The sequence below is a fragment of the Rhinolophus hipposideros genome, assembly GCF_964194185.1.
Source record: "Rhinolophus hipposideros genome assembly, chromosome: 4".
Classification (NCBI taxonomy): domain Eukaryota; kingdom Metazoa; phylum Chordata; class Mammalia; order Chiroptera; family Rhinolophidae; genus Rhinolophus; species Rhinolophus hipposideros.
In genome coordinates, this window is record NC_138050.1 from 16,891,792 (window position 1) to 17,180,149 (window position 288,358).

Consider the following 288,358-nt stretch of genomic DNA (forward strand, 5'->3'; position numbering starts at 1 on the left):
TCCTCCAAAAATTAATAATGGAATTACCCTATGACCCAGCAATCCCTCTTCTGGGTATCTATCCAAAAAATCTGAAAAGACTTATCTCTAAAGATAAATGTACCCCTATGTTCACTGCAGCATTATTCACAATGGCCAAGACATGGAAACAACTAAAGTGTCCTTCCATAGATGATTGGTTAAAGATATGACACATATATAAAATGGACTGTTACCCACAAGAAAAGATTAATTAGTGCCATTTTTCACAATGTGGATGGCTCTTGACATTATCACGCTAAGCAAAATAAGTCAGAAAAAGTCAAGAACCATGTGATTTCACTCATATGTGGGATATAAAACTGAAAGCAACAAATGAACATGAAAAACAAATCAAAAACTCATAGACACAGACAACAGTTTAGTGGTTACCAAAGGATAAGGGGGGAAGGAAGGAGATTGAAGAGGGTATAGGGGGCCAAATATATACGACTTTGGGTGTCAACACACAACACTATATATATATATATATACATATATATATATATATATATATAGTATATTATATATATACATATGATGTATTATAGAATTGTACACTTGAAACCTGTATAATTTTATTAATCAGTGTTACCTCAATAAATTTAATAAAACAAAACAAAGCAAAATGTCTGCTGTTTATCCCATCCAGTCTATGGTATTTTTGTTATAGCAGCCCAAGCTAAGACAAACTTTGTCAGGATCATCTTCTTTTAACCTCTGCCACTGAGATCCTTGTATCCCATTTAAGTCTCTTATCTGTTGTCCTTCCTGTTCTACATGCTCCTGTACCCAAAACAATTATTTTGATGGCAATTCATCAGAAAAATTTCGGTACAGATATATTAAGCATCTACCAAGTGTATCATGGTAGAAATTTTCACATACTTTTTAATTCTCAAAAAAAGAATTCCCACTTTATTGTTGTAAAACTTGTACCAGATCACGGAGTTGAGAAATGGAAGAACCAATATCTAAATATAGGGGTTAATTTAGTAATTGGTACCAGGATTATGAATTGGGAATCCGGGACTGGTGATCTTACATGCTTGAAAGCAGTGAGGGTCCTTTAGTGCTAAAGCGGGAGACATGGGTATTCATGGGTATTCAGTGTTGAAATGGTTATTTAAATGATCACCTAAGGTCATCTGGAGCAAAGTGCCTACGAAGATAGCTTGGGTGGATCTGGTGGTGCAGTACTTCCATACTTCCCAGCGTGCAGCATGGATGCGTAAGGAACACTGGCCAATGGGCTGGGCTCCAAAGTTTAAGGAAAAATAATTATAAACTCAAAGTTTTAATTCCTATCACTCTTCCCCTTACTTTAATATTGGACATGTGCATAATTTAGTTCATAGTCTCCCAAATATCGAGACAAGATTTGGTTTGAACTACAGGAGGCATGCATGTCACTCAGAGATAGATACAGAGATTAAAAGACCGTGGATCCTTCCTTTTGGGAAGGAGTAAGAGGTAAGAGTGTTTTCATTCACATAAGGAGAAGTTACATAAAGTTAGGCAGAAGCACATTGTTTTGCTTTATTTTGTTGGGAAGTTTAATGAAGAGAAAGAAGGTGTAAAAGGACATTGAGTAGTTAAAGGAACATACTGACTGATTCTGCAGATTGGCTCTCACTCAACACCCATTCTCGTTCCATCATAGTTTGCTTTCCTCTACTACAGAGGTTGGTTGTAAAACTAAAAACTAGGTTTCTCAGATTCCCTTACAGCTTGCAGTGCAGGCAAGTCGCTTGGTTTTTACCAAACCAGTGAAGCAGTGTAAGACTTGGAGGCAAATAGGAGCTGTTGTGGCTATGACTGAGGAGAAAGTGCAGTGGCAGAGAAGTCTGAGTGTGTAGGGTTGTAGTGGCCGAGTTTCTGGGGTTCGTTCTCCAGTGGTGACACCTATGGGGACTTGCTAGCTGTTGTCTTGGCTGATTGTGCAGCAAGCAAACTTGGTTCTCCAGTACCCACAGAGTTTCTGTCAGTTATAATTTTTTTTACAAAATTCCCATCAGCTTAAACTTCCCGGAATGGGCTTTGTCATTTGCAACTAAGCACTGATCGATACATTAGGTCTTCTGGTTCCAATTTCCTAGTCTTTCTACTTTATCAAAGCTTCTTTTCAAGAAGAAAATACATAGCCAAATGAGTTTGATGAATTACATGTCTTATTGGTAAGATTAAGGAAAGCAGACTTCCAGAGTATATGGGGACCCTTTGTGAAACCTAATTTTTTTAAAAGTTTTTCTCCCTGGGGGTTTTTAATTGATTTTCTGTTTCAAGACAATTCTAGAGGATTGTTTTAATGATTATTTGTATGAGTCCATTGTAAAACTAATAAACTATGTTTCTGTAATAACAAAGTTGAGTTGTTTCTTCTTTCATTAGCTAAAGTCTGTTATTTATTACATTTTGAAGACAATGAATTTATGGTTTCCCCAAGGATTTTAGAATTGCTAACTGCTCCTCGGGCTTGTTACTATTGTGTTGTAGTTTTCTTATATTGATTACCTGACTATCATAACAATATCTTTGTGGCTATTTTTAGAATAAGTTATAGTTGTGGCTATGTGCAGCCTGAACTTTCCTCCTTTTCTGGTGAAGTCAACTGTGTTTGCATTCCAACATGAATTAGTATCATAATTCACAGGGGCTCAGCTCTGAGACCTGAGGAGACCTCAGACACAGTGACTCCTGGGGAAGAGAAAGGAAGTTGGGTCTATGTAGGACATGAGCTACTTCTCCAGGGCAAAATCAGAGGAGTAAAGAATGTCTAATTTGGGAAGCCTGGTAGCTTGAATCAAGCTGTAGTAGGCAATGAAATACTTGAGGTTCAGATAGGTGCTTGTGGTCTAGTTACTTCACTGCAAGATCTTAATTAGTGTCTAGGATTAGTAAGTAAGAATCTAGTTTTTAGAAGAAGGGAATTGTCAGAAGCAGTTCAAGTTATAAGGGCCCTAACCAGGAGTCTGAGATTAGTGCAGGTATAATATCAGATGAAAACAAAAGTTCTGCGTAGGGAAGCTGAGGCAGATGCTCACAGCCAGTAATTGGGCCAATGTAGCACGTGTGAGTGTGCACATGCATGTATGCACATACATGCTGTGGACCCTGATGAAGAAGATACCAAGAAGGTCTCCTGGTAGCTAACTGGGCTCAAATTTAAAAGCAGAGCCTAGCATTCCTTTCTCAAACACTTTAGGGAGAAGCCTGTATTGAACTGCCTTACTGTACTGTGTTCCTCCCACCTGAGTCAGCCCTCACAAAGTAATTCCTGGAATGGTATTTCAATCAATGACTGAGGTTTTCTTTGTCCAATCAGGTGTGCAACTATATCCCCATCAACATCTTTGCTGACCAATTAGAGTGGCTCCATTCTGACCAATCAGGTCAGTGACTTTGGACCAATCAAAGTGTGAGGAGTTGGAGTCCTCATTTGCATAAAGACAGATCAATCAAATACTAGGGCTGGGACTTCTCTCTATATAAGTCAGCTCCCCTCTGGCTCAGGGAGCACAGTTTCCCTTTCTGTCAAAGAGTGAAGACTGTGTTTCCAAGGCTGGAGCTGAAACACTGAAGACAAAACACCGAAGATATTTTGCCAGACAATCAGCATGGAGCAGAATAAGCAGAGAAGTGCAGAGAAGAGCCTTCTAGCCTGACAGGAGCCTGGCCTCAGAGCTGCCTTGCCCTATGGCCACCTCACAGCCGTGCTGTTCCACAGCTGTGCTGTTTCATAATTGATCCGTAACACTATTGAGCTGTTCCACGGCTGTGATGTTCTCACAGCCATGCTGTATCATCATGTGCTGTTTGCATTGAATAAAGTTTCCTTCTTCACTACAGCCTAAATTGAGGATTCCTATTGGTATTAAATTGGCTCCAACAACCACCAGTTGACATTTCCATGGCCCAAAAACATGGGGTTCTGAAGCAATGACCCGACCTCCTGACACCATCCTGAAACCAATGCTTCTGGCATCTGCACAAGCGCCTTGTGCTTGAGTTGTCTTCCCAGCATCACCTCAGGGTCGCACCTGAAAGGAAGCTTTCATAAGGAGGGGTGCAAAGTGGGTACCCCATGCCCTAAATTTTCACATGCTAATCAGCCACCATCTGGGACCTTGGCTCATTAAAATTACGGTCCAGAGAATTGCAATCAGCAAGGCCTCTGGACAAAAATCACACGAGATGATCTCAAGTTTTATTGGCTAAGATGGACTTCTTTTGAAACCCCAAAGCTTTTTTATTTGTGTGCTCAATTAGAACAAAGAAAATACTGTACCTGCTAATAGTGGGAATCTTTTTTAAACTGGTACCTTGAGAACTCTAAAAGAAATCAAGAGGCTACTATCACTTCCCTTAGAGAATGTAATTCTAAATTGGGTAAATGCCTTGTTAAATTGGAAAAGGAAAGCTACACTCATGAAACTGAAACAAAAAGGATACCATTGGAAAGTTTTTCCTCTGGCCCCTGAAAATCCAAAGCTAAGCTTAGGGAGGGAACCTTAGAAGATCCTTGCTTACTAACCCTTCTTGTTCATCACCTTGCTTACCTTCTATACCTCCTCCATCTCCCTGGTTTCTTGCCTCCCCCAACTTATTTTCCTTCTGAATTTTTTTTTTCTCTTTCCCTGATCTCCCTACTTTTCTTAATGTGCCTGACTCTCCTGCTCTTCTCATGATAGCCCTTTTCAAAATTTTAATGGCAGGGGATGGGAAATGCCAAATTACTTAAGTACCATGGGCAAAATCTGAACTTTTAGGTCTAGTGAAAGACTTCCCTAATCCTGAAACTAATTCCCTTGAATTTGAACAGCATTTTGGTCTGATTATTAGCACCCACCAGACTGTTTTTTGTGTTTTTTTTTAAATTTTTATCAACTATCCATATGTTTGTGGGAAATGTTTTGGCCTGAGAATGGATGTAGACTGAAGGATGGAAAAATCCCCATGAGAACTTTAGAATAACTGGTCACCTGGGACTTGAAAAGGCATGAAGACAGGCTGCTAAGCTGCTAAAGGCCATTTTGCAAATATTTCCCTGCCAAATAAATTGGAAAGTCATACACCATTGTGTGCAAGGAAAAGGCAAACCTGTTCTCGACTATTTTGATCAATTTAAACAGACTTTCTAACAAAATTTGGAAATTAAAGATTTAACTGATGAAACTGTAAATTTGTTTAACTCCATTTTTGTAGCTGGCCTTTCTGAAGCCCTTGGCATTCTCATTAAACAGCATGACCTTAATTGGGCAACAAAATGTCCTCATGAGATAGCTTCATTGGCAAGTCAATTATCTAAAGCTTTAGGAAAAGGACAAAGAGTCCAGGGTTCTTTGGGCCGTAGACTATCAGGAAAGGAACTGCCAAACTATTGGCCCTTCAGTTGCAACAATTGAAAAGGGATGTCCTCAAGGCACCTACTTCCCAGAACCAAACCCAAAAGACCTGTTTATATTATAAAAATCCTGAACATTTTTAAAAGGCTTGCCACAGGTTTAAGAAATGGCAACAGCTAAACCCTGGTAAGGTTTCCCAGCCTCCCTCTTTAATACAATACAAGGGAGGCTCCATGGATATCAAGGGGACATTTTCCTTACTTCACACCAACAATTAGGGGAATTGGATATTACAATTGGAGACAAATTAGAGCCCTACTTGATGCTGGAGCTAGCTTGTCTGTCCTCAGCCCTTACACACTTTCAGTGTCTACTCTCTGGAGTTCAGAATTTGTCCAGATGGTCAGGGTAGCCAACAAACCCATGAGTCTGTAAATTGCCATCTATTCCTCTCTAACTGGGACCCCTCACTGGCAGCCACTTCTTCCTACTTGTGCCATCATCTGCTGTGCACCTCCTAGAAAGAGATTTCCTGGAGGTGCATCGGGCACATATTTATTTCCCCCAAAGGGGGAAATGATGCTTGAATTATCCTCACCAGCAGATCCTGTCACTGAAATGGCCCTCATTTAAATTCCTGTTTATTCAGTTGGCCTTGTCAATAGCACTCACCTCGTTCTTTAAAATCTGCCCGAAAGCCTTTGGACAACATCTAACACAGAGGCAGGCTACATCCATTCCTCACCTCCAATCAAAATACAGGTAAATTATAATAAGCATCTCCCCAACATTAAAAAATATCCCTTAAACCTTGAGGTCCTGGCTGGGATACGGTCCATAGTAGATGACTTTATATGCAAGGGACAACAAATCCCTTGCATCAGTCCTTATAACACCCCAATCCTACCTGTCGACAAACCAAACGGAAGAGAATGGCAGTTTGTCTGAGACCAAAGAGCTATCAATAATACTGTTATTCTGCGGTACCCAGTGATCCCTGACCCCCATACTTTACTTTCCAATATTCCCTCTAATCACCAATTATTTTCAGTTGTTGACCTTTACAGCATAGTTTTCAGTATACCCAGAGATCTAGATAGCCAGTATCGTTTTGCTTTCACCTGTGAAGGTCAGCAATTTACCTGGACTGTTCTTCCTCGGGGACATGCAGAAAGCCCAACATATTTCTCCCGAATTCTTAAGGCTGATTTAGCCACTGTTTCCTTTCAATATAGGTCCACTTTACATGAATATGTAGATGATTTGCTTATATTCTGAAGAAGTTTGCCTGGCTAACAGCCTCCCTTTACTCTATAATCTAGCCTCCAAAGGGCACAAGTTTTCTAAAGAAAAATCCCAACCTTCTGTTAAATTTCCTTGACACCTCCTAACCCCAGAGGGACTAAACCTCAATCCTTCGCATATCCATGGAATGTGAAGGACTATCTTTTCTCTATCTTCAGACAAAATAGAAGCTTTGAGGTTTCTTAGGACTTGCTGGCTATTTTGGAAACTGGCTTCCTAATTTTTCCTTGATATCACAGCCACATAACCTGGTCAAGAACTCCTTTCCCAATCTTTTGCAATGGACCCCTGATGCCCAACAATCCTTTGAAAAGGTAAAAACCCAGCTTACTTTGGCCCCAACCGAGGGCCATACTAATTGTAATCTCCCTTTTCATTTCTTCACATACAAGTGAGAGGAACATGCTTTGGGAATCTTAACCCCATGGAGGACAAGATAGATTCATAGTACACTATAGCCAAGAACTGGACCCGGTTGCTCTTGTCTCAAAGTGGTTGCACTGTCCCTACCCTTATAAAATCTACAAAAAAATATAGTCATGGAGTCTCTTCTTACTATCTATGTGCCTCACTGTTAAAGCTCTCCTCAGTTAGCATACCCAACACGTTTCTGCTAGCCATCTGGGCTAACTACGAAATTTTTCTTGTCTCCACCGCCTTATTATCACCTGTGCAATTTGGTCAATCCTGCTACCCTTCTAGCTCTTCCAGACAGTAAGTGGATCACTCTGACTGACCAACCTCTCACACGACAACTGGACCTTTTAGAAACACCCCCCACCCCCAAAACAGATTATAGGTGATTTACTGATGGTTCATACTTAAGGGGGCTTAATGGTGGTTACCAAGCTGGTATGCTGTTGAACTTCTTAATGAGGTCATAGAATCTGGTCCTCTTCCCAGGGCAAGCTTGCTAGCCAAGGATAAACCTGCCAATATCTATACTGACAGTAGGTATGCATTTGGAGTGGCACACGATTTTGGCCTGCTGTGGAAACAGAGAGGTTTCTTTATCTCAGCTGGGCAAGAAAACAAAAACTATGTGCTGGTGTTCCTTAATGCCATCCAGACCCCAAGAGTTTTAGCCATCATTGAGATTCAGGGACATTCTTCTGCCTAAAGTGCAGAAGTATAAGGGAAGAAAATGGCTAATATTGCAGCCAAGTCCCCTGCTTCTCAGAGGGTAACAGCAATTCTACCTACAAAAAAACCTCATCCATTTTGGCCTTACGTCTGATTTCCCATCTGCATCAGAGACTAGCAAAAAACCATACTGCCTCTCTGGAGGATGAAAGGGGGAAAAGAATCAGTCAGCATTGCTCTTTGAATCCTTTGTGGCTTCTATGGATAGGTCGCAATTGCCGCCTTGTTCTTCCTAATAGCCTCAAACAGGAAATTTTAACTTTCATTCATAACTTGACCCATTGGAACACTGATAAAATGTTCCATTGGGGAAAACAATATTATTGGAACCCCTCCCCTACTCGTGCCCGCCAGATATACCAAATGTGTAAAATTTGCCCACAGCATAATCCTGGAAAATCATCGCATGCCTCCATGGGCACTTCCCACTACCAGCAGGCCCTTTTGAGGTATTGCAATTGGACTTTACCTAGCATCCTGTTTCACGAGGTTACAAATATGCACTGGTTATGGTTTGTATGTTTACATTGAGGTGAGGCGTTCCCATGCTGCCAAGCCACAACCATGACAGTGGCTAAGGCGCTTCTAGAGAAGATTATCCCCATTGGGGGAGTCCCATGAGAACTCTATAGTGATCAGGGAACTCATGTTATGGAAAATTATCCAAAATGTCTGCAAAGTTTGGCCTATTTATCAATATTTCCATGGAGCTTATCATCCTCAGTCCATTGGCTTTGTGGAATGGACAAACAAAATTATAAAAAACCACCAAATAAAACTTTGCAAGGCATTTAGTGTGCCATGGCCTAAGGCCCTTCTGTTGGTCCTCCTAAACCTTGTTCTAGTCCCATCAGAGAATACAAACTTTCCCCTTTTGAGATTGTTACAGATCGTCCCTTGTGGCTACATGAAGGATTCCACCAACTGGTGCTTATTAATATACTGGAAAAGGCATCAACTTAAAGATCCTCTCTAACAGTGTTGGAAAGAGCCTTATCAGATACTGTTAACCAATCCACGTGAAGCTAAATTACAAGGCATTGACTCATGAATTCACATTTCTCATTTAAAGAAGTCTCCAGATCCAATCATTGAGTAGACTGCTCAGCCCATCACTGAGACCAAATTCTGACTGACCAAAAGGCCCAATAACCAGGATGACAAGCAGACGACATCTGAAACAAACAGACCCCTCCAGAAAAACTTGGAACTGGACTAGTAATGTTGACCATTTTGATGTACTTGCTGTTACATTTATATATCCGAATATATTAATGTTCTTGATTCTCCAGAGACATGTTGTTTTCCCAATGTTTTAGGTACCGTGCATTATCACTCCTTGACCATGCAATACTTTTTGATTCTTGCTACTTTAGCTCTTGTAAATGGCAAATCTTGGCAGAAAAATATCGTGGTGCAATACTCTCAAGCATTGGCTTCCTCGGGAACTTGTCTGAATGCTAGATCTGCCATACAGTGCCTTTTTCTGCCTTTGATAAAGCTGATGATCCCATCATTATTCCTATTAGCAATTTCTCAAGAACCCCCAAATTACTATTAACGTCATCAAACCTCCCTCTTCTGAAACTTATTGGGTTAAATTGCAAAAGTGAGTTCCGTCTTGGCATAGAATTAACCCCTGGTCATTCACAGAATATAAAAGCATTTATGAGACTCTATAAGAATAAGAAAAGATTTATTGAAAGTCAAAAAGGAAGAGAGAGTTTTGTTTGGAGCTGGCAGAAATTTTGCCAGGGCAGTCTGAAAGAAAGAGCTGCTGAGACAGAGGGGTAAGAGAGACACTGGCAGAAGTTTGCCAGGGCAGAGTCTGATGGATACAGTTGTGGTAGGTTTCTGGCAAAGGGAGTTTAGCCAGGGCTGAGTCTGATAGGGACAGCTGCATCGATGAAAAGTGCATCGATCAGAGTTTTATATTTTTCCATGCAGGATGTAGGGAGCTTGTCAGCTTGCAGGGGGGCTGCCATTACAATTGTGTTCTTCTGGGAACTGTCCTGTTTCCATCTATGGTGAATGTTAGCTTGCAGGGCGCTGCTGTTAAGCTTAGGAACTGTTCTGTTCCCATCTATGATGGGTGTTTGTTAGTTTGCAGGGGGTTGCTGATGTGATCGGAAATTGTTCTGTTCCTACCTGATGATGATGATGATGGATGTAAGATACTTGTCAGCTTGCAGGTACAGTGCTAGCCAGGGTATTTAGAGCCAAGCAGTTAATGTTTAGCTCATTGCTGTTAGCCCACAAGCTTGCCACTGTTAACTGTTTGCCTGTCCCATCCTGCCAGCTCACAAGCCTGCTCTTGTTAACTCTTTTCTTGTCTCATTAAGTTCCCTTGCATCTACCTAAATCCACCCTATACATCGGTCACACTCTCCCCAGATGGGACCCAATCATTTCCTACAGTTGAATTAGTCACTAGCCACCCCTTATCACATTGCTACTTATACCATAAATGCCTTAAATCTTGTTGCACCTATTTCAACCCTGACTGTTGTGGAAATCCCCTTTGTAAGGCCATCGTGACTGGATGTAGCCCACACTACCACAAACCCAGACGTTCACTTCCATGATGTTCAAACATATCAGGAAAGACTTCTAGAGGTATGTTCAAACCAGACAACCCTAGTCGGAAAATGTTCTCACCTCCTTTCTTGTTAATAAATTCATAGATGAGCAATCTCTTGCAGGTATCCTTTGTGGCCCCACAGGTTACAGTTTTGTCTGTACATTTGAAAATCAACCATGGGCATGTGATTGTCTAGATAGCTGGGGGCTGACTGGACAATGCCTTCTGGGTTACTTGACATACTCTTTTACTATCCTCAAAATGAGAACAGCTACCCCTCCAAGTTCTCATCAGAGGAAAAAAGAGGTCCTTATCAATAGTGAATTACTACCCTCATGAGGGTACCTCTGTTTATGGAAGTAACTCTTGTAGCCTTTCTGTAGGATGTGACTTGCCAGCAGGTTTTTCAGGAGATGAGCATAATTGCTTTCTGTGAATTGTATTTTTATGGCCTTGGTACTGCTCAATTAGACTTAATGATGCAAAACCTGACTAGAAATGTCAACTGAGTCACTCGCTCAACCACCAGAGCTATTCAAACCCAGCAAACATATTTAGACTCCTTAGCATGAGTAGTCCTTGACAACAGAGTTGCCCTTGATTATTTGCTTGCAGCTCAAGGAGGAGTTCGTGCCATAGCAATACCTCCTTGCTGTACCTGGTTATAAATACTTCTTACCAGGTAGACTTAGAAACAACCAAACTTTTTAATCTTGCGAGATCCCTTAAGAAGCATTCCAGTTTTGCTTCTAGTGTCAATGACTGGTTAGGGTTTAAATTTTCTGACATTTTCAATTGGCTCCCAACTGGGTTCAGAGCTATTTTAAGGTCTGTGTTGCAAATTGTTTTGCTTATTATTATTCTCATTTGTTCGATATGTTTCATTGTCAAGGTATTGATGTTCTATATAACCAAATGTTTAAAACCTCCTACGAAAACTCAAGTAATGATTACATGAACGATAGAAATAATCCATCAAGCCACCGCATCTTCTCCATGTTAGTAATTCATGATGGTTAAAACCTTTTCTCTTGATGCCAAATACCTTTTGTCAATTACCCCTGATTTCTCTTATAAACTAAGTGCCTCTGTTCTTTAACTTTTCCCAACTTGCTTTGGCTGTTTTTATGAGATTGGGAATTTGTTTTTTTTCAGTTTGGCAGGTGCCTGAGAGACCACTCATAAGCAAATGGCTCTAGTTGCTCTGTTGCCTACTGGCCTGCCACAGGAGTCCCACTGAGGGACTAGATGGGACCAGAATAGGTATCCAAGCCACTCTGGCACTGACATGGGACAAACAGACATGATCAATCATCAATACTGTCTGTTGACAGATTGTGGTCGAAAAGGGAAAAGTGGACCCTGAGAATGACGATACCTACCAAGAAGGGCTGCTGGTGCCTAACTGGGCTCAAATTTAAAAGCAGAGCCCATCATTCATTTCTAAACAGAGCCCATCATTTCATTTCTCAAACCACACTTCAGGGAGAAGCCTGTATAGAGCTGCCGTCCTGTAACGTGTTCTTGCCATCTGAGTCAGCTCTTAAAAAGAAGTACCTGGAATTGTATTTCAACCAATAGGACTAAGGCTTTCTCTATCCAATCAGAGTTGTGCAACTATATTTCCCCAACAGTATCTCTTAACAAATAATCAGAGTTGCTTCATTCTGACCAATCAGGTCAGTGCCTTTTAGACCAATCAAAGTGTGAGGAGTTGGAGTCCTTGTTTGCATAAGGACAGGTCAATGGAGAACTAAGGGGCTGGGACCTCTCTCCATGTAAGTTAGCTCCCTTCTGGCTCAGGGAGCACACTTCCCTTTCCACTGAAGATTGAAGACTGTGTTTCTCTGACTGGAGCTGAAACTGAAATACTAAAGATGAAATAGCAAAGATGTCTCACTACCAGAACAGAGCAGAATTGCTAGCTGGAGAGGCATCTGGCCCCAGGGCCACCTTGCAGCCATGCTGTTTTATAGTTGACCAGTAACACTAGTGAGCTTCTACAGGCATGCTGTTCTCACAGCCGTGCCTTATCATAATACTTATACTGCTTATACTGAATAAAATTTCCTTCTTCACTGCACCCCAAATTGGGGATTCCTGTTGGTGTTGAATTGATGCCAACAACTATCAGTTGACAATGCCCATATGCAGATCTGGTAGAGGGAAATGGTGGGAGCAGGCTATAGGTGGAGATGAATAATGATGCAACCCACGATTTGTGAGTTTTACCTTAGGCACATGGTAACCGAATACTATGGCAGTGAGGCTGTCTCTAAACTCCTGCTAGCTAAGGTGAGGCTGTTGATTTACTTCCTTCCATAACCACTGTTATTTCAGGAATCAGGAAGAGAGTTGCTGTAATGGCATAAGTAAGCCTAGTGAGGGAGGCTATGCAGGCAGGGGTTGACAGATGGGTAATGGAGGCACTGTGTTTTGAAATTGTAAACAATAAAATTAATTTGCATGTCCTCTATGAATTCGACATTAGCACTCACTTTTGGGCCAATTATATTGGCCATCACATTTTAATAGTGGCAGTTACAGCCAATTTAATTAGTAAGTTTTTGTGAGGAATTTAACATTTCACTGGATGAAAGACCATTCTCAGGAGAAAATAGGTGTCCTCTCTAAATAATATTCACATCTACAAAAGCAAATCAGTTAAGAAACAGACATCCAACAACAGAGAAATTGTTACATATTTTTAAAGTGACAATTTAATTAGGTATTTAAAATGGAAAAATAGAAACACTTTATTATCAAGGGTGGTGATGAATAACGTGGGCTTAAATTTGGCATTATCTTTTATTCATTCTTCTCACTGGTTTTTGAGTTCCAACTCGTTATTAAATATGATCTTTCTCTTTTTCTAATTTCTCTCCACTATCCCCATCCCTCATTTCCACAGTTGTTATTTGATCTAATCTCTCATCGTCTGGTTTCCCTATTCTGTGAAACTCAGTTCTTTCTTGCACCAGCTAGCCCTATATAATGCTATGAATTTAATCTTCAAAAAGAACTATTTTGTTCTTGGTACTTCTTCATTTAAAAATGACTTCCTACCTTCACTCTGTTCAAGATTTGCTCACTGACTCCTAAATGTGTGTCTGTGTGTGTGTGTATAAATATATATATATGTATATATATATAAATTATATATAAATATTTATATATAAATTATAAATATAAATATAAATATACTTATATACTTATATTTATGTATAAATTATTTATATATATAAATTATACACACACACACACACATTTAGGAGTCAGTGAGCAAATCCTGAACAGAGTGAAGGTACGAAGGCATTTTTAAATGAAGAAGTACCAAGAACAAAATAGTTCTTTTATATTTATATATGTAAATATATATACATAATTTATATATAAATATAAATATAAGTATATTTATATATAAATATATAAAAATTATGTATATATATTCATATTTTATATTTGTATATTTGATCAGATTTCAGAGGAAAAAAAAGATGTATATGTATCCTATATAAAGATGTAAAAATGAGAAGATGTGTTTCCTACATAAATCTTTTCATTTTTTTTGTAATTTTGTATATGCCAGTCAACCTACCTAGAAGCCTATTCTCTATCTTTCTTGCTAATTTATATACAATTAAAGAAAAGTCCTACTTTAATCTCAGGATGAACACCCTTAAAATTCAAGAAGTTGGCCATCTGTTATGGGCTAACTTGTGTGCCCTCTATATGCATATGTCGAAGTCCTAACCCCTGAGACTGTGACTATACTGGGAGATGGGGTCTTTATAAAGGCAATTAAGTTAAAATGAGTTGAGTAGGATGGGGCCCTCATCCATATGACCGTGTCTTTATAAGAAGAGGCAATTAAGATGCAGACATTTACAGAGGGAAGCCGACGTGAAGACACAGGGAGAAGACAGCCCGCCACCTGAAAGCCAAGGTGAGAGGCCTCAGAAGAAACCAACCCTCCTAACACCTTGATCTCAGACTTTAGCCTCCAGAATTTACTCAGTGACAAATACTCATGTCTGAAAAGCAAAAATAAAACCTTCTTTGTCATTCCCAAGCTTTCGAAGCCCACTTCAAAGTTCCTCTTGAGCAGTTTTTTTTCCCCATGCATTCTTAACACTTATTGTTGATAGGAATTATGTACCTCTTCTCCACACTCTATTTCCTGGCATACCCCTCTCATTGTGTTCAAAGCATTAACCCCCAGAATCTAGTGAAGCAAGTAAGCCATGAAGTATCGGTTCCTACCCAGCTTTTGTCACCGAAGCAGATTAAGTGCTTCAGTGCTTCCCTACATTGACCGAACTTCGCATTACATTAATGATAAATGGATAATTTACTGCAGATTTAATGGGGAACTGGAGTGTGATTGTATTGGGGCCAATCTGTGAATGCCCTATTCTACCTCTCTTCCTCTTTTCTTCTTTAGCCATCTAATACCTCTTTTAAAATCTCCTCTACTGAATATAGCAGTAAAACCCTCATTCCTAAATTGCATGTTCCACCCTAAAACCAAAAGAATGAGGAGACAAAACTTTGAAGTGCCAGTTACTCTTACGTCCATCAACAGGTGCGGAGGGTGGGTAACATTAGCTTCAAATAATATGAGCCTCCATAAATATCAGTAAAGTTGTTTGGGGGACTTAGAAGAGAAAACGTAGTTTTTCTAAGTGCTAGTTTTAAGAATGTAGTTAGAGTGACTTCTGCCAAATAAAATTGATTGTATGTTTCTTTGTGATGCTAACATATATATCCCATGTTAAAAGCTATGTTTGATTCCAATGGTGTTTCTTTTAAGTGAAGACATGGACATCATTTTTTTTTTTTTATCTTTGGAAATTAACACTGGCGGTGACACTTTCTCTGAGGCAGGGAACTGCTTAGTAAAGTATTCATGAATAATTGATTCTTTTTTTTTCTTTTTTGGCTACAGCTTAAAAATGAAAAAGCGAAAGGATACCAGTCTTTTGAAAATAGCTGTGAGAACTGTTTGAAAAGTGTTTTGCGAATTCTTTGTTTTATATAGGGTGACGAGCTACTGTGAAATCTAAAATGGGAGAAGAGAGGGAACCATGAAGTCACCCAACCTAGCTCATTGCTACCCACAGAGCACTTTCTGCTACTTTTTGCACTTTGGTGATAAATGGTTTAGGAGCTACTTTCTCAGGAGATTAAGGTATAGTCTAGAGGCTATTATAACCTCTCCAAAGGTTCTAGCTCTTTAACTAGATTTACTATGCAGAAATCATCTTTATTAGACCCGTATATGATTCCTAGAAAATTATCTTCAGTCTCAGAGCTCCCTTATGTCTTAGGCACTGTTTAAACCAGTTGTATAATTATTTAGCCAATTTTTCTGGGAGTTTGCCCCAAACCAATTATCTTCTTTTCTTTGCTCATTCCTTGTAATTTTCTTTGAATTTATATGTACAAGTAATATAGTTCTTCAATTTAAAAAATCACAGATGACATACACTATGTATTTTTTTTCAGTGATCCAGACTAAAATCAGTCAAAACAGATTTTGGGGGCATATTGAAGCTCTCATTTGTAGCTACCAGCTGACTGATGGTCCAGATGGAAGCCCACATGATGTATAACGGTGAACAAGTCATTCTGCTTCAAAGACAAATCCTTAGTATATGAGCAGGAGTTGAAACACAGAGAAAAACACTGCTAAAGTATAGCTGTAAAGGTGACTTTAGCAGGGTTACTTGTCTGAGCCACGTCTTCATAGGTCTTTGAATTCCATTGTGACAACGGTATTTCTGTCATGTTCCCAGATATAGGATATGACTTGGTTTTTTGACTATCTCTTTGCATTATTCTGTTTCTGTTTCTGATTAAGTGTTCAATTCTTGAATCCAAGACTGGTCTAGTTAGATCCTGGTGATACTGGAAGTGATCAATGGCTGTGTTAACAAGGGCAAGTAACCTATGCTCTAGCCTTAATTTTGTTGTCTGTAAAATGGGCATCATGATGCTATATCATTGTCATTTTTGCATCAGTCAGATGTCAATCTCTCTCTTCCTCTATTTCTGCCTTTTTCTCCCTCTCTTTTTGTAATAATTCCACGTAACTCTCTTGTCACTTTAGTATCAAGTGTCTTACATATACATTATTAGAAGTCGGGAGAAAAGAAAAACTTCTGAACCTTCTGAAGCCATGATTCCTCCTAGGGTGATTCCTCCTAAGGTACAGTCTATAAACAATTTAAGTCATCCCAAATTAGCATGTGAGAACCATGCTGGATGCCTAACCTCAACCCTACACAAGAAATACCTGCATAGTCAGCAGAAGCCATCTGTCTGCCAAGCTCCCCACCCCTCTGCAAATAGGGCTGGCCATGGAGCCCCACAGGTACAAGTGCAGGAGCCCGGGGGACTTTCGTCAACCTACCATGAAGTATAGATGTTAGAAGAATGCCCTGAGGGGAAGAAATGGGTTTAGGCTGGGGGTGCCCTGCTGGGATGACTCTGCCCACTGACACCAGAGAAGGACTTAAAAAGTTTTTTGAAAAAGCACTCCAAATTGAGAAAACCCCTGATCTGTGGGCCCTGGGGTAGGGAGCCCTTTTACCAGAGCCTAAGGGGGATACTATCTGAATCTATGGTAATTTTCAAACTTTTTAATTCCAGTCATATGTTCCCAAAACTCTCTGCCTTGGGGCTATGGATTTTGAGACTAAATTCTCCCTTCTCCATCTCTTTAGTGTCCACTGGATATAATTTACACTAAAGAGGGCTAGGAAATTATCTATCTAATCCTGTATGAATTCCCAAAATCCTGGAGAGAAAAAGTAAATTGGGTTACTTCCTAACCAGTGTGAGACTCAAAGCCTCCCTGTCCTCCAATTTTCCTTCTCAGGAAAGATATAAGTTTAAACACAGAAGGTCTTGGATTTGTCATCTCAAATCTTCCCTGATTTTTTTTTTTTTTTAACTGACAAGAGGTTCTATGAGGACATTTCTACAGGTACACAAATCATCAGACTACTTACAACATAAACATCTGTGCTGGTACCGTCTGTTGATTGATCATTACTCATAGAATGGATCTGCTCTTTTTTTCTCAATTATTTACAATTCACAATTATCAAATAAAAAGTAAAATAAAAAATAACAATCTGGCTGTATTAGTTATTTGTCTTCATTAGTTTCTTTTTGTCCTTCTCTTTAAGAACTCATATATTTCTTCTTACTTTGCCAACTCCAGAGTGCTTTTTATATTTTTCCCCTTTTTTATTCTTAGTGAAATTGACCAGTCATTTTTAAAATTTGTTTTATTTATAGTATTTCTAGGGTGTTTACTCTTTCCTCAACTGTTAGTGTATTGGAGAATTGGCATATCTCTGTCTTAACCTCCAGGTAGTTAAAAAGCCCACAAACCCACTATTTTTATGGGGTTGCTTTTTGGCTTTGACCTCAAAAATTCTCTCTGATTCAGTGTTTTTGGATTTGTTTGTTTGCCACTCTTATGCCATGTTTATGTACTAACTTATAAATTAGTACATTTGTTGACCACCTGGAAATAGTCACTTGAACCTATTTTTAAGAAAATTCTAACTAGCCTAAGTTTTAATTGAAGATTGTTTTCATGTTGAAAATCACTGGCAATGCCCAACCACCCTGAAATATAACCCTTGGGAATAGTCTCTGATAAAGGTGGTCAAGAAGGTAGTGAGTGGCTCCTAGAATCAGTACTTCCGTTAGGACCTGGCAGCTATGGACATACCCTGAGCTTCACTCTTCAGGGGAGCAAAGTGTCAAAGAAGACCTGTGCTGGGCAGAATTAAACAGGCAAGAAAGACTTTATTCCAGACTATTGCAATAGGGGATAGAGATTAAACTGAGCTCTGCTGAAACAAAAGGTGGCCGAGTTTTCAAATTCTGGAGTAAGCTAATAGAAAAATGTTGGAGGACTTTAGCGGGGAGGTAGGTCAGGTCCATGTGACTAGACATCTGTGTTTGCTAATTGGTGCTTGTGGAAGTTCGGCTCTTCCCCTACTAGGAGATAAGGGTGTCATTATTTTTTCATTTATTTTTTGATGATTATACTTCAAAGTGATGACTCCTGGATTGTAAAACTGGCAAGAGGTTGGGTAAAGTTTTATATCTTAAAGAGGCAGGGGAAAATTTTACAAGTGCAAGTTTTATAAGGTAAATGCTCTAAGAAAATGGAGGTCAGGGGCTTCCTGAATGTGAATGTCGTATGTACTGCCTCATAAAATTCCAGATACCTATGTTTTAGTTCTTCAAACCATTTTTTCTTTGATAAGGAGAATGTGTACCAAAGCAATGCGTCTTTTGATTTTAGGGCAATTTTTTCTGAGCTCTTTTGTCACCAATAATATCATAGTAAACAAACAAACTAAAAAACTATTTACAACAATGACAATATTGTAAGTGATGGTGAGAAAGTAGAGCTACCAAAACTCTTATACATTGTTAGTTGCTATACAAAATGGTAAAACCATTTTGAAAAAAGATCTGACAGTTTCTTATAAAATTAAATAACACATTTTTTCTCTGATCCAGCAATTTTACTCCTAAAAAAAAAAAAAAAAGAACAGTAAGAAATGAATTTCATCATAATAATATGGTGGCTCACCATTGGTGTCTAGCTGTAGATAGTGCCCTGCAACTCATCTCACACTTAGAGGCATGAAATGAAGCTTCAGCAACAGACACTCACATAGCATGTGAACAAAAGGGCATGTAACTAAACTTTCTTAAGGTGGGGTTAGACGTTACAGAATCCTGTAGCACAGGTTGGCCTTTCACTATAAATGGCCACAATTTCTACTGAAGTGCATATCCGATAAGTTCAAAAGTGACTTAGATTCATCTTTTCACCCTTGGAACTCACTGGAAATTTTAGAACCGAGTTCATTGTTGATGTGGGGCAGTGAGTAGAGAAGGGAGTGTCACTCATGTCTGTTACAGTATTAGTTGAAGTAGCAGCTTAATGGAATATAGAGTTTTGGAGAGCCTCTTCATTTATGCATTCAGTGATTGATTCAACAGACACTTTCACACTTTCTACAATAGGTAATGCATTCTGGATTCTTCCCTTATTTAAGGAGCTTAGGGTTTACTTGAAGACGTAAAGCACATATGTAAAATAATCATGCTTTCAGGAAGAAAGTGATGAATTTCTGCTATTTGTTTACATGCATTTATCCCATAAATAGAGTCTCTGAAGGCAAGAACATGAATTTTCTTAGAACTAATCCCTAGATATTTTCTAAGCAGGAAGTAATCTCTGTTTCTTAATGTCCACCTCATTTTATTCCAAGCATTCTCAATGTGCCAGGTACTATATGCTAGGCATAGGGAATATAGGTGTAAACAAAAAGACAATGTCTCTGAGGTCACATTCCTTATTTTGGAGAAGGAGGTATTTGCCTTGGTCTTGAAGTATAGAAAAAAGTTTCTGAATAAGCAGCAACTGAAAAAAATATTCTGGAATATTCTTACCCTTGGCAAGAGTTAGCCTCTACTCAAATTATGATATGGAGTGATTCTATGTAGGCTCTTTTCTAACAATAAAAAGGGGTTGTGATGGATCAAGCTTCCCCAACTGTTTTTCCCATATTTATCAATCAGACAAGTCACTCTTCTTACCCAACGTTAGAAAAGTATTACGGTGAAGAGGGTAAGACTTATACTAATTAAACTCTCTTCACCAGAAGAAAACAGTAAATAGGAGGGAACTGTTGCTTCTCATTAATATTCCCTAGTCCCCTACCCCTTTATTTCTTTGAACCCACTGGGCTTAACCATTAAGCAAATGGTCAAAAATGGAAAGACTTGACTCAGGAAATGAAAACAGCAGTTTCTCAGGACAGCCTTGCTTCCACCGTCCTGAAACTCTTATCCTCATATTCACAGCTGCTCCTTTGAGTATTCTCCTGCACTGCTGGTGAACAGGTTATATTAATTAAATACCTAACATTAATCCTTTACCAAGACTAAAAATTTGTTCTTTATTCCATTCCCTATCCAAATCAGTCTGGCCACATTGTCTAACAGAGCTTATGAAAAATCCTGCAATGAGATTGAATGACAATATTAAGATACACATAAAATAAAGTTTATGAAGACTCTCCAGTATAAAATTCCAGCAACATAGAATTTTTCCAGATCTGAATGTTAAAGCCCCAATCAAATTCTTGCATCCTTGTGAGTTAGAAGTCCAAAGTGTTTTTAGAAAAATTATTCTTACAAAAAACCTTTTGTCTTCCTAGGCTCAGCCACAGGAGTTCCTGACATCTGGGGGAGATGTGATTTCTTTAGCATCTCCGTCCTGAGCTGTCTTGCTTTGAAGTTGCTGTGGTTTCTTCAGCACCTCAGAAGTTGTATTGGTTCAGCAAATGCCCAATCTCCCAGAACCTCACCTTTACAGAGACCAAATTACTCACGGGACATACAGGTTAGTCCAACACTGGCTGTACCCATTAAATTTAGAAGCTAGTTCCTGGTTCCAAAGCAATTGTTCCAGGTGCAATTGTTATCTTAGAACACAGTACTTAATTTTGTCCAGGAGTATAGGAGCAGCTCAATAGTGCATAGAAAAAGGAGTACATTCCTCATCAGAGTGTGTCAATCTATGCCAGTTTTCTGGACTCCGTGAACTGTGAATGTAAATTCAATTTAGAGTACGTGCCAACCTTCCAACGTGATCATTTGCCTAAAGGTGATAGGAGATGATAATAGCAACTTGGATAAATCATCATTATAATCCTTTAATTGAATAATTAATGTATGCCAGTGACTTTTCTGAGAGTATGATATATATATATAAATTATGTAATACCATGATTTTAACATACAGTGTTCTTCTTTCCCGACCACTTTTAAAGAATTTGGCAAATAAAACCAAAAGTAAAGATGAAGGCCAAGATATCACCTTGTTACAAAAAGAGAAAGAGAGATAGACTAGTTTAGGAGAAGGCATAAGAGCCAAGTTGGCTTCCAGAATTAGACTAACTTATCAACCCAGTTTTAGGCAGTGCAGAGTGGAGCAGACGTCTCTCCTTTGAGCAAGTCCCTGCAACTGAAATCTCGTGTTCTCCACGGGAGGAGAACAAACGATGGAGCTGACGTAAGCATGTACTGTTATTTTTCTGAAATTAACCAATAAGATTGAGATCTCCACTCCCCAGTTTGAAATATGCATGTAGAGTTATGCTATTTGAGCTTTGTTTACAACACAGACACATCAGGAATAGGCAAGAAGCTTTCTCTATAACATAATAAATCCTTTTCTAATATTATATCTAGCAATATGATAAATTATTGTGGAAACTTATTGAAAATTTTTAAGCAAGGGAGAAATATGATGACTTGTTTGTTTTAGAAGGATTATTTTGTCAGCTGTGGGCAAAAAGATTGAGGAGAAAAGACACTGGAGGCGGTCATTTAAGAATCTGTCAAAGAGATGATGTGGGTAGAACAGTGGCCTCTAAGAGAATGAAGAGAAAAAGGATGTGAGAGTTTTTATATCATTAAGAGAGATAAGACCTGACAACAGATTGGGTATAGTAAAAGAATGGGAGAAGACAAAGTGGATCTGGGATTTGAGACTTTTGAAACATTTTAAATATTTTAGTTCCAGAACCATAGTATTCTCCTATATGAGGATTCTTATACTCACGTTTTATAAAAATGGAATTCCTCCCTGTGAGAAGGGGCAGATTGTTTCATTTTTATATTGCAGGTAGGAAAATTGAATGGAACCGATTCTAGTATTATCATGTAGATTTTATCAAATACTGTCCCATTTTTCTTGAGTATTTCCTACCCAGAGTGGTACATGTTGTCTGCACTAATTTGACTCTACTTGTTGGGTTGCTTTTACCCAAGGAGTTATGTAGGTTTAAGAGTTTTAATGTAGAAACGCCTGATTTATGGCCATCTATATGCACAGGACTTGGTCAAACTTCTTACTTAGAATCCTCCCTTTTGATCAAATCTCAGAGGGACCCAGGGAACTCATAGAGGTTATAGGTGAAAAGACCTTAGATTTAGGAAAAAGAAAATGGAATGATCCTTCCAACTTGTCTCTTCCCTTCTGCCCAGTCACTCTAAGTTGTCCACCAGCACACAAAGTGAGAAGAACAATCCTAGAGTCATTGATACTATTACAGAAGGAAGCGAATTCATTCACTTATTCAACAAATGTTTAAGTGCCTTCTATGAAACACTGTTCTAAACACTGGAGATATATCAGTGATCAAGACAAAACTTTCTATCCTACAATCTATTAGGAAGAGGCAGACAAACAAGTAAACCTATTGTAAATAATGCTATTTTGAACCTGGGAGTACAGATATCTCTTTGACATAATATTTTTCTTTCCTGTGGCTATATTCCCAGAAGTAGATTGCTGGATCATATGAATTCTATTTTTAATATTTTGAGGAACCTCCATACCACTTTCCATAGAAAATGTACCAATTTAAAATACCACCAATAGTGCACACATTTTTCTTTTTTTCTGCATCCTCTCCAGCATTTATCTCTTGTCTTGTTGGTAATAGCCATCTAATTAGGTGATATCTCATTGTGGTTTGGATTTGCATTTCCCTGATTATTAGTGATGTTGAGTATCTTTTAATGTACCTGTTGGTCATTCATATAGTTTCTTTGGAAAAATTCTTTGCAGAAACCTTTAGGTCTTTTGTCCAATTTAAATTGGATTGTTATTATTATTGTTATTATTGTTACAATTATTTTGCTATTGAGTTGTATAAGTATTTTATGTAGTTTAGATATTAACCCTTTGTAGGAAATAGGGTTTGCAAATATGTTTTTCCTATTCCTTTCATTGTAATAGTTTGTTTTCAATTACTGAATCTGTTGTCCTTTGTGATGGGGAATATTTTTAGTTTTATCTAATATACTTAAAGAGATTCAATAATTCAAATAGTCTCTATTCACATCTTATCAGCATCTTTTGGATAAAAGGCTAATAATGTCAGAGTGTTATTTATTCCTCTGTTTCTCACAAGACATCTGGGGACACAGGTGAGGGATATAATTTAAACATGCTACTCAGCTCTAAATGAAATAGTGTCATTTGTGACAACATGGATGAATCTTGAGAGTATCATGCTGAGCAAAATAAGTCACATGGAAAGGGACAAGAACAATGTGATTTCACTCATATGTGGGATATAAAACAGAAAGCCACAAACAATAAAACACACACAAAGAAAACTTCATAAACACAGACAACAGCATAGTGGTTACCAGATGGGAAAGGGGGTGGGGGGAGGTTGAAGAGGGTAAAGGGGGTCAAATATATGGTGATGGAAGGAAATTACACTTTGGGTGGTGAGCGCACTGTACAATTAGAGAACTGTATGCTCGAAACATATAATCTTATTAATGAATGCCACCCCAATACATTTAACAAAAAATAAAATAAATAAAAATAAATAAAATGAACCATAAAAAAATAAAAAGAAAGAAACACCATTGATTGACTTACTTTTTTCTCAGATGAAGAAAGTTGCAAGAGACTTTTGCCTTTACCCTAAAACGCCAAAACCATCTGGATAAGCTGCATAATTATAATTAAAAAGAAAAAAAATAGAAAGCCAAGGACATAAGGAAACCAAAGTAAACTGAACTCTAGAAAGAGACAAGCCTTTCATTTGAGACCGAGACAGAGGGAGAAGGAGTAGGGTGTATCTACCATACAGGATAAGAGAAACCAGATTAACTTTAACAGAATTGTAACAGCTGTGTGGGGGCTGGTATGACAGATTAGAACACAGAAAAAGCCCCAGATTCAGAATGAGTCAAAATCTACTTCATTTTTATATATGAATAATGAGCAATTTGAAAATGACATGAAAATACTATTTACTATATCATCAAATACCTAGAAATATCTTTATTGGCAGATGTGTAAAGCCTTTACACTGTAAACTACAAAATAGTGCTGAGAAAAATTAAATAAATGGAAAGCTAGGAGAATGAATAAACAAATTTTGGCTTCTTCACACAATGGAATACTACTCAGTAATGAAAAGGAATGGACTTCTGAAACATATAACAACATGGGAAGATCTCAAAAGCATTATGTTTAGCAATGAAAGATCTAAATAATAAATAATGTATGATTCTTGTTTACATGAGATTCAAGAATAGACAAAACTATTAAAATATAGTGACAGAAATTATAAAGTGTTTCCTGGGGATGGGAATGAGGATAGGATTGACTGAAAAGGGGTACCAGAGAGCTTTTCAGGATGTTGTATTAATAAAAGCTTTATATCTGCTTTGGGTGGTTAATACAGAGATATATACATACAATGGTCAAAAGTTGCCAACACGGATTATCTAAGATGTGTTCAATTTACTTTATGTTAATGATACTTCATTTAGAAACAGATATATGAAAAAGAAAATAATCATCTCAATTATCACATAGGGTATAAGTAGGAAAAAAAGAAAAATATATCAAAAAACATAGGTGATATGGAGGAAACAGTATATTTCAAAGGAAGAAAGCACAAAGATGAACTTCCAAAATTTAAGTTCCATTTTATAAATTTTAATAACCTTGCAATACTAATATACTTTCAGGAAATTCTATTCCACAAGTCCACAATTTAATCATTGTCTCCTCTCCCTTCCCTCATTCTCTGTGGCTGGTGTAATTCACAGTACCAGGATAGGGATGTCAACTACTGGAGCCAAATTTATTTCCAAATTCAAGCACAAATAATGTTTGTGAATTGAGACTATTTTGTGGTTCATCTAATTTCAATTTTACCTGTTCCAGTAAGGGAAACATTAGTCCATTTTGGATGTAGTTTTGAACTCCTATTGGGGGCCAATTTACTTACAGCGCGCACGCGCGCGCGCGCGCGCGTGTGTGTGTGTGTGTGTGTATGTGTATGTGTGTGTGTCTGTGTGTGTATATTATCTTGCATATGCACAATCTGTGACACTGTGAATTTGTTAGGAATTAAAGCTATAGGTGAAAACATGTTTGTTCATTATACAGCTAAATTAAACTTTAAAAGGCAAATAAAGATACTGTATGAGCTAAAGAAGAAGAAGAAAGAGGAGGAGGGGGAATAGGGGAGAGAAAAAGGAAAAAAAAGGGGAAAAAATAGAAGCCTCATGATGTTAAGTAGACAGATGATGGAGACCTTGGAGTCTTTGGACTGACACGTGACCTCTAAATTTTCACTGGACTCTTCAGAGGAGTGCCAGGCTTCTCTCAAATTCATGACCTTTGGTCTGTGTGTAATCTTGTCTGCCTTTAGGGCAATGTGCCAGAACCTACAGAGTTTGTGGTTGTAGCCATGGGTCTCTATTTCTATGACCTCATACACTGTGGCCTCTTTGATCTTTCCCCAGGTTTCTGCCTACCCAGTGGTTCTTTCAGCACATTCACACATGCTAACTGGGGTACTGTGTACTTCTCCATTCCTTGCATACCATACATAGCTCATGAAAAACTAGGAATATTCATCACCTCATACCAAGCTTCTGTTTACTTATCTCCCACCATGTTGCTGCTGCATTAATCCATGCCACTTGATGATGGCCATGAATAAAATTTACAGCATTCCCTCGCATGCCCAGGGAGTGTACCTCCAATTAGTACTTATTTAAGCCATCTTCCTGCCTACCTGGATGTTTCCTATTGTCCTGTCCCCTTGAGGTTTCATATCAAGAGAGGTAAAGGGAATAAAAGCCCTTACTTTTAACCTATTCACTTGCAAAATATTTCTCCTTCCTCCCACAGTCCTCTGAGGTGAAGAAGGCAAACTTTAGGGCTATCAATTTATCTATGTAATTTTATCCTTATACCCTGGGCAAAGGAGTAAACTTAATTATCTGGGCTTTTAGGCTAATCTCTTAGATGAGATAAAATAATTTTTTAAAACATCTTTATCTCTTAACAGTGCCTGTCTGTTGTCTCATTGCAAACTCAAAAAATCATGCAAATATTCCATAAATATTAATCCATCTTTCCATTGGAATTTCTTCTGTAAAATCTTTATCTTCCACTAGGAGCCCTATCGCTCCTCTGTCTAGCTCAGACACTAGTCGTTCAGGATGACTGAGGTTAACTAGAGAGATCATTGTGCTTGGTTATCCAACTATTATCTCTCAGCTCCAAAGGCATCCAGTTCTACTTGGCTTTGTAATAGTGTGAAGCTGCAAAGCACTTGTATCTTTTGCAGGTAGAGGTACTAGACCAAAAGGCAGAAACAGGAAAGAACTCTTTCCTGTTTGCTTCCTGTCCTTGCCACATTGCCCCAGCAACAGCCTCTAACCTGGACATGGACAGTTACTTCCAGTCATGACTTCCTTTCCATACTTCCAGAACCAACCTTATTCATACCACCTCCTCAGAGGTCTAAATCCTGGCTCCCCAGCCTCCTCTCTGAGCTTCCACCTTCTTCCCTTTGTTCCCCCAGCCCTGCCAGTGGTAGCTGCTTCCTGCAACTACTATCTTCATGATACCTCTGTGTTTGTTCCATCTTTGCTTTCTGAATCTTTTAACACTCACTTAGCCAATTTATCTCTGTTAAAAACCTTTCTGTTTCAATAACCAGCATAGTTTATCTTTCTGACTGGATATGACTGAAAACTCATGTATACATAAATACATTAGAGAAAATCACATTAATATATTTCAAAATATTAATACTCCAATATAGTAAAACTATGGAAACAATTTTCCAGAGTTCCTTTTGGTGGTAGCATTGCATTTGGGGGGAAGAATATATGGAAAAATCTATTTGGCAGGAGAGGCAAGTCCCCAAGCAGCAAATTCTAGTGTCAAGAGTTTTTCTGATACACGTAGATATCATTTTTAATGAAGATCAATGCTGTTGAGAGGTCCTTTTGTTTTATTGGTCCTCAAATGCTTTTGTGTGTGCTGACCAGAATTGCTCTGTCTATCCGAAGAGAATGAAGAGAAGAGCAGTTAGCCTCATTAAGGAGACTAGGAAGCAAAAGGGAGAGAAAGAGAAACATCAAATTGGCAGCTGGATGACATGTGATGCGTGAGCAGAGAAACATCTAATAAGAAATTATGAACTACTAGTTGAGAGGTGTCAGTATGACCTTCTCCCAAATATTCTCTACTAATGTTCAGTGGAAATTATGTTGCCATCCATTGTTTGTGTTTCAGTGTACGTTTTGTGAGGAAATTTCCAGTGCTAAATTCGACATTTACATTTGTTGAGGAGCTAAACTGAGGATAATTGATGTCTAGGTTGTTATAGTCTAGAGCTCTAATTGAAGCAATAGCCAGTGCCTGGACTTTGGATTTAGCCAGACCTGGGTATTGATCCCAGCTCTACCATGTATTAACTGTGTGGATTGAGCTATGTTGCCCGACCTCTCTGAGACTCATTTTTTTTCTCTCATCTGTAAAATGGAATAATAACAATAATACCAACTTCATACGGTTGTTGTGAGGATCACATGAAAGAGATAAATGTAAAGTGCCTGATATAGTGCCTGGTGTATAATAAATGATCAAAATGCTATATACAGTATTTTGAACCCCACTTAAATGTCATTTCTTCAGTAAAGCCTGCACTTACATCCCTTTTCCTCTACCTCACCTCAGAAAAATTCAGTCTACTTATTTGATTAACTTATTATCTATTATAAATATTCCATTGTATTATAGTTTCTTATTTATCTTACCGGTTTTCCTATTAGATCTTGAGCCCCTTATAGTTCAAAGTCATATCTTTGTTTCTTCAACATGTACAATTAGTTCTTGGGTTCCTGGAGCATAATTAAAAGGTTAACGAATGTTTGGTGAATGGGTCAATTTTGAAAAATTGTTTCCTAGGAAATTTTCTGAAAAATAACCTTTATTTAGTCAGATTTCTTGGTGTCATATAGAAAGCACACAACCTCTTTTTAAATATCTTTTTATGAATAGCATGGCAGTGCTCTACTGCTTTGTATCCATTCCAAAAATCAGGATGTAGATAAGAAAATCTGGAAAGTTTTATGAGTCTAGTGGCTATTGTGATAATAGCTAAAAGATGAGAAGACTCTGATATGGAATTATAGAGATGTAGGAAATTCCAGGCCGAGATAAGAATATAAGGCACAGGAAGGGGAAATAACATGAAGTAGGTTAAAGATTAGTGAGTAAATGATTGTGACTGGGAGACAATGTGGGACGTAATTATCACAGCAGATAATGCTGGGAATATAAGTTGGCACCTTTTTCTGGAAATTTCTGAATGCCTGCCCAAGGAGTTTGGATTTTATTTTCTATGTTTTGGGGAGCGACTATGTTTCAACAGGATCATGCCATGATATGAAGTGTTTTAAAGAGATCACATTGGGAGCAGTATGTAGAATTGAAAAGGAACAGGAAGAACAGCATTGCAAGGAATAAGGAAGATGGGTAGGAGCTGAGGTAGCATCACAGAGGTAGAAAAATGAGAGTACTTGTGAACGATACCACAGAGGTTGAGATGGCAGGAAAAATCCTCAGAAGAGAGGGAGGAAATGAAGATCACAGAATTTCAGTCTGAGAAACTGGGAGGAGCATGGTGCTTTTAATTGTTGGGATAGTTTTTTCCTGCAAGCACAGCCGCTAGGAGCTTTCCTGTCGCCCTCCCTCCTCCGATATCTTATTGGAGCAGTTTCCCTGCGAGCACAGCCTTGGGAGCTTTCTGTCCCCTCCCTCTTCCGATATCTTATCAGAGCAGTTTTCCTGCAACCACAGCAGTTAGAGGCTTTCCCGTCAAAACAGTATTGAGTGATCACAACTGTTAGGGATGGACCTCCCGGCATCCTGACCAGATTTAACCAATCCCTAGCACCGCCTTAGCAATGGCGTGAATCCTACCCCCCCCAGACCCGGAGGCCTAACCCTATAAAACAAAGTGCCCGACCCCAGTAAGTGCTCAGTCTTTGGGAACAATCCTGCTGAGCCCACCGGCATAATAAAGCTGTGTTCTCCCTGATCTCTGCATGCCGTTTGAGTCTCTCGGTCCTGGCCGTTTTCCCGCAACATAATAATAATTTGGAAGACAGGAGAAAGAGCAAATTAAAGGAAGAGGGGAGAAGCCTTCTTGGGATATGTTGCTTTTGCAGTATCAGTAACACACATGTATGATGAGGTCTTGCAAATGATAGATTTGTGAATGCTGAGTCTGGATCATTTCACTTGGAAGATATCTCATATGGTTAAAACTTGGAATGGATGGCCGAAACGGATGACATTGGAAACCTTATTAATGAAATTTAAAGGTGAAGGAACAAGACAAAGGAACATGGGGCATTTTTTTGGAAAGAACTGTTACTGGATGATATCATCAGAGTTTTTCCTTTTCAGATGGAGAGAGAAGGCTAAATTACCCTTGCATATTGAGTCATGATTTCCATTCTTCTCTTGCCTCCATGCAATAAGAATTTTCATTACGTGACATCACTACTGTCAAAAGTCTGAATCTAGCATTAGATTCTGGTAGTGTTTGAAGGAGGAAAGAAGAGGAAGTGACTGGCATTTGTTTCGGGATTTGTGAGAGAGAGAAAAAGAGAGAAACATGATAGGATACCTGAGATCGGAGGGAATGTTTTAGAGGATGAACAGAAATATCTCAAGAGTTTAAGGAGGTATGTACTGGGAAAATAGAATTCTTAATCCTATACAAAGTCATTTTGCTTTCCTACAAAATGGACACCCAGCCATAATTATGTTCCCTAGGAAAACGCTGAATGAAAAACTCGCCTTTTTTCTTTTTTTAACCTGATGGTGATTCAGAGGAATCACTTTGTGAGCTATCAGTAAGCCCGTAAGTATTTGTATGGTTTCTTGATTATTTCCCACCTGTTGCTGTTTTATAAAGCCTGCAGCTCTGGAAGATAGCTGAACAGCTCTGCCTTTAAAATAACTTTACTGTCTGTTGCACTCTACACTGTCGATTCCTTTTAAGGGATATTGAAAATAAAGGGCTTTTCTTTCAGAATTAAACATTGGTAGGAGTGGTCGACACATCCTAGAGTGTGACCTCGAATGAGCCCTTGAGTTCAGGTAGAATCTGTGACTTGCTTCTAACCAATTGTTGGGGAGGGTGTCAGGCAAGGTCTCTGCTCCTGCTCCCCACATAAGAACGCAGGATATGGTGAATCCAAAAAGGAACACCCATGGAGCCATAGATGGGGGAGTCATACTATAATATTCTCGCTGGCGGCTGGGTTGGAGAAACAGGAAGCAAGAGCCACACTATTCGCAACCCTCACGGCACCACTTGCAGGCTTAGCCACCATCTTCTTGCTAGCTCCCATTTTCTGCTAGCGAAGCCATGGCACTTATATTAGTGGCCAATGGCTCACTGGTTACAGCTGACGGCCAACTAGCCACAGATGATGGCCATCCAATCACAGTTGATGGCCATTTACTACCTGAGCCAGCACCTTTCTATGTGAGGCCGAGAGCCTGGAAACTGCTCTTTGGGGCTCTGTCCCCACACCAATAGAATATGGCAAAGTTGATAGGATATTACTCCCATGACCATGTTACATTATATACCTAAGTATCCATCTTAGCAGGCTGGAGAGCGTTTTGTCTTAAAGAAGCAAATGGCATGATGTTAACTGCCTATGGGGAAGGCCATGTGGCAAGTCAACTACAGCTAGCCTCTAGGAGCTAAGGGCCTCAATCTTAAAAATGCCAAGAAAGTGAATTCTTGCCAAGTATGAGGTTCAGTTTGCATGCCTCCAAACCTTCTCACATGCTGTTTTGAATAGTGAGATCTTTCTCTTGGGTGCCTGCAGCTTGAATAGCATTAAATGAGAAAGGGTACAAGTCCCTCTGGAACCCCTTTTTCACTGCTCACTCTATTTCCCTTTATTTCTCAGAACTTTAACATGCATGTTTAGTGTATTCTAAGGAAAGTCAGTGTTAATTGATGAAATAAATATTACTTTAACAGCAGAACAGACACTCCTCTGCTATGTATTATCATTTATCCAGTTTTAGTGAGGGGCATAGGGCTATGGGTCAGAACAAGTTAGCTCTGCCACCACTAACAGATGACATTGTTTTCTTGGGTGGTGTCATTATGGATTTGGGAACAAATGGCCTTAAAATCCCTTTGAATACATGTTTGGATTTTAAACTCTTTGGAGATAGAGGGCATCAGTTATTACCTTAATTTTGCAGATGAAGTCCTTAGTGCAGAAAAGGTAATTTCTCCATTTTTAATGAGTCCATCCTCTTCTTCGTCTAATAACTGTGCTTGACTTGTGCAAACGACATAGTTTTGCTGGGTCCAGTTGCTTAATCTGCTAAGTGAATATAGGCAACCTCACTTGTGAGTGAGGAGATTTAGCCAGGTGATCTATTAGCCCTTTCAAAGCCACAAGAACTATTCTAAAGTGGAATCAACTGTAGCTTCTCCAGTGACTTAATACCTCCAAAGCATACCGAAAATAAAATAATGCATATAAAGAATTCTCAAAAATCAGCAGCAAAAATAAAATCCAACTAGAAAATGGACAAAACACATGAACAGACATTTCAGCGAAGAGGATATACAGATGGCAAATAAGCACATGAAAAAGACATTCAAGATCATACACTATTAGAAAAGTACAAATTACAACCACAATCAGATACCACTACATGCCTAAAATAAAGAAATATATAGAGACAGCATCAAATTCTAGCAAGGATGTAAAAAAAGAAAAAACTAGATCACTCATGCACTGCTGGAAGGGAATTTAAAGTTGTACAAGCACTCCAGCAAACAGTTTGGTAATTTCTTATAAAACTAAACATTCAGTTACCATCCAACTCAGCAATTGCACTTTGGGCATTTACCGCAGAGAAATACTACTCAGAAAAAAAAAAAAAAAAAAAAAATATATATATATATATATATATATATATATATATATATATATTCAACTACTGAAATGTGCACCAAATTGGATTAATTTCAAGGGAATCATGCTGAGTCGAAAAGCCAATCCCAAAAGTTTACATACAGCATGATTCCATTTATATAATGTTCTTGAAATGATAAAAACATAGAAATGGAGTAAAGATCAGTGGTGGCCTGGTTGGGGGTTAGGTGTATGTTATAAAAGAGCAACAGAAGGAATCCTTGTGATAGGATGGAACTGTTCTGTATTTCGTGTGTAGTGGTGTGTACACAAAACTACACATTATAAAATTGTGTAGAACTTAATACATGTATATATATATATACCAATTGACTACTCGGAAAATATGAGTAAGACTAGTGGATTGTATCCATTCCAATATTCTGGTTTTCATATTGTGCAATAGTTTTACAAGATGTTACCATTTGTAGAAACTGGGTAAAGTGTACACAGAATTTTTTATATTATTTCTTACAATTACATATGAATTGATACTTATATGTTTAATTAATAAGAATTACAGTTTTCTGAAATCCTTGGTAAATAAAAAGCAAAAGCATCAACAGGCATTTAGTAAATACTTATTTTATGTCCCTGTGCTATCAGTTGCCCCTGCCTCAGTGGTCATTTCAATTTGGTGATATAATCATGGAACTGTCACAGGATTATATAAGACATATAGTGCTTGTAAAAAGTGTCTTTCCTTCAACCCATCTTCCATAGTGGCTGCACCAAAAAGATGAAGGAATTAAGAAGTACAAATTGGTAGTTGCAAAATAGTCACAGGGATGTAAAGTACAGCATAGAGAATATAGTCAATAAAGTTGCAACAACCATGTATAGTGCTATGTGGGTACTAGACTAATTGGGGGGATCACTGCATAAATTATATAAATGTCTAACCACTATGCTACACACCTGAAAGTAATATAAAATAATATTGAATGTCAACTTAACTGAAAAAAATGAATAAATAATTTTTAAAAGTTGCCAATTTGGAAAATAAAGAAAGTATTTCTTTTACAGTTCTAACATCAGAATGACAAATATTAATTTGAATTCTTTGACATGTAATTGATGGCTTAAGCAGCTGGGTACCAGAAGAAATAAGGTGGGAAAGACTTCAATTTTATTCAAAAATTGGCATTCTTAACAAAATTGTAAACACCTCATTTATAACACAATATCCTACAATTTCCTCATAGTTTTAGCCTATACCTGTAACTACCCACATGCTGTGACGGGGGTGGGGTAATATCTGGTGATACAGGTGAGGCCGGCCACCATTACCTGTGTTGTTAACTGGGAACTGCTAGTTCTGGAAGGTCACCTGAACTTTAATGCAACTTGATATCTGTATACTACAATTTGTGGAGATTCTGTAAAACAACATGTACTTCTGTCGTCAGAAGTAATATTTCATGATAACTTCATTTCGGCGTACAGTACCATTCCCTTAGAGTTTACATTTCTTTCTCTATTAGGTACTAATGAAATGTTCTAAGCAGTCATCTGAAACGATCATTCCAATCTGATGATTAATAGACACATTCCTATGTGCCAATATGTTATTCTCTGTTCAAAGAACGGTGCTATTATTAACGTACATCTAACACAATTTTGAGTCAACATTGGCTGAAAACAAAAATAACTGTCATAAATAAAATTTCAAAAATAAGTTATTTTATAAAAAGGTGAAAAAAATAATAGTCACGTACTTTGTGTCAGTTTGTATTTTGCATAATAGCTGTCAAAATGGCAGTATCGTTCTCCTGAGAACAAACTTGCTGTGAGTTTAATTTTCTTGGTGCCTAATCTATAAAGATTTCTAAAGGTGGTTAATAACGTGAAGCTGTGGTAGCAACAGATGCTGATGATCAGGCCTTAGGCTTAGCCGTCAGGCTCCACCAAAATGTCATGCGTGGGATGACTTAAGGAGTATTTTATTTTGTTTCTTTAAAAATTGAGCTGTGTAAATTAGTTTGAAAATGGATATGCATAGATACATTGCTCTTGAGATCATATTTACCTCTTGATATGGCCTCATTTTTCATCTCCAGCAAAGGCAAGCGTACTGCTATCGTCGGCATCCATAGAACACCATGTGTTCACAAACCCCAAAGTACTTTCCCTGACCTTGATCTTTTTGTGGACTCTTTCGTGCCTCTGCTCTCACGCTTTTGATCAGTTTTCCTTATTTTTTACTTTGCTGTTGTTGATCCTCTTTTTATTTGTACTCCTGCAGGTTGTTCCCTGGGACCATCATCTCCCACTATTTATTACCTAGGGAATGGGGTTTCCAGAGTTGGAGATATCTCGACAATTTTATTTGGAGAATCAGGATGTGAAAGGTTAAGGGGTGGGTGAGAAAACTTTTGTTAAAGTTTCTTATTACTTGGACTTTTTGCCTCTTGTTAAGCCAATCTAAGGCTGAATCTGGGATGGACTGGCTTGCAGCCAGTTTCTAGCAAATCGCCTACCTCCTTTATCCCTTCCCCTTTAACTTCCCTTGGGTTAAAGTATTAAATATGATGGCACTAATTTTCCCTGACTTGATGCCTGGAGTCTTTTCAAGAAGAGAAATTATCTATTTGTCCAGTTGTTCTCCTGCTCTTAGCTCAGGGACTTTGAAAGCTGTCATCCAAGAGCCTTTTTCTGAATGCCAACAAATCAAAAAAGACAGAGCTGCAGGAGGGAGGGTCTGTTCACTGGTCCTGTATCTCCTCTGTGCACCACTTCTAATTGAATGTCTGTCAGGTATTGAAAGGTACTATGAAAATGCACTACCTGACAAAGGAATTAGACAGCCAGGAAGTACATTTGGGAATGTTCAGTTATTTGTTGAATCAAATGAGCAACACAACATCAAAAGCCCCGAGCATGTGAAAGCGCCTATGATTCAGAGCTAAAGAAGTTAAATTGCTTCTATTTCTCTGAATAAGGAGAATGAAAGGGCCCTAAAACACCATCTCTTATAGTGCAGAGCCAAGAACTGAACCAATACCAACACAGAGCAAATTGGACAGAAAAAGCACGGCATAATAAGACACAGATTGTAGGTTTACAGTTTGCAGAAAGAAGATAAGAGGAAGAAAAGACCAGAATAAATTGTGACTCATTAAAGAGGGAGAGAGGACCCAGAATGGAATTTGTATTTATAAAGTTTCCAGGAAAAAGAGCTGCTGCCGAAGTGACATTTACAAATGAAGAAATGGATAATGACCAAAGGGGCTTAGATATTAAATTAGTTTTAAAAGTGTGACTATAAGGGAGAAAGCATAAGAACTTATAAAATACCTATTGATAAAGAGTACAAAAGGAACCACTTAGAAGCTTCTGACATAGATCCAAGAATGCTGAATGAAGGAATCAAAATGTCATGGTCAAATTGAGAAAATAATTTCTAAATTAGCCTGTATGTATTGGGCAGTTTTAGAACAAAGAACATCAAGAACACATCACCTGTATATCTAAGTATGGTTAATAGGCCAAACCTTAAAATAACAAGAAAAAACTTCAACATCTATGAGGTGATCAAGCAAGCTAAGTTATAAATATGACACCTTTATAGTAGAATTATAAAATCTCTTATAATAGTGGCTCTTTGAGTAGGCCTCGCTGACTTACATATGAAGCTGCATTATTCATCAAATAAATGTACTTTTTCTTGGCCATGTCCAGATATTGAAAAGTAGGTGATGAGCTGAGTGCAAGCACTTGATAAGGGTGAGTGTCTATCTTGTGGCTGTCAAATTGATGAATTTCAAGTCTGTTCTTAGTAATTTCATTAATAATCTGGACATAACAGAGTGTGGGTTTTGGACAGACCTAAATTTTTAGTATAAGCATGGGCCCTGGATAACCTTGGAGAAGTTATGTAACGTCACTGAGCCAGTTTCTTCATTGTAAAATAGAGATAACAATAGCTATCTCATAACAGCTGTCTCCATGGGATGTTATAAACATAATCAGAGGACATAAGTAACATACCTAATACAGTAGGAGCTCAATGAATGCAACTTCTTTTTCTTCCACCTGTTCTGAGTATGGCCTACCCTTGCTGAGAATGCCACATTACTTTTGTATTATCTTCTCTCTTATAGAGGTTATTCTGTCTTGGTTCATCATCATCTTTAACTTCTCTGCTCCACTTACACTGCTTACAATATTAGTGTAGTTTGCTTCTCCTAGACATGCATTCCTGCATATACTTCACAGTTAGTTTTACTCTGTAATGAAGCAGCTCTTCAATGCATTAAAAGGCATGTTAGGGTGGTTAGTATGATTAAGTCATCTGGTTTGCTAATTAGGGTTTATAGAAATTAAGCTCCTATTACCTTTCCACAGAGACTGGGAAACAGAGGTCCCAAAGGGATGGCTCCCTGATCCTTAAGAAAGATATTCTTGGGTTGTAGAACTGGCAGGAAGCTGGGCAATGATTTACATCTCAAAGAGGCAGACAAAAAATTTACAGTTGGAAGTTTTCTAAAGTACATGTGAAGAAAAGGGAGGTCAGGGTCCCATAGTCAGAAAGAAACCTGTCTGAAGTTTAGTCAAGCTGAGGGGAATGTTAAGGCTGTTGGATCACCCTGTGTGCCATGTTCTCCAATTACCTCCAGATGTGTGCCAAGTCCCAGGGGACAAAAAGAGCCCTGGTGCAGATGGCTGTGCTGGGATTCAGAGCCCGGCCAGAGCCTTGGCTAAAGCATCATAAACGTTCCAACACAAAACGCACCATTAGGCCTGGAGATTCTGAGTCCTTTGGTACACATTAGAATCCTCTGGGGAGGTTTTAAACATTACCACTGCCTGGGCCTCACAACCTGAGTCTGAATTAAAACAAACAAACAAAAAGTTATGTAAGATTGGTACATAACATTACATAAGTTTCGGGGGGGGGGTGTGCATTGTAATTTGATATTTCTATATACTACACAGTTATCGTCATCGTAAGTCTAATGATCCATCCATCACAATACAATTGAACCCCTTTGCTCATGAGAATCTGATTTTAATTGGTCTGGTTTGACTCAGACCCTATATTGTTTTAAAGCTCCCCAAAAGATTCCAATGTATAGCCAGGGTTAAACATCACTGAAGGAGTTTAAACCTCTCACTTAACTTATGAGACAGGAATGAGGCCAGACAGGAGGGAATGATTGCCGTGGCCTTGTCATTAGTTTCAGCATGCCCAGCACCAGTGCTCAGAGCTCTGCTGATAGCTCAGTGCTTTGTGTTCCATTTTCTCCACATTTACCACATTTGGATTTGAATAGCCAAAGTTTCTTATAGTGAATTTTTCTTTGATTTGTGCCTGATTGGTGGTTTCAGAATAACACCTTTGAAAATTCATATACTGCTTGGGGATGTGAAAGTCAGTTATGTGATAAGGTGACTGTGGGTAAGGCACTTGGTTTCTGTACTTCAGTTTCTCATCTTTAAATTGCGATTGTTTATACACGATAACTATTTGACTTACAATTTTAAGAGAAGAAATCTTAGCTATTCCTTAGTCCTGGACATGCTTCTGTCCACAGGGTTGCACACGAATTCTGAAAATAATTTCTGCAGGTCTCTGCCTGAATAGGTTTGGGGACAATATAGGCACTGGGAAGGAACAAAGGCTGTCTTCCCTTCCTAGGGATTTGTAGTTGTTCCCTGAAGAGAAAGAGACCAGTATGGCTGGCTTAGTATGCAATGTATTCCGGATAGCAATCTTTTTCCTTTTAAAGGTGGTGCTAACATTTGCATATGTTATGTATATGTAAGTTGGAACTAGGAGTAGATCCCATACAGAAGCAAAACCTCTCTCTCCCAAGTCACAGGGCCAGTGAGTCCAAAGTAAACAGAACCATTGAAACTGCATAGGAAATGTATAGGAAACAGAATCATTAAAGTTTGGTAGGAGGGAAGAGAGGCAAAGAAAAGACAGAGAACTTTCAAAAAGTCTCAAGCTAAAGTACACTTGTTAAATCGAATTATACTAACGGTCCAAATCTCAAAATAGAAGATGTAGAGCCACCATTACAATCTCCCTTGTCTTATCATTTTCTTCTGATATTTTTAAATTTAAAAAACATATTTAGCTCATTTAATGGCAAAAATACCTGGGTTTTATTTGTACTCAGGGTGTCAGGCAGTTTTCTAAACTCATATTTTCCAAATGGATAACCCATGACCAATTTTCACTGTATTATCTATAAACCGTTTCTCCCCTTATTTAAATATACTTTTGTCATGAACTAAATTTGCATTTGTACATGGTTTATTTCTCTCTTTTCTGTGCTGCTCCCATTGTGTTAGCCTATTCTGGCACTAGTATGACATTATTTCATTTGGGACAGATTAACAGGATGTTTTGATATTGGGTAATAGAATTTCCCTCTCCTCACCTCACATGCAGGTTTCTTTAAAAACCTTGTTAGCCTTTCTTGTCTATTTTCTCTTCCATGTGAAATTCAGAACCAGCTTTTCGAATGCCATAAATAATCCAACTGTGATTCTTAATGCTATTGCTTTGCGTTTATAGCTTTAATGAAGACAATTTATAATTTGAAATATTGAAGCTTTTAACCCAGAATATGGCAATTTTTCCATTTTATTAGATTTTTAAAGTCTTTATATATTCTATAATTTTTTCATAAAGATATTACAGATTTATTAATAGGTCTTTGGTTGTTTGAAGATTTGCTCTATTGTCTTCTAGCAACCCATATTGCTAATGTGAAGTCTAATGCCATTTTGATTATAAACCCTTTGTAGGTATTTTTCTTCTACTGTTTGTAGGTAATTTTCTTCCATTATTTTTGCACATTTATTCTGCATAAATTGTGGTAGATGAGGGGTGACTGAAGGCCTTGCATTCTCTTAACGCATTTCCCCAATTAATTACTATTGTGATGGATCCAGGTACCTTTCTCCTCCCCTATTTCTTCTGGTCAGACTTATTATGTATTTTACTAAAGTTGAATGCACATATGATATTCATTGGGCCACTCCAACGTCTAGAACTCACACATAGGCACCTGTGCACTAATTATTTGCTACATAAAAAACAGGTTCTTCTCATTCACAGTTGCTGGCATATCATGGATGAGCAACAAATATTCTTTTCATGGAAGATTGAATGAGGTGATATTATCCTTATAATTCAATAGAAAAGGGAATAATTTTGTTTTTAGGCCATCTCTAAAACCCATCTACATGATTTTACATAATAAGGAACATAGGCATTTTATTGGAAAAGAACCTTAGTAAGTATCTACACCTTCAGCAATCTCAGCCTTGTTTCCCTTTCACTCTTAAAGAAACACATCCCAAAGTGTTTAAGTGATTATATGATTATACTACCTGATGGCACTATTGGTCCTGTTAACCAGACTTTCTAATGTTCAGTTCTGAGATTTGTTCTCCCCATTTCCCCAGAGTAATGCACACCCAGCTTTTATATATACGTGGGATGGGACATTCAAATAGGAAAGGGGGGAGTTTCCCATTTTTTTCCCCTCATACCTGTACTTTGCCTCATAGTACTTGACTTAGGCTTGCCTGGAGATTGGACCATACCCAAGAAGCATAAGTCAAGAAGACAGATCACTTTAGTAGTATATGCCTTCAATACAGCCTTGAAATATATTGTAGTTAATATGTATTTATTATAAAATATTTTGAAAATCATTTCCATTAAAGTATATTATTTTGTATTACTTCATACAGTTATGAGAAATGTAGACTATGAGCTCAAAGTGACCCAATATTTCACAGAGAGGCATCTCATTAGTGGATCAGTGATATTTATTCATAGGACTTTCAAAATACATCACCAGAAATTTTTCTCCGTTTCTTAGGTAATAGGTTATTTTAAAGGACATATTTAGTACACGAAATCCTTGATCTTTCTAGTTTCTGGAATGGTAGAAAGAAAGGGGAAGAAAACTAACATTTACTGAGCACTTACTATGTGCCAGGCATTATATTGGAGATTTTGCTCATGTACTTGTGTTATATTTTACAGAAAATAATGTTTATTTTTGTTTTAATGCAGACATATAGTTTGAGCATCTGAGCCCCAAAATGAAGCCTATTACTTTTAAAGCTATTTCCAATTAGATTGTTTCTAGTTCTCTCTTACCCATACATCTCTCACTATTTTTGAGAGGTTTACCTAAACAATGTTTATTAATATCTGTAAAGAAAGAGAATAAATCACTGTTCACCTGAGTTAGCATAATTGATTCTGAATAAACTGAAAATTGAGCTTAAATAGGATAAATCTTTTAAAATTTGGAGTGTTAGCTAAAGTAAGTATTTTAAAAATTACGGTATTTCAGAACTATAGGGTTATAAAAAGAACTGAACTTAGGAATCAGACAGACCTAGGTTTGACTGAGAGTTTTTCTCTTTGGCAGCTGTGTGACTTGTTTGAGATAATCTTTTTGAGCATCAGTTTTCTCACTTTTAAAAGAGAAGTAATAATTGTATAGGTTTCAAGTGTACAATTAGAAGCTGTCTGTATAGGTAACACTACTCATCCCAAATTCTTCCCCCTCTCCCCATTTTTCTCAAATAGCAATTGTTAAGCATGTGAAAATCAGAAAGAAAAAAAAAAAAAAGATTCAGTTTGTCCTTGTGCTTCTGGTTTCCTAAGCACCACCTTCATGTACTTTCAATTTATGTTACTCTTAAACAGTTTTTCATCCCTGTCTGAACATGCCAATTAGTATTCTAACTATTTATGTTATTTTTACCTCAAAAAAAGTTTGTCAGTCAAGACCAAATTAAGTTACTAAAAATATGGAGTTAAAAAAATAAACCTTAAAGAGAAAATTCCTGCTGAGAGGAGGAAAATAATATGCTCTATTTGAAATCATATTTTGCTATTTCCTTGCAAAAATGTCAATTCCTACTTCAGCTCTGGTCAAGTGTATGAGTGAGATAAATCATTTCAATGTTGATTGCTCCAGAACTTACTGAGGAAAAGGAAAAAAATAGTTGTTATAATAAAATGTCTATTGAAAGTATTTCATAGAAAGGAGATGAAGGTAGACATGATTAAAGGCTATGTTGATTTTTAAAAGCTTGGCATTGTTTGTTTACAGAAGCGTAGGTAATGAAATAGGTCATTAAGCAAGGAAGTGATTATGTCTTAGTAGATTTCTAAAGTTAACTGCTCTAACTCCTTGCTCAGTGCAAACCTGTCTTGTTTCCTCCAGAATGTGACTCTATATAAATCTCCGTAACCATTTGGCTTTCCCTTGTTCTTGCTTTGGCCTTCTCTTTATTCCTCTTTTCTTCCTAGGTTCTCCCGCTTTTGTCATTTCATCCACTGCTTCTAGCTTTGACTCACACATGAGGTAGACTATTCCCAAATTGGTATTTATAGCCCTGTCTTATCTTCCAAGCTCAGTCTCGCATTTTTAAGTATCTGCTTGACATTTGCACCTAAATGTACCACCCACGTCTCAAATTCAAGATGTCTAAAACTTAACTCATTTTTTTCCAAGTTTTCTTTTTGAAAAAATAGTAGCCATATTTTTCTAACCACGTACTCTCAAAATACACAAAATATGCTTAGATCTTCTTTTATCTTACTTTACATTCTTGTTGTCACCAAATCCTATCATTTCTTCCTTTAATGTAACTCAGTTCAATTCCATAAACCCATCTGTTGGACACGAGTAAACAGCAAATGTATCACAAGCAGCAAGATGTAAATTCTGTGCTCAAGGACCACGTAACCTAGTTGAGATTAACTATGGATAGTTGAAATAAGATCCGGGTACCAATTTAATTCCCAGGACCATTGGATTACTTTTCTTGCACCCATACTTTCCCGTTAAAAAACCATCATGCTTGTTTTCTTCTAGATGAATCTCATATTCTTACTTCTGCCTTTCAAAGTCGCCCACAATTGGCTTCTCTCATCCTCTCATGGCTTACATTATTTGATGAGTTTATTGTGTGTCAAGTACTATTCTAAACACATTTCACTCATTATTTCACTTAATCCTCACAACAATTCTAGAAGGTGCATATTACTATGATCCCCTTACAGGTGAGGAAGCTGAGACACAGAGTGATTAAATAAATTGCTCAAGGTTGCACAGCTTGTAAATGAAAGGTCCAAGAGTTGAACCCTGGAGTCAGGCTGCAGAGGCTAATCTCTGAACCACTGCTCCTGAATACCTGCCCCACACCTCTTGACTCTGCTCTTCGCAGCACAGGACAGGGATGGACTCTGATCCTCAAAGCCTGGACAGTCACTTAAAATTTATGTAAGTTGGATTGAATGAACTAGACCTCTTATAAGATTTTCTCTTGACAATTTGAAATAGGAAGCAGTAACTACTGCCATTTACATTGATGCTTAAAATATGGGGCTTTCATTCTGTTACTGCTTTGCTAATTCTGATATAGTTTGGATGCCTTTGAACTGAAAATTTAAAATTGAGATTAAAATAGCTTTTAATTCACATCACTTAATGTAAAATGTTTTTGGATGCTTTTTAAAAGAAACTGAATGAAACTTAATGTTTGTCATATGCGGTCTGACACTTAAGTTCGAGAACTCCTCCTAGATAAAGTGCTACATACCTCATTGCTGAATATTACTGCGGTCACCTTCAAGTACTCCCCTTGGGAAGCTATGCACCAATGCCAGTGCCTAGTCCACCTTCCAAAGCAACTTTGGAACTCTTTTTCTGGAATGGCCATCACAGCTGTCATTATATTACCCTCGATGTTCTGAATGTCATCAAAATGTCTTCCTTTTAATAGTTCCTTTAATTTTGGATAAAGAAAGAAGTCATTGGGGGCCAGATCAGGTGAGTAGGGAGGGTGTTCCAATACAGTTATTTGTTTACTGGCTAAAAACTCCCTCACAGACAGTGCCGTGTGAGCTGGTGCATTGTCGTGATGCAAGAGCCAGGAATTGTTGGCGAAAAGTTCAGGTCATCTAACTTTTTCACGCAGACTTTTCGGCACTTCCAAATAATAAAGGTAGTTAACTGTTTGTCCAGTTGGTACAAACTCATAATGAATAATCCCTCTGATATCAAAAAGATTAGCAACATCGTTACAAGTTCGTGAACTTCATTGTCAGACCATACGTGTTTTATTTCCAAACTTTTTACCTTTTTAATATTCTTTTTCTCTGGTAATGTGTCCAACTTTAGTTTTAGCAATTAGTATCTAAAATATATTATTTGAAGTGTTTGTTTTGACACATCTGTGTTATTTTCTCACTAGTCCAGGTTTACTGATCCAGAATAGTAACCCTTCCTGGAGTACTCAGTCCCCCTCACTGCTTTATTTAACTTTATGTTTGCTTTTTTATATTTTTGCAAGCTTGTACCGATTACTCAAGTCACAATTACTCTTGCTATAAGCACTTCACAATTGTCTGGATTGTTTTGGCTAATTTCAATTTACTTTAGATACTTTTAAATGTCGTGTTTCTCTTTGTTCAAACTCTATTTTAGTGTTCTTTTTCAAGTTCTTGAAAGGGGATATTAGCTATTTGCAACAATTATGAATTTAAAATTAATTTTAAATTAACTTTAATTTAACTTTAGATTTACATTTAAGGAAAATATAACTTGGAATTCAAATTTTAATTAGGAATATGTTGTATATTTGAATCAATGTCATAGAAATATCTCAATATGTGAATTAATGTTTTATGTTAAATTTTAATTCATATTCAATAGTATTTAAAAGGATTCAGAATAAGTCCAGTTAATCCTGTATTAAAAACTATTATAGGCTAAAAATAAATCACATGAAATAATGAAATTTTGACTGCTGATGAAATGTTTCTAAATACTTCATTATAAGTAATAAAAATTGAACATTTTTGATAAAGCTGTTGGAAACATTCTTGTTAAATTTTTAAACATTCCTGTTAAAAATTATAACATAATTTGATAAATGCAGAAAATTGGCTTTTTTGCAAGATGACCACTAGATAAATTTGTTTTAAATTTAAATTATCTACTTAATCAAATCTAATGGTCAATTCTATCCCATTTTATTCATCATTTCAGTTGCATTTATCTTATCTACTATACTTTTAAAAATTCTTTTTTCAGGTGACTTCTAGAATGCCATGCAGCTATCTGGTTCCTTTCCATTCCCTTGGTTTCCTTCTCTGGTTCTGCCTCTTCTTGACATCTAGATATTGGAGTCTTTTCTTTCCTCGCACTGCTTTTTTCTTTAGATCTCAAACATTTTGATGATCTTAACCCCTCATGCTGTTGTCTTCTGAGTTGCATCTTTAGTCCTGCCCTTGCCTCTCACCCTCAGACTCGTAGATACAGTTGTTGTCCAGTTAGTTTCTTAATAGACACTTCAAATTAAACATGCCAAAAAGAGAACAATTAATTCTACTATACCCCTCTTGTCCAAATGTCTACCAGTTTTCACCTTCTTGCCCATGTCACTACCAATTTATACCCCCACTGTGGCAACCCAACTAGTCCCTGCATCTCGTCTTGCTCTTCAACACAGCTGGAAGTGTAAGCTTTTAAATGTACACTGCACTGCACAGTACACCTGAAGCTGAAGCTGAATAATATTGAATGTCAACTATATATATATATGTGACTGTGACTATATATATATAGTCACAGGATGTGGAGTACAGCATAGGGAATAAAGTCAATGGAACTGTAACAGCTATATATGTGTCAGAGGGGTAGTAGTTTGGAGGAGGGGGGTTAAAAGAAAAAAAAAACAGAACACCCCACTCTTAGTACTCCACAATATCTTTGTGTCTACGCTATTCCATGTTTCAAGGGGCCTACATTACCTGTTCCTTGCCTTCTCTTATTCCCATCCTCTTTTTCTTACCATGTATCCCATTTGGCTCTAACTACACACTAGTGTTCTTGTTGTTTCTGGACCATGCCAAGCTCATTTGTGTTTCTGAGTCTTTCTATTTGCTCTTTCTTCCCCTGGGAGCACTGGTCTCATGGATTCTCTTTCACGTTATTTAGATCTTTGCTCAAATGTCACATCTTTGGGGGAAGTGTCTCTGATCCTTGTATATATAATAGGACTCATTTATTTTCTATGTTTTGAACTTCTTTTATGTCTTCACAGTCATTATCACTAACTCATATTATAGTACATGTTTATTTGTTTTCACCCGTCTCTCACAGAACTTCATGAAGGCAGGGACTTTGTTTCCCTAGTAAAGCACCTGGCATGTAGCAGATGTTCAATAAACATTTGTTGAATGAACACATGCGGGAAATGAATTGCCTTTTCCTTGACTTTGTAAAACTTCAGTGAAAATGGCAATCCTAAGCTACTAAAGCTGTTGTTCTTATATGCGTACAATTCGTGTCCTTATATGATTGTTATCAGTATCATTGTAGTTTTCACTACCTATAGCTGCTTTCAACATCATGTGTACATCATCCTGCTGCCAGTAAAAGCCACAGTCAGGCAAACTCTGTATAGAATATGGCAAGATGGTTCAGGCAGATTGATCTCTTCACTCCAAAGACAAATGTTTGGTTTCTTGCAAAGGCATGTCTCACAAATAGTCACTGGCTTGGTTCATCTTAGTTATTACAGAAACAGAATAAAAATACTAGGAGGAAAGCTAGAAGTGTTATTCTAGATCCTGAAAATCTCCCTAAGGGAGAGAGTTTTAGCTGAAGTTGAAAACAACCAATTCTACCGAAATCAATAGAATATTAATATTCAGTGGAATTAGCATAGTTTTGACATATGTAAAAGAGGGCTTTATTTTGTGTTCTGATTCACAGAGTTGAACATTAAATAAAATGCATGGCAGTTTTCATTGAGTGGCCTCCAGATAATGCATGACCACGTGTCAGTGTTCAGCTATGATTTTTCTTTGCCTTCAGAACACACCAGATCTTATATTCTGTTACAGAGCTCACCTATCATGCAACAGAACCTTCATCTCCAGCACATGGGAGAGATTAAGATGTCTCACAGGTCAGAAAAGAGCTGAATGGGCCTGTTGATGTAAAGTTTGAAGGATGGCCTGCGTACTAGAATGATGTCTCAACACATCAGATTCAAACCTGACCATTTATTTTGGAACATGATTTTCTTCGGAAGAAGGAAAAAGAAACAACAGCAACAGAAGAAACAATTTGCCTCTGCACATGCTCACATGCCTTCAGATTGGCATAAGTATATGTAAGGGCATATGGTTAACCAGGGAAAGCAAAGATAAATTGAAATTTTAAAAACTGCTTTTAAAGATAATAGATCTTATTTTAGTGCTATTTATTTAAACACAGCTCTTATTTATTTGTGTTGTTTATATCATTTCTAGAAGCATATTTTGTTTCTTACCATCCTCATACTTGCCCTCTATTCTTTGTTCATAACAGCATTGCATTTGTTCAACACATTAACATTTACACTATCTTATCTTTACCAAATAACTTGATGTTTCATTTGTCCTGATTTCAAATCAGACGGCCACTCCACAAGTGACTCAGAATTTAAATATTTTAGATTTGTCTTCTGTGAGATTTATAAATAGAAAAAAAAGACTATACATTGGCTCTTCTATGAATTTGTAGCAGGCAAAGGAAGAAATTATACATCTCTCCCCTGTTCATCCTATGCAAATTAACCAAATGTCCATACAATCTAAGTTACAGTCTAAGTGATAACAGTACTGTTGCTAAGAATTTAGTAGAATGAGAACAATAAGGAAATAAAGGGCAGGAAAGCATTTTAACACAATGGACGAGCAGCTACTCAGCAAGTTTTACCAGGAAACTCCATGGTGGAGTCTCAGGTAAGAGGAGGTTGCCTTTTGGCACCTCTTTTTTCCTTGCCTGTGGCCTATCTGCCAATCTTCGTCCTTCTATGCTCTCTATTTTGAGTCAGGAGGTACAGATGATTTTTAAATGATTTTTAAGGGCAGCTCTAGGAAGATAAAGAATGAGTGAAGATGGAGAATAGCAGTGCAACCCATTTGGTAATTCTGGCAATGGGGAAGAATGTAGGATTTTAGTCTGATTATGTTTTTGAGACTCAGTTAACTTTTATCCCATTAGCTGGCATAGCTCTGTCTTGGAGATAGAGAGTATTGCACTATCATGTGGTGGCCATATATTTTAGAATCACAGTTCTCAATTTGAGTATGTATTTATATTACTTACTCACTGTATTATTTGGAGGAAGTCATTTAACTGAATCTTTTTCTTCATCTGTAAATGGAGAGCATAAGAGCTGTGTTTAAAAGTTGTTGTAAGAATTGGAAGTAACACAAGCACAGTGCCTGTCACATAAGCTGCCCTTAATAAATACTATTTTACTGCTTCCCTGAAATTTTCTCCATGATGCTTCCATCAACTTATTTCCCTACCCTATTCCCCACCCCCACAGAGGTCATATCACATAGGTCAGTGCTAACATGCCACAGATTGACTATACTGCCTCTTGGTGAATGAGTCAGTGATTGTGTTTTGTTAGGATGAAGGATGTGCAGGAAACTACTTTTCTGACTTTTTAAACTCAAATCTACCAAGATCTTAAACTCAAATCTTCCAAGATCTTAGCTTTGAAATGAGAGACTTTTGGGTGGGTGGAGAAGAGGGGTGATAGCTAGACCAGGCAAATCTGATTCTCTCTTTATGAATTTTGCCTTCTTGGTGGTTAGGGGACACTTTCATTTAAATAGTGTTTTAATGCTGTCTTTCAGGGATATACCAGGCCTCCATTATCATCTCTAACTTGATTGTGGGCACAGGCCTTCCCTTGATTTTCCTTAGCGGGTGTGAGGTGGTGGTAAGTCTTAAGAAAGAGAGAGAGAGAGACAGAGAGAGAGAGAGAGAGGGAGGGAGGGAGGGAGGGAGGGAGGGAGGAAGGAAAGAAAGAAAGAAAGAAAGAAAGAAAGAAAGAAAGAAAGAAAGAAAGAAAGAAAGAAAGAAAGAAAGAAAGAGGAGAGAGAGAGAGAGAATCATTATTTCTAGCCTACCTCTAACTATTGAATATCTTCTTTTTGGAACACCAAGGGACTGAAATACACACTGGGGCAATTATAAACCATAGTGTTGGTTTATGTACTCCCTAGCCCAGTGTCTTTTACATTAAGTCAACAGCTAGCCTTGGAGTTCCAAAAAACAACAAATCTCTTTTGACCAACTGGGCTCCTTGTTATGTAGTTGGCAGAAACTAATAAATCTGTAGACCTCTGTCCTCCCATCAGATAGCATTGAAGAGAGGGTAACTACATTTGTTACTGTGAAGCTCACATATTGAGATTTCAAAAATTTTCATTAGAGATTAACATTTTGGCTAAGCTGGAAAAACAGGGACAAGATTTCCATCATGCCTAAAACAACTAAAAACTCATGCAAAAATACATGCAGCAACACTTTTGAAGACATTGGACATCAGTCAACGAATGTGATCTCTGATCACATCAGGCAGTATGTGATCACTAAAAGATGGGAAACAAGCAAAGTGCACTCTATGATTCTCCCAAATACTGCCTTAAGAGAGCTTTCATGGTGCAAAGAAGAGGAACCCGGAAAAGCTCCATGAGTTGAGTTAGATTGGTCTGAGAGTCGGGAGACCAGGAAGCTAGAGTTTGTAGGGCAGAGTACAGGAAAGAAGAGAGCTGCACAATGAAAGAATTCCAAAGATCTGCAGAGGATCTTCCTTGAGTATTTAGCAGAGCACTGATCAGTGCAAATATATGAGGAAACTACTCAAGGCTGGAGAAAGAACTACAAAAAATAATGAGAAGTGACAGTCCTAGGGCTCACACAGGGCCAGAAATTGTGCCTGTTTTCACAAGATGGACTGGAAAAAACCATAATTCATGGGACATAGGTCAGAGTAACCAGAAGAGTCTTGCCTCAGCAAAGAAGAATAATTAGCCATAGACTAAACACTATTCTTATCTCACCTAGCAAATAATAAAACAATATTCAAAGGGATCAAACTGCTTCCAAGTAAGTTAACTGCATCCCAGAACAATGTTCAAGAATATTTATAAGGATATAAAAATATATAGCACCTAAAAGGTAAAATTTACAATGACTAGAATCTAATCAGAAATCATAAAACAAAGCAAAACAATAAAACAAAACTTTCATTAGCAATTAAGATATGAAACAACAACAATATAAAATGCATGCTCAAGGACATAATACCACTGAAATTAATTGGTTTTGCTTTCTCCTTCTCAGTTTAGTCTACCTGATGTTGAAACAACTTTAAGAATGCAGGCCTTTCATGGTAATGGTTGGCATTGTCTTTACTTTTTCTGTACTTTTTCCACACGTAACAAATAACAGCAATGATTAATAGGCAGTTGAAATAATTTACTTTTCATATTTACAAAGAGAACTATTTGGTCTCTATAGAATCACATTTTTAAAAATTTCGGGTAGTGATAAATGAAAGTGTTTGAGGTTCGTATCTAATTTCATTCTTTGAGTCTTTCTTAGGAGTTAGGACAAAATCAACCTAACAAATCAAAAGTCAAATGTTGTGAATTGGTAGTAAAGGAATTCTTTGTAACTTGCCCCTGAAACACTACACACACCCTCATTGTTCCATAAGACTTTTCCAAAGAATAATCAATTGTCATGTCTTAGTTTAAAACAGTTGAAATAAATGCTGGAGTTTGGGCCCCCTAACACACTTACCAATTTTCTGTAAAGCTAATCTGGAACTTCTCAGTGTTTAGATGAAAGGTTTCAAACTTCAAATGACCTTAGGGTGTTTTTGTTGTTATTCCTTTTTTTCCCCTCACCACTCTTTCCATTTTCCTGTGGATTCTCTTTTTTAGCCTATTTTCTAGTTCTGCCTCTGAGAGATAGTGACACTACTAGCAAAGAAATTTTCCACCCTATATGTTCTCTTTAATTATTTTCAAAAGAACAAACTGGTCTAATTCTGTTCTCTTTGATTCTGGAGAATACTCTAGTCACGTGTCTTTCAGATTGATTTCTGACAACCAAGTGAATGATCAAGTTTTGGCAAATAGCTAAATTTATACAGTGATTCAGATCTTATTCTGGTCATGTGAAAAACAAGCTGCCTGAGGACAAGGAGAATTTTTTATTTGTCTTTGAATACCTAGCACTAGATTGATGTATAATGTATGCTCAAAAGTGTTGGTGAGTTTCAGGAAAAATTATCAGTATAAGAGCAAGTACACAACTCCTGTTATAGACAGTACCTGTGATAACTAGAAACAAACACAAATAGGAAAAATTTGAATCAAGCCTCAAACTAAGGAATGGTGTCAACCACATGCCAGGATCCCTGAGAAATCTCTGATATACATAGTCTGCCTTGAACTATATTAAAGAAGTCATAAAGGGTCAACTCAGAACTCCTTTTCCCAGTACAATGGTGCAGAATTCTAGGAAGTATATAAAGAGGGTTTCAGAAGAAGACCATAACATTTCTATTTTTGAAGACTAAGGGATAGAGGTGAGGGGAGCCAAGGGAAACCAACGGACATTTCATTTTAGCCAATTTTAGCCTCACAGATTTACTTTCAGCAGTATCAGTACAGAAACTGAAAAAGCAATGTCTGCTATTGTAAGAGCAGTGTGAGAGTAGTAGGAAGCTTCCCTTGGAGATTCAATAATTGGTGGGGACAATGAAAACACCACTCTCTAATTCACCAGGCAGAAGCACCAGAAAAAAAGGCTAGATGCAGTTAGTCCGTATATCTGAAGTAGGGGCCAGACAAAACATACAACCAGATATAGATATACAGATGCAAAAGTTAAAATAAACTGAAAAAGTATGTAGAAAATCGTCTTCCTCATTGGGACATTTCATGGCCTAACTCACTTTCAACTGTCTTTAGCCTCCTGAATATTTTAAGTTATTCAAAAGTAGATTATCTAACATTTTAGATTAATACTTAAGAGGAGAAATCTACAAACATCTAGATAAATTATAAGAGAGCTACAGAAAGATATAGCCACACTACTTATAAACAAAGATCAGATACAAGAATGACTACTTTTTTTAAGGATGAAAATGGAAATTTTAAAAATGAGATCCCCACCCCCGAAAGATTCTGTGTCTAAGAGGAGAAGTCCAAACACACTTAGATAAATTGTGAAGGTTCTACCCACACTGTTTTCAAACAAATATTAGGTATAGGAAATAAAGCACCTATGAAAAAAGAAACAAAACTAGAAAAATAATATTAACAAAAAGATTTTGTATCACAAAATAATGATATAATCATGGCAAGTTAAAGAGAGAAACAAACTATTTTGAAAAGTTTACTACAAGGAAGGAAGTAAACTTTAGATAGAATCTAGCGATACTAAGGAAAGGATTCAAGGAAACGGAAAGCCAGAACATGCAATTAGCAGAATTAAAAATAACTTCAGATGCTGTAAAGACTGAAATAGATTTTGTTGAAAATTGAATCATGAGGTGGATACCAAGATCGTGAGGATCTATCTTCAAGCAAAGAAGAAGGATAAAGAGATGAAAGTGATTGAAGACAAGACAATAGATATGGAGGATATTTGATGATGACCTAACACAGATAACTTGTTTTATTTTTTTCTGAAAAAGTGAACAGAATGAATTGAATTGATGATGGCATTCAGAGGTTTAACAAAGCACAATTCTGAACTGAAGAAAATCTTCAACCATCAGGTCAAAGGGCCCACTCTGTACCAAGCAAAGTTAATGAAAATAGATAAAAATCTAGACATAGCAAAGGTGTGGAATTCTGAGAGACTATAGAGAAAAAAAATGCCATTAAAGGGGGAAAATATCAAACTGGCCTCAGGCATGAAATATTAGACACTGCAAAAAAAATAAAGCAAAGTTTTCAATGGGTATTTTTTGTGACCCACCTTGTCCAACTGCATGTCAAATCAAGTAGCTGTTCATTTATGAAGACAATGAAAATATAGTCCCAAGTATATAAAGACTAAGGTGGTATTCTTTCCATATACTCTATCTGGAAAAAAAATTAATGGTTTTTTTTTTAATAAACTGAGAAACAATTTAAAATAAAATAAAAAAAAAACAGATCAAGGAGTCACAATATCAGAGAAATAATAGTGAATATGGAAACTCTTTGAAAATAGAATTAATGCTAAACAAATAGTGTGAATATGATTAGAAGAGAAGATGTAAATATTAAAATTTTTAAAAGAGAAGGTATAAAATATAACAGAAAAACAATTATGACCATAATGAAGTAAGATGAAAATTCCAAGTTATACTAAAAAAAAAGAAAAAGGAAATCAAGGAGAGAAAAGGGAGGAAGTCAATGTGTGTATGTCTTAACTTTACAAAGGAAAACGGGGGATAAAAATATTGCACTGGTGTTTAGAAAAATATGTTTAAATTGAGATTTCTAAAACCTGAAAAATAACTACTAATAAAATTAAAAACAAACTTTCAAATTAGCAGAGTAGCAAAGTGATGTCAGATGGTGGCATGTGAGATCCCCCTGGTCTCTCCCCTGAAAGGTAGAACAAGTTAAACAGCTATAATTCAACCGATGATTCCCTGCTTAATGCACAAACACATCTGAGACATCCACACATTGAAACATCTGAAGTTGGGAGAATCAAAGCAAACGGGAGGAGGGAAGGAGTAAACAGGAGCAGAGATGGGTGCAACAGATACAGTCCAGAACTCACTGTGGGCCTCAGGAGAGAGGAGAAATCAGGCTGCAGGTGCACTCTCTGTAGCCCTGAGCATTCCTACCTGAGTGATCAGCACATACTGTGGCTGAACCCAGTGACAAGGCAGAGATGGAACACAGAGGGTTGACAGTTATGGTCTAGAAGCTGCCATTGCCAGGCAGACAATACAGTCACAAATCCTGGCTGCCTCACCTCACACTCCCAGAGCTATCAGCAGACCCTAGAATGAGCTATAACAGTGAATGTTGGGTTACAGAGTATACTATCTGCATCCCTGAGAACTATCATCCCTCTCTGAGCAGCAGACACATGATATGGCTAATTCCAATGACAGGGGTGGAGATACAGATGTGAGGCAGCTGAGGAATGGGAGGTGAACAAACTCACACATGTGATCTGGCCTCTCCTAGGCCATCTCACTCCCACTCATCACAGCTAATTCCAGCCGTGGCCCCTAGAACACCTCAGGCAATGAAGCACTGCTGACAGCATCTAGTTGCAGATGGTAGAGCTGGGATTTCACAGGCTTGGAACCCCATCACCTACTACATTCTTCTGTGGGTGTGGTGCCCAAAGACTGAAGCAACCTAGTCACAGAGAAATGCCCATCACCCCAGGGAATAAAGGCATTTTCCACTGCCCCACAGATACCTGGGAAGACTGAGCATCGAAAGAGTGCCACCTATGGGAAAACAAAAGAAAGACCTCTTCTTATTGACTTGCTAAATAAAGGTATTTCTCTTTTAAAAAAAGAGCAAATTTCATTCCTGCAAACGCCTAGGCAGAAAAATAATCCATTAAATAGCATGAACAACCAGGGTAACAAGGCAGCTGAAAAAGAAAATAAAACATCTCCAGAAAATCAACTTAAAGACATGGAAATATATGGTTTAAATGACAGAACATTCAAGATTGCAGTTCTAAAAAAACTTAATGAGATACAAGAAAACTCAGATAAGCAGTTTAATGAACTCAGAAATAAAATGAGTGAGCAAAAGGAGTACTTTACCAAAGAGATTGAAACTTTAAAAAAGAACGAAATAGAAATTCTGGAGTTGAAGAACTCAATAATAAGAGATGACGAATGAACTAGTAAGTTTAAGAAATGGAGCTGATTAGATGAAGGAAACAATTAGTGATATCAAAGACAGAAATGTAGAAAAGACATGGAAGAAGAGAGAGACAAGAGAGTAAAAAAGAAGGAAAGAAAAGGAAGAACTTTACAAAAGCTATCTGACTCCATCAGAAAGAAAAACATAAAAATAATGGATACACCAGAAAGTGAAGAGAGGGAGAAGGGAACAGAAAGCCTATTCAAACAAATAATTGATGAGAACTCCCCAAATCTATGGAAAGTGCTGGATCCTGGTATCCAAGAAGCAAAGAGAACATCTGCTGATCTCAGTTTAAAAGGGCTTCTCCAAGGCTTCTCCATTATATTAAAACTGTTAAAAATTAATAATGCAGAAATAATTCTCAAGGTAGCCAGGGAAAAGAAGATGGTAACCTATAAAGGAAATTCTGTTAGATTATCATCGGATTTTTCAGCATAAACCCTATAAGCTAGGAGAGAGTGGCATCAAATATTCAAACATGAAAGAGAGAATAATATATCCAGCTGATTCCAGCCGTGTTATCCTTTAGCTTTGAAGGAGAAATAAAGACTTTCCCAGATGTACAAAAGCTTAGGGAATTTATTACCACCAGACCTGCGTTATAGGAAATACTGAAGGCAGTTAGTCTACCTGAAAAAAAGACAAAAGGATACAACAGTATGAGTAAGATGACTAACACAGAGCAGGAAATCGCAACCCTTATGTAGAATAGGGTACCATACATTCAAATATAACATAAAGGTTACAGGGAGTAAAAACATTTTATAAAGGAGGCGATAGTTGCTGCAATTTTTAAATGATTTCACAACATATATAGGGATAATGTGTGACAACAGAAACATAAAAGGAGAGGGGGTAAAGGTCTGAATTTGCAAAAAGGAATAGAGATAAGATACATTCAGAAGAAGAGGACTGCTGTATATATGAAACTTTCCTTTGTATAAACCTAATGGTAACCACAAACAAAAAAATCTAGAACTGAGACACATAACCTAAAAGAGAAGAAACAGGGGAAAAAATCATAGAATACCACCAAACTAAGATAACAGACAGAAACACAAGGGAAAAGAAAAAATGGAGACACAGAACTACAATAAAACAAGATGAAATGGCTATAGGAAATTCTCATTCATTAATAATTTCCCTAAATGTAAATGGATTGAACTTATTAGTAAAAAGACACTGAGTAATGGATTGGATCAAAAAAACAAAACCCAACCATACGCTGCCTTATAAGACACATCTTAGCTGAAAGGACAAATATAGACTCAAAGTAAAAAGGCAAAAAAAAAAAATGATACTACAAGCAAATGGCACACAGAGAAAAACAGGTATAAGTGACATACCTGACAAAATAGATTTGAATATAAAAAAGGTAACAAGAGACAAAGATGGACATTATATAATGATAAAAGGGACAAAACATCAAGAAACCATAACACATCAATATATATGCCCCCAATCAGGGAGCACCTAAATATATACAGCAACTACTAACAGAATTAAAAGAAGAAACTGACAAAAGCACAATTATAGTAGGAAACCTAAATGCCCCGATAAGAAAATCAATAAGGAAATATCAGCCTTAAATGACACATTATACCAAATGGACATAATTAATAATTACAGAGCCTTTCATTGCAAAACACCAAAATATACTTGTTCATTCTTCTCTGGTGTGCATGGAACATTCTCAAGGCTAGACCATATGTTGGGACACAAAACCAGCTTCAACAAATTTAAGTAGACTGAAACCATACCAATCAGATTCTCTGATCACAATGAAATAAAAAGAGAAATTAACAGATACTTGGAGGATGGCAATACAACATAAGGATGGCAATACAGGATGGCAAATAAGGATGGCAATACAACATATAAAAATTCGGGGCATGTACCAAAAGCAATAATAAGAGGGAAGTTTATATAATTACAGGCCTAGCTCAATAAACAAGAAAAATCCCAAATATACAACTTAACATTAAATCTTAAAGAGCTAGAAAAATGAGAACAAATGAAGCCCAGAGTCAGCAGAAGGAAGGGAATAATAAAAATTAGAGCAGAATACAATGAAATAGAGAAGAAAAAGACAATAGAACAATTAATACAACAAAGAACTGGTTCTTTAAAATTATTAATAAAATTGGCAAACCTCTTGTTAGACTCACTAGCAAAAAGAAGAAAAAACTCAAATAAACAAAATAAGAAATGAAAGAGTAAAAGTTATCACGGATGCCATAGAACTACACAGACCATATAAGAATACTATGAAGGGCTATATGCCACCAAATTCAATAACTTAGAAGAAATAGACAAGTTCTTAGAAATATATAACCTTCCTATAGTGAATCATGAAGAATTGGAAAACCTAAGTAGACTGATCAACAGTAAGAAAACAAACCAATCATCAAGAACCTCCCAAAAGTAAAATCCAGGATCAGATGGCTTCACTAATGAAGACGACCAAACATTCAAAGAAGAATTAATACCTATCCTTCTCAACTTCTTCCAAAAAATTGAAGAAGAGGCCATACTCCCTAAATCATTTTATGAGCCAACATTGCCCTGATACCAAAACCAGCAAGAATAGCACACCAAAAGAGAATTACAGAGCAACATCTCTGATGAATACAAATGCAAAAATTCTAAACAAAATACCAGCAAATCAAATATGACAATACATTAAAAAGACAATACATCATGATCAAGTGGGGTGCATTCCAGGGGTGCAAGGATGGTTCAACATACACAGGTTGATCAATGTGATGCACCACGTTAACAAAATACAGGATAAAAATCATATGATTATATCAGTAGATACAGAAAAAGCATTTGACAAGATACATATCCATTTATGATTAAAAAACTTAATAAAAAGAGCATATAAGGAAAGTACCTCAACATAATAAGGGCCATATATAACAAACCCTCAGCTAATACCATACTCAATGGTGCAAAACTGAACTCTTTTTCTTCTATGATCAGGTACAAAACAAGCATGCCCACTCTCAGCACTGTTATACAACATAGTACTAAAAGTCCTAGCCAGAACAATCAGGCAAGGAGAAAGAAATAAAAGGCATCCAAATTAGGAATGAAGAAATCAAATTGTCACCTTTGCAAATGACATGATTCTTTATATAGAAATCCCTAAAGACTCAACCAAAAAGCTATTAGAAACAATAAACAAATACAATAAAGTTGTAAGATACAAAATCAGTGTACAGAAATCCATTGTGTTCCTATATACTAACAATGAAATTTCAAGAAAAAAATACAGTTCCTTTTGCAATTGTAACAAAAAGAAGAAAAATACCCAGGAATAAACTTAACAAAGAATGGGAAGGACCTATACACTGAAAACTATAAGACATTATTAAGAGAAATCAAAGAAGACACCAAGAAATGGAAAGATATTCCATGTTCATGGACTAGAAAAATCAGCATAGTTAAAATGGCCATATTACCTAAAGCGATATACAGATTTAATGCAATCCCCATCAAAATCCCAATGGCATTTTTCAAAGAAATAGAACAAAAATCATCAGATTTGTATAGAACCACAAAAGACACTGGATACACGTAGCCAAAGCAATCCTGAGAAAAAAGGAAAAAGCTGGAGTTATAACACTTCCTATCTTCAAATTGTACTACAGAGTGACAATAATCGAATTAGTAGAGAAGCAAAAGAAAACAAACGAAAAATAAAAGGAACATCTGGAAAATTAGAAAGTTAAAAGTATAAAACAAAGTATCAGAAATAAGACACATCATGCTTGACATAATAATTATAAATGACATAAAGTTAATTTAGCAAAATATATGTCAGATTAGGTACCAAACCAAATGGAACTCTATATTATCAACAAGTGACACACATACAACACACACAAAAAACTACAAGTAGAACAGAAAATATCCATACAAGTGAAAATGTAAAGAAAGTTTGGCTGCAATATTTGCAGAAAATGTGGATTTTAAAATATGAAACATTAAATTGATCAAAGGTAGAATCATTTGTTATAATGAAGGGAATTACCAAAACTGAGAGTAAAATTTTCATCAATCTTCATATACAAAATATCACGGCACTAAAATAAATACACTAAAAAATGTTCATGAATGAGTAGAGAAACATGAAAAGAGAAAATGAAAACCAAAACATAACATAACCAAATAGATGCATTCATACATAGAACAATTAAAACAACAAACAAACCAAAAAACTGTTTTTCTTCTACAAAATGAAAGATGATAAAAAAAAATTGCTAATTTTACATGTATTCAAAGATGTGAGAAATGCATCTTTCCCAACACTTCAAATTGTTAAAATCTTCCTGCTGGGCAATTTTGGAAATGTGCATCAAAAAGTCTTTATAACTTCAATGCTTTGAATCTATTCTTTCTGCCTCTAGGAAATTATCCTAGGGAAATAATGGTACGTATGCACTGATACATTTACGCACTCATAAGAGTGTTGTTTAAGATCCCTCTCTCACAACAAATGTATTGGTTTGAATCAAATGCTAAAATGGAAGAATTAGACCCTCTTCTTCAAATACTGGTGGAAGATCCAGGAGAATCTATATATAATCTTCAAAAGAGTTTGAAATGAATTAAATATTGAATAAGAGAAGATTGTTCCAGATTTAAGGCCTTTTCTCTTTTTTATTTTCTTTGCCTGGAACTCTGCCTTTCTATCTCCAGAGAGCTCATTGTCACTTCACTCAAACCTCTGATCCAAGGTCACTTCCCTTTGGAGCCTTGTATGAAAACCTGGCCCCTCCCCTACGCAGCCCTGCCAAGCAATTTCACCTCACCCTGCTTTCTTTTTCTTCATCGTGCTTGTCCATGCATGCATTTATAATATATATTTATTTGTTTATTTATCTGTTGCCTTCCCACCAGAATATAAACTCTTGAGAGCAGAAATCTTTTTATTTATGATTATACACCCAGAACCCAGAACAGGCTCCTAAATATTTGTTGAAGGAATAAATGAATGTACTACATAATGCAATATAATATTAAGTAGTGGTTAAAATGATAACATGGCTGCATATTTATTCACATAGAAAAATGATTGTAATAAGAAAGAGAAGTGTACATATATAGATATAAACCCATTTTGCAGAATGTTTTATTTGTATATATATCAAAATGTAAAAAAACAATTGGACTATTTTGTTTTCCTTTTCTTTGCTAATTTCATTTTCTATTTATTTTCTACAATGATGTATAACGTTTGAGATAAAAAATAAAAGAAGATTTAAAAAGTGACTGTTGAATGACTTGTTAGGATGCCTCTGTATTCTTGTTTGATATACAAAGAATCAAATGATGTGTGATTTTACATATATGAAGGTTGTGTTATTAAACTACGTGGTCCACACTCTCAGGGGTTATTTTATTTGGTGTTCTGAATACAATAGCTACTCTTCCAATTCATCAGGCTGGAATGGGTTTGGTGGGTGAACCCTGGAGTGGCAGCATGCTGAATAGGCAATATCCGAGGTCACCTGTGACTGCATTGCTGAGATGAGAGACAGAAGTGTAATGTATGATACAGCTGTAGTTGGGACCACGGGAAAATGGAATATGTGTCATTATCAAGGGAGACTGAGATCATATGCCAGAGAGAGCAGTGAACTTGGAAGCAGGAAAATCAGAGAAATAAGACATAGGTCCAACTATGGGGAAAATGAAATAGTTCGGGACCTAGTCTTGAACAAGTGACACTTCTTTGGGGTGTCCCGCTACTTACAGGAGTTATTTAAGCTGGGCCTAAAAGTAGTATTTTAAATTACAAAAGTGACACATATTCATTGTAAAAGCAACTTAGGTAATGCAAAGGGAATAAAGCAAAAAGAATTCTTCCACTACTGCTGTCACTTCTACTCCATCCTCATCCTTATTCCCATTCCCCAGACCCAACTGCTGTCCATTCATCCATCCACCTATCTATCATTTTATTTTATACTAACTATATTTTTCCATACTGTGGGGATAGAGCCAGGAGTGCGGTTTTCAGGCTCTCGCCCTCAAGTGGAAAGGTGCTGGCTCAGGTAGTAAATGGCCATCAACTGTGATTGGAAGGCCATCAGCTGTGGCTAGTTGGCTGGTAGCTGTAACCAGTGAGCCATTGGCCACTAATATAACTGCCGTGGCTACACTAGCAGGAAAATGAGGGCTAGCAAGAATATGGGTGCTGAGCTAGCAAGAGCAGATTGCAATTAGCACGGTGGATTGCAGCTATAAAGTCGGTTGGTTGGCAGAGAAGCGGACAGTAGGTTGCAGGTCATGTGGCTCCAGCCTCCAGTGAGACTATAGTGATATGATTCCCCTACCTATGGCTCTGTGGGTGTTCCTTTTTGGCCTAGCCATGTCCTGCATTCTTATGTGGGGAGCGGGAGATGAGACCCCCACAGGCCACCTCACAGGACACATACATAAGTTTCAGCAAATTGCTTTGTTAACAGAAACATTTCACATATAAATAAATACACTCAGATGGATCTTATTTTCCGAAGGACAACTATTCTATTGAATGGATAGCTTAACTACTTATTTGCAAGTATAATATGTCTGTTGGATAAATTCCTAGCATAATGTCGAACAGCTATGGTGTATACCTGAAACTGATATAATGTTGTATGTTAGCTACATTTTTATTTTTTATTTTTATTTTTTAAAATTTTTATTTATTTATTTTTTTTAAGGAGGGCGCAGCTCACAGTGGCCCATGCAGGGATTGAACCAGCAACCTTGGTGTTATTAGCACCACGCTCTACCCAACTGAGCTAACCAGCCAACCCTTAGCTACATTTTTAAATAAAAATCTTAAGAAACAATACACGATGCCCGGTCAAATTTGAATTTCACACAAATACTGAATATTTTTTTTTATGTGTACGTATGTCCCATGCAATATTTGGAACATGCTTATAGTAAAAGAGTTATTTGTTGCTTATTTGAAATTAAAATTTAACTAGGCCTCCCGTATTTTGTCTGGCAACACTATTAGGTGTGCTACTACTGTGTTTCCCAGAAAATAAGACCTAGCTGGACGATCAGCTCTAGTGCATCTTTTGGAGCAAAAATTAATATAAGATCCAGTATTATATTATATATATTATATTATATTATATTGTATTATATTATATTATATTATATTACATTATATTAGTATAAGACCAGTCTTATATTATATAAGACCCAGTATTATATTATATTATACCCGGTATTATATTATATTATATTATATTATATTATATTATATTATATTATATTATATTATATTATACCCAGTCTTATTTATATAATTTTTTTTTGCTCCAAAAGACGCATTAGAGCTGATGGTCTGGCTAGGTCTTATTTTTGGGGAAACACGTAATCACCCTGGGCAGTCTCTTCAGGGTGATGAGGCTGTCATGTGTGTGGGAGGCTGACCTAATACAGTCCTGTCCTTTCTATTCTGAAACATATTTTGCTCCTGTCCCTGCCCACATCCAAAATTAAAAAGAAAAACAAAACAAAAACAAAAAACTATAGATTTTTAAAATGTAGTTTATTTCATTTTATGGCTAAAATGGGATAGACTTTGAGTTCTATTTTTATTTTTGACAAATTGTGGTATACCCTGGGAAACAGTTGGTTTATACCCTGCAATTACTAAATGTTTTAGTATAAATAAGAGGAAAATAATTTTTACACAATTTGTGCTATTACTTTGCATTGTCAGTGTGTTGAATCTGATAATTTTGTATAATCATGTTGTTCAGAATCTTGAAATTATCTGGAAATAGTCATGAAATTTTACTTTATTTGCCTAAAAAGGGACTATTGTCTTTACCAAAGAAAGAAATCTAACACCCCAGAGAGACTACCTGGGCATGGTCATGGTATTTTGTATTCTGTTGGCAATTCTTTGAAGCAATATTTTAATTTGGGAGTGTCAGAGAAGAGGTAGGAAATATAAAGATTGTGTTATTTATATGCCCATGGAGTTTCTTAATATTATATTGAGTTATCATAGAAAATAATATTAAAGAAAAAGTTTCTTTTTATTTCAGTGCTTCCACCTCAGAGTTCAAGATACTTTCCAAAATTTCACTCTTCTCCCATTAGACAAGTGGGTCACTAATGTTCTTAACAACCTGTCTTTAGACCTTGGGTCAGCCAGGGTTCCTGCAAATGAACCTCTCTTCATCAAGGCTTGTGTTTGTGTCAGAAGATGGTACCTTTGTGTAAGTTCAAGGGAACAATTTAGTCCTTATTTTCTCCTTGGGCTTACTTCTGAAATCTAGCACATTGCCCACAAGATGGAGAGAAAACAGTGGTTGAGGGACAGAGAGAAAGAAAGGAAAAACAGCTCTGTTAAATGGTTGATGTGTTTGCTTGTGTGTGGTGTAGAAAGAGAGAACCTCTGAAATCCTCTGCCACAACCCTGGACAAGGCAGAGGAGTTGTTTAAAGGAAACAGTTAAGACAAAAAGGGAATAAGAGGTTTAACCATTAAATATTGTGGATTTTTCTATAAAAATGAGCCAAAACAAAACCACAAAAGTCATAATTAAGACAATATTCTTCCCCCACCACATTTCTTTTTCTTAACAAGTTCTAAGGTCAATGTCAATGTGCTTAAGGGTATGTCAAAAAATACTGTGTTGCATGGCCCATGATCAGTGCCATGGGTCATCTCATATTTTGATAAGACTGGACTGAAAAAAAAAAGGGTGGATATAGATGATGTTAACCCCTTCCCTCATCATTTGGTGCACGTCTGCAGCACCAAAACACACCTTGTAGCACTGGTTGTAGTTTTCAGTTTTGTAGGGCTTTGTGGAACATCAGGGAATATAACAGACATGTCAAATTGAAGAAAATTGAGTTATTTAAACCTGAAATGTGGGTTTGTTGGGCAATTCTTTTTCTTTTCTTTTCTTTTTTTCTTTCTTTTCTTTTCTTTGTTCTTCTTTCAGAAATTCAGAGAAGAAAACAGAAAGGTGAGGCTCTGATGATAGGACTGTGAATTTGCATTTTGGCCTCTCCTTAACATGACTATTGGCTAGTCTAATGCTGTAATAGCTTCCAACCTATTTGGGGAGGAATACTTCTTCCTGCTCCTGATTTTCTTTTTTTTCTTGTAGATGCAGTGTCACTAGCATTTCAGTCTTAGCCCCTCATGCAAGTTCTCTACAGGAGACGTGACAAATCAATGGGGATTTAGAAATGAGAATGTAGGCATGTATATTTCAATTCCTTCGTTTCCCCTTTCTCTTGGGAGCAGGTCTGCCCACAGACTCATCTGTCCTTATTTACCTAGTTAGTTTAGCAGTTAAGTTTGGGAAGATCTATAGGTAACAACCTGGGAGGGAAGTCTGTATGTTTTGGGGATTTAGTTTAAGGAAACCTACTTTCCTGCAAAGACAAGCTATCTTCTCAAATATCATCTTTATTAGAATAAAGGTATTATAGTATACATACATTTATATTTTTTCTATTTGTCTTACTACATGGGTTTATTTCTCAACTAGTTCTGAACCTCTATAAGGAAGAAAGGTAACATTTATCAAGTCCCTTTGTGCCTCAACACAGTTATTTAATTCAATGCAGTGTCATACAGCCAGAAATCATGCCAACTGTTGGATTCATAAGGGATTTAACAAACTAAGCAGTGTGTTCGTGTGTGAGGAAAGACTGTTAGCATTGAGAGACTTTAACATAGAGCTGGTGAGAAGATGGAAAGAATAGAGGCTACTTTCTGAGCCCCATGACCAAACGGACAGGTAGACAATTTCTGAAAGTAAACACTTCCTTCATAATACCTTTTTTCATTGGACTGAAAAATAAAAATAGCTAACATTTAGGACATGGTAGGCAATTATCAACATGTTTTTCATTTTCATTTAATCCTTACCACCAGCTTATTAGATAGGTGCTATTGAACATTTTACAAACAAGGAAAAAGAAACACAGAGGTTAAGATACTTGTGCAAGGTCACATATAGCAACTATTTAATAACAGCTGGTAAATGGTGGAGCAGGGACCTACAACAAGGTGGGCTACGTAGCTCTAGACTAGGCCATTCTGCTATTCATCCTTCATAGACCCTCCACATCTGTAATTCCCGTTCAACTATACTCTTTTCTCCAAGTCTTATGTTTTTCTCAAAGGTTACGAAAAGTGGTGCACTTATAGATCCAAATTAAAAGGCTTGATAAACCCTTATTATTATTATTATTTTCCCTAAATGTTCTTTGACACCTTTTGTTAGTGCAGGAGCTGGAGAGCTCCCTGCAGAGAAATTGCGAGAACTGAAATTCAAATGGAAAAAGTGAACCAAGCCAAGGACATTATGGGCCACGACAAGAAAACTGAAACAGAAAAGACAAGAAAACTGAAACAGAAAGCCATCACACCAGGAGCTTGGAATTGTGTATAGAACCCGAAAATATAGTTGAGAGAACTCCTAAGCAAAGAGGTGTAGAGTCTGGCATGCAGTGAGAATCAACGCTCCAATGCTCTCTGGAAAGAAAAAGACAACTACATTTGTTGTATAATGTTTTATCAGAACAGCTTCAGAAACAGATTGAAAAAATTCTGGAGCAACAGCAGCATGAAAATAGGATACCAGTTTCTGTGGCATGTGTGTACTTCACAGTTAAGAATTCATTGAAAACACAGCTGTCTTTTAGATCCATGTGGCTAGAAAGCAAGCCTTCAAGATTTTACTGCTGGGAAATTGCATGCCATTTTTTTATACACTGAGAAAAAGTAGGCTATGTGTGTTATGAGTGCTGGGACCTCCTGAGACTCGAAGATTGTATGACAAAGATGTAGCACTGTTGCATTAGTGCTGAAAGTCTAAACCATGGCTGATTTTGTATTGCTAACTACTTGGAACTTGGAAAAAGTTTGGGAAGGAATTTCCTTGGAATGTAGTCAGATATTTAGGGAGGTGACCAGAAAGATTACAAAGCAGTCTGCTATAAACTGCTTTCTTAAAAAAAAAAAAAAAAAAAAAAAAAAAAAGGCAAAAACACAGGGGAAGCTAAATTAAAAGGCAAGTGCCCAGTTGGAGGGTGCACACCGATTTGTATCTCTCCAAAGAAAGACAGGGCCTGGTTTTGATTTCTGTCATAGAAGGTTCATTAAAGTTAGGGTAGATTTCTGGACACCTTTAAACCAAAGTAAAATAAGGATATCACAAAGAAGATAAGAGATACTTCCTAGAAGACACACATGCAAATAAACCCAGCATTAGTTTTTCTGTCTATGAAAATGATCTTTTTTGAAGGTGCTGACAATGAGGATCACCTCATTGCTCAGACACAGAATGAAGTTAGATGAAGTTAGCTCCGGCCTCAGGAAATGTACATGCAACTGTAGCCTGTGAAACCAGCACCTCTGGGAACCAGATAAAGAGGAGTCTGTAATCGGGTGTTTAGCAAGATTTTTTTCCTGAAAAAACAGATGGGAAAGAAGAGTTTAGATTTGAATGTGGGCAGATTAGTCTTTTGAGAAATAAAGGTTTAAAAATGAGTGCTGTTTTTAAAGGAAGCAAGTAAAAAGGTGGATAAATAAATCACAAATAAATCATCTGAGTTGATGAGCTACAAATAATGTTCTGTAAGAAATCAGAAGCAGCTGGGGCCAGGCAGTTTAGATCCCAGCTGCCCTGAGTGAGGGCATTTTAAAGCCTTCATCTAAAACTTCTCACCTTTCCCCTTAGTGAAACCAAGGCCTTGCAGAAAGAGTGACAAGGCAGATCCTGACACAAGGGAACTCACCGGGCCATCCCTTGTACACAGAATGTCCCCTGAGGTCCTCTTCTGGTGGCGATAACCTCGGCAAATTGTAGTAACCACTAATGAAACATGATTCGGGATGTGGAAGAGAGCACTGAGCTGGGGAACAGCAGAGAACGCTTGGGGTTGAGGTAGGGACTTGGGATGGCCCAAAGACTGAATAGGACAGAAAGAAGATCAGAGGAAAGCAGACCGATCAGAGAAAGACTGGGTGATGATATAGGCAAGAGACTAGTGCAGCCCCCTCAATCACAACTTCCCCTTCTCTATTGGTATTGAGAAAATTCATTTGGTTAAACAAATTTACCTTCTGATATGCAAATATCTTAATGGATGGTATCTTAGTTTGTGTCCTTTCAAAGCAGATCCTGCCAAAAATTTGAGTGCAAATAGTTCATTGGGAAGATACAGGGAACACTGGTAGGGGAGCGGAGAAATGAGACAGAGGAGATAGGTCAGCCAATAAGGGTTGCATCATGACGCTACTGGTAGCAACCATAATGGAAAGCTAGAAGTTCATTCAGCAGGAGAACTCCAGGAAATATATAGAACATACTTCTCAGAATTCTCTAACATTAGGGTAAGGTAGCTGAGGTATTTATACTGCCAGTTACTTAGAATCATTGACTGAAGGCTATTCCACGCTGGTGTTAAATATCCACCACTTATCACCTAATTCATGCACAGTTCAGCCTTCCACAGTTCTGAAAACAACCCCAGGAACAGAGATGCTTGTAAGGTCCTAATGACAGCATCTACTATCAGTGGAATAAACCTATTAGTCATTTCCAATGTAGTACAAATTACTTGAACCCAATTGTTCTTCTTATCTAGATAAGAGACTAAGAATTTTAATGGATTTGTATGAAGATGGATACATTTTTAGTTGATAGCCAAGACAGGAAGGCCAGAATTGAGTTACATCTTTGCCTGTAACTAAGTGCCTCATCCCTAGTAGCTTTCCATTAACTGGTAGTTGAATTGTATTGAAAGGAGTGTTGAAAGGGAGGTGGGAAGATCATTCAAAGACAAACTTTGATAGTTCTACTATTTTTTTTTTCTTTCTGAGTCTACACACCATGCCAGATCTTCATTAAGGTACATATACTTGGAATTTCTTTTGGAAAACAAGGTGTTAACAATAACAATGAGATAATCTGTGTATTTCCCACCACCTGGGAATTTTCACACTAGTATTTAGCCTTCATGTTCTTATTCATCCTATTCTATTTCATTATACTCATTGTACCAACACAAATAATTCCTTTCACTGAAGGAAGTTATTCAATATTCTCATTTTTTATCTTTAATCTTCAAAATATGAATTGTATAATCTCATATTCTTGGAATAATTTACTTTCCTTTTAGTTTTGAATCATTTTATTAGTTCCATATTAATTACTTTGGGGGATGAATGTTACTGATAGATTCCATGTTAGCAAGTAGTACACATAATCATAGTAAATGATGATTAATTGTTTAAATACTAGATAGCTTTCATTCTTTAGTCCTTACACAATATACGACGTAGTAGTTGTTTTGGGAACTTGTGATGTTACTTGGCTTTTTAAGTACTTCTTCAGGTTCTGGATCTATTCTGGTCCATAGAGTAAATATTTTGAAGTCCTTTGTTGATTAACTTTTGTTTAGCATTAAATAAATTTTTAAAAATATTCCTGTGTCAATGAAATTCACCCAGAGTCTTTAAGACATGTGTTATTAAAATGTGCACAAGATTAGGAAAAACCTTCAAATAACAGTCCTTCCATTTTTATGCCTGGACTTTTCATTCTTGATTACCTGTCATACTTGTTATGTCTCTTGGCAGTCAATTCAAATATCTGTGTTAGATTTGGTCATGGTGATGATGGTGCTGATGGTGATGTTATGAAGTCCTGGGGAATGGCACAGAGAGGAAATGAAGGCTAACATATGGCACAAATTATAAGTCATAAGCTAAAATCAGCAGATGATATCTTACTGTATCAGCAGTAGTTTGATGAGGGTCCTGGGCAAATTTTATAAAGTAGAGACAAAGAAGATTTACAGGCATGTGGGATCTATTACAAGCCCCATGACATTTCAAGCTTGCTCCTATCTCAGGACTGGCATACTTGTTCTCCCTTCTGTCTAAAATGTTCTCAGTTCCTTTCTTTAAGTTATTTACCTGTCTGTAGGCATTTGTGTTTACCACCTCTGCTTTGCTTCATTTCATTGGTCTGGCTAAGGACTTTATGATGTCCCTGCCAGATCCCCATATCTTCGTGTGTTTGTCTCCTCCTCATCATTTTAGTCTTAGTTCAAATGTCATCTCTTTCAGTCCTTTCCTACCATCATAGTTAAAGTACCACTTCTCCCCAACACAAATATCCAGTTGCTTTAGATCCTGTTCCTATTTTGTTTTTTTCATTATGCTTATTATCTGAAATTACATTATTTACATATTTGTGCTTTTTTTGTGGGGGGGAGAGTGTTTATTATCTCTCTTCACTGGAATGTAAGTTACATTAGGGTAGGGACTTAAGTTTATTCACAACTGAAACCATGATGTATAGGATGTGCTTGCTTCATAGCAAGTACTGGATAAATATTTGCTGAGTAAACAAATCTTCATAAAATTTAGAGACTCTCTGGGGAAGAGATGATTTCTCAAGATCCTCTCCTAGGAGTTCATTTTGATACACAAAATTTCTTCTTCAGTATACTCCAAGAGTATAGAGTTTTTATTATCCATCTTTTAAGGAGTTGTCTATGTGGTTTGGCATTTGCAAAAACCTCTCCTTTTCTGATCATCTCAGAACTTCTTGAAACAAGACTTAGATGATGCTTTTGAAAATTACAACCCATCCACATTTTATTTACCACAGGAGACCCTAGTTTCCTATTTGGAGCACAAAAAGTTATAGACAAGATGGGGAGATTGGCAGAGGTGTACTAACATTCCCAACCAGACCAATGAAATGAAGAAAAACAAAGGTGGTAAACTCAAATATCTACATAAGTCAGATACACGAACTCAAAGGAAGGAACTGGGTACCACTGTGGGTTGCTACATTTCCTTGGCCACAACAACACTGTGGGCTACAGGCCTGTGTTCCCACATGTTCTTTTAGATTTTTTTAAAGCAATTATCTACACTTTATGAAATTTCCTAAGTTTTAAATGTAGAATATGAAATTAAATTTTAAAATGCTTTGCAGGACAAATAAAACTTGTCTTAGGGTTCTAGATAGCCAGCATGCTCCCAGGCTATGCACTAAAATAGTCTTTAGGCAGATTTCCAGACTTTGCAATGAGCCTGTTTTAAGAAGACTAATGCCTGGGGGTTGGGTCGAGTGGGCGGGAAAGGATTCTGAAGTGTTTCTATTTCCCTGCATAGTTTAACTTCGCTTATTTTCTACATGAAGTCTCTAAAACTTTAAGCAGTATTTCTCAAAAGATCTGCAGTGAAGGACTATTTTTTAAATTTTCTATCTGTCATAATCTGACAGTTTGTAATACACAATGTAAATGAATCAGTAGAAAAGTGATTATATGCTTGGGTGTCATGGTAGTGTCAAACTTCTGTAAAAGTTTCTAAAAGTGTATTCTCAATTTCTGCATTTGTCTCCTTACAGACTAGTTACTAGCGATTGGCAGACCAGATGACACTTTGAGTAGTAACTAGCATGACTTAAAGGCAAGAATAACTAACACAGATACTCTTCCCTGTGTTTTATAGTTTCATCGCATGTCTGTCTTTTCTGTGGACTATAAGGTCCTTGAAGGCAAGGTCTCTGTATTTTTAAATTTTGTATGTTAGGGCCTAAGTCAGTGCCTGGCATATAGTAGCTGCTTAATAAATGTGTATTGAGTGAAGACGAGAACTTATATATAAGGAAATTGTACAGTTTGTAGGTATTAAAATATATCTTAAAATTCTTTTGCTTTTCTGTGATAGAATTCAATACCACCAATATTTTCATATGTGATTCTCATATGCATGTGACCTTGGATTGAAAGAATCCCTCCCAGGGTCTCATTTTCCATTGACTTGTGTGAAGAAATAAAAAGCCTCCTTGACCACCTAGCTTCCTTGAGACTGCAAAATTCAAATTTCATGTACTAAGCTTTACTATGTACTAAGCTTTGCCCCTGCTGTCTGAGAACTGGTCATTTGGCTGTAATCAGATCCCTTCTATAATGTGAGTTTTTCTAGTGTATGCCATGTCAGTCCGTACACATATAATACTCTGTTCAGATGGCATGGGACCTAATTTTCAAATACTTCTTCAAAACTTATATTGTTTATAATTGGAGAAATAGAGTTTTTGTAAACAGAAAAACAGAGGAAAAGAGTATATGCCTCTCATTTCCTCTGTGTTTCCAAGGTGGATCTCATTCTCTACCTTCTTTATCCATGTGCTTTCTCCACATTACCTGCATTTCCTCCAGATAACCACACACCCTAACTTCCTCTTTAGAGAAGAACTTTCCTCAACTCCCTTGGATAATTCTCTGGAATGAATTAACCTTGGGAAGGTTCTAAAAGCCAAAGGTAAGCAAAGGAAGAGAAGGAAAGCAGGAATGATCTGCTTAGATTTAGTTGCTTTTCACTTTCTTGGGTAATGAAATTTCATTTGGGCTGTAAGCCCTCACTCTAGGGGCTGAGGCTCCTCATGGACTGTTTGTAGCTGTGATGACAGATCATTAGAGCCAGCTTCTCCAGAGATCAACCCACAGCCAGGAAGTACCTTCCCGATTTTGTGAAATGATTGATAATTGCAATCAACATGTTTCTTATTAGCCTTATCGATATGTTCTTCTTTTGACTGACAATAAAAAAGATAAATTTTTGCTTCATGCCTATGGGGGGCAGTGGGGATGATGAATATCTTTTTGTTTTAATCAAAGTTTATTGGGGTGACAATTGTTAGTAAAGTTACATAGATCTCAGGTGTACAATTCTGTATTACATCATCTATAAATCCCATTGTGTGTTCACAAACCAGAGTCAGTTCTCCTTCCATCACCATATATTTGATCCTCTTTACCCTCATCTACCACCCCCACCCCCCTTACCCTCTGATAACCACTAAACTATTCTCTGTGTCTATGAGTTTTTGATTCTTATTTGTTTGTTTTGTTCTTTTGTTGTTTTTGGTTTATATACCACATATCAGTGAAATCACATGGTTCTCTGCTTTTTCTGTCTGACTTATTTCGCTTAGAATTACACTCTCAAGATCCATCCATGTTGTCACAAGTGGTCCTATTTCATGTTTTCTAACCGCCGAATAGTATTCCATTTTGTATATATACCACAACTTCTTTATCCATTCATCTATCGAAGGACATTTTGGTTGTTTCCATGTCTTGGCCACCATAAATAAAGCTGCAATGGACATCGGAGCATACGTGTCCTTATAGATAAATGTTTTCAAATTTTTGGGGTAGATACCCAGGAGAGCGATTGCTGGGTCATATGGTAATTCTATTCATAATTTTTTGAGGAACCTCCACACTGCCTTCCATAATGACTGCACCACTCTGCATTCCCACCAACAGTGTGTGAGGGTTCCTTTTTCTCCACAACCTCTCCAATACTGGTTACTATTTGTCTTGTTGATGATAGCCATTCTGACTGGGGTGAGGTGATATCTCATTGTGGTTTTTATTTGCATTTCTCTGATGATTAGTGATGCTGAGCATTTTTTCATGTGTCTATTTGCCATTTGTGTGTCCTCTTTGGAGAAATGTCTCTTCAGGTCCTCTGCCCATTTTTCAATTGAGTTGTTTATTTTGTTGTTGTTGAGTTTCATGAGTTCCTTGTATATTTTGGATATTAGCTCCTTATCGGAGGCACTGTTTGCAAAAATCTCTCATTCAGTCGGTTGCCTCTTTATTTTGTCGATGGTTTCTTTTGCTGTGCAGAAGCTCTTAAGTTTCATACAGTCCCATTCGTTTATTTTAGCTTTTACTTCCATTGCCTTTGGAGTCAAATTCATAAAATGCTCTTTGAACCCAAGGTCCATAAGTTTAGTACCTATGTTTTCTTCTATGCAGTTTATTGTGGTAAGTCTTATTCTTAAGTCTTTGATCCATTTTGAATTGATTTTGGTACATGGTGACAGATAGCAGTCCAGTTTCATTCTTTTGCATGTGGCTTTCCAATTCTCCCAGAACCATTTATTGAAGAGGCTGTCTTTCCTCCATTGTATGTTTTTAGCTTCTTTGTCAAAAATTATCTGTCCATATTTATGTGATTTTATTTCTGGGTTCTCAATTCTATTCCGTTGGTCTATGTGTCTGTTTTTCTGCCAATACCATGCTGTTTTGATTATTGTCGCCCTGTAGTACAAGCTAACGTCAGGGAATGTGATACCTCCAGTATTGTTCTTTTTTCTTAAGATTGCTTTTGCTATTCAGGGTCTTTTGTGGTTCCAAACAAATCTGATGATTTTTTGTTCTATTTCTTTAAAAAACGCCATTGGGATTTTGATGGGGATTGCATTAAATCTGTATATTTCTTTGGGTAATATGGCCATTTTAACTATGTTGATTCTTCCAATCCATGAGCACGGAATATTTTTCCATTTCTTTGTGTCTTTTTCAATTTCTTTTAAAAATGTCTTGTAGTTTTCAGCATATAGGTCTTTCACATCCTTGGTTAAATTTATTCATAAGTATGTTATTCTTTTTGCTGCAATTGCAAAAGGAATTTTTTTTTATTTATGTTTCTGAGATTTCATTGTTAGTATATAGTTATGCAATGGACTTTTGTACCTTGATTTTCTAGTCGGCCACATTACTGTATTCGTTGATTGTTTCTAATAGCTTTTTGGTGGAGTCTTTAGGGTTTTCTATATACAGCATCATGTCATCTGCAAAGAGTGACAATTTAACTTCTTCATTCCCAATTTGGATGCCTTTTATTTCTTTCTCTTGCCTGATGGCTCTGGCAAGGACTTCCAACACTATGTTGAAAAGCAGAGGTTATAGGGGAAAGCCCTGCCATGTTCTTGAACGAAGAGCAAAAGGCTTCAGTTTTGCACTGTTAATTATGAGATTAGCTGAGGGTTTGTCATATATGGCCTTTATTAAGCTAAGGTGTTTTCCTTCTATACCTATTTTATTAAGTGTTTTAATCATAAATGGATGTTGTATCTTGTCAAATGCTTTTTCTGCATCAATTGATACAATCATATGATTTTTGTCCTTTATTTTGTTTATGTGATGTATCACATTGATGGATTTGCGGATGTTGAACCATCCTTGTACCCCAGGGATGAACCCGACATGGTCGTGGTGAATAATCTTTTTAATGCATTGTTGTATTCGATTTGCTAGAATTTTGTTTAAGATTTTTGCATCTGTATTCATCAGAGATATAGGTCTGTAGTTCTCTTTTCTTGTGTTGTCCCTGCCAGGATTTGGTATCAGGGTAATGTTGGCCTCATAAAATGAGTTAGGGAGTACTGTCAATTCTTGTATTTTTTGGAAGAGTTTGAGCAGGATTGATATTAGACCCACTTTGAAGGTTTGGTAGAATTCACTAGTGAAGCCATCTGATCCTGGACTTTTGCTTTTGGGAAGGTTTTGAATGACTGATTCAGTTTCCTTACTGGTGATTGGTCTGTTTAGATTTTCTAGTTCTTCATGGTTCAGTCTAAAAAGGGTATATGTTTCTAAGAAGTTATTCATGTTTTCTAGGCTTTTGAATTTGGTGGCATATAGTCCTTTACAGTATTGTTGGATGATTCTTTGTATTTCTGTGGCATCCACGGTAACTTCCCCTTTTTCATTTTTGATTTTGTTTATTAGTGTCTTCTGTCTTTTTATCTTAGTGAGCTTAGCCAAGGGTTTGTCAATTCTGTTAATCTTTTCAAAGAACCAGCTCTTTGTCACATTATTTTTTTCTATTGTCTTTTTGTTCTCTATTTCATTTAGTTCTGCTCTGATTTTTGTTATTTCCTTTCTTCTGCTGACCTTGCGTTTCACTTGTTCTTCTTTTTCTAGTTCTTTAAGGTGTAACATGAGGTTATTTATTTGGGATTTTTCTTGTTGTTTGAGATAGGCCTGTAATGATATAAATTTCCCTCTTAAAACTGCTTTTGTTGCATCCCAAAAATTTGGGTAGAATGTATTTTCATTGTCATTTGTTTCTATGTATCTTTTGATCTCTCCTCTAATTTCTTTTTTGACCCAGTCGTTCTTTAACAGTATGTTGTTTAATCTCCATGTATTTGTGTTTTTTCTTGCTTTCTTTTTGCAGTTGATATCCAATTTCAAAGCCTTGTGATCAGAGAATATACTTGCTATGATTTCAATCTTCTTAAATTTGCAGAGGTTAGTTTTATGTCCCAATATATGGTCTATCCTTGAGAATGTTCCATGTACACTCGAAAAGAATGTATAGTCTGATGTTTTAGGATGAAGTGCTCTATATATGTCAATTATGTCCATTTCATCTATTGTGTCATTTAGGGCTGCTATTTCATTGTTTATTTTCTGTTTGGATGATCTATCCATGGTTGTCAACGATGTATTTAGGTCCCCTAGTATAATTGTGTTTTGGTCAATTTCTCCCTTTAGTTCTGTTAGTAGTTGCTTGGTATATTTCGGTGCTCCCTGATGGGGGACATAAATATTGATGACTGTTATGTCTTTTGTTGTATAGTCCCCTTTACCATTATGAAACGTCCATCTTTGTCTCTTGTTACCTTTTTCACCCTGAAGTCTGTTTCATCTGATATCAGTATGGCTATACCTGATTTTCTCTGGATTCCATTTGCTTGGAGTATCAATTTCCACCCTTTCGCTTTGAGTCTATGCTTGTCCTTTTGCTGAGATGTGTCTCTTGGAGACAGCATATGGTTGGGTTTAGTTTTTTGATCCAATCTGCTACTCTGAGTCTTTTTATTGGTGAGTTCAGTCCATTTACACTTAGGATGATTATTGATATGTGAGGATTTCCTATTGTTCTATCTTCAGTGTTTTGGTAAGATTATGTCTCCATGTTTTTTTTTTGCCTTTTTGTTGTTGTCTATTATTTCTGTGTGGTGGTATTCTTGATGTTTCCCTCTGTTTCTTCTTTTATTAGAGTACATATATTCAGTTCTGGATCAGCTGTGACTAGTTGGCCGTCAGCTGTAAGCAGTGAGCCATTGGCCACTAATATAACTGCCGTGGCTATGCTAGCAGAAAATGGGGGCTAGCAAGAAGGTGGTGGCTGCCAACCGTGGATTGCAGTTAGGACGGCGGGTTGTGGACAGTTGGACAGTGTGGCTCCTGCTTCCTTTGTCTCCAACCCAGCCGCCAGCAAGAATATAGTGGTATGACTACCCTATCCGTGGCTCCATGAGTGTTCCTTTTTGGCCTTACCCTATCCTGCGTTTTTATGTGGGGAGCGGGACAGGAGACCCCGCATGACTCCCTGCATGACAGTCTGATTTTGAAAACAGTACTTTTTGGAGACAGAACATGAACATATCTTAGGGTGGCAGTTCAGGCCAGCTCTCCAGGCTTTCCATGAACTGTGTGCCTAGAATGCCAGCTGTAGTTTTGCTTTTTCTAATGTCCTGAAGTAAGATCGCTGATGACCCCCACTGGCCATCTCAGACCTGACGCATTTCCTCTCCCAATCCTAACACAGTCCAGGGGTGTTCAGGGAAAGCCCGTGTCTTAGTTCCTATTATTGCTCTGACAACTTGTCACAGACTTAGTGGATTAAAATGACACAATTATCTCAAAGTTCTGGAGGTTAGAAATGTGTCACCGGGCTAACAGCACGGTGTTACCAGGGCTGTGTTCCTTCTGGGGGCTCTAGGGGAGAATTCATTCATTGCCTTTTCCAGATTCTAATAGCCACCCATATTTCTTGGCTTATGACTCCTGTCCAACAATGGCATCACTCCAACCTCTGATTCCATTGTCAAATCTCCTTCTTTGACTCTAACCCTCCTGCCTCTTTCTTATAGGGACAAGTGTGATTACACTGGAACCACTAACGGATTCTCTACAAGTATTCTCCCCATCTCAAAATCCTTAATCACACTTGTCATGTACCTTCTGCCATGCAACATAAGATATTCACAGGTTTCAGGGATCAAAATGTGGACATCTCTGGGGGTGCCATTCTTCTGCCTATTAAAATCTGTCTTCATGGAAACCAGGGGAGCTGGGAAGGAGTGTTGTGCCTGACGTGTCCTGGGCCTTAGTGTCCTGGTGTTGTGCAGGGTGTCATGCGGGTTCTCTGGTCCCTTTCCTCACATAAGTACACAGGACATGGTGAGGTCAAAAAGGAACATCCATGGAGCCATAGGTAGGGGAGCCACATCACTATACTCTCGCTGGCGGCTGGGTTGGACATACAGGAAGCAGGAGTCACAGAATCCGCAATCCACAGTCCGCCACACTCCACGCTTACTAGCTCAGCTACCATCTTGCTAGCCCCCCATCTTCTGCTAATGTAGCCACAGCAGTTATATTAGTGGCCAATGGCTCACTGGTTGGAAAGCTATCAGCTGTGGCTAGTTGGCTGGTAGCTGTAACCAGTGAGACCTGATTTCTAGTGACCACCTCTCCTGCTTGACACCGAGATATTGATTGCCATCACATAATTCACTATCTCTGAGAAGGCCAATTTCAGTGTCACAACTAAGAATTATCTGTCTTGGGGTCACCGTGCCTCATATTCCCACAACAACAATAAACAGCCCAGTGCTTTATATGAATTATATTAAAGTTTCAGACAATCCTCAAAATAGTTGTTAACATTTTTATTTTACAAACAGGAACTAAAGCTCAAAAAGGATAAATTATTTGCTCAAAAACTACAGTGGGAAAGGGGAAGCCCTGGAGTTTAAACTTAGGCCTTTGATTTCAAACCCATGTGTTTTCTGTGTTCCTTTACTGCTTCTCCACCTTTCACCATAGTGGATCCCAGGTCTCATCTCACCATTATGAATGGGTCTTTTCCTGTTCCTTGTTCATTATCACTCTGTTGGTTCTGTGTTTCTGAGGACCCATCATGTCTCATTCCCAATGACATAGAGCACTAATGAATCCCAAAATGTCCTTGTGTTTGGCTCTGTATACTTTATTCTCTTATTTGCATTTCAATACAGGTTAGGAAAGAGCTTCCCCCAAAGCAGCGGAGCCTGGAAATGTATGAGATAAAGGTATGCCTTTTATGAAAGCTCAGAAAACCCAACCCCACTGCTGTCCCTGGAAAATTTGATGACCATTTCTTCCCAGGCAATGTTCTGTTCCAGGGTAACTTGGATGACTGACACAGGCAAGGCATAATGGAATTTAGTGGGAAGAACAAAAACAGTTTCTTATAAAGTTATGACTAATAGACAGAAATAGTCCAATCTAAGCTTTATAGTGTAAACATCCCATTTTCTGTACAGCCTAACACAGAACCTGGAACAAAGAAGTGCTTTATAAATATGTGCTAGATTCAGCTTAAACATATACTTAACTGTGACAAAATTGGCACTAGTCACCATTTGGTACCGTAAAAACTAAAATAGTAGAACATAGAATCAGCTTGACTGAGATGTGATTTTAACAGAATTTATTTCAAGTGTATCATCATCATTATTAATATTAGCATTTATTTCCTATGTGCCAGGTACTGAAGAGAAATCCAAAATATCTGCAGGTGATTCTATCCCATAATCTCTATCAGATGCTATGAAACTCTCTGGTTTTATCCTTAATGAGACTGCATGTGAGACCAACTTTTAGCTTTAATATATATTTCATCTTTGAAACAATGCTCAAAAAACATGAGTCTGTATAGAGTGTAATGAGAATATTCTTTCAACAATGATTAATTAGGTTAGAAAATAATTATCAAAATTTTTGATTGCCAAGATTATATCACCAGACAAATCTAAATTTCCCCTTCCACATGGCCCAATGGCATTATCTTTGTTTATCTTGGAGTTCTAAAATATAAAAGAGACATACTGTTTAAGAACATTAGCTTTTGTTTATGGTAAATGTGTTCAATCTCCTCAAAAACTCAAATGTTAGAGAAGACCTAACCAAAATGGAAAAGTTGTGTTAATTTCCTTAAGAATAAAATGCTTGATTTTTGATGGACTTTATTTTGTTGCTTTTTCAATGTTGCTTTTTGAAACTAGTGCAACATTTGAAAAATGTTGTATTATATTACACCTTTAAAGAGTCAACTACTTCTGTAAGATTTATGAAGATGAAATCTTATTTTCCTTCTCACAAAGGTACTCTCTTTGTTTTTGTTTTTGTATTTTTTATTTATTTTTATTTTTTAGACATTAATTTATATTAATTTTAGTTGTACAGCATACTGGTTAGACCAGGGATGACCAAACTTTTTTCAATGGTTTTCACAAAGGGCCACATGTGGTAAAATACACAAATAGCTGGCCACTCACTCTAGGTGAAGTACATATTGCCTCACCTGGTTTATTTAAGTAAACTAAATATATTTTGGGAAATTGCTGCGGGCCAATTAAAAATGGATTGCTGGCTGCAGTTGGCCCGCCGACCGCAGTTTGGACAACCCTGGGTTAGACATTTATATCATTTAAGAAGTGATCCCCCTGACTAGTCTAGTACCCACCTGGCACTATACATAGTTATTATAATGTTATTGACTATATTCTCTATGCTTTACTTTACATCTTCATGACTATTTTGTAACTACCAATTTGTACTTCTTAATCTTTTCACCTTTTTTACCCAGCCCCCCAATTCCCTTCCTCTCTATCACCCTGATAAATACACATCTGACACCATTACAATATTATTGACTATAATCCTTATGCTATACCCTACATCTCCATGACTACTTTGTAACAACCAATTTCTACTTCTTAATCCCTTTCCCTTTCTCACTCACTCCCAACCCTCCTCCCATCTGGCAACCATCAAAATGTTTTCTATATCAATGAATTTTTTGTTTGTTTGTTTATTTTGTTCTTTAGATTTCACATATAAGCAAAATCACATTGCATCTGTCTGACACTCCACTCGGCACAATACCTTATAGGGTCATCCATGCTGCCACAGATGGCAAGAACCCATTTCCTTCCATGGCGAACAATATTCTATTGTATGTTTCTACCACCTCCTCTTTATCCATTCATCTATCTACACACACCCAGGCTGCCTCCACATCTTGGACATTGTAAACAGTGCTGCAATGAACATATGGATGTACATGTCCCCTTGAAGTAGTGTTTTGGTTTCTTTGGAAATACCCAGAAGTGGGATTACTGGGTCCTTTTTGTCTCTTGTTATAGTCTTTGTTTTAAAGTTTATTGTGTCTGGTATAAGTATTGCTACCTCACCTATTTTTTTGTTTGTTTCCATTTTCATGAAATATTTTTTTTCCCATCCCTTTACTTTCAGTCAGTGTGTGCCTTTCAATCTGAACTGAGCTTCTTGTAGGCAGCAAGGGTCTTACTTTCTTATCCATTCAGCCACTTAATCTTTTGAATGGAGCATTTAATCTATTTACACTTAAAGTACTTGTTGATAGATATGGTAGTTATTGCCATTTTATTACTCATATTTTTGATATTTTGGTTTTCTTCTTTTTCTTAAAGTAGTCTCTCTAAGATTCCTTGTAATATGGGTTTGGTGATGGTGAACTCCTTTAGCTTTTTCTTCTCTGGGAAGCTCTTTATCTGTCTTTAAAATCTAAATGATAGCTTTGCTGGATAGACTAATTGTCATGCGGGGTGTTAGGCGGGATCCGTAGTCCCGCTCCCCACATAGAACGCAGGATATGGTAAAGCAAAACAAGAACACCCATGGAGCCACAGATAGGGGAGTCATACCACAATAGTCTCGCTGGCAGCTGGGTTGGAGACACAGGAAGCAGGAACCACACAATCTGCAACCTGCCGTCTGCTTGTCTCTGCCAACCAACCTCACTTGCTAACTGCAATCCACCTCTCTGCAATCAGTAATCCACACTCCACCACGCCACTACACTACCACACTAGACCACCCTTTGCTAGTTTAGCTGTGGCAGTTATAACAGTGGCTAATGGTTAACCCGTAACAGCTGATGGCCAACTAGTCACAGCTGATGACCATCTACTACCTGAGCCAGCACCTTTCTATGTGAGGCTGAGAGCCTGGGAACTGCTCTCCTGGCTCTGAACCCACACTAATCTTAGTTGTAGGTCCTTGCTTTTCATCACTTTGAATATTTCCTGCCAATCCCTTTTGGCCTGAAAAGTTTCTGTACAGAAATCAGCTGAGAGTCTTATGGGAACTCCTTTGTAGGTAACTAACTGCTTTTCTCTTGCTGTTTTTAAGATTCTCTCTTTGTCTTTTACTTTTGGCATTTTAATTATGATGTGTCTTGGTGTGAGCCTCCCTGAATTCATCTTGTTTGAGACTCTCTGAGCTTCCTGGATTTGGATATCTATTTCCTTCGACAGATTAGGGAAGTTTTTTGTTATCATTTCTTCAAATAGGTTTTCAATTCCTTGCTCTCGCTCTTCTCCTGGTCCCTTATGATGCGAATGTTGATATACCTGACAATTTTGAAGGTGTTGTTTTATTTTCTATTAGGTTCCAGAATTGCTGTTAAGAAATCTGAGGGTTTTCTGTTTTCTAATCGTTTGGATATGACCTATTATTTTTTCTCTCTGGAGGCTTGTATGCTTGCCCTTTAGCTCTGATTCTGAAATGTCTACAATGATGTAGACTTGTGTTAGTCTAATTTTATTTATTTGTTTGCACATTTGATGGGACTTTTCAATCTGGAACTCATGTCCTCAGTTTTGAAAAATTCTCTTGAATCATTTTTATAATAGTATTTTTTCTCTGTTTTTCTTTCTGAAATTTTTTTCTGAAACTTCTTGGATGATCTGCAACAGATAGAATACAGAAGGAGATATGAGAATCCAGCTGTCTTTTATTACGTCAGGTATTAAACAGAATTGAAAAACGTTAAGTCACTGTTGTCACTGATTTATTTTTTTGTTTTGAAAAATATAATTATTTTTAAATAAAAATGCTGTACTTTACAGTACTTACATGTTTGTGTTGATTATGTATTATATACTATGTTTCCCTGAAAATAAGACCTAGCCGGGCAATCAGCTCTAATGCATCTTTTGGAGCAAAAATTAATATAAAACCCAGTCTTATTTTACTATAATATAAGACCGGGTATAATATAATATAATATAATATAATATAATATAATATAATATAATAAATATAATATAACATAATACCAGGTCATATTAATATTTGCTCCAAAAGATGCATTAGAGCTGATTGTCCGGCTAGGTCTTATTTTCAGGGAAACATGGTATAGTGTTTTGTTTTGCCGAATCAATAATAAATATTTCAAAAAGTTTTAATTTCTAATATGATAAATACTGATTGATATAATCTACAAAGAAAAGCTTTGGGGGATTCTCAGTAATTTGAGAGTATTAAAGCAAAGAATCCTTAGACCAAAAAGTTTGAGAAATGCTGCTCTAAATGTTAAAAGATCATCATATTTTTCTTTCATGAATGCAATTTTTCTCTTATTTCTCTGAGGATATTAATGGTAATGTTTTTGAAATTTGAAATTTCACTCTCCCCAGATAGTCTCTGTTTCTGCTAAGTTGCTTTCTTCTGTTTGTATCTTTTGGTATCTATCTTGAGCTTTGCTGAGACATCTGTTGATCTTTGGTTGTCTACTTTTGTAAGAGTGGGGGTTAGCAAATGTGATTAAAAGCTCAGAGCATTAGATGGGATTTTCTTTGGTGTCCTTTGTTTTAGGATGATCTGATTGTTGAGGAAACCCCAGATATGGTAGTTGGTATCTTTAGATAGCTGACCTAATTCCCCAGAGAATATTCTTAGAACTTCTAGCTTGGTGAATAATGACAGGGCTGCTATTGCTCTGAGAGCTAAGTAAAGGAATCAACCTGGCAGACCTCAGCATTCATCATGCCAGAGTTTGCTATATCCCACTGTTTGCAGTAAGGTATCCCCACTTCCCTCTATTTGTGTGTTTTTCTCAGGCCAGAGACCCTAGCTTTACTCTCTTCAACGAATAAATCTCTAGCATGCTGCTGTGCTGGGGGAAGGGCAGTAACCCAGCGGCGTGAAGTGAGCATGAGGTACAGCTATTTAATGCTTCTCGTATACCTTTAAACCAATCTTGCTCATCATAGCATCCCCCTAGAGTCCTACCCTAAGAGGAATTGAATTCTTAGCCATTTGAGTATCCACTGTGTAAATCTGACTACTTCTTAAGCTTTCCCCATTACCATTTTAGGATTTGGTTCTTTCAGTTCCACCAAGTGAGCTGCCACTTGTCCATTTGCTTTCCAGTTTTCAAAATTCTGTTGTTATTATTGAAGTGTGTCTATACTTGCCAAAAAAAAAAAAATAGTCTATCATATATAAACTCTTTTGGGGTTTGGTAATCTATAGCAAAATTGGTTGGATGTGTTAAATGTGCCATCTTTACACGGAACCAGGCCCAGTTTCTACATGGGCTCAGGCACATGTCCAATGTTTATTTTTATGAATGTTCCATTCTGAAGATTCAGTAATTATGTTAAGTTCTGTTGCCAAAGTCATCTGTTAACACTCTGCTTAGTTTATTTTTAACAAAGGACAGATACATTGACAAGTCTAATATTAAAAATTCTGCCCAAGGGATTTTTCTTTTTTTTTTTTTTTTCTGTATCAAGGCCTTGCATGGATATACTTGATTTCAAAGAAGTTGATTTCAATTTAAGAAAGAAAAAGTTGCTATTTTTTATAACAGTCTCACAACGATAAATGTTTCATCTCTTCAGATACCGCTATTAGGTTAGTGTTGGATGAAATTCTGTAAAAAATGATATAAAAAGCAGATGAGCTGATATCCCATAGGAAAATTTCAATATTAACATTAAAAGTTACTAATATTTATTGAACTCTGTAATTCTTGGGCGCTAAGTCATACCCCAGTAGTATTTAAGGAGACTCCATCACTATGTCAGGTTCATTGGAGACCATTTAAGGCACAGTAAGTGGTAGAATCATTTTTAGAAAAATGACTAACCACAATCTACCACTAGAAAAAAAAAAAACTGGTAATTCTCCCTGGCTGGTGATGAGTCTTTAAAAAGATCTTTTCATTCCCTACTTATTTAAGTGGCTCAAGAAATGAAACTCTCCTCACTTCAGGGTCTTTTATCTAGAAGAGTCTGATTCCAGAGATGCATGTTGAGCTGGATCACCAGATCAGGGAGTCTCCTCCTCTTCAGAGAGATTAACTTTTTTCTGCACTGGAGCAGCAGAGTTTCCATGTGTCCCTGAGGCAATTCAGGTTAGAAGCAAGAACAAAGAAATAATAAAAGTGGTATTTTTTGCAGTGAGAATACTGGGAATGATTTCATTTTGATAATTCATCTTGTCATTTTTCTGTTGGTATTTATGGTGAACAAAATTAAAATTAATATTTTTATGTGGATTTTGTTCCATAGTGTATGCACTATGCTAATAATATGAAGACTGACTGCTTAGAGCCAAAAGAGCAATACAAATGTCAGTGTACCTGAGGAGAAATAGGTTGCAGATCAGAAGTCAGAGATAAGAATGACTAAATACCTTGTTTCCCCAAAAATAAGATCTCGCCAAACCATCAGTTCTAATGTGTCTTTTGGAGCAAAAATTAATATAAGACCCAGTCTATATTTTATTATATTATATTATACCCAGTCTTATATTAAAATAAGACTGGGTCTTATATTAATTTTTGTTCTTAAAGACACATTAGAGCTGATGGTCCTGCTAGGTCTTATTTTTGTGGAAACATTGTGATAAGGAAAAGTTGTGAACAGGCCGCAGAAGTTTGTGGTTAAAATCAATAGCACTGAAACTTTAGACTATTAATTTAGTAGGACTGAAGTGTGGCTCAGAACCCTGCATTTATCATATATCCCTTGGGTGATTCTTATGGAGATTGTAGTTTACAATTTGAAAGGCCATTTATAAGACCTCTATAAGCTCTTATATTTCTGTTGAAGTTCTTGTTTTTCAGTTAAAAATGCAAATATCATTAGTATTATGAATATATATGAACAGTACATGACTTCTGTTTGTGACGATCTCTATGATTTTTGCTTTTGAATTGATTTAGCTTTAATAATCCATTTAATTATTCATTCTTATTTCTCTGCAATCTTTGTGCATACACAGAAATTATTGAGAAGTAAAAACTAACCTACACTTTTTTTTCATATGTAGTGAGTTCTTAATGAATATTAAATTTAATCATAAATCTGGCACAGTGATACATTTTATAGATATCTAATAAAAATTTATTAATTTCCATTTTTTAGATTTTAATACTTTGAAGACAATAACATATATATATATATATATATATATATATATATATATATATATATATATATATATATATATATTCAGTTCTGGAAAGCTTGTAGGTCTAAGGAAATGTGTCTATCATGTCTGAAAAACAAAATAGCTGGATGTAAGAGTTTGATCCTGGTGTAGGTACTGAGGCATCTGCTAAGGTGAAGAAAGCTTTGATCAGAAGAGCAAGAAGGAATACTGATTTTAATGTTAAAATCAACAACTAACGGAAGAAGATTAATTAAAACAGATATGACAGTGATCTTCGTTTATCTGAAGAACTATTGCTTGAAAAAAAGATTTAATTTTTATGATCCATAGGCCAGACTTATAATCAATAGGTGTAATTTATGAGAAGGTGAAGGTGAATTTTGGTTCAATATGAAGAACTTTTCTAGTACTTTGAGAGTCCAGTGATAGAATAACTGGCTTTATAAGACAATAACCCCCTTTTACTTGTTCACAATGCACGTCCACCTGCATGAATATTATACATTTTTGATAGATGGCTAGACTAGATAATCCAAGATACTCTCAAACTCAAACTTTATGAAACACACATAGCCAATAGGTGGAGAATGAATTGCACTTGAATATAACCCTGAGAAGTTCACCTTGGTGTACATCTGCTGTTGTATACCAATAAGTCTGTTGGCCAATCTAAGGATATTCTTTGTTTCTAAGTAAATGTATTTTAGCAGTTCTTTAATTTTTTTCATCAGACCTTTGTTTAAAAAGAGGTTATTAAAGCAACGGAGTCAATCACATTTGTTGTGAGATTTAAAGACGCAGAAAAGTTGGACAAAGGGTTGTAAGGGCAACTAAAAAGCACTACCTTAAGGAAAACTTTACCTTCAGAGACAAGGCATTCTGTTTTTGTTTTTAAATTATAAATCTGTTTCTTTGTTTTTAACATTTCTTTCTAATTATAAAGAAATGCTTCATGAGACGAGAAACTTTTCTGAGCATATTTTCGAGCTTTTTCTGTCTCGTTATAAGCACCATGTGGGGTATATATCTTTGCAGCTTTAGAATGTTATCTACCAATTTAAAGACAACAGGACAAGTTTTCAGGCAACATCATGTTACACTGACATAATGTCCCACAAATAACAACCCTAACATATCAGCAGCAGCAAAACCAAAATGATCATGATGTTACAATTCTTTGTGTTTATTATAAACAATAAGGTAAAAGTTGGACCAGTAGAAAACTCACCAAGATTTTAGAAACTAAAGATTTTTTTAAAGCACTACTTGCAATGAATAATTTGGAAGGGGGTAAATAGCTAAGGTTCTACTATTTGGTTGCTTGGTATTAAAGATATCTTGTTTTAAGTATCTTTCACCTGCTTTTTTTTAGCTTCTCACCTTTAGGAGTTCTAGGATATTGAATATACAGATTATAGCCTCTAACTATTAAGTTTTTAAATCTTTATGTATTTATTTTATCCTGATAGGAAAAATGAGGTTTCCAGATTGAGAACAGACCAGTTATTTACTTAGAGAGCATCTTGGCACGGTTGCCCAGGCCTCAATCTCCTTACTGGGCATGAGGCGAGGGCGCATGTCACCTACACACACAGTGGGCCTGTACCACAGAAGAGGAGATTTAAAATTATGAATTTTGTAACTTACATAGGAGCTTCTTACACAACTGCCCCTCTATTTCAGAGAGAGAGAGAGAGAAAATGCTTTTAAGTTTTTATTCTGTGGAATATAAAACCCTCTCTAGATGGAGGAACCCAGGTCCCTAGGTTACTTTCTGGAATGTAAACAAATGGCTCCAGTGGAAATAAACCAGTAAATCTCTCCAGAGATCTTGCTCTTTAACTGCTAAGACTTGTTTGCCGGTCAGCATCCTGTGACGCAGGCTATCAGTGCTCTGCTCAGGGAGCCCTGACCATACAGAAACATGAAAATAATAGTTACCACCTGACACTAACAAACTTATAGTTCAGCTTCTCTTGCATATCATATGTGGTTCAGGATTGAGACCTCATGTGTTACTTCTCATGTCATTTATTATGAGCTTCCTTTCTTGCTCATGGAAATTTAATGGCAACACTAGGTAGTTGTGTAATTATTCAGAGTTTCTAAGGTCATTTGTATTTGACTATTGTTATGGGCTGAATTGTGTCCCTCTCAAAATTCATATGTTGAAGTCCCAAACCCCAGTATCTCAGAATGTAACCATATTTGGAGATAGAGCCTATAAAGAGGTAAATTAGGTTATGTAGGCGAACCCTAATCAACGTGATTGTATTTGAAAACAGGGCCTTCAAAGAGATTAAGTTAAACTGAGGTTGTTAGGATGGGGCCTTCATCCATTAGAACTGGTGTCCTGGTAAAAAGAGGGAGGGATGCTAGGGAATGTGTGTGCAGAGAAAGGCTACGTAAGGACCGTAAGAAGGCAGGCGGTCATTTGCAAGCCAGGAAGAGAGGCCTCAGGAGTAACCAAATCTGACACGTTGATTTTGGACTTTCAGTCTCCAGCCCTGTGAGAAAATTAATTTCTGTTGTTTAGGACATGAGTCTGTGGTATTTCATTATGGCAGCCCTAGCAAACAAGTGCAGATTTCATTCAGTCATATATCTGATACCTAAGTGTTTATTGAATGCTCACTATGTGTGAGGGCAGTCCATTAGCGCATGCAGAACAATGGTGCTGATTCCCATTCCACAGGGAAAAAAGTGAGGACGACAATCTTATTAACAGGAGTAAGTAGTATAGTAAGAACTGAAATTCAAGCTCTCTAACTCCTAAGCCAGTATGTCTGCTTCTGTCTCAGGAGCAGAGTGGCTACTTATGAAAGGTTTTCCAAAGTATTCGAAATGTTTCAATTATTCATCGCTGTGTAAAAAACCACCTGCAAAATTCAGTGGCTTAAAACAACCATGTTTTTCTGTTTCTCCTGATTCTGTGGGTTGACTGACTCAGTTAGGTGGTTCTTCGGCTCCAACTGCAGCACCTTCAGCTGGGAATTCAGCTGGCATTGGAATGCCCAAGATGGCCTCTCACCCTCTAAGGCTTCTCTCCAGGTGGCCTCTCATCCTTCAGTAGATTTGCATGAGTTTCTTTATTGCATGATGCCTGGCTTTGAAGGGATAGGATTCCAAAAAGACAAGCTTCAATGTGCAAACATTTATCAAGCCTCAGGTGGCATCACATTTGTTTATGTTCCATGGCCCACATGATAAGCTCAGTCAGTGAAGGAGCAGATGACACAAAGGCATGCATACTAGGAGGTGGGGGTCACTAGGGGACCCTTTATAACAGTCTACCGCTAGAAAAATGCTGAAAGTTGCCCTTAATTAGATGTTTGTGCTATGAATAAGACAGACTCCCAGAATTCCCAGGATGCTGACAAGAAATACCCGTATGTAACTGGGTTATCACATTGCCCCAGGAATCCATAGATCTCTATACTAATGATCTACCAGCACTATTTCTGCTTCTCTTTGTTCATCACTTGGCTTCTGTACTCTCTACCAATGGCTCAGCATGCATATGTGCATTCTTTCTCTATTTTGAATTTAAAATCTTGAAAAAAACATATATGATTGTTTCAACTAGTTAACATCAACATCATACATCCCTGTTATGCAGAGCCTTATGCCCAGTCCCGCTGTTGGCCACTGGGTCACAGACCTACACTGGTCTAGTGGTCTGTCACCAGAGAGGGTCACACGGTGACAGCATGATGACTTTTGAGAAGCTCTAGAACAAGAAGCAGTGGAAGCTGCGGCTGACATTCTGAGTCCTGGACTCTGTTTTTGTTTTTTGCATTGTTCTATGTGTGTCCTCTGGTGATATTACAGCCTTAAAAGATTGTCCCCTTTGGGTTGTCCAAGAAGTTAGGTGACCACTGAATTATTACTTTTCTTGCATCTTTAAAAATCCCTATGCCACGGCTCAATAGCACCACCTGGGCTCAGAGTGATCATTTCTTTTTGTAGATGGTGAGACCCAGACAGAGATAGTTAAGGAAGCTCTCTTTGGCACCAGAACCCAGGGATTCTTGACCCTACCTGACCACTCCTCCTGAATCTCTGAGGGCCAAAAGTTCATAACACTCTAGTCAATGAATCGTTGACATTCATAAGGGGAAAACGAATAATTGAGAGCTGCCAAATTATGAATAACGCTATAACATATCATGTCCGTAAAGTATAACCAACACAGTTAAATGAGTCCTTAGTTTCATTAAAAATAGTTACCTGCATGCGAAGATAAATGATATACTATAAAGCCATGTTCAGTTGTAAATCCATTGCAACTCTATTATATTGCTGTAAGAAACTCACTCTTCCACCTTCTCCAATGATGATTTCATACTTCTTTCTCCTCAAACTTTTTGTCTATCCCCACCTTTATCTAATGACCTTGTCTTATATGTCACTGAAGAAAATACAAACCTTTGATAGGGTTTGTCTTCATTCTGTCATCCCCAAATCTACTCCTGTCTGCACCTTCACCCATCGTTTCTTTCCTTCTGCATCCAAACTCACCACATGTGCTCTGGATCTCTTCCTTTTCATCATCCTAAGGACTTTCTTTGTTCAAGAATGTCCTCTTTTTTCTGTATATTCACTTTCTTCCTCTATATCATATCCTTTCAATCACAATAAAACACTTCATTGACGCTATATATCCCCTTTCAGTTATCATTCCATTCTCTGTTGCTTAAATTCTCAAAAATATTCTCTACACATTTTCTCTCCTTATCCACATCTTTTGTCGTTGTTGTTTTTTCAATCTCCAACTCATTCCATTCTTTCTTTTTTCCATAAATAGAAACTCTTTTTTCAAGGTCACAGGATACTTCCATCTTTCAAAATCCTTAAAGTTCTAATAGTGCACAATCATTAAAGTTGATTTCTCCATTTTTGAGAATATTTCCTTGGTTTCTAATTATCTCCCTGAACATCCATACACTGTCTCCTTTCCTTATCTCTTCCTATCAGACTTCAATATTGGAGTTTTATAAAACTTAGTACAGAAACCCCTTCTCTGTCTCCTTCTCTCCTTAGATAATTTCATTTATCGTCAGGGCATTAGATACAATCTGTGTTTTGACAGATCTTAAATTATGTTCACCGAAGGCATGCAATTGATGCTGGGCATTTTTTCTTAGATATTTTATATTTCATCTTCACTTGGATATTTTGTAAACACCTTCTTTGTCAACTATTCCTCCTCTAATCTTCCCCAGTTTAGTAAATAATCCACCCAGTCAACCACGCTGGAGTCCTGGGAATACATCAAGCCATAATTATTTAATCTGAGTTTCTGCTATGGGTTTGTTATATGTGCATGAAATCAAAGATCAAAAATGTGTTTAAAACAACTCCCAAGCATTTAATCAAAACTGCATATTAAATACAGGATAAAGCAAAAAGTCATATGTTTTAATGATCATTGCCACTAACACCTGTTTTATTTTTGGTCTGGAGCTGCATCTGCTAAAATAAATTAACATACCATCTTTACAGACCTCTTTGATAGATAGAGCAGGTTCACAAGCCTATTCGTGGGCTTACGCACATAACTAATTCACTGAAAAAAACGCCAACCAAAGTTGTCGTACTCTTCTGATAAGATCAAGAATAGTAAGATTTCCCTTTTCTTATATTTTTCAGTGACATATTTATATTTGCCTATGGCACTCTAGGAAATGAACATGTGCTAAATAAGTACAATGGTAGAAAAATACAAAGTCAAGCCATTTCTTTTCCATTCTATTTTTTACAAAATCTGTTCATTAACCCATTCAGAAGAGCCACACATTATTCTCTGTTGATAATGAAAATCATCTCACAGATTTTTTTTTTTGGAGGGGTGTTAATTCTCTTTATTTTCATATGGCCTCTCTCTCTCTCTCTCTCTCTCTCTCTCTTTTCTTTTTGTGGCACAGTAGTCCTAGTTTAACCCTATGATAATGTTGCCTCTGAATTATTTTGAAAACTTCAGCTATCTATTTACATCAAGAAAACTGGGGCATTTTAGGCGTGAGAGAACATGGCAAACATTTTGACATAATACATGAGATCTCAATTTTGGTATGGTTTTATTTTGTAGGTATTTAGAACTTAAAATAACAAACATTAATTATGATACTAATTTCTGGTTTTAAATTCTCTTTCAATAGTAATGAAGAAAATTTGTGAACTTTTCTCCAATTTTTATGTTAAAAAGTAAAGTTTCAGTACTTACATCTTGCATACAAAGTGGAAAAATGCCTTTCTTCTTTTTTACTCAAGTTTTGAAGAACTTTTGATTTTTAAAAAAAAGAATTGAAAATCAAAATTATACCATAAGTAAGGTTGGATTCTTCAGGATTCAATCCTTTAAAATATAGAATTAGATTCTAAAGTTTTAACAAGCATTTCAATTTTGTAATCATTTATTGCATTTCCAATGTAGCTGGCAATGAAACAAGTAACTTCACAAGGTCGGCATTAATGGTGTGCGTGATGCAGCCCATCTGCTGGCTTACTTGGCAGGCATTGCTAATTTTCTTTTTTTTTTTTAAGATTTACAGTGATTTTATTCATAGTAGCTGCAAATTTGCAGCAAAACGTAATTTTAATAAGTAACATTTTATTACTTTTTAATTCAAAATATTTTCTAATGATTTATTTTTGGACCCATGAACCCTTTAGAAGTACATGTCTCAATTTTGATGTATAAGATTTTCTAGTTATCCTTTTATAATTTCTAATATCTCGTTTTAGTGAACTGTGCCATTATACTCAAGAAACCTGTTTTATATTGTTTCAATACTTAGGCACTGCTAATTTTTAGTCTTTCCAAATGAATTCAGCCAAAGCCTGCTTTGCAGTCAGTCTCAGTATAGGTCACTTTCATGCCAGGTACATTATATCTCCATATCAGTTTTAGCAGGGTCAGAATCTGTGAAGGGTCTGAAATTTTATTCTACTTGTAAACTCATAGATTATCCTGTTGCAGTTTCATGGATGCTAGCAAAAGACATGAGACTCCTGGATTAGAGACAAAGGAATTTATTACTCATGGCATGGCAAGCAGCATGAGCACCAGCATATTTTACACTGATTCAATGAGACCCAATCCTCTCAAGGCTTTGTGAAAAGGACAGATGATACCTGCACATGTAGTTGTGTTAGAACCCTGAGCCTAGCGAAACGAAAACTCTTCTAATGGGAAGTAAGCTTGCTACAGAGGGAAAAATTATTTCTGTCTTTTAAGGCTGTTTCTATTCAAAGATCCTTGAAGAGATAGTCTTTAATCAAGGACAACCTGTGCTTGTGTTTGCTAGGACAAGTAGAAACACAGAAGACCCATGGAGAACTGTTTTCCAACAAAGAGAATGTTTTGCTTCTAAAAATATAAAGGTTAAACTCAGGATTTAATCCTCTTCAAGCCATTCTATATTATATATTCTTCTTCAGAAAATATGAAGAGTGTTAAATTGTTTCCACTTTAATAGTTGAATTAAATTATTCTCTACATAACTAGGAATTAGTCTACACAACTAATTTAAGGTGAAGTGATCAAAGTTAATAATCTTTAGATTTCAGTTTGCATACAAGTACCTTTTTAGTGTGAAGGAAATTAATCAGCATAAAGGCCATTTTACCCACTTTGATTATTTTTATTTTTGACCAGATCTCAGTCTTACTCTCTTTAGATATTTATCAAATTAGTATATTTTTAAACATTTTATTATGGACATTTTCTCTTATACATAAAGATAGAGAAAAGAGTATAATAGAACATACATAGCTCAATTTAATCAATTATCAATGTATGTCCAATATTGTTTTGTCTTTATCTCTCCCCACTTCCTATTTCCCCTGACTTATTTTAAAGAAATCCCAGACATCATATCATTTTATTGGTGTTATTTGTTTTGAGAGAAGGCATTTTTGCTATTCCCCCTGTTTTTGTCCATTACATTCTGATAAAATAATAAATTTAGCAGAATGTGCCTATTTGGAAACCTACCTGCACAAACTGTATATTTGAATCTTGTTTGGTGGCTTGACATATGGTATTCTGTACTTTATTTTTTATTTTAATTTTTTATTAATATATACATAACTTACAATATTATATTAGTTTCAGGTGTACACCATAGTTATTCAACATTTATATACCTAAAGAAGTGATCACCATGATAAGTCCAGCAACCATCTGACACTGTCCAATGTTATTATGATATTATTGACTATATTCCCTATGCTGTACATTGCATCCCCATGGCTTGTTTATTTTATAACTAGATGTTTGAACATCTTATTCCTCTTTACCTTTTTGTTTTGTTTTTATTCTTTAACAGTAATCTATTTTTACCCATGAACATAGAATTTCCAATATGATAAAATCTGGGCACAGAGGAAAACCTGAAGCTTGAATTTTTCCTTATGATAACAAGACCAATCCTATTTTTGGTTAATTTCCTTTAGACTCAGCCAAGATGTTCATATGCTTTTCTCTCATTTTCACTCACAAGATACATGGCCATGAAATTCCCATGGACTTGCTAGGACAACTTGTACATCTGCAAATTCCTATAACCTCCCTTGACTAGTCATTTCTTCCAAACTATGAATCATTCTTCTTGTTTTCCTTTAAGTCCTTTCCAGTTTATCAACAGCTGTAGAAATGAGTTGTCAGTAGATGAAAGTAGAGCTCATGTTGCAAGATAGATCTAGCTTCTTACTCTATAGAGACTTAGGTCTGCATGTCGAGGAAAAAAAACAAAAAGGAAAGCTCCTGAATTGGTCGAACTCTTTAAGTTAATCTCTGAGAGGTACAAGGTAGGATTACTTTTCAAATTTAGAGCATTCCCCTGGGAGACAAGAACTTGCCTATTACAATTTAGGTGCTCATTCTTAACATAGGTAAATTATATTAAATTCATGGTTCAAATACTATTATCCTATAGCTCCATAGGGATAAGGAAACTTGACTGTGGGTAAGGTGGGACAGGAGATGGTCATGCAAAAAAGGAAGCAATCTTCCTTTAGGGATTAGGTTATTAATCAATAACCTAATTAAGCTAAATAAATCTACTGGGTGGCATAAATTTCTCACAGATTGGAATTACTGAATAAGAGGAAAGAACTAAGAGAAGCTGAAAAGTAAAAAATGAGTGTTATGGCAAAGGGCTGGAGGTTGTGTACACAAGTCTGGAGTACTGACAATTCAGTGGTGTCAGCTTTAGGGAATTGGTTAAATTTTAGGAAGGGAAGAAAGTCATTTCCACTGCAACCTTACACAATGCCACTGGCATGTAGCCATCACATGATCAAAAACAAAACAAAAGAAAGTTGGGGAACTTGCTTTGTTAGTGGTTTTTGTTCTTACTGTGTTTGGTTGGTTTTATAATCAGCTCATTTTGGATACTGCAATTGTGTGTGTGTGTAAAGCATACCAACGACTTTTAATGGTACTCTCCCATCTGAGGAATTTTTTTTCACTTTTCAATGTATTTTTTCACACATACTGCTATAGAATTCTTAGGGAGAAAATTTGATACAAGATTATTTCACATTTATAATACAGTGGCACTTATGAATACAACTTAATTTCATCTTTTCATACTATTCTAGGGAGGAATCTTATGAAAATGAGTATACTTGTCCATGCTGATGTCTTTGGTAATGAGTAATCTATGGCACACTTGTTGTATATGTGTCATGTGTTCATTATATTTAATTTTTTTCTTAGTTGTCCACCACAGAAAACATTCTAGAGATGTACCCTTTCATAAAAATCAATGATTACCATTTTACAAACTTAATGTAACAATTTTATCTTTTATTCCTTTTCATGGGAAAAACATAATAAGATCTTTAAATAGAGTATTAAAAGATTCCTTTTTAGAGAGCACCAGCAGTGTTTCTCCAATAACTTCTAATAATACTAAGTAGGAAAGAACAGTGCACTGAATCATAGTCTTGCACTGTTATACAATTACTTAAGGTCAGTTACATAAGGAAATAGACAAACAAGGCAAAAGCAAACTTCTATCGAATTTGTGAAAAAAACCCAAAGTACATAGAATGAAAACGGTTATCAGTTAAGAAGAGCTGGCTACATTCAGGGTCTTATTCATCATCTATAATCAGCCTTTCAGGTTGCTCTTTTCAGTAAGCTTTTTTTAGGTTACGTATACCTTATGATTGCAGAGGAAATGAAAGGAGAATTAATTTCCAGTAATTCTGAAGGCCATTCCTACGTTTCAAGATCTTGAAATATTTGACTTTTAAGGACTAGGAGTGAAAGCCCAAATGAGAAAGGATGTGATAGTTCAATCTCCACGAACATCAATGTGATAGTTTAATCTCCACCAACATACTCTGTTTGTTGATGGGGCAGAATAGAGACAGCCCTGAACTTGGAGTTAGGAAGTGTGGGTTTGGGTCCTAGTCTGTCCTTATTAATCTTGTGATTTGTGACAAATCGCTTATGAAATGTAGACAGAATCACCTGCCTATAGCAGAAGGTTGTTAAAGAGCTAAAATGAGATAATGCATGCTCAATTTCTTTATAAATTAAACAGTACTATGCAAATATGTTATAATTCTTTTTTTATATTAAAATTTATTGGGATGACAATTGTTAGTAAAGTTACATAGGTTTCAGGTGTACAATTCTGTAATACATCACATTGTGTGTTCACTACCCAGAGTCAGTTCTCCTTCTATCACAAAATATTTGACCCCGTTTACCCTCATCTACCAACCCCTTCCCCGCTCTGGTAACCACTAAACTATTGTCTGTGTCTATGAGTTTTTGTTTCTGTATTTGTTTCTCTTGTTCCTTTGTTGTTTTCAGTTTTATATCCCAGATATCAGTGAAATCATATGGTTCTCAACTTTTTCTGTGTGACTTATTTCGCTTAGCATAATAATCTCAAGATCCATCCGTTTTGTTTCAAATGGCACTATTTCATCTTTTCTTATGGCTGAGTAGTGTTCCATTGTGTATATACCACATCTTCTTTATCTAATTATCTATCGAAGGACACTTTGGTTGTTCTTATGACTTGGTCACCGTAAATAAAGCTGCAGTGAACATCGGAGCACATATATCTTTATGGATAAATGTTTTCAGATTTTTTGGATAGGTACCCAGGAGAGGGATTGATGGATCATGTGGTAATTCTGTTCTTGATTTTTTGAGGAACCTCCACACTGCCTTCCATAGCGGCTGCACCAGTCTGCATTCCCACCAACAGTGTCTGAGAGTTCTTTTTTCTCCACAGCCTCTCCAACACTTGTTATTAGATTGTCATTCACAGAGAAACAGTGTTGGGATAGTCAAGGATTTTGACATAATCTTTTGTAAGTCCTGCCCTTGAATATGATCTTTTTCATTGCTTAAATGGATAAAGGAATACACTTATAGGAGTATATTTTTCAACAACTTGTATACAATTTTCAAAAGATCATAGTAATTAGACTGTTCTAGCTCTTTAACAACCTAAAAGAAAAAGCTTCCTCAAAAAATCAAGAACAGAATTACAATATGATTGTTTTGTCCTCTAAAGTATCAAACATAGGCCATGTCACAAATACGTCTCATCAAATTATCAAAAATACTTAATTGTATTTAATTAATTTAATTTTTTTCTTAGTTGTCCACCACAGAAAACATTCTAGAGATGTACCCTTTCATAAAAATAATCCAATAATATCTGGTGGAGATACATATGGATTACTGTGGTAGTATTTAGCCATGTGTTGGCTGTATTTTGTTTAAAATTCAAGAAAATATTAGGAATGATGACAAATGGGGAGATCAAGAGGATTATACATTCCTACAATTCTTTACTAACCTCTTTCTTATCCAGGAATATGTGAACCCAGTGTAGAGTCCAAAAAAAAAGGCCATTTTACAAGGCATATTAATCTACTTCTATTTTCAGAGGGATAAGTGGGAAACTTGAAGGGGCTGGATGGCACATTGATGTATTGCATTGATTAGTGAGGCCTTGGCCACTTATCTTAAAGTTGTATCTGGCAAATCTTAAATGGAGAGCTGAGACAATTAGAGACATGGTACAAACAAGATTCCCCACTTAGTAATGACCAGAGCTAAGTATTCATGTAGGAAACATCTGGCCTGAATTATACTGATAATTACAACAGAACCTCTATTTGACTTTGCATGTATAAACAAATATTCCTTAAGTCTAATCTAGACATCAGAACCATGTTTCTGAGCATACAGCTATTTATGCTCTTTAAAGCAATAGAGTAGCAGCCTATTAAGTCTTTGGGGGTTACAGGATGGAACTACTCTTGATCTTATTTACTTTCATACTTAACTTTCCGTGCAAAACAATACTAGAAAGAACAAATGGGAAGAGACTGACATTTTGATTTCAGTCTGTGTTCTAATTCTAGTTGCAAATTTGCATCATTGATATTACTGAGTTAAATCATTTTGCCTTTGGTAGATCAAAATATTAATACTGGTGCTTCCTGGAGTGGCGCATAAGTAATTTAATGAAAACAAATTAATACAGATGCAGAAGGATCACTACCATGTCTTTTCTACCAAAAGCTCAATTTCCCAATAAAAAGCTCATGATTACACTGTAACTAAATAACTGTGCTCCATCAAAGTGTTCGGACCTCAATAAATGTGGAGGTTATATCCAAATATACTTGTATGCATTAGGACACTGTCACTGTCTTTGGGTCCCAGGAGTGAGAGCCAGCAGCCACTTTTATCACCATCTCAGGTTTCCACTGGGAAACCTGGAATGCAAAATTAGCATCCTGGCATGGGGATATTAGCGAGAGATAGCAAGAGGCACGGCTTTGGGAATAGAGAAGTTTGGATTTGAATCCTGTCAGTTATCTATCACAAATGACGTAACTGCCGTGGACCTTGTTTTACTCTGTAAATGGAAATGTGATACTTTTGTGAGACAAAAGTAAATGTAGTGCCTAGAACTGTGTAGTGCCTAGAACTGTGAGCCAGAAATGGCATTCCGTATATGTGGCTTCCCTTCTCTTTGAACAGGTCACTGGAGAAGGAAAATGGGGTTATTTAATGAGATAGATGAGGTTTAGACCATAAACCTCAGGGATCATAGAGTCCTATTTATGTCATAAGAGAGTGGACTCTGGAATATGGGTTTGCCCCCTCTTTCTGGATCCACCCCAGCTTAGTTTTCTCACTCTCCATTCCAGTTTTCAACTAGCTGTCAGGGCTTGTAATAGAAAGTCCTGGTGTCAAAAGGTGTAAAAGAAAAACTGCCTCAAATAAAACTCAAGGGGATTTGCAGAAATGGCTTATATGTGTGTTTGGCACCATCCTGCTTCTCTGCATAATCCCCTTCCAGTGCAACTTGTGCTGGTTTGGGGCATTTAAAGTCATTCCACTGATGCAAACTAACTTCAAATGCTTCAGAAAGAACTCACTCTCCTCCCGATGCCTACCAAACACCTTAGCTTTAGTTTGATTTCAGGTAGATTTTAATGGGAAAGCAAACTGATTAAACTAAATCTCTATTCAACTCAGCCAACATTTACTGTCCTTTGTCCCCATACTGTGCTGGGTGCTGGGGATATAACAGTGAACAAAATATAGCCTCTGCCCTCGACACAATCTAGGGATATTAGAGTCACATGTGAAAAGAACCACAGCAGTGAGAGTGAAGTACAATCTGAAAGAAGAAGCCAGGGACCATCCGAGCAGCTTCCAATATGTTACCTGATTTAATCCTCAAAGTATTCCAGGGAGAGAGGTTTTAACATCTCTACTTTTATGTATTAGAAAACATCTGCGCAGAGAGTTTGAATAAAACAACATCTTAATGGCAGAACAGAGAAAGGAGTGACTTGATGTGCCTGGGGAGTAGAAGTTTTGACAGAAGAAGGGACATTTGACATGAACCTAGAATTAGGATTAAAACTTTGATAGAAGTGGCTGAGTCAGAGAATGGGTCCACCACTAAAAGATGTAAGTGGGTTGTCCCTTTCCTTTAAAAAAAATGCTCAGAAATGTCAAGTCAAGCAGAGAATGAGACTTACCACATGGAAAGAGGTCTTCTGACCAAGTAACCCTGACTCAGTTGCCCTTGAGGTTTACTGTTACTGGAGTTTTCTTCACTCATCAGTACTACCAGCTCTGGCCAGAGGTGGACATGGACCATTGATTTGGCTCTTTGCTCAGGGAAACGAGCTGGAACTTGCAAAACTTTTCTATCAAGGAGGATGAATAAAATGCAGGGATTTTAACAGCATGGTAGATTACCAAGTGCTGGTTTCCAATTGTATTGTATATGCATCTTTGCCAGAACTTCTCTGTCTTGACCAGTGCTTATACCTGTCTGAAGTTAATGCTCTCTAGTCGTCAATAAGTGGAACATCTTCTCAAGGGCTCATCTGGGCTCTCACTTCTCAGTTGCCCCTGCTTCCTTGTGGAAGGAGCTGTATTGCTCCCCACTGCACAGGTACAGTTCCTCTGTGGCCAAGATGAAGATGAGAGTCTAACTTACTAATTTAAATTTTCTGACCTAAAATACACACCTCCTCTTAAGGGACTCTGGGAACGATAATGATTGACAAATGAACTGAGCCCATATTTCAGTTAAAGTCCAGGAAGTGATTTTGTTCATACAAAGACCAATACTAGAAACATACAATCAACATAACATTGAATTAGTAACTAATAAGTGTTGTTTTTTTTCTCAGAAAAACTTCATATGAACAGATGACCAAGTGGAATAGTGTATTTAAAGGACAGCAAATAATGTGTGATTATAGTTCAGCACGGTGTGGAAAAGTGAAGAGAGTGAGATATAAATGTAAGATGTAGCTATATTATAAGGAATCTTAAAAGCAATCCTAAAACATTTTGGTGTTATCCTTTTCACACTGTGAGGTCATTGGACTCATTTAAGCAGGTGAGCATCAATGAGATATGGTTTATAGACCTGACTTATCCTTCCTAAGAACATTTACATTTCTCCTTTTAACCCAAATGATTCCCTGTAATTGCAGACAATATACAGTGAAGTGTATACCAACTTCATTACTTCCATGTGTGTAGGGGAAATTTTGCAATGGTGGTATTTCTGAAAACACACAGTGTAGAAGGTGGGTTCTGATGCATATTACATTATAACAATATAGCTGTTTTGACAATATACAACAATTGTATCAAATCTTCTACCTGATTCATTTGTTAATTAATCCATTCAATATGTAGTTATTGAATATTGGATACTGTGCAACTGATCCCAAATAAAATAGCAAGACAATGGATTCAAACGTGAAATGAGAAAAAAAGAAAATTAATGAAAAGGTAGCATATTTAGTGATATGGTAACACACACACACACACACACACACACACACACACACGAAGAAGGCCTTAGCATTCCCCTCAGTTAACTAAACTTTGGAGAGGTATACTCCTGACTATGGGACCCTGACCTCCCTTTTCTTTACATTTATTTTAGAAAACTTCCTATTGTAAATTCTTTCTCTGCCCCTTTGAGATATAAATCTTTTCCTAGCCTGTTGCCAGTTTTACAATCCAGGAATGTCTTTCTCAGGAACTTGGGAGCCATTCCTTTGAAATATAATCATTGAATGAGATAGTGCTTTGTCTCCCAGTCTCTTCAGGAAGGCAGGAGCCAAACTTCAAAGAAGTGACAATTAGCAAACACAATGGCCTAATTACACAGACCCCCTCCATGTCTTCCAGTACTTTTCCACTACTTTTCTCCAGTGCAAAAATCCTTCCACATTTTGCTTCAGTGCAGTTGAGGTTAGTCTCTCTCCCCTATTGTAATAGTCTTGAATAAAGTCTTCCTTTCCTGTATAACTCTGTCTAGTGAAATTTTTCTCTGACAGCACTCATAAAATGCAATCTGAAATTCCAGGTAAAACATCTATCACCTAAACCTTACAGAGAAGACACGTACTGAGAAATTAAAATGCAGCATGATTGGGCTCTTGGTGAATGAGACTTCTTTGTGTAGTCTTCTTAGGGTAGAATTGAAACTTTCAGCTTTAGAAATAATGAAGGAATATTGTTTATTTTAGAAGCCATACTACTTGTTTCTGATGTAAACGATATTTACTCAGTCATAAGAGAAAATGCTATTTATTGCCTTTTAACTTTGCAGTCAACTATTGACAAAGCAATAATTATAGTTACAGAATAAAATATAAATGTTTTTAATCTTGATAATGTCAAGTGTGGAGGTGGGAAAAGGGAAGGGTGAGGGTAAAGGTGTGAATATAGCTGATAAAAAATAGAGGTATAAGCATTTTTAAATTTAATGAATTAATTTTATTGTGGACTAGCATATCACGGTGGTAGCCTTTTGTGTGTATTTACATTATTTTATTTATTTGTTAAATTTGGGGGGGTAATAACATTGATTAAAAACATCATGTAAATTTCAGGTGTAAAACTTCATAGTAAGTATTTTAGCAAAAAACAAAATGTGACCTACTGATTTTGGGCTATACTGGGGGATGGGAAGAGAATAAAGAATTTTAAGCATATTACATACTTACAATTATAAGTGTAACTAATATTTTTACCAGAATTGCTCGGTCCTTTTGCGGATGCAGTAAAGAATTACAGATCAGAAAACATGAAGGTATAGATAGAGTAAGGAAAGTTTATTAGGATACATTCTAAGGGAAGAATAGGCCAAGTCAAGAGAGACAAATGACATCAAAGGGTTTGGGGCTTGAGCTTTATATTGTTGGCTCTGGGCCAGTTCCGCATGTGACATACAGACTTTGGTCATTTGATTGGCATGTTTAGGTTATATAACCCATTCCTTTGTGCACATGCCCTTACCCATAATGAACACAGAAAAACCTATTTCTATTTGGGTGGGGTAGAGGGATTAAAATCACAATGCTAATTTATTGTAACTAGATTATAATAAGGATAAGGTTAAACCAAGGGTGAACTTTAACATTCTGCACAGGCATCGAAAAACAGAGAATTCTGGTTGGATTTTATTTCCCTCTTACCATAAAGTTAGTCACCCAGGGTTGGACTTGGGTGGCTCCTGGAGAGTGGACCTAGGCCGTGCAAAAGCACCAGTTACATTTCACATACCCCTCCTGTCTCTCATACCTATATTCTGCCCAGCAATACTTTTTTTAAAGTTGATAAATTAACAGAAAATTTGTAAGTGTAGTGTTTCAAATATAATGGTACTCAGAACCAAAGAGATGAACTAAAACCAGGAATATTTAAAAGTTACTGCCTCTGAAAAATAGTTTTGAAGTTCAGCTGACTCCATCTTATTCAAGCCTACATTGTTCCCATGGCCTTCAGGCTAATAGCCTGATAGAAAACTTCCTGCACATAGACATGCTAATGTCATGTTGCGATTCTGCTTGGGGCTTAAGTTTTGCAAAAACACCCCCTCCCAATTTCCCCCTCCCCTTGACATAAAAGAAGCTTGAACTCTGTATTTTCTTAAGAAGGGTTTGGGGAATCACCAGGGCTCCTATATTCTTAATTGCCTTCTAGATGAATAAACCTTTCCTTACTCCAAACTCTGATGTTTTGAGTTTTGGCCTTTCAAAGCATTGCGCATATGGACTTTGGACCAGTAACAGGAAGACTGTTTTACTATACACATTTTTGTACTATTTAACTTTTTTTAACCATAGTGTTTATTTTGGTAGAACAAATTATTATGTTTTTATATTTCTTCTTCAAAGTTTCTCTTTGACTACCATACGCTAGGTCTTTTCTGTCTTGAAATATCTGCCCCAGGACAATCTCCAAAACTCCCTGGATCCTGTTCCTCTTTGAGTACAGTCCTCTCAAAGCCGTTATATTTCTCTTCAATTCTTATTCAATGAGTTGAGTCCTTTCTTTTCCACACAATTGCCTGGTGTTCAGCAAACAAAGGGACCACGTGGTACTAGAATCCACCCTTCTTAGATAGCAGAAGGGTATTATAAAAACCAAAAAGCAAGGAAACATTTCAGAAGACAATTTCTTGTCACTTTTTTTTTTGTTGGGGGGTCACAACTTGAAAACTTCATTCTCATGACAGTTTTTGGAGTATGTGAGGAAAGAAAATGGACGGTCTCTTTCACTTCGGCTAATTCTTTTCCTAAAATCCTCTTTAAGTTAAATTGTCTGCAGGTTTTGAATTTGTAATATGCTTCTTTAAACTCTTTGTCATATTCTAGAAACTTCTTTATCCTATTTGTTTGTCTTTGGACAGTATCTGTTTATTAATGTCCTGTTTAATGATTGGCTCGCAGGGTGGAAGAGAATGCTCTCACTATTACACAGGACTAGAATCCTTTTCTTGGATTCACATACTGGTATTTTTTTGGTACTATAGAATTAATTAATTAAAAGTACCCATTTTTATGTGACTGAAGTGGTTACATTCTACTAATTCCAGTTGCCTGATATGGATGCTCGTTGGAATAAGCATTATCCTGATAAATGTGTATTGGAGGACTGAGTCTTGTGTGCTTATTATTCCTTAATTACTATTAAATCACAATTTTGGGGGCCAAATGCATATTTACTGATGTAAAGAATGATATTATTAAGTAAGAGAAGCAATGGGAGGTATAAGTCTACAAAATTATATCACTTTATAACCCTTTTCTTATATTACTGATAGGGTAGGTAGATAGATAGAAATGAGCAGGAGAATGAGAAATTTAGTCCCGGTTAGAAAGCCCCTTGCTGCAGCTCCCACTTGGGTCAAGACCCCGGCAGCTGTTTAGCAGGACTCCAGGTTTTCACACACTTCTAAATCAAAGAGATGTGCTGTTAAAAGTCAGAGAAGGGGATAACACACCCTGTTTGTCAGGATCATCAGTACCCTCACTGGCCTAATAGGATTCCAGGTTTCATACACCCCAAGGGATGTGTTTACATATCCCCCCAAATCAAGGGGATATATTTACGCATGCCCCTAAATCAAAGAAATACATTGCTAAATGCCAGAGGACCAGTCATCTCAGGGAAATATAAAGAGAGATAAGAGAAGGGAGAGGGGGAGGCAATTTTACCCAAAGAAATAAAAGCCTTCACACAATGTAAGGCAGGGCTGCTTCCCTCTCTTGGGTCAGCCTGCTCCAGGTCTCAGAGTGTACTTTCTTTTACTGATAAATTTATGCTGTTTGTGCTCCACAAATTTCTGTCTTTTGATTGAAGCCTGTCCTTCAAGAAGACAAGAACTGAGGTGGTCAACATCATTTCCCCAGTACTTACTATATTGACTAATAATATTTACATCTTTATCCATTTACTGAACTCCAATTTACTCATAATAAACAACTGCTAAGAGTCTACTTAGTGTAAGGGCTTATCACTTGGTTGGAAATGGGGAGGCTGGCAGGTGCTAAAGGACAGATGGGGTAGGTGCTAAGGCATCCTAGATATAAAGGGTAAAAGTGTTTCACTCTTAGCAGGTAAAGGGTGATAGGGAGATGATCTTTGGTTCTCTAATTGAAGGAGGAATATGTCTCTGTGAGTCCCCAAATGATATAGGGGATTTTGGAGTGAGTCAGTGAGTGCCGGGATTGTGTCTTGTGAGACTGAAGAATGGAAACATGGATCCAGGATAGACAAAGAGTTTTTAAAAGAGGATAGTTTATTGAAAGCAAAGGGTCAGAGCTTCCAAATGGGGGAGCCCAGTGACTGAGGCAAAAGCTCTTACTTTTATAACTCCCTTGCCTGTTTGAGGAAGGGGAGCTGCCATCTTGTAATGAAATTTCTCTACCAGGTTTGTTCTGCTTGCCCATCCTGAAGGAATTAGTGAAATAACCCACTCTTATCTATCAGATCTGCTCCATTTGTCTGGCCAAAGTGAATTTTATGATTAACCTCAAGGCCTTGTTACATTATGTCCTGGAGCAAAGGAGTGATTTCAAAACCTGGAGTTTCAGGATATGGTTGTCTTTGTGTATTGCACCAGGGACCTCCTGTCTACCTAGGGACATGCTGGCTAATCTAAATGTCTCACAATTAGTGAATTGGAAATACTTAGAAGGATGGCAAAAGAATGAGAAGGAAAGAAGTATGTCAAAGATAGATGATTTAAACAGCTGAGTGATTTATTGACAGAAGCAAAATAAAATATTGAATTAAAATCAGCCAAAACGGAGTGAATTGCTGAAGAAAAATTTGGGGCTCAACAGAACTAAGGAAGTATAATCCATATCAAAGACTCTATAAAATTACGATAAAGCTCTTCTGTATCTGTGTCTAGCATGCAACATCAGGAATAGTACATGATACTTAATAAGTAATCATTGTATGACCAAATAAATTAGTGACTCAATAAAATGAAAGATGCTAACTCTATGGCCTTTGGAACCCCTTTCGATTTGAACATTTTATAAATTTAAAATCTCCAAGCCCTCATTCTCATTCTTTTAGATTTGGAACTCTGTTAGACCATGGCATTCTTTCCAAGTTAGCCACATACGTGGCAGCGGTCACAAAGAAGCTACCTGCAATAAATAAATCCTGTCCTGGGCAAGTCCTGATTTATCTTACACTTTTTTTTTTCATTGCTTTTTGCCTTCAACAGTTTTATCTTAGGTCCCCAGAGCTATAGTCACAATTACTGCTTTTATCCTGGATGGTGACAACTACCCCTTTGTATTCTCTTTGTCCTGATTCTGCTTCCCACAGGGTCTCAGTTCTATGCTTTCCCTGATTTAGAGGTCTTCCAAAGAAACCTATCTTTGCTTCCACCCATTGTGAGGAGGAAGATTAGGTGACATTACTTAACACTCATACTCCTTTAACTATCATATTCTCCCTTCATTTTTAGCTTTGGAAAGAGTTGCTATTGCTGCTGTTTTCACTTTCTTCCCACACATTCACTCCTGCACCCACTGTAGCCTTGTATTTGCCTTCATCCATATACCTTACCTTTCTGACCAAGATGGCCAGTGAGCAATCACACTTGGTATCTTCAAAGGGGATGCCTGAATCCTTAGTTTACTTGACTATGTCCAGCATTAAATATTCTCTCCTGAAGAGACTGCTTTTCCTCTTGTCTCTCAGATGACTTCCTTCTCTTTCTTAGAATCCATTTTCTTCCCTTGCATAGGGGATCCCCTCTGAGATCTCTTCCCTTTTAGATCTACATAGTAGAGCTAGAAGACGATTTTCATCCATTTCCAAGACCATTGTCAACTATCACCCATCTGCCCAAATCTTTCTCTTGAGTTCTAGACCTAAATTTCTTTCTGCATACTACTGGTTCTAAGCACTCCCAAACCCATTGTCATATCACATATTGTGAAGGGAATCATATTTTCTTTAAAAAATGTAACATTAAATCAGCATCACCTATTTAAAAATAGCTAGTGCATATATTTCTAGGAATTATTTATATTTCTGACTGTTAAAAACCTTACAGTAACAATGTTAAAATATTATAAATATAAAAATGAAGAAATCTTATAAATATAAAAATGATATTTCAAGAAAAAACAGAATCTTAGAAATATACAAATATATGAAAAAATATTAGCTAACACTAATTAAGTACAGGTAACCCCTGTATAACACTGCACTTCTATAACATGGTATCTCTCTAATAAGGTTCAAAAATTGGGGAAAACCCTTGTACAACACGGCATAGTAGAAAATAGTTTCACTCTAAGACCGTTTGAGAATTAGAGAAATGCCCGAAAAACACAGAACGCAATAAGAGCTTTTAAGAACAAAAGATATCTCATTCAAAATTAGGGAAATCCCTGAACAACATGGAACATAATAAAAGCTTAATAGTGATGATGAAGAAAACATTATTTAACACATATTTACTATGTTATACATTTGGTGAAAATTGCTTTAATAAAGATATTTCTCTTAATTATAAAAATGTAATAGTATGTGGGTTTTTTTTTTTTAATTTTTGGAACCTAACCCCCTTTTTTGTACTAGTTCTTTGTTTCGTATAACATGAGTTTGCATAACAAGGCATTTTTTTTTAGGAACCTAACAACTGTGTTATACAAGGGTTACCTGTACTTACTACGTACCAGAAACTATTTTAAGTTCTCCAGATGTAAATGATCATTGAATCCTTATAGCTACTCTATTGGTAGTAGGATTACTTGCATTTTATAGATGAAAAATTTGAAGTAGAGAGAATCGCAGCAATTTTTCCAAGTCACACGGGAAGAAAGTGGTATAGGACTTTAATTCATGCTCTGATATCAAGGCTCAAGTTCTTAATCTTCTTGCACTTCCTTTCTAGAAGAACTCTGAGAAACTAGGAAATTGTTAATGAAACATTAGAAGACAACATTAGGAAACAGATCAGATGATTAGATAAAAGGATTATTTGAAGATAAAGATAGAAAACAACTCCAAAACCAGAAAATGATTAAAAATATGAGGAAAATCCAATACAAAATAGAGAACATCAATGCTATGATCAACATGAAAGATCACAACATAGAAATTTGGGTTACAATTGAATCTCTGCCATCAATATGTTGCTTTCTCAGGAGACTGCTAATTCTGTTTACAATGGAATGTAAAAAATATATAGCTATAAGGCATTAACAATAAAAAATTATTAGTCAATATGATTAGCTAAAGTACAACTAGATTTTTTTTTTCCCTAGTCACTGGAGAATTTTATTTCTTCTATTATAAGTTGCCACTACCAACATACACACACACACACACACACACACACACACACACACACACACTGAGTACCTTGGCAGTGCCTGGGAAGCTCCATAACAAAATAAATAGTAAACTATAAGAAGAAGAAACTTTATAAATACTGGTAAATTCATAACACAACCTGAAATGGATTAAAAAGCCCTGGGCCTCTCCTAAGGTGAATAACCATCCAGGTCTGACCAGGATGGGGAGTCCCATGTCCTGGGAAACTTCTCGGTCCCAGACAAATCAGAATGGACAGTCACAAATGGATCCAGTTCCATGAATTACAAAGCTCACAACTTCAGGGAAATCCCTGAACCTTTCTAGTCCCACTCTGCTCATCTCTGAAATGAATCAACCCACCAGCTAACTGGCTGTGTGGGTCAAAACAGGCCGGTGCCCTTGAGTTGCAGGGACTGGGAGGGGCCCCTGGCCGTGGATCTCCTGCTGTGTGCTGAACACCTGCTCTGCTCCACAACATTCATCTCCTAAAAAACCAGTGTGCAATGCCTGTGTTTCTCAGTGTTTTACTCTCCTCTGTAGCTATAGTCAGAGCCTGACATATAGTTTGTGATAAATCAATTCATGTTGGGTAAACAAATGAGTTAGGGACAAGAGGCCTTGGCATAGAAAAGTGGTTGCAGTATGCACTTACATCTCTATTCTACCTCCATCACCCCGGCCCTTCTATCATCTTTCGATATCACTCCCCACCCCATAAAAAATGCTTTCTTAGTTTACCCTGTCCACTTTAAATGGGAAATAGGTGAAAGGCTCTTTGGAGACGTCAGGATGGTAAAACAAACCAGGGGTCTGTGGCAGGAAGTGGTGGTGTTGGCAGAGCAAGCCAGACTTTGCATGGGGTATACTTATGCTAGCTCTGATGCTTCTTCTGAGGAGAAAGTGTAATAAAAGGTCATATTTTTTGTAGGGACTTTTAAAACTGTTGGGTGATATACTTTGTAGAGATGAGGGTATCAATATAAATATTTGCCTTTTTCATTCTTCCTTTTCCTTATTTTCTAAAACCATCTGAGTATTCCTAGTCAATAAGAGAGGGGGTGACAGGGGAGGCTGATAGATTTTAGAAATATAGAAATGGCTTGTTTTAAGTGACCATTAAAGCTAGGATTTGAATAATGCATTTTAAAATTACAGGGTTGAAGCTATGCACTAACATGCAGAGAGAATGATAGCAATAATTTTCACAAATGTCATGTAAATGAAACAAGCAACAACGAAAAAATCAATGCAGCACAAAAATTCAGTGACCTGAATATATTGCTTATATTCATATTTGAAAGCCTGGCTATAATATCAATGTCTCTACTGAGACAGTATGATAAAGCATTTATTTATCCTAATGATAGAATCCTCATATTTTAAAGTCTATATTATATGTGAGAATTTTGATCAAAGATACTGTGTATATGTAACATGAATCTTTGTGCCTACTTCTTAGCTTAATATGGTTTTTCTTTGGTGTTAGAAGCCTCACCTCTGCGTGCTTTGTATAGATCCACTCTCAATAAGACTTGCTCTGAAAGGACTTATTGTGAGGAGGAGAGAGTTTATATCACATACTGGAAAATTACATCACGGAAGTTCAGTCTAGAATGTGGAAAACAGATGTCAGACACATGTATATTTGATTGGAAGAAGCAGTGTTAGCTTAAGAAAAGCAAAGGATTTCTTTTTAAGGATCCCAAGATGTCTCCTGGAACTCAGAGATATAAAAGCAGACAGCAAAGTCTGCCTCTAAAAGCTGCACCATCATCTTAGGAAAGGATGCTGCCAGTCACAGGGGAGCAGGTGAGAGTGTGGATGACTCAGTGTGGAGCCACCAAAGTTACTAGAAAAACCTGAACTCTGATGAACACATCAACTGCAAACACGAGACTCCTGGGTTGAATCTGCTCTGAGTCTTCCCATGTGAAGAATATTTTTACAATAAATAAATAAAAGAAAGCCATTTACTTTTTCATTTCTCCAAAGAGATTATATACTTTTTCCTATGAAGAACATTGTGTGTAAAATGAAATTTTATTGCCTGCACATGGGTTCCTAAAGCAAGGATTGTAAAATGAAGATACGCAATTATTATTATTATTATTTTAGCACTGTGACCTATTGTCATAATAAGAGTCTGTTCACACATTTTAAAGAAAACAGCGCACCCTCGGGATTTTTCATATTTACATGACCCAAAATAGAGGGAAGAATTGTAGTAAGTAATAACTTCTGATTATCTAGAGAGGCAAATGATTAATTTAAAATTCTAAACAGAAATAATGCAGTAAATTTTCAGACTAAATTGTTTGATTGCTTTTCCTTGTCTATATTCATCTAGTTTGTTCCTTGCAGACAACCTCTACTGTTTGCCGAAAGGGCTGCTTCCGTGGTTCTGGGGTTCTACCAAGTTCACACATTCCAACTGAAAATTGCATGCCTCCCTCGGGACTCCTTCTTAGAGTTCTCCATTCATAAAACTGTTTCTTCAGAATTTCTTAAGCAAAGAGCTCTGACCACTTTATGATTTTCCTTATGAATTAAAAAGAATTTGTGAATAAAATGAACAAAAATACTTCCCCTCATGGAACTTACATTTTGGTGGAGGAAGACAAACATAAACAATAAACATAATAAACAGTAAGTTATTTATTATATTAGAAGGTGGTAAGTGCTATAGAAAGAAAAATGGACAAAGGTAAGGAGGACTGGAATGAGTTTGGTAGGGAGGGGCTTAGGTTGATCAAGTGATCGATGAGCAGACTTCTGGAGCAAAGACTTGAAGAAGTTGACAGAGTTAGCTATCCAGAGGGAAGAGTGTTCCCAGGGACACAGAACATCACATGCAAAGGCCCAGGTGGGCAATGCCCTGCTGTGTGTGTGACCAGCAGGACACTAGTGTGGCTGGAGTGGAGTAAGTCAGTGGAGGAAAGGCAGGTTGGGGGTCAGGGAAAAGGAGGGGTCTGAAATCAGATCCTGTGGGTCCTATGGAGTGTCATGAGTTGAATTGTGTCCCCAAATTCATAAGTTGAAGTCCTAAACCCCGGTACCTTGGAATGTGACCTTATTTGGAAATAGGGTCATTGCAAATGTAATGTTAAGATGAGGTCATACTGGAGTTAGAGTGGGCTCCTAATCCAATATGATCGGTGTCTTTCTAAAGAGGGGAAATGTGGAGAGAGACACACATAGGGAGAACACCATGTGAAGATCAAGGCACTGACTGGGGTAATGCTTCTACAAGCCAAGGAATGCCAAAGAGTGCCATCAAGCCACCAGAAGCTAGGGGAGAGGCATGGAAGAGATTCTCCCTCACAACCCTCAGAGGGAACCAACACTGCCAACACCTTGATCCTGGACTTCGAGCCTCCAGAATGAAGGCAATATATCTCTGTGTTTCAGCCCCCCAATTTGTGAGGCACTTTGTTGCTACAGCCCTAGCAAATGAATAGATAAGGCATTGGAAGGGCTTTGGCTTTGACTATGTTGAGAGGTGAGGCACTGCAGTTTTGAATAAGGGTCGGGCATAGTCTGCCATAAAGGATATTTCTGGATGTCATGTGGGGAAGACAGTGTCAAGGAGCAAAAGTGGGATATTGAAGGTCATATAATAGGCCAGAGATGATGATGTTTCGGGCCCGGGAATGTCCAGTGGATGGGTGAAAAGTGATTGAATTCTGGATATATTTTGAAAGTAGCATTAATAGATAGGCTGTGTGATATGAGAATAAAAGGGGAGTCAAGGATGACTAAAAGGTTTTAGACTTGAAATACTAAAAATTTGAGTTTCCATTCACTGAGAAGAGGACAGCTGTGGATGCAGACCAGTTGTATTTGCTTTCGGTGGGAGGAGGTCCGAATTTCAGTTTGGGACATGGGAAGTATGAGATTTGTAACGACAGCCAAGTGAAAATATTGGCGAGTAAAAGCATAAAATGTATTTGTATCCCTTTAAAGTCCCAGAAAGATGCTAATGGAGATACACTCCATCAAAATGTAGGAAAGTCAAATGTGGAGATGTAATGCTGAGTAACTTAATAATGGCCAATTAACAGGTTAGATGGACACCATAACAATAAAGAATTCAATACACATAAAGATGCTGCAATTGTGCAAGATAGGCTTTAATTAGAAATTTCACAAAAACACTTCTGTTCTCAAGTCCTATCTGCTACTTTTCATAACATACTTTATTTATGTATGCCGTATATATACTGAAATGGATTGAAGGAGTTTGGTGAGAGGAGTTTGTTATAAGAAGTATCACTGCACTGTTCTTTCTTTACCGTGGTACATAACTTTTCCTAGGGTGACTTTTTAGCGTTCCATATATTTAAGTATTGTAGACTGTTTTACGTCTCTGTTCGGCTGTAATTAATTACGCTGAATATTCTTATTTAATGTTCCCTCTCTCCTGAAAAATTAATACCCATGACCATTAGTCTTGAAATTATTTTCATGAGACGTTTCAGAGCCCATTAGCATGCAAATGAAAAGGAATGATCCCAGGTCTGGTATTTTAAAAGTTAAGGGGCTTAAAATTGTTTCTTTTGATATTTTTAGAAACAGTAGCATTGGAAGCTAACTCTAAGTGTCTGCGGCACTTTTATTGGATATTGTGAGCCCTGTTTCCTGTGGGTGAGGGTGAAGAAGGCGGCAGTTGGGAGGTAGGTGTGGAGCTGGTGGTCCACAGGAGCTTTTGGAGCGGCAGGCAGCCAGTTGGGGCGCAGGCTGCAGGACGTGGGCGTGTGAAGAAGCTGTGAAGAGAAGGAGGCGCGAGGAACAAGCGGAGAGGGTAGAAAGTGTTCTGGAAGGCAAGGAAGTGGGAAACAATGGCTGAGGGAGAGTATTTGCATAGTCAATGGCTGTATACCTTAACATGGTTGAGATTTAGTTTGGTTCATTGGCCTATGAATGATATGAAGAAGATTATTTCATGATTGAGATGAATGCAATAAATATTGTTTTAACACTCCTTGGGTTCTAGGCACTGTTCCAAGGGATTAGGACCTGATATTTTAGGGGCCACTATTTAGCTCAGGACAGTCAATTTGTAAATTTGATTCTCAGAGGGGGATCTATTTGCAGTGGGATGACAAAATTAGGCCTCTGAGTTGGAAAGACTGGTGGTGGGTTTTCTAAGGACTTAAGGCCACCTTGCTTGGCTGTGTGGGTGACAGCCTAGTGACCTTCCTCCCACCTAGCTCACGTTCCTCTCTGTGTCACTGCTTGACACCAGATTTCCTCCTTTCTGAATTTCTATAGGAAGCACCATCCTTGCAAAGCAAATAGTGGGTGATAAGCATAGCAAGCAACCGAATGAAAACAAAATGAACATAACAGCAAGAAATGGGCTAAGACAGGCTAAGAGGTAATGGACGGCCTGGATATGGAAGACAGAAGATCTTTGATGAAATACGTTTTAGAACCAAAAATAAAAATATGAGTCAGATTTACTGAAGACAGTGTTAGTGGTTCTACCTAAATAAGTGTTAACAATAGCTTAAACTTACTGAGTGCTTCTTGCCAGGCATTGTCCTAAGCATTTATATGCATTCATTTACTTGATCCTTGCAAAAATCCTATAAAAATAAGAATAACATTATTCTCATTGTACATAGAGGGAAACTGAGGCACAGAGGAGTTAAGTGACTTACCCAAGGTCACGTAGCCTGTAAGTGGTGGATTTGTGTAATGAGCTGACAGAAGCTGATCTCAGAATTGATATCCTCGACTTTAAGTATCACCACCTATAACCTAATTTTTGTTCCTATAACTGAGTTTTGTTCTTGCTTTCCTACTAGGTTACAGCTCTTCAAAGCCAGGAGCTATGCATTCTAGGTGCCGGCAGCCGGAGTAGCATTTGTGCACAGTGATGTACACTGTGTGCCCTCTGCAGGGCTGATGGATGCTCTTTTGCGTTTTATTTGTCACAAGGCTGCTGTGAGGGGGCAACCTCAGTTCCACTAAAGAAGAATCTGAGGCTAATAAAGGAAAGCTTTGCAAACAACAATATCAACTTTCATGTGGCAAGTACTTGCTACATTTAGTCAGCTCCTGGTGTGTGTCTTCAGGATTGATAAACGAGGTTTTCGAGGGCACCTGTGGCTTCATAGGCCACGTTTTGCATTTCACTTTCAGAACATGAGTGAATGTTGACACTCGTAGCTAAAAATAAAGGGGAAAATTGATGCTTCCATTGAAACTCCATCTCCACTTAAATATTTTCAAGAATAAAATTTTCAAAACATTTGAGGATATAGAAGCAAAACTCTTCTAAGGTACATGTGGATAGAGGGCAAAAAAAAAAAAGAAAGAAAAGAAAAATGCTAAAAATTAGGATGAGTAGGCAATTTGAGAAAACAGTTATATTTTGTTTCCCTGAAAATTTCACTGACTCTGTAACCACAATAAAATGGTTCATAAGGCTATAGAAATAAATGAGCATAAATAAGCATACCACCCACATGATCTTTTTTCCACAGTTGAAGTTATACCAAACTGTAAGAGAATTGTTGGTGATTTCTATCTTTTAAGAACCCAGACTGATCATGAAAACTTTATTCATCTTGATAGCTTATAGAAGTTGTCTAGCTCGTCTCACAGAAATATCAAACATAATTTTGTATACAATGGGAGGAATAACAGCACCATTTTAACTGAAGGGAAAAAAATAGGATCCCAGTGTGCATAAAGGCTACATTCCATTGCACCTGGTCAGCCAAGGACAGTAGCAAGACTCTAGGTGGTCAGATACCTGTCAGCCTCTCAGGTTCTCTGTGCTTAGAGTGGCCATACAATGGTGGCTGTACCTATCAGAGGGGCTTGTCTTCTTGAAGCTATGGCTCCTTCAATTCTAACTAATGTACAGCGGTCAGGTCTGAAGAATCATTGTACATTTGACCAATTTTATCACCCTCCTGACAGTACCACCTGACATCACTGTGAGCTCCACTTCACACAGGAATCAGAGACAAAGAAGGAAACTTATACACACACACATGCACGCACACACACCATTTGTTATCTGTTCTGCCTAACTTTCCTATCGTCTCCACATCCCAAGGCATCAACTGATCTATCCTCTGTCACTATAGATTATAGTGCATTTTCTAGAATTGAGTAAATAGATTTATGTACTGTATGTTCTTTTGGGTGGGGTGGGGATTGGAATGGGAATTCTGGGTCTGGCTTCTTTTGCTCATTCTAGTTAGTACACGGTGTTACCTTATTGTCATTTGCATTTGAATTTCCCTGATGGCTGAAGATAATTGAGCTTGTGTTGTTTTGTCACTGACGTGTCTTCTTGGGTGAAGTGTCTATACATATCATTTGTCCATTTTGTAATTGTCTTGTTTGTTTTCTTATTATTCAGCTTTGAAAGTTTTTTTTTTTTAATTCTGATGGAAGTCCTTTTACAGACATGTGATTTGCAAATATTTTCTCCCATTATAGAGTTTATTTTTTTCATTCCTTGAACAGAATCTTGAAAAGACCAGATCTTCTTAATTTTGTTGAAGTCTAATTTATCTTTTTTTTTTCATTTATAGTTTGTGCTTTGGGTGTGGTATCTATGAAATCTTTGCCTAAACTAAGGTGAAAAAAATTTTTCTCCTATATTTTCTTCTAGAAGTTTTATAACTTTAGATTTTTGTTTTATGACCCATATGGTGTTAATTTTAGCATATAATAAAGATGTGAATTAAATGTCTTTTACCCCGTTTTTATTTTTCTGAACCGTAAACCCAGAAGCAGTTACTACACATAAGTCACAAGAAAAAACATCATGTCTCTTCTTGCATTTCCCTTTGATGTTGGGAAATACCAGTAAGCAAATACAGGAATAAGGCAGTGACTAGTTCCTCTTGGGGAAAGTGACGGATCTCTGGTTTTCATTGAGATGGAGATGCTGGACAGATTTTTAAGTCTTTGGTCTTTCAGTGTAATTCATCTTAGTTCTGTTTATAGTAAACCTCTGCATCATTAACCCAAGTTTTGTTTCAACATTCAAATCTTAGAACTCTAAAATAATAGTAAGAGACATAAGGACAGAGACATAGTAAGAGACATTAGGGAGACAGAAGATCCTGAAAATTCACTTAATCTTCCCTCAGGTATCCAACAGGAAATGTTTTAAATTACTTTTTACAGAAGAGAGTCGGTGTCATTGTTAAAGACATAATGTTAAATATTATTAAAGATAATGCATTGGAAAAAATTTTAAACCTATGATTATTGTACACCAAGTGAGCAATGAGGAAACAGTTACAGAGCTTTAAATATGTTCCTGGCACCTCTACTTAGGGAAGGAAAAATGATCAAGTATATAGTGAAAATATATAAAATAAAAATGTAGTCATATAAAATGAGTGTGTGTGTGTATATGGTATGACCCTAAGTTTCTGAAGGTAGTCAATCATAATCAAAGATATTCTGTGAGTTTTTTCAAATTAAGGTGGGCTTTTTTTAATGGAAAATTATGGAAAATTTCCTTTTTCAAATTATGGTAATTTGGAGTTCTCTCCTCAAGATTACACTATACTCCAACCTTGTCCCAGTGATTTTCCTCCTATGTTGGAAATTTCCAATAGAACTTATTTCAAAATAGAAGAGATAGGATATTTAAAATTATAAAATAATTTCTTGTGTGAAACCAAATCAAGCAGTGGGTCAAAACATATTTTCTTGCTTATTTGGAATAAATTGAGTGATAAGTCTTCTGAAGGTACTTCTCTGGTTTGTGTTTGGAGTCATTTAAATACTGCTGAGACAATGGAGGAGTAAAAGATTTTAACCTCTATGTCTACATCAACAACCAATTAACTACATGTTTATGTAAACCTCCATATAGAAAATAGGTTAGGTTAGAGCTACCTTGATAAACAATGGATTCCTCGCCTCCTCCTCCCTCAAGGTGGTTTCTGAGACACTCAAAGGCGCCTGGCTCCTGAAAAGCACCAGCTCCCAGGCTGATTTTAAAGGTCTTCACCCAACCTTCAAACACCACAAGCTGTACTTCCTGATTCCTAGTCATTCTCTCCCACTTTTCTCTGACTCACAAGTTGTTCTACTTTTTTTCCTGATTAATTATGTTCAGGTACCACTTGCCCTTTTTTCAGGGCTTTGCCCTCTTGTGGGAATGTAGTGTAAACAAAGTTGTACGCAGTTAATGTCACACCAACGACCTCTCTACAGGCAGTAAAGGAATTGACTTTGAAATCATGGAGACGTTTTTGATCTGATTCCTACCTAGGAGACTTACAGATTTATCAAACTTTTCTGCTATTAATTCTCAGGACTTCTGATTTTAGACTTAATAACTAAGTTGTCTGCATTTACCTTTGCTTTATGCAAGATTTCCACCTAAAAAGAGAAAGTTAGGAAGAAAAGGTGAGAGATGCCTGACTATAGTGTAATCAGGGGAAAAAGTGGAACAAATTTCGGGGAGCAGAGAAGTACGAGAGAGGGAGATAAGAAATCCAAAGTGTGGTGATCCCTGAATGCTCTCTTAAGGCATGTAGAATTTAGACTGGATCGCTTCTGTGCTTGTTCAGGCTTGGTTTTTACTCTTTTTAATTAGGATATACATTTACATTCAATAATGAATAAATCAGCCTCTGGATATTTACTAATTTAGGTAAACAGTAAAGCAAGTTCGGCAGCTGCAGAAGCAGCACAAGCGGTCCTTCCGCTCTGGCTCAGCCAGCCCACAGGTAATCTGGTGGGTGCATTGCAATCACAAACTGACTCAGCTACACTACCTGTCTGTGCGGCTCCCATCCTTCGGACCAGACTTGATCTATTTCCCTGCCTCTGCCTACCTCCTAATTCTGATGGCACATTGTTTACTCCTGCCTCCATCATCTCAGTGTCTGGGCAACAGAATGGGCCACTGCAAGTGAAAGGGTTTTCATTTGCCAGCCCTGAATCTCTGCTCCTGCCCAATGGGAATCTCAGACAGCTGTTGCTGGAATCAACTCAGATTTCATCATCTCATAAAATTTATATTTAGCCAAACAAAGATCACTGATAATTGGAATATGGGAGGACAGGAGAAGAGTAGGGAGGTGGCTAAAAACCAATTTTCGGGACTTCAAAATAAGGACATAATAACCACTTCAAATCAAGTGTGTATGTGTGTGTTTATATGAAATATCAGGAATATCAGGAATCAGGTCATTGCTAAAATATTTGGAATGCCATAAAACACAAAAAGCTTGAATTCCTGGCTAACTTAACATCTTCAGGATGCATAAACCTTTGAAGATCTTTCTTATTTATATACATGATAAATGCTGCCTTTCTTTTCTCTGCATTCTTTCCTAGGCTTACACTGCACATCTGCTCTTTACTCCAATTATGAATTCCACCCACCCAGCTTCCCAGTAGGGTAGAGGAATAGCCACGATATTATCTCTGGCCCATGGGGAGCAGCTGGGGAGCCTCTGTAGCTGTTTAACAGATGGCTGGAGCCAACTTCCAGTTTAAATTCCAGAAAGGGCATCAGGCATCAGCTCTTGGGGAAGTGTTAAAACTAACTTCTAGTATTTTATGTTTTCAAATCGGCATCCATCAGAGCTTTATGATCTGCCCACAGGAGTTGGTAAGAGCTGGCCTGTGCTGTGTGTGTTATGGAGTGGCCTTCCCTTTCTATCATCAGCATCGCACATAAGCAATTACCAGAAATCGGGAATGAGATTGTTTGTGGAGGTAATAGAGATGTTGGCCTCGTGTATATGTGCATGTGTTGATAACAGAGGAATAAGGAAAAAGGAAAACCACCATCCAAAAATGTCCACTCAGCACCTGAAAACACTTAAAGCTGCTGTCTTTTGTATTAGGCACATTTCTCCATTAAAACACAAGTGACCTTGGAACACAATAAATTCAATATAAAATCATTTATGAAATCCTTTCCACAGGGCAAATGATGGAGACAAGCACCCTGAATTTGTAGGTCTAGTTCTATAAATGGTGTGCATTTTAAGCACACATTACCAATTATAAAACTTGTAACATACATTATCTCATTTGATCCTCAGCACAATTATTTATGACAAGTGGAGCAGGAATGATTATTTCTATTTTACAGATGAAAAGACTGAGCTTAGAGTTGTTAGGTGATTTACCCCAAATCACAAAGTGAGGAAAAGACAGGGACAAGATTCAAATCTCGGTCTTTGTTTTCTCTATTTAGTTCAGTTAAAAATTTGTGATGGGACAAGAAAGAAGTATATGTTTAAAGCAAAGAAAAGCCTATGAGGGGCTCATGGAGGCAGGGGCAGGGCAACAGGAAAGAGGTGTTCAGGCCACCAGGAGCTTATCAGAGAGCAATGGGCCCAAGGGGGTGGGGTTCCCCCAAGGGTGTAAAGCACTGAACGAACTCATATGTCCAGCAATGTTGGAACAAATGCCCTGATAAACGTAAGGATTCTCACTACAATATTTTTAAAACATGCTTTTAAGTTCAAGAAAGTACTGTACATTGGGGAGGAGTTGGGTAGGAAATGAGAGGGGGGAGGGTATAGGCAAGGAGAGAAGGCCAGAAATAAAGAGGAAGTATCAGTCCAGAGAAATAAGTAGTACCTCAGCCAGCATATTTCCTGGGGGAAGTCCCTGATCCCTAGTAGTCGAGAGCCTGGACTTTAAAAGGTAAATTTCATGGAGAGAAGTGGTGATGTCAAGTGTGAAGTTAGATCAGAGACCTCTACATAAGGTAGTCAACACCAGAGATTGATAATTTGGTGGGTGAATTAAATAAAAACAGCTTTGTAGAGGCAGTGGGAAAACAACAACAATTTTTTCCTTGATTCCTGATACAAATCACCCTCACAAGGGTTTGGACTGAAGGTCACAATATCTGTGGATAGAAACCAAAGCTCAAAATTAAGTTAACGATCCCAGATTGATAGAGTTTCAGGTGCTTGGCAGAAGTAAACTAAAAGCTTTCCCGAAGAAACATGCTTTCAAATTGGACAGATTGCAAAGTGTTCCCACAGACTGAGCTCCAAGAAACATAGGCTCACAATGAAATAGCTCTACCATATGAGGAGATAAGCCATCATTACTAAAAGCAGACAGAAATGCACCAAAGAATAAGACCTGCAAAGATGGCTGATAGTGGAATTTTCAGATGGAAATTAAAAATAGACATGATTTATATGATTAAAGAAGAGGTATTGAAAGTATGTAGAAAAGCTAGATTATCAAAAGTGACTAAAAATATTTGGAAAAGAATGAAGTAGAACTTCCATATGTAAAAAAATTATAATAATTGAAATTAGAAACTTAAGGTACGTGACAAGGAATTTTAATATTAATATATTAATGTATTGATATAAATCCATATTAATATATTAATATGAATGTTTTAGTCTATACATGTTCTTTTTTAGCTTATTTTTCAGCCAATATTTTGTGTTTAATATACATTTACACGGATTCACATAAACATGACTTATTTCACTAATTCCGATTTAGCTTTGTCACATACCTTAAGTTTATATACATATCAATTTATATATATATATGTGTATATATGTATATGTATGTATATACACATATATACATTTTAGGAGTTTGGTGGGAGGTAAATGGGTTCATTTAATTATTTTTGTTGTGATACATTAAACATATAACATTATATGAATTTCAAGTGTACAACATAATGATTTGGTATATAATTGCAAAGTGATCACCACAATAAGTCTAGTTAACATCCATCACTACACATAGTTACAATTTTTTTGTGTGTGATAAAAACTTTTAAGATTTACTCTCTTATCAACTTCCAAATATACAATACAATGTTTTTAACTATAGTCACCATTCTATACATTACATCCCCAACACTTATTTTTTTCGTAACTGGAAGTTTATACCTGTTGACTGCCTTCATCCACTTTGCCCAACCCCAACCTCATGCAACCAACAATCTGTTCTCTGTGTCTACAAATTCATTATTTTTAACAGATTCTATGTATAAGATCATACGATATATATCTGTCTTTCTCTGACTTATTTCATTTAGCATAACGTTCTCAGGTTTCATCCATGTTGTCCCAAATTGCAGGATCTCCTTTTTTTCTGACTGAACAATATTCTGCTGTGTGTGTGTGTGTGTGTGTGTGTGTGTGTGTGTGTGTGTCCCAATTTCTTTATCCATTCATCCATTGACGGACAGTTAGGTTTTTTCCATGTCATGTCTATTGTAATTAATGTTGCTATGAACGTGGGGGTGCAGATATCTTTTTGAGTTAGTGTTTTTGTTTCTTTGAGCCAAATACACAGAAGTGGAATTACCAGATCATATATGGTTGTTCTAGTTTTAATTTTTGAGGACCCCCATACTGTTTTCCATAGTGGTTGCATCAACTTACATTTCCATTAACAATGCACAAGGATTCCCTTTCTCCAAGTCCTTGACAATACTTGTTATTTATTTATTTATTTTTTATAGTACTCATTCTAGCAGGTGTGAGTTGATATCTTATTGTGGTTTTGATTTACATTTCCCTGATGATTAGTGATGTTGAGCATCTTTACATGAACCTTTTGGCCATCTGTATATCTTCTTTGGAAAAATGTCTATTCATATCCTCCACCCATTTTTTAGTTGGGTTGTTTGTTTTGCTATTGAATTGTGTGAGTTGTTTATATATTTTGGATATTAACCCCTTATCAGATATATGGTTCACAATATTTTCTCCCATTCAGTAAGTTGTCTTTTCATTTTGTTGATGGTTTCCTTTGCTGTGCAGAAGCTTTTTAGTTTGATGTTGTCTCACTTATTTATTTTTGCTTTTGTTTCCTTTGCTTTTGGTGCCATATTCAAAAATTTTAGGATTGTTTTTTCTATTTCTGTGAGACATGCCATTGGAATTTTGATAGGGATTGCACTGGATTTGTAGATCCCATTGGGTAGTATAGACATTTTAACAATATTAATTCTTCCAATCCATGAATACAGAGTATCTTTCCATTTATTTGTGTCTTCTTCAATTTTCTCCATGAATATCTTATAGTTATAGTTCATTTAATTATTAGTTTTTAAACAATGCATATATCTAAAGATTCTTAATATGTGTGTTATATTTATCAATTAAAAATGCATTTAAAAAATTATCCTATCCCTGGTGAAAAGCTAGTGAAAGAAAAATAAGAAATGGATTCAAGTGGGTTTTGAACAATGGCTACAATTCATTGCATGGTGTGGTTCCCAACACATTCCACATGCATTTTGTAATTCTTGCAGCACCCTGAAAATAAATGTCTTTGTAAAAATACAGGTTAATTATCAAAGAAAATTGATATTTAAAGAGTTGACTTATTTACCTAAAAGCACACAGTGTGAGATTCAAAATTAGGTTTATCTGATTGCAAGCCACCTTACTTTTTCTTGAGCCTGGTTCCATTCCAGACTGCTCTGTCTTGCTCACTATAGTAGTAGGAGTGATGAATGTTTTAAGTAACTGGGACAGAAATAGGGCCATGAGACAACTCATATTCCATGAGACAACTTCTGTAACCTGCAGTGTTCTCTCTATGGTGGCAGCTCAGTTAGGGAGAGGTGAAACTTTCCATTCTGGTGGAGAAGGCTCAAGGCTTGTTCCCTCAGGCTCTATGAAAATCAGAGAGGATCCAAATGCTCAAGGGTCCAACAACCTGCAATACAAGGTATTGATCAAAGAGTAAACACAGCAGATCCACATTTTCTATAAAAATAAACTTTCTAACCTTTCCTTCACAGGGTCTCCTCCCCACAAAATCATTTTATGTATATGTAAGGGCAAAGGGCAAAGTGAGGCAGGAGTAGGGGGGATTATCAAAGGGAAGTGACAAGGATATTTATAAAATGGGATGACAGGAGAGTGATCATTATAGGGAGTCAAACAGATTCATTAGTTTATCGTATTAGCAATTTAACTTCTTTGCTTTTTGTCTTACAATGATTAATAATGTGAACTTATCTTAGCAATAACAATGCCAATTTATAACTACAATTGATCTGGAGCTAATCTTAATGATTATTCATCCCAACCCCTTTATTTCATAGAGGAGAAGACTGATGTTCAGGACCTCAGTAGGGTGGCACAGCTACTGGGTATAGGTTAAATGGGGGTGGGGGTGATGTAGTGGGAATCGGAATCCAAGATTCTACCACACCACCTACTGCCTCCTCTGAAACTTGCTTCCATCTAATGAGAAAAATGCCTGCTACTCACTTGGACCTCTATCCTGAACCTTTTCCAGGAATGGAATCCACAGCACTCATTTGCCAGAAAAAACCCACACCAGACTCAATCTACCCCATGCTGGTCCATCAGACTCTGAAGTTTAGAAAGAGCCTGGGTCAGGCCCCATTCTGGATTTCTCCATTGCCTTTGAGACAAGGGTCCTAATGCTGAGAAAACTGAACCAATGTCTGTGACCCACAAACAACTGAATTAAATTTCTCAAGATTCCAAGGGACACTTTAGTGTGGCTAAAACCAAGTATCAGGGAAGCTGGTGTGGCGCTGAATCCAGAGCTCTTGACACATGAGAGGTGTACCATCAATCAGCCTTTTAGTTGTACATCACTGACAAGCAGGGATTTTTAAAATTTTTTTTTTTTTTGGCTGACATATGCAAAGTGAACATTCTCTCAGGGCAGCCCTGTTGTGAATTATCTAACACTGCAAATCTAATAATTGGTGACTGAGAATCCTAGGACAGTGATTTTCTAGTTTGGCTTTATAGTAGCTGCTTTGTTTAGTAATATTGTAATATATTATGTAAATAACAAAATGCTGTTTACTCAAGTTTTCCTCAAGAAATCCTTGTGTTTATACAAAATACTCATAAGAAATAAAATATCTCCTTACCCTACATTTCTGTCTCCTCTCTGAAAAACTAACCTAGCATAATTTATTGTGCTAGACATTTGAAGACAATACTAGCACTTTTCCATAGCATGTATCGCATATATAAAATAACAAGAAAGAATTGGTGTTCACAAATCCAGTTCAGCAAGAAGCACAGCATTTATCTATTGTCTTTAAAGTACGCCCGGTGGAAAGTTCAAAACCATCATTCTTGGGTCCCTTACCCCTGGGATGGATGATGGCACACAGTGCCAAGGAATTAAATGTCTCAAGCATTGGGGAAGTTCCTTTAGCAAAGGCATTAGTCCACAGTGGGCCACCCATTGTCCTGGGCCTGGTGGACTCTTGCTGTCTGCAGCCACTCTGGTTTCTGTGCTGTGCTTGGGTTTTCAAGATTTTCTGGCAAGGATGGAGATCAACCATAGTGCCATGACGTTTTGAGCTTTGCTACTCCCCAGAGGGGGAATTTTTAGAGGGTAGAAAACCCCACTTCTTAGGAACCCACCGAGGTCTTTGTCTTTCCCAGACCTGAGGAAGACCTTGTCCTCCTAGCCTTGCTGCTTGTCAAAGGTTCCTTCCCTCCCTGCTTCCCTTTGGGGAGCCACAATTCCTGAGGCAAGTGAAATGAGCAATCAGGGAAAACGAAAGGCAAGAGAAGCACAATTTAATAGCGCAATAAATCATCCTGCTTTAATAAGATCGTGTCTGTAAATAGGGGTTTTCCCTCTTAGAAAATTTTTGAGAATTCCACAAAAGAAAATCAAGAGTGAATTGTTTTATTTTCTGTATGGAAAACAAATGTGTGTATGTGTGTGTGTGTGTGTGTGTGTGTGTGTGATACATATATACAGTGTATATATGTATATATCTATATATATATATACAGATATACAAGTATATATATGAGATATGTATATATATATATATATATATATATACACACAAGATATGTACATATATATGTGTGTGTGTTTGTGTATATCCACTATAGTGTCATAAGTCCTCACCAAATTGTCAGAATTTATTTTGTCTTTGTCTTCTCAATACAATCCCGAGTTCTACTATTTGTAAAAGAAAGGATTAATAATATTTGAGCGCATTCTCTTTGCCACCTCAGCTTTCTTTCATTCATTCCATTGTTTCTTTTAAATTTGACCAGTTATAAATTTTGTTTTTGTATATTTATGCATGCATACATGTATTTATTTTGCTAATGTAAAAATTTGTCTTTAACAGAAAGGCTGGCCAGTAATATTTGATGCCTCCTCCAGCGGGGGGCACTACAGTAGGTTTGATGGGGGCTTGTGATATGTGGCATGGTTCTAACATCGGTGAGATGACCATCAATTGGGTTAGATGGGGCAGACTGCTAAGAAGAAGTCAGATGGAAAAACAAGTACAACTCATGAACAAGAAAGAGGTGAAAGCCCCGGTGGGCAAAAAAAGGGAATAGAAAAAGTCTGAAAAACAAACTGGGTTGAGACAGGCAAGTTTGATGGAGAAGCCAGGAGTAGAGTTACATTTTGTCTACCAGGGAGCTTGAAGATCCCAGGGAATACGTCCTTGGAAACCCAGGGGTCTGTCTCCCAGTCTTTGACAGAGTAACAGTTGAGGATGTTTTATTAAAACCAGCTTATCTCAGAGAAACCAAAGCAGGCAAACTCCACTACTGGAGTCTTTGGCAATCAGAGAAGTAGAATTTCCCTTTGGCAATGGCAATAAACACTTAGACCCAGAAGGAAAACTTAACTTTGTATCCAGTGACCTGAGTGTTTTCAGAAGAAGAAGACAAAAAAGTTAAGGCAAAATAGATAAAGAGTTCTGTACTCATAGCTGGAAGGAACCTCAGATTATCTGGTCAGGCCCTCTGTCTTTATAGGAAACTGGGGCTGCAGGAGTGGAAGTGTTGTATTCAAGGCCATAAGGTTCATTAACAGTGAGCCAGGACCAGAACTCAAATGTGAATACCTCTTCCTGTCCCTTTGGAATATGTTTTCAACAAGGATTCCCTGGTTTTCGTTTTAAGGATAATGAAGTCATTTCTTGGATTAAGGAAAAAAAACAACACCTTACTACTTATTCCAGTGACACACTTGAGGACTCAAGTTTTCTGGATGTTTATCTTATTTAAAAAGGAAGAACCAATAAGAATAATCAACCATTGCCTAGATTATCTAAGCGACTCCCAAGGTGGGGAAATGTGAAAAGAGCAAGCTTAATTCATGTCACAGTTTCCAAACATTTGTCTGCTTTCTGGAATCTCTTAATGTTATCTCATACATTTGTTTTGAAGAAAAGCCTAGGCTTTTTCCTCAAGATTGATTCTATGTCAGAGAGACGTCATTAAGCCACGTATTGAATTACCTTCCTGAATCCTTGAAGTTCTACTTTAGATTCCCATTGTAAAATCCATCCTTTTATTTTTCTTTTTCTTAAATAACCTCCTGAGCCCTGACATTATCACTCAGGGCACAGGTTTAATAGTAAATGACCGGACCCTGATAAAAAACTTTTATTTTCCAACGTGGGTGTAAACTTCACAATTAACTCATTGTAGAATTGCCATCAAGAAGGGCAAATAATTAGAGTTAATGAAATAGCAAAATTTCAACATGGAAATATGCACCTTATGATATGGTATGTATTAAAATTCCCTGGTACATCATCTGTCAATTTGGTAGGTATTTTATTCACAAAATTTGTCAGCACTTCAAAAGTTAACAGAAGCCAATAAAAAGTCGATGGCCCTTTCCACTAGTATAGCAGTTGTAATTTTCTGGCTCTGCAGAAACAAGAAAGAATTAACCCCAAAATCCAACTGGACCAAAGCAATATTAACAAATCTAGAGTTAATTCTGATATAATTTGTAAAACAGAAATCCTGAGAACATCGTTGGATTCCTCAAAGCAACAGAGTGCTTTAGGTATCTGAGCACATTCTTCCAGCCAATTCACAGCATGTAGCTTTGAAGATATAAAGGTTCTGAGGAGGATGAAATTGGGAACTGAGATGAGTCTATTAATTTAAATCCACATGTAAAAGAGCTATTCAAGGACATTCCAAGATACTTGAACAGAGTTTGTTATTGGCCTGGGGAACCCTAGTTCCCTCCCCAACTGTGTAACTATGGACAAGCCAGCTGCTTTATCTTTCTGTGCTTTAATTCCTTTACTTGTGAGATGAAACTAATGAAAGAAATTCCTTCGTGGGGTTCTCGGGGTGGGTTAGATGATTTAGGAATGGTAAAGCACCTAGAACAGGGTCTGATATGTGGGGAAAAGATCAATCAGTGCTGGCTTTCTGCTAGGACGGACCACTGCCTCACCTTGTCACGGGGCACACTGCTGTTGGTCTCTGTAACAGCTAGGTACCTCACAGCTGATCTTCAGCTAGCCCTTTCCTTTCTTAGCAGCTCAGTTTCATTTTCTATGAACTAAATGATTGACAATATCGCCCATTTCTCAAACATGGTGAAATGTAGTGTTTGTGACTAGCATTTTTTATTTAAATGAATTGAAACAGAATAGAATACAAAATATCACAAGGCATCATATACTCTAACTATTGTTTGGTGATGCTTTTGTTACATATAGTTGGGGGGTACTAGATTGCATTGAAGGAATAATCTATTACTGGTCATGCTCAAAATTTGGAAGTCACTGGTCTATATAGTAACCCAACTTTCCTTTTCTCCTGAGTGGTTTAATACTCTGTTAAGAAGCAAACGTTACGGACAAGCAAGGGTTCTGGAGATGGAACTGGGAGACTCTGCTGGGCCTGGCCCTTCCTTGCTGAATTAATTTCTCTGAGCCCCAATCTTCTGTGTAAAACTGTGAATAAAAATATTCTTCTCTAACAGGCCTGTTACAGGAATTGATGAAATAATATATATAAATGATGTATTATCATAAAATGTACATTTTGTCATGATTATGATCATTCTGTTATTCTGAGCACAGATGAGTCTTGCTTTATGATCCTTTTCCTACATCACCTGTTTCTTTCCCTCCATGCCTTCCCTCATGTCAATTGTTTTGCCTTATACATTCTCCCAGTTTTACTATGTTATTCTTCCTTTAAGACTTAGCTCAGGCACTATCTCCCCCCAAAATGCCTCTCTGTACTCCTGGATCCTACTTCTATGCCCCGTATCATCCTAAACATATATATCTCTTTTTACTTTCCATATCTTAAAATAAAAAATATGTTAATGTTTCTGATCCCCCTAGTAGACCATCACAATTCCCAATTTCTTTTATACTGTTTAATTTCCAAAACCTAGCCAAGTGTCTGCATGCACCATGTACTCTGCAAAATATTTGCAAAGCTAAACTGTACAAACCTCCTGCTTTTGCTTCTATTTCTTCCTACTATTTCACTCTTGTTCTTCTACACCACTTTTCAACATAATCACTTATTTTTCCTACTTCTTATCCCGTTTCTAGCTTGTATAGGGCATAAATAATAGCTAACTGGGTAGCAACAATTGCCTCTTGGCCTTCTTTATTGCAGCATCTCCAGGCAAGGCTATTATAAAAGTGTATTCAGAAAGGAGGAGCAGTGACTGTGGAAGAGGCATAATGGCCAGATGAGAAAGGTGACGATGTCAAGTCATCCACACATTGTGACATTTTACTGAGAGATCATACATGAATATACAGGAGTAGAAGAGTCAGGGGGGAATCTTGGAGCACAGAGGTGATTAGCTGTAGGACTCATTGATCCTTCCCTCTGTGCCTTTTCCTCATTTGCCCATAGTCCCATGGAGGGACAGGGTACTGGGCTCTCCATGGCACTCTGCTTATGCTCCTCCCTCTGTACACAGAGAATAGGAGGCACTAGAAGCCTGTTGACCCTCAGTCATTACCTAACCATCCTGACCCAAAAACTTTTGATTCCTCATCCATCATATAAATAATTCACAAAGCAATTTCCAGGCGGCCATGACAGTGTGACACAGAAATCAATAAAGCCTGGGCACAAGGACAGATGCTTTTGCAAACTCTGAGTCTGATCAGATGGTTACATCACTCTCTGGCTGTTGAACGTGTTCTCTCTTGTCACTGCCAGGTTGTTGCGTTGATTTATCAGGAAAAAAAGACATAACAGTCACCTTCTCACCACCGTTAGCTGATTCCTGTGGGAGAACAGGTTACGTAAACATCTGGTTTGTTTCCCTTGCATTTAACTGTTTATTCATGCATGGAGTTTGTTCTGGGGGTAACTCAAGCATGGGCTATGCGGAGTTCTAATAAACTGAAAATTGCTCCTGCTGAAATTTTGACAAGTTATTTTCCTGCTGGGGTTTGGTTAAGACTTTTCTCTCTTTCACAGCATATGTAAAGTGGCTTCCACTGTGTCAGATACACTGTAAATAATTCAGTGCTATATCTTCAAGGTAGGCTCAGGATATTTTTAAAAGCTCTAGGCCATTCAATTTTCTATTTAGTATGTATTCCCAGTTACGATATTTATATGCCATCTCTCTAAAAGCTGTAATAATAATAATAATATCATGTAGTACCTTTCGTCTTGAACTTTCACTTGTCATAAAGATGGCATGAGACAAGGGCAAATGCCATATCATTCAACTGAAGTCATATTTGGACCCTTTCATGTGCCAGGTTGCAAAGCATTTTTATACACTTTATCTCATTTAATCCTCGTAACATAATGATATACCCTTGTGAGTGTATAATCATCTTCTATTTCCAGAAGAATAGACACTGTCTTAAAGATAATCAGCAGTGCCCCAGCAGTGAATTTAGAAAAGGCAGGATCATTACCCAGGTCATCCAGTGCTTTTTGTGTTACCTTGTAACCTGTGGCACACTTCTGGTGGTCTCTCCAACAACTGGAATCAGCTTTTTTCATGTTAAGAGAACTCCAATGTTGTTTTATCTTCAATGTACCCCGCGGCAGGGGAGGAATCATTTCTTATCTAAAAGGAAACAGCTTCCATGCTCTTCTTGGCTAGTAATCACCTAGGAGTGGATGTGGGAGCCCAACTCAAGCCATAATTGGAGGTGTTGGGGGTGGGGGGCTTCTCAGAGTGTTCTCTCTAATAAGAGAGAGAAACATGGTGGGAAAGCCTTTTTTCCTGCCACCTCTCCTGGTTCCTATTTGGGACATTGCCATGAGACATTTGCAATGTTGACCAGCCATTTTGTGACTATGTAGGCTGACATTTCTGGTATTAAGAGACTGACTTTCTGAAAGGATGGAAAGCACCTGGGTCCATGATGACGTCAGTGAGCTTCCAAACCAGCCACATCCACCTCTGAACTTCTTGTTCAGTAAACAAACATATATTAATGTGTTAATCATCTTGATCCTATTTTGCTTCACCTGATTGCATACAAACTGGTGCACAGCTATTCCTCATCTGCATGGGTCCTGAGACACAATGAATGAACATGTCTGGCATGCTTGAGGCTTGTCCCATTACTCCCAACTCCAACAGGTGCTTTGACTTACTTTCAAGACCTACAGTAGTCCTGTTGTGGAATAGCAGCTGCCCTCAAAGAAAATTTCTAACTCTGCATGTAAAGGGTTATCTCAGTTATCCAGGAGTCTTCCCTTATTCAACAATGCTGGCCTGGCCTTATCCTTCCCTACACTTTCTGCTTCTTCAGATTACTGTGTTTGTTACACCTCAGATTTTTTTTTTTTTTAACCTGCTCCTTTCCGTCACCCCTTCAGCTTTTGCCTCCTTTCTGGTCTTCAACTATTTGTTTACACCCTAAACATTGATCTTGCTCTATGCTCTGACATTTGTATCCATTTGATTATAGCTTGCAGCTTTGGTTGTGATCACTTGGTCATCAGGATGTGATTCATTGCCTTGCTTTGGATCCTAGTAGGAGAAGATAATTATGTATTGAGCATTTGGCATGTGCTAAGTATATTGATTAGGAGTTCGTCACATTTAATCCTTAAAAGAAATCTATTAAGTAGAGCTTACCTCCATTTTTCATTAGTAAAAATCTCAGCGTATAGGTGAACTACCTAAAATCAAACCTCTAGAACTAATGTACCCAGGAGTCTAACAAGCTCAGGTTGACTCCAAAGTCCATGTCCTCCAACAATACCAAGACAAAGCTTCTGACATATCCTTCAAACCTTATTGTATCTTCCCTGATCTTGCCTTGGTTACTTTAACCTGGACTGCTCAGTTCTGATTACTAAATTGTCTTTCTGAGTCTAATATTAGAAAAGCACGAAAATGTCACAAATAGTCACCCTCTGTATGAAATGTCTTGGGTCCTCTCTCTTATACATCCAGTCAAGGGCAGTCTAATTTTCTTTAATTAATATGCACTGGTGAGGATAAGTAGTGTGTCTCTTGGCTAAGTCACTTGGTTGGGAGTCACCATGTGATTTTTGGTATTAGCTATTTGATTAAAAATTATCAATCTAGATTTAACTTAATGAAAGTGGCAGCTGTGTATTTCTTGGATATACAGATCTATTTAGCAAAACATTTTGTCTAAATTTAATATAATTGGGAGGATACATTTGTATGATAATATTCATCACACTTTTATCTAATAATCAAAATTTGTAATAATCAAAATTTGTAACCCAAATGTTCAATAATAAAGGCTTGGCTAAATAAGTTATAATATACTTAAAGGAAGGAATCCCACATAGAATTTACATTTTTAATTTTAGAAAATACGTTATGACATACGATAATATAATGAAATATTAAATAAATGTTAAGATTTTAAATTGCATACACTATTGGGCTTTACATTTCTAATGAATATAAATGGTTATGGCATGAATAAAAGACCAAATGGAAATATTAGCAGGATGTTATCTGTGGTAAGATGCTGTTTATTTTAATTACTTTCTTTAAACTCTTTTGTATTTTCTACAGTGAATAGGTTTTATTTTTTAGTCATAAAAGAAAATTATGATTAAAGAAAAAGGTGATTTGTAAGGGGATTTACATTATTGTTCCTTATATAGTGAATGAGTTCCCTATCTAATGAAGTTAAAAAGTAATTTGATTTATAAATAAAAAAACACAACGTTTCCACAGCATATCTATTGTCTATAACAGAGTAAAATTATTTCTTTAAAAATTAATGCATATTAATATTACTCTGGATGGACAGGCCTCTCATTGTGAAGCCACTGATGTTTCTGCAGGGGGTAATCCTACCTGTGGGCTTTCTCTGGGTCATTCCATATCAGCGACAGAACTGGGACTTGGCATTCTTCAAATTGCAATAAAATACAGATGGGCTACATTGAAAACAGGTAAACAATTGAGTGAGCAGTATCATTTTAGGTGGTGGTAAATCTAGAGAGGAAAACAAAACTGGGTGATTTGACAGAAAGTGGCTTGGGGAAGTGGACACGGTTGGTTTACCGTGTTTGATTGGATTGTTGAGGAGCCTGTCTGGGGAGGGGATACATTTGTTGAAAATGAATCACAAGAAGGTCTTAGCCAGGTAAGGATCTGGAGGCAGAGTGTTGTGTATGGAGAATAGCAAATACAAAGGCTATCAGTCAGAAAAGACTTTGACACAGTCAATATACAAAAAGCAAACCATAGGCACATGGATGGAGTTTAGGGAGGAAGGGGAGAGTAGTACAAGATGAGGCTGCTGATGAGGGCAGCTCTCACATCATATGGAGCCTGGCAGGTAATTCTACTGTATATGTGATGTTTTCCTATTAAGATAAAGGTCAATATCCACAACAGAACAATGAAGTTGAACATTCAAATTAATAGGGGCTGCAAGACCCAAGGTATAAAAAGACACTGAGCTGTGCCAAAAAGAAGTTAGGCTTGACGAAAATGACAGTTTTATTAAAATAAAAAACTCCCAGGAGTGCCAAAAAATGTATACAAGTGGACACTTTGGTCAACGTTGCTCAAGCAGTAGTTCCCTGTAATCAGAAGTGTCTGGACGTTGATGGTAACCACTTTGAGCACCTCTTGTAATTGCAGAAGTCAAACGTGACTTGTATTCATCTTTTGTTATTGGTATATATTGAGTATCACAATTTTAATAGTTTTTTCCTTTCTTAAAATGCGTATACATTTTTTGGCACCCTCTGTATAAATGTGAAATGATGTCTCTCAGTCCTACTGGTGGGTGAGTTATGGCTATGGTAATATAGAACAAAGAAAAAGTTTCTCAACAGTTTTGCCCACTGATAATATTGTTTTGAATTGGTCTTTAAGGAAAATTCAACCAATGTGGCCTATGATAATTTAGGTAAATGTATTATTTCCTGATTTATCAGCAGAATCAAAGGAGTCATCTACTTGCATTATACTATATGTACTTGGCCAGCATGGCTGAGTCTTATATTTTCAGGTGGTTCAGTTACTATTGAGGGTACAACTCAAATTTTATGCTCAAAATATAGACTTCTCTGAAAGTAGTTTCAAGTTTGTTTGTTTTTTTAAGATTTTTTTTTGCAGTTTGAGGTTCACAGCAAAATTAAGGAGAAGTACAGTTTTCCCATGTACCTCTGCTCACCCTTTCTACATTCATAGCTTCCCCACTGTTAATACCCCCCACCAGAATGGTACATTTGTTACAATTAATGAGCTTACATTGACACACCATTGTCATTCAAAGTCCATAGTTTATATTATGGTTCACTCTTGGTACATTCTATGTGTTTGGACAAAGGTATAATGACATGTATCCACCATTAAGGTATCATACAGAATAGTTTCACTGCCCTAAAAATCCTCTGTGCTCTGCCTACTCATTTATCTACACACTCCACAACACTTGGCGACCAGTGATCTTTTCACTGCATAGTGTATTTTTTTTGAAATATTAGATAGTTGGACTCATATAGTATGATTGGCTTCTTTTCAGGTTGGCTTCTTTCATTTACTAATATGCATTGAAGGATCCTCTGTATCTCTTCATGGCTCATTTCGTTTTAGCACTGAATGATACTCTGTTGTCTGGGTGGACCACTGTTTATTCACCTACTAAAGGTCATCTTGGGTGATTCTAAGTTTAGGCAATTATGAATAAAGTATTGTAAACATCATGTGCATGTTTCTGAATGAACATGTTTTCAAACTCCTTTGATTAAATACCAAGAAGCACAATTGCTGGGTTATATATGGTAAGAGTATGTATAGTTTTACAAGAAACTGCCAAAACTGTTTTCCAAAGTGGCTGTACCATTTTGCGTTTCCACCAGCAATAAATGAGAGTTCCTGTTGCTCCATATCCTTATTAGTATTTGGTGTTGTCTGTGTGATGGGATTTTGGCCATTCTGATAGGTGTATAGCGGTATCTCATTTTAATTTGCATTTCCCTGATGACAGATGATGTGGAGCATCTTTTCGTGTGCTTATTTTCTATCTGTATGTCTTCTTTCGTAGGTGTCTGTTAAGTTCTTTGGCTCATTTTTTAAGTGGTTGTTTGCTTTCTTATTGTTGAGTTTTAAGAGTTTCTTGTATATTTTGCATAACAATCCTTTATCAACTATGTCTTTTGCAAATATTTTCATCCAGTCCTTGGCTTGTCTTCTCATTCTCCACATTTTCTTTTGCAGAGGAGACGTTTTTAATCTTAATGAAGTCCAGCTTATCAGTGATTTTTTTCACGAACATAGCTTTCAATATACCACAGAAAGTTTTCACTACTTTTATAGATGGACAAAGCCTAAGTACTGCTTAAAAGAAATACACATTTGTTAGCCTGCTTGAAGAAAGTCTCTCAATCTAAAATACATCAAGTGTATACTTTCTGCTTCTACTTAAAATCAAGCAACCCCACAAGAAGGATGAAGGTCTGAGATTTAAATATCTTCAACCTCTGCAAACATGCCAGCATTATACTAAGATTCATCTTACAAATACTTTCAGGGAAAGGCTTAGGTTGGATCCGTAAGAGTCAATTGTGTGGATGATACAGGTTTGAAAAAATGGCTTTGATCTGAGGGGCCAATATGATTTAAACTAAAAAGTAGATTTTTGATTAAATCGTATTGGTAAATACATGCAAAAAATGTAATGAATAAAAAAGATAAAAATAATTAGACATGTGTCACTGTGTGGGATTAGTTTATATGGCCAACTGGCTCTTCCTTGGTGACATTTCTTGTCTCATTTTGCACCTGCTAAAATTTCATTGCAAAATCGTTGACGTCAATGACATCATTGGCAGACTAGACTACTTCCAACCCTTTCAATCTGTGAATACTTGATCATAGATTTAGCAGGAGGCACACAAACATGAGTGAAATTTGATCAAGTCAATATTCACTTGAGTCCTCCTATTGAGTATAAGTGGGGCATTAGAGCTTTGGTTTTAATACGTTGTAAAAATGACCTTCATATCCTGCCAGATACGTGATTTCTAAAAATTAATTCCATTGTATTACGGCTTTCATGTAGTAAACTGTCAGTTACCTCTGTGATATCTAAAAATAACACTTAAAAAATTACCTTTAATGCTTATCCAGTTAAGTTTCATATGTCATCAAGATAGGGAATGACCGGATAGCCTCAAGTGTTTTGAGTTTCTTTATTATTTACTTAGGCTAGATTTTGCACATCATTTTTTCACTGACAATATTTTTATTGTTCCAAACAGTGTAATTAGAAGTCCAAAAAGCTATTTTAATGAGTTAGCTAAAAATTTATGCCCTAAAATCAAGAAATCCCAAACTTGTCCATATTGTGCATATTGTGTTTCACATGAGTAGTTAGGCTTCTGAAAATAGTACATATCGTTATATAGTGGGTCAGTGGGGAAAAGGTCAAGTATTTTGTTTTGTTTTTAGTATTCTATGAATTATCTTCTAACTATATTGTTTAAAATAACTTCGGATGTTTGGATAGGTGGTTATTTTCTGTTAGTCCTACAAAGAAAGTTGAAGCAATATTAAAGCAAGTTGTACCAACAGTAGTATTAGGTTGGTGCAAAAGTAATTGTGGTTTTTGCAATCATTTTTAACCTTTTAAACTGCAATACTTTTCAATAGTATTATTGAAGTCTTCTACAATACAGAAGTGGGCTACTTCTTTGGGGGAGGGGGAGATTATTTGCTTTAGAGCAACTTATTTTTAAATTTGCAGTTGGTTTCAAAGTTTTTTTATGTTTTTAAAGTTTTTTTATTAAAATATAGCTAACATACAATATTATATTAGTTTCAGGTGTACACAGCAGTTATTAAACATTTATATATCTAAAGCAGTGATCACCATAATTCCAGCAACCATCTGACATTGTACTTGCTACACAGTATTACTGAACCCATGCTGTACATTACATCCCCATGACTTATTTTATCCTTGAAAATTTGAACCTCTTATTCCCCTTCACCTTTTCCCCTCTTTTTAAATTTTCAATTATAGTTGACATTTAATATTATTTTATATTAATTTCAGGTATACAGTACAGTGGTTAGAAATATAATTTAAAAACTGACCACCCTGATTAGTCCAGTACTCGCCTGACACTATACATGGTTATTACCATATTATTAACTATATCCCCTATGCTTTACTTTACATCCCTGTGTCTATTTTGTAACTCCTAATTTGTACTTCTTAATGCCTTGACCTTTTTCACCCTGTTACCCAACCCCCTCCCATCTATCACCTCAATAAATCTAGTACACATCTGACATCATACATATAGTTATTATGATATTATTGACTATAATCCTTATGCTATGCTCTACCTCCCCATGACTACTTTGTAACAAACAATTTCTACTTCTTAATCCCTTCCCCCTTTTCACTCATTTCCCAACCCCCCTTCTATCAGGCAACCATCAAAATGTTCTCTGTATGTACAAGTTTGTTTCTGTTTTGTTTGTTTCTTTGTTTTGTTTTTTAGATTTCACAGGTAAGCAAAAATCACTGCACCTGTCTCTGTCTGTCTGACGTACCTCACTCAGCACAATGCCCTTCAAGTCCATACATGCCACAGCAGAAGGCAAGTACCCATTCCCTTCCATGGCCAAGCAATATTCCATTGTATATATGTAGCACCTCCTCTTTATCCATCCATCCATCGATGGACACCCAGGCTGCCTCCACATCTCGGTCCTTGTAAACAATGCAGTAATGAGTACAGGTGCACATGTTCCCTGGAAGTAGCGTTTTGGGTTTTTTAAAAAAGTTATCCAAAACTAGGATAACTGGGTCCTTCTTTGTCATTTGTTATAGCCTTTGTTTTAAAGTTTGTTTTGTCTCATATATGTATTTCTCCTCAGCCTTTTCCCCCCATTTTTATGAAATAACTTTTTCCATCCCTGCACTTTCCATCTATGTGTATCTTTCAATCTGAAGTGAATCTCCTGTAGGCAACATATATAAGGGTTTTGTTTTCTTATCAATTCAGTCCTCCTATGTCTTTTGATTGGAGCACTTAATTTACATTGAAAGTCATTGCTGATAGAAATTTAGCTATTGCCATTTTATTATTCATGATTTTTATTTATTTATTTTTCCATCTTAAAGAAGTCCGTCTAAGATTCCTTGTAATGCTGGTTTGCTGGTGATGAACTCCTTTAGCTTTTTCTTGTCTTGGAAACTTTTTATCTGTCCTTTGATTCTAAAAGATCATTTTGCTGGGTAATATTGGTTGTAGGTCCTTGTTTTTCATCACTTTGAATATTTTCTGCCAATCCCTCCTGGCTTGCAAAGTTTTTGTTGAGAATCAACTGAGTCTTATGGGAGCACCCTTGTAGCTAACCAACTGCTTTTCTCTTGCTGCTTTTAAGATTCTCTCCTTGTCTTTAACTTTTGGCATTTTAATTATGGTGTGTCTTGGTGTGGGCCTCTTTGGGTTCATCTTCTTTGGGTTCATCTTGTCTCTCTGAGCTTCTTAGAGTTGTGTGTCTATTTCCTTCACCAGGGTAGGAAGTTATCAGTCATAATGTCTTCTAATAGGTTTTCACTTCCTTGCTGTCTCTCTTCTTCTTATGGTACCCCTAGAATGCAAATGTTGGTAGGCTTGATAAGTGTCTCAGAGGCCCCTTAAACTGATCTCTTGGAAGTGGCTTGGGTGGGCCTGCAATTGGGGTCAGGTGTAGTCTCAGGGAATCACAAGGGCAGGGCAGATGAAGGTGATAGCCAGTTTGATGTAGACTCAGATATGGCACCTGTGAGCATCTCCATGCAAGGAAGGGGGAGGGCTCAACAAAGGTCAATGGCTTAAGCCAGTTCTCCATTCAGGAGAAAGCTGCCCCTCCAGCCCCCACCTAATGCTGGAGAATTCAGTTCCTCCCTAATGCCTGAGAATTCAGTTCCTCCCTAATGCCTGAGAATTCAGTTCCTCCCTAATGCCTTTTGAACTGCTGCCCCAATGCTTGAAGTTAGAGCAAGTGAGTCCATATACGAATAAGTTTATGTGTGGGCCCTTTAAGGTGAGCACCTGGGAGTGTAGCCTCCCTCCATCTCACTCAGATACAACCTCTGTCGGTTTTCACAGCCAAATTGAATGGGACTTCTCTCCCCTGCAGGGAAACCCTGTGCTGGGGAGGGGCTGGGACCCCTTGCTCCTCAGAGGTGTACCTCCATAGCCGAGATATCCCTCCCCATTTTTTTAAAATTAATTTCACCTACTTCTCTTTACCTTTCTTTTGTTTTAATTGGGAAATATTGGGGAACAGTGTGTTTCTCTAGGGCCCGTCAGCTCCAAGTGGTTGTCCTTCAATCTAGTTGTGGAGGGCACAGCTCTGCTCCAAGTCCAGTCGCCGTTTTCAACCTTTGGTTGCAGGGAGTGCAGTCCACCATCCCATCCGGGAATTGAACCGGCTACCTTGTTGTTAAGAGCTAGCCCTCTAACCAACTAAGCCATCCCACCGATCTTCCTCCCCATTTTTAATGCTCATGTTACTAGGAATGACGTTTGTACTTTGGATCTTGTCCTCTTGAAGGAAAGAATTCAGTCAAGAGACAGATTGTGCAGCTGTGGGGACAGAACCCCAGAAAGCAGTTTCCAGGCTCGGTCTCACATAGAAAGGTGCTGGCTCAGGTAGTAAATGGCCATCAACTGTGATTGGATGGCCATCAGCTGTGGCTAGTTGGCCGTCAGCTGTAACCAGTTAGCCATTGGCCACTAATATAACTGCTGTGGCTACGCTAGCAGAAAATGGGGGCTAGCAAGAGTGGATTGCAGAGAGGCGGATGCCGCCAGTGAGAATATAGTGATTTGACTCCCCTATCTATGGCTCCGTGCGTGTTCCTTTTTGGCCTAGCCATATCCTGCGTTCTTATGCGGGGAGCAGGAGCTGAGACCCCGCCGGATGCCCCACATGACAAATGGCGCAGCGAGCAGGGTATGGTGCTGGCCAAAGCTTTCCAAAGGGCAGTGGAGCAGTTTGTATGCATGAAAGCTCAGTCTGAGGAAGACCAGGAGGAGCAGCTGCCGGAGAGCTGGACCCCCGTGGAGGGGTGAAAAGACATGTACAGTTCCCCAACCAGCAGAGGCTGAAGAAAGTGAAGGACGTTGTGGCCATGTGGGCTGGGAAGTGCTTGCTGACGCAGCCTGGATGCGGGACTTGTCTCAGGAGGAAACACTTGCTGAGTCCTCCGTGGGAGATGAGGGTGAGGTCAAGGTCATCGCTCACCCCCAGGACAGCCCTGGCGAATAACTATGGACTATGGGGAATTGCCTTCTATGCCTGATTTAATGGACAGCTTGATTGTTTGGGAACATACCACCATGTAGTGGGACTGGCGGACGTTTGCTTTTGTGTCTTGACTGGCCGCCATTGATAATATGTAAGCACCTTGATGTGAGCCGCTGTTGTTCCAGCACAGTACCCCGAGAGGCCCAGAGAGAGAGTGGCAGTGCCCTGAGAGGCCCTGGCTGTGTCCAGGAAGTCTGGCTGTGCCCAGAGAGAGTGGCAGTGCCCTGAGAAACCCTGTCTGTGCCTGGAGAGCTTGGTGGTACCCTAAGAAGCCGAGGAAGTCTGGCTGTGCCAGAAGTACTGGTGGTGACCTGAGAAACCCTGGCTGTGCCCGGGGAGACAGGTGGTACCCTAAGAAGCCCAGGAAGTCTGGCTGTGCCCGGAAACACTGGTGGTGCCCTGAGAAACCCTGTCTGTGCTCAGAGAGCCTGGCTGTGTCCAGGATATTGCATTCACCTCCAGGCTCCTTGCACAGGGCCCCTCACGGAAGATGCTTGTCGCGTAGATTGTGAGGCGAGATCCTGTAGGGGAGGAGTGTGCGAACAGAACCCCAGAGAGCAGTTTCTAGGCTCTCGGTCTCACATAGAAAGGTGCTGGCTCAGGTAGTAAATGGCCATCAACTGTGATTGGATGGCCATCAGCTGTGGCTAGTTGGGCGTCAACTTTAACCTGTAAGCCATTGGTCACTAATATAACTGCTGTGGCTACGCTAGCAGAAAATGGGGGCTAGCAAGAAGATGGTGGCTGAGCTAGCAAGCGGCAGAATGTGGATTGCAGATTGCAGAGAAGCGGATTGCTAGCAAGTGACATTGTTTGGCAGAGACAAGTGGATGGCGGGTTGTGGATAGTGTGGCTGCTACCTCCTGTGTCTCCAACCCAGCCGCCAGCGAGACTATAGAAGTATGATTCCCCTACCTATGGCTCCCTGGGTGTTCCTTTTTGACCTCAACATGTCCTGCATTCTTATGTGGGGAGTGGGACCAGAGACTCCGCAGGCCATCCCGCATGACAAATGGCGCAGCGAGAACACTCAGTCTCAGGAAGACCAGGAGGAGCAGCTGCCTGATAGCTGGACCCCTGTGGAGGGGTGGGAAGACATGGACGGTTCCCCAACAAGCAAAGGCGGGAGAAAGTCAAGGTCGTTGCGGCCCTGTGGGCTGGGAAGTTCTTGCTGAGGCAACCCAGATGCAGGACTTGTAGTCCCAGGAGGAAATGCTTGCTGAGTCCTCCATGGGAGATGAGGGTGAGGTCAAGGTCATTCCTCACCCCCAGCACAGCCCTGGCGAATGACTGTGGACTATGGGGAATGGGCTCCATTCCTAATTTAATGGACAGCTTGACTGTTTGCTTGGGAACGTACCACCACGTAGTGGAACTGGCAAATGTTTGCTTTTGTGTCTCCACCAGCCACCGTGGAGAATATGTGAGAAAGACTGGCTCTGTCCAGGAAGACTGGCTGTGCCCAGAAAGACTGGTGGTAGCGTGAGAACCCTGGCTGAGTCCAGGAAGTCTGGCTGTGCCCAGAGAGAGTGGCAGTGCCCTGAGAAATCCTGGCTGAGCCCAGGAAGTCTGGCTGTGCCCAGAGAGAGTGGCAGTGCCCTGAGAAATCCTGGCTGAGCCCAGGAAGTCTGGCTGTGCCCAGAGAGAGTGGCAGTGCCCTGAGAGGCCCTGGCTATGCCCGGGGAGACTGGTGGTACCCTAAGAAGCCCAGGAAGTCTGGCTATGCCCAGAAGGACTAGTGGTGCCCTGAGAAACCCTGGCTGTGCCCAGAGAGCCTGGCTGTGTCCAGGATATTGCATTCACCTCCAGAAGCCTCCAGAGGGCCCCTCGTGGAAGATGCTGGTCGCATAGATCGTGAGGTGAGACCCTGTAGGGGTGGAGTGTGGGGACAGAGTTAGGAGTACAGTTTCCAGGCTCTCGCCCTCAAGTGGAAAGGTGCTGGCTCGGGTAGTAAATGGCCATCAACTGTGATTGGATGGCCATCAGCTGTGGCTAGTTGGCCGTCAGCTGTAACCCATAAGCCACTGGCCACTAACATAACTGCTGTAGCGACGCTAGCAGAAAATGGGGACTAGCAAGAAGATGGTGGCTGAGCTAGCAAGCGGCAGAGTGTGGATTGCAGATTGCAGAGAAGTGGATAGCTAGCAAGTGATATTGTTTGGCAGAGATAAGTGGATGGCGGGTTGCAGATAGTGTGGCTGCTGCCTCCTGTGTCTCCAACCCAGCCGCCAGCGAGACTATAGTGGTGTGACTCCCTTACCTCTGGCTCCGTGGGTGTTCCTTTTTGGCCTCACCATGTCCTGCGTTCTTATGTGGGGAGCGGGAGCAGAGACCCCACATACAGGTCTATTTCTGTGTTGTCAATTTGGCCTTCCTCTGAAAGTTGTCATCACAGTATCTATGTAGTATCTATGTTGGTACTTTGTCTAAAATAGTCTCAGATATCTTGGGATATCACCCAAATTTAATCTTCTTAGGCATTGGGAATTGCTGTATTCACATCACTGCTCCTGTGCTCTGGAGTTTATTTAACATCCACAAGTACATCATTCTGCACTAAGCACCACCATAAACATACAGCAAGTTCAGAACAGCACCTAATTTCAGGTTAGAAAGGAATTTTTAAGGTCATTTTAAAAACTTTTAATTTTGAAATAATTATGTTACAGAAAGTTGTAAAAATAGTGTAGAGAGGGTGCCGTTCATTTATTTTAATGATCCACATTGCCTTGTAAGACTTTTCCATCTAGAAGTAAAGAAATTGGGTTGTGAAGCTTTACCCATCAAGAACTTAAGAGTACAGGCAACCAAATCAAAGAACCAACTTATTAGCATATGGAGAGGTCGTGAAGATGAAAACAATGACCCAACACATAAAAACCTTATTCAAATTGGCTTCTATTAGAGAAACATATAATGATGAAATGGGTACTTACAAATGTGTCGGCTTCTTTAATTCTGCTGTTAGGATGGAAAAGATGTTTATACAATCACCTGGGCTTAGAAGTCAGAACTGGTTTCAAATTCAGGCTCTTATCACTTAATGAACTGTATAATCTTGAGAAGATAATTGATCTCTTTGTGTTTTTGTCTTCTCCTCAGTAGACTAGCAATAATGAAACCTTCCTTGTATGGTTGTCACAAAAATTAAAATAGCTAATAACACACTTAGCTAGGTATCTGAATAGTACCCAATATTAAATATATTATCATTATCATTAATTTCATTTCACCGCTAAAAATTCAAATACAGCCTAGTTTTGTTATTTGCAGCAGTTATAGTCTATACAGTTAATGTGGATACCGAATTAGCAAATATTGAACCTGTCCTTCGGTGAAATAGAGGGCTATGTTCCTGCAAACCTCTGATTATAATATTTATGTCAGTTGATCAGTATATAACCTTGTTTTATGTTTTTTCTGTTCAAAGACACCTTATTTTGTGTGTGTGTGTGTGTTTGTGTTAGATACTATATACATGTGTTAGATAAGCTTCCTTCAGGCATGAGTTACAGTGCTACTGGCCATGAGTGTAATATTAATGATGTCTATATTATATTACAATGAATAATAATTATAGTATATTATAATATATAATACTATATATTATATATGTATATACCTATATAAGTACAAATAATTTTAAATATATTTTTATATATAAATAAATTGATATGCTATATATAAAGTATTATAAATAAATTACATACATACATATAATTTATTAACAATGAGCTCATGGCCAACAGTACTATAACTCATGCCTGAAGGAAGCTTAACGAAAACATGTATTTTCTCCATAAGGCACATCACAGCTTCTCACTTTTTGGAACACCAGACACTTCAGCACTATGCTTGGATGCCATTTTAAACAGCAAACTCACCAACAAAAAGCACAAAAATGGGAAAAATGTATACTAAATAGACTGAAAAGAATCATACTTGTTTATATTATGAGAGCTGAAACCTCTTTTTTCATATTAGCTGAGAACTTGGGCATAAGGGGAAACTCAAAGTTTTCACTGCTCTACAAATGTGTATGTCTGCAAATGACCAAGAAAGAACTGTTTAATTTTGATGTTACAAAGAAAGTTTAGTGAGTAGGTGAATTTACAAATATGGAATCTGTGAATGTAATAAAGATCAACTGTACTAGTTCTTTCTGCCTACAAGAATGGATTCTTGTATTAACTCCTGAAAATATGTGTATCATATCTGAGTGTAAAATAATGAGACTAATTTTTATGTGTGTCTTGTGAAATCAAAGCCCACTCTTGTTTCTGTTCTTATCTCCCTCTCCTTCCACATATGTTCTGCCTTAGACCCTGTGCCTGTCTGAGATCCCTGAACATGGCAAGGCCTCCCATGCCTTTGGGCTCTTCTCCATGGAGTTCCTTTGTCCATGGCAGGACATGGTACAGTGCTAAGTGGGCAGGCTCTGAAATCCTACAGATTTGGTGGGAAAGCTCAGCCACTTGCTTTGGAGCAGGTCAAATACCCTCCCTGGCTGCGGTTTTCTCTTCTATAAACTTGTGATGATAGAAGCGTTTGCCTGAGATGATGTTGTGAAAATTAATGAGATCATGTTTATAAAATACTCCACACAATGCTTGGTACATAGTGTGATCCTGTATTTCTCTCCCAGGTAGGGTTCTTCTTCTAGTCAGTCTCCATGTCACTTTGTGAACACTTTGCAGATTACCCAGGCACAACTAATCGTTTTTATTCTGTGCTCCCAAATCATTTTTGTCCATACTAATTACAGCATTTAAGGAAATTCGTTGCTGATAAGGTTCCCTCCCTGTAAGCTCTCTGAGGAGGAGACAGGTCTTTTCAATCTTTGTTCCCCAGTGCCCATCAGGGAGCCAGACACACAGTAGGTACTCAACAATATTTGCTGAATATGAGTTAATAAATAAATATATGTATTTATAATTACAACTCATAAAAATTAGTGGCTTGACTAATCAGAAGGAAAATATTGGGCAAATATAAAAAAATCTTTTTTATTTCAAACCACAGACATTGTGCAATATACTAACTTAAGCTGAAACTTATAAAAAAATTATGTATTCTATACCCCAACTTTTCAGAGTAGGGTTTCTCAAAGTGTGATTGTAATCACCTAGGAAGTTTGTGAATTATGTAGATTCCTAAAATCCATCCCTGGTCTGCTGTGTGCACACGAGCTTCGTCACTGTATTTGATGACCACTAATATGGCTGCTAAAACTCTTCAGGATAATCTGGGATGTATTAGGATGTAAATGCCTTGGTGAGAGCAGGGGCCGTGTGTGTTTTGCTCAATACCATACCTTGTAATCTACAGCAAGTTATGATACATAGAAAGAACACAATAAATAGTTGCTGGCTAAACAAACAAATTGATTATGCAGATGAAAAGCAAGTTCAGAGTCTCCAGTAACCACTGTGGATTGTATTACTGGAAAGAGAGTCCCAAAGCTCACTGGTTCTCAAACTTCAGTGTAGTTAACATTCATCTGGAAAGTCTATTAAAAGGGAACCTCCAAGATTCACCATCTAGAAACTTAGTAAGTGTGGGGAGTGGGGCTAGATCACTTTTGTCATGATTTTTAGCTTCATCAATTTTTAACATGATCATAGGTGATTTCAGTGAAAATGATCATTGCTACACACTTTGAAAAATAGTGAAGTTAATAATTGTCCTGATTTCGTATTTACTTACTTTTCTGCAGACTTATTACTAATTCAACCCTAAGCACCTGTCAGTTTTCTAAATGTGCTATGGTCCAATGGCTGAAAACAAAACTTCACTATGTGGTTTAGCTATAGGACATGCAGATATTAATGCACAGAGGAGTTTATAGATGATAATTAATACTCAATCTAATCAAAACTGTAAACAATGTTGACCACAAAATACTGGGATCTCTGCAGTGTTGTTCCAGTAAATACACAGCAACCAGCATGTGTTCACATTATATTTAGATTATAAAGTGTCATTTAAATTCACTTCTATTCTGGACCTTAATTTTCTTCCTGATAGAGGAGGAATGTGGCAGGATAAATTCGGATTCTGTTCACCGCATTCAGTACATGCACTGTTTAGTGAGTGAAAAACAATATGGAAACCATGGCCTCTCAAAATGTTTTCCCTGTTATTGGATGTTGCAACTTTCAATTTCTGATGGCTCTTCTGTTTTGTGAAAATTGCTTTTAGGTCCTTTACAAGACTTCTGGTTCTGAATTATTCACTATGTCTTCATTACTAAAAGCTACACCTGCTGCTCTGCTAGCTACTTTCCAGGTTTTTGAAAGAGATAAAGCCTGAGGGATGCTTGCAGGTGGTGTGTGGGGAATACAGGAGTTCCTACACTGGCAGCAGTGGGAGGAAGAAGTAGAAAAGCCAAATTGAAGTTTTCTGTTTTGGCTGCACTTACCCCAGAGTAATTCAGATGCACTTCAGCCTTTATCTGCAGCTTGAATGCAGGAACATTAAAAAAAAAAAATCTCCAAGGAGGTGTTGTGTTTGATGGATTAGAAAATGTTTAATTATATTTACAGCATTTCCATGAGGTAAATAAGGTAAGCCATTCCATTTGGTTTATGATTATTGGTGGAGTAAATTGCTCCATTAGCATAGAGCTGTAAATAATAGTAATCGCGTTTTATTGCACGATGTTCTATCCTCTTTTAATGCTGTCACGACCATTATCCATTTGAGAATCAAATGATCTAGTGAGATTGGTAGCAGGCAGCTGCCAGATAGTGAAAAGAGCCTGGAGCTAGTGTCAGAACATCTGGATTCCAGCTCTTCCTTCATTATTGATCAGTGGAATCAGCTTGATCAATACTTAATTTCAGTGACACTAATTTTTTAGACAACAGGGATAACGACAGCTACTTTGCTTATCTCAGCATTGATGAGGACCAAATGAGAGATGGATAAGGGCTCTTTTTTCCCTCTTCCCCCGCCCCAACTCCTTCCCCCCACACCTACCCTTCCATCCACCACACCTACCACCCCACCCCCAACCCCACCATCACCTCCCCACCCACCCCACTTGCCCATCCACAACTGCAGTTCAAACTGTTGTTTCTCATTCTAGCTAGGGCAGCTCATGCCAACCTCCAGCTGCTCACAGAAGTCCAGCTCCAGGGAGAGCTGTTGTACACAATCTTAGCTGTAGTGGGAGCAGCTCACTGGACCATGTGGGAATTGAACCCGAGACCTTGGCCTTAGGAGCATGGTACTCCAAACACCTGAGCCACTGGGCTGGAAGGGCTCATTTTAAAGAAAGAGTCATTAATAAATGTAAGCTACAATTAGATAAAATATTATTTCTTTTTTGTGTGTTCAAATGAGGAAATTGAGTCCAAAAGAAATTAGTAACAGAAGTCACAGTTCGTTAGTGAAAAAGCCTGAGTCAACTCATGGTTTAGTTTTTTTCCAACGAAATATTTGCTGGGAAGGTTAATACTTTTTTTCCAGCTACATAATATAAGTGTCTGATATTTTGATTCAAGGTCAAATTATCAATGAATACCGATAATATTTTTTAAATGCCTATAGGAGATCAAAGAAAGAATGATCCACATTTTTAAAATATAGGAGTTTTGTTTACAAATGAAAACTTCAGACTCTTTTTCTTAGATATTTCTTATTAAAGGGAAACAAAAATTATTTAACTTTTTCCTATACATGTTCAAGTGTGCTTTGCTCACTTGCTGGTGAAAATGTAAAGCCGGGGTACTATGAATGGCAAAGGAGGTTGTTATCTGTCTAGAAGGCATAAGGGTATTTTGCTACTCTATTTTGTTTTATACATCGGGGGTGCCAAAAAAATGTATACAAGTGGACACTTTGGTCAACAATGCTCAAGCAGTAGTTCACCGTAATCAGAAGTGTCTGGATGCTGATGGTAACCATATTGAACACCTCCTGTAATTGCAGAAGTCAAATGTGACTTGTAGTATCAGTATATATTGAGTATTACAATTTTAATAGATTTTCCTTACTTAAAATGTGCCTACATTTTCTCTCTCTCTCTCTCTCTCTCTCTCTCTCTCTCTCTATATATATATATATATGTATATATATAACTATATATAATATATAACTATATATATAATATATAACTATATATATATGTTATATACATATATAGTTATATATATAGTTTGTTTTCGAGAGGTAGTTTTATTTGCTTGCTTGTTTGAAAAAGTTACACGTTCATGGCAAAAGTCTCAAAAACTCAAATAGGAACTGAGTACAAAATTAAGTCTCATCCCCAGCCTGTCTATTCCCTTAGCTGATCTCTCAAAAGATAACTGTTTTTTACTAGCTTTCCAGACATGTTCCATGCATATACAAATGTGTCTGTGTTTGTAAAACCTTTTTAGAAAATCACGAATGGTGGCATAGTATACACATTGTGAAATGTACTTTGCATTTTTCCACTGAACAATATCTTTTGTCCATGATTACCTTTCCTTTCTAGTCCAACTCTTGTTTTCCCTAAAATGAATATTTGTCTTGATTTCATGTTTGCTTACTTTTCTGTGTACTTATTACTAATTCAACCCTAAGCACCTGTCAGTTTTCTAAATGTGCTATCAATCTGTTCAGTTCATCAAATAGCCTAATGATTTTATTTTCTGAAGAAATTTCTCCTGGAGTCTTCTGCTATGTTCCTTTTTGAACTAATTGGTTGTCATCAGTACCTGGTACGAGCTGTCATCTTGGGATCTTTACCATCATTCTGGGGATTTCATTGCCTCTCTCCTGTGTGGGAGTCCTTGTTTTCTGCTTTACCATTCTTCCTACTTCTTTGTTTATTCCATCATTTTGGTGAAGTATATTCTTTAGTACTCTCCTGAGAAAGGTGTAGGACATAATTTTTTTGAGGTCTTGAATATCTGAAAATGCCTTTATTCTCTATTGCATTTGATTGATAGTTTGGCTGATTGAGAATTATGAGTTAGTGTGCAGAAAAGAGTTAACATATTAGACCTGGTCTGCTTGCAAGATTGGCCCTTTCTTTGCTGTTGTCTGAAAACTTGAATTATAAACAGTTCCCTACACTGATGTAAACATAAGAGTGTTTTACTATGCCTTAGCTATTTATGCAAACAATGTGTTTTATGCTGAACCTGCTTTTCTTTTGGCAGTCTGGAATTTTGGTACATGCCTACATGACCAGCCCCAAGTAAAGAAAACATGGGCATTTCATCTCTATTGAGCATCTCTGGTAGGCAACATGTCACACATGATGTCAAACCTGAGAAAGAGTTACACATTGCTGGAAGAGTTAAGATGTCATTTGAAACTCCTTTAGGAGAAGACTTGGAATTTTGAGCCTGGTATTCTCAGGATTTCACCACGTGCGCCTTTGCCCTTTGCTGATGTTGTTTTGTATCTTTTTGCTGTTATAAACAGTAGTAGTGAGTACAACTATATCCTGAGTCCTGTGAGTTCTGTTATCAATCACTGAAACGGGGTGTTATGGGGAACCCCTGATACAGTTGGAAATTTTCCTGCAGAATTTATTTGGCATTGTACACTGCCTTTTAGATTCCATGTTGTTGAGAAGTCAGAAGTCAATTCTGTTTCTTGTATGTCATTCATATATATATACATTCTTTCCTCTCTCAAATTTTTAGAGTCTTCACTTTGTCCTCAGTGTCCTGAAATGATTACATATCATAGTGTTTATTGGTGATTGTGTTTATTGTGTTGGTGATTGTGTTTATTTTCTTTTTATTTTTGAAACAAATAAAAATTTTTAATTTTATTTTTATTTTGTATTTTTTAATTACAGTTGAGTTGACATTAAATATTATTTCATATTAGTTTTAGGTACATAGCAAGTGGTCAGACATTTATATAATTTACAAAATGATCCCCCCCCCAATAATTCTAGTACCTACCTGGCACCATACATAATTATTACAATAGTAATGACTATATTCCCTATGCTGTACTTTACACACCCATGATTATTTTGCAACTACGAATTTGTAAGTCTTAATCCCTTCAACTTTTTCACCCCAACTGCCCTGCCATCTGGCAACCATCAGTTTGTTATCTGTATCTATGAGTCTGTTGGTTTTTGTGAATGTGTGTGTGTGTGTTACTTTATTTTGTTCGTTAGGTTCTACACATAAGTCAAATCATACGGTATTTGTTTTTTCTCTGACTTATTTCACTTAGCATACTATTCTCTAAGTCTATCAATGTTGTCACAAATGGTAAGATTTCCTCCTTTTTGTGGCCAAGTAATATTCCATTGTATATATGTACCACTATTCTTTATTTAATCATCTATTGATGTGCATTTAGGTTGTTTCCATATCTTGTTTATTATAAATAATGCTGCAGAGAACATAGGGATGCATATAAATTTTCAAATTATGTTTTTTATTTCACTGGATAAATACCCAGGAGTGGAATTGCTGGGTCTTAAGGTAGTTCTATTTTTAATTTTTTGAGGTACCTGCATACTGTTTTCCACAGTGGCTGTACCAATCTGCAATCCCACCAACAATGCACAAGGGTCCGCTTTTCTCCACAGCCTCACCAACATTTGTTGTTTGTTGATTTTTTGACGATAACCATTCTGAAAGTTGCGAGTTGATATCTCACTGAGGTTTTAATTTGCATTTCTCTAATGATTAGTGACATTCAGCATCTTTTCACATTTCTATTGGCCATCTGTATGTCCTCTTTGGATAAATGTCTATTCAGGTCCTCTGCGCAATTTTTTATTGGACTGAATTTTTTGTTGTTTTTTGTGTTTGTTTTTTTTTTTGATGGTGAGTTATATACGTTCTTTATACATTTTGGATATTAATTTACCAATGTATCATGCAAATATTTTCTCCCAATCAGTAGGTTATATTTTCATTTTGTTGATGGTTTCCTATGCTGTGTAAAAACTTTTTAGTTTGATGTATTAGGTTGGTGCAAAAGTAATTGCGGTTTAAAAGGTTAAAAATAATTGCAAAAACTGCAGTTACTTTTGCATCAACATAACAGTTCCATTTATGTATTTGTTCTTTTGTTTCCCTTGCTCCTTTTTAGAATCTTCACTTTGTCCTCAGTGTCCTGAAATGATTACATGTCATAGTGATGTGCCTTGGTGATCGTGTTTATTTTCTTTTTATCAGGGAGATAAGTACAGAAAAATATTAATAAGTACAATGTCAGAGAGTTTACTGCCTATGTTTTCTTCTAGGAGTTTTATGGTTTTGGGTCTTATATTTAAGTCTTTAATCCATTTTGAGTTTATTCTTGTGTATGGTATAAAAAGGTAGTCTAATTTCTTTTTTTTTTTTTTTTGCGTATATCTGTCCAGTTCTCCCAACTCCATATATAGACTGTCTTTAACTCATTGTAAATTCTTTCCCCTTTGTCATAGACTAATTGACCATATCGGCGTGGGTTTCTGTCTTGGCTCTCTATTCTGTTCCATTGACCTACATGTCTGTTTTTGTGCTAGTGCCGTGCCATTTTGGTTACTATAGGCTTGTATTATAGTTTGATATCAGTAGCACCTCCAACTTTGTTCTTTTTTCTTAAGATTGCTGTGGCTATTCAGGGTCTGTTGTGATTCCATATAAATTTTAAGATTATTTGTTCTAGTTCTGTGAAAAATACCATTGGTGTTTTGACAAGGACTGCATTAAATCTACATATTGCTTTTGGCAGTATGAACATTTTAATGATGTTAATTCTTCTTCTTCATGAACACAGTGTATGCTTCTATTTATTTGTGTCTTCTCCAATTTCTTTCTTCAGTGTCTTATAATTTTCTGAGTATAGGTCTTTTACCTTCTTGGTAAATTCATTCTTAGATATTATTTTTTGATGCAATTATAAATTGGATTGTTTTAATTTCTCTTTCTGAAAATTTGTTATTAGTATATAAATATGCAACCAATTTCTGAATGCTAATTTTGTATCCTGTGACTTTACCTAATTCATTTATCTGTTCTAATAGTTTTTTGGTGGACTATGTAAGGTTCTTTCTAATTAATATCATGTCATATGCAAATAATGGCAGTTTTGCTTCTTTCTTTCCAATTTGGATGCCTTTTATTTCTTTTTCTTGTCTGATTGCTGTGGCTAGAACTTCCAATACTATGTTGAATAAAGGTGGTGAAAGTGAACATTACTGTCTTATTCCTGATCTTAAGGAATATGCTTTTAGCATTGAGTATAATGTTAGCTGTGAGTTTATCATATATGACTTTTATCATGTTAAGGTATATTCCTTCTATTCCCCCTTTCTAAGAGTTTTTGTCATAAATGGATGTTGGATTTTGTCAAACGGTTTTTCTGCATCTAGTCACATGATTATATAATTTTCATTCTTCATTTTATTCCTGGGGTATATCATGGTAATTGGTTTGCAGATAGTTAACGAACCTTGCATCCCAGGAATATATTCCACTTGATCATGGTGTATTATTATTTTTTAATATTTTGCTAAATTCGATTTGCTAATATTTTGTTGAGGATTTTTGCATTCATGTGCATCGGGGATTTTGGCTTATAATTTTCTTTTTTTTTTGGTGTCTTTGTCTGGTTTTGGAATCAGGCTAATGCTGGCCTTGTAAAATGAGTTGGGGAGCCTTCCTTCCTCTTGAATATTTTGGAATAGTTTGAGAAGGACGGATGTTAAGTCATCTTTGAACGTTTGGTAAAATTCACCTATGCTGCCATCCGGCTCAAGGCTTTTGTTTGTTGAGAATTTTTTTTATTACTGATTCAATTTCATTAATAGTTTTTGGTCTGTTCAAATTTTCTGTTTCTTCTTGTTTCAGTCTTGGATGATAGTCTGCTTCTATGAATTTGTCTATTCCAAATTGTTCAGTTTGTTGGCATGTAATTGTTCATAATGTTTTCTTATAATCCTTTGTATTCCTGTTGTGTCAGTTGTCACTTATCTTTCATTTCTGACTTTATGTATTTGTATTCTCTCTCTTTTTCTTTATGAGTCTGGTTAAAAGTCTATCAATTTTGTTTATCCATTCAAAGGACTAGCTTTTGGTTTCATTGATCATTTTGTTTCTTTTAGACTCTATTTCATTTATTTCTGCTCTGATCTTTATTATTTTCCTCCTTCTGTTCACTTTGGGCTTTGTTGCTTCTTCTTTTCTAGCTCATTTCAGTGTAAATTGAGATTGTTTATTTGAAATTTTTCTTGTTTCTTGAGATAGACCTGAATTTCCCTCTTAGAACTGCTCTCACTGTGTACCACAGATTTTACATCATTGAGTTTTCGTTTGTCTCAAGATATCTTTTGATTTCTTTTTTGATATTGTTATAAACTCATTCATTGTTTAGTAGCATATTATTTAGTGTCCATGTGTTGGTATGTTTTTCAGTTTTCTTCTTGTGATGGCTTTCTAGTTTCATACCATTGTGGATGGAAAAGATGGTTGATATGATTTTCAATCTTCTTAAGTTTATTGAGACTTGTTTTATGGCCTAATATGTGGTCTATCTTGGAAAATATTCCATGTGCACTTGAAAAGAATGTATATTATGCTGCTTTGGGGTGAAATGCTCTAAAAATATCAACTATATTCATCTGTTCTAATGTGTCATTTAAGGCCATTGATCCTTGTTGATTTTCTGTCTGGATGTTCTATCCATTGATGTTAATGGGGTGTTAAAGTCCCCACTTACGCCACTATTACTCTCGATCTCTCCCTTTATGTCCATCAATATTTGCTTTATATATTTAGGTGTTCTTACACTGGGTGCATAAAATTTACAGGGATTATGTTGTGTTCTTGGATCGACCCGCTTATCATTATGAAATTTCCTTCTTTGATTCATGTCAAAGACTTTTTTAAAAGTCTATTTTGTCTCATATAAATATTGCTACCCCAGCTTTTTTTTTTCATTTCTAGTCACATAAAATATCTTTTCCATCTCTTTATTTTCAGTTTGTGTGTGTCTTTCTTCTGAAGTGGGTCTCTTGCGGACTGCAAATGTACGGGTCTTGTTTTCTTATCCATTTAGCCACCATATGTATTTTGATTAGAGCATTTAATCTATTTACATTTAAATTGATTATTGATAGGTATGTAATTATTGCCATTTTATTACTTATAATCCTTTTTTCCCTTATTTTTTTTTTAAAGAAGTCCCTGTAACATTTCTTGTATTACTGATTTGATTGTGATGAACTCCTTTAGATTTTTATAGTCAGGGAAGCTCTTTATCTCTCCTTCAATTCTAAATAATAGCCTTGCTGGATAGAGTAGTCTTGGTTGTAGGTCCTTGCTTTTCATCACTCTGGATATTTTGTGCCAATCCCTACTGAACTGGAAAGTTTCTGTTGAGAAATCAATTGACAATCTTAGGGGAGCTCGCTGGCAGGTAACTAATTGTTTTTCTCTTGCTGCTTTTCAGATTCTCTCTTTGTTTTTAACTTTTGGCATTTTAATTACAATGTATCTTGGTGTGGGCCTCTTTGGGGTCATCTTGTTTCAGACTCTCTGAGCTTCTTAAACTTGTGTGTCTATTTCCTTTACCAGGATAGGACGTTTTCAGTCATAATGTCTTTGAGCAGGTTTTCAATTCCTTGCTGTCTCTCTTTTTCTTCTGGTACCCCTAGAATACGAATTTGGGCACACTTATGTTGTCCCAGATGTCCTTTAAATTATCCTGATATAAAAGTTTTGGGTTTTTTTTTTGCTGTTCTGATTGGGTTTCTGTTACTTTGTCTTCCCAATTGTTGATTTGATCCTCTCCTTCAACTAATCTGCTGTTGATTCCTTCTAGTCTAATCTTCATTTCATTTATTATATTCTTCATTTCTGACTGGTTCTTTATTATAGTTTTCATGTCTTTTTTTATGTTTACTATCTCTTTTTTTGAGTTGTCACGAGTTGATTTATTCTTCCCCGCAGTTCGTTAAAAATCATTCTAACTAGTGTTTTGAACTCTATGTCTGGTAGGTTGTTTGCTTCCATTTCATTTAGTACTTTTTCTGGAGTTTTCTCCTGTTCTTTCATTTGGGACATATTTCTTTGTCTCCTCATTTTGGCTGCTTCTCCATGTTTGTTTCTATGTGTTAGGTAGATCTGCTATGCCTCCCAGTCTTCATCAGATGGTCTTATATAATAGGTGTCCTGTGGGGCCCAGTGGGGCAGTCTCCTTGGTCACCTGAGTTAGGTGCTCCAGGAGTGTCTCTTGTGTATGTTGCATGTGTCCACTTGTTGTAACTGAGTCTTGATTGCTGCTGGCACTTCAGTTGGTTGAGTTGACTCTCAGGCTGACTGTCTACAAGGATACACCCACAGCAGGTCCTGAGCCTAATCAGTGGGAATCACGCCAATGGGGATATGGTGCCTGCCAAGACCACCCTTTAAGTACTCCATTTGTAGAGCTATTTGGATGTTGCTCTGTTGTGGTCTGAATCCAGCCATCAGATATGATGGTTCTGAGTCCTCTTGGGAGGGGCTGTGGTGCAGGCCAAAGTCAGCCGCTGCCTATAACTGACCCAAGGCATCTGATAGGAGCTATTGGTAGTTAGTAGCTACTTGTGCTTGGCCCAAGGTGAGAGAGACCGCTTTGAGACCAGAGGCCAGCTGGCACAATGCCGAGCCTAGAGTCACTCATCCAGAGGCATAGGGCACACCAAATGCAACTGGCCCTGTGTGGGGCCCACAATACTTGGAGACTATTCAAGAAAGCTTGCAGCATGTGTGAAAACTGAATCATCCTTGAGGCACTACAGTTGAAAGAGCCAAGGGCAGTGTGTGATTTGGGTGGAGCCAGGTCTTAGGGCATTACCAGGGTTAAAGCAGATTCAGGTTTGGTGCCCACCTGTGCCTGTAGGCTGTGTGGGGAGAGGGCTCAACACAGGGACAATGGCAGCCATAGCACTGAAGTCACCAAATTCAGTTTCTCCCCTTGTATTCTCTGATGTCTTTCTAGCTGCTGTTCCTTTGCTTGAGCTTAGGGTGAATATTTGTGAGTGAGTCTGTTCACAGGTCCTTTAAGAGAATTTCTGGGTTTCCAGCAGCCCACTGGGAGACAATCCCCACCAATTTTCACAGCTAGTTGCTGTGGGGAGTATTCTTCCTGGCACTGGAGTACTGGGCTGGAGACCCTGGTTTGGGGTTGGCACATCTCACTGCTCGGGGGGACCTCTGCAGCTGAGATATCCCTCCTGATTCTTAACTGCCACACATGGGTGTGGGACCAGCCCATTTTGAGTCTCCACCCCTTCTACCACTCTCCTTGTGACTCTTCTTTATATCCTTAGTTAAAGGAGTTCCATTCAGCTAGACATCAGATGGTTCTCTAGGTTGATTGTTCTATAACTTAGTTTTAATTTTGATGGGGTCGTGGGAGGAGATGAGCACCTTAGTTACCTACTTTGCCATCTTGACCAGAACCCCAATAGCCCTTGGTGAGTGTTTATTTTTATCTACTCTGCTAGTCTCTTAAGTAATCCTTTTAATCTGTGAACCTTTGTCATTTATTCATAGAAAGTTTTTCATCACTTAGGTTTTGATGATTTCCTCTATTCCAGTTTCTCAGTTATCTAAGTCTGGATACCTATTGTTTGTTTGGATACTGGACCTCTTAGTCTAGTCTTCTAATATTCTTCCTCCCCCCACCTTCCTGTTTTCCTTACATTTGACTAATTTCATGTGCCTTTCTTTGAGTTTTGTCTTCTAAATATACTACGGCATTTTTCATTTCTTCTCTAATATTTTTAATTTATAAGAGCCCTGTTTTGTTCTCTGAATATTCTTTTTAAGTGACATTTTTTCCCCTCTTCTTTCTGTGAGTATAGTAGTAGTAATTATTTTGGAATTATTGTCTTTCAGATGAATCTATATTTCTGCAGGGAGAAATACAGCTAAATGCTAATTTTACTCCCTTTTATTCCATGGACTTTACATGTTTGCTAATCCCTGATTATCTATTCATATTTAAGACTTGCACACAAAAAAGTCTATTTGAAATCTCTGAAATAGTGGGTTTCACTTCAGAAGTCTCTGGCTGTGAGTTTCACTTTAGAGCAAATTCCTTGGAATGTCTAATGGTAGTAAGAGTTTCTTTAGTCTTTTAGGCTACTTAGAATCCTTGGAAAAGGAACTGAGTGGCAGAAGTTGTGCAATTCCTTCTTCTGAATGTAAATATTAACTGAACCTCCCTGTAGTCAGTATGATAGTTTCATCTTCAAAAATGCTTGGTGATATCTCCCAATCCCCACCATTGCCCAAACCATCTGTTTCATACTTTCCAGAAGTACTAGGTAACTCAAATGTTAAGTAGAAAGATTTGAGGATCTAACTTATTTTTAAGTAGACTGTGATAACTCCTTCATTTTTTAGGCTACTATTATTCCCACTTGCAAAGGTAATTGTTCTTGTCGACTTCTGGAATTTTTGTTTGCAGGTATAGATCAGGTTTATTCTTGGCTTTTCTCACTATTCATTATAACTTAGCTTTGCCTACTGTTGACTACAAAAAAGACCTGTCTCAATCATCTGCTTACAAGCTACCAAAACTTATTGCTTTATTTTCTACATTCTTTTTGTCCTTATAAATGTGTGCCTTAAAAAAAAAAAATCTTACTGAAGCTTTAGGAATTTTGGAGAAAATGAAAGTAAATGTATGTGCTTAAAATGTCATCTTAACCCAGAATTGTGTATACTCTTAAAGCATAGGGCCTAGGATATTATCTGGTGAATGTTAGACTTTCAACATATGTTTATTGAATATATATATGTATGCTAATATATTCCATTTTAAGCTTAAACTTGTTCAGCTAGGTTTATTTCTCTGGTAACCAAACAACAAATAGATGATATAGACAGAGGGTGCCAAAAAATATATACACATTTTAAGAAAGGAAAAAAAAACTATTAAAATTGTAACACTCAATATATACTAATAACAAAAGATGAATACAAGTCACGTTTGACTTCTGCAATTACAAGAGGTGCTCAAGGTGGTTACCATCAGCGGCCAGACACTTATGATTATGGTGAACTACTGCTGGAGCAACGTTGACCAAAGTGTCCACTTGTATACATTTTTTTGGCACCCTCTGTATATATCATTTATTTGTCCTTTGATTACCAGTGAAATAAACCTAACTGAACAAGTTTAAGCTTAAAATGGAATATATTAGCCTATATAATTAACAAATGTAGGTGTAGATCTTGCTCCAAGCAGAAGTCGATCTAGAGACTGTAATAAAGCAATCAGCTCTTCTGAGCTAGCTCTCATTCCCTTTCATTCTCTGTGTCTCCTTTCTCTCTGTTTTGCCTTTATTCTCCCCTTTAGCTGACATAGTTGGGCAAGCAGGATGATTCATATCCTTTAGCTTCATGATTCTAAACGTAACTTTTTTATTCTTCCAGGACTAAATTGAAAAATCCAAGAGATAAACTTTTATTGAGCTAGTCTGAGTACAAATCTACTCCTGAACTGATCAGTGTATCCAGGAGAATGGGATATACCTGGGCTTCATAAATTATAACCAGGGACCAAATCTTGCCTGCCACCTGTTTTTTCTATTTATGTGTTTTTTATACCACAAGCTAAGAATGTTTTTTGCAATTTTATGTGATTATATTCAAAATGTGCTATCTAAACATGCTTTTATAATATCTTCCATTTTAACTTTGGTCCCCAAAGCCTAAAATATTTGCAATGCAATTTACTTGATTGGCTGGGTCTGGGTATGAATCATGTATATACTCTTGGCCAGGGGAATGAAAGACAATGATCCTTATTGGAATCAAATATTTATAGTGGAAGAGCAACAGTTTCCCACATAAAGTATATATTCAGAATAAGCAAAAGCCCACAGACTCCCATATTCAGGGGTAATAATTAATCCCTGAATATTAAAAAAATATGTTTATTAATGTTACAAACTCAAACACATATTTGTGTAGATACTATATAATTAAAACAATTTCTTTCCATTCTTCCAACAACTTGAGAATTATTGTTTGTAGCATTATTGGGAGAAACTTAATTTACCTATATAACTAAGACTAAAGGACTCTTCAGTGGCCTAGGAGGTAGTCTTTAGGTTTGCTTGCATTAGTTTTCAATCTTCATTTGCATTACTTTTCAACCTTCATATTGAAAGAGATATCTAGCCATTTGATTCGAATCAATTTATTATTCACTTAACAAACATTTTTTAGTACCTACCAGACACTGGCCTAAGTATTGTGCATACAATGGTAAACAAAATGTAGCTTCTTCCTACAAAAGGTTTATCGTCTAGTGGAGTATGTGAAGCTCACATAACATTATCATTATGATTTCTTTTTTCTTTTTTTAATTTATTGGGGTGAAATTGTTAGTGAAATTACATAGATTTCAGTTGTACAATTTTGTATTACATCATCTATAAATCCCACGGTGTGTTCACCACCCAGAGTCAGTTCTCCTTCCATCACCATATATTTGATCCCCCTTACCCTCTGATAACCACTAAACTGTTGTCTCTGTCTATGAGTTCTTGTTTCTCATTTGTTTGTCTTGTTCTTTTGTTGTTTTTGGTTTATGTACCACATATCAGTGAAATCATATGGTTCTCTGCTTTTTCTGTCTGACTTATTTCACTTAGAATTATACTCTCAGGATCCATCCATGTTGTCACAAATGTTCCTATACAATCTTTTCTTACTGCTGAATAGTATTCCATTGTGTATATATACCACAACTTCTTTATCCATTCATCTATTGAAGGACATTTTGGTTTCCATGTCTTGGCCACCGTAAACAAAGTTGCAATGAACATTGGAGCACACGTGTCTTTATGAATCAATCTTTTCAAATTTTGGGGGTAGATACCCAGGAGAAGGATTGCTGGGTCATATGGTAATTCTATTCGTAATATTTTGAGGAACCTCCACACTGCCTTCCATAACGGCTGCACCAGTCTGCATTCCCACCAACAGTGAATGAGGGTTCCTTTTTCTCCACAGCCTCTCCAACACTTGTTACTATTTGTCTTGATGATGATAGCCATTCTGACTGGGGTGAGGTGATATCTCATTGTGGTTTTTATTTGCATTTCTCTGATGATTAGTGATGTTGAGCATTTTTTCATAAGTCTATTTGCCATTTGTATGTCCTCTTAGGAGAAATGTCTCTTCAGGTCCTCTGCCCACTTTTCAATTGGGTTGTTTGTTTTTTCGTTGTTGAGCTTCATGAGTTCCTTGTATAGTTTGGATATTAGCCCCTTATCGGAGGCACTGTTTGCAAAAATCTTCTCCCATTCAGTTAGTCGCCTCTTTATAATGTCGATGGTTTCTTTTGCTGTGCAGAAGCTTTTAAGTTTCATATAATCCAATTCGTTTATTTCAGCTTTTATTTCCCTTGCCTTTCGAGTCAAATTCATAAAATGCTCTTTGAACCCAAGGTCCATAAGTTTAGTACCTATGTTTTCTTCTATGCGGTTTATTGCAGCAGGTCTTATGCTTAAGTCTTTGACCCATTCTGAATTAATTTTGGTACATGGTGACAGATAGCAGTCCAATTTCATTCTTTTGCACATGGCTATCCAATTCTTCCAGCACCATTTATTGAAGAGGCTGTCTTTCCTCCATTGTATGTTTTTAGCTTCTTTGTCAAAAATTGTCTGTCCATATTTATGTGATTTTATTTCTGGGTTCTCAATTCTATTCCATTGGTCTATGTGTCTGTTTTTCTGCCAATACCATGCTGTTTTGATTATTGTAGCCCTGTAGTACAAGGAAAAATCAGGGAGTGTAATACCTCCAGCATTGTTCTTTTTTCTTAAGATTGCTTTGGCTATTCGGGGTCTTTTTTGGTTCCAAACAAATCTGATGATTTTTTGTTCTATTTCTTTAAAAAATGCCATTGGGATTTTGATGGGGATTGCATTAAATCTGTATACTGCTTTGGGTAATACGGCCATTTTAACTATGTTAATTCTTCCAAACCATGAACATGGAATGGCTTTCCATTTCTTTGTGTCTTCTTCAATTTCTTTCAAAAATGTCTTATAGTTTTCAGCATATAGGTCCTTCACATCCTTGGTTAAGTTTATTCCTAGGTATTTTATTCTTTTTGCTGCAATTGCAAAAGGAATTATATTTTGTATTTCTTTTTCTGAGATTTCATTGTTAGTATATAGAAATGCAATGGACTTTTGCATGTTGATTTTGTAGCCGGCAACTTTACTGTATTCGTTTATTGTTTCTAATAGCATTTTGGTGGAGTCTTTAGGGTTTTCTGTATATAGCATCATGTCATCTGCAAAGAGTGATAATTTAACTTCTTCATACCCGATTTGGATATCTTTTATTTCTTTCTCTTGCCTGATTGCTCTCGCAAGAACTTCCAATACTATGTTGAAAAGCAGAGGTGATAGTGGACAGCTCTGTCTTGTTCCTGAACGTAGAGCAAAGGGCTTCAGTTTTTCACCATTAATTATGAGATTAGCTGAGGGCTCGTCATAGATGGCCTTTATTATGTTAAGGTATTTGCCTTCTATACCAATTTTATTAAGTGTTTTAATCATAAATGGATGTTGTATCTTGTCAAATGCTTTTTCTGCATCAATTGATGTAATCATATGATTTTTGTCCTTTATTTTGTTTATGTGATGTATCACATTGATGGATTTGCTAATGTTGAACCATCCTTGTGTCCCGGGAATGAACCCCACTTGGTCGTGATGAATAATCTTTTTAATGCATTGTTGTATTGGATTTGCTAGAATTTTGTTTAGGATTTTTGCATCTGTATTCATCAGAGATATTGGTCTACAGTTTTCTTTTTTTGTGTTGTCCCTACCAGGTTTTGATATCAGGGTAATGTTGGCCTCATAAAATGAGTTAGGGTGTACTGTCTCTTCTTCAATTTTTTGGAAGAGTTTGAGCAGGATTGGTATTAGATCCTGCTTGAAGGTTTGGTAGAATTCACTAGTGAAGTCATCTGGTCCCTGACTTTTGCTTTTGGGAAGGTTTTGGTTGACTGATTCAATTTCGTTACTAGCGATCGGTCTGTTTAGATTTTCCAGTTCTTCATGGTTCAGCCTTGGAATGCTATATGTTTCTAAGAACTTGTCCATTTCTTCTAGGTTATTGAATTTGGTGGCATATAGTACTTCATAGTATTCTTGCATGATCCTTTGTATTTCTGTGGTGTCCCTGATAACTTCCCCTTTTTCGTTTCTGATTTTGTTAATTAGTGTCTTCTCTCTTTTTATCTTAGTGAGTTTAGCCAAGGGTTTGTCAATTTTGTTAATTTTTTCGAAGAACCAGCTCTTTGTCACATTAATTTTTTCTGTTGTCTTTTTGTTCTCTATTTCATTGAGTTCTGCTCTGATTTTTGTTATTTCCTTTCTTCTGCTGACCTTGCGTTTCACTTGTTCTTTTTTTTCTAGTTCTTTAAGGTGTAACATGAGGTTATTTATTTGGGATTTTTCTTGTTTCTTGAGATAGGCATGTAATGATATAAATTTCCCTCTTAAAACTACTTTCGCTGCATCCCAAAAATTTTTGTAGGATATATTTTCATTGTCATTTGTTTCTATGTATCTTTTGATCTCTCCTCTAATTTCTTCTTTGACCCAGTCATTCTTTAAAAGTATGTTGTTTAATCTCCATGTATTTGTGTTTTTTCCTGCTTTCCTTTTGCAGTTGATATCCAATTTCATAGCCTTGTGATCAGAGAATATGCTTGGTATGATTTCAATCTTCTTAAATTTGCTGAGGCTGATTTTATGTCCCAATATATGGTCTTTCCTTGAGAATGTTCCATGTATACTCGAAAAGAATGTATAGTCTGATGTTTTAGGATGAAGTGCTCTATATATGTCAATTATGTCCATTTCATCTAATGTGTCATTTATGGCTGCTATTTTGTTATTTATTTTCTGTTTGGATGATCTATACCTAACTGTCAATGATGTATTTAAGTCCCCTAGTATAATTGTGTTTTGGTCAATTTCTCCCTTTAGTTCTTTAGTAGTTGCTTGGTACATTTTGGTGCTCCCTGTTTGGGGGCATAAATATTGATGACTGTTATGTCTTCTTCTTGTATAGTCCCCTTTACTATTACGAAATGTCCATCTTTGTCTCTTGTTATCTTTTTCACTCTGAAGTCTGTTTCATCTGATATCATTATGGCTACACCTGATTTTCTCTGGGTACCATTTGCTTGGAGTGTCAATTTCCACCCTTTCACTTGAGTCTATGCTTGTTCTTGTAGCTGAGATGTGTCTCTGGGAGACAGCATATGGTTGGGTTTAGTTTTTTTATCCAATCTGCCACTCTGTGCCTTTTTATTGGTGAGTTCAGTCCATTTACATTTTTTACATGATTTTTTACAATAATTACATGATTATAAATATGTGAGGATTTCCTGTCATTCTGTCTTTAGTTTTCTGGTAAGGCTGTGTCTCCATTGTTTCTTTGCCTTTTTGTTGGTGTCTATTATTTCTGTGTGGTGGTATTCTATGATGTTTCCCTCTGTTTTTTCTTTTATTACAGTACATATTTCAGTTGGATTTACTTTGAGTGGTTACCCTTAAGTTTATATTTAAAAAGTTTGATATTTAGTGTATTCCATTTTCTTCAGCACGCTTACTTTCTCCATTCCCATATTCCGGTTCAGGCCTTTACTCTCCCCCTTTTTATGTTGCCACAAATTGTCCCTGTTGATGGTGGTCGAATAGCTTCCTTTAGTATTTCTTGTAGTGCAGGTCATGTATTAGAAAATTCCCTCAGCTTCTGTATGTCTGGAAAGGTCTTTATTCCTCCTTCATATCTAAAGAAGATCTTTGCTGGATATATTATTCTTGGCTCATAATTTCTCTCTTTCAATAGTTTGAGTATTTGGTTCCACTCCCTCCTGGCTTGTAGAGTTTCTGCTGAGAAATCTGATGATAATCTAATGGGCTTTCCTTTGTAGGTTACCATCTTCTTTTCCCTGGCTGCCTTGAGGATTCTTTCTTTGTCGTTGATTTAAACATCTTCAATACAATGTGCCTTGGAGAAGGCCTGTTGGGATTGAGGTAATTAGGTGTTCTATTTGCTTCTTCGATTCGAGGATCCAGTTCTGTCCACAAGTTTGGGAAGTTCTCATCGACGATTTGTTTGAATATATTCTCTGTTCTCTTCCCTCTTTCTTCTCCTTCTTGTATGCCCATTATTCTTATATTGCTCTTTCTGATGGAGTCAGAAAGTTCTTGTAGAGTTCTTTCATTTCTTTTAAGTCTCAAGTCTCTTTCTTCTTCCATCTGTGTCATTTCCAGGTTGCTATCTTCAATGTCACTGATTTTTTTTTCCATCTGGTCAACTCTACTACCTAAGCTGGTTATTTCATTCTTAATTTCTTCTATTGAGTTCTTAATCTCCATAAATTCCATTTGGCTCTTTTTTAAAATTTCAGTCTCTTTCGTAAAATGTTCGTGTTGTTCTTTGAATGCGTTTCTGAGTTCATTAATTTGCCTGTCTGTGTTTTCTTGCATCTTGTTGAGTTTTCTCAGAACTGCAATCTTGAATTCTCTGTCATTTAAGTCACATATTTCCATTTATTTAAGTTCCTTTTCTGGAGACTTTTCACTTTCTTTCTGAGCTGTCTTGTTGCTTTGGTTATTCATGCCAATTACTGATTTATTATTTCTCTTCCTAGACATCTACAGGAGTGGTTTCTGCAACAGGTTAATAGGAAGAGGTCTTTCTTTTGTTTTCCAATACTTGTTGGTAGAATGTTTTATTTTTTCTCCGACTGCAGCCTTTTTTTTTTTTCTCTCTCATACAGTAGTGCTATGTTTTCTCTGTACTATTCCAGCTTCTCACACAATGGGGGATTCCCTGGGAAACAGGCTTCTTCTATGTTAACAGTTTGCCTCAGTCATAGGGCGTCACATCCCTGTGGGGATGCAGGGAGCTTTTTGAAGTTCCTTTCTGTGCCTGATTCAGAGCCCGTATGTTTCACCAGTTGTTTACCCCTGCAGGGATCCACCCAGATATGTGGGGCCAGTAGCGGGTGAGTTGTGAGAGATGGCCCCGAGCAATGGCATCGACCACCACCATAGCCGGTCGTACTTTCACATCTCCCTCCCCTTTGCCGGAACTTGTTGGGCTGTGAATCTTTGTCTATGGTCCACAGTTCTCAGAACAGCAAATTTTCTGTTCTTTTTGTTTTTTTTTTATCTGATACTGTTACTGTTCTGCTTCAGCACCGGGCAGGTGGGGGCGGGGTGAGCTCTGGGAGGATAGGGAGGGGGTGGCTAGTCTCAGTGCCTAAGGTTTCCGTTCCCTGCTCAGCAGTGAGGGCTTAATCCACCATTTTCAGCCTTCTTCCCTCAGTCTCTTCTCTGAGGTCTCTGCCATCCGTGTTGGGTTCAGCCATGTTATATGATGCCTCCTCAGCCCTGTGGGCGATAAGCGGAGCCCTAGCAGTCCATGTTCTTCCGTCTCCCACAGCTGCGGTAGTTCTGGGATGCAGGGAGCTCGGAGCACTGAGCTAGGTCTGCATCCTGTGCCCACTCAGCTCCGTCTCTGCACTTCTCCCTTCCTTCCTCCCCCGCTCACGCAATTCTCCCACCTTTAGGAATTCACGAGTGGCCTCCTTCATCTTGCCTGTCTGCTGTGCAGGGAGTCCTTTGTGGAGTTATTGTTGTTCAATTAGTTGTAAATTCCAGGGGAGCTTTACAGAAGCTCACCTCACGCTGCCATTTTGATGTCTCCCCATTATGATTTTCAAGTCCTGTCTTCGACTGGCTTCAACTCAATGACTTATATAGACCTCCCTACTTCACCTTCTGCAAAACATGAATTACAGCTGGGTCAATAATGACATTGATTCCCTCTTCCATCATACTTGATCCTGTCTGTGGACCTGTCTCCCTTCCCCAAACTGCCTCATTATAAATCCAAATTTAGAATTTCATTTAATTCTCAACTCAAGGCCAATTTTCTCCTAGAATATCTCAGGTAATTTTACAAATTTATGTAGTACCTATCTTGTATACAATGCAACCCAATACTAGATGATATGCCATTCTATGATTATGTCTTGGTATTTCGTTTTAACATCTCAAAAGCTAAACTTACATAGTCTCTGTCATTTAGTCTCCCATGACGTTTAGTGTTTCACCTTTAAATAAATGTTAACTTAGTCTGCTCTTTGGGAATCAAGATGACGTGAAGTTTCACATCCAATTACATAACTCAGTAACAGTTAAAATTCCAGCTTTATTCTACAGCGATATCCAGTTGGAAATAATGTATACATATTCATTTACTCTTTGACCTCTCAAATTGTATCCAATTGCTAAAATTTAAATAAGGCTATGCATAACAGCATTATTTATAATATCAATTGAAATGTTCATTAATAGGGAATTGGTTCAATGAGTTATGGTTCATTGACCCAGTAAAGTACTGTGCAACTAATAAAAACAATTGATAAGATTCCATACATAATGTTTGCACATATGTAGTATGATCTCCAAAATACATTGTTAAGTTAGAAAAAGCAACATGCATAAGAATGTTCATAGAATGCTATCTTTTTGTAGGGAATAGGAGGGCAATTTGGGTACATATACATATTTTAAGAAACAATGGAAAGATAACTCCAAAATTAATAAGTATGTGGAAGGAGGTCAACAGGTGGAAGAAACAAAGATACTAATGAAACTTTTATGGATATACCTCATCGTATAGTGTTTTTGGAACCCTATGAAAGGTTCTGCATAATTAAAAAAATGAAATTGAACTTAGGAGAGAAACAAATACAGTCTCTAAAACTTAGGGGAAGGTTAAAGAAGGAAACAAACCTAACTGCATCGTGTTGGTCACATAAAGTCACAGCAAACAATTATTTCAAATGAGTTTACAGCATAGTATTTTAATTGAATGTCCTTATTGGGATTTATTTCATGATCAAAAGAATAGCACTGACATCCTAAACTGAGTTCAGTTAATTTATTATTAATAATAATATTTGTGTCATTTTGAAACTATTATAGAAATAATATCATACAAACCAAATAAGTAATGATGTTAAGATCTTTAGGAACCTAGATTTTTCAGCAAAAAGAAAAAAGTAAAAACATAAAATCAGAGAAGTAAAACTCTATATTCTTAAACTTGAAATAAAAATAGTAGTATTTTTGTCTAATATACATATCTCCTGATTTTGTCCATTAAAACAGTCTAGAAACAATGAGAACCCAATAGCAATGAGTATCCTTATCACCCAGATTGTGGTTTCTCATTTAATTTTCCACTAAAAGGGAGCAAGACTCTGAAAAATTGACTCAGTTCCAGAAGTAGGAAATGTGCAAAATGGGTCTGAGGTACATTTTTATGCCAGGAAAGAAAAAAGTTGTCAAAGATTAACGGTGTTATTTCAAGAGCACATATTGTATGTCAACTACAATTGAAAAAATATATATAGTAAGATGATTTTTCTATGGGTTTGAGAAATCCTCAATTATTTAAAAGTAAAGTTAAAAAAAAAAAAAAAAAGGAGAAACAACCTGGAAAGGACACTCAGGTGGCTTTGGATGGGACTATTTAAGCATTAAAAACATAGTACCTGCAACTGATTAAGGCATGTTAAACATAAAAATCCAGGAATTCTTAACACTGGAATGCAAAAATGAGCTCACAGGACAGCACTGAAGGTTGCTGAGGCAACAACTCATTACTTTGAAAAGTGGGCAATAAAGTGAAAGAATTAAGATTTTTATCTTGTCTTTCCTGTATGAAATATAATACTTTTGTTATAATGCATTTTTGTAATGCATGAATCTGTTCATATACAGTAGATGACAGAGACAATAAAATTTGGAAATATGCAATTATTTACAAAATGAAAGTCTTGTACCCAAGTTAAACCCGCTGTATACAACCTAGAAGAGCCTAGTACATTGTGGAAAAATATACAAGACATGCTCTTGTGTCATTTTGTATTATTTCAATTATTCAGGTGCATTGATCTATAAGTGTGAGTTGTGTTCTCCTGAATTAGGAAACTTTAGAACAGAATCTGAAATATTCTTATAACCAGTAAATATTCTGGTTATAAGAATTCAGGCAATGAATAAAAAAGGACAATCTTATGTATTGAAGAAAAGTTTAAAATAATGAAGTATTTTTGAAATAAACAAGAGAACATGTATTATTGAGACAGTGTATAGATCTAAAGGAATACATTAGTTGTGCCCTCCCACCAGACAATGAAAGTAACGGGAACAATAGATTTTAACTCGTCACCGCTATCTGCTTTCAGTGGGACTGAAAAACACTTGCAATGATTTGTAAGATGACGATGAGAATGCTGAGTACCGCAGGATATCACTTAGAGGCATCCGGTTTCATTGCAGTTACAAACTGCTTCTTTGTAAAAGGGAGAAACTGGTAAAACAGCAAAATCCAGATTTCTATTTTAAGCCAACGTAGAAAAACAAACAGGATAATGAGCTATAGCTTCTAGTCTCATATCATTTTATTCTAATGATGATATATTTACTTCTACCTCTTCTCCATAAATTAAAACACTTTAACACATCTACTTCTGCCAAGCAAACTTAACGTGTCCACTGTTAAGGTAAAGTTCATTATTTACTATAGCATTACTTTTTTAGGAATTGAATATTTTGTACTTCATCACATATTTAATGAGTTTTGCTTAGTTATATAGAATTGAATATTTTGTACTTCATCACATACTTAATGAGTTTTGCTTAGTTATATAGTATTACCTATGAGATTATTCAAGTATATGTTTAGCCTCAAACTTATTTTCCTATAAGCCCTGTTTGCCTAATAAAGAAAATTCGATTTTCTATTAGAAAGACATATACCATTTTACAGAAGAAATGATTATGGTTGATGAAAGATAGTCTTTATAGAAAAAGTCCAGAATAAATGAAGCGAAAAAGATAAAATTAGAAAGTCACTCTTTTGTGACCACTAACAAAATATTGGACTTAGACAATAATGATCAGTAGCCACTAAAACCACTTGGTGAGAGGTTAATAGGAACCTTATAATGAAATGTTATAATGGAGTCAAACTGACACTATATGAACATAATGATTAATTTTGGAATCACACAAGGAGAATAACTAGGTGTTATGGGCCTCCTGATGAGATACAAACATGAAATATTAGCGCCAAAAATAAGTAAATAAATCTGGATATAATCCAAATCTTTAGGTCTAACAGTTTACTGTAACTATGGGAGATAGAGGAAGACATTAACCACAAGAACAACAGAGCAATCATCCAAATCCAAATATAGGTCATTGCAAAAGACAAATAGCCTAGTTTATCCAACAAATGAGTAGTATGTAAAAATTAAAAAATAGCAAAAGAAAGTGATTGTTTTACAATAGGTGTCCCAAGAGAAAAAACAAACCCATGCTATCTCTGGACCCATATTTTTTTACACTTTATTTTGACATTCAATATTTTATATTAATGTCAGGTATACAGCATAGTGTTAGACATTTATATAATTTAAGAAGTGATCCCCCTTTAAGTCTAGAACGCACTTGGCACTATATATATGTAGTTATTACCATATTATTGACTACATTCTGTATTCTTTACATCCCCATGACTATTTTGTAACTACCAATTTGTACTTCTTAATCCCTTCACCTTTTTCACTCTATCCCCCAATTCTCCCATTTATCACCCTGTAAATATAGTACCCATCTGACACCACATATTTATTACAATATTGTTGACTATATTCCTTTACCCTACATCCACATGTCTACTGTGTAACAGCAAATTTTTACTTCTTAATCCCTTCCCATTTTTTGCTCACCGCCAATCCTCCTCCCATCTGGCAACCTTCAAAATGTTCCCTGTATCTGTAAGTTTGTTTCTGTTTTATTTGGTCTTCAGATTCCACATATAAGTGAAATCACATTGCATATATCTGATGTACTCCACTCAGCACAATACCCTCCACGTCCATACATGCCACTGCAGATGGCAAGAACTCACTCTCTTCCCTGGCTGAGCAATATCCATTGTATATATGTATCACCTCCTCTTTATTCATTCATCCATCACTGGATACCCAGGCTGCCTCCACATCTTGGCCACTGTAAACAATGGTGCAATGAACGTATGGATGCCTATATTCTCTTGAAGTACCAAGTAGCATTTTTGGTTTCTTCGGATAAATATCCAGAAGTGGGATTACTGGGTGATTCTTTGTCTCTTGTTATAGCCTTTATTTTAAAGTATATTTTGTCTGGTATTTGAAAGTATATTTACCTGGTAAAGTATTGCTGCCTCAGCTATTTGTTTGTTTGTTTCCATTTTCATAAAATATCTTTTCCATTCCTTTACCTTTAGTCTGTGTGTGCCTTCTGATATGAAGTGAGTCTCTTGCAGGCAGTATATGTAAGGGTCTTGTTTTCTTATCCATTCAGTCACCCTATCTTTTGATTGGAACATTTAATTCTTCAACATTGAAAGTAATTGTTGATAGATGTGTACTTATTGCCATTTTATTACTCATATTTTTTATCTTTTTTTTTTCATCTTATAGAAGACTCTCTCAGACTCCTGGTAATACTGGTTTGGTGGTATTTGGAACTCCATTAGCTCCTTCTTGTCTGGGAAACTTTTTTATCTGTCCTTCAATTCTAAATGACAGTTTTGCTGGGTAGAGTAATCTAGGTTGTAGGTCCTCACCTTTCATCACTTTGACTATTTCGTGCCAATCCCTTCTAGCCTGCAATGTTTCTGTTGAGAAATCAGCTGACAGTCTTATGTGAGCTCTCTTGCAGGTAAATAATTATTTTTCTATGCTGCTTTCAAGATTCTTTCTTTGATTTCCTCTAATATGTTCTCTATTTAGTTATTGCATTCTTTCTTTCTAACTGGTTCTTATTTGTGTTTTCTGTCTCTATTTTTATGTTTTCTATCTCTTTGTTGAAGTTTTCCCTGAGATCATTGAGCATCCTTTTAACCAGTGTTTGGTACTCTGTGTCTGGTAGATTGCTTGTCTCCATTTTATTTAGTGCATTTTCTGGAGCTTTGGTCTGTTCTTTCATTTGGGACATGTTTCTTTGTCTCCCCATTTTAGCTGCATGCCTGTGTTTGTTTCTATGTAGTAGACAGGACTGCTATGCCTCCCAGTCTTAGTAGAGTGGGCTTATGTTGTAGGTGTCCTGTGGGACCTAGTGGCACAGTATTCCTGGTCATCAGAGCTCAGTGCTCTAGGTGTGTCCATTGTGTGTACATTCCTGTTTTAGTTGAGCCTTGGTTGCTGTTTGCATTTCAGTGGGAGGGACTGACCTTCAGGCTGATTGGTTGTGAGTCTGGCTTTAACTACAGAGGAGGATGTCTGGTGCGAGGGCTGACCCTACAGAGCAGGGTTTGCTTGAGTGGGGCTCTGGTGCCTGCCTAGTCTGCCATTTGGGTGTGTCATCCTTTGAGGTGGTTTAGTGAAGCTCCAGTTTGGTCACAAGCTCACCACCAGGTGTACCAGCCATGGGGCCTCCTGGGAGGGCACCTACTGCAGGCTAAGTTCAAGCACAATCTGTGTCCTGCCCTGGGCCACCTTGCATGAGCCAGAAAGCAATCCACAGATGGCCACCACCTGTACTGGGCTTGGAGGTGCCTCACAACGCTAATCTGTAAACTGAGGCTGGCTGTTACTATTGCCAGGCTTAGGGCTATTCAGCCAGAGGTATGGGACACAATGAAGCCAGATGCTGCTGCTTTGGATTGTGTGAACCTGTGGGGGTTTTTATGAAAGTCTGCAGCATAAACTTAGACAGGTTGTGCAGAAAGCCATTGGAAGTAGCATGGGTATGCCCAAAAGTTGGGTAGGGCTGGTTCTCAAGGAATCACTAGGGCAGGGCAGACAAAAGATGATCGCCTGTTTGATGGAGACTCAGATATGGGTTCTGCATGCATCTGCCTATGGGGAGAGGAGACGGTTCAACAAAGAGTCAATGGCTTCTACCAGCTCCTCCCTCCAGGAGAAAGCTGCTCCTCTAGCCCTCACCCTGAAGCTAGATAATTCTGTTCCTCCTCCTATGTGCCTGGAGATGTTTCAGGCTGCTGCCCCAGCACTGGAGCTAAGAGCCAGTGATTCAATTGATGAGTAAGTAAGTGCATAGGCCCTTTAAGATTAGTGTCTGGGACCCTAGCTGCCCTCCATCTCACTCAACCACAATCTCTGCTGGCTTTCACAGCCAGAAGTTATATGGACTTCTTTTCCTAGCACTGAAACCAGGGGTTGGGTAGCTTGGTGTGGTGCTAGGACCCCTTGCTCTTGCAGGGGATGCCTCCACAGCAGAGATATCCCTCCCAATTTTTAATAGTCACAAGCAGGTTTGGGACCAGCCTGTTTTGTGTCTCTGCCCCTTCTACCAGTCTTGAGGTTGTTTCTTCTGCATGTCTGTAGTTTTAGGGCTTCAGTTCAGCTAGACTTCAAGTGATTCTCAGTGATAGTTGTTCTCTAGTTTAGTTGTAATTAATGTGTTCCTGAGAGGAGGTGAACACAGTAGATACCTACTCTGCCATTTTGACTAAAAATCCTTTTTGAATACTGATTTGAATAAATCAATCTGAACAGGGGTTTTTAGACAAACAGGGACATTTAAATATGGACTAGATATAAAATGTTAAACAATTATAGTTAATTTTAAGTGTTATAATGGCTTAAAGGTTATGTTAAATATCCTTATCAAGATGTATACTGAGTAATTTATAGGTGAAGTCACATAATTCTGGGAACTAAAATAAAACTCCAAAAATATGGGAATTCCATCTATGATTTAGGATGTAAGAAGACAGAGATTATTTATTTTGACATAGTAGCATGAAGAAAACACTTATATAATATGAAAATTGTGTATATCTATAAAACTATCTAAGAGAGATGGATAGGAGAAAGTCTTGACAAACTGATTTCTAGTCAGAAGAGTCTTTAAATGCTCAAGCTTTTCAATAACGTAACATCTAACTAAGAATGGAAGTAGGAGGGATTGGCAATGGTGGTAGGTCCATGGTGTTTGCAGCACAGACAGGACCAGAGGCTTTAGATTGGCCTAACCAGACTTAAATTCAACCTTTTAAAGCAGAATCTCAGTCACAGATTAAATGAACACTCAGTTTACAGACTTACTGTAGTCACCAGACATAGTAAAGAACACCTGCTCTCTGGGAAAAAGAAAGCAATGCAATAATATTCCCAGTCTCCACTGTTCTTCTACACACAATATCTGGTTATCAATGAAAAATCACTAGGCATGAAAATAAGAAAGAATACAGGACAGATATTTGATTGGGTGGACAGGGGAGAGGAAAGAGCTGACCCATAAGTGAACCAGTTATTAGAACAAGCAGGTAAAGATTTTAAAATAATTATTATAAATGTCCAAGGGTTTATAGGCAAACATGGAAAGAATAGGTCAACAGAGAAGGAATATCAACAAAAATGGAAACTATTAAAGAAAAATCACATAGAAATCCTGGATATATAAAACAAATATCTGAAATATTACATGGTTTTAAGAGGTAAATGAATACTGAAGAAGAAAGTATAAGTGAAATTGAAAACAGCCTAATAAAAATTATATGAAATGAAGCACACGAAGGAAAAAAGACTAAATGAATATCGGAAAGCAATGAGATAATATATCAAGTGGTCTAATATACATATATTTGGAAATCTCAGAACAATAGAGAAAGAAAATGGAACAACAACAAAAAAATACTTGAAGGAATATCAACTGAAAGTTTTCCAAAATTGATGAAAAGTATAAATCCACAACTCCAAGGAGCTAAATAAAATCCAAATAAAATAAATATGCTGAAATTCCTACCTTGGCATGCCATAGTCAAACTAAATAGAAAATATAAATAAATCCACATAAAGTTAACTAGCTATAAGGACTGAGATCAGAAAGGTCTCAGGATATAATGTCAATGTAAAAGAAATCAACTATATTTTTATTTACTTGCAAAAACTATTAAAAATGAGATTTAAAAATAAGTAATTTAAAAACAAAAATTATAAATATTGAGATAAATTTAAAACCTTCTCATTGAAAACTGTAAAACAGTTTTTGAGAGAAATTAAGGAAGAGTCTCTGTGTGTGTGTGTGTGTGTGTGTGTGTGTGTGTATACATACATATATACACATATATATATATGTGCCTAAAAAATGTACAGACATTTTAAGAAAGGAAAAAACTGTATTAAAATTGTAATACTCAATATATACCAATAACAAAAGATGAATACAAGTCACGTTTGACTTCTGCAATTAAAAGAAGTGTTCAAAGTTGTTACCATCAGAGTAATTTGAATACATAAATTTAAAATTATACTGTAATTTTAACACAATGTAAATTTAATACATATATAATTTTAATTATATATATAATTATGTAAGAGATACATCATGTTAATGGGCTGTAAAATTTAACCAAGTAATCTAACTATTCAATGAAATAGCAATAAAAAATGCCAAATACCAGAGTTTTTCCTAGAAATTGTCAAGCTGTTACTACAATCTGTATGCAAAATGAAATATTGTAGAAGAGCAAAAATATTAAGTTGGAGAAGTTATATTATCTGATTTTAAGATAAACTAATCAAGACAGTGTGGCTCTGGAGTAAGGCTAGACATGTAAATCAATGCAACAAAATAGAGTAAAAAAATATATATACCTGTTAGGTCAGCTGCGGGCATGGTAAAGCGGCCGGGAGCCAAGTCATACCCCTCTGCCAAATCAGACCCCTCCCCAGGAGCCAAGACATTCCCCTTTGCTAAATTAGACCTTTCCTCGCCTGACAGAGACTGGGGCCCCCGGCATTTCCCAGAAAAGGCAGCAGACCACTGGTGCAATAAGCAACTCTGGACACAGCCCCTCACGCCTATCTGCTGCTAGAGGGGCCTGCTCATCTGCAACCTCACTCAGCCAACCCCCACCCCAAAAATCGCACATACGCCTCCCTCCCTCTACCCTGGGCGTGACTTCACAGGACCCCCTCCCCCCCTACAGACCGGTGAACCTCGCTGAGGAGCGCAGAATAAAGCACTCACTTTTCTCAACCGCCTGACTAGACTCATTATCTCGCCGCAAGCCTTACAATAGCTATATCTACAGTCCAATGTTTGAAAAAGGCAAGGCTCAATGCAATTCAATGAAGAAAAGACAGTCTTTTCAGTAAGTGTTGTATAACAAGCTGGATAACTATGGAAAAAAACTGACTCTTGAGGCATACCCCACATGATATACAAATAATATCATAAAATGGACTATAGTTCTAGATGTAAAAGTCAAAATTATAAAGCTTCCAGAAGAAAACATAGGAAAAATCTTAGCAAACCTGAAATTAAGCAAAGATTTTCAGCAACCAAAAACTCTAAACATAATAAAAGAAAAAAATGATAAACTGAAGTTAATGTTATTTTAAACATTCTGTTCTCAAAGAACACTAATAAAAATTATGGAATCTCCAGTGTCTGGTCCAACATGTAAAGAACTTGAATGTTGTCACAACTAGAAAAAGCTGAACAAACTGAAAATCAACAATTCTTAGATTCATCAGAGAACTGAAGTCATAAAGCAGATTTCCTGATAAATGAAGAGGCAGTTATAGAGAATCACAGTTTACCAGGAGGAGAAAAGTTCCCTGAAGCCAGCAATTGGTAGAAATACTTAAAAGGTAATTGTCTAATTGCTGGAGATTGAATAGACTAGTTTAAGAGATTAAAATTCCTGAGGATGAAGCCTTAGGGGCCCCTCCCAAACCTTGTGAGTTTTATAGCCAGGCCTTATCAAGTAGTCTCTGTGATCAGATAAAATTCTCCTCCTGCTTCCAACAGGGAAGGAGGAAAATAACCCTATCTGAAATACTGCAGAGGATTTTATTCTCCTTAAAAAGACCTGCCCTTAAGGAAAACTATTTTACCACAGACCAACCAATGTGTGCTTTTACCAAAACTCATGTAGGGAAATTGAAATATTCCATATTCCACCTCTACCACGTATATTCCACCTCTACCATATTCCACCTCTCCCACCTATAGCGTTTGATGTGGGATCAGGGGAACAACACCTCACTCTGGCCTCAGTTGTTTTCATGTCTCACCTAAGGGGTGAGGGAAGCTGAGAAGGACTTGTAAAGGTCATGGCTCAGAGGCACAGATTCAGAATGGAAACTTGGAAATAACAAAGATGTCCTTCAATAGGTGAACTCTTATCACAAACTGTAGTACATCCATTCAATGAACTGTTTATTCAGCCACCAAAAGAAAATACATAGAAGAACCTCAAAGGTATATTGCTAAGTGAAAGAAGCCAGTGTGAAAAGACTACATACTGTATGATTCCAACTATATGACATTTGGGAAAAGGCAAAACTTTGACAATGAAAAGATCAGTAGTAGTCAGGCATTTGTGGGGAGGCAGAGGAAGGAAGGAATAAGTGTATAAATGGAGCACTGGACATTTTAAGGTCAATGAAAATATTCTGTATGATACTGTAATGGTGGATGCATGACATTATGCTTTTGTCAAAACCCACAGAATCAAACAATAACAAAAACAGGGTGAAATCTAACTATGATCTTTAGTTAATAATAATGTGTCAATATTGGCTTATCCATTGCCAAAAAAATACTCCACTACTGAATTTTACATACAAACGCCAATTTTTTTTCACAGTTTCAATATAAACTAAATTATCCAAAATGAAACTTGGGGAAAAAAGAAAAAGAAAAAAATATATACCACACTACAGTAATCCTTCCTTATCCATGGTTTTATTTTCGGAGGTTTCAGGAATCTGCAGTCAACAGGGGTCCAAAAATATTAAATGGAAAACTCCAGAAATAAGCAATTCATAAATTTTAAATCATTCATTATTCTGAATGATATAGCATAATGAAATCTCCATTCCACTCAGTCTCACCTGGGACGTGAATCATCCCTTTGTCTGGTGTATCCACACTGTATATGCTATCTTCCTGTTAGTCACTTAGTAGCCATCTTGGTTATCAGATTGATTGTATGGTAGTGCTTCTGTTCAAGTAATCCTTATTTTACTTAATAATGGCCCCAAAGTGAAAGAGTAGTGATGACGGCAATTTGGATATGCCAAAGAGAAGCCATAAATTGTATGTATGTATAAAAAAACATAGTGTGTATATATATATTTATATACATGTAAAAACAGTGTGTGTATGTGTGTGTGTATATATATATATATATGTATATATATATATACACACACACACACTATGTTTTTTTCAAGATCCATCCATGTTGTCACAAATGGCAGTGTTTCGTGTTTTTTTAAGGTCAAGTAATATTCCATTGTATATATGTACTACATCTACTATGTTAGAATAAATAATCTCTGCTTCTTACATCCTAAATACATACTATATATATGTGGTGTATATATATATATATATACACAACTTATATATACATATGTGATTTGATACTATCCAAGGTTTCAGACATCCACTGGTAGTCTTGGAACATATCCCTCGAGAATAAGAAGGTACTGCAGTAAAACAAAATATTAATAGTAGGAGAAACTGTGGGGGGTGGAGGAGTCGAAGAGAGTAAATGGAAACTGTACTTTCTGAGGAATTTTTCTGTAAACCTAAAACTGCTCTAAAGAACAGTCTTTTTTTTTTTTTTTTTAAGGAAGCTACAGTCTTGGAGAAAATATTCCATATACATATATATACATATATATATAATGTATATCTGAAAAAGACTGAAATCTATAAATCTCAACTCTACAATCAAATAAGAGACAAGCAAGTCAATTTTTTAAATTGTTTATTAAATATATTGGGATGACATTGGTTAGTAAAATTATCGTATTTCCCCGAAAATAAGACCTAGCCAGACCATCAGCTCTAATGCGTCTTTTGCAAAAATTAATATAAGATCTGGGCTTATTTTAATATGACTGGGAATATAATATAATATAATATAATATAATATAATATAATATAATACTGGGTCTTATATAATATAATATAATACCTGGTCTTATATTAATTTTTGCCCCAAAATAGGCATTAGAGCTGATTCTCTGGCTAGGTCTTATTTTCGAGGAAACATGGTATATAGGTTTCAAGTGCACAATTCTATAATACATCATCTATATTGCACTGTGTGTTCACAACGTAGAGTCAGTTTTCCTTCCATCACCATATATTTGACCTCCTTTAGCCTTTTCCACCCCCCACCCCCACCATTACCTTCTGATAACAACTAAACTGCTATCTGTGTCTATGAGTTTCTGTTTCTTTGTTTGTCTTATCCATTTGTTGCTTTTACTTTTATATCTCACGTAAGAGTGAGGTCATATGGTTCTCCAGTTTTTGTGTCTGACTTATTTTGCTTAGCATCATAATCTCAACAGCCATCCACGTTGTCACAAATGTCACATCCACGTTGTCATCTTTTCTTATGGTCAAGTAATATTCCATTGTATACGTGTACCACATCTTTTTTATCCAATCATCTATTGAAGGACACTTTGGTTGTTTCCAGGTCTTGGCCATTGTGAGTAATCCTGCAATGAACATAGCGGTGCATATATTTTTATGGATAATTCCCAGCGTCTTTTCTCAACTCTGGCATCCAGTTATCATAAAATCAAGCCTTTAAATCAGAATCTCCTTACTGTCAGTTTAGATCAGAGATATAATGGATTTAATCACAGGGTATGTAGCAACATAAAAACTGCTCAGCCATCACTCACCATATTCATTTTAAACACCGTAATAGGTGTCTTCATAGAATTCAAAAGGCCACAGTACCATTAATCATTTAAACCCCTCCGTGGTTCAGGAACTTTGCATTTCCCTCTAAGGAGGCAGTGAGTCAAAGCAAATGGAATTTCTATAGTATGTTCTAAATTACCATAGAGTATCTTATCTTAAAACTAGGGCAAGGATAATTATAACAGTAATGTTCGTAATAGCAGCAACTACTAATTATATGACACCCTAAACACTTACTAAGTGCCTGATGTTTTTGCAAATAATAATTATTAGTATTTGTCTAGTACTCACTAAGTCCCTGACAATATTCTCAGTGCTTTATATGCATTATTTTATTTAATCCTGCAAAACCTAATAAATTATGTACTGTGTTTTTTTCTTTTCTTTCTTTTTCTTTCTTTCTTTTTTTTTTTTTTTTTTTTGCAGAAGAGGAAATGGAAGCTCAGAAAACAAACTTGACCAAGGTTGCAAAACTATTAAATGGCATCACAGGATTTAAACTAAGATCTCTGAGTTCATAGTCCAAACTGTTAACCCCTATCATACACTCCCTCTCCACATATTTTACTTACTCCTCATTGTTTTCTTACTAACCTCATGTTACAGGTAAAGTAGGTGAGGCCCAGGGAGGACAAATAACCTTCCCAAGTTCACAGAGCTAGTCAGTGTCAGAATAATAAAAGGAAACCTCTCTCCCCAAAAAAAGATTAGACATTGGAAATTTAGGCTGATTCCGAAGCCTGTGCTATATCCCTCTGCACATCTGGTTTCACTGAGGTGAAAACATCCTCACTCACACTAGAAGGGAAAGCATGGTTTCTGACAAAATTCTTGGCCAGCACTGGTGTTTCCTCTCCCACTACAATAGAAGACTTTTTTTCAGCCATTATTTCAACTAACAGTTTTGTTAATTCAAAAAGTCTTTTGAAATAAGAATCATAAAGATGAGGCAAAAGTACCTTAAGTGTGCTTATTTAACTTATCGCACACAAAATTACACTTATTTGCCAACCTTTTGATACAGCGTCAAGGCCTTTCCTCTGAATATGAATACCGTGTTTCCCCGAAAATAAGACCGTGTCTTATTTTAAGTTTTGCTCCAAATGACACATTAGGGCTTATGCTCAGGAGGTATCCTCCTGAAAAATTATGCTAGGGCTTATTTTCTGGTGAGGTCTTATTTTTCCGGGAAACACAGTATGCTAATTGAAACAATTTTCCTTGCTATCTTTCTTGCATAAATCACACCCTAATGTATTTGCTAAAAATTTCAAGATTAAAGTAAAAACAGAATTTAAAGACATTTATGAAGCTATCTAAGTGCAAAATCGCATGTAGTTTTTTAATTTATTTATTAAGTTTATTGGGATGACATTGGTTAGTCAAATTATATAGGTTTCAAGTGTACATTTATATAATACATCATCTATTATTGCATTGTGTGTTCACCACCCAGAGTCAGTTCTCCTTCCATCACCAGATATTTGAACCCATTTACCCTCTTCTACCATCCTCCTCTCTCTTTACCCTCTGCTAACCACTAAACTGTTGTCTGTGTCGTTGAGTTTCTGTTTTTGTTTGTTTGTCTTGTTTGTTTATTGCTTTCAGTTTTATATCCCACATATGACTGAAGTCATATAGTTCTTGACTTATATTGCTTAGCATGATAATCTCAAGATCCATCCATGTTGTCTCAAATGGCAGTATTTCATCTTTTCTTATGGCTGAGTGATATTTCATAGTATATATATATATATATATATGTATATATGTGTATATATATATGAATATATGTGTATATATGTATATATATGTGTATATATGTATATATGTGTATATATGTACATATATATATATACATATATATATATATATACATATATATATATATATATATATATATATATATATATATATCTCACATCTTCTTTTTCCAATCATCTATCAAAGAACACTTTGGTTGTTTTCATGTCTTGGCCAATGTGAGTACTGGTACAATGAACATAGTGGTAAATATGAGGTTTGAACATTACGTTTGCAATCTCATCTAGGAAAAGTGTTACATACCTTATTGCTGAAAATCATTATGGTCACCATCGAAGTATTCCCGTTGGGAAGCTATGCACTAATGCCAGTGCCTAGTCCACCCTTTGAAACAATTTTGAAACTCTTTTTCTGGAATGGCCATTAGAGCTGTCATCATATTACCTTGATGTCCTGAATGTCATCAAAATATCTTCCTTTCAATATTTCCTTTAATCTTCAGATAAAGAAAGAAGTCATTGTGGGCCAGATCAGGTGAATAGGGATGGTGTTCCAATACAGTTATTTGTAAAAACTCCCTTTGCTTTTGTTCATCAGTGATCTCCTTCGGGACCATTTTGCACACACCTTTCTTATGCCAAGATTTTCAGTTAAGATTTTCCTAACTGTTTCTCTATCGATGTTTACTTGGTCTGCTATGCTTCTCACAGTAAGCTGACGATTTTGACACACAATTCAACAATTTTTTGCAATGTTTTCGTCAATTCTGCTCGTTAGTGGCCATCCTGACCTCTCTTCATTAGTGACACATTCTCGGCCCTGAGAAAGACGTTTAATTCATTTGTACACTGCCATTTTCTTCATGGCATTATCCCCATAAACTTGGACTAACATGTTCCTGATTTCACTTCCACTCTTGCCAAGTTTAACAATAAATGTAATGTTTGTTCATTGCTCTAATTCCAGCTCAGACATTCTTGCAATGGCACACAAAAACACACAATAATGAATGCCACTCAACAAGGCACCACCACACATTGACACAAACACAGCTGTGAGACACTGATATACCAAGGTTATGAAACCTTACCAAGCTGTTTGTATAGTGCTGCCAATGTAAGTGCACAGTGGCAAGTTCACGAACTTAATTGTCAGACTTTGTATGTCTTTATGGACAAATGTTATCAGATTTTGGGGGTAGATACCCAGAAAAGGGATTGCTAGATCATGTGGTAATTCTATTCTTAATTTTTTGAGGTGCCTCCACAGTGTTTTCCATAGTGGCTCTAGCAATTTACATTCCCACCAGCTGTATATGAGGGTTCCTTTTTTCCCACTTCTCCAACACTCGTTATTACTTGTCTTGCTAACGATAGCCATTCTAACAGGTGTGGGGTGGTATCTCATTGTGATTTTGATTTGCATTTCCCTAATAACTAGTGAAGTTGAGCAATTTTTCATTATCTGTTGGCTGTTTGTATGTCTTCTTCGGAGAAGTGTCTGTTCAAGTCCTCTGCTCATTTTTCAACTGGATTATTTGTCTTTTTGTTGTTGAGTTGCATGACTTTCTAATATTTTTTGGATTATCTTCTAATATTGTTTGCAAATATCTTCTCCCATTCAGTTGGTTGTCTCTTTGTTTTGTTGATGGTTTCTTTTGCTGTGCAGAAGCTTTTTAGTTTGATATAATCTTATTCGTTTATTTTTGCTTTTACTTCTCTTGCCTTTGAGGTCAAATGCAAAAAGTCTTCTCTGAACCCAACGTTTATAAGTTTAGTACCCATGCTTTCTTCTATGCAATTTGTTGCTTCGGGTCTTATGGTTAAGTCTTTGATCCGTTTTGAGTTAATTTTGGTACATGGTGACAGATAGCAGTCTTGTTTCATTCTTTTGCTTATGGTTTTCCAATTCTCCCAATGCTATTTATTGAAGAGTCTTCTTTTTTCATTGTATGTTTTGGGCTTTTTTGTTTAAAATTATCTGCCCATATAAATGTGGGGTTATTTCTGGGTTCTCAATTCTATTTCATTGGTCTGTTTTTCTGCCAGTACCATGCTGTTTTGATTATTGTGGCTTTCTAGTATAAATTGAAGTCAGGGAGTGTGATACCTCCAGCCTTGTTCTTTTTCTTAGGATTTCTTGGGTTCTTCAGGGTCTTTTTGTGATTTCATACAAATCTGATGATATTTTTGTTCTATTTCTTTAAAAAATGTCATTGGGATTTTAATGGAGGTTGCATTAATTCTGTATAATGCTTTGGACAATATGGCCATTTTAACTATGCGGATTCTTCCAATTCATGAACACAGAATATCTTTTCATTTCTTTGTGTCTTCTTCAATTTCTTTTAATAACATCTTATAGTTTTCAGTGTATAGGTCCTTCAAATCCTTTGTTAAGTTTATTCCTAGGTATTTTATCTTATTTTTTTAATTACAAAAGGAATTGGGGTGTTCTTTTTTTCATTTCTTTTTCTGAAATTTTATTTTTATTATATATGAATGCAATGGATTTTTGTATGTTGATTTTGTATCCTGAAAATTTACTGCATTTGTTTATTGTTTCTAATAGTTTGTCTTTGGTGTGCGTGGTTTTTTTGTTTTTTTTTTTTCTTTTGGAGACTTCAGGGTTTTCTATGTAAAGAATCATGTCAGCCACAAAAAGTGACAATTTAACTTCTTCATTCCCAGTTCTGATGCCTTTTTTTTTTTTTTTCCTTCTCTTGCCTGATTGCTCTGGCTAGGACTTTCAATACTATGTTGAATTACAGTGGTGACAGGGGACATCCCTTTTTTTTTTCTGATCCTAAAGGAAAAGATTTCAGTTTTTCACCATTAAGTATGATATTAGCTGAGGTTTTGTCACTTATGGCTTTTCTTATGTTGAGTTACTTTCCTTCTATACCCATTTTATTAACTGTTTTAATCATAAATGAATGTTGTATCTTCTCAAATGCTTTTTCTGCATCTATTGACATGATCATATGAATTTTATCCTTTATGTTGTTTATGTGGTGTATTACATTGATTGCTTTGCATATGTTAAAACATCCTTATGGCCCTGGAATGAACCCCACTTGATTGTGATGCATAATTTTTTTAATATATTGTATTCGATTTGCTAGTATTTGTTTTGGATTTTTGCATCTGTATTCATCAGAGATATTGCTCTGTAGTTTTGTTTGTTTGTTATCCTTACCATTTACTTGTATCAAGGTAATGTTTACTTCATAAAATGAATTAGGAAGTATTGTGTCTTCTTCCATGTTTTTGGAAGAGTTTGAGGAGGGCAGGTATTAAATTATTTTTGAATGGTAGAATTCACTAGTGAAGCCATCTGGCCCTGGAGTTTTGCTTTTGAGGAGGATTTGGATGATTGTTTCAATTTCCTTACTGTTGATCAGTCTCTTTAAATTTTTCAGTTCTTTGTGATTCCATCTAGGAAGATTTATATTTCTAAGAACTGTCCATTTCTTCTAGGTTATTGAATTTGGTGGCATATAGTCCTTCATAGTATTCTCATATAATCCTTTGTATTTCTGTGGTATCTGTCATAATTTCTCCTTTTTCATTTCTGAATTTATTTGTGTCTTTTCTCTTTTTTCCTTAATGAGTCTAGCCAAGGGGTGGTCAATTTTATTAATCTTTTCAAAGAACTAGCTCTTTGTTGCATTAATTATTTTATTGTCTTTTTGTTCTCTATTTTATTTAGTTCTGTTCTAATTTTTATTATTTATTAGACTTTGGGTTTCATTTCTTCTGTTTCTAATTCTTTAAGATGTAATGTTAGGTTGTTTATTTGGGATTTTTCTTGTTTCTTGAGATAGGCCTGTAATGATGTAAGTTTCCCTCTTAATACTGCTTTCACTACATCCCATTAATTTTGAAATGATGTGTTTTCATTCTCATTGTTTTCTATGTATCTTTTGATTTTAAAAAGAATTTCATCTTTGACCCAGTCATTCTTTAATTGCATGTTGTTTAATCATAATATATTGGTTTTTCCTGCTTTTTATTTGCAGCTGATCTCCAATTTCAAAGTATTGTGGTCAGAGAATATGCTTGTTATGACTTTAATCTTTTTAAATGTGTTGAGACTAGGTATGTGTCCCAAAATATGGTCTATCCTTGAGAACGTTTCGTGTGCACTAGAAAAAAATATATATAGTCTGTTGTTCTAGGATAAAATGCTCTGTAAATGTCAATTATGTCTATTTGGTCTAATGTGCCATTCAAGGCTAATATTTCCTTATTGATTTTCTTTCTGGATGATCTAGTCATAGCTGTCAATGGTATACTTAGGTCTCCTACTATATTTGTGTTTTTGTCAGTTTCTCCTTCTACTTCTGTTAGTAGTTGCTTTATATATTTTGGTGCTCTCTGATTAGGGGCATGTATATTGATAAGTGTTATGTCTTCCTTTTATATTGTCCCCTTTAATGTTATGACATGTCCATCTTTGTCTCTAGTTACTGAAGTCTGTTTCATCAGCTATAAGTATGGCTACATCTGCTTTTTTCTGGATGCCATTTGCTTGGAGTATTGTTTTCTAGACTTTCACTTTGAGTCTATATTTGTCCTTGTAGCTGATATGTGTCTCTTGGAGGAAGCATATGTTTGGGTTTTGTGTTTTGATCCAATCTGCTACTCTGTGCCTTTTTATTGGTGAGTTCAGTCCATTTACATTTAAGGTGATTATTGATATATGAGGATTTCCTATAGCCATTTTCTCTTGTTTTCTGGTAGCTCCATGTCTCCATTGTTTCTTTGCCTTTGTGTTTCTGTCTGTTATTTTAGTTTGGTGTTATTCTGTGTGTTTTTTTTCTTTTCCTTTTTTTATGTTATGTGTCTCAGTTCTGGATTTTGTTGTTATCATTTGAGTGGTTACCATTAAGTTTATGTAAAAGAAATTTTTATATATACAGTAGTCCTTTTTCTTCATCATGCATCTTGTTTCCATTCCCCTTTGTAAATTAAGACATTTACTTCCTCCCTTTTTATGTTTTTGTTGTCACAAATTATCCCTATTTATGCTGTGAGTTCATTTCTGAGTTGCAGTAGCAAATTGTCTTCTTCTCGTTTTCTTTTTTTGTTTGTTTTTATTCTTCTTTATTCTTTATGTTGTGTTTAAGAGTATAGTCCCCTGTTCTGTGTAGGGGTTGCCATTTCCTGCTCTGTCTGTCTGTTAGTAATCTTGCTCATAGTTTTGTATCATTTTGTTCTTTTCTTTTCTTTTCTTTTCTTTTCTTTTCTTTTCTTTTCTTTCTTTCTTTTTTTTTTTTCAGATTGAATAGCCTCCTGCAATGTTGCCTGTGATGCAGGCCTTGTGGTGGAAAATTCCCTCAGCTTTTGTACATATGGAAAGGTCTTTATTTCTCCTTTATCTCGAAAGGATAACTTTGTAAGATATATTATTCTTGGCTGGTAATTTCTCTTTCAATAGTTTGAATATTTGACTCCACTCCCTCCTGGCTTGTAGAGTTTCTGCTGAAAAGTCTGATGATAATCTAATGGACTTTCTATTTTAGGTCACCATCTTCTTTTCCTTAGCTGCTTTGAAAATTATTTCATTGTCATAAACTTTTGGCAGCTTCACTGTAATGTGTCTTGGAGAAGGCCTGTTAGGACTGAGGTAATTAAGTGTTCTGTTTGCTTCTTGGATTTGAAGATGCAGTTCTATCCATAGGTTTGGGAAGTTCACTTTGACTAATTGTTTGAATAGATTCTCTGTGGCCCTCTCCCTCTCTTCCCCTTCTTGTATACCCATTTTTCTTATATTGCTCTTTCTGATGAAGTCAGATAGTTCTTGTAGGGCTCTTTCATTTCTTTTAACTCTCAAGTCTCTCTCTTCTTACATCTGCCTCATTTCCAGATTTCTATCTTTGATATCACTAAATCTTTCCTCCTTCTGGTCAGCTCTATTTTCTAAGCTGGCTGTTTTATTCTTCATCTCTTTTATTGAGTTCTTCAGTTCCAGAATTTCTATTTGATTTTTTTTTTTTAAATTTCAACCTGTTTGGCAAAATGTTCATTTTGTTCATTGCTTTTATTTCTGAGTTCATTATATGGCTTTACTAAGTTTTCATGTATCTCATTGAGTTTTTTCAGAAATGCAATCTTGAATTCTCTGTCATTTAAGTCACATATTTCCATGTCTCTAAGTTAATTTTCTGGAAATTTTTTATTTTCTTTCTGACCTGGCTCATTACCTTGGTTATTCATTGTAATTAATGGATTATTTCTTTTCCTAGAATTTACAAGAGAGAACCCTGAAGCAGGTTGATATGAAGAGGTCTTTCGTTTGCTTTACAGTAGATAGTTACAGAGCATTTTATTTTCTCTTGTGCTGTTCCAGCTTCTCATATGGTGGGAGATTTCCTGAGAAGGAGGGCTTCTCCTCTGTGACCACTTCACCTCAGTCTCAGGGCACCACCCCTATGCGAGGATGTGATGGGTGATAGGACTTTGATCCCCAATGCTGCCCCTGCATCCAGATGTAGAGCTGTGTGCCTCAGCAGTCTTGGGTACCTCTGCTTGGATCAGCCATGGAAGGTGGTGGTAGGGTGGGATGGGAAAGGAGGCTGGTGTGTTTGTGGCTTTGTTCTCTTCCAAGTAATGGTGACTGCCAGATCACAGCTGCCTCACCCCTTTAGCTCCTTTCTATCACTGGAGTTAGCTGCAATATATGTCTGCCACTCAGGTACTGTCTCTCCAGTTCTCAGGACTGTAGACATTCGGCTCTTTAATCAGACACTGCTACCGTTTTTTCCTAGGGCTCACTGCTAAGAGGGTGTGGGAGAGATGAGCTCTAAATGCTTGCGGGGAGGTGGCCAAGTTCTGTGGCTTTGTTTTCTGCCTGGCAGTGAAAGCTGTTAGATCACAGTTGTCACATTTCTGTATTTGGTCTTTGCCCCGAGGTCTCTGTCCAAATCACTGGGTTCTGCCATATTATATGCTGTCACAAAATTGCTGGGACCACAAATAGTGCAAATGCAGTCTCCATTCTCTCCTCTCTTGGTACTGCAGTGAGCTCTGGGCTGCATCTTGCACTCCCTGTCTTTGCACTTCTCCCTTTCCTCTTTCCTGTTCTCCCTGATTCGCCTACTTTCAGATATTTCAATGAGCACATCTCTCAGATGTTTTTGTGTGTTGCATAGGGAACATACTTTGTTGAATTGTAGTTGTTCAACTTGTAACTTCAAAGGGAGATATCAAGGAGTACCCCTCACACCACCATGTTTCTGACTCTCTCATGAAGTTTTGACAAATGTTTTCAAAACATTTATAGTTCTCTAATACACATATAACATTTAGTACATATATATTTATATGTGTAAATATATATAAATATAGTGATATCACTAACTATACAGTTCTATAATCAATATGTTAGTGATTTGTCCTTATTAAGTTTTTACAAGAATTTTACTTAACTTTTACAGAAAAAAACCACAGTATTTAATTTTGCACATATATTTATTGGTTTTGGTTTATGAAATATAAAATCTATATTAATTAGGGTAATGGCTACAACAGGTATTATTATTAGGAAGGAACAAATAAAATTGACTCCTGGAAAGCACATATATCGTTCTATATTCTCTGGGCATTAGTCAGGATGTTCTACAATGAGATCAGGTTAATCCAGTGTGGAAATTAAGTATAGCTTGGTTATTAGGGTATATACTATCATTTTAATAAGGAAACTATGATTTCTTTCTTCTGATATGAAATTTGCCCCAATTTCCTTGAGTTAAACCCTCATAATTTCTGTAATGTAGGATGCTTGGGGGCATCCTTTCCTTAAAAGGACTTAGAAGTTTCAAGTATTAAAAAAAATATTGTAAGAAAAAAAGCTGTGGGTGACAATAGCCCCAGACCAATTTTCCCCACTCCAAGTTGTAGCACTTATGCCATTTTAACCAACTGAAACTAGTAGTTTCAACTGTAGTTCTGCGCCTTAGTTGCACCTGAGGAGCTTTAAAAAATACGGAAGCCTGAACACCATTACCAGAGTTTGATCTCATTGTCCTGGGGTGCAGCCTGGAAATCAGGATTTTAAAAAGCCCCCAGGTGATTCTAATGTTTCCCCAAAATTCAGAACCAATAATATAGAAACTCTTAAGGCTCTGAGGTTGCCACTAAGCCCAACTCAAGAATCATAGATCACCATCCCCATCTACTTTAAGGAGCCCAGGGCTATATTTTAACAAACGTTTTAGGGTTTCATAGAGTTTTACTGGTTAGCAGTTATCTGTTTTGTCTTGAGTGTGAGGTATAGATGATGTAGGACTGGTTTAGTGCACTCCTACAGGATATTGCGGGAAGCTTGAAATCATCCCACCTATTTATAGATTTATGCTAGGACTCGTATACATTTGAAACAAAGTCTGTGAAGTTAACTCTGTAGCAAATTGTCATGAAAGTTTTTACCTCAGTGTTGGCTCATCTAATACACATACAACTATTAAAATTCTATAACCTGAGTAAAGCCTTGCAGATTATCAAACTGTGAAGGAGATTTATCAGCTGCCTTTCTAAGGGCCAGCCCGCTGCGCTAGAAAGTGCAGCAGGCATTGCAGTGGAAACACTACTGTTCTTAAAGGCTGCCTTGATCTTCTCTGGGTCTTTGTCACTGAGAAGCTATTGACCTTGAGGGAATCTGTTCACCTTTCTGAAGTTGGATTAGATGATTACTAATGACTTTTGACCCTAAATCCTATATTGTGTTGTGTTTTAGTTGTACATTAATGGGGTAAGAACCTATAATCTACTTGTTTTGAAGATGCCATCTTCTCTGCTTTCAGGGAGTCTGGTCCAGGCCCATGTGAGCAACATACAGTGTGGTACCATGGGAAAGGGTATACCAATGCATAGTGCTTTTTTCTAGGATGAGCCCAAGACTTCTTTTGGCTTCCTCCCTCTTCTCTTATTTTTTTCTTCTCTCCCTTTAAGGAGGAGGCATGCTGCAAACCACTGATCGGGCCATCTTTTCTATAACAAGAGATTCATGAGTATAAATTAAAAAGCCATTGCAGGTACTTAACTCTCTTGCTCCCATTCCTCTGGTGACAGTGTCTTTGATCCAATTAGTATGGTATAATCTGAGACTGAATTTTGAGCTTTGGATGAAAAGAGATGAAGTAGGTCTCTTTTGCTTCAGAGGTTCTTGTCCTGCAACCCTTTTGCCCTGACCCACCAATAGAAGACAAGAATCAACTCCAGCCTGATCCACAATGGCTCTGTGTTGGGAATTGGGGCATAATTCTATTTATGAAAACTGGGAATTAACTCACCTTATTTGACTTACTTACTGGTCATTTCCAGTCTCTATCTTCTCCTCTAGCATCTCGCAAGAAGAATGATTGGTTCAGAAGTGGTTTCTAATACTTCTGGGTCCCTTACCTAAAATAGCCTCTTAATACACTCTTAGTCACGCTATCATGAATATCTTCTGTTTGTTAGCCTAATGATGACTAAATGGACATTGGCTACTTGAGAAAGTACCACATCTGTTTTTTTTTTCTTCTCACTACTGTATCTTCGCTGCCTTGTACATAATAATTGCTTGATAAATTTTTGCTGACTGAATTAATGTATAACTGACCAATAAAGTTTCCAATTACTCTGTTACCAAGGTGGTGATAATAAAGTGAGACTGAGAGCAGCTTTTTCACTTCTGTGTAAGTTCTTCACCCATTTTCTCATATATTCACAGCTACCAGCATTGACCCACTTCTGGCTTATAAATTTTCTGATTCTATAGTTCAAAGAATCAATAGGACATATATTTATATTTAATATTAAATATTTTTTAAGTATTTCAAGAACTTTTATTCAATAGTTACATGGACATCTGGAAGAGGCAATATTTAAATCATTTCTGCATACACATCATGCATAATGTATGTATGCAGTTTGAAATAACTGTCCTGTATTATATACAAGTGGTTATTTTCATAAACCAAAGACACCTCAGCTATATCTCAGTTGCATATGGAAATAACTGAGTGAGAGAATCTTTAATTTATTTTAGTTTATTTTTTTAGTGCCACATGCAAATTTAGAATTGGGACAAAGCCAAAATGTCCAATAGCATATGCCTGCTTGCATATCCTTCTTATACTAAGTTCTCATTGCCCCGTCTCTGAATCCTCTCTCCAGAAATTTCTCCTTCTGCTCACTGATGGGTGGCTTCATATTCTCTCCATCCTCACTTTTGCCATTATAATTCTTATTCAGGAAACTATCTAATAAACTTGTCATATTGAGATGCAAATTTTTTTTCTTAAGTTTAATGTGATACTTTCAGAGGAATTCTCATTTCAGCAGGTGAGAAACAGGCTTTAGCCAGAAAAATAAAACTTTAATTGTGGAATTTCCTGGACCAGTACACTTGAGGGAAGTATGCTGAAAGCAGAGTTAAGGGGAAAGTTTGGTGGATTTGAAAGGCAACTTTCATGTATCTCTAAAAGTAAATCTATAACTAAATCATCTCCACAGTGTTTGGTTTTTAGCTATTCCAGTCTGAAGACTACATATTCTGCTGGGGACTCCTCTTTTGAGTAGTTTCATGGAATAATTAATGACATGTGCCTTAGAAATTAGTGCCTTGGATTTGCATATTAGCTCATGTACTCTCACTCTTTAGACAAATTACACAAGCTTTCTAAAGTTTTGTTTCCTTAGCTGTAACGTATAAATAGGATCATGTGAGGATTAAACAGATAATATAGGTAAAGTACTTAGCTTTGTTTCTCAGGTCCTAGAAAATGTTCAATAAATATTATATGTGTATGCTCATGTACACATGTACACACACACATCGGCAATAGAAAGAAAGCCAAGTCCAGCCTCTTAAGATTCAACATTTCAGGAGATTATGGATAAACTCAAGGAAGTTATAGCCAGAGAAATTAGGCAAGACGAAAAATAAAAGGAATCCAGATTGGAAAGAAAGAAGTAAAATTGTCTCTGCAGATCACAATATCTTATATATAGAAAACCCTAAAGAATTTACCAAAAAGAATTGTTAGAATTAATAAGTGAATTCAGTAAAGTTGCATGATATAAATATCAATTTACAAATAGTTGCATTTCTATACATTAAGGACAAACTATATGAAACAAATTAAGAAAACAATCTCATACAACAGAATCAAAAAAAAAAATTACTTAAAATAAATGTAACCAAGGACAGATCTGTACACTGGAAACTATGAAACATTGATGAAAGAAACTGGACACAAATAAATAGAAAGATATTGCTGTGTTCATGGATTGAAGGAATTAATATTGTTAAAATATTTATATTACCCAAGTGATCTACAGATTCAATTACTAAAAACTTCAATGGCATTTTTCACAGAAATTAAAAAACTCCTAAAATTCATATAGAAACATGCAAATCCTATATAGTCAAAGCAATCTTGAGCAAGAAGGACAAAGCTGGCGGCATCACACTTCCAGATTTCAAATCATATTACAAAGCTATAGTAGTAATCGAAAAAGTATAGTACAGGCATGAAAACAGACACATACACCAAAGAAACAGAATGTAGAGCCCAAAGATAAACTCTCACATACATGGTCAATTGATTTTTAAGAAGGTGCCAAGAATACACAATGGGGAAATGATCGTCTCTTCAATAGTTTTGGGAAAACTGCATATACACATTCAAGAGAATAAAATGAAATCCTTTTCTTACACTACACACAAAAGCCAACTCAAAATGATTAAACACCATAAAACCCCTAGAAAACAATAGGTAGAAACATTCTTGACATTGACGTGGACAATGATATTTTTGGAGATGACACTAAAAGCATAAGCAACAAAAGCAAAAATGAACAGGTGGGGTAACATCAAGCTTAAAAGCTTTTGCACAGCGAAAGAAAGAACTGAGTGAAAAGGCAACCAGTGAAATGGGAGAATATATTTGCAAATAATATGTATAATAAGAGATTAATATACAAAATACATAAGGAACTCCTACAACTCAATAGCAAAAACAAACAAACAAACAAAACACCTCAATTGAAAAAGTGAGCATGGGACCTGATAGACATTTTTCCAAAGAAGACATATAAACAGCAAACAGGCATATGAAAATATGCTCAACATCATCAATCATATGGGAAATGCAAATCAAAACCTCAATGAGATATCATCTGCACCTGTTAGGATGGCTATTATTTTTTTTAAAAAAAAGCAAACAGGTGTTGGAAAGAATGTGGAGATAAGGGAACCCTGGTATATTATTCGGGGGAATATAAATTGGTACAGCCATTATGGAAAATAGTATAGAAGATCCTTTAAAAAAGCATTAAAAATAGAACTATCATATGATCTAGAAATCCCACTTCTAGGTATTTATTTAGAAAAATTAAGATTTTGAAGAGACATCTGCACTTCCATGTTTATTGCACCATTATTAACAATAACTAAGATATAAAAACAATCTAAATGTCCATCAACACATGAATGGATAAAGAAAATATGGCATATATATGCAGTGGAATATTATTCAACCTTAAAAAAAGGAGAAAATCCTATGTGCCATAACATGGATGAACCTGGAGGTATCATGCTAAATGAAATAAACCAGACACAGAAAGACAAACACTGTACAATCTCACTTATATCTGGAATACAAAATAACCAACCTCATAGAAGCAGAGAGCACAATGATAATTAATAGGGTTTAGGGGCAGGGGTAATGTGATTGTGATAATTGAAGGGTACAAACTTTCAGTTATTTAAAAAAATTCTGGAGATCTCCTTTACAGCATAGCATCTATAGCTATGATAATGTATTATGTAGTTAAAATTTGCTAAGAGGAGGGATCTTAAGTTAAGTGTTCTTACCACACACACACACAAACAATAATAATGATGATGATAATAAAGTGGGTGGGAGGGAATTTTGAGAGGTGACGGATATGTTTACTACCTTGATGGTGTTGATGGTTTCATGGATGTTACTTACTCCCAAATTCATCAAATTTTGTCCATTAAACATGTACAGCTTTTTATATGTTAGTCATACCTCAATATAGTGGTTTAAAAACAAAAATGAAGAAACCTAAGGAACCTCGTGGGCTTATGCCATCTGTAAGGGACAAGGATGGGAAGCAGGAGACAGTGAGAGGTGGATGGTATTATCACAGGATGACTAAATGGGAGAAAGACTGGAGGGATTAACGTGAAGAAGACTCAAGGAGGAATCAATTGGGGTAGAATAGTGTCCAGAAAGAGAAAAAGGACAAATGGTACCTAGACTCATTCAGTTTTAACTTTAACTTCTGACTCATCAGTTTGTCATTTTAGGTGTTTAGATTGTACAAGCAGCACAAACACTACCATCAGAAGCAGGAAGTTATATTGCAAATTAAATGTCTCCACTGATGGGTAACATTTCTAAGCTACTTTTTTCGTAGCTGGCAGATACTAAAATAACACTTCCAAGAGTCAATTTATTTTCTCCCAGTGACTATCATTGGATGTTAAGGGCATGCGTCATCTTGAATTTTATTTACCAGTCCTAAATCAGGAAAGAGAATTTCTGGAAGCATGGAGACAAGTTGAAAAGGCAAGCCTGCTCTAGAATTGCACTATATTGACTTGATGCTAAAACAGAACGGAAGAATTTTCATGAAATATTTCTGTCATCACCACTAAAAAGGATGAAATAGGAGATATAAGATGTACAGCTGTATTCCTTAAACTGAGTGTCATTATTTGCAGTTTAGAGAGGTCTTGTTGCACAGCAAAATTTTTTAGTTGGAATTCCTTGTGCACTTCTCTTTCAGAGCCATCTCACAAGAAAGATTTAATACAAATAGGTATTCCAGGAAAATTCTAGTAGTAATACAGGTTACATACAGCCTTCTCTATATCTCTAGGATTGAACATAGAGAAATGTAACAATCCAAAGTGTGAACAACCCAGGGACAAACAAGATCTCCCATAACCAAAATGACGTTCAATTTTTTTTTTATATACTCTGTACACTAAGACAGGAAAGTAGACCAATAAATGCAAGGATGAATTTCCATAACAAGTGTTGACATTAAAAACAAAATGAAACAAACAAAACAAAAAAGGATTTTCTACTTTAGCTTATGTCTATCTCAACATTCAGTTGATGAGTATAACCACCTCTGAGTATTCTTTGAATGTTTCATTCTTAAAAGAGACAAAGGAAGAACAGAAGTATTATACATGGGTACACCTAGAAAGACTTCCATGAGGGAATACCAATTTGCAATTACCCAGTTTTCTTTTTTGCCATGGTTATTTTCAGTGGATGTTATCACCAACTGAAGGATTCCCAATCCTCTTGACAACCCCACCCTCTCCTTACTCTAATTCTCAAGGGAACTCTGGTTGCAAGTAGGGTGTAGCTATATAGCATGCCACAGGATAGAGAGAGAGAGAAGAAGGAAACGAGGCAACTCCTATTGGGGACAAGTATGATAGGACATTGTACTCTTGGTTGGAAGTGGGGGGAAGCATACCGAATTCTGTTTCCTGCAACTCATATAGAAAGAGCAGGAGCTGCTCCAGATAGGAAGTGCTCCCTGCTGTGAATGATTGAGTAGGGCCAAGACAGAAGATGGAGCTAGGAGCAGCTGACAACTCAGGCTTGGCTTACGTGATAGAGGTGGAAGGGAATGTTGAGGTTGACACAGGAAACAGTCCAGTTCACTGGGTTATGAAAACATAGTTATTTATATATAAAAAAGGAGGCCTAATAAAAAATCAAGAGGTTGCATTTGCCTACATGTCCCTGGGTTCACTACCAGTTGGGTAACAAAGCTGGATTCCCAGGCCAGCTACCTTTAGTCTTGTCTCTACCACCCTTCTCTCTGTTCACAAATGTCAAACTCTCTCATAAGTACATTGTGGCTAAAATAAATTTATAGTCTATCCAGAGAAACTAATCCAATACATAACATTAACCTCTGAGTTCTAAAGATCTTTCTTATACCTGGGCTTTTGGAATAATCCATTTGTCCATTTGGAGTTGCAACGAACTGACTGTTTTACATGCACAAATTGCATCTTTTTTCTGTTTTTACTAAACCTTTTTGGAACCTTCCCTGTAATACTAAAGAACATTATCTCTTGGAAATAGGTTTCTAAAAGATTAGATCTGCCTGATTTCATTCTGCTTCACCTGAATACTTCTTGCTTGATCAGACCTACATTTGGAGATATATGGTAGTATCTACCCATCACCAGTACAGAGGGTTGTGTCTTTATATTTTGTTAACTAGTAATTGGTTTTGCCCAATGCATGCTGCTTTTTCAACCCTGTCTTGTTTATCTCTAAAGGCAGGTGCTAATATACCTAACTTTTTAAGGTATCCTTGTGAATAAAGTAAAAAAGATCCAGACAGGTTAATGGTCCTGCGCAAGTTACCTAGGGAGCCAGCATCTTTATTTTGGCATTACTGAGAATTTGAACCACAGCGCTTTTGACCTGGAAGGGACTTAAAGACTATTTCCTAAAATCCCCTCTGTCAGAGATAAGCCAAGTTTGCAAAGGTTAAGTGACCCGTAAGGTCACATAGCAGGGTGAGAACTAAAGCTGAAGTCTCTAGGCATTTAGTCCATAGTTCTGTCCATGATATCATACACTCACTCAACTCACATGATTCAGAATTTCCACATAGCTGTTTTTTTAATAAACAGGGAAGTGTCAAACTTCGCAGATATTAGGGAGGGATCTAACAGATAATGCTGATACCCAATTATTGGGCACATAACTACCCTCTAGAAGAAACAGGTATTTCCAATTTCTAATTATAATCAGATATAATGATATAAGAACTCCATTTAAACAGCTATAAATATTATTTTAAAAATCCTACAGCTTATACGAGGTCTGACAATTACGTTCGCAAACGTGTTGCAACAATGTCGCTAACCTTTTTTGATATCAGAGGGATTATTCATTATCAATTTGTACCAACTGGACAAACAGCTAATCAAGTTTACTATTTGGAAATGCTGAAAAGGCGGAGTGAAAAAATTAGATTACCTGAACTTTTCGCCAACAATTCATGGCTCTTGCATCACGACAATGCACCAGCTCACTCAGCACTGTTTGTGACGGAGTTTTTAGCCAGCAAACAAATAACTGTATTGGAACACCCTCCTTACTGAGCTGATCCCCAGTGACTGGCCCCCAGTGACTTATTTCTTTACCCGAAGATAAAGGAAATATTAAAAGAAGGACATTTTGATGACATTCAGGACATCAAGGATAATATGACGACAGCTCTGATGGCCATTCCAAAAAAAGAGTTCCAAAATTGCTTTGAAGGGTGGACTAGGTGCTGGTGTCAGTGCATAGCTTCCCAAGGGGAATACTTCGAAGGTGATCATAGTGATATTCAGCAGTGAGGTGTGGAGCACTTTTTTTAGGATGAGTTTGCGAACATAGTTGTCTCATAAGACTAGCAAATTCTGACAGAAAGGACAAACTGTTAACTGTTTCCTCGGGGAATGAGTAGATGGCTGGCTGACTAATAAGAGTAAATACTTTTAAGGGTGGTGTCATCAGTTTTGCACTTGATGAACCCTGTGTCCCCTTCCAAATGCAATCAAAGACATAGACAACATGCAGTTTATATTTGAATTGTGTTCTAAGTTAGATAGTTCATTTTTAAGTAAAAACTGTATTATGCATGGTAGTAAACTTCTCAGCTGTGGCAATGTATTGTCAAACAGGCAGCTTTCCCATTTTTCCTTCCCCAACTTTATTCCTTCTGTGTTGGTTGGGACCCATTCACACTATATGGGTCCCAACCATCACAGAAGAAATAAAGTGAGATTTTGTAAGATACTTGGAAAACATAATTTCAGAGTTTGAATTCTCTATGTGTGGTTATTTGCAGAAGGAAAATTTTGTCTCTGGCAAAAATTGCGCTCTCCTTTAGCTGTCAAGTTGACTCAGCTGTCTACCCTAAGCATGTGTGCTTGATCAATTGCTTAAAATCATTTACTCAGCAACACATAATGTTCTATAATGACATTCTGTATTAAATGATCAACATAAAAGACATAATGTTGCTTTCTGAGGGGCAATATGGCCAAAGTGTACTTAATTTTACATTATTTTTTCCCAATGTTTTCTCAGAAGCTCCTTTAAATCTGTCAGAAATTGCATGCTGTATAGGATAATGGCATAAAGCAGTTGACATCCTTATGTTGAAGTCAAGGTACTTTTTCTTCAGGATCTTCTAGTTAAAATAATAATAACAATATCAACAACAACAAAAATGTACATACATTTATTAAGCACTTTATGTGTAGCAATTACTTGGAACTTGTCCAGAGTGATCAGTTTAGGGATATGCAGCATATAGAGCCACCATTGAAAAGTCACAAGGCATGTTATTACAATAAGGGGTTTGAAAAATACTGCGGAAAAATGTTGATTTTCTTCTTAGCTTTTCGCAAACTTTTAACTAAATAATACTAATATCTAATAGTGCTGCTATTACATATGTAACAACATGGAAAACAGAGCTAGAAAAGACATAGAAAGGATGTATACTTCATTTTTCCAGAACTATCTTTGATTTGTGCTCAAATAATAGGCAGTGTGATTTACACAGATGTAACCATATTCAAAATACAGAGCAGAACCACATATTTCACTATAGCATTTTTTAATAATGGCTATATTGTGATATAATCTGTACCATAAAATTCACCTTTTAAAAATATATAATTCAGTGGTTTTGGTATAGTCATAGCTGTGAAACAATCACCATTATCTAACCATAAATCATTTTAATCACATCAAAAAAAACCACCCACATTAAATAGCAGTCACTGTCTAGTCCTCCCTTGCCCAAACTCTTGGTAAACTTTAATTTATGTCTGCTTTTCTATGGATTTGCCTATTATAGACATTTCATATAAATGGACTTATACAATATATGGTTCTTTGTTACTGGTTTCTTTCACGTAGTATAAGGCTTTCAAGGTTTATCCGTATTGTAGCATATGTCAGTATTTCATTCTTATTTATTGCCAAGTAATATTAAATTATATGTGTGAACCACATTTCGTTTATCCATACATCTGTTGATGACAGTTGCATTGTTTTCCCTTTTTGGATATTATAAATAATACTGCTATGAACATTCATGGACAAGATTTCATGTGGTCATCTGTTTTCAATTTTCTTGGGTCCATACGAGAACTTAAGAATAAAATTGCTTTTTCGTAAGTAACACTATGTTTAAGTTTTTGAGAAACTGCCAGACTGTTTCAAAATGTCTGCACCATTTTAAATTCTCACTAGCAGTGTACAAGTGTTCTCATTTCTCCACATCCCCACCAATACTTGTTATTTTCCTTTTCTAATTATAACCATCCTAGCTGGTATAAAGCGTTATTTCATTATGGTCTCAATTTGCATGCCCCTAATGACTAATGATGTTGAGCATCTTTGTATATGCATATTGGCCATTTGTGTAGTTTTTTGTCGAAATCTCTGCTTAAATTCTTTGGTGATTTTTAAATATTTATTTTCTTATCATTTATTTTTCTTAAATTTTTGATTCGGTTATTTGTCTTTTTGTTTTTGAGTAACGAAAGCTCTGTATATATACTGAGTACAAGTGTCTTATCAAATACATGATTTGCAAATATTTTCTCCTATGTGTTGTCTTTTTACATCATTGAGGATGTATTTGAAACAAGAAAGATATTAATTTTGAAACTTTAATGGAGTTCAGTGTTCAGTTTATCTTTTATGTTGTTATCATTGCTTGTGCTTTTGGTGTCAAATCTAAGCAACCATTGCTTATTCTAGGTCATGAAGATTTATACCTATGCTTTCTTATGAGAGGGTTTTCTTTTTATAGATTTGTCACATTTAGATTTATGATCTATATTGAGTTAAATTTTATAGAGTAAGGTAAGGTCCAACTCCATTCTTTTTCATGTGAATATACAACTGTTTTAACACCACTTTTTGAAAAAAATATACTTTGCAAATAGAATTGTTTATCAGTTTCCTAAGGCTGCTATAACAAAATCCCACAAACTGAATGGCTTAAAACAACAGCAACTTATTGTTTCACAGTTCCGGAGGCTAAAAGTCTGAAATCAAGGTATTGAGCAGGGTAACACTCCTTCTGAAATTTGTAGGGAAAAATCGTTTCTTGCCTCTTTTTTAAACTACTCATCTTTGTATGGAATCCTTGGTGTCCCTTAACTTGGATGTACATCACTCTAATTTCTCTCTCTGTGATCATATGGCTGTCTTTCCCTGTATGTCTCTCTCCTCTTCCTGTAAGGACATTAGTTGTATTGAATTAAGAGACCATCCTACTCCAGTGTTGATGTAAGAAACATTCAAACTTGTAGAGAATTTTTATAAGAGTTTATTTGATCCAAACTGATGATATATGCCAGGGAACAAGACCTTAAATGCTCCAGAGAATAACAGCTTCACAGCTTCTTTTATGCATTTGAAATTAAGGAGGGAACATAAAAAAAGATTACAGGGAGGTGGGAAAAAGCAAGGTGGGGATTAGATTACAGGATAGTTAAGATTGTGTGCTTTCTTGAGGGTGGCAAGTCTTATTTCAAAAGTGTGTTAATCTAGATGCACAGAAACAATGAATGGGGCTTACTTAAGGCAAAGATAAATATTTTACGGAAACATTTTATGCCACCATAATCTGCCCAGTTAGGAATTTATGATCAGTTCACCCTTTCAGGTTAGTTTCCATAGAACCCCCTTTTTTTCATCCACTCTAGTATGACCTCATCTCAACTAATTGTATCTTCAATGACCCTATTTTCAAATAAGGTCACATTGTGAGATACTGGGGTTTAGGCCCTCAACATATCTTTTTGGGGAGACACATTCATCCCATAACAGTCTGCACTCTAGCCTCACCTCCCAAAATCTGTGTTCTTCTCAAGAGCAAAATATATTCACTCTAACCCAAAATATTAACTATTTCAACATCAATTCTAAGTCCAAAATTACATCTAAATGTCACCAAACCAAAGTTCCAACTCTCATCATCTTAATCAGCTGTAGGTGAGACTCAGAGTATCATTCATCTTGGGACAAAATTTCCCTCTGACTGTGAACCTGTGAAACCAGACAACAAGTTATCTCCTTCCAAAATAGAATGGTAGAACCAGCATAAGATAGCTATTCCTACTCCAAAAGGAGAAAATTTGAAGAAAGAATTCAAGTACAAAACCCAGCAGAGCAATTTCCACTAGATTAAGACATGAGAATAACCCTATTTGGCTCAATGGTTTGTCTTCTTGGCCTGCAAGTATTTTAAACTCAGTGAGGAAGTGTCCTTACCTTCTTAGCCTGAAGAGATCCTCTTGACCAGGCCTCTGCATCCATGGTTCTGCCCTGAGGGTCACACTTCTCTCATTTCATCCTGTCTATGTGTCTTTACATATGCTTCCTACCAGAGACTCACTTCAGTTTGAAAGATACACAGAGACTGAAAGTCAAGTAATGGGAAAAAGTATTCCATGAAAATGGAAACCAAAACCAAAAAAGTTAGGGGTAGCAATACTTATCCTTTCAGTACAGGCCGACAGTATTTCTGCTGGTATAAAACTCTCAAAACTCCTGTTGATCTCCCATGCAATTCACAGGTACCCAACCCATCAGACAAAAGAGTCCTGCACAGATCTGTCCCGAATAACCACATCTTTCTTTCTAGCTTCTGCTGACATGACTGATGGGATGCAAGAGTGATACACACAATCTCTTTAGCAAATAGTTGTTCAGCCAAACTCATGGACTTATTTCCAAAACACTATCTGGTTAAGCTTAAAATTTTCAAAGTCCTCAAGTGTTTGTCCTTTTGTTGCTTCACAATTATTCCTCAATTGATCTCTCTTTTCTCATATTTTGCTGTAAGCAGCAAGAAAAAACAAGGCTATGCCTTCTACAGGCTGCTTGCTAACCTCCATAGCTAAATATCCTAGTTTGTCACTTTCAAGTTTTATTGTTCGCTCAACAGAAAAACATAATTCAGTCAAGTCCTCTGTCACTTTATAACTAAGATTGCTTTTTCTCTAGTGTCCAATAACACATTACCTATTTCCATCTGAGACCCTACCAGAAACATCTTTAGTGTTCATATTTCTAGTGCCATTCTGTTCATGATAATACGGGGAGGGGGGGATTGTGCCAAAAAAATGTATACACCTGACTTGTATTATCTTTTGTTATGGGTATATATTGAGTATTACAATTTTAATACAGTTTTTTTCCTTTCTTAAAATCTGTATACTTTTTTTGGCCCCCTCTATACACGTATTCTCTAAGATAATAGATGCTTTCAAGATTTTATCTTTGTGTTTGACTTTCAACAGTTTGACTCAAATATGTAGGTGCAAATCTCTTTAAGAATATCCTACTTGGAATTTGTTGCACTTCTTGTGTGTCTGCATTACTATTTTTCATCAATTTAGGAGTGTTTTCACCCATTATTTCTTAAAATAGCCTTTCTCCCCCTTTCTCTCTTCTCTCTTTCTGCAATTCTCAATGGGTGCATGTTTGATGTTGTTCCACACATTTCTGAGGCTCTATTATTTCATTCATTCATTTTTCTTTCAGTCCCCAAACTAGAAATTCTCAAAGTTTACTATTTTTTTCTTTTTGTCTGCCCAACTCTGTGGTTGAATCACGGTAAACATTTCTTATCATTTCAGTTTTTGTATTTTTTACCTGTAGAATGTCTACTGGTTCTTTCTGTCGATATAAAACATGTCAAAATCTGAAGAAAATTTGTATGGGTTTATTTGAGCCCAAACTGATGACAATTGCTGGAAAACAAGATCTTAAATGCTCCTGGAGAATGACAATTTTGAAGTTTTTTTTAAAACGCATTTGAAATTAAGGAGGAAATGTAAAGAAAATTACATGAAGGTGGGAGAAAGTAAGGCAGGAATGAGACTACAGAATAGTTAAGACTGTGTGCTCTTTGAAGGTTGATTATACTTATTTCAAAGGCGTGTTAACATTGATGCACAACAACAACGGACAGGGCTTGCATAAGGCAAAGATAGCTTTTACTAAAGAAGTTATCTGCCTGGGGTGTAACTACCCACTATGACCTGCCCGGTTAGGAATTTATGATCAGATCACACTGTGAAATTACTTTCTGTAGAATCCATTTTCATCCACATTTTAAAAATAATGTATCTTTCTGTATTGATATTCTTATTTTGGCAAGACATTGTTCTCATACTTGCCTGTAATTCTTTAGCTATTGTTTCTTCTTTGCATGTATTTATAATATCTAATTTATAGTCTGTGTCTACTAAGTGCAAGTACAGGCTTCTTCAGAGGCAGTCTATCTTTGTGACTTTTTCCTATGTATGCATAATATTTTCCTGTTTCTTCAAGTATCTATTTTATTGTTGTGGTTAAAAACTAATATCATGTGGCAACTGTGGATATCAGATCCTACCCCCTCCTTAGGGTTTGCTGTTGTTATTGTTTTGGTTTTGGCTGTTGTTTTATTGGTCTGTTGTTTATTTTGTGACTTTCTTGAAGTAACTCTGTAAAGGCTGTATCCTCTGTCATGGATGGTCAATGATGTCTCTATTTGCTTAGGTAGGTGGTCAGCTAATTATTGGACAGATTTTTCCTTAAAAGCCTTGAATCAATAAATCTCACAATCTTTGCTGAGAAGCTTTGTGTATATTTGGCATGCTTCAGTGCTCCAGGACTTTACAACACAGCTTAGTCTTTACTTCCAGCTTGTGCAAGACCTCAAGATGAGCTAGAGGTGAGATACCTGGGTGTTTTCAGGCTATTCCTGGGCATGTTCATAGCCCTGAACTTGTGTTTGTTCTTCTAGATCCCTAGGAATATGGCTGAGCTTTTCAAAGACTCCAACGTCCATTTCATCCCCAGATTTCGCTTTTAAGTTTTAGTGATGTTTCTTGGTTGCCCCAACTGATACTGCTGCACAAGGCAGCTGTAATGTTAATCTATTGCCACTGATTCTTTTTAAATTAGTTTCAGGTGTACAAAGCAACATAGTGATTAGACATTTATATATGTCACAAACTAATAACCCCAATAAGTCTATTACCCATCTAACATTGTGCATAGCCATTAGAATATCATTTTGCTTTTGACGTATGCTCTCAAGTAAGGCTTTTCCCACTAAGTAAGCTCTAAGTCCAGCTAAATAATGACAAACTCTATGACTGAGGTTTTCTAGGGATCCGCCAGATAAATGGAATAGGGACAATTATCTTGAGATAGGTCTCTCTGCAGACTTTTCAAACTTGTCTCGCCTCCCCTAGTGATTGTTAGGTTAATGGTTTTCACAGCTACCATACTTATGAGACTATTTTCAAGGCTATGATGGAGCTTAGGGGACTGGGAGCTTAGGGTTAGTTTAACCTAGCTGCTCTTACTGAGATTCACTTCTCTTGAATAACCATTCCATGGATCTTTGAAAGTGTTTAGTTAATTTCTATAATTCTGAAAAAGTCAGTTTTGACTATTTTGTGCAGTGTTTTTATTGTTTTATGGAGAAGAAAATTTTTGGAATTCCATAGTCTCCCATCGCAGAAGTCTTTCATCCCATTATTATCATCCCATTTTTGATCCTTATGTGAACCATTTCCTTTAGATCGGATAAGTAGTATTTTGATTATCATATTAGAAAATAATATCAGAGAAATCAGTTGTTAGTGACTTTTTCAAAGTTATAATTACTAACCATACATTTTTGAATCTTGAAATTATAAATTATAATTCAAGCCCAGACGTCCAGAGTTCTCCTTCCAAAATGCATCAGTAATCCTTGGCTGATCCCCACAATACAAGGGTGCCATTGGAGCTGTCTCTACTTGTTATCTCATCGTCTATTCAAGTTCTGTGCTTGTCATTTTCTTCTCAATTATGCTTCAAAATAGTGTAAAATTCTTGGGATAAATGATAAGGTCTGAAGTTTTCTTAATATCCATCCACATCTCTTACTATTTCCCCAAATGCAATGAAGCAAACTTATCTAAGGCTCTTCCTGACATTTTACCTATCCACACTCTATTATGACTCAAATATTGATATCTTCATGAAATAAACATATATGAATACTTAGTCTCCTCTTTAAAAGAGGAGTTGAACTGTTTTGCAAATCTTCCCTGGTTTTTAGCAGCACAATCAAAAATTTCATTGATATGTGATTACCACGGATTCCTAAAATTAATGTCTGAGAGAATATGATGCTGCATTTATGTCTCTTATGACCTTGTTCCTCCTTAGGTATTGAAAGCTTCCTGTTGTCTACTGAAAGAGTTACTACTCCTGCATGTGACTTTAGAGGGTGTACAGTGTAGTTTCAATTTAGGTTACCAGGTTCATTTTTATCTTCCATGTTGTAGACATGTCTTACTAGAACCTGAATTCCAATTTTATTGGAATTCTCTCCATTCTCTGAATAAACTATTAATTTTTATGCTTTTTGTTACTGCTCTGTCAGTTTCATAGGTTATCCTGGTCTTTCTGCTTTACTTCATGAACTCATGAAGTAGAGTTAGCTCAGCGTTCTTTTTACAAATACTGTTATTTTTTTTTAACTGAGAAAAAATTTTATAATACTAAACTAAACATCAACGAAAGCATGATATATATTCCCGAGGTCTTAAATTAACAATTGCTAATAATTTTCCAATTTAGTTTATTTTTAAGAAAAATTACTGTTTGAGAAAAATCACATAATGCTCATTATAATAAATTCAAATAATGAAGCAAAGTACAACAAAAGAAATTAGAAATAAAAACAATTATAATTATTCTCATATTCTTTAAATCAATTTAATCTTTAAATTCATCAATGTTCATGACTAATTATTTTAACATATCTCTTTAATTCCAAAATTCTTAAGTTTTATTTAGCCCTTAAATGACTATATTTCACCTGCCAAGTAGTTTTTTTTTAAGAAAAACTCAGGCTCTATCATGTTTGGGAAAATCAACTAGTTGTTGCTGTATTTGATGGATATTTTGCTGTATGTAATATTCTTCTGTCATACTTTTATTCCTTCATAATTTACATGTAAACAAACAAATAAATCTCTGTTTCATTGAGGTTTTTGTTCTAGAATTTTGTCTTGTTCTTTTTTTGAAACATAGTTCCTTGTTTTTGCACTTTCCTTGATTCTCTGTTAATTTCCATGCCTTAGATTAACAGTCACCTTTTCCAGTATTGATGGAATGGTCTTGTGCTGGAGATGAAACTTAATCTTTCAGCTAGCCTGAGCTCATTATTCTCTCAGACCTTTGTGATTGTTAAGCCATCTTCTTTGTTCTTAGTGCTTCCCGGTATTTGAGGGAGCACCAAGACCTGTCACTCACAAAGGAGAGGCTTTCATTCAGCACCTTGATGCAGAATGACTTGGAAGCCAGATTCACAGGCAGCATCTTTTAAAGTATGCAACCAGACCCCTTTCAGGGAAATACTGGGAGAATGGCATTTCTGTCTGCTTCCTCAGCACTTAGCCCCGGGGGACAGCTGGTTAAGAATTGTTTCTTTGTTTGCTACAGTCCTGTGGGACTCAGGAATTCGAGTCTTGCTCATCACCAGATCAAGGCAATCAAGGGGTAAATCCCTAGGGTTGCAGCTGCAAATCCAGGCACCAGATGTGTGCAACAGCTCCTTCCGGGGGACAGTGGTCATTTGGATGTGTGCTAAATTAGAAGCCTAACCATCTATCTAGAGTTTTCCTCTTTCAGGGAAAGACTGGGAGATGGTCATTTCTGTCTGCTCCCTCCATGCTGAGCCATGGCTGGGGTGGGGGTTGTGATTGCCACACTGAGTACTCACAAGCCTACTCACAAGCCCTTGTGAGTACTCAGTGTGGCAATCATAACCAACTGTTTGTTTGCTATAGTCTTATGGGTCTCAGGGATACAAGCCCTACTGGCTTTCAGTTCTACGTGTTTTGGGTGCTCAACCCTCAGGTGGATGTCTCAAATGTTGGGTGCTAAGTGTTGGGTCCAAACCTTTTGCTCCTCAGGGAGAAGCTGGAAGCTGTGAGTTCCCTCCTAATTATATGTCGCTGTGCCAGGGAATGGGGTTTAAGGCAAGAGTGTATCTCAGCCTAGTCTACCCATTTTGACAAGAGTAATTTCTCATTTAGCCGATGTGTAGGAGCTACTCAGCTAGTTTCTGGATTTATTTCAAAAGAAATTGCTCTGAGTGTAGCTGTAAATTCAGTACACCCATGGAGGTAGGTGAGTTCAGGAGCCTCCTATGTCACTATATTGGGCCAAAATCTGATAAATCTGTTAATAGTTTGTAAGCCATAGATGTCTCTGTTGTCGCTATAATAACAACAATTATACAGACAGTCCTCATTACAGTGATTTGACTTACGATTTTTCAACTTTACAATGGTGCAAAAGTAATACACATTCAGTAGAAACTGTACTTTGAATTTTAAATTTTGATCTTTTCCCAGGCTAGCAATATTCAGTATGATACTCTCTGATGATGCTGGGCAGGGGCAGTGAGCTGCAGCTCGTAGTCAGGCACGTGATCATGAGGGTGAATAACCAACTCTCTGCAGTGTACTGTGTTGTCAGCTCTTTTTCAATATTGTGTTCTGAGCACACTTCAGATAGGCTGGGCTAAGCTATGATGTTCAGTAGGTTAGGCATATTAAATGCATTGTGACATGATATTTTCAACTAATGATAGATTTATCAGGATGTAACCACATCATAATTCGAGGAGCATCTGTAGTAAAGCTTAACATTTATTAAATAATTGATGTATATAAGTTGTATTAATATAACATAATTAGACATCTAATTTTTAATGAATAATAGGCATGTATAACTTACATCATTCTGACTACAAATATTATAATAACCTCTAAAATGTACTGAATACTTACTATCTGTAATTTTCCCATTTTCTGGTAATTAGTAGTGTCTTGGTCAGCATTCAAACTTGGTTTTATTTAAGTCCAAGTCTATTCTGTCCAATCATTGTCACTTGACTCGTTTTATCTGTACCTCATTCCCTTTAAAATGTCCTCTTAGTAGTTCAATTTCTATGAAAGAAGTGTTTCTCTGAGTGTAATGCTCACTTTTTTCCTTGTTTTATCTTCCTTTCTTCTTATCCTTTGTCATCAACTGGTACTCTTTAGTCTTTATTAATAGTATCTCCTTTGTCTGTGAAATTTGAATTAAAAATAAGGATTCTTTATCAGAGGAGTTGTTATTAGACTCTATTTGAAAAATATGTGTTATATTTTTAGCTAGTGAGATGCCCAATCAACATTCTATGAAATGACTTAACACACACTTGGTGGTTGTGTCCTTTACTAATGTGAATTATAAATAAGAGACCTTGTTTACCTAAAAAATCATATGTGAAGTGCCTAGAACTTGACATTCCTCATCTTTCCCCAGAATAATATATTAATACTTATATATATTACTACTTCTAAATGGTAGTTTATTACTAGATTATCATTAGGTTTAAAGTTGACACTTTGTGCATTGTCTCTAAACGGGGAGCAGTTCTGTGTGTAATGCAGCTTTTGTAAAGTTGATATTTTTGTTTGTTTTGTTTATGATTATAGTTTTTTAAATTTTAAACAAATTTATTTGTTTTTTTAGTTTCGTGTGTACAAACAATATAATAGTTAGACATTTCACAAAATGATAACTCCCCACCCCAATAGATTGCCTCTCTGGCATCATATATATCTATTATAATTCCATTGACTCTATTCCCTATGCTGTACTCCATATCCCATGACTTCATATACATATTAAATTATAGTTGGCATACAATATTATTCAGCTTCAGCTTCAGGTGTACAGTGCAGTGGTCAGGCATCTACACTATCCATGAAGTGCTCTCCCTAATAAGACGTGTGCCCATCTGACACCCTACCAAATATTTACAACATTGTTGATTGTATTCCCCAAACTGTCTTTCATATCCTGTGGCAATATTGTAGTTACCAAATTGTGCTTTCCAATCCCCTCCTCTTTGCCCTCGTCCCCATCCTCCTCTCATCTAGCAACCCTCAGTTTTTTCCTCTATATCTCTGAGACTATTTCTGATTAGTTTGATCATTTAATTCAGTTCTTTTTTTTCCCACATGTAAGTGAGATCATATGGTGTTTGTCTTTCTCTGACTGACTTATTTCACTTAGCATAATGTTCTCTATGTCTATCTATATTGTTGCAAATGGTAAGATTCTATTCTTCTTTACAGCTGAGTAATACTCCATTGTATAAATGTACCACAGTTTTTTAATCCTGACATCTACTGATGGACATTTCATTTGTTTCTATGTCTTGGCTATTGTGAATAGTGCTGCAATAAACGTAGGGGTGCATATATTTTTTTCAAATTAATGTCTTGGATTTCTCTGGATAAATACCTAAGAGTGGAATTGCTGGGTCATAAGTAGCTCCAGTTCCAATTTTTGAGATACCTCCATATTATTTTCCATAGTGGCTGCACCAATCTGCAATCCCATCAACAGTGCACAAGGGTTCCCTTTCCTCCACATCCTTGCCAACACTTGTTATTTGTTGATTTATTAATGATAGCCATTCTGTCTGGAGTGAGGTGGTATCTCATTATGGTTTTTATTTGCATTTCTTTAATAATTAGTGAGGTTGAGCATTTTCTAATATGTCTGTTTGCCATCTGTATATCCTCTTTTCTTAATTGTTTTTGTTTTGTTTTGTTTTTTTGGTGCTGAGTTGAGTGTTTTATAAATTTTGGATATTAACTTCTTATCAGATGTGTTATTGACAAATATTTTCTCCCATTCAGTAGGCTGCCTTTTTGTTTGATGGTTTCCTTTGCTGTTAAAAAACTTTTTAATTTGATGTAATCCCATATGTTTAGTTTTTCTTTTACTTTCCTTGCCTGAGGAGATATATCAGTAAAAATATTACTCAAGATAATGTCTGCAATTTACTCCCTATATTTTCTTCTAGGAGTTTTATGGTTTCAGGTTTTACATTTAAGTTTTTGATCCATTTTGAATTTGTTTTCATATATGGTGTAAGTAGGTGGTCTAGTTTCATATTTTTGCGTGTGTCAGTCCAGTTTTCCCAGCACCATTCATTAAATAGACTATCTTTACCCCAATGTAAATTCTTGCTTCCATTGTCATAGAGTAAATGAGCAGTTGATATGTTTTTGAATGTTTACTTGTCAAAAATTATTCACAAAGGATTTTGAAACACAGAGAAGCACTAAATGTTAGTGTTGCCATTGAATCCTGTTACTTTAGTGTAGTGAAAAGAAAATCCAACAGTTTTATAAATAACTCTGATCCTGTTGTTTACTTACCTGTTACCATAACAAAATGTCTATGTATATTTATATACTCCAAAGATATCAAAATCTAGAAAGACTGTCACAGAAAAATATTTAATGGATACCAACTATTATGGGTTGAATTGTATCTCTCTAAAAATCATATGTTGAAGTCTTAACCTCCAGAACATCAGAATGTGACCTTATTTTGAAATAGGGTCATTGTAGGTATAATTAATTAAGTTAGGATAAGATCATACAGGAGTAAGGTGAGCCCCCAATCCAAAATGGCTGATGTCATAAGAAATGGCCACATGAAAGTAGAGACACACAAGGAGAACATTATATGATGAAGACAGAGAATGTAGTTATGCAGCTCCAAACCAAGGAATGGCAAAGATTGGAGGCTAAGAAAAAGCAAAAAAGATTCCCCTACATTCAGGGAGTATGGATCTGCCAACACCTTGATTTTTAATTTGTAGCCTCCAGACTGTGAGACAATAAGTTACTGTGGTTTTAGGCCACCCAGATTGTGGCATTTGTTTCAACACTCCTGGGAAACTAATACACCAATTTTCATTTATTTTTTATTCAAGGCTATTATTACTGTGCTTTTGCAGTTATCAAGAAATTAACAACTAGTATTAGCATATTTTAAAGTTCTTATTAAATGCTCACTATGTTTACTTTTCTATTTGCTATGAGCCCCACAATATGTTATATGTTATTATTTGCATTAGTTAATTATCTTTGGCAGAGATTTCAATAATAAGGAAAAAAAGTATTTTTTATATGTCCATATGCTTTGTGGTGCTCATTATGTTTGACAGAGATTTAGATAATAAGGAAAAAAGTCTTTTTTATACATCCATATGCTTTGTGGTGCTCATTATTCCTTCTTGTGAGAACAAAATTTTACCTGGTGTCATAGTCCTTCTGCCAGAATGAATTTATGTTTTTGAAACACATTTTGTAGTGTATGTCAGCTGGTGATAAGATCCTTCAGCTTTTGTATATAAATAAAATACTTTTATTTAATTTTCATTTTAAAAAGATATTATCACTGGGTATAGTTTCTAGGTTGATTGTTTAAAAAGATTTTTCTGTACAGTAAAAATGCTACTCCACATTTCTCTGGATTAAGACTAAATTAAGACTCCTTAATTTAGGCATTTATACATTGTTTTCTGGGATATTGGACTTGAGCTCCAGGGAAAAATGAGAATAGTTATTGAAAGAAAAGTTTACTTTCACTTACCTATATCTATGCAGTTTACATCTTGACCCCTATTGCATTCACTCTATAAAATAATCCTCTGTTTTCAGATAAGAGAGGTTGTGTATGGTAACTAATTAATTTTGAAATCTCAGTGGCTTAACACAACAAACGTTTGTTTATCTCTCCTGTTACTTGTCCCAAGTCAGTGGTCAGAGGACTCTGCTCCACATAGTCTCTCAGAGACCCATGGATAATGGATAATGGAGGCCATGTCATTTTGTAGCTGTGCCAAATGGTCACTATAGAGGGGAAGAAATAGATGAAGAGGGAACATCTATTCTAATTGACTCAACCTGGAAGTAAATACGTCATTTCTGTTCATAGTTTGTTCAATTCACCAATTTCAAAAATTATATTAGACTTTAAAAAGAATACAAGATGTGATAAAAAAAATACAGTAAATGTTTAAGTTAAAAAAAATTACAGTAAAAGACATATTGCCATTAATCCCCCTCAAAATACTCCCACTTACTTCAAACACACTTATCCCATCATTCTTGCTACTTTCTGAAGCAGTTCTGGAAGTCCTCTTTCATGAGTGTCTTTAGTTGCACTGTCGTGGCTGCCTCCATGTCCTGAATTAATTCAAAATGTTTACCTTTCATGGTCATTTTGACTTTGGGAAAGTGCCAGAAGTCACACGGTGCCATATCTGGTGAATGAGGTGGATGAGGACACACTATAATGTTTTTATTTGACAGAAATTGCCATGCCAGAAGCGATGTGTGATATGGTGCATTGTAATGATGGAGGATGAAACTGTTTGCCCACTTCATATTAATGCATTGTTCATGATTTATGGCACACATTAAAACACACCTTCTCTCAAATGTAGCTCACACCTGACTGACTGCACCACACAAGTTGAAACTTGTCACACACTGTTTCTAAGGTTCAATGTGCTGCTTTCCTTGTTGAAGATCCCTGCCTTTTCTTTGGATGGCACTCAGCAGCAGTACTAACCATATATTTTAATCACACCTTAGAAAGTGTGCTAAGGTGTTTGCAAACAGAGACAGAGAGGCTGAGAATGTTTTTTTATTATTAAATTTATTGGTGTGACATTGGTTAGTAAAAATTATACAAAGTTGAAAAATTTGGAGTCATTGAAACTAATAAACAATAAAAAGTTAAGACAAATTAAAGTAATGAAAAATTAAAAAAAAAAAAAAGAATATAAGTGTTTGGAAAAACAATTTGATTTCCCAAGATTTATTTTAATTACTAAGAATAGTTGCTAAAACTGTTCTGAATTTGGGAGTTAAAACATCTATATTAGTAAGATGACATTTACTTCTGTAATATTCATGAAAAATTGTTTATCCAAAACCACCTCAGAGACTTAAGAAGTCACATGAGTGGTCCTATCATGCATTGACTAATCGAGTAAACCAAGCCAAATCTAATGAATATTTGTTTTTTATGAACATGTTTTAGATGTTCAGTAATAATGTCTGTACAATTGAAATATGCATTACGGATATTGGGTATTTTTTGTGTTTTTTTTCTGTAATTTTTATTACATTTATTGGGGTAACATTAGTTAGTAAAATTATATAGGTTTCAAGTGTGCAATTCTATAATACATCATCTATATATCCACTGTGTGTTCACCACCCAAAGTTAATTCTCCTTCCATCACCATATATTTGACCTTCTTACCCCATTCTACAACCCCTGCATCCCCTTACCCTCCGGTAACCACTAAACTGTTGTTTGTGTCTATGAGTTTTTGTTAGTTTGTCTTGTTCATTTGTTGCTTTAAGTTTTATATTCCACATATGAGTAAAAGCATATGGTTCTTGAATTCTTCTGTCTGACTTCGCTTAGCATGATAATCTCAAGATCACCCATGTTGTTGCAAATGACAGTATTTCATCTTTTCTTATGGCGGAGTAATAGTCCATTGTGTCTATATACCACAACTTCTTTATCCAATTATCTATCAAAGGACACTTCAGTTGTTTACCCCCAAAATCTGAAAACATTCATCTGTAAAAATATATGTACCCCTATGTTCACTGCAGCATTATTCACAATGGCCAAGATCCTGGGTTCTTTTAATATTATTCTCTTGCAGCACATATGATAGTTGTGATTATATCCACCTAGCTTTCTAATTCAGTTTCCCAAATGAGTCCGTCTTGTCAAATGAGCTCCATAACTTAATGTCTTAAGAATTATTTATCCTAAAACATATTGGGGTGTTGTTCAGTCTAATTCATGTTCTTGCTTGAAGCAATCTATAACTTATTTCTGGGATCCACCAAGTAGATGTCTTTGAGATGAATGACTTGACCAGATTGGACCCAGTGAGGATTGAAACTCTAATACTTAGAAAACTGGTAACAAGAAGGAACAATACTAGCATTGTACCTATGTTTACTACATGCATTTTTTAAAATTAATTTTTTAAATATAAGTATAATTGGTATACAATATTCTATTGGTTATATTAGTTTCAGGCATACAATATATTGATTTGATATTTTTATACCTCACAACGTGATCACCCCACTAATTCTAGTAATCATCTACCACCATGTAAACTTATCATGATATTATTGAGTATATTTCCCTTTGGGGATGAGTGAAAAGGGCAAGGGAACTAATGCATGCATTTAAAATAATTAATAGGTGTTATTTTTTTAGAAAAGTTTTAGATTTACATAAAAAATAAGTAAATAGTTCACAAAGTTCCCATATACCTCCCTACAGTTTCCCGTGTTATTAACATTTTACATTATGGTATGTTTGTTATCATTAATGAACTTGATACATCATTATTAACTAATGATTAGTTAATAATGATACATTGTTAATATTGATACATCATTATTAACTAAAATCTATAATTTACTCACATTTTCTTAGTGGCCTAAAACAATAACAATTATTTTTTCCAATTTTTCATCAGCACTGGACTCACTTGGGCAGTTTTGCTCCATATTGTTTTTGCTGGAGTTGGAACTTACAAGATGGCTTCTTCACTCACATGTCTAGCACCTCAGCTGCGATGGCTGAAACAACTGAGACCCGGGTGAGCAGCGCATGCCTCCTTCCACCTCTCTATGTGCTCTTTCCAGCAGCATAGCCAGACATCTTATGGTGGATCAAGTGTGTCATAGTGATGTTCCAAGAGAACAAGTCCTAATGTGCAAATGTTTATCAAACTTTTGCTTGTGTCACACTTGCTAACTTCTCATTGGCTAAAGTAGTAAATCACACAGCCAAGACCAAAGTCAAAGTGAAAGGAGACTACACAGGGTCATGAATATCTCTAAAAGTAGTCTACCACACTGCAAGAATGACTAAAATTAAATTTTAAAAAAAATGTTGGTGAGGATGTGGAGCAGCTAAAACTCTTATCATTCTGCTAGTAGGATTATAAATTGGTACAACTAGTTTGGCAGTATCATTAAAGCAAAATACATTTACCCTATGACTTGGCAATTCTAATGCCAAGAGAATTGAGTAATTATATCTACAAAAAGATTCATATGGTAATATCTTAGCTTTATGCGTGAAAGAAAAACAAAACAAGAAACAATTCAAATGTACATCAACAAGATAATGGATAAGTAAATTATGGAGTAGTTATACCATGGAATAACATACATCAATAAAAAGAACAAAATGCTACACTTGACAGCCTGGATGAATCTCACAGACATTATGTTGTGCTACCGAAACCACACATAAAAATACAGTCTATGTAGTATGATTCCATTTAAGAGTAAAATTCCTGATTATAGCACTGAAAAGTCCATAGCCATGAAATCTCTCAATTCCAGGCAAACTAGACTAGGTAGTCATGCTACATTTATATGAAGTTTAAGAATAAGCATAATTAATTCATGTTTATAGAAGGAAGAATAGGCATTATCTCTGGGTTGCATATTGAATAGAAAAAGGCAGGAGGAACTTCCTACAATGTGAAAAATCTCTATATATTGAACTAGATGTTGGTTACATGGATAGATACATATCTAACAATTCATTAGCTGTACTGTTAATTTTAATGCAGTTTGTGTGCATTACTTTATAAATATTATACCTCAATATAGATTTGGAAAAAAAAATTTTGTCCTTACAGGGTGTGGGGAAAGAACAAAATTTCCTTTACCCTCAAGGTTCCTTTGGCTGGCCTAATAATCAAATAGACATGAGACAGATTAACAAGACAAACTAACAAAATTTAATACATACATATGTATGGGAACCCTGCATACATGAGAGTCAGAGATCCCACATGCACAAGAGGTTCAGAGATAGAAAGGGAACACGGGTACATAAGACATCCTGAGCTAAGGATGAGGTAAGGTGAATTGGCGTCTTCAAAGAGTCATTGCAGGAAGATACGAAGAGAAGATGCTTAGTACATAGAAGTTTGTCCTGCCCTCCAGACAGGTCAAAGAGGTTATCTCTGATAACCTCTATGAACACGGCCCCTAACTCAAATTCTAGGTAGTTAAGGGAAGGGCAGAAGTTTCCATTGAGACTGTGGCTAAAGTTGCCTTTAGCTCAAAATAATGTGCATGCCACAGAGGCGCATCTTAGGGTGAGTTGTTCTGAACTCCAACACTGGCTCTGTGATCTTAGCAATTTCTTAAAACAGTCTGAGCACAGCTTTCTCAAATGTAAAGTGAAGATAACAGTAATTATCTCTCATGTTTGTTGTGAAAATAAATCAAATGATATTTATAAAGTGTCTAGCATATAGTAGACATTCAACTAATATTGGCTCACATCTATGCAAATCTGAGGGTAAATGCCTTTCCCATGGGAAGATTTTCTGTTTCAGAACTTCGCTTCAGTGAACTTTCCATGCTGAGTCATGCATTAGCTTGTGACAAGTTATTTTCTTTAACAACTTTTCTTCTCAGCAATCACCACCTGTGATGAAAACACAGAGAAGGAAACTACCTCCCGGCAGCTAAAAATAATGGCAAGCAATCTTTTGAACTATTTAGCTTGAGGAAAGAACAAAAAGTTATTTAGTCATAAGAGTGGTTCTCCACATCATGATGTATTTCCCACTGTTTTCTCAGGAGATGTTTCCTACTTCCTGTGAGATGTTCCCAGGAAACTTTTGCTGGACGGTAGTCAATTGGTGTGAGCTCTTCTGCAACCATTCTTTTGCTGAAAGTAACTCAGCGTTCTCATTTTGGAATATGAATGACAGCAGAATGTCTAGTTCCTTTAAGTCACTTATGGCTCACAGCATAGCTCTCAGAAGGAAAGCCTGGAAGGGTCCCGGTTGCAACACTAAGAATACATTGATTCTAAGTGTTGAGCAACATATCTTCAGGCTTACAGGTCCAAACTCTGCAATCCCACTTTGTTCCCTCAGTTTTATGTTATTACAGAATGAAATATTTATGTTCCCATTCAGTTGAATTCCTGAGCATCTGAGAACTCTATAAACCTGACTCAGAATTCTTGGGACTTTTGGAGATAGTTTGGCAGAGGGCCAGGCATATTGTATGTCTCTGCCATTCAGTCCAGTACAATATTTTATTTGATTCTCTGTTTGTCTCCCTTTATATTATCTCTGGAAAAAGTCCACCTCATAAGCAAATATATAGAAACATATTGTGCACCTACAAAGCTCTTCTGAGAGGGATTTTGTGGACATTACAATTGTTCGGAAGAGATTTGGAGTTAAGAAACATGTTACTATATATTTTTCACAATGAGGACAATTCTAGTTCCCATGATACAGTTGCTATTTTTCCTATTTTTTAGCCCTAAAAACCTCCACTCCATAAAGCTGTGCAACCTAGGACAGTTTACCTAAAGTTCTGCAACTGAATATGTGGAATAATAAATAATACATGCCCCTCAAGATTGTTATAAATCATTTATAAACTCATGTGTGTGAAAGAAGCCAGCACAACACTGTTTCCTTAGTAAGTGCTTCAGTTATGGCAGGTTTGTGCTGTGTTCATGAAAATGGTTCCTGGAAGTTCAGGAAGTCTATCCTGAGAGGAGATTGTGAGGACAGGGGTTAGAAGGATAATGTCCTTACCTCATCCACATGAACCAGTCCAGACATGTACACAGGTCTTCAGCCCATGCTAATGTTTCTACCCCACTTCTGCGTTTTGGCCTTGATCCAATGTTCTGGATCAAGGTTACCATTGAGAAGGGATCTCTGCAACAAATGTGTGATAAGCCCTTGAGAAATGTTAAATCACAAAGCCATTAACTGCCTCAAGGAATTAGCTGGCCATTGCTTATTTCTGAGAAAATCAATAGTTTCTTGCCAGGTTTACTAAATAAAGGAACTGAGCCTTATGGAGCATTGAAGATTTTAAAGACTGGAACGTGTTTTTTTTTCTTTCTTGTGACTTTGTATCCCTTTGTCTCAAAAGGAAATTCTGCACAGATTAGAGATACCTGCTGAGAGCAAGAGCAGCTTGTACATTATGTTGAAATGAATTTCTAATTTACTTCAGATAAAGACTTAGCCACGTGTTTTATAGTGTTTTTTTTAATAGTTTGAATTCCATTTATATCATTTAATCTACTGATTTGATGCTGGCAATGATATAAAAATTTATCTTTATTGACACTTTGCTTGAATTGAAAACAAACTGGAACATTTACGGCTTCTGTCGACTTGATTTTCTTAGAACAACTACGAGTAGAATGATTTCAGGGTTCAGCATAATTGCTCAGTTCTCTCCTGCTCTGGAGGTTGGAGTGAGTGGACAGTTTAGAACTTAGAAGTAGATATTGTGGAGTGATTTCAGGAAGTCAGAATCACCAAGACTTCCCCTCCATACCTTTCATGAGGCCTTATTTATAATTAAAACCCAGGTCCTTCACGTAAGACCTGTTTCTTGGTAAATAAGCAAATCCCTCCATTGGCACCTCTGTTCTTTCCCTGAGTCCTGCAAGCCCTTCTCTCTTAGGTGATGTTAAGTGTCACGGAGAGCTATCTAAGGTGCAGCTGCCACCGGCACCCCTGGAATACCCTCAAACAGCACTCCTTTAGGAGAAGGAGCAATCTGCTCTCTCAGCCCAGATCCTGAGCATCTTAGTTTTCTTTTAAAGCGGAAATTCCAAACTTTTACCCAGTAGCTTTCCCTCTGTAGCTCAGGAGTGAGTTCGTCTTATTATACATTAGTCATATTCTTCCCTTTTGTGACTTGGTGAGGAGCACAAACCCAGCCAAAACTGCTACTCAGGCCTTTGCCAAAGGAATGCCCGAGCTTTCAGTTGCTATTTTCTTTTCTCCTCATGATAATACTACTGCCAGGTAGAGGACTATGCACAATCCAGATATGACAAAACCTGTACCTGTATGGAGTCAGATTCCCAGCACTCTCAGGTGATGACAAAGAAGCGCACTATTCCGTGGTCCTGCCTGTTTTATTTTCTTGATTAGCCTCTCTTCCTCCCTGAGGTTTTGTTGCCTGCATAGTTACTACTGAACTCCTATTTCCTCCAATCTTGGTGATTTGCCCATTCTCCTATATAGCAGATTTCCCTCAAATCAGTACTTCTCACTGTTCTCCAGCAAACTATAACTTTAACATCATCACCAGCCTTAATGTGAATGAAGATCCGAGAGCAGATTTGGCATTATCTAATCAATACCTTGTTATGACCCAGGGCTGACCAAGCTCAGTATTATGGCTCCAGAGACTGAAATTGGAGTGGGAATTATAATACGAGGCAAAGGCTGGAAAGGGAATGTATTAAAAAATCAGGATTCGGGGCGGCTGGATGGCTCAGTTGGTTAGAGCGCGAGCTCTTAACGATAAGGTTGTGGGTTCGATTCCCACATGGGCCAGTGAACTGCTCCCTCCACGGGGTGCAGATTGAAAACAGTGGCTTGAGCTTACAGCTGAGCCACTGGTAGGTGGCTGGTTCTCTCTGTAGTTAGAGCGCAGTGCTCATACCACCAAGGTCGCCAGTTCAAGTCCCACATGGGTCCGTGATCTACGCCCTCCACAACTAGTTTGAAAACTACATTGATTTGGAGCTGAGCTGTGTCCCCCAAAACTAGATTGAAAAAACAATGACTTGACATCCTGGAAAAGCGCACTGTTACCCAATGTTCCCCAATATTTGAAAAAAAAATCAGGATTCTAGAAGTTGTATCCTGATGGTCTAGAGAAGTGCTGTCCAGTGGAACTTTCTAGATGATGGAAATGTTCTATAACATTCTGTATTGTCTAGTAGAGAAGTCACTAGTCACATGTGGCTACTAAATACTTGAAATGTGACTACTACAACTGAAGAAATAATTTTTTAATTTTATTTGCTTTTCATTAATTATAAATAAACACATGTGAGAAGTAGCTACTGTATTAGATAGCTTGTGCCTAATGGGAAATACACTAATTCCAAGGGAGCCAGAGAGAGTAGTAAAACCAGATATAGATCCCGGTGTGAGGAGCCAACAATTATACTCAAAGGCAAGTTAGGCAGGAGTAAAAGACAAAAGGGAGGAAAGGAGAGAAGGCTAATACAGGTAGTTTTCTAGAAAGCTATCCTATGCTATTTGATTTTATCAATAAGTTGAATTATTCTTAGAACTTGATGGAGGGGCACTGGACCAAAAATGTCTAGATGACACTTTTGTGCCCAATGTTTCCTCCTTAATAGATCAGTCAGCTTTTCCTGAAAGAGCATATATACCTCAAAAACCATGAAGATCAGCACGATAGCTTTTACTTTTGCAAATGAATGATACAGCTTTGATTTGAATCAATTATTTTCATTAGTTTTTAGTTTTGAAGGGCTTCTGTTTACTATTGAATGTTTCGAAAGGAACCTGCATGGATTTAGTTTTGAAAAATACTCCTGGGGCAGCCCGAGTTGGTTAGAGTGGGAGTTCTCAACAAGAAGGTTGCCAGTTCAATTCCCACATGGGATGGTGGGCTGTGCCCCCTGCAACTAAACACTGAAAACGACAACTGACTTGGAGCTGAGCTGTACCCTCCATAACTAGATTGAAGGACAATGACTTGGAGCTGATGGGCTCTGCAGAAACACACTGTTCCCCAATATTCCCCAATAAAATTTTAAAAAAGAAAAATAATCCTTACCCTTATTTAGAGATTCCAGGGCACTTGTTTAGGTAAGGAACCTAGAAATAGCTCTAATAAAATGAGTTCGGGGATAGAATCAGACAGGATCTCAAGCAGTCAAAGACAAGCTGCTTATATTTCCAGGATATAGGAGCATCGAGGAGAATCGCCACCATATCACTCTGTATGTGAGCATAAAACAGCACCTAGTCAAGAGTGTTTAAGCAGGGAAGAATTTATTATTCATTCATTTATTTAACAAATATTTTACTTGTCCAGCACTGTTCTAGGAGATGGAGATAGAGAAATTACAAAATATTTCCCTTACCCTCAGAGGGAGGGAGTCAACAGGTGAAAAAATAAAATATGTCAGAAACCGGTACATTGAATAACGACAAAATCAGTATAAAAAGGGTAAGTGCTGGGTTTTACCGTATTTTACATTGGGTATTCAGGGAAAGAATTATAATAAGATAATATTTGACATAGACTAGAAGGAAGCTAGGGCAGTAGCCATGTGCACATAGAAGGAACATATTTTGAGACTGAGGAAACAGTAAGTGCAAAGGCCCTGAGGTGAGAGCATGCATGTCATGTTCAATGAATAGTGTGAAATGTTCTGAGGGAGAATTGGAGCAAAAGATCTGAAGAAGGATGGTAGAAAAGCGATAGGGACCAGATAATGTTTGGTCTTAAAGAATATTATGAAAACTTTTATGCTGAAAAGTATTATTGAATGCCACAAGATTGGAGGCAATTACCTGGGAGAAGTGAAGACAGATAAAAGTGGTGGTCCAAAGACAGTCTGGAAAATTCTAAATATTTATATATCAAAGAGATGAAGGAGAAACAGAAAGGAAACTGAGAAAGAAGGGCCAATCATGTAGAGAAGTGAGTGTGATGTGCCTGAAGCCAAGTGAGGAATGCGTTTCAAAAGGGAGGAAATTATCAGCAGGGCACATGCTGCTGATAGGTCAAGTAATGTGAGGGATACAAAATGCTGTTGGATTTTGCCAGGGTTAGGTCTTGGTAATTGACAGAGTAGCTTGCCAATCAGTGAGAATGAAAACATGCTTTCAGTGAGTTTTGAGTTAGTGAAAGGAAGAGTCAAGAAGACAGATGAGTTAGAATACTCTTCTAAAAAGTTTTGCTTTGAAAAGAAAGATAATGGCCATAGGAGATCATGGAACAAGGTATGGATTGGTAATGATGGGAGAAATTGTACCATATTTCTATGTGCCAATGGGAATGATATAGAAAAGAAAAAAAAATAATCTAGAAGAGAGGGGATTTTTGCTGAAGATGCTCTTGATGATGTGAGAGGAGGTGAGGCCGGGTACACAGCTGGAGGAGCTGGCCTTAGACAGGAGCAGGGACTGATATCTATATTAACAGGATAAGGCAAGCATGAGGTAGAGATGCAGGAGCGTAGGCAGATGTTGGGTTGGTAGTGGGTGGAAGTCTGTTTTATATTGGCATTTTATCAGTAAAATAGAAATCATGGTCATCAACTGAAAGTGAAGGGGGAGATATTGGACATTTAAGGAGAGGAAAGTAGCTGTGACTTTGATGTCTAGCAGAGCTGGTGAGTGAAAGGTCTTGGGGGAAAAAACAGTATGTGTTTAGGCATCCCCAGAGTCCAACTTAAAGTGACTGAGCATGGATTTAAAGTAAGTTGGCGTGATCCTGTGTCCTTCTCTAGCCATGGTCATTTGCCCAAGTTAATTTTCCAATTTTACTGGATTCTTCACAGAGAATGTAATGGAGAGAGAAAGAAAAGGGTACTGAGGATGTATGCAAGGGGGTGATTGCAATGATAAACTATGGAATATAAACTGGGTAAATAGAGAAATGAAGATATTATACACATGAAAAATGGGGAAATGTGGTAAGATCAATGGATTAAGGGTTTAGGTGGGTTGTAAAATAAGGAGTGCTGGGGTCTTAGAGAGAACAAGCCAGAAGATAGAATATGGTTATTGGAGAACAGAATGCTGAAAATGAAATCATGGACAGTGTGGGTTATTGGTTAAGAAAATGTCTACTGTACAAGAGTGGAAGTCAATGGCTAAGAATGTGTAGAAGATCAGATTACTGGAAGAGGTTAAAAAAACTCAGAGGCCAGGGCAAATGTGTGTTAAAACAACTATGAATTATGAAAGGAGTTATTTAAAAGAAGTGATGGTGAGTTAGGATTGAAATCTTTAATATATAAAGGGAATGATCTGAAAATCTGTTAATAACAGGGATAGTACATGTTTAATCTAATGATATGAGCAGAAAAACTGAGGTGGGTTTAGGAATAAGGAAAGGACAATGGTATAGAAACACAGATGAGGAATGGAGGTCACCTTCCCTATTTCCAGGCACCAAGGTAGCCGGAATGAGAAAAAGAGCTTCAGAGGAAGCAACGCCTCAGGGAAAAACCAGTTTTCAATTAAAGCAAGAAAGCACAGAGAATAGAGCACATAGGGAATTCTATATATTTTTTAATTTTTATTGGGAAATATTGGGGAACAGTGTGTTTTGCCAGGACCCATCAGTTCCAAGTCAAGTCGTTTTCAATCTAGTTGTGGAGGGTGCAGCTCACTGGCCCATGTGGGAATTGAACTGGTGACCTGGGTGTAATGAGCACTGCGCTCTAACCAACTGAGCCAACTGGCCGCCCGCTGGCAGTTCAGCTCCAAGTCAAACTGTTGTTTTCACTCTAGTTGTAAAGGGCACAGCTCACTGGCCCATGTGGGAATTGAACTGGCGATCTGGGTTATGAGCACTGCTCTCTAACCACCTGAGCCAACTGGCCACCCGTGTATACTTTCTTACAGGTAAGAGATTGTCAAAGTACTTTTGTCTGTCGGCTTGATATTTCAGGAATACATTATTCAAATAGTGGATTCTAACGTCTACCTATAAAATAGAGCTTCTGTGGCTAAATGAAGAGAAGGGAGTGTACAAATCTCCACCGTCTCCTCTTGTCAGTCAATAAGGCACCTCTGTGTACTCAGTTTGAACTGTACTGATGGAGGGTTACTAAAGGACTGTCACCTGGGGAACGTCATGATTATTTTATGTTTTAGGAAGATCACTCCAATAGATCTGAGGAGAAGAGATTTAAATTGGGAGAAGCTGGAGAAGGGGAGACTGGTTGGAAGCCTATTATAGTGGCTTCCTGCAGACAGGACAATGGGGGCATGGACTAGGCCAGTAGGGATGAGAAGTGGGGCCAACTGAAATGAGGCTGTTGTGGTAATTGAATTTAGGGAGAGAAGGAGAAAAGGAGTCAAGGCTTTGTGTTTAAGATTCACATCTAGAAGGACTAGGGTTTGTAGTAGATAACTCAGAGCATGCCAGGAAAGCACAAATTTAGGGAATATCAGGACATACAATAAATTTAATTTGGCATAAATTGAGTTTGTGGTACTGGAAAGCTATTTAGGTAGAAGTATTCAATATATAGGGAAAATATGTGCCTGAGATCAAGGAGAGAAGCGTTACTAAAGATGCAAATGTGAGGGTTTTGGTAGCGATACCCTGGATATGGAGAGGCTGGCTTAAGGAAAACTTGCAGAGGGAGAGGGAAAGGCAGCAAGGACAGAAATCTAGTGCACACGGCATTTTGAGATGGTCGGACAGAGAACAGGTTCTGTTAGTGCGTAGGCATGGCCAGAGAGATTGCTGGAGAGCCAGTTAGTATAGATCTGATTTTTGCTCACAATTATCCCTCCCCTCCCCACCCTATGATGCCCCACCCCACCACAATAGATGGAGTATACTTCCTTGCTTAAGCAGGCATAGCAAATATGCCATCTGAGCAAAAGCTTTAATTAATGTTCATGGAACGGCTCTGTTTTTTTTTGCTTCTGTCCTCTACTATGAAAGCAGCATGGGGCAGATGTAGCTAATTATCATGGGTCCCAAAATGAGAAGACATATGGATAACGATAACCAACCTTTAGCCCTTGTGTAATGTGAACAAGAAATGAATATTTGTTTTTTAAGCCATCGGTGTTGGGAGTTGTTTGTTGGTACAGCAAAAATAAACCAATGTTATTGGAGTTGTGCTGGGGAGGGAGATAGTGAGATAACACGAAGGAAGAGGGGTATCAAATAGTAGAGATGTCACATAGCATGGGAATTGAAAGATGCTGTCGAATATGGTAAGCTCCACATAGGTGAGCACAAGATACCTGGCAAATATCCAGGATCAAGGCTTACCTTCGACTAGACAATGAAGTTTATTTTGGACATCACCCCTCTTGGTTACCCAATCCCTCCCTGTTATTTTTCCATCCTCCTGTCTCCAGGTGTCCCTCAGAAACAGAATCCTCTTTTTTCTCAGTTACCTGTCCTTTGTATTAGTGTCTCCTTTGTATTCAAGAGACTTTGAGCCTAAAAAATGTTCTGATTCTGTGAAAAACAGTGGGTGGATACTGGTGCATTTAATCACACAGCATCCCACTCAGAAGGATGTTCTGCCCTTGGTAGAATTCCTCATTAGTTTGGCTTTGTAGGTTCATTTCTAGTATCCATATCAGATAATACAACATCTGAAGGGTTAATCAAGCTGTACACATTCTGTCTAACCACATTTAATAAAATGAATGCTCAAATTTTTCATCAGGACACACTAACTTGAAGGCCTATGCCTTGTGATTATCTGGAGAAGTCAGTGGTTATAAACTGAAGCTTTGGGGTTCATATCTGGGCTCAGCAAACTCTTCGGTTTGTGAACTTGGACATGTTACTTAACTCTGTACCTTAGTTTACTATTTTTAATGGTAAAACACGATAATATCTTTTGCGTAGGGTTTGACAGTAGTTAAATCAGAAAATGCTTAAGAAGCATTTAGCACAGTGATTGGCACATAGTTAGGACTCAATAAGTGTTAGCTGTTATTATATTGATAATGTCATTATTATTACTACCCTGTTTCTTAAATTTGTTTCTTTGTATATGTAGTAGAAATCCCTGCTTAACTCTAATCTGGGATTTAGATATGTTTGAACATGAACTAGCAGGGCTGCTGTGAGAAGTCAATTTGAATGAGGGTTTTAGTGAATTGAGAAGGAGAGAATATATTCTTGCTCTGACAAAGTGAGTTAAAGAAGATAGTTTGGTATGTCTTGCAGAGAGTAGTTCCCCATCATGGCTCAGCCCAGCTGAGCCCAGCTGGTTCACTTCCAAGAAATGAGAACTGACATCTACAGCGAGAGGGGCTATAGTACCCTAAATCTGTGTGGCTTCTCCTGAGGCACTGTTTTTGCAGAGGATTCCTCTGGATATGAAGGTAAAATAACAGTGTTACTGTGAGAACCTGTGTTCTGGAGTAGGAGAGACTTTCTCCATCCTTCTACCTGGAACAGCAGCTTCAAGCTAGATAGCTCTCTGAGAGTGGACTCCACCCACACCTCACAGCACTTGGGCGGCTCTTAGAGACACCATCTGCATCATGAACGCCACCTTCTTCTGTGTGACTATGGCTGAAGAGGTAAGACATGTTTCATGTGGGTTCTTAGGCAATGGACACCAGTGATAATGGGATTGAAGCAGAAGAGTATGAAAAGATTACTTGAGAATTCCTACAAGATTCCTCAGAGATAAACATGGGTACTTCTTATAAATTGACCACATTTTCATTCCTAGCCTGGTGTAGCCTAGGGCCTACATGGACTCACGCTGGGAGCCATATAGTTAACAAGAGGGCTGATCTAAAAAAGTAGCTAAATACCTTTCTGGTAGATTGGTGGAGTTCAATATCCCCAAATTTCTTTCACCTCCCCCAGTGTATGTATGAAATTCCATATAACGATTACGTTGTATTAAAAGTAGTACTGAGTTTATGAAGATACTAAAAGAAGGTTTTCAAAAGGGAGCAACTATGAGGAGCATGAAGGTACATATTGGGTTTATGAAGTAAGTCGGTGAGTGGCTGATAGTGGGAATAGGAGGATGGGAAAGTCACAAAACAACAGTTGAGGCCATGATGACAAATTCTGTGAACTTCACAGCTGTGTTCAGACACTGTATCAACCTCTCAATTTAATGAACTAGGAGTATCCATTCTAGTACATAGGCACCATACACTTTGTCCTATTCAAGCATTACGCATGTCTAAAGAGTGTGTGTTTGTGTGTGTGTGAAATAACAAAATGCTAGCTGCTGTAACAGACAGATCTTAAAATGTAAGTGGTTCAGCGTGGCAGAATGGAGGGTAGGGATGCTCTACGGACTCAGCCACGTGTACCTTATGACTTTGAAGTTCACCTTGTGTGGTGGATATAGAGATGTACCAGCCACATCCCCCTTCGGAGAAGGACTTGTTGCCCCAACTATTGGGAGCGTCTTCAGATGTCATTCTCTTTAGGAACTGCCACAACTCTAGAGAGCTGCCTGACCACGGTCACTTTCTAGAGTGGCCCACCTCCAGAGATGGATTGAAGTGAGCATACTAGCCATTTCAGCTCAACGTGAACTGACTCTATCGGGCTGTGTTAGCTCCTGAGATCCCATGGAGTCAGCCAAGGCTAACTAACATCAGGCCTGCTTCACAGCTCGGCTGGTCCTTCCCACTTCGCTTTTTCCCCTCCTTCCCACAGGGACTGGTCCCTAGGCACTCCCTAATAAACACCCGGTTCAGAGTCTGTTTACGATAAGAACCGAACTGTGAGAATTCCCTGGCAGCCGGTGACAGAAGATAAAAGTCACCCACAGAGAGTTTGCTCTGAAAAGCGCACATCACATCCTCTCACATCATCAGCTGGAACTCAGTCAGTCACCTTGTCAATTCCTCCAGCTCCTCATTTGTAAAGAATCGGATATCCAGAAACATTGGACCGCTTACCCAAGATTACATAACTCATTCTGTAGTTCAGACCATTGGATTCCTTATCCTTCTGAGGAAGTCATATGGTTTTATTTTTCCCTTTAGATAAGGAGAGCCATGTAACTGTCCATCTCTTTTTTTTTATCTTTGTTTCAGGAAAGTTCAGATACAAATTCAGAAATAAATTATAGCAACTGTGTAATCCTTTATGGAATACTTTATTTATTTTCCTCTATGTCATGACCCACTCTTCTAATTTATCTTTGCCCTGGTACTGTATTTTTCATTTTTCCCATTTACAGTTTATCATGTTATTGTGTTTCTGCTTCAAATTACCTCAAACTTTTTTAAAGAATGAGTCAGTGTATATATAAATAAATGAATAAATAAATACATAGAAGCATGATTCAGTGTTCTTTATGCCATAGCATCCTATTACTAACTCTTCCATTGCAGTGGAGTGTCATTATAAGGATGTTTCCATCTCATTATAAAATGAACTAACTAAACACACAGAAGGTCTGGTTTGAATAAAACTTATACGTAAGGCACCTGTTAAATAGCTACTGCCTATTAGAACTTCTAATTTCCAGATGGGGAATGGCAATGCAATTTATGATTTGTGATTCAATTGTAAACTTTTTAAAAGGATGAGTACCTATCTGGCAGATAAAGTTTAATCAAATAAAATTCAATGAATTTTATGTTTTTGGCAGCTACTCTGTGGGTTCAAAATGAGCCATTCCAAGATGTGGCTCAGTGGTATGTAGATTACATTGAGCTAAAGGCAACTTTAGCTATAAGTTCAAGAGAAACTTCTGCCCTCCCTTCAACTACCTAAAAGAACTTGAATGATGGGCGTTGCCCATAATAAGCTATTATCAGATATAACTTCTTTTGACCTACCTATGTGGCAGGGCAAATTTCTATTTACTAAATGTCCGTTCTTCTTAGCATTCTGCAATGACTCTTTGAAGCCCCCAAAGTGCATTACTTCTTCCCTAGCCCAAGATGTCTTCTATACCTCAATCCACCTTTCTATCTCTGAACTTCTCTTGCATGTGCGGTCTCTGAATTTCTCATGCATGTAGATTCTCATACATACTTATGCATTAAATTTGGTTATTTTCTCTTGCTAATCTGTCTCATGTCTATTTGATTATTATACCAGCCAGAAGAACCTTGAAGGTAGAGGAAAGTTTCTCCTCTCCCACAGTTGGAACTGTGAACAGATAAACTGACTGGCTGGAATCCCACCACTTACCCATGGGGCTGCTGCAGATGAAGAGATCCTGGGGCATCTGACACAGACCGACAGGAGGTAAGGGTTCTTACCATGTCAGCACACCCCCAGATCTCTGTCCGCAAGATCCAGTGGAAGCAAAATACGTGAGAATCTTTTCTCTCTTCTAAATTCAATTGGAAGGAGAAAATATTTGTGAAATTAGTTTCTTGAGCTAGCGGCTCTTGGTTACTTGATATGAATACTCAGGAGTTTCATTTTTCTCTGTCTGTCTGGTTTCTCTTGTTATATGTCTTGTGTGTTTGGTCTCATGACTAGCAATAATCTTTTTGCTATGACCTGCAGCATCCAGAGGGTGTATTTGCCAAGGTACCCCTATTTGTTCATGACAAGCTATCAAAGGAGTTTTCTGTGCCTATCCTGTTTCCCCAGAGATGGTCTATTATTTCTACAAGCTGGATGATGCGTATACATTTGGTGGGCAGCCAAATAGTCTGTGGATCCACTTGGGAATCTTTAACCTTATCTATTCAAGGGGGGGAAATCACATGATTCCCTATGTTTTGGCATAGCTGTTTAAAGACAGGTCTCCCCATCTTTCTGAAGCTAATTCTGGGAGTCACTTTCTTGAGAGGGTTGCCTCTTTTTCCTCTCTCTTTTGGGGATGCCTCTTGTGCCCATAGCATTGCTTTGCGTCACTATAGATCCTACTGTCAAGGCCAGATGATAGAGCCTTTTAATTGGAAAAAAAGAAAAAAAAGAAAAAAAAAACTAAATTGGGGAAAAAAAGAAAGAAAGAAAAATGTTTTAGACAGCTCCTATATTGGTATAACAGCTAGTCATTAAGTTTCCTTTAATAAGATGGGCAGAAATTAGAACAAAAATCAAAGTCCACTAAGATTCCTTCCTATGTACCTTCAGATATTTGCAAATACATAAAAATATTTAAGGCATTGGAATGCAATTGTCCTGCACTTAAGAAGAAGCAATGAATGAAAAAGAATGGTGAAATTTTACTAAAAGAAAACCTGAAAATTTTATGTCCAAAGAATTTGGCTTGGTAACTGTCAGGTTGAAAGCTCCAAAATATGGCTTCACAAAGATATGAGCTAACGTCTATTTATGGCTAGAGTCCCACCAAATTAGTGCTATTCCTCAAGGAAATTATAATCTAAAATTAAAATGGCTGTTATGAGTAATGTGCCAATTAAAAAGGAAAAAATATCAGGATAAATAAAACAGATATTGTTGGGGTTAAATCAATGTTTTTAGTATAGCACTATCAAAGGCTGAATGGGCCAGACTGACCCCCTCCCAAAATTAAAGGACCCCAAACAAGGCTGCTCTATTTACCCCAGTGTGGAGAATTTAAAGGACTAGAAGGAAGTAATTACAATGAGAAACCTGAACAGCAATCACTTGAGGCAATTGTTAGGTGGGTTAAGTCAAGTTAAATACAGGGCTTCAGTTGGATCCCTTGTTGGGGACGCACAGCCTTTTTACTCAAGAGTGAGTGGAATGGTCAGGAGATAGAAAAGACAAAATTTCCAGATATGGTAACTCACGAACTTTGGTATCAAAATCCATGGTAAAGTTCTGACTCAGGCTAAAATTAGATTAAAAGAATATGGAAATGTAAGGATTGATAAGTTTCTGAAAACTGGACTGTTTAAGCAGGATTTATGTTTTAAAAAAACTTATGTCAACTTTGATTGCATCTCTTACCTGATTATATTTTGGAAATAGAAATTGTTTCTCATTGGGAAAGTGGGATATAAAGGCTGTCAGTTCTGTCTTTCAACGTTCACAGGGAAAGACTGTAGAAGGTAACTTTGCATCCTCTTGGGTCCATGGGATTATTTAATACCACTAGAAATATTTACTGTTTATTCCAGTTGAAACCTGACAAGATATTTGAAAGGATTTAATAACTTTTTGATTAGAAATCTGGCCAAATTGGAAGATAATATATATAAGAATTGCTTAGGAGGGTACTCAATTTATTTTGTTGTTTGGGTATTATTTATGTGTCAATCTTGTTTTATGTGTACTATTTTAATTCGCTTCAAAGTAAGAAGTAAAATGGAGTCTGGGTTTCTTCCTCCCCACCCCCATCATCTTCATCTCCAGACATGTGGCAGTCACCATCTTGTGCTCAGGCTCTTTACTGGCACCATTGTCCTCTAGAAGATCAGCCATGTTAAATTCAGATGTTCTGAACCCATTCTATTTACTTGCTAAACTTTCCAACTTTATTATGCATACTTGTTTTCCATTTTCTGTTGTTTGTGTTGGTTGACAAGTCTATCATAAAGGGCACCCTTGAAAGAAAGATCTCAGACCTCTAGGAGACAATGGAATACATTCTTTGATTGGTTATAAATTAATTTTAAAATGGCTGTAAAGGAATTCGTACAGCATACAAACATTTGGTCATCCGAGCAAAATCTTACCTTAGTTCATATGCCAGAAACATAATTTGGATACAGTTTTTCTTTTGAATTTTGCATTGTATCTGGGACACAAAAGCTACCATTTTTAAATGAAAGCTATGAGATCTCTCTCTATGTTTATCTGTATGCATAGGTATGTCTATGTATATGTGTTCTAGATATGGCATATTTTTATTGCTGAATGGTATTGCTAATTTATAATGTTACATTGGCTTAAACATGTGCTTATATGAGAATTCTCAAAAATTTAACAACCAGAAACCCAATGCTATTCAGAATCATATGGTCTGAGAAAATATTTGATATTAAAGCTGGTTTGAGTTTGGTTTGGTTAAATATCAGCATTAAATAATGCTGAATCATCAACATTAAATAATACTTTACTTGGTTCACTAATCAAATAAGTTTATGTTATCTCTGCTGAAAAATTTGTCATTGAGAAAAATAACTTGGTGTGGTGAAGTTTACATAAGTAATATAAACTTAATTGTTAGAGCAAGTAAATTAAATAAATGTGAATGGAATAGAAAGTTTCTTTTAGGTTAACTCTTTAGCAATTCAATGTGTACTTAAAAAATGATTTTTGTTAGTTAAATTTAACAGTGGATATTCATTGAATGTCTAGGTCTTTCCCAAATCAGATAAAAATAATGAAACATTAAACCTATTGAACATAAGTTTATCTATTTTTTGTTTCTTAATACAGAGAAAGATATTTGGGTATATTAGTAAACATGTCTTGTGCTAGAAAAAAAATTGTGCTATGAGGGAATGTATTTCTAGAAATTATTAAATGTGTTCATAAATTTATCACTCTAAAGAATACTGGTATAATAGTTCACAATTGCTTACTTCTTAGTTTTCCATATAAATTAAGGGTTTTTTTTTAAGGTTAAGAATACTTACATGTAATTAAAGCTACAGAAATTAAAAATAATAGGAAAAACAACTGTGTATACAAGAAAAATAAGATATCTTTTGGCTAAAAAAAAGGTGTGGGATATGAAGATGTGTTTTTCTTAAGGCAAATTAAGCAATTGTATCCTGATTATCTCTGAATGGGTGAAAGAATGAGAGTGTCTACTAAAAGGGACACAGAAAGTTGTAAGAAGTTTTTGAAAATAACATCTTGAGAAAGGAAACATGTGAGGTCAAGGTGAATAAGATTGAAGTAAATATAATCAAGCAAGCGAATTTGTCAAAAGTAAGCTGATTTGCTTTTCTCTCTCTGCTCAAAGAGGACAAAGTTTCTGGGACAATTTGTCTGCTATTGATATTGTGAAAAAGTTTTCTGCCTAGAAAGCAAAGATTCTACATTTTACCAAAATAATTTTCTATGTTTTACGTTGCCTTAACATTTCTTGATTATTTAAGAAAAGCAAATCTCAATAGTAAGAACTTAGTTTTGCTAACAATTATGTAAACTTCTGTATTTGTGTTTGAAATCTATTGCCACTTTGATTAAATGGATGATTAGTATTGGTTCATAATGACTTATAATCCTATTTAGTCAAGTGTCCAAACCTCTTGATATATTTTGACAAACTTCCCAAAATTTATTTAATAAATAGAGTCTTGACCTAGGAATAACTTTGAGATATTCCAGTAGCGCCCTTGGAACATCTCAAAAGATTTGTTTTTTCTCCTTACGAAAGATAAACATTAAACTAATTAGGCCTATTTTGGTTTGTTGAAATTACACAGGAAGCATTGTCAAATGAAAAATAACAGTGAGCCTTCTTTATGTAGTGTTTGTTTAAGTATATGTTATAAATTCTCCAGAAATATATGTGAAATTTCTGGAAGTCTGAGCTATTCTAACATAACATGTCTGTCACCAAAATTGAGGAACACGCTAAAAGGACTGAACCTGAGTATTAGATTGTGGCACGTGTAGATGAAGTCCATTCTGTTTTTTTATAGAAATGACCCCTCATTGCCAGACTTTTGCCATCCTCATAGTCTTGTAACATTGCAACAGCCTATTTTTGAATCAGAGACATTAAGATGGGTAAATGATGATTGTAAATTAAATGAATAGTTGGGGCTGTGAGATACCCAAGATGGCTGCTCTTTCTTCCTGGTTCCCTAGGATAGTTTTTTGGTTTTGTTTTTGCATGTTTTCATCTACTCTAGTACATTTGGGCTGGACTTCATTCAGTTGTTGCTTAGGTTATCAATATGTTCCTATTGTAGTATGTCTTTTCTGGATGAGTTGAAGGTTTTCCCTGCCACAATGCTGATGCCCTTACAATGGCAAAGGAACTGTTAGAAAATGTGTGTCCCATTTGAAGTATACCTTCCACAATCTCTATTTCATTTCATGAGCAAATCACACAAAACTTGAGGGACAGTCTTGCAAACTTCTTGGAATTATCGCTGACCCTATCACCTTCAATTATTGGGAAAGGTCAAGAACACTAATGAGAAAACTGAATTCAAGCTGAACAAGTTTAATTACACAAAATTGAATGAACTGATGAAGAATGATATAATTATATGACTTTTATTTGAAACATTGCTGATTTTTAAAACATTTTTTCCAGATATAAGGAATTTTTCTTTGTCTTAAACTACCTATGACTTATAACAATTTGTAAATTACATCTTTGTAAGCAATATTAAAAATTAATTTTTTTCTCTCTACTTGATCCCTCCAGAAATTGGAAACTCTCAATGAATGAACATTTTGATTTTTATGGCAATATTTGTTTGCACAAGTTCAATAAGAATCTGTTCTCTTTGTAAGAGGTTATCATAACCAAGGCTTTGACTGGAATGTCATATTTGAGAGAGAAACGTATAGACTCAGCTATGACCAGAAAGCTCTAAGGAGTTAAGATTGACATTGGAAGCCAATAAAAGCCCTTTGAGAAAACAGCCTGGTACCTTGCTTCCATGGCTCACAGCAGTCTTTCCAGATAAGGAACAAAGGTTGCTTCCTGGAAGGTGAAAAGAAAGAAATTCAAGATATTTTGGGGACCTCAAGAGGAGAGGAACTCGGTACTGCAGGCCACGGCTGATGGCAAGTCCTTGCCTTGGCTTTTCTGACCTTCAGAGGCCTTTTTAAGTTCAATCTGAAGATTCCTTATGAAAAATTCCTGAAAAGCAGATTTAAAAGAGCATATGTGGCTAATTACTATTCTTGAAGGACTTATACAAATAATCAAGCCAAGTTTATTGAAACTAGTCTTACTTTGCAAATAAAGTAAGACTGTCTCTCTGGTAAAAATGGTGGTGATTTTGGAGAGAAAATTTTTTGATACAAATCATGATATAACTTTGTGGATATTAGATTTTAGTGCTTGTTCATTGTCTTTTGAGGGTTTTTTTGTTTTGTTTTGTTTTTCCTAATGTTTTACCTATAAACTGGATGGGATCCTGAATTTTTCTAGGTTTCTTAAATATTTGGCTGCAATTCTCCAAACTAACATTTTCATTTTCCCATTCATTGGCTTGGAATCATTGAGAACTAAAATTTCTCTTTCCAAAGCCATGCAAGCTAAAGAGGGACAACTTGATATAAACTTCAGAGAAATCACAATAGCTCATCTATGGACAATCTTCATGCCGGATGCAAAAAGATCACCAGAGATATTCAAATTGCAGACCAGGAGAATTTAGCAGATTGTAACTGCCTGTCTTCACTCCATCTGAAGATGATTCAAGACAGACATTTAGAAATCTTCTTGACTGCCTGCCTTCAGAACTCAGAAATGGGGATTACAGTCTGCTCTCATCATTAACCTTTATTTCCAAGAGATGCCTCTTATTAAATAACTGATTGCTTGCACCATAGGCTTAACTTTACGGGCCCACCACCTCTTGAAATAAAGCACAGCTGTTTCACTGAACTGAACTTTTCTCAAGACTGACACTGGTTTAATGGGCTATAGGACAATCTACCAACCCAGCTTCTGGAATGTGAAACTTCTAGGGAAGTTTCAGAGGAGGGAACTGTGGGGATTCAGGAGAATCACACCAAAGAATGCCTCTGGGGCATGCAGGTTGTTTAGAGCTAAAGGCAACTTTAGCCAAAGGCTCAAAAGAAACTTCTGCCCCTCCCTTAATTATCTAGAAGAACTAGAATGAAGAGGCCTTGCCTATAAGAGTAGATTATCAGAGATTACCTCTTTTGACCTGTCTGTAGGGCAGGGAAGACTTCTGTGTACTAAGCACCTGCTCTTCTTATGCTGTAACAAGCTTTTGAATTCCCCAAGTCACCTTGCCTCATTCCTAGCTCAGGATGTCTTATGTACCCATGTTCTCTTTCTATCTCTGAACCTCTCCTGCATGTGGGCTCTCTCATCCTCATGTATGTTGGATTCCCATATATATGTATGTAATAAATTTGGTTATTTTCTCTTTCTAATATGTCTCATCTCTATTTTATCAGCCAAAAAGAAACTTGAGCATAGAGGAACATTTCTTCCTCCCCCACACCCTCATGTTATGTATTATAAACCTCCACTTTATGTTCAACAAAACATGAGTTTGGAGAGGTCATTGTTTGCTCATAGTCATACAATGTGGGAGCAGCAGCCCAGTCCTCCTTGCTTATATATTTTTTCCTTTAAAATTTCTGTTTAATACAAGATTTCAGTGTCTTTGTAAAAATAACATGGTAGCAATATCTACATATTCCCATCCTAACACCCATCATCCAGCTTTTCTCTTGAATTATATACTCATGACATTTGAAACAACAATTCTGACTCTGGCTCCTCTTCTCTTCTCCTTCTATTATCTTGCTAACATTGTTCCCTCCAAATTCTCACCCTACTCTGCCCTTTCCAGAGATGTCCCCAATCCCACATGTCTCATGTCTTACTCTTAAAGCAGGCAGTGATCTTGTCCAGTTCAGCTCTCTAAATTAAAGGAGGTTTGTGTATGTGTGCTGTCCTGAGATAAAACCCCAAAAAAGTGTCTCAGGAGGCCTTTCTGCTGCTATACCCAAGCTTGAGACTCAGAGACCTGATCCCAGGTGAACTATTTCCGAACAATCCTTTGGTTTATAAAGTCTTCCTTATCTTTCACAGACAGCATGTGTTTCCCTGGACTTTGGTTATTGTGATTTTTAGTTGAAGCCTTTCCTTAATAGTTATGTTTAAAACAATTTGTCTAGGCTGTAGCCAATATGGAAGAGCCAAAAGGGCTCTGGAAGAAGTGACACACTGATCTGTACTCTCGGTAGAGGAACTTTAACTCTGGCTTCCATGGAGAAGTTGCCTCTGTAGGGTGATTCATAGCTTTCTAAAACTTCTCTTGTATCAGCCCTACCAGTCTGGCAAAGATAGTTCTTTTCTTCTTAGTGGGGTAGATATTCTTCTCAAAATTATAGCTGTGGTTGCAGTTCCTTAAGTAATTTATTCTCATTGAAACCGTTATTATGTATTCACTCATTCCTCATTCATTCATTTCCTTATCATACACATATTTATTCAACAGAGATGTTTTGAGTATACTGACAGCCAAGTGCTAGAATATAAGCTTCATGAGGGCAGGGGCCTTAACTGCTTGTTTATAGCTGTATCTTCAGGGCTTAATACTATGGCTATCCCTGAATAAATATTTAGTACATTTAATATACTACCTGTTGCGCCAATTACCAGTTGCTTACACCAGCATCCACTCTCCTTTTCCCTTAGTTAACGGAATCCTGATCCTCAGCTAGGCATACTGTCACTTGATCTTCCTTGCAGCTGGTACGGTCATGTGGTTTCTGTTCAGGCCCATGGCATTCAGAGGACCTGCAGTGTGATACTATTGGGACGCTAGTTAAAGAGGATTGGTTTATCTATAAAGAGTTCTTTTTTTAAAAATCTATCTCTTTACTATCTCTTCTAGTTTACAACATAGATTTTTCCCTCACCATTATGATTGAGGAATAATGAACATAAAGTAAGATGTACAAATGTTCATCATATAGATCAATAGACTTTTACATGTATATACACCTATGAAATCGTTAGTCAGATTAAAATATAAAATATTCCTAGCACCCCAAAATGCTCCTTCCAGAAGTAACCACTATCACTGTAGATTAGTTTTCCCTGATTTTGAACTTATTGTAAGTGAAATCACTTAGTCAAGCAGTGTCCCTTCAGGAAACAAAAATTACACCAATAATTTGAATAGGGAAATTTATTATGAAAGAATTGTTAAGTAGTAAAATAATGATCTAGTAAAAGGTACTTAACCAAGAAAGTAGATAAAAGAAGATTCTGAGGAGTACGGAAGCAGCAAGTACAGATGGCAGCTACTACCTCTAGGGCTTTAAGTGATCAAGGAAGACACTGGAAGCTTAAAGAGGACTCCCCCCTCATCCCTGCAATTCAGACCTGGTTGGAGAGTGTTTAGCTCTCACAGGAACAGGCAGCCTTCTGGGGACTAAGAAACTTGCTGTAAGTTATGGGCTGGCGATGGTGCACAGACGTGGGCCGCCTGCTGGTGGAGAGACTGGCTTGGATGACACAGGCCTGTGTGGGTGTGTGAGTACGGCTGATGTGAGCACTACCAGGCCCCCCATACGCCAATTTGCCAGCTATCATGCACACCAAAAACAGTATCTTGGAAACAAATAGGGGAGCTCCTTCTTCCTACTACAGATTTGCAAGTTCCCTGCAGAACCATTTATTGATAAGCTTGAATGAACTGGCACAAGAAGAATGTTTACAGGGTCAAGAACCTGGATCACAAAGCAGGGCAAAAAAAAAAAAAGAGTAGATTTGGAGCTTTTGATAACTGTCACGTGTAACATATACTCTTCGTGCCTGTCTTCTTTCACTCATACTTATATACACACTGGATTTGATAGCTGGAGCTCTTGCAGCCACCTGAAACTATGAAGTGACCTTTAGATGTGAGCCACATGTATAAGATGGTGAGCAGAATGATAGGAACTTGGGTGCCTGGTGACAGCAATGGAGCTGCCATTCCATCACAGGACTTCTCAAACCTGGAAGTTTTTAACCTGGGAGGGAAATGTTACTTTCCCTTGTTTAAACCATGTGATTTGCTTTTTGCCCTGATATATGCAGTGGAACCAAGTGGAACACATGCTTCAAACTGTTCACAGTTTGGGTGAGACTGACATGTAAACAGAAACATTATCAGAATGAGAAAGATAGTAGAAGGAACTAGAATTGATTGTTTTCTCTGTGCCAGGCCCTTGTGCTAGATACTGGGATACTGGGGAGAGTCTGATCTGCCTATCATTTTATTTTGTGTTCTGAGTGTTATATCAGCCATCACAGATTCTCAGTATAGGTTTTCTGACTTTCAGTTTAGTGCTTTATTCTTTAATAACCCAAATGTTAGCTGGGATCACCTTGCCTCTAAGAATTAAATAAGGTTTCCTAAATATCCAATTTTGCCCCCCAGCCACCAAGTCTAAAACTTTTTCTAAAATTTCAGTTTAACCATTGGGGATGGAGAAGGGGAAATGTGGCTGGGTACTGTGTTCAAGTTCTTACAGTTACTGCTGGTTAGAAACTGCTTCTTCAGTTTATGGGTGAATTTTAAATCTTATTAGTTTATGTATAATTTTCATACTATATCAAGTCAGCTATGAAATTCCTAACATTTATTAATTTCTATAAAAATATCCACTCACACAAATCATTATTTATGAGTGATAATCTTTATTGAAAGATACTGAAGCAGTAGCCAGAGTAGTCTCTATTTTTAAAATTTATATTATATTAAGTCTCTTGAAATGTAATATATTTAGATGGTTCAAAAAATGTTGAAGTGGGAAGTGGTTAAGTAGTCAACCAAATTTTTTACAGTTTGCTGATCTTTTATAAACTGATAAAGTCAATGAAAAAACATCCAGCCTAAGAGAAAGCTTATGAGTTTGTTTGAGACAAACTGATGACAATTGCCGGGAAGAAAAACCTCAATGGATTGAGAAAATGCTCTAGAAAATGGTGATTTTTGCAACTTATTTTATACATTAGAATCAAAGCAAGAGGGTCACATGAAATCCATTGGTGATAGATTAAGGGGGTGGGAGAAAGCAAAGTGGGGAAATCTCTGGGACTGGATAAAAAGTAAATTGGAGAGACTAATACTTGTTTTACATGGGTGGGTACAGGATAGTTAATAGCATTTTACAGCACATAGAAATGAATTAAAGGACAGCAACAATGAAGGATTCTGAAGTTTCCTGCTCTTGTGTGGGGTGTTGTGTCTTTCGTGGTTTGGAAAAAGGGATTTTCTGGCATTCCAAAGGTTTTTTATCTTAGATACAAAAAAGACACTAGACAGGGTCACATAAGGTAAAGATTGACAGTTGTCAAGATTTACCTTGGCTATAGGCCAAGGATGTGACTGCTAGCAACTATCAGCCTTTGGTTAGGAATTTTTATGCTCAGACCATCCTACGTGGTTGCTTTTGGTCTCTGATTTTGTAAGGCCTGCCATGCCGGCCTCCCCTGAGATTGTCAGGTTTAGTATGTGGCCCTCTTTTTTTTTTCTATCCACACCAGACACTTTTAGTATGTAAAGAGAGTCATTTGTGATAAGGTTGCAAGCAAATCTATTTTCTCAATTTGTCTTTTTTCTTTTGATTTTTCTTATAGTGCTTTTGCCATGATTTTTTTTTTTCAAATTCATATAGTCACCTTTTTCAATCTTTTGTTTTCTGGTAAAGCCTTAGGATACTGTATTTTAATTAGAAGGAGTATCCACGCTTCATTGTTATAATTAATTCTCTCAATTTTTTTCCTAGTGGTTTTAGGGCTTTTCTACATATACATTTAAATCATTGATCCATTGGAATTTATTCTTGTATAAAGTGTTAGTTTATATCCAATTAATATTTTCCCAGACGACTAGCCAGTTATCCTGATACCATTTATATAATTCTTAATATTTCCCCTTTGATTTGATATACTGCTTTTATTATTTATTGAATTGCCACTTGCATGTTTGTATTAATGGCTTCTATTTTGTTTCATCACTGTCTATTTTTAAATCTGTATCACATGGCTATAACTATTTAAATTTTATATGTTTTAATAACTGATAGGGCCAGTTTCCCTCATTACTCTTGTTTTTCAGAATATTTTTTACTATTCTTGACTTGTTTATATTTCATATGAGTTTTTAATCATTATGTATAGTGCAAGAACAAAATCCTCTTGGTATTTATACTGGAAACACAGTAGAGCTACAGACTGACTTTGGAGAATTTAATCCTTTTTCACATCGTTTTTCTATGCCACACATTGTGCCTTTGCATTTGTTCGTGACTTCTTTTGTCCTTCAGCAGTGTTTCATAGTTTTATTTCCATAGATCTTATCCATTTCTTGTTTTTCAGTTAATTCCCTTGTGTATCTCAGCGTATTTCATGTTATCTTTAATTAGTAATCACTTCACATCCTCTTTTTAGACTATCCAGCACCAAATGTCAGCAGTGTTGAGGTTGAAAAACCCTGTACTACACTCTACTGCCTTCTAGCTATACCAACCTTCTTTTTGTTCTTCAAATATACCAAACTTCTCCCTTCTTAAGACCTTTAATTAGCTATTTCCTCTCCCAGGAATATATTTGCCTCCAGATTTTTACCTACCTTTCTCCTTGTCATTCAGATGTCAGCCTAAATACCTCTTTAGACAGGCATGTCTTGACTAACAGTTAAGAACGTTTCTTTATAGAAATTATCACTTCTGGTATTTTAAAAATAGGTTTGATGGCAGTGATGTTTTCTGTTATTATTTACTAGTGAGTGCTTATTGCATAGAAAAATTCAGAGTTTGTTATATTACAAATAAGAGTTCTTTCCTTTACCTCCTACACATTTCCCCCCGTTTGTCCTTTCCCTCACTTACATCTTACTTTTGGCCATCAGCACCTCAGTTTAGGAAAATCTAATATAGAAAACCCCCCTAGCTCAAATGAGAAAAAGCAACAAGGCCTGATGTCCAAAGTCCCACTGGAGTCCTTCTACTTTTCCTACCTAAAGTCCAAATTTTTCTAATGTCACATTATCTACAACCTGTCACCACCTCTGTCCCAGAATGGGCAGGCTCTTCCTTCTACCCAAACAAGCCATCTTGAGGAAAGATACAATTTATTGATTGGCATGTGTAGCTTGACTGTCCTGGGGGTAGTACAAAGGCTCAAAGGAAGAGCTGCAGAGTGTAGAGCCCCAGGGAGTAAAGCAGAGCCTCACATCACCAAGCTTTTCCTTTCTCTTTCATGCAGCTTCTTATTGGCCTTGCTTGTTGGCCTGGCTTAGCTTCAGGCTGCAGAAAGGCTTCTCCAGGTCACTGAGGAAATGTAGTCTGGCTGTCTTCTGGTTCCAAAAGGCTTGTGTAAAGGGAAATACCATTATTGGCCCTTCATGGATCACATCATCCCCCCTGTACCAATTACCACATATCCAGGAGTGAATGAAGAATTCTGATTGGCCAGGTGCTGCTCCCCTTCCCTTGGTGACCAGAGTGCTTATTTCCAATGACACTGAGGGTTGGATGGGGGAGAAATGCAGGGACAGGCAAAAAGTTAGCTACCAAAGTCCCTCACAAGCTCTTATCAAATAAGCCACTGGAATTGGATACTTGTCCATTGTGTATATGTTATTTAAAAGAAGATATATATGAGAACTGAATTACATAAGGAAAGATATTCAATTAAAAATTAATAATTGCTGTTTGTGTTGTGATATGCTTGTGCTTATTTTAGCACTTTTTATTTTTTTGTTCATGGTGTTTAGAGAATTTGACCTAGATTTTCAGTACTATCCACTCAAATTTTGTTACCCTGTTATTATAGTTCAAAAGCCCAATTCTTTAACCCATTACCTTCCCAGAGGTATTAGTTCTATATGAGTCAAGTCCTATGACCTAACTCACATAGGTAGCTATTAGTTTCTGCCAGACCCATGATGACTTATGTGAGTTATGGAGAAGGGTTTTTATCAATCTCAATGCCTAAATTCCAGCTTTAGTACCAAACTGCACGAAAAGATTCACGTGAAATTTCTACTGTGCAAATGAGAAGAAATGTGGCTGGGCCTGGAGCCCAGAGGATCTGGGACCTACTGCAGACTCTATCCTCTATTCTCTATAAAACTTTGGGAAACCACATAAATTTCTCAGACTCTCATCTGTCTTCATCTGTCAATGGAGATTTTGTTGCCAATTTCATAAATACATTCTATGAATTTGTAAATTCATATGTAAATTCATTCTATAAGATGGAAAGCACTATATATTTTTAATAATAATAATAATAATAATAAACCTGCTTTAAATCTTTCAAGTAACAAAATAGGTGATAAATATCCTAATCATGAACAAATAAAGTTCTAAAATGCATTTATTATCTGAACTGTTCATTTTCTAATAGCCAGCTACTTTGCACATTCCCCATTTCAAACACACAGAACTTGTCCTCTCTGAAAGTGTTTCCTTGAGGAAAAAATAACATGCCATACATTTTCAAACACCACCATAATGTCTGCCATAAAGCAGGGCACCTAGACTGCTATCCATAAATTCATGTAATATTGAGTCATGGGGCTGAAACATGAGGTGAGTGAAAGTAGGACTGAGGCAGTTAAGGAGGGAAGCCTGAGAGACTCACTGGAACTGGAACCTTTAGTTATTGAGTTCTTAAGTGTAAAAGCAAGTTTAAATAAGATGTTGTAGGTCTAGAATAGATTTCCCTTCTCAAGTCCCACTCTGCCTTCAGAGTTCTGACTGGTGGTGGATAAACACAGAAAATAGGGCAAAATAGGGGAAAGCATGAGCTTTAGTAGGACTTTCTGGAATGGCCAGAGGAAAGAATATAATGGCACTTCCTTTCCATTGAACCTTGGAAGCCTCACAGCTTTAATTTGTACATTAGGTGCAGAGAGTAGACTGAAGTTAGACTGGCCCCTTCACTTAGGGCCTGTCTGAAAGAATCAGGTGCAGCTGGACTCCTGTAAGTCGTACTAGTTTCATATGGCTGCTGTAACAAATTACCACAAACTTAGTGACTTAAAACACATTTCTTACTTTATAGTTCTGGAAGTTAGAAGTCTAAAATCAGTCTCTGTGGGCTAACATCAAGGCGTTGACAGGGCTCGTTCCTTCTGGAGACTCTAGGATGGAATCCATTTCCCGGTTTTTTTCCCAGAACCTAGAAGCTGCCCGCATTCTTCAGCCCACATGTCCCTCTGCTACCATCATCACTGTGCTTTTTGTCTGACTTTGAGCCTTTTGCCTCACTTAGAAAAAACCCCGAATTATATTGGGCATACTCAAATAATCCAAGATAATCTTCCTAGCTCAAAATTCTTAATTTAATCACATCTGCAAAGTCTCTTGTGCCATGTAAAATTAAAAGATTTGCAAGTTTTGGGGATTAGAATTTGGACTTGGGGAGGTGTGGGGGGGGCATTTTTTAGCCTATAAGAGGTCTAAGAACTCGAGAGAGAGTGAGTCATAGGGTCACAAGAGCTGCTGCCTGAGGCTTAATGTAGTGACCCATTCCTTATTTATTGTGGTCCAATGATTGTCAGGCTTTTCTAAGTCTTGTCAACCAGATTAGTCACTTGACTAGCAGGGCAAGGCCAGGTGGTGGTGAAGAGAGGATCTGTAAAAGTATAATAGCTATCTACTGCACCCTCTTGAGAAAAGAAGCACATATCTTCCGAGGAAGATATGCTGATTAGAGGTGTTTCCCTGAGAGGATGAGGGATGGCTGCCTCCTTTTCAGTTCTCTCTAGAGCCAGCTTTGAAGATGGATGGATATATGTACAGAATAAACACACCGAACACAGACCTGTTCCCAATTCATCATCTTTCATTCTTTTTTTTTTTTTTTGCATCATTAGAACCTCTGATTCCATTGTCTCATCTCTTTTTTTAAAAGATTTTATTGGGGAAGGGGAACAGGATTTTATTGGGGAACAGTGTGTACTTCCAGGCCTTTTTTCCAAGTCAAGTTGTTGTCCTTTCAATCTTAGTTGTGGAGGGTGAAGCTCAGCTCCAGGTCCAGTTGCCGTTGCCGTTGCTAGTTGCATGGGGCACAGCCCACCATCCCTTGTGGGACTTGAGTAGTTGAACTGGCAACTTGGTGGTTGAGAGCCCACTAGTCCATGTGGGAATCGAACTGGCAGCCTTCGGAGTTAGAAGCATGGAGCTCTAACCGCCTGAGCCACCGGGCCGGCCCCCCATCATCCTTCTTTCTTACTCTCTCTAACCACCTTTTCCTTTTTCTTTGTTTCAAATATTAGGGAGAGAAATAGAACAGATAAGAGGGAAAAATAGAACAAAGATCAAAATAAGTAACAAGGAAGCTGAGAGGAGAAAGAATATGGAGGACAGAGTGAAAAGAAGAGTTGTTCAGGGAGAAGTGGAGAAAGAAGTGAATTATCATCCTTGGATTGGTGACATGCTTCCAGCCCCCACAGCACTGCTGTCAGTAGAAATACTGTGTGAGCCACAAATGCAGACTATCATGGTATTTTAAATTTCTTAGCAGTCACATTAAAAAAGTAAGAAGAAACCCATCATATTCAACATGTTACTTTAATATGCAATTAGTATAAACACTTGTTAATCAGATATTTTACATTCTTTTTCTGTGCTAAATACTTGGAATTTGGTGTGTATTTATATTTGCAGTACATCTCAGTGAGGTGTAGCCACATTTCAAGTACTCAAAGGCCATGACTAGTGGCTGCTGTAGTGGACAACATAGCTCTAGGAGATTTCTCTTCTCTTTTGATTCTATTTTTTGGGAGATAAATTAACTCCTCAGAAAAGACAAGGATTTATGAACGATGCTTGACTATGAGAGTCAGAGAAAAAAAACCACTTTCTTATTTTGATCTGCTCCACAACCTACTGTGCAGATAATCTTTCAGTTTCCTCTAAAGGAAACTGATACTTGAATCTTACATTTTCCACAGTGAAATCAGCAAAAAAAGAACAAATTCTAGAAGACATTTTGCACTTCCAGGAAACAGATGCTGCATTAGGTATATTTAGCAGGTGGATCTGTTTACTGTGTTGTCTTGTTAAATGCTATGTTATTGTTAATAGCCTGTGTGAGTTTCAATACTTGATACTGGTTATGACTTTATGTTGACTAGAGATGTGAGAAAGTAAAGTTAATGTGTTGTTATGGCAATGGAGTCTCGTGGAAGTAAGGAACAGAATAAAAAGCAAGGCTTTTTTTTTTCATCTCACAGTACTACATTCATATTTGCTTTGTGGTGCCTTGTTTTGTCTCATCTTGCTTGCCTTATTTATTTACTTGTCATGGCATGAAACTTTAATTGAGGTGGGGCTGGCTGTCTTCATATCAAAGAAACGTAAAAACAGATCCCAGGGCAGTCAGCCAGAAACTGCTTTCTTAGGTGATTCTCACTAAAGTAAAGTGAAGTGCCAAGCAATTATCTGGTGATTCAGATCAATGTAGATATTATTCATTCCTCACTTCCCAATATTCCTTTTCTGTTATTGGACCAGAATTACTAGTGAAATCTGCAAAATCTTCACTTCATGCTGCTCCTATAGGTTCTGAGTTAGCCTGGCTCACTCACTAGGGTCCAAAGACCCCGTTCTCTTTATCATGCCCCCGGCATCTCCAATGTCAGCACTAAAAGGGTATTTCTCAGGCTAGTCAGGAACAGCACAGGATTTTGATTGTAAATTATTTAAGGTTTTTCAAAATCATTATTAAATACAGGGGGAGAGGTGCCAAAAAGAAATGTATACACATGACTTGTATTCATCTTTTGTAATTGGTATATATTGAGTATTATAATTTTAATACAGTGTTTTCCTTTCTTAAAATGTGTATACGTTTGTTGGCACCCTCTATGTTTTATGATATGTCCAAGGCGTATTTGTATATGTAATAAGATGTCCAGTGGGATATCTGGTGTTGTCCCAGAATTGCAGTTAAGGTCCTAAACTGAGGACAAAAACCATTTGGCAGCTCTGGGAGCGAATTTGTTAAGAGGTGTATCGCCATGGTGCTCCAGAAAAACAGAACTATGTAGTAGGGTGTGTGTGTGTGTGTGTGTGTGTGTGTGTGTGTGTGTGTGTGTGCATAGATGTAGACCAATAGATCTACAAATGTAGATCTAGACCGGTGTTTGGCCAAACTATTGAACACCATACTCTACCCAAGCTGACACGTAAAATTAACCACCACAGAGTGGTGGTTACAATATTATATTGAAAAAATATATATTTACAGGACAACGTGTTGAGACTCCATAATAAACTAATTATACAATTTAACTGAGAAGTAGGAGGAAGAAAAGAATGGCAGAGATGCAATGTGTTGATTCTCTGAAACAAAATTTTCTGGTGATTTATAGATGCATGTGGTTTGTATGTTTGTATATTTGTGGGGGGAAATGCAAGTAAGAATTATTTTTCCTTCCTGTGGCTGTTTACTTCAGAGACTTGACAAAGCTGTGCAGATACATAAAGGATCTTGTGTGTTCTGGGTCCCGTTAGCTCCACTGATTCACGTTTGGATCTACGATGGAGCACTGAGTGAGATATTGTGTGTCACTGCAAATCTAGCAAAAAAATGATGATGGTGATTGGGAATCAGAAATAGGGAAAGAAGAGATTCCTGCATGAACTCAGGTTATATGGGGTTTTAATTATAAGTGTAAAAAGTAATAACAGTAATACAGTTAGGCTTTTAATTATAGTACTAAGAGTATGACCTAATTTTGATATTAAATCTTAAACAGATTTGCATGACTCAGGTAGGTTTATCTGTAAAGAAGGCAACGTATTTGTGTGTATGTATTTATGTATAGATGTATGTGTGCACGAGTGTATTCATTCGCATATATGTAAAACAAAAAAGGATTAAACCCTATGTTAGGCTACATGGCTTCACCAATCTGAGAGTCATCTCTCCTTGTGAATTTGGGGTTGGGGCACTTTTTATGGCCACTTTTGCTTGCACACACTTTAATGACTTCCTGCTGTGTTTGCCTGTCTCTGTCACTTTTATTGTCACCAGTCTTCAAATGAGATCTTTTCATTTTGTGTGAATTGATTCTCTGATTTGTTTATTAGCTTCAGTGGTTGTTTACAAAATGCCTCCTAACTCTATAGAACTCAGAGGCCAAATTCAGAGAATTAATACATTTCTTAAAGATATTTACCATGTGAAATATTGCCCAATTGATCCCTCCAATTCAGGGACTCCAGCACAGAAGCTGTAAGATGACCATCCTTTCTTGATATATTTATACCAAAGCATTACATTACCCTTTAATTCAAGAAATTATTCTGAAACTCCTATTACAGAACCTCAGCAAATAGCAACAATAGCATGCAAAGATAAAGCATACACTTTATTTAGAACTAATTCAGTCATTATAATAATTTATAAATAAGTGTATTTCATATTTTTGAAAAATCTTAATGCAATATTACCAGAAATATCATCCTGATTTCCTTTTATTTTCGTTTCATTAGGTAAGTAATGGAAAGAATGTCAGGTTTTGTATAGCTAAAGAAAAGCCCAGATGGGAATTGATTACAAACATGTATTAAGTACCAACTAACTGTCTACTCTTATTCTTGACTCTGACAGAAAATTTATGGGGAGGAGAGGGAAGTATTAAGAAAAAAAAAAAAGAAATAGTACAACTCAAAATGTTGTTTGAAATACAAATCTCAAAAGCCAACACATTTATAATAACATGATAAATAAGGAGATGTAAACTTAAGAACTGTAGGAGTTTAGAAGGAGAGAGTAACAAAAGATAGCATGAGTAGAAAGAGTTCATGAAAAAAGTGAAGTTTCAAGTGCAATATAAGGGATGGTGCTGAATGAGAAAGATTTTCACAAGCATGTAGGAGGAGGGCTAGGATTTCAATAAAGAGGCAAGAGCCATATGCATAAAGGTCAAAAGAAGGGAAGAAAGATGACAAGGGTATAGTTAGAGAAAAGGCTATCTTATCTAAATGTGAGGTTGCCTGTTGGATAGGAGTAAGAAATAGCTTTTATAGATGGGGGGAAAGACAAAATGTAATGGACAATTAAGGAGAAGATTTTATTCCAGCTATTGCAATAGGGCAAATACTCATTAACAAGGAATATCTCAAAGAAAAGAGAAAAACATGGAATTTTATGAAACTAGACAGTCATTGAGGAAGGGTAGAGGTGGGTCTTATCTCAAAATATGTAAGAACAAGGCAGTTCTTTGCTATTAGCCAGAACACAGAAGGGTGAATGGTTTTCTTTTCTTTCTTTTTGTGTTAAATTTTATTTATTTATTTATTTATTTATTTATTTATTTATTTATTTATTTATTCATTTATTCATTCATTTCTTGTCCCTTTTCTCAGCAAGCCCAAGGCTCAGATTAAGTTCAATGTTGTCTGATGGTAAGGAGCTATATGTATATGGAGGTCTTCACAAGGCAGACAGAGAAAATTAGACATGAAAAGGAGGCTGACAGAGAACTACAAAGGTTACATGATGAAGGTATTGTTCAAAAAGAAAAGGAGTGCATCTTATTCCACATTTGGTTACGACATGCAGTATAGTGTGGGATGAGCAGGTGAAAGAGAGAGCTGGTAGATGACACAGAAGATTGTTAGAGAAATCTAGAGTGAGTGGAGAGACTGGAAGACAGTGAAGTAAAATCTTACTGGATGGGTAATGTAGTATCACATATAGAGAATAAAGGGAAGGAGTGGATAAAGTTGATAATCTAACTGCAAGAAAAGAACAGGATGGTAAATTGGCAAGCAGAGTGTTTGAGAAAGAAGAAAAAAGAGTAATTTGATTTGGGAAATAACCAAAGCCTATAAAAAGAAGCAACTGAGCGAGAATACACTTCATAAGTTATACGTATTAATGTCTAATCACTATATTATACACCTGAAGCTAATATAATAGTTTGTCAACTGTAATTGAAAAAAGTTTTTGATTAAAAATTAATATAGTTCAATAGGATTTTCTTAATCCACTTTGAGATTCTTATGCTATAGAATGCTTAGTAGGAAAATGATTGTCAGTTAATGGTGCTCGTGTCACCAAAAATTAAAATTGTTTAAAACTGTGATCCATGCAGTTGCTGAAGACTAAAGAATTTTGGCAATATGAGTCACGGTGAAGATGTGTTACAGTGAAAGGCTCGCTGGACTTGAAATCAGAGGATGGGGTTTGTGTCTTGCTCACAAGTTTTGTGATCTTGGCAAAGCCCTTAACCTGTCTGAGATACTATGCATACAGAAAGATAATATCTTTTCTGTCAATAAGAAGAAATAATGTGTTAAACTGCTTTGCACAACACAAGAGCTATGTAAATGTAAATATTTTATTTTACTTTATTCACTTTGCACTTATTGCCAGAAAGCATTTGAGACAGCCTACATGTGTATAAGGAATAGAAAGATAAAATAAACATATATAATAATGATGGTAGCTTCTATTTCTTGAACATTCACTATGTGATAATCACTAAACTGCATGCGTTATACGCATTGGTCTCATAATATAGGCAACCTTTGAACAACATGGGTGTGAATTGCACAGGTTTACTTATATTTGAATTTTTTCCAATAAATATTGTAAATGTATTTTCTCTTATTATTTTCTTAATATCTTCTTTTCTCTAGCTTGCTTTATTGTAAGAATACAGTATATAATACATATAACATACAAAATATGTGTTAATTCACTATTTATGTTATCGATAAAGCTTCTGGTCAACAGTAGGCTATGAATAGTTAAGTTCTGTGGGAGTCAAAAGCTATATGCAAATTTTCAACTGTGCGGGGTAAGTGCCCCAACCCCCACATTTTTCATGGGTCAACTATAACCTTAAGGAGCAGTTGCTTTTTTAATAATAATTTTCTAGACAAGGAAAATAAGGCTGAGAGAAAATGAAAAGGTCACATAGCAATGGTGAAGCCAGAATATAAACCCACATGTGTCTTGCTCCAGAGATTGAGCTCTTAATATTATACTGTAGTGCCTTTCAGAAATTAAATAGAAAAATCAAAGTAAGGCAGGAATTAAATGAAAATGGCGCCAGGTATCAGGTAACTATATTAACTTTCATAAAATAGAGTATTGTACATGTGCTATCAGTAAGACAGAAATTAGGCTCTGAATATTACACTGAAAAGAACATATGATCAACTACACAATTTACAGTGTCAAGATAAAAATCACACCAACTGCTATGAAAAAGTAGAATTATTCTAATAATAACACTAAAAGGAAATGTCTCCAGAGCTCTCAGTATGTTTGATATAACATACATCTTCAGCAATATCCTTAACACCGACAAAATGGTGAATATCAGATAAAGTACTATTATTATCATTGCATATGTAACATGATGTTAAAATTAGTTTAAACCAAGACACAGATACAAAATAGATGAGAATTTCCAAAGCTAGATCACATATGCACACATACTATGCCAGTTTCAATTCTCAACAAGATAAATGAAATAAATGGTTGTCAGAATGAAGAAAAGGAAGATTTGTAGAGGCATATTTTTAGAAATTCTGTTATAATGCTGTGAGTCCATCTCCACCCCTCGGGGGTAGGTGGGTTGTAGGGTTGTCACCTTCTTTACCTACCTACTTCTGGGAATTTGATCTGGAGCCTAGGTAAGAAAAATTGCTTTTGCTCCACTTCGAGGTGACAGTTGGAACAGAGAAATGATACTGAACAGAAATGATAGTGACAGAGGATGGGAATGAAACCAGCCACCTCAGGAGTGGCAGCCTGTGAGCCAGGGGATTGTAAAGTCACTGCCAAGAATTCTAGAAGGAAAGGGTATTAACGTCCAAACAGGGTGTTACTGACTGGTGACCTAGGGCTCTATTTGTTCATTGCCTAGAGTCCAAGAGGAGAAAGATATCATTGGCAATCAGGAGAAGCTCACTAGCTTAAGCAAACATACAAGCATGCCCAGAGGACTTCCTGAACTAGCAGAGCAATGTGACGGGAGACATTATTCTGTTACTATGAGTCGGAGGAATCACACAATCACTGTTGTTGCAAAGCGTGATGATTAGATGTCAATCATGCCTCGCCAATTGAAAGATGCTTCTTCACATGTCCCTCTCAAGAAAACACTTTGATCAACTAAGAAGCATTAAAGAGCACTGATTAATGCATTAGATTTCTTGAGAGATCATAAGGAAAAGCTCATGTTTCAGTTGCACATGGAAGAAATGAAAGGCCATGGAGGGGTTCGGTGATTTACTGGATGTTTTGAAGAGAACAAGGAGCTCTTATAAAGAATTATTTTAACACTCATTTATTTCATCTTTCAATTTTAAGTCTTACTCCATTTACTGAGTTAGAACATCCTGCCCTTTGTGGAAGGCACTTGTCTCCCTGTTATCCATGGCAAAGGCTAGAAACCATGACAGAGTTTACTGTTAAATTCTTCACTTTGACATTAGTGAGCTTTTGTGCATACTTCGTGTGCCTGGTATTCTGGGAAAACTCTCATTCCCATTCTCTTCTAACCTACAGATTTAGCTGGACATTGAATATTTTGTCCACCAACTGATTTCTCTCTTCTGATATTTGCTGCTTCCTGGAAACAAAGGCTATCATTGTTCAATGACCTTCTTTGTTTTTGGCCTATAATTCACAGGCAGTTGAAGTTGTTATGAAAATGGGTTTCCCCATTTTCCAGCATACCAGCACTGGGACTTAACATTTTATATCACTGTCCTCTCTCAAAACACCAAGGACTTTGCTTTCTTTTTCTTCTCTTTTTTCAGAGGCAGATGACTGAGCTGAGCCATGGGAAAGGGTTCCGGTGAGGGTCGGCAAAGTCTCACTTTAAGGCACCTGTGTGCAACATCTGTTGGATGACCAGTGAGTGCTAGTTAGGCAGATTTGCTCATAGCTCATCCTAAGGAGGGAATTTTGAATTTCCTAACTTTTCAGTTTCTGTTTGGTCATACAACAGCAATGTTAGAAATGTCAAGTTTTTATTACATGATCAGGTATTAATCTCAGAAGAATTCTTGAGAGACAATAAGGAAGAACCACTGAGATCGGAAGAGTTAGACAACAGGGTAGTGACTTGTCTAAATTCAGAATTTGTAAAGAGAGAGCTGGAATGAGAATTTATTCTCTAGCCATGTGGTCTACCTGTCCTAATAACCCTATTCCTGTCTTCCAATAAGACCACAAAAAAAAATCAAGCAGATATTTAATAAGGAATAGAGTTTCCATTTTTGATCCAGATGTACAGTGTCAGACAATTAAGTTTGAGAACTCATCCTAGAAAAAGTGCTACATACCTCATTGCTGAATATCACTGTGGTCACCTTCGAAGTACTCCCCCTGGGAAGCTATGCACCAACGCCAGTGCCTAGTCCACCCCTCAAAGCAATTTTGGAAATCTTTTTCTGGAATGGCCATCAGAGCTGCCGTTGTACTACCCTTGATGTCCTGAATGTCATGAAAATGTCTTCCTTTCAATATTTCCTTTATCTTCAGGTAAAGAAATAAGTCATTGGGGGCCAGATCATTGGGGGCCAGATCAGGTGAGTAGGAAGGATGTTCTAATTCCGTTATTGGTTTACTGGCTAAGAACTCCCTCACAGACAGTGCTGTGTGAGCTGGTGCACTGTCATGATGCGAGAGCTATGAATTGTTGGCGAAAAGTTCAGGTTATCTAATTTTTTCATGCAGCCTTTTCAGCACTTCCAAATAGTAAACTTGGTTAACTGTTTGTCAGTTGGTACAAATTCAAAATGAATAATCCCTTTGATATCAAAAAAAGGTTAGCAACACTGTTGCAACAAGTTCACGAACTTAATTGTCCGACCTCATATTGTTATGGATACAAGGACGGGAAAGAACCCAAGTGGCACTTAGACAGTTAGGAGAGTCAGCTTTATTACACCAGTGGGCTCAGCGGGATTCTTCCCAAAGACTGAGCCCCTAGCACAGTTTTGCACAGGTTTTCATGGGTTGGGGACTTCCTTGAGTTGGGGAAGGGGTAGGTGTTGTCTGGTGATTGGCTCGGGTGTGGCTTGGAGGGGGGTTATGCAGAAGTGGGCTGGGGCTTAGGGTAGGGACCTCTCTCTCTGCTCGGGCCACCATTTTAGGTCAGTTTTTCCATCAATATGGGAAATGTCAAAATGGTTGGTGACTTGTCTTTTCTTAGATTTTACTTGATAAGTGAGAGAATTTCTGTAGCTTTCATCAGTAGTTAGAAAAGCATGTGTACATTCTCCAATTTATAAGATGATGGAGAAAAAGCGTACACATTTAGTAAGTCTATTCAGTCAAGTAATAACAGCCTGTGAATTTAAATTGCCATTTTTTAAATTAGTTTCAGGTGCATAAAACAATGTAATAGTTAGACATTTACCATTTATATCCCTCACACTGTGTCAACCCCCCCTTCCTTCATCCACTATCCCTCTGTCATCGCACACAGCCATTACATTTCTACTGTCTCTATTCTTAATGCTGTGCTCCACTTCTTGTAACTATATACATAATATACATATAATGAATATATTCTATATACATATATAATATATGTATATATTATATATAACAAATATATATAATATATATACATATATTATATATATTATATATATACATATATATACATATATATATATAAACTTGTAGTTGACATTCATTATTGTTCAGCTTCAGCTTTAGGTGCCATTTTTAAGGACAAAATCTGACAGGCTTTGCTGGGAGAAGAGCCCAGGGGCTGCTCACTCTCTTTCCTTATCTTTGTTTCCCTTTAGCATTTCTGATTACCCTTTAGTTTTAAGTTTTGCATTTATTTGATGCTTGTAAATATCTTCCTTCTTCATATGGCCCTTTGTCAAGATCTCTTTGGCCCACACCCTGTCACTTGATAGTAGCTGTTTAGTGCTTCCTGTGAGAAGGCTACCTTCTGAGGCTTTAGTGACTTAAATTTGGGGAGTTGCAGCCAATTCCCCTATGTCTATTTTTGCTTTACTGTAAGAGGACCTAACACTGAACAGATGTGTCTAATTTGTCTATTTGTTAGAAGTGTTCTGACACAAAATTTCTTGATTCTTGTTATTTAACTCTAAGGATTCTCTGAGGATTAATGTCAAATACAGAATGTTCTTTATTCTTTGATCTCATGAGGAGTGAACTATTTTTCCCTTATTGACCTTCTACTTATAATTAATTATTAGGTTTAAATCTGATTTTCCTGAGTCTCTTCTGATATGGATCTGACCTAGGTTGGTATATGCTAAAAACACATGGTTCATTCATGTTATCCTTTTTCTTTTTCTAAATTGTGTTCAGAGATTTAACTTGTAGCTCTTTATTTATTAGTTATTAAAATAAAAACACAAATAATCCAACCCTCAAAATAGATATTTTTATCACATTTTTAAGGATGCATACAAATTAAAACCAGATTTTAAAATGTAGAATACTTAGTATAGCCTGGTAACTTAAAAAAAAATTTTTTTCCCAATGTTCTTATCAATTACTGCTAAATTTAACTTTATCTTTCCTTATGCTAATTTAAGGTGAATATCTACATTTCTCAAGTAATTAAAAATAAATGCTCATTCGAGTTCTGATTTGCTTGCTGCAGCCTCGTTAGCTCAAGTTCATTTACCTCAAAAAAAAAAAAAATCCAAAAAAACCCCACTACACCTCATATATCTGCTTTAAAACTATCAGAAAGAAAACATCAAGTTCCTTTTCAACACTCCTGAATAATTTTTAAGACATCCAACCCACTTCCCACTTTGCCTCTTGTGCGTGTAATTCTCAACTCACCAACAAAGGTCCCTGTTCACTCTTCCCAGCTCCCCATCTCAGTGTGCTTATTTCCTTGTGAGCAGCAACATACAATTCAGAGCTATGAAGGCATCGATTAGGGGTATCTCTGGAATGAGACTCTGCTATGATAACACCACCCCAATTTTGCTTCTCATTGTTCTAGGAACTAACATTACACACTTGTTATTTAACTCAAATTAAATTATTTGTGTAGACAAGTTTCACCGGAGGGCTGATAAAAACTGAGATTAGTGATCTGACTCCCAGAGATGCTGAGCCAGGAGCTCCTGAGTGGGAAACAGGAGGTACATTGTGAACAGCCTGTCTTCTAACTCTAATGCAGGTATTTTGGATGAATCTTTCAGAAATTCTGCTTTATGTTTCCCAAACAAGGTTGCACCGTGATTCTCATCCACTAGTAAAAACTTCAAATATACTTGAACAAACAGGTAAGAGTGAGTATATTTCAACATTAAAACAGAATTACTAAGAAATACTAATAACACACTCTTTGAAAAGTTAAACTGAGTGCTATTTCAGGCTTACAAATGACTTCCCTATAACACTTCTTTTCTTTTTTAAGAACAGGTTTCTGGAAATCATAGAATGCTGACACTTATGTTAGGTAAATCCATGTACACTTTGATTAAATATCCACTGAATGGTTATATAAATAGTTATATAAATGTATTATCAGCATATATCAGCATATATTATCAGCATATATCAGCAATATTGTATATCAACTGTAATTGAAAATCATTTTTTTTAAATCAGATGGCAATGTGATAATTATATTATTTAATTGTGAGACACATATGTGAATATCTCTCCATAAAATTGATTTGTTCAGATTCAGTAGCTTCTGGATGCTAGGAAAAATTAAAACATTTTCTCTCAAGAAGGTATATGCTTCAGGCACCAAAACAAAAATTGATGGGGGGGGGGAACTGACTTAAAATATATGGCCCGAGCGAAGAGAGTAGGCCCCAGCCTAAGCCCCAGCCCACTTCCACATAACCCCCTCCAAGCCACATCCCGAGCCAATCACCAGAGGACACCTACCCTTTTCCCAACTCCAGGAAGTCCTCAACCCATAAAAACCTGCTCAAAACCTTGCTACGGGCTCAGTACTTTGGGAAAGATCCCACCGAGCCCACCAACGTAGTAAAGCTGAACTTCCTAACTCTCTGAGTGCCACTTGGGTTCTTTCCAGTCCTGGTATCCATAACATTCTTGGTTTACTGACTGGGAAACCCAACCATGCTGGACCCTTGAGCCAAAAGTTTGGGCGAGAGCAGGCCATAGGGTGGTGGAAGAGCCCAGACGCGGAGCTAGGCGTTCCCTGCTGATTTCGGCAGGCCCGGACCGGGGACCTCCCGCAGGTTCCCACTTCTGACTCCTTGCTGGACCCCCAGTAGAGAGAAAGGATGGACAGACAGTCAACCAGGACATCAGACACGGTAGAACCCCGGGGTCCAGACCCAGTTAGGCCTGCCTAAGGGCAGAAGGGGAGCCAGATCACCTCCCGCTGAGTCCCACTTTGGACTCTATTTAGGGCCATTCCGGGGGAGGGTGTCTTTCCTCCCTGAATGAATGTGTCTGTGCTTGGTCCCAAAGAGAATTCTGTGTGGCTCCATGGCCTGTCAGCTACGGAGCCCGAGTGAGCCCCAACTTGCGTTTCGTGGTAGTGTCATACGGCATAACGGTGATTCACACTCTCGGAGTGTGACCCAGCCTGGGGCTTATACGAGTACACCTTAGCCAAGACGTACCCAAAGTTCCCACGAGGGACACGGCCAGGCGGGCGTCTGATTGAGACCCTTCCCTTGTCTATGCGACACCGAACATCATGGAAGGGAGTCACGGAAAGCCCACAGTTCTAGACTGCATGTTAAAGAATTTCAGGAAGGGTTTTGGAGGCGACTATGGGGTCAAAATGACTGCTGGACGTCTCCGCACTTTATGTGAACTGGAGTGGCCAAGTTTTGACATGGGATGGCCCCCAGAAGGCACTCTCAACCTCCCCACGATTTGCCGAGTCTACATAGTTGTCACTGGATGACCCCAGGACATCCAGATCAGTTCCCTTACGTAGACTCGTTGTTGGAAATAGCCCGAACCCTTCCTCCTTGGGTATGGTTCTGCTCCAATAGTAAGGGACAATCCAAGGTCCTCCTGTTGCACGGAACCCATGAGGCTGTGCCCAGAAAGACATGACTAAGAGCACTTACCAGGGAGACCCCGACAAAGAGCCACCACCACCTCGCTACATACCACGGTCAATGGCTGGCATGACCCAGCTGCTTCCAGACACTCCACTTCCAGCCTCAGTGTCCCTGTGGTCCCAACCCAACCAGCTCAGAGCCCGACTTCATAGGATTAGCGAGAATCGATTTGGACTGAAGATGACCGGGCTCATTGGAACTCGGCCCCCATGAGCCCATGGTTGACTTAGATGTAGGGGGCCAAATAGTGACTTTTATGGTAGATACCAGAGCAGAACACTCGGTAGTCACTACACCGGTGGCACCACTCAGGGACCGCAGAGTCACCATAATGGGAGGCACCGGGGATCAAGCTAAGAGCCGACCGTTCTGCCACCCTCAGACTTGTAAATTAAAATGACATACTGTGTCGCACAATTTCCTCTACTTACCAGACTGCTCAATCCTTTTCCTGGGACGTGATCTCCTTACCAAGTTAAGGGCGCAAATCTCCTTCGAACCATCAGACCAAGCCACCATGTCACTGCAGCCCCTGTCAAAGGGACTTATTCTGTCTATCACCACTCTGAGGGAAGAAGAATGGAGGCTCTATGGGATGGGCAGTGTAGAACAGAACCCAGAAGCCTACAGGGCCGATTTCCCGGAGGTTTGGGCTGAAGATAAGCCGTCTGGGCTATCAAAACATAAGGCCCCTGTTTTGAGAACTGAGACCTGGAGCTCAACCCCAAAAGCTACGCCAATACCCCATCTCCAGGGAAGCTCGGGCAGGGATTCAAAAACATCTCCCCATCTCAAAGCAGCAGGGATATTGGTAGAGTGCCATTCGCCATGGAATACGCCTCTCCTGCCGGTAAGGAAGCCTAATGGAGAATACCGGCCAGTACAAGATTTGAGAGCAGTAAACCAAGCCACAGTTTCCCTACACCCCGTAGCCCCAAATTTGTATATTCTCCTCAGTAAGCTGCCCCCAGAGGCCGGATGGTTCACCTGCCTGGACCTGAAAGATGCATTCTTCTGCATTCAGTTGGTGCCCCGGAGCCAATCACTGTTCACCTTTGAGTGGACTGAACCTGATACCGGCCGGCAGCTCCAGCTGACATGGACTCAGCTCCCACAGGGCTTCAAAAACTCCCCAACCCTCTTTGGGGAAGCGCTAGCCTCAGACTTAGCCACCTTCCCTCGAGGAGAATACCGCTGCACTCTGTTGCAATATGTGGATGATCTGCTCTTAGTCTGTGCCACCGAAACTGAGTGCCAAACCGCGTCGCGGGCACTCCTGTCCCACTTAGCCGAGAGCGGGTATAGAGTCTCCTGGAAGAAAGCCCAGCTCTGCCGAGAACAAGTACAATACTTGGGCTTTGTCTTCTCCAAAGCACAGCAGGCCCTCAGCACCGAGCGGAAGAAAGTCATCGCTTCCCTCCCTCGGGCCACCGCCAGGCACCCCGGGAGTTCCTCGGGGCTGTCACTTCTGCCGGATCTGGATCTCTGGCTTTTCGGCAATAGCCCGGCCCTTATATGAGGCTCTAACTGGTCAAGAAAAGGGCCCCCATTTCCCTCAGGGCCCCGGTACACCCCTTTACCCCAGGAGATCAAGTCTGGGTCGAAGACTGGAAACACGAACCCCTCTGACCCCGGTGGACAAGCCCTCACACTGTCATACTTGTTACTCCCACCGCTCTTAAAGTTTCAGGCATCACTCCACGCATCCATCTCACTCGGGTTAAAAGAGCCCAGCTGGAGGACAACACCTGGATCGCCCAACCTGACCCGGCCCGTCCACTCTGTCTGACCCTCAAGAAACAGCCTGGATGAGCCTCACCGTCGTCTATCTGGTCTCCATCTTCTCTGTCATTGGACTCCTAGTATTTCTAGCCTTTGCTGGTCCTCTTGGCTCCTACCCCTAGCCGGCCCACTCCTCACAATCCTCCTTCTTTCTAACATCAGGCCATGCATAGTTAATGCTGTCATACGTTTCATAGAGACCTCTGTCACCCTTCGTGCTACAGTGCGGATCCTTGCCCTACGGGGTTTTTGTCCTCTTAGCCAATATGATAATCTCTAAGTTGTTACCACTTACAATCATCAACAGGGGAGACATGATGGGGAAACTGAACTAAAATGGTGGCCCAAGAGAAGAGAGAAGTCCCCAGCCTAAGCCCCAGCCCACTTCCGCATAACCTCCTCTGAGCCACACCACGAGCTAATCACCAGACAACACCTACCCCTTCCCCAACTCCAGGAAGTCCCCAACCCATAAAAACTTGCTCAAAAGCTTGCTAGGGACTCAGTATTTTGGGAAAGATCCCACTGAGCCCACCAGCGTAATAAAGCTGACCTTCCTAACTCTCTGAGTGCTGCTTGGGTTCTTTCCGGTCCTGGTATCCATAACAAAATAATAAAGTGGAACTGTATTATAATCAAGAGCCTCTGTACAGCAAAGGAAACAATAAATTAAAAAGGCAATCTACAGAAAGGGAGAAAATATTCACAAACCATATATCTGATAAGGGGTTATTATTCAAAATATATAAAACTCATACAACTCAATAGAAAAAAATAATGAAAACCAAAACAAGCAAACCAATTTAAAAAATGAGCAGAAATCATGAACAAATATTTCCAAATATTCCAAAGAAGACATATAAATAGCCAACGGGTATATGAAAAGATGCTCAATTTCACTAATCATCAGGGAAATGCAAATCAAACCCATAATAAAATACTACCTCACATCTGTTAGGATATCTATTATCAAAAAGACAAGAGATCACAAATGCTGGTGAGAATATGGAGAAAGGGAAACTCATACACTCTTTTTGGGACTGTACAATGGTACAGCCATCATGAAAATCAGTATGGCAGTTTCTCAAAAAATTCAAAATAGAACTACTAATAGTCCAGCAATCCCACTCCTGGGTATGTATCTGAAGGAACTGAAATCAGTATCTTGAAGAGATATCTGCACTCCCATGTTCATGCAGCATTATTCACAATAGCCAAGATATGGAAACAACCTAAGTGTCTATCAAGAGATGAATGAATAAGGAAGATGTGATATACATATGCAATGGAATATTATTCAGCCACGAGAAGGAAGGAAATCCTGCCATTTGTGACAACCTGGATAGACCTTGAGGGCCCTAAGCTAAGTGAGATAAGTCAAACAGAGAAAGACAAATACCATATGCTATCACTTATACGTGGAATCTAAAAAAGCTGGACTCATAAAAACAGAAAGTGGAATGGTGCTTACCAGGATCTGGCAGGTGAGGGAACTGGGGAGATGTTGCTTAAGGGTACAAACCTACAACAACTAAATAAATAAGTTCTGGAGATCTAACGTACAAATGTTGTTTAAAGGTACAAACTTGCATCTAGCAGACAAGTGAGTTCTGGGCATCTAATGCACAGCCTAGACTAGATCTTAAGTTTTCTCATCACAAAAAGAAAGAATAATTATGTGAAGTGATAGAGGTGTTAGTTAACACTTTGGTGGTAATCGCATTGCAACATATAAATGTATCAAATCAGCATTTTGTACACCTTAAACTTACACAATGTTATATGTCGATTACATATGATTTAAAAAAATAAAATAATAAAAGTCCATTAAAAAAAATTGTGCGTGGGACAGCTTCATCCATGGCTTGTGGTGGTAAACATCTGCAGTCCCCAGGCTGAGTAAAATGTGAAAAGACAGTATAGTAGTTTGTGAAAACCAGTGTTCTAAATGGAGTTTCAAGAATTTTCCAGAATTTTACCTCTTTCTCAATAAAGGTCAATTTTGCTACCAAGCTACCAAGCTACCAAAAGAAATATTGCAGTAATTTTTCTAGATTTTTTTTCCACTTAATTTTGATTCCTTTTTCTATATTGAAAGTGTTCATTAAAAGCTTTCATATAAAATTTGTTATATATAAAAAGCTACCATTATTAACCAAAGAAGAGGAACTCAGGTAAAATAGGAATTGTTGAAAGCAGAAGAGAATGTTAAATAAAAGTAATATGATTGTCATGAAAATCTTCATAAAAGTAAGAGGAAATCTGTACTAGAATCCTCACGCCATCACTGTGTATCCCTGGGATGGTTACAGTTTCTGTTAATATTTGGTTACCCCTTCTCTAGAATAGAGTTTCAATAAGATCTTGATTTCGAAGCAGGGTTATTATCAATAATAGTTTCAGGAGATTTTCAACTTCCCTGAAAAATGGCTTCTTGAGCCATTTTCTTCAAACCTTACCGTGAGCCCAACCTTACATTTACCTTGATGAATATACCTGGGGTCATCAAACACAGCATCATACAAGTTGTGTGTTGTAATACTTTTTGTTGTATATAGTAATTTATTTTTAGAACTGTAAAACCAAAATTTGAAATGATTTTCATTTTTAAATTAATTAGAACAGATTCAAGATTTTTCTAATAATAATATATCTTCCAAAACTCGATCATTTGCATTGTGACACGCTTTCTAAAGTCTACATGAAGACATTGAACTTAAAGACACACAATAGGGAACTAACTATAATGCATACCATATAATCCAGTCTGTAGTCCAAAGTGAATGACCTCACTGTTAATAATTCTATTATTTTAAAATTATTGTAATATTTTATATTGTAGTTTTATACTTTTGTAACCTAAGTGTTCCCTCTACCAAGGATCACCTTACTCCATCCAGCTCTGTGTTTCTCAAAGAATGGTTTGTAAAGCACCTGTGTCAGAATTATCTAGAATGTTTGTAAAAATGCTTATTCCTAAACATTACCCCAGATTTAATGAATTACTATTTCTGGGGTGGTGTCCAGAAATTTACATGTTCAGTTTGCTGGTGCATGATGCAGTTCGAAAATCACTGCTATAGTACATTGTCTTACATTTCCACACTGTGACTGCCTTCTGCTACACCCACCTCACTGTGCCCTTTCCTGATTATTTATTACCATCTCAAAATGCTGGACAAAATGTCGTTTAAGAGAATGTTGATATTGCCATAGAGATGCCAACATAGAGATGAACATGGAGCTGTTGACATTTCCCTTGGTTGACTGTTTCTTTACTCTTCACAATATGAATTCAGATTCAGAATTAGAATATTAACAGCATCACAGACACTCCTATAACATATCCTTTCAGTCACCTCTTTCCCCAAAAGTAATCAGTATCCTGAATCTTATCACCATCGATTAGTTTGCCTGTTTTTGAATTTTAAATAAAATTGGATCATATAGTATGTCATCTTTTGTTTTTGACTTGCTTCACTGAATATTCTGTTTGTAATACTACTGATCTATGTAATGGCATGTAGCAGTTCATTTATTCCAATTACTGTATACCATTCTATGTGTAATTTACAATTTTTTAATCCATTCTGCTGTTGATAGTATATAGGTTTTATTCAGTTCGGACTTGAATAGTGCTATGAACATTCTATGTATTTAGTTATACTTTATTATTGACAGAAGTTTTTTCCACTATGATTTAAATATTTGCATTTTTATTTCTATATATTTTGCTTTATATATTTTGAAGTTATATTATTAGGTGCATAACAAATTAGCACTTCATTAGTTTTAGTAAATCAAGTGTGTATTTTTTAGAGATATACATGTATCTCTAGTGTAGCCACTAGAAAGAATGCATGACTCACAAGCTAAAAACAGTAAAATGAACTAATAAAAAGATCCGATTAATAAACATAAGACAAGAGATGAGAGAAAAATAATTTAAAATAGGCAGGAAAAAAACCTAAATAAATTGTAAGAAGGTAAATTTTAATCCCCACAAAGGTCACTGGTTACATCAAATATGAATGGACAAAATAATACAATTAAAAAGACAAAGACTTTCAGAACTCTATGCTTTTTACAAGCAATATACATTATATACAAAACAATAAATGTTAAAATTTTTATTTTAGCTGGTACCATAGCCACATCAACTTTCTTTTGGTTTTGTTTGCATAACATATCATTTCCCATCATTTTAACATTTTAATATCCATTGTCAATTTGTAATTGCTTCTTTGAAGGTAATATAATTCTTCTTTCAGTTACTTTAACATAACTTTCCTTTGTTTTGTTTTTTAATCACTTTGGCTATAATTGGCTAAATGTAGGTTTCTTTATATTTTTCCTACTTAGATTTGTAGAATGTACATCTCATTCTTGATGTCTTTTGTTAATATAAAAAACTTATTATCTCTTCAAATATTTTCTATGTCTTGTTCTCTTTAACTTCTCTTCTCGGACTCTTTTATATATTAGAGCATATGTCCCATATGCTCTTTTCTATATTTTTCATCCATTTGGACCTCCATGTTTCATCCTGTATATTTTTACTGACCTATCTTACTAATCTTCTCTTTTGTTGTGTCTAATATGTCATTAAACCAATCTAATTAATTGTTAGTTTTAATTATTTATCAGTTCTATATTTTGACTTTTTAAAAGATCATTTTTTGTGGTAAATTTTTCCATCTTTCAGCAAATTTTGTCAAATTTATAACAATTACTTTAGTGTTCTTGTCAGATAACTCCAATGTCTAGATTAACTGTCAGTCTGTTTCTATTGTTTTGTTTGTTTGTTTTTGTTTTATTTTTGTTTTGTTATTTTGTTTAGTTAGTAATTTTTGAGCAAATAATTGATACATGTTAGAAACATTTTAGATGATGTAGACTATTTTAGCTTTTCCAAAGAAGGTTATCCTATTCTCTGGTAATTAACAAATAGAATAAGTTTATGTTACCACAATCAGAGACTGAGCTGATTCAAGACTTTAACCTTCTTCATAACTTTCTGTTTATTTCTGAGAAATTCCTCACTCTTAGGGTTTAACTGCCCAAGTGTCCCATCTGAGGATTTGGGATATTTACCAAGCTTTTCCTTTTTGGTGTGTCCTCTAATATTAGGTGCATAACAAATTAGAAAATCATTAGTTTTAGTAAATCAAGCATATGTTTTCTTGAGATATACATCTATTTCTAGTGTAGCCAGAACTCTAATTTTTGTCTCCTTGGTATCATGAGACTCCTAAAACTCTAACTTTTTTTCGGAGGTTTGCTGTTTGGCTTCTTTATTCTTAAAAATTCAGCAAAATATTTCATGGGAAAAGTTGCAAATCTCAGAATCACTTCTCAGCACTTCTTTTTATTCTGAGACCTGGAATCTCATAATCTGTCTACTTTGACTTCCAACTTTTATTTCCTGGGCTCCATGAAATTGCCAAAATCTCTGTTGACTTTTCCACCTTTTACCAACAGCCCCACTGTCTGATTCTCAATATCTCACTCCAAGCCAAGAATCAAAAAATAGCTCTAAGAAATAAGAGTAAACAGTACAGAAATATTGGCTATTTCTCCATTGTTTTCTCCTCAAAAATCTCAGTCACACTAGTCCTGATGGCTTTAGCACCTTTCTGATGCCTTCAAATAGATTTTTTTAAATTATCTGTATTTTGTAATTGTTATGGGTGGCAGCCTTGGTCTGCCACACCCATTCAATTATAACCTTAAGTGCAAAGAAAATATAGACCAGTGGCACTTATGCAAAAATCATAAGTAAAATACCAACATATATGATTGTGGAGAAAGGTAGTTTCATATATGCAGTCATTCAACCCCCACTCAGCCACGTAAGAATGGAAGTTGTGCCCAGAGCACTTCCTTACAAATACATAAAGTATCCTCATAATCTATGCTGAAGTTGTCACATTGTGTAGGGATAGTTTTCCTAGTTTCAGACTCCATGTGTACTCCTTTGTTCTGCTTAAGTATGTGTATCGTATGGCACCTGGCCAACCCCACTACTATCTCCTGCAGGGAGAGGACAGATGCAGCACAAGAGTGTACCTTCAGAACAATTGTTCTTTATCAACTGCTGGGAGGGACCCACTGGTCATAGAGTACAATGCCCGCTATTAAAGCTGACCTTGTTCTCTCTCTTTTTCTATGTGAGTAAAGTGTTGTGTCATTAAGTATTTGACTGCATTGTGTTTTCCTTGACAACTCCGATACCAAGATAAGGTGAACAGAAATTTCAGATTTCTGCTCTTCAGAATAAGCAATAGATGCCACTTGTTCGACAATAATCCTGTAGTAATACCAAAATATATTTTAAGCATCTATTAATTGTTCCAGTTAGCTATTGCTACATCACAATATTAAGTAATGTAGAACAAGAGCAAGATCACAAACCTACAATTTGGGGAGTACTTGGAAAGGAAAATGCATCTATGCTCAATGCAACATCAGCTGAAACAGTTTGAAAGGTGAAGGTTATTCAATGACTGGGAGCTAGAATCATCTAATGGCTTGTCATTCACATGTCTGGAAGTTAATATGTGCTGGCAACTGGAAACTCAGACAAGGCTATTGAAAGAACAACTTCTCATGAATCCATGTGTCTAATTGTTTTCTCACAGATGGTTTTTGGGCTCAGTATTTCAAAAGACAAGAGAGGGTACAATGGAAAGATCTGAGGACCCAGTAAGGTTGCAGAAGAGCTCAAATTAGGAGAAATCCAGATGATGTTGGTGTCTTAAGAGCTTAGGGCTTCAGTGCTGACTAATAGCTACACAAATACAAGGCTTGATGGGATTAGTTCTGATGGTCCAGAAATATATTCAACTGTTTCTGGAAGTTCATACAAGATAAAGTTGACATTACAAATGGTTATGTGGGAGTACTCCCTGTATACTCTTTATATAGAAAACAATTTAAAAAGGATACTTATCTCGCATCAAAGACAAAGTAAATTCTATGTGTGTAAAAACCTAATTTAGAAAAATATATTAAACTATAAAAAGGAAATATAGGAAAAGTCTTTGTTTCCTTGGAATTGGAAAGTATTTTTTAGTCAAGTCGCTAAAATCACAACACAAATAAAAAGACTAATCAATTTGACACTGTTAAAGATAACATTTTAGACTGACAATGGCATCATAAAATTAAGAGAAAAGACTAGAAGTTAACATCTACCACACACATATGTGTGCATATGTGAATATATGTGTGCATGTGTGTGTATGAGATATATGTGTGCATGTGTTTGTATATGTGTATATGTGTGTATGTATATATGCATGTGTATGTGTGTGTATTCAAGTGTCCATGTTTTTGAGTGTATGTGTTTCTATGTCTGCATGTGTGTGTATATATGTTTGTAAGTGTGTATATGTGTATATGTATAGATATGTGTGCATGTGTGTGTCCATGTGTGGGCTTGTGTGTATATGTTTTCAGGAGAAAGAGTTGCTACTATGGGAATGCATAGTTGAAGAAATCTTCCTCTTTTTGAATATTTTGAGATGCAGGCTCTCACCAGGGGCCTTCTTGGTAGATGCTGGTCATGATTGTTCTTTCCTTCACAGCAAAGGCCTGCTGGGCAGGACATCTTTTACCACATTGTGCTTGTTCTTAGCTAAGTGTTCTTAGCTAGGTGAGATTGGTTTGTGTGCTAGCAAAGGTAAAGGAGCCATGCCTAAGGCTAAATGCCCAGAAAGTAGAGTTAGCATTTGTATAATGTTTTACGGTTTACTAAAGTGCCTCCACATAAGTTAATTCATTTAGTAAAGATTTGTCATAAAAGTATGTTCTTTCCACACTTTTTCACCCCTTATCTCACAATTATTTGCATAGTGGTATATTTCAAGACTTTAAGAATAGATGAAAAATCAAGAGATAAAGAAAACCCCTCAAATCACAGTGCCGCGCCACCCAGACTCTACTCTGACTGCAAAAATTAAAGCAACAGGGCACACAGGCAGGGCTGCTTGGGTGGAGTGAGAGGAGGGTGGTTGAGCATGCACGTTGCTGTGCCATGGGAAGAGGGCCAGGAAAAGCAAAGTACACATATGCACATGCACGCAAGGCTGTCCCAACCAGAGAAAGGGCAACAATACACAGGCACTAAGAGTCCTGCCAGGACCCTGTTCTGACTGTGCATAATTTAAGCAAAAGGTCACCCACACAAGGCTGCTTATTCAGCGTGAGAGAGGCATGGCTGAGTGCAGAAAGAGCTGTACCACCTGAAAACAGCAAAACCAGCAAAGTGCTGAGGTGCTTAATCACAGGCCTGCCCCAACCAGACAGGGGGCCGAGCTGGTGGGGCACTGAGATGCAAGTATGCAAACTAGCCCTGCCCAGACCCAGTTCTGATCACAGACAGTTAAAGCCACCAGGCACAGCAAGAGGTCAAGGAGGAGCTTTGTTTACATCAGGCAACCCAGCCCAGATTAGAGGGCAAGGAAGCATGCACACACAAGACTGTCTCAACTGGAATCCACTGTTTCAGGCCAGGTAACACAATAGACAACACAGGCTTGCCCCAAATACAACTTTCCAGGCAAAACTATTCAATATACAGTCTACACAGAAATCATTCTTTCAAGAGTGGAAGAAATAGTTATTCTATCCAACTCATAGGATAAAACACAGAAAGTCAAACAAAATAGGTAGACAAAAGAATATACCCCAAAGAAAGGAACAAGGAAACCTCCAGAGAAAAACCCTAATCAAACAGAGATAAGTAATTTGCTTGATAAAGAATTCAAAGAAACAGTCATAGGGATGCTAAATGAATTTGAGAATATAACAGAGGAACTCAGAGTGAACACTTCAGCAAAGAGATAGAAAATGTAATGAAGAAACAATCAGAGATGAAAAATACACTAGAGGCAATCGACAGTAGGTTAGCTAATACAGAAAAACAAATTAGTGACTTGGAAGACAGAATAGTGGAAATCACTCAATTACAAAAGCAAAACAAAAAAAGAATTTCAAAAAATGAGGATAGTATAAAAGATATCTGGGACAACATCATGCACTCTAATATTCATGTTGTAGGGAGTCCAGAAGAAGAAGAGAGAGATAAAGGGGCAGGAGGAATATCTGAAAAAACTTTTCATTTCTGGGAAGGAAACAGACATCCAGGTCCAGGAAGCACAGAGAGTTCCAAAGAACATAATCCCAAAGAGACACTCACCAAGACATGTTGTAATTAAAATGGCAAAAGTTAAGGACAAAGAGTCAGTCTTAAAGACAGCAAGAAGGAAAAGACAAATCACATACAAGGGAAACCCCATAAGGTTATTAGCTGATTTCTGCAGCAGCAACTTTACAGGCCAGAAGGGAGTGGCAGGAGTTATGTAAAGTGCTCAAAGAAAGGAATCTACAACCTAGAATTCTTTATCCAGCAAAGTTACCACTTAGAATTGATGGAGAGATACAAAGTTTCCTAGACAAGCAAAAACAAAAGGAATTCACCACCACTCAAGTGGCATTACAAGAAATGTTAACAAGTCTTCTTAATGCAGAAAAGAAAAGGCCATAACCAGCAATAAGAAAATACATGAAAGGAAAAAAAATTAAAAATCTCACCGGTAAATGCAAATATGAAATAATCACAGTGAGTCAACCACTTAAAAAGATAATAGGAAAGTTAAAAGACAATAGTATCAAAATTAACTATAACTACAATAAATAGTCAGGAGACCCACAATACAAAGCGATATAAAACATGACATAAAAATCATAAAGATTGGAGGGGAAAGTAAAAATGAAGTGTTCTTAGAATGAAGTTGAACTTAAATGCTTATCAGCTTAAAATAGATTTCTATAGATATAGATGGATATATATGAACCCCATAGTAACTGTAAACCAAAACCATACAAAAAATACACAAAAAGTGAAGAAAAAGGAATCCAACCAAAATACTAGGGAAAACTAACAAATCAAAAAGAATGAGATCAAGAGAAGAAAGGAACAGCAAAGAACAACAAAAACAAACAATAAAAATTTAGCAAGATGGCAATAAGCACATGCTTATCAATAATTACTCTGAATGTAAATAGATTAAGTGCTCCAATCAAAAGACATAGGGTGGCAGATGAATAATAAAAAAAAGACCCTCACTTTAGATCAAAAGACACACAGAGACTGAAAGTGAAGGATGGAAAAAGATATTCCATGCAAATAGAAACAAATTTTTTTAAAAAAGGTGGGGTAGAAATATGCATGTCAGACAAAATAGATTTTAAAACAAAGAATGTAAAAATAGACAAAGAAAGACATGACATAATTTTAAAGGGGTCAATCCAAGAAGAGGATATAACAATTGTAAATATTTACATGCCCAACATAGGAGCCCTCAAGTATATTAAGCATATGTTCATGGATATAAAGACAGAAGTTAACAGTACTACTATAATAGTAGGGGGCCTTAATACTACACTTACTCCAATAGATAGATCATCCAGACAGAAAATTAGTAAGGAAAAAATGGCCTTAAATGCCACATTAGATCAGTTTGCCTTGATAGACATTTATAGAGCATTTCATCCAAACACTGCAGGTTACACATTTTTTTCAAGTGCACATGGACCATTTTCCAGAATAGATCACATACAAGACCACAAAACAAGCTTCAATAAATTCAACAAGATTGAAATTACAGCATGCATTTTTCTGAGCACAATGGCATAAAATTAGAAATCAACTCCAGGAAAAAAAACCCTGAAGAAAACACAAATACGTAGAGCTTAAACAGCATGCTTCTAAACAACCAGTTCATAATAATTATTATTATATAATAGTAATATATAATAATTAAAATAATTATAATAATTATTATCACCTATTGCTATATTATTTTCAATACTAGTACTTCAACAGTGGATAGATCATCCAGAGAGAAAAATAAGAAAACACTGAATTTAAATTACACATTAAACCAGATTGATTTAACAGACATTCTACCCGTAAGCAGAATATACATTCTTCTCAAACACACATATTCTTCAGGATATATCAATTGTTAAGCCAATAAACAGGTCTTAACTAATTTAAGAAAATTGAAATCATATCAAGCATTTTTCTGATCACAGTGTTGTGAAATTAGAAATCAATGAAAAGAGGAAAACTGGAAAAATTTACGAATATGTGGAGATTAACCACGTTTCTGAACAATGAATGGGTCAAAGAAAAATCACTAATTCAAAAAGATATATGCACCCCTATGTTCATTGCAGCAGTATTTACAATAGTGAAGATATGGAAGCAATCTATGTCTTCATTAATAGACATTTGGATAAAACAGAGGTGGTACATATATACAATGTAATATTACTCGGCCATGGAAAGGAATGAAATCTTGTTATCTGCAACAACATGGATTGACCTAGAGGGTACTGTACTGAGTGTAATAAGTCAGACAGAGAAAGACAAATACCATCTGACCTCACATATATGGAATCTAAAGAACAATGTAACAAACAAACCATCATAACAGAAAGAAACTCAGAGATACAGAGAACAAACTGATGGTTGCCAGATGGGAGGGGGATTGGAGTGTTGAATGGAAAAGGTGAAGAGATTAAGAAGTACAAATTGACAGTTACAACATAATCATGGAAATGTAAAGTACAGTACAGTGCATGTAGTCAACAATATTGTAATAACTGTGTATAGTATAAGGGCGGTACAAGATGTATCAGGTGCTTACCTGTAAGTTATATAAATGTCTAACCACTGTTATACACCTGAAACTAATATTAAATGTCAACTGTAACTGAAAAACAAGAAAAAAGTATAAGTAGATGATGTGACTAGTAAAATGTGAATTAATTGCATTAAAGTCATATTTTAGTCTGCAAACCTTTTGACAGCAAAAGACTGTTTATTCGGTATCATACTTATCACATAACATGCACCTAATATGTGTGTGTGTGTGTGTGTGTGTGTGTGTGTGTTAAACACAAATATGATATGGATATGTAATTCTCAAAAATTGGGGGGTACTAAAATAAAATTACAATTTTCAGAAGAATCAATATTTCTTTTTTTTTAAAAAAAGAGATTCTCATAATTCAAAAGTTTCAAAACAACTGAGTAAGACTTCTAACTTGAGGTTGAATCTTTCTCAACTATATAACTGTATAGCTAGAACAAGTGAAATTAGGTATATCTGCTAGTAACATGGTCCCAGTACTGCATGCAAAATACAAGTGGAACTGCTCTTCATATCCTTGCAGGGCAGAAATTGCCTTTTCTCTTTGTGTAAACACTACTGAGCTTATGCTACATTGTTAGACACTCAGTGGGTATTAGAAAATGTTAATTAGATGCTGAACTTGGCTTTGCTGCTCTTGCTGCTTCTTTGCAGCTCTGACATCTGTGTCTCTGTACAGAACTTCCGTACCTGAAGAAGGGAGATGCTAATCCATATCTGGGTAGAAATGTAAGCCATTTTTATGAAGCAAAGACTTACATAATGAGCCATGAATGGTGTGTGCACCTCTGGCATGAGATATGACTTTCCAGATATATTTAACCAAATAATCTCAGTCCCAAATAGGTCAACTTGAAACAGATTCTAATACAGATTCCTCAGCTTAACTCTAACAAAGATATTTTACCCTGCTTATTTCTGTCTATTTTCTTCCTAAGGTCAGTTATCTAAGTTGGGAATGACATCAGTATTAACTTGACATTCTTCTATTAAGTCAACAAAGTGCTTAGGGAGGAAACCACATACAACATTTATTGGTAAATAGATGAAACAGGAGACATGTCAAGAATCTCCTTGACAAGCAGGAAGTCATTACGTGAGTCAGAATGAGTTAAAAGACTGCAGTGTCTCCTTCTAATATGCATGTGGTCACCTTCAGCTCACAGCCCAGTTGTTCTGATACTCAGCAGGGAAGCAAATAGACAGGGTGGAGCCCCATGAATTAACATTGAACTGGGGCTGCCTGTAATTACTAAAAGGGCTTCCTTAGGCAAGGAACTTGAGCACTAAACCTTATTTTAGAGTTTATTCAGATTTCAGGCAAAGTAGAGGAAATTAAAAAGAAGTCAACTGATTTATTGTCTAGATATTTTTTTTAATTAAAAAAGTACTGCCACGCCCAGAAAAATGATAAAATGTATAATATATACTTACCTCCAAGAATACTTAGCACTTTTGGGGTTGAGTATTTTAGTATTTCTAAAAACAAAACAAAACAAAACAAAACAAAAAAACCCCACACACATAAATTAATTTTGGGTATCACTAAGTCTACAGGGCACATCCCACCCCCCTTCTTTAATGTTATGCTTATTTCAAAGAAGCCTAAATAAATTCATGATGAGAATTCAGTCACCAACTGTTTTGTCAGCTGGTGTTGCTTTTTTTCATAACAGAAGAGTTTAATTTTAGATTTTCATTTTAAATTAAGAGACAGTCATTGTAATAATTTTACCTGTAATACACATACAAAAAATAAACTTAGTATTAAATGAGTTATTTTGGAATTCTAAAAGCAAATGTTAGAGACCTTAATTCATTTACTGCCTCTAAGAATGGCAGTAATACTCTCCTAAGGTAGACAGAATTCCTACCAATAAGTCATATTGCTGTTTCTAAAGATATAAGTAATAGCGTTGTTCTATAAGAATTTTTTCTTCCTCCTCTAAAGATAATTCCAATTCACAGATCCCAAATAGCTTCTATCAGGTGAGTAAACTATATCAAAATGCCAGCTACACTGTTTGGTAGGCACCGTCCTCAATGATGTAGGTACTTGGAGGATGTTAATGTGTCTAATCATGGCACAATTTAATAAATAACTGTAGTTCAAATAGTTTAAATCCATCTTATTCTTAGGAAATAGCTACTTTACTTTGAAAAATTTGTTTTAAGATATATTATATCAGGACTTGTTTGGAAAAGTCCGTTTATTAGTTCTCTTTCTTGATAATTGTGGTAACTGTTGAAGAGAAGTGGGGAGAGAAAGAGGGAGAGAAAAAAAAGGGGGAGGGAGGGAGGGAGGGAGGGAGGGAGAGAGAGAGAGAGAGAGAGAGGGAGAGAGAGAGAGAGAGAAGCTTCCCTTCAGGGTGGCAAGAACTAACATATAAACTTTAGATTTGTGAAGAGCAGCCATTTTGTACCATTAAGACCGGGAGACACATAGGGTGATCTGTGCTTAGAGAATCACAGCAGATCTGTAGAGAGGAGCAGGCCTGAGAATAAACGTAAGTTTGGAGGAATTTTCATGATGCTCCAGGCAGTGAATCTCTTTAAGAAGCCCCATTGGGATGTCCAATGTCCTTCCAAAAAGTTTTCTTTTTCAGCTTAAGTTAGTTTGGCCTTAAATTATTTGCATTAAAAGGATCTTAATGAATCATCATCATCAGAATTGGAAACAATAAGAGACACCAAGAAAATATCTTCCTCTCGCTCCTATTGTCTACCACCATTTTGTTGTCCTTGGTAGTCTAAAGAAAAGCTGCTTTAATTATTGTTATTAAGATTTCCCCACTTTTTAAATATCCTGTTATTACAATTCTTTATCACAAAGCACTTTGAAATTTTACTCAAAGAGCTTCAGCTTTATTTACTATTAACTAAAACATGTAAAACCTATTATTAAATCAGTATAGATGCCTGTTAGAAGGATGAAATCCAGTGTGCTGGTTGAATATCAGGTAGAACTAAAAATACATATATGTGTGTGTGTGTGTGTGTGTGTGTGTGTGTGTGTGTGTGTGTGTGTGCGCGTGTGTGTCAAATATCTTGAAGGTAATCCTCAAACCAGAAAAACACAAAGAAATAACTGGGGCACCTACTTCATTGTTTCCTAACTTATCTTCCTTACTCACCCTGCTTCCCTCATTTGGCATACCATCAGCAAAAACTGGCCACGCTCCCTCTGAGTAAATCATCCTCTTCTACCCATTATCTGACTTTTGTGAAAAAGTGAATGAAGAAGGGGTCAATTGAATGACCAAGCAAATAACCTCTGGTAGGTAGGGTGACACTGTTACAACCATATCCCCCTTACCTCCAACACTTCACCTTCTAAGGTTGGTCTACAGAGATATTTAAGATAAGGCAGAATAAACATGCCAAGGAGTGGTAACTCAAAAATCTTAGTGTGACTGAGGTGGAAGTTTTTGAAATCAAGATGGAAATATAGCAAATGAAAAAGCAAAAGGCAATCAGTTTAAAGATAATGACTTTGAAAGCTGCTGCAAATGGTATCAAACACCCTAATTCAATCACCACAGAATATGTACCCTCGCAAAGCAAGGAGAACAGGAAACCAAGCTCACGGACTTGTATCATATTCAGTGTAATGACAACTGGGTGAAAAAAGTGTACTTCCTTATTGTCCTTTCCTACATATTACCTGACCCCCAGATTAAGCCCTTTGGGAAAGCTAGGGTACTATCTAGAGTCCACAAATTGTTCTTCTTTTGCTGATATCACTACAATCACTATCATTTTCAAAATACTATCCCATTTTTGTCTATATTCAAAAACCCATTCCCTGGCAAAATGGCTATGTAAGCCATGCACAAGATTACATTTACCAGGTACCTTACTAGGCTCCATCAATGATTCTTAACTCTGGTATAATCTGAACTAATATTCAGATATATGACTTATATTGAAGAATCTATTTGGCAGTTGGAATTTAGATATTATAGATCATCTCCACAGGTGTACCTCAAGTATGACAGCATTTTTCAATGTTGCTAGGCTTAATGAAATTCATTTTAAATATTCATGAGTCATTGAGGTATCTCCTGGACTCTTGATTAAAATTTTCTTTAACTGGTCTAAACACCAGGATATCTGTTAAATATGTTTATTTTCTCTTTACTTAAGCCGGTGTTTCTCACAGTAAAGTATTTAATTTTTGAATGTTTCTTTTGACCCTCCAGTGGCTTTTCTCTAAACTATAAACAAATTCCTAACGTTAGATGAAAAAAATTAATTGGAAGGTAAAAAAGGCACTTTAAATCTAAATAATGTGAGGGCTCTACAGTGTTTATACATCATTTTAAAAAAAGGAGTTTCCATTAAAATAAAACCACTTGAGAATCAATTTAATCTCAGAACTTTTATTTTATTGACTTCAGGTATCTTGTGAATAAAACAGTGATGAAGATTTGATTAAAATCAACTAACGAATGGTTGTTCTTTGTTGACTAAAGTTTCTGGGCTAGGAAACAAGATACCAACATGAATAAATCATTATTTTTGTGCAGAGAAGCTCATAGTCTAGTGGGAAAAACAAGATATCGGCAATTATCACATGTTAGATTATGATAAATATTAAACAAGGGCATAAGCACCAAACCATGGGGATTCAGAGGGAACAGAAAACAACTCTGACTAGAAGAATCAAGGGTTACAGAAGGCTTTGAATGGCATTTAACCAAGACCTGAAGACAAGGTGGGATTACTGGACAGGTGGAGAAGAGGAGTGAAAGGTATATTCTACATTGAAGAAATAGCAGGAACAAAGACTCTGATATCTGAAACTAAATGGAATATTTGGGAAATGGCATAGTTTGGGGCACATAGAAGTTGTTGTTGAGGGAAAAGTTAGAAAAAGCCTGGATGTAGATGATAAAAGGGGCTTGACCACTAATATGAGTCAGATGGCCTTTTGAGAGATGGCCTTTTGTGCTTTCTCAGCAGAGGAGCTCCATAATCAGAACTGTGCTTTTAAAAATAGCCAGGGACAGTTGGTATAGCCACTATGGAAAACAGTGTGGAGGTTCTCAGTAAATTAAGAATAGAATTACTATACAGCCCAGCGATTCCTTTTTGGGGTATCCACCCCAAAAATCTAAAAGCATTTATCCATAAATATATATATATATATATGTGTGTGTGTATATATATATATATATATATATATATATATACATATATATATATGTATATATATATATATATATGCTTTATTAATTGCAGCATTATTCACAGTGGCAAGACATGGAAACAACCAGTGTCCTTCAGTAGATGGCTGGATAAAGAAGATGTGGTACATATACACAATGGAATATTACTCAGCCATAAGATGAAATACTGCCATTTGCAACAACATGGATGGATCTTATCACACTAAGTGAAATAAGTAAGACAGAAAAAAGTTGATAATCATATGATTTCACTCATATGTGGGAAATAAAACTGAAAGCAACAAACAAACAAACAAACTCATAGACACAGACAACTGTTTAGGGGTTACCAAAGAGTGAGGGGAGAGGGGCGATGGTAGAAGAGGGTAAATGGGATCAAATATATGGTGATGGAAGGAGAACTGACTCTGGGTGGTGAACACACAATACAATGTGTAACGATGTATTATAGAATTATACATTTGAAACCTATATAATTTTACTAACCAATGTCACCTCCATAAATGTAATAAAAATTTTAAAATAAAATAATACAAATAGCCAGGGAAAGTGGGGAGACCACACTGAAAAGGGAGGATTTTTGTCAGAATAGGAAAACTGTGAGACATTATTTTTTTTATTACAAGTCATGTTTTTTGTTCGTTTGTTTTTAATGGCTCTGAAATAAGAGGCATGTATGTTCAAACACAAAAATCCCATCTTAGGATACGTATTTCAGTGTTATGGTCTGGCGGATGATATAATCCTGGCTATCAGATGCTTTGGCACACCCGTTCCATCCCAGACCTGATTTTTCATAAAGCTGGTGCAGGAAGACATAATATGACATTGTGATCAGGAGGAAACTTTTATCAGAAATACTTGTTAATCCTACGTAAACCTGATCCCCATTACTTGGGAGGAGTCTATGTGTAATATGCGATGCAATTGCTTCATTTTCCCAGTATATCTAAATTCAGTCTGTTGAAGTGTGAAAGTGAGCTCTGATGGAAATATGAAATTTCCATTTAAAGTCCCAAACCACAGTATTAAAAAAAATGATCATACTCATCAGTCTGAAAAGCAGCATATAATTACAGCAATCAGACCTCAACTTTTGTTTAGAGAGTAGAGGCTGGTGGTAAAAAGGTGTGAGTGCTAAAGCCAACCAAACCAGACTAGGTGCACAACGCTCAGCTTTACTGTTTACTGGTTTCAGCTTCCTAAACTGTAGAATGGGTATAATAGTACCTACTCATTCAATTGTTATGAGGATTACATAAGATAATGCTTATTAAATTCTTGATACATCAAAGCATTTAATAGATGTAAATTGTTATTCACTGCATCGTTGCCTGCCACATGGTACACACATATTCTTATTAAAGACCACTTCTACTTCTTTTTTTTTTTTTTTTCATAAATTTATTTATTTATTAGTTTCAGGTGTACAAAACAAGGTAATACTTAGACGTTCATCATCCATATCCCTCACACTGTGAACCCCCCTCCCCCCATCCACCATCCCTCCGACCCCACACCGAACCATCACATTATATATATAAAATTATAGTTGGCATTCATTAATGTCCAGCCTCTGGTGTCCAATGCCATGATCAGGTATCCACAGCATCCCTGAGGTGGTCTCCCAAACAGGACGCATGCCCATCGGATACCCAACAAAATCTCCACAACATTATAGAATACCTTCCCCAAATTAATTTTCAAAAACAAAACAAACAAACAAAAAAAACAAAAACAAACAAACAAAAAAAAAACCCCGAGGCCATCTTGTGGTCACCAGCTGCCTCCAAATTAAGTGACAAATATTTGTGCTAAATACTTTTTCATGAAATTTTTCTCCTTTCCTTTATTTGTCATTCATTATTGATTCTACTGTATGCTTGGCACAAGCGTTTTCATTTCAGTTATCTGTATCTACATTATATTCTTTAAAAAAATTTAAGTTAGCAGGGCATTCCTCTGCCTGGAATCATTGATATTTTTCATCTGCACAAGCAGAATCATCGAATGCCTTTCTCAGGCTCTCCTCCTCACTGGCTACCCCATTATCTTCTCTTATGTTGTTGGTTTTTTGTGGTTTGTTTGTTTGTTTTCTTTCCTTCTAGGAACCCAAACTGCCTGGTAGCCCACAGGATATCTTGGGCCTTTTTGTAAAGGAGTGTGAAAAGGTCAGTATCCTTGGTAGAAAAGAGCTTATTTAGTTTGCTTTTCATTTCACCTAATAAAATGGTACATTTCCAGTTTAGTCTCAGTTTTATGAATTGCCAAAACGGGTTATACTGCTATTGCAGGCCGACCTGATTTTATCATCATGCGTTCTTCATTTGCATCCTGTGATCCAATGAGTCTTCATTCCTTGTTTGCACACACAGCCCATTCATCTTTTCATGATGTTGGTTATCATAAGGTTTTCCATCTGCAACATCTCATCCCTAATGTTGGCTTCTATCTAAAACGCGTTCATCCTTTAAGTCTCAGCTCATTTTCACCTCTTTTGTGATTTTTTTCCTGATGACCCGAATCCTAGGAGATCCTCATCTAGCTACCTATTTTTTAAAAAGATAACAGTTATGGTCTCCACCAAACAATTAAGCATTTTATAACATATTTATTGTTGAGGGTTCCCTCTGCATAATTTTTCTTTCCTAAGAATTTTATCATCTATTTGAGAGAAGGATCCATGCCTTATAATTTAACTCTATTTCCCTCAGCATCAAGCAGATTTGGACAAATAGAAGCTTCTGAATTAGTATTTTTGGCAAATTGATTAAATTCCATATCAAAATTGTTATTCCCATTTTATATTACAACATCACTTCTTCACAAAATAATAGAAATTGTGTATGCAAGGCCTATAAAGTTGCTTTTAATAAAAGATTTAAAAAAAGGTATTCTAACTAGGCCAACAGGAAAATAAGTGACTTAGTTATTTTACTGTGTGTCTACAATAGATTGGCTAGAAGTTGTTGTTTTTTTTTAAATCAACAATTTTTTTTTTATTATTAGACCAAAAATATGAATAAGCCTGCAAAGGAAAATGTAATGTGGGAGGTTGGTGACTGACATATGTGCTGCATTTGTGCTTTTAAATTCTGAAAGGATGAATTAATTTATTTTCCACCTACATCTTTCGCATTAAGTAAAATGTTTTATTAGATTTGTAAGTGTTAACAAGGTTATTTTCCATCAGGCCAGGTTTGTATATGTATGTATGATGTATGTATGTAAGTATGCATGTATGTATGCATGTATGCTACACTTAAAATCCAAACTCACATTGTATTCTATTAGTACATCTTGGAAATTCACACCATGGAGAAGACCAGCGACACCTATGGTTTAGGGATCCAAGAACTTGGAAATTGGTGTTCCCCTTTAAAACTAGACCATGTCAGTGACATGGAACTGCTGATGTGCAGTTCAGCTTTCCTAACTCATTCCCAGGGATCTGTTCTGGATATGAAAAAAAAAGGAGAACCATAATTGATGCATAATAATAAAATCAATAATAGAATAAGCCTTGCTACATGTAATTAAATCTTCACTTTAATTTCAGAAAGCAGACACTCTTATTTCCATTTTACAGATGAAAACACTGAGGCAAAAACAGGTTAAGTGATCTGTTCAAGATCACATAAATAGTAGATGACAAAGCTAGATTTCAAACACTTTCAGTCTAGCCCCAGAGTCCAATTTCAATTGCTATACTATAATTGTCTCTTTGTCCATCATAATAATGTTATATTATTATGATCAGTACCATTAATTAGAAAAATGTAATCTACAATGTACTGGGGCAGAATAATTATATTTCCATTCCCTTAAAACACACACACACACACATACACACACACACACACAAACACACAGGCAGGCACTCTATCTTACCACTCTGTCTTAAGTGATTAGTTACAATTTATAGTTTTATAAATGGTTTATAAGTTACATGTTAATCCATTACTATGTCTATTGCTAAACAGAGAAGAGTGTTTTTAAATTCTGTATCAGACTGCCATAAGAAATCAATGAGGTAAATAGAAGTCTAAAACAACAGAAATATAGTCCCTCACAGTTCTGGAGGCAAGAAATCCAAAATCAAGGTGTTGGTAAGGTTGTTTGTTTCTGGAGATTCTAAGAAAGAATGTGTTTCATGCCTCTCTCTTAGCTTCGGGTGGTTGCCGGCAATCCTTAATATTCCTTGACTTGTGGACACATTACTTCAATCTCTGCCTCTGTCTTCAAATGCACTGTCCATGTGTGTGTATCTCTGTGTTCAAATGTCCAAATGTCTCTCTTTTTATAAGGATACCAGTCATCAGATTAGATCCCACTCTACTCCAGTATGATCTCATCTTAATTTGGTAATATCTGCAAAAACCCTATTTCCAAATAAGGTCATAGTCACAGACAGTGGGGGTTAGGATTTTAACATATCTTCTTGGGAAACACAGTTAAACCCCCAGTAGGTACCTCTGGCCAATTTTAGGGTTTCCAAGCTATAAATCTACAATGAGGCTTAGTCTAGGAGCTCGTTGCAGCTGGTTTTAAAAAACAGCACATTTAAGACCAAACTGTGAGGGAGAAAAAGGTTTCTTTTATTAGTTTGTGACTTATTTACTTAGTGTGTTTGTCTATTTGATTTTGAAAGTATCACCTAGAAGCAAGCTGTGACCAAAAAGGAGTATTTATTATTATCTGTTTCCCTGTGCAAGCTAATTTCTACCAATGGTTGTGAAGAATGTACAAATTCCTCAGCACTACTTTGGTCTATCTTGTACCTAATATTAACTCAGTCTTTACTTACTAAATTGCTGGATGCAATTCCTGCCATTACTGCATTCCCAAAGGAAATGTAACACGTCTCACAAAAAGGACACAGCTTTTTTTATTTTATCTTTAATTATATTAGATTTTCACAGTTTTTATTATTTTATTCTAGTCTTTTCTACAGTTTTTATGTCTATTCTTTTTCACAACTAATAATCATATACCTGTTTTTAATTTTTTTCTGGGTATTACAATATGGAATGTCTAACATTTATTCTCACAATTGTAACAATAGAAAATTAGTAAATTACAGAAACTTAAAAAGGATATAAGAATACTAAAGATAATATTTTCATATATTGGTCTATATTCTATGAAATTGCATTCCCACATCATTAATATTAATAACATATCAGAATTATTTACCGCATTATGAAATACTCTTAAAATGATTTCAATAGCTGAACAATATTTTATCATGTAGCTTCATTATGATTTAGTTAATAATTTCTCCTTTGTTGAAGTTTTGGACAGATTTCCAGTTTGTCTTTATTATAAATACTACTGTGATTACCAATTTTGGACATACATAATTGACCATAATTGTGATTATTTTCATAGTACTTATGCTTCGATAGAGAAATAATTAGTCAAGAAGTCTGAACATTTTAGAAGTTCTGGATTTATATTAATCCATTTATTGGAGCCAGGTTCCACCAGTTTATATAATCTAAACAATGGATAAAAGTGTCTCTCCACTGTAGGTTTACCTTAATTCAACCCAATTGTGCAAATGTACAATTCTTTTCATTAACTTCTTTGTTACTATCCTACTTATTCTAATATAATTGTTAAAGAAAATTCTTGAAACAGAAAATGGTAAAGGAAAGTCTATTGGAATATCATGAGTGAAGGAAGAAAAGAAAATATTGATAAATAAAATAGACTTTATCCTCTTGAGATTCTAAATTTGTTTAATACTATCTTTAGTGTTCTTATATCCTTTATAAGTTTCTGTAATTTACTAATTTTGTATTGTTTGTTGGGACAAAAATGATAACATTGATGAGATTTTCAATGCATGTAGAGAAAATATTTAAGATCATCATACAAAACAGGGAAGGGTAATTACACAAAAGGAGATCTGGTCTCCAAATGTCATTCAAACTGATAAAATGTCAAAACCAGTAGATTGTAATAAGTTATCTATGTGTAATGGAATACTTATAGCAATTACTAAAAGCATGTACACAAAGAGACCCAAAAATAGTACAGAAAAAAACACTACAGAAAAATAAAAATGAAATTCCAAAAATATTTAAATAATCCACAAAAAGATAGGAAAAAGAAAACAGAGAAGGAAAAGTTGGGAAAACAAACAGAAAACCAAGAAATATAATGTCAGATATATCAACTATTACATTAAATGTAAATGACTTAAATGAACTAATTAAGACTATCAGAGTGGAGAGGGAGAGGGAATGACCCAACTATATGATGTCTGTAAGAAACTCACCTCAAATATAACATCATAGGCAGGTTGAAAGAAAAATGATGCAAACATTAAGCAAAAAGAAGCAGGAGCCTCTGTATTAATATCAGATAGAGTAGAATTCACAGCAAAAGAAATCATCAGGAAGAGGGAGCGACATTATATAATGATAAGAAGGTTAAACGATCAAGAAATAGAATTTCAAAATATGTGAAGCAAAAACAAAACAGAACTGAAAGGAGTAATAGACAAATTCACAATTATAGTTGGAGACTTCAACAAAATTGATAGACTAACTACATAGATAATCAGCAAGGACATAGAAGAATTCAACATCACCATCAACAAATCAATATTATAGAATGCTCCACCCAACAATATCACATTCTCTTCAAGTACTTATAGAACATTTAACAAAATAGATTATACATAGGTCCATTAAACAAACCTCTATAAATTTAGAATTTAATCATACAGAATGTGTTCCCTGGCCACAATAGAATCAAACAAGAAATCAGTAACAAAAAGATAACAGGAAAACCTCTAAATACTAGAAACTAAAATGGTTCTTCTAAGTAATCCATAAATCAAGGAGGAGGATTTTTCAAGTGAAAACTATTGAACTGAATTAAAATGAAAATACAATTGATATTAACATGAAAATACAATTTGTAGAATGCAGCTAAAACAGTGCTGAGATGTAAATGTATAGCACTAAATGCTCATATTGGAAAAGGAGGAAAGTTTCAAATTAATAATCTAAGCTTCCACCTCAAGATACTAAAATATAAAAACAAAATTAATTCAGCAAACAGAAGAAAATAATAAAAATAATTGCAGAAATCAGTTAAATGGAATGCAGTAAAACAATAGAGAAAATCAATGAAACAACGGGCTGGTTCTATGAAAGGATCGATAAAATTGGCCAAATTCTATCAATAGTGACAAAGAAAAACAGGGAGAGTCACAGTTTTCCAGTATCAGGAATGAAACAAAAATATTACTACAGACATTACAGACATCAAAGGATGATAAAGGAATACTAAGAACCAACTCTGCGCATGTAAATTTGACAATCTTCCTGTGATTCTACAATTATTTAAAAAGAAAAACAAATGAAATAAGAACAACTTTTGAACACTTTACAGAAATAGATATTCAAATTACAATTAAATACATGAAAGATGCTCAAAATCATTATCCATAAAGAAAATGCAAATTAAAATCACTGGTCATCCAAATGATCTCAAATATGTTTACATAATTTATTTAGATTGCAGTGAAATGAATTCATTGAAATTAATTGAAATTTAAATAAACTTGTAAATTTTTGTGGATTATTGATTTAGGAAGCATTGCTTCGAGGAATATTCTACTTCTCTATCCAACTACTCCTTGGTCTTTGATTGCCTAGTTCCTGTCGGCTCCCATTTTCACACAGCCCTGTAGACTAATGAATCATTGTGAACTTCTTTAGTAAGCTTCTAGCTCAAAACCCACCAGAAGGCTGCCTCCAGAATCTGCTCTAAGACCTCATGCTCTTGAATTCTTGAGGAAGAAGCCCTGCTCCAAGTCTTGCCTCAGCCTCCTGGCAGTTAATCTGCCACCCTCCACATCTCAAACACTCCACCCATCATTCTTCATGGCCAGCACATCCACAACCAGGATCAATATTCAGCTGCTATGTATGGGTTGTTAACATATTAAACATAAGGCAAAGGTCAGCAATTAGTCTGAACTAACTCATGTCTTATACCAAGAGGAGTAAACAGGGAAACAAGGAAAACAAACAAACAAAAAAATGTCTCGAAGGCAGTTTGTGTTCAGATCAGAGAATCATATGAAAGTCAGACTAAAATGTTTGACATGAGTTTAGGGATTAGGCTACCATGGAGTTAGGGACATTACAAATGTTTTATTCATTTGTTTGGAGAAGAACTAATATGATTTGGTTTATTTAGTATTATTAGTTTGTGAAAATTAAAAAAAAAAAAACTAAATATTTTCTGAATTTGTCACTATCCCTGAAGGAAGTTTCCATTCCAATCCCAATGCCCTGTGTCATAAGTACAACCATCACTGGCATTTATAACTCTGGAAATGATAAGTAACCTATAGATCTCTTAAATGTTGAGAGGGTTGTAAATTACAAGAAATAAGATGAATTTGAAGAAGAGATAGTACACAGGGTAGGCACACTGGTCTTATCTAGAGAATAAATCAAGAACAGGAGAATCCAATCTTCCCCACATTTTCCAAAGCTATGAAACGTTGCATTAAGTCGCCTCCGCTTGGGCCTCCGCTGCGTTAAATTGGCCACCATATTCTTGCTTCTAGAAACAGAACTTGGGCAGCAAGACTTAGAATGTCCTCACTCTGTCATGTCTCTTGAAAACAAGTGATGGTAAAGATGACATGAATATGGAAAGGTCAATTTCTAAGTATTAGCTTTTGCATTTGCCATGTTATAGGAGAAAAGTTTTAATAGTTGATAAATATGTTTAAATTTTTTCCTCAGGTTCACAAAATTTAATTCATCTCTCTCCTATTTGAACATGGCTTTGAATATTTCCAGCATAACTATATTGCTAGCATCACTATGAAATTTATGGGTCTACTAGATGTGGGTTTCTCAGCCTCAGTACTATTGATATCTCGAACCAAACACTTCTTTGTTGGAACTCTGTCTTGTTCATTGTAGGATGCTTAGCAACATGCTTAGCCTCTAACCTTTAGGTGGCACGACCATCCCTTTCCAGTTGTGGCAATCAGAAATACTTCCAGACATTGGCAGATGTCTCCTGGGAGACAAATTTCCCCTGGTTCAACACCTCTGTGCTAAATCAATCTACCTGAGAGGCAGAAAAGCATCAACTAAGATTGAGGTACAGAGAAACGGGTTAGAAGATTTGACCTAAAAATCTGTCTCACGAGAACGGGGATCTTTCTGCTGTCTACATTGCTTTACCTCCAGAACCTTTCAACAGTGCTTGGCAGCACATAAGTGCTTGATAAATATTTGCTGAGTGAATGAATAACCCCTCTGAGAGGAGATGCTGGAAGAGATTAAGACTCAAAGTGGTTATTGCTCATGAATTGATGTCAAAGTTCTTAGTAGATAGCACTTAGAAGAAAATTAGAGACAATCTAATTTATGGTTAAATTGATGTAGCTCTCATCAGACGGAGTTTCTAAACGGAAGAGTTGAAGTAATTTTGTAACTGACCTTGAAAAATTGGGAAATTCCTTCACAGACATCTATAGACAGCCATGAAGAGAGTGTTTCTAGTTACTCACACGTGAAAGTCTCTGTGATTGTAGTCACACTTTGACTGCCAAAGAAGTTTGGGGATAATGTGGGTAATATAATGATTAAAAAGACTCCACCATGGGTGGTCCTATACCATCCAATGCTTAATGATAAATGAAGGGAGACAACATGTCCAAAATATAGGAGAGTAATTTTTAAAATCTGCCTTGATGTGAGGCACATCTGTGTATTTGAGTTTATTCTACACACAGGCCTTCTGTAATTCTTTCCTTTAAAAACAGAAGAAAAACAAAACATAACTACCTTTTTAAATTAATTACTTGTTCTTTGGAAATCATTCCCAATCCTAGACTCCTCAATTAATGACACGCTTTTTTTTTTTTTAGAAATGCTTTACTGCATTGAAATGAATGTTATTATTTCAGAGATGAGTTAACACAAAATTTTGGATATTAGAAACAATAATATTATACTTTTAAAAACCACTATACCAAATCAGATTAACTTTGTAAAATGCCCAACCCAAAATCTAGTAGAAAATATGTGTTAGACTAAAGTTTATTAGTTCATCCAGCCAGCATTGATTGCTATCCCAGTCTGTCACGCACTATTCTAGGTGTTTGCAAGGCATCAGTGAACAACGCAGACAAAGAATGATGCCTTGCTTACATTCTAGTGGGGAAAGAAACAATAACAAAATTTATAACAGGTAATTTATATCTAGGTTAGAGAGCAATAACTTATTGGAAAAAAATAAAAGGAGAGAAAAAGTCAAGCAGGAGAAAAAGTAAAAGCTTCACTGGGGGTAGGAAGAGTGGACTGTACAAGAATCAGTAATACTCATATAGGGAGAAGAGCCAGTGAAAATGCACCTCCACATAAGCCAAAACTAGAATGTGTAAAGATTTATGTTAGGCTAGAACTTGATTTCATTTAATAAATGGTTTTATTCTTACTTTCACTTACTACACTTGAACTTTGCCAAATTCTGAAGGATCTGGGTCTTAACTCATTATTTGGTTCAGTTCAAATTCAAATCATACTTAATAAAGCATCTGTTATATTCTAAGCATTTTTCAGTACTTTCTACATACTAGGTATGACAATTAATTTTGTGAACTTGTTGCAACGATGTTGCTAACCTTTGTTGATATCAGAAGGATTATTCACTATAAATTTGTACTAAATTAAACGGGTTTGGTAGATGAAGATAAATGGGATCAAATATATGGTGATAGAAGGAGACCTGACTCTGGGGTGGTAGGTATGACAATTAAGTTTGTGAACTTGTTGCAACAATGTTGCTAACCTTTGTTGATATCAGAGGGATTATTCACTATGAATTTGTACTAAATTAAACGGGGTTGGTAGATGAAGGTAAATGAGATCAAATATATGGTGATGGAAGGAGACCTGACTCTGGGGTGGTGAACACACAATGTGACATGTAAATGATGTATTACAGAATTATACACCTGAAACCTACGTAACTTTACTAAACATTGTCACCCCAATAAACGTTAATTTTAAAACAATTGCAGCAATTGAAAATTTTGAAACAAAAAGAGAAAAACATGTTAAAAAGATAAACAAACAAAAAATATCAGAGCCTTCAAGAACAATAGGACAATATCAAACAGTTTAACACAGATGTAATTAAAGTCCTAGGAGAAAGATGTAGATAAGCAGAAAAACTACTAGAAGAAATAATGATTATTTTTCAAAAATAATGAAAGAAATCAAACCACATATTCAAAAGTGCAGAGAATTCTAAGCACAATAAATATCAAAAGCAGAAACACACTTTTAATAAGCAAAAAATAAAAAGAACACAATTAGGTACATGACAGTCAAATTACGTAAAATCAATGATAAAATCTTAAGAACAGCCAAAAAAAAAGTATATTAAGTATATAGAAACAAAGATAAGAATTATAGCCAATTTATTATCAAACTTATGCTGCTAGAAAACAATGGAGTGACAGCTTTAGGCTACAAGAAATGTTAAAGGAAGTTCATCAAGCAGGAGTACAATAACTACATGGAAACTTTGACTAAAATGAAAAATACTAGAAAGAGCATAAGTGAAGTAAATATAAAATAATTTTTTATATTTAATCTCACTTTAAAAGATAACTATCTAAGGAAAAATAGGAAGAATTTAATGGGGGATTTTAGCTTAAAGTATAATGTATGACAGCAACAGTACAAAGAATGGATGGAGGAACTGGCATTACAATGTTATAAAAATCTTACGTTATATGTATGTTAAGTGGTATAGAAGGAGACGTCATTAAAATGGCAGCATGAGGTGAGCCTCTGTAAAGCTCCCCTGGAATTTAAAAACAATCAAACAACAATAACTCCACAAAGGACGCCCCGCACAGCAGACAGGCAAAATGAAGAGGCCCACTACGGAATTCACCTAAAGGTGGGCAAATCACGCGAGCCGGGGAGGAGCAAGAGAGAAGTGCAGAGACGGAACCACACAGGTGAAGGATGCAGACTTAGGGTAGTGCTCCGAGCTCCCTGCATCCCGGAACTACCGCAGCTGTGGGAGCGGGAAGAACTCCGATCGCAAGGACTCCGTTTCTGGCCCACAGGGCTGAGGGGACAGCATATAACACGGCTGAACCCAATGCTCACGGCAGAGACCTCAGAGAAAAGACTGTGGGAAGAAGGCTGAAAACGATGGTTTAAGCCCTCACTGACGACAAAAGAATGGAAGCCTTAGGCACTGAGACTAGCCACCCCCTCCTTATCCTCCCAGAGCTCGCCCTGCCCCCTTCTGCTCGGTGCTAGAAGCAGAACAGTAGCAGTGTCAGATCAAAAGAACAGAATATTTGCTGTTCTGAGAACTGTGGACCACAGACACAGATTCGCATCCCAACTAGTTCCAGCAAAGGGAAGAGAGCTGTGGAAGCAGGACCGACTATGGTTGTGGTCACTGCCATTGCTCTGGGCCACCTCTCACATTCACCCTGCCCCTGACCCCACCTATCTGGGCAGATCCCTGCACAAGTAAATACAACTGTTGAAACATACGGACTCTGAATCTGGTGCAGAAAGAGCTTTGGAACTTCAAAAGCTCTCCGCATACCCACAGGGATATGGCGATCTATGACCCAGGCGAACTGTTAAAGAGGAGAAGCCTGTCTCCCAGGAAATCCCACCATTGTGTGAGAAGCTGGAATAGTGCAGAGAAAACATAGCACTACTGTGTGAGAGAGGGAAAAAAAGGCTAAAATCAGAGACAAAATAAAACATTCTACCAACAAGTATTGGAAAACAAAAGAAAGACCTCTTCCTATCAACCTGTTGTAGAAGCCACACCTGTAGATGTCTAGGAAGATAAATAATAAATCAGTAATTGCCATGAATAACCAAGGCAACAAGACAGCTCAGAAAGAAAGTGAAAAGTCCCCAGAAAAGGAACTTAAAGATATGGAAATATGTGACTTAAATGACACAGAATTCAAGATTGGAGTTCTGAAAAACCTCAAAGAGATGCAAGAAAACACAGAAAGGCAATTTAATGAACTCAGAAACACAATCAAAGAACAACATGAGCATTTTACGAAAGAGATTGAAATTTTAAAAAAGAACCAAATGGAATTTCTGGAGATTAAGTCTCGATTGAAGAAATTAAGAATGAAATAATCAGCTTAAGTAGTAGAGTTGACCAGATGGAGGAAAGAATCAGTGACATCGAAGATAGCAACCTGGAAATTATACAGATGGAAGAAGAAAGAGACTTGAGACTTAAAAGAAATGAAAGAACTCTACAAGAACTTTCTGACTCTATCAGAAAGAGCAATATAAGAATAATGGGCATACCAGAAGGTGAAGAAAGAGAGAAGAGAACAGAGAATATATTCAAACAAATTGTTGATGAGAACTTCCCAAACTTGTGGAAAGAACTGGATCCTCGAATCCAAGAAGCAAATAGAACACCTAATTACCTCAATCCCAACAGGCCTTCTCCAAGGCACATTGTATTGAAGCTGTCTAAAATCAACGACAAAGAAAGAATCCTCAAGGCAGCCAGGGAAAAGAAGACGGTAACCTACAAAGGAAAGCCCATTAGATTATCATCAGATTTTTCAGCAGAAACTCTACAATACAGGAGGGAGTGGAACCAAATACTCAAACTATTGAAAGAGAGAAATTATGAGCCAAGAATAATATATCCAGCAAAGATATCCTTTAGATATTAAGGAGGAATAAAGACCTTTCCAGACATCCAGAAGCTGAGGGAATTTTCTAATACATGACCTGAACTACAAGAAACACTAAAGGAGGCTATTCAACCACCATCAACAGGGACAATTTGTGGCAACCGAAACATAAAAAGGGGGAGAGTATAGGCCTGAACCAGAATATGGGAATGGAGAAAGTAAGCGTGCTGAAGAAAATGGAATACTCTAAATATCAAACTTTCTTTTACATAAACGTAAGGGTAACCACTCAAAAAATATCCATAACTGAAATATGTACTGTAATAAAAGAAGAAACAGAGAGAAACATCATAGAATACCACCACACAGAAATGATAGACAACGACAACAAGGCAAAAAAACAATGGCAACATAGTCTACCAGAAACTAAAGATAGAATGACAGGAAATCCTCACGTATCAATAATCACCCTAAATGTAAATGGACTGAACTCACCAATCAAAAGGCACAGAGTAGCAGATTGGATCAAAAAACTAAACCCAACCATATGCTGTCTCCAAGAGACACATCTCAGCTACAAGGACAAGCATAGACTCAAAGTGAAAGGGTAGAAATTGACACTCCAAGCAAATGGTACCCAGAGAAAATCAGGTGTAGCCATACTGATATCAGATGAAACAGACTTTAGGGTGAAAAAGATAACAAGAGAAAAAGATGGACATTTCATAATGATAAAGG